The sequence below is a fragment of the Stegodyphus dumicola genome, chromosome 1 (assembly GCF_044657685.1).
Source record: "Stegodyphus dumicola isolate Sdum_Otavi_A_Nest chromosome 1, ASM4465768v1".
Lineage (NCBI taxonomy): Eukaryota > Metazoa > Arthropoda > Arachnida > Araneae > Eresidae > Stegodyphus > Stegodyphus dumicola.
In genome coordinates, this window is record NC_140768.1 from 140,546,030 (window position 1) to 140,834,387 (window position 288,358).

General features: G+C 34.2%; 5 protein-coding genes, 1 long non-coding RNA gene and 1 pseudogene across 37 annotated transcripts in view; 2 read left to right on the forward strand and 5 right to left on the reverse strand.

The window, feature by feature from the left end:
- The first annotated feature begins 3,804 nt into the window (after positions 1-3,804).
- Positions 3,805-21,443, forward strand: LOC118205197 (uncharacterized). 23 transcript variants are annotated; one of them, XR_015042397.1, is made up of 6 exons: positions 3,805-4,045; positions 4,198-4,239; positions 4,709-4,844; positions 4,926-4,972; positions 5,056-5,101; positions 10,361-21,443. It is a non-coding gene; the product is annotated as an uncharacterized LOC118205197 (long non-coding RNA). The 23 variants fall into 23 exon arrangements; XR_015042398.1 differs by having other exon boundaries at positions 4,709-4,839; XR_015042404.1 differs by having other exon boundaries at positions 4,727-4,844.
- A 25,851-nt stretch (positions 21,444-47,294) lies between these two features.
- On the reverse strand, positions 47,295-48,350 carry LOC118202515 (histone-lysine N-methyltransferase SETMAR-like). The gene has a single exon (XM_035374700.2). It carries the CDS (start codon positions 48,348-48,350, stop codon positions 47,295-47,297), a length of 1,056 nt encoding a protein of 351 aa, XP_035230591.2.
- A 13,856-nt stretch (positions 48,351-62,206) lies between these two features.
- LOC146999281 (small nucleolar RNA SNORD36) lies at positions 62,207-62,284 on the reverse strand (annotated as a pseudogene).
- Positions 62,285-71,108: 8,824 nt separating this feature from the next.
- LOC118202516 (cytokine receptor-like) lies at positions 71,109-92,147 on the reverse strand. The gene is made up of 8 exons (XM_035374701.2): positions 92,025-92,147; positions 87,498-87,653; positions 84,306-84,596; positions 80,182-80,345; positions 75,396-75,552; positions 74,777-74,880; positions 74,441-74,693; positions 71,109-71,890 (listed from the first exon to the last, which is right to left on the reverse strand). Exons 2-8 carry the CDS (start codon positions 87,613-87,615, stop codon positions 71,514-71,516), a joined length of 1,464 nt encoding a protein of 487 aa, XP_035230592.2. The 5' UTR covers positions 87,616-87,653; positions 92,025-92,147; the 3' UTR covers positions 71,109-71,513.
- A 4,009-nt stretch (positions 92,148-96,156) lies between these two features.
- Positions 96,157-195,810, reverse strand: LOC118202517 (uncharacterized). 6 transcript variants are annotated; one of them, XM_085821459.1, is made up of 12 exons: positions 195,642-195,781; positions 170,826-170,949; positions 163,957-164,030; positions 152,235-152,356; positions 140,232-140,416; positions 135,149-135,247; positions 130,432-130,543; positions 128,908-129,001; positions 128,682-128,721; positions 118,686-118,702; positions 110,291-110,360; positions 96,158-96,540 (listed from the first exon to the last, which is right to left on the reverse strand). In XM_085821459.1, the coding sequence occupies exons 1-12, from the start codon at positions 195,644-195,646 to the stop codon at positions 96,337-96,339; spliced, it is 1,146 nt and encodes a 381-aa protein (XP_085677585.1). In that variant the 5' UTR covers positions 195,647-195,781; the 3' UTR covers positions 96,158-96,336. The 6 variants fall into 6 exon arrangements, 5 of the variants coding, with proteins under 5 accessions (XP_085677586.1, XP_085677585.1, XP_085677584.1 ...); XM_085821458.1 differs by having other exon boundaries at positions 163,957-164,048; XM_085821461.1 differs by lacking the exon at positions 135,149-135,247 and having other exon boundaries at positions 163,957-164,048; positions 195,642-195,782.
- A 6,981-nt stretch (positions 195,811-202,791) lies between these two features.
- On the forward strand, positions 202,792-259,224 carry LOC118188343 (cytokine receptor-like). 3 transcript variants are annotated; one of them, XM_085821463.1, is made up of 10 exons: positions 202,792-202,972; positions 205,314-205,474; positions 212,617-212,907; positions 220,268-220,394; positions 240,827-240,993; positions 245,239-245,402; positions 247,934-248,102; positions 251,424-251,527; positions 251,638-251,878; positions 258,654-259,224. In XM_085821463.1, exons 2-10 carry the CDS (start codon positions 205,357-205,359, stop codon positions 259,040-259,042), a joined length of 1,770 nt encoding a protein of 589 aa, XP_085677589.1. In that variant the 5' UTR covers positions 202,792-202,972; positions 205,314-205,356; the 3' UTR covers positions 259,043-259,224. The 3 variants fall into 3 exon arrangements, with proteins under 3 accessions (XP_085677589.1, XP_085677591.1, XP_085677590.1); XM_085821464.1 differs by having other exon boundaries at positions 202,794-202,972; positions 251,662-251,878; XM_085821465.1 differs by lacking the exons at positions 220,268-220,394; positions 240,827-240,993.
- Positions 259,225-273,573: 14,349 nt separating this feature from the next.
- Positions 273,574-288,358, reverse strand: part of LOC118188344 (cytokine receptor-like) — a 24,332-nt gene continuing 9,547 nt past the window's right edge. Inside the window, exons 5-10 of one of the 3 annotated variants that reach the window (XM_085821466.1) lie at positions 288,040-288,206; positions 285,831-285,994; positions 284,728-284,887; positions 281,354-281,457; positions 281,065-281,278; positions 273,574-273,713 (exon numbers count right to left, since the gene is read on the reverse strand). In XM_085821466.1, coding sequence (XP_085677592.1) covers positions 273,625-273,713; positions 281,065-281,278; positions 281,354-281,457; positions 284,728-284,887; positions 285,831-285,994; positions 288,040-288,206 — 898 coding nt within the window. In that variant the 3' untranslated portion in view covers positions 273,574-273,624. Of the gene's footprint in view, positions 273,714-275,629; positions 275,701-278,589; positions 279,259-281,064; positions 281,279-281,353; positions 281,458-284,727; positions 284,888-285,830; positions 285,995-288,039; positions 288,207-288,358 lie in introns of those variants that run through there. The other 2 variants (XM_085821467.1, XM_035358758.2) reach the window with 2 other exon arrangements.

Genomic DNA, 288,358 nt, shown 5'->3' on the forward strand with positions numbered 1-288,358 from the left:
ATAATACCATTCAGATATTCACACTATTATTTTAGTAAGTTAATGCAGAAGACAATACATATTTACATTTATTTCTGATACTTCCAATTTTAAGGAATAATCATGGAGTCTATACTGTTACATAAAAGATGTTAAAAAAATACTTAACAGGGAGTTTCACATTATTCATGCAACAAAGGAGCAGAGGTTTATTGCATTTTTAACAATATGTTAAAACTCATACAAGCATTTATTTCTTTTATTATAGATGTAAATATTAATGACCAGTTCCTAAAGTATTGAAAAAGTCAAGGAAAAAATTCTCAGTTCATAGTGCCAAAAAATTTTGTTAATAATGATAAAATTCAATTAAAAAAATGATTACTCATGTTATTATGTAGAACTGATGCTAAAATTCTATATTAGAAACAAGTATCCATTAATTGTGTTAGGTAGAATTAAAGAATAAACGGTTGGGCGGAAATTTATTAAATGCATAAAATATAACAAAAGCCAGGGCTGTATTTATTCATTCATTTCAAAAATTGTGGCTTTTCTATCCAACTGTCTTCAAATCTGTGATTCAACTCTAAAATTGTAATTTTTTAGAGAGAAGCATTTCCAGCCTCAGAAAAATAAATGTTAAAAAAGAATTGAAATATAAAATTTGTGCATTTTATGCAGAAAGTGAAAAGAAAATCATTATTTCATTATATAATTTTAATCATAAAAACAGATCTGCTTAATGTTTTTTTTTTTTTTTTTTTTTGTAACAATAGAATAAAAAATATTTCTTTATTTTAAGTCTGTTCAGTGATATTAAAAATAGTTTTAAATTTTGATTTTGACTTGAAGATGCTGTAGAGGAGTTGCATGAGATCTAAAATTTCTCTGAAACATAGTTTGAAAACCTTCAAAACTACTTAAAAACTTCAGATTATGTGAAAAAAGAAATGTAAATGTAAACAGCAGTGATTAAAAAGTTTTAATGACCAAAATATTTTAATTCCATCAGATTATTTGTTTATTTTGAAGAAGACACTGTAGAGACATTAGGATTTTTTTGGAAGCTGAGAGACATGAAAAACGAGCAATGCCCTCTCCACGACTCGAACCATGAACCTCTCGAATATGTGCCGAGTGTGGTGATCATGTAGACATGCTACAAAGGCAAGAGAAATACCTTATAACACAATCTGATAATGAGATCATAAATAGAAGATAAGAATTTTTTTCTTCTGGAAAATTTAAAAAAAAAAAAAAAAAAAAAAATCATATTAAATATATACAAGCCTATACCATAAATTGTAACATATATAAAATTCTTGGATTATCTAATGGGAAAAAAAAGTAATAAATGTAAATATTTCAATAAATGAATGGATAAAAAATGGCCTTAAACAACCTCATGTTAAAATTACTTAGAGAAATTAATTACAAAAACATTATTATTGAAACAAATGTAGATAAACACAAATTGCCTAATGTATTTAATTTGAATATCTGTTTTGGAATGAAAGGTGTAAACAGCCTTAATGTGCTTAATAACTCAGATTTGTAATGCATATATTTTTATTTCCAATGGTAGACAAAATTATATATACATGTACACACTATCAAATACACATACACAAAAATATGTCACACACTAAATAACAAACAGAGAATAAGGAAGCCTATTTAGTGCTTGAACATACTATTTAGTGCCTTCCAGTAACAGCCACAGAGATCCTGTACAAAGAGAGCTATGCATTTCACAGGTGGTGGAGGTTGTATCTTGGGCCTTTACTACAAAGATGATACAGAATTTTCAAATAGAAAGGTTTCGCTGATTAATGACTGGCTAAAAGATAAGTTATTATGATGGAATTAGGCTTTGGGTATCGGAAATGGACATGTAATTGAAAAACGAAAGCTTGCTTTAAATTACAGAGATTTCTGATACATTAATTTAATATATTTTTTAAAATATTTCAATAATATAATACTTTTCTAATATATTTATTTTATTATCCAAAATTATTTTCTAATTAACAGAAAGGTACGACAAGTTTCAGTGATCAATTGTCAGAAAGGCTTCTTCTGGATGGCTTAATAATAATAATACAAGGAAATAAGCTTATTTTACATATGCCTTATGGCATAAGAAAACTTCTGAAGTCTATTAAAAACTAAAAAGATGTACATATACCATAGAAATGATTTTTAACTCTAAACAAAATTACTGGTTATCGTTTCGGAAACAAAATTCAATACTTGCCCATAGTAAGACCAACTTGTGAAAGATATTTTGCCGAACTGCAAATCATTATGTAAGGAGGAAAATTTCCAAAAGCCATTTTGAAATTTTTAATAATATGACTAATAATCATAAGATACTACTTTTTGATCAGTAACATGGGTTGTTTGAACTAACTAAGAAAAAACTTTAAATTGCATCAGTATTATAACGAGCTAATAAATTTGAAATTGCAAAATACAATAAACTGTCTGTAAGACAGCCAGACACAGCTGCTATAAAAATTTTTCTATGGAAGTGGTTGTCTTAGGGAGGGGATAATTGATGTTATTTATGTTGTTAAATTACCACTTTTGTCGTCCTGGTACTGTTCTCTGTCTATACATTTTGAATCTGAAATAATGCATTCAGCACGGCATGCACACTGGGTGGGAAAGAGAAGAGCTTAAGTGTAGAATTGGGTGCCCCTTCGATTGGGAACATTAAAAAAAAAATTTTGGCGATGAAACCTCACTTCTGGTTACCACGATAGTTTTAACTTTGTTTTAGCTTCCCGATTATATTTAAATGAAAATAGATTGCTGTGTACATGGACATATTTAAGGCAGTGTGCAATGCCTAGTTCGTGCAATTCTAGGCTGTTTTTTTAAGTAAAAACAGATCGATGTGTACATGGACACAGATCTTATGCAATTCTTCGACTTCTTATTTTGGTTTTGTGTAGCGGCCATCTTGAAATTGTGACTTCCTGGCTCCGATCTTGGCATCAAAAAAGAATCGCCAATAAACAAGGGGCACCCAATTGTAAACTTTTACCGAGAGAAGTAACATAAAGAAACTCTAGAGTATTGTTAAATGATAAAAAACAAATCCTTAATACCACTATTGACAGAAAGAGACGAAAATGCAAATAAGAAGCAAATTTCCTTAAAAGCTAACAATGAAGAGGGATTAAAATTAGAATAAATGGTTAAAACTATGGGATTTTCATTGATATAAAACATCAAATGCCAAATGAAGTGGTGTCTTCCCACCAGTATAATTTTTCGATGTGGGGAAATGAAAAACATGATTTTTTTGACTAGCAATCGTAGGTAATGCAGAATTTATGAATTTCTTTTCTTTGAACATAATTTTGTGTTGTTCAGTACAAAATTTAGGACACACATCTCTTCTGTTTGGAAGAAACTTAAAAAAGAACTCTGTGAACATAATAAAAAAAAATACGGGTCATTGAAGTAAATAAAAATTCAGATTCTTTTCTTCTGTTCTAACATATGTAATTATTACTTCAGTAGATTCTAATATTTATTTTATAATCATGCATTATTACTACTTAGGCAACAATACACACATATATAAATTTTCACTATTTTTAACTGTCATTACATGCATAATTGCTGTTTTTTATTAATAAGAGAATTGAACAAAGCATATCAATCCTTTTGTATCAGCAATATGAGTAAGTTTTTGTTTATTAAGACTTTTAAAGTTCTCACGATGAATTAATTCGAATAATGGAAATAATTGACTGTAGCATAGAGATTTATTCGTACTGCGTACACTCTCGTATACAGCAAGGAAAAAAAAATTACATATGAAGAGCGGCCCTTATCCACTTCCGCAAGATTTTGGAAGTGTCTACCCGTACGACGTCGGACGGCTAGCTCAAACATGGTAAAAATCAAGGAGGTTAGAATAGGTCCTTGGTAAAAATGCTAAACGTACGACTGATTGCGCAGAGACCATCTGCGCATGAACATGCCTCCAATGTGCCATGCGAATCAAGCGCCATTTTGTTCTCGAACGTGGTGGGATTGTGTAGTGGTGAGTATACGAGTGATATCTATTGTTCCAAATTTTAAGTTGAAATTCAAATAAATTAAAATTGTAATGATTTTTCCACTTAAATGAATAGTCTTTTTTTAATTTAATTGTCTTTTTGATTAATTTTAATCATTATTTTCTTTCTTGCACAGACCGCAATTATAGGCATAATTCGTTTTCTGCTGAATGTATAGGTAAGAATTATTTTTGAGTTTGTAAATATTTAATTAACTTTGAATACAAAATTATTTATGAATTGTATATAGTTTATTGGTTTGTGTATGCAGTTAAAAGGAAGAAAAATAATTCGTGTCATTTATGTACTTATTCACCCATTTGTCTTATTAAATACTGCGAAATGTAATATATTCTTGTATTTCTGTGTTCTTTTGAACAAATATACTCATTTTTTCATGTTTTCTTTGATATCATATTAATAGTAATGTTAAATATCTGGCTGAGCTAATATTTTGGTTATCTGCGCTCAACTTTCCAGACGTTATTGGAAATCAGCTTTAATAATGCATCTAGTTGAACATGCTTAGCCAGAAACATTAAGATATTAACTTCAGCCGAGCTAGAGCGTGTAATATTAATACCAAAAGCCTAACATTCTATGTACACTTATTGTAAGCAATTCTAGTATTATTCTGTTATTTGTAGCGAAATTAAAAATTGCAGCAAGAAGCAGTAGCTTTTGCAGTGATGGTTGTTTTGTTATTAAGCCCAGTTAATGTTCTCTTGCCTGTATGCAGCGTGGTGTGGGTGTGATATGGCTATTCTCATTCTTGATTGTAAGGTAAAATTTATAATTCATTATTTTCTTAAATGAATAGATTTTCAATTGTAATTATTTATGTTAATTCATTTTTTTTTAAAGCAAACTGGTGATTGCGATCTTTTTTCCCTGAATTTCTGCATGTATAGGTTAGTAAAAACTATATTTGTAATTATTTCGGTACAAAATGTGTTTTAAATGTATATAATTTGTGTGTCTTATTAAATTTCAGAATGTAGTTGCAGATTAAATAATTACATGGTTCTGCTGGATTCAAGGTAAGAAATGAATATGGTGTACTTCAAAGGTATTCTTTCAATGCTGTGCGCATAACTCTATTTTCTTATTCAAACGTAATTGTATGGTGTGGCAGTGATATTGATGTGCCTTTTTTTTTTTTTTTTTTTTTTTTTTTTTTTTTGTTGCTTATGTACTTATTTACAAAAATTTCTTATTACATTCTGTGAACAAATTTATAATTTTGTTGTTGTTATTGGATGAGCATTGGTGCTAAATGTCTAGCTGAACAAATTAATATTTTTCTTAATATCAGCAATTATTTCAGTTATGTGTTCATTTGGCAGCATTTACTGCAAACCAGTTTTAATGTTGCTTCTACTTAACCAGAAACATTAACATCGAAGTTGAGCCAAAGTATGTTTTGCCAAGAAGCTAATAATGTGTGCTATTTTTTATGAGATTCTGGCCATGTCTAACCATATGCTTTTGCAGTGCCTTTCTTATTTTTTTGTCTGCAATGGTCCATATGATTTGTTTTTAGGATTACAGTATTTTTAAATTGTTAAACTTGTACTCATCTTCAAACATGTCTTTTCACAATAGCAATATGGTAAAACTACATATTACGGTCCAGATTGGCGAGTTTTAAAAAAATTGCAAAGTCGCCAAATCGATTGTTTTCGTGTGTTTTAGAAAATCGCTAACTCATCATATCGCTGGTTACAAATTTGAATTAATTCTGTAAACATGCAAAAATATCTAAAACAGGACTTCAAGAAAAACAATGAAGAATCACCCACTGCTTGGCGCGTTTTTAAGAATTACACATCCTCGGTATCCGTGTACACATCGACCAATTTTTTACTTGAAGAAACATTTTAGAATTGCACAACTGCAGAGTCGTAGGTGAGAAGTTGAGTATGCAGCTGAAATCATAGAATGAATGTCAGTTTGTGTTTGCTTCACTGTGTTTCAACAGTTCTTGTGTTAAGTTGGCATTAAGGTAAAAAATTACAAGAAGAAAGGTTCAATGTAACCTTTGTATGTATTTATGGGATTTTGTCTTTGTAAGTAAGAGAATGATTACCACATCAACAAATACATTTTAAACTATAGGAAAGCTCATTCTAATAATGTATTGAAAAAGTAATAAATGAGGGAAATATTTTTATTAATTTGAGCACTGTAAAGTGGGGGCGGAATATAGTAATCCATCATTGGCAGGTCTTCGATAAAGCAACATGTATCATAATAATCATCTTTATGACTAAAGGTAAGAGTCAGCCACAGCGGAAAAAAAAAAAATCCCTATTCTGTTTTGACATTCAAAGTTAAAATATGCATCAGATGATTGTATAGTTCATTAATGCCATATATTTTGTTAATTTCACAAAACTGGATCAAATTATTTCATAACAGTAGTATATAAATTTCATAAAGTTGCCAGCTTGAATGTCCTCTGGAGCAGGATTTTTAATTTTCTTTTCTGTTTCAAGGGCAAACTTGCTAGCAAATTCCAATCTGTGTAATTATGTCATATATTAACCCATTAAATGCTGTGGTGCTCATTTGGTTATCATAACAGTCAAAAGTCTTTAATTTGGACTCTTCGGCGATTTCGGATTATCGTTTTTTTTGTATTATAGCTCATCAGTTTAAATCTTTTAAGATGGCATGCAGAAATTATAAAATTAAAAATATGAAATAAAGAGCAATTATGATCTAAAGGGTATCAAAATTTACAAAAAAAAGTTTAATATTTATTTGTTTACTTTATTAAACTTTTCTTTCAACGTGCACATGTGTAAAGCATACATTACGCATAGTTGAAATTAGAAAATTGCAACCAGAAAACTATTTCATGTGTATTCGTGATATTTATAATGATGAATTTGATTTAAATCATATCAAAGACGGAGTACATCGAGATGAAATACTGCATTTAGTGAGGAATTATAAGCCAAATAAAATAAAAACATCTGCCCTGAAGATGAGGATAGTGCTGACAGATCAACTTCCAGTTCATTGTGCGCTGCAACGTACCCCCCCCTCTCCCGCAGAGCAGCGCGAAATTGATAAACAGATTTCGGAATGGTTAGAGAAACAAATCACCTCTCTGTCACTTTCTTCATGCCTTTAACCATTTTTTTGCAGCAATTCCACTTTTTGTTTGATGGACATCAAAACATGCTTTCGCTTGTAAATCCTTTGATATCTCCAGAATCGGAAACTCTTTTTGACATAATCGAAAGTTCAAGCTTACTTTTATAAAATTGCTCTAACAGTCTGCAAAAAATAATAAGCCAGATCCAATTAGAAGAATAAGGAACAATGCGATCTGCAACATTAACTGAAATAGATAATTTTAGCTTAGCTTATACCGTCCATTATACATTAAATGCATATGCGCATGCGTTTAAGCATGTGCAGAAAGTTTGTAGCTTTGAGGTCCGGATTATAGATCATTCCGGATTAAAGACTTGACTGTACTTTAAGCCACCTAGTAACACAATCTAGCTATCTCGGAGGGAAAAAAAAGCAACATTCAACTCATCCATTGAATGTCATTTGTAGAAAACCTAAAGTGATCGCTACCTATACGCTCTTATGCTGAGCTCATGTTCATTTCCACATTCCACTCTCCTCTTATCACAAAAGCAAAACATGTGTTTTGAAAACGGATTAGACATAGTGGATTGAGGCTAATTTTGGTCATTGTGATTTTACTATAGTATTAATGAGTGTTCATTAAAGCGGTTATTTACTTCTAGCAACAGTCCCTGCTAGACGGGACTTTCCTGAGAAACAAATTTTTGGTAGCACTGGTTTAAATGGGAGGATTCTTAGAAAAAAAAAAAGGAATCCCACCTAGCTACAGAAACAATGTAGCGGCTATGTGATATTTCTTCAAACCTCGCCTAAAATGTCTCAGCTGAAACTCTGTCCCGGGTAGAAATGAACCAATCAGATGAAAGTTCTGCTTCTGAAGGATCACGTGGTCCCAATCTGAGCGATACGATTATTGTTTGCCGTTGTCTTTGTAGTAAGTAAAAATGGTAACCTAGCTACATGGGCTTCCTGGAAATGTGCGGGTTCTGAGAATTGCCCCTTTCGTCATCCAGTTCGGCATAGCCGAAACATAATTTGGTTGGAAAATTAGATAATTTTTTTTTTCTTTTTTTGGTCAGTGTAATTTTTATAGATGATGGACACAAATTCATAAAGCCGCATTTGGAGATTACAGTTGATACTGAGTAGAATTTCAACAAGCATTTTATGATTGCATTGTACAAGAAAAGGTTTGAGAAAAGCTTTGAAAGAATTTAAAGATAATATGAGATTCCCAGAACCTCTGTAATTCTGCCTTTGAAGATGATGGCAATGATTTTATATACGTGGAGCTTCCTCCACAGCAGGTTGATGGAGTTTTCTGATGATGGACTAGAGGCAGAATGAGGCATTGCTAGGAGTGACAAGTGTTATTTAAGATTCTGTGCTTAGCAATGAATCATTACAGGCATTTCAATAGAGATTAAAAATTGTCTTCAGTTAGTCATTTATCTTCAGTAACATACGAGAGGATGCTGAGCAGGCACTGGAAGCTGTAGACACACTAATGTTTGTGAAAAATGCAACACCATGAAGGAATTGTCGGAAATTAATGAAATTTATTCCGCATATTACCGATAGTGATACAAGTAAATGATCACATTTACAAACAAAAAAAAAAAAAAAACGAAAGTTGGAAAATCAGTACTTTGGGTTTCTTTCATGCTGAGCGAGAGCCTGTACACATCGTACCATTGAATCGTATAGATTCTGAATGTAATCCTGGGGAATAGCTTTGACTTGATGTGAAAGTTCAGTTTCAGTGTGTGCCCCACTAGCTGTACGTGCGAGTCGCTGACCGATGAAATCCTAGGCATGCTGATTGAGCAACATATCTGGGGAAGATGTAAAACCTGTTGTACCTTAAAGAAGGCTTGTGCACAGGCATTTTTTTCCCCCTAAAATATAGTGCCTGGAATGCATCAAATAATGCATACTCTGTCATCATTATACTCCAGTTTGTAGCAAGATTTGTTGGAGAAAGCAACTTGTTGCCACAGAGCACGCCACGCACTGAGTTGCAGTGCTCACTGAAGTCGGAGGCATATGTTACTCAGCGACAGGGCAATCCTGCGTAGAGGAACCCTTGCATGCAGTTCATGTTGCAGCAGACAGCGACGAACACTTGTAACCGTGCTCCAATATTGTACTAACATACGAGAGGATGCTCTACAATCCATCACAGCCATGCAGATGAGGTGTTTGTCATCCTGTGGTGTTGTGTGCCCCATTGCCAGGATTTCACCTTGTTTGGTTCTCGCTGTCCATTTCTTCCAAACATCACTGCGCTGTGTGCGGGCTGTGATTGTTTGATATGAAAGTCCACCCTCTTGCATACAGACGATGTGGCCTCCTTCAAACTTGTTGGTATGGCATCCTCTGCTGTTGACGAGGCATACTGAGCACAAATTAAATGTTCACTGCAGACGGAGGATGTTAAACAGATTTCAGCACAACTTTACAGTCCTTTACAACTGCCAGTTCTCATTTCATGCATGCATAATCCCTTTGTAATTCTAATCATTTGTACGTCTTAACTCACTTTACATTTCATGTAAGTTTGGTTCAAAGTGCATAATTCATTCATGGTTGTGATTTTCACAAACATTAGTGTATATTAGATAGTCCTAACTAAAAAAGCATCTTGAAATAAAAGTATGCAGTTGTCCAGATCAAATGTTTATTTTACAGAAAAATATAAACAGCTTATGCATACATGCATTGTTTTTATAGGATTCTGATCATACCTGAATAATAATTTTTCACTAAGTTGTATTTTACAATAATTCTTTCAAATAAGTAACAGTTACTTATCCATTATTTTCATTAAAAGAATTTTGTATATATTTTTGTTCTTATCAACTAATGAAAGGGATGTATATGTATTAATTTTATAAAATTCATGGGAATGTATGCAAATAAATTGTTTATAAATGTCACATAAGTTTATACCTCCTTAAACCATTTTCATGTGAAACAGAAGCCTTATTCATAACAATATAATCAAACATACCAAGGTATAATTTTATTAAGACCCTGAGTTACATCAGTATGAACTTATGATGGAACTATTGGAACAATACTCATCATGAGTTGAGGATTACTTATAATTTGTCAGTAGGCATGTATGAAAATGGGTTTTGTAATTAATATTGAATGTATAACTTTTTCTTTTCATATAAATACAGAAGGATTTCATGTCTGCAGATAATGTATTACAAGAGGCTGTTGTGTGCCAGTGGACAAGCTGGTGAGAAGCTGAACACTAATAGCTTGAATTCTGGTGAATGGACTGCCTGCATAAGTGTCGTCATGATTTTTCCACGTGTAATATGAATGCAAGCCAGTTTGCCTTAAAGCATCCCTTCTTGGAAAATATCTTCTAGTGTTTCATCACAAAAATCAGTCAAAAACTGTTTCTCATGATTTGAAAAATACGTATAAAGGAAGTCAAATTTAATTGATAAATTGTGCATGCTGGGATTGTATACTATATCATATACATTTTTAATATATTTTCTGTATCTCTAATGTTGAGAATTTTGATGTTTTAATTTAACCCTGAATAAAATGTTAAGTACTATAAGCAAAGTAAGCAGTATTGTATTTGATGTCAGAACAATATTTTTTTTATTTTTTTATTTTATACTTGTATATTTTTGCTTATGATTGGAATTTTAGTACAAATTATTTTGGCATGATGTGGCCTGTTCTCATTTAAAATGCATTTTGTATTTTTTTTTCTTCTGTTATTTGCATTATAATAGTTTGGCCATAACAACTATGGATGCCAAATCAACATGTATGGGAATAACTGTATTAAATTTTGAGGTGTCATTTATTATAAAGGTTGAGATGTTTTTATAAATTCATTCATTCTTATCTATTTAAGAATTATTTAACATAACAATATGAAAAAGAATAATATATTATACTAAATAAAATATACTTTTATATATATATATATATATCCAAGCTCACTATATGCACACTCAAAGAGATACGTTTCTTTTTTGTGATGTATGTGATGATAATTTACTGTTAAGTATCTTAAGTTGTTCATAAATAGTGCTTATTTTTCATAATGCACCAAACAAACCTCACATAATTAATTTAATAAAATATTATTGCAGAGACATATTTTTGAAATTGACATTAGTCCTCTATCCGTCCGTCCCATAGGGATAACTATGGGGCAGATTCCTACTGTCATCTACAATATGACATCTACAATCTGGCTGAGTTTCATATCGGGAATTAAAAAAGCAAAATACATTCATTACCTAAAACCATTTTTCTCCAACTAGCTGGATGATTATGTGATTGGTGTGCATGGATGGTAATGTGAAAGGATATGATTATATTTCTTCTAGGTCACAACAGTTTTTAATAATGAAAAGCTCTTGTTCTTTTTCCTTTAAATTCTTGTTTTTTTTTATTTTTTTAAAATTTTTATTCCAATGCACACTTTTTTAAAAGCAAACTGAATTAGCTGGATGATCACTACAAGTTTCTTGACATATTTAAAAGTTAAATATTGCATTTACATTCATTTTGAATAAATTGTTATTACTATAGTCTGCAAACATTGAGTTCATTTTAAGATTATTTGTCCTTTTTTTGTTTGTGGAATAGGAGGCTGTATTTTTTAGATTTTCTGTTTATTTAGCCAGGTTTCTATATAATGGCTAACATAAAATATAATTTATGTTAGCCATTATATAGAAATTTATGTGCCCTGTTTTAAAAATTATGTATATCTTAATTTAATGCATCTCTGATGTCTCATGTCAGATGAACAATGCTGCTAGTCTGGTTGAGAAATTAAGAAAGTCTGACCATTCCATGAAAAATCTTTTAGAACAGCTCACTGATTAAAATACATATACTCACCAATTAACTGTGCTCATCAAAAGTGCTGTGTTATTTAATGCTTCTTCCGATGAGCAAAATTCAAAGCATTATTTCTCTTGTTTTCTGTGTATGAAGTTTGTAGCAAAATGGAATTATTATTTTTTTTTTAATTTCATTCACTGATATCACTATTTTTTATACGTCTGATAATGATCTACTGCATAAGTAATATCTATATGCAAACATAAACCAAAATCTTGCTTTAGAAGAATTCCACCGGTTTCGGTTCTCGAATAGGTAAGACCACAGAATACTGGTGATACAATTTAGGTTTGAATTCTATCAAATGGGTTAGCTACATCTCTGTTTTTACAGTTTTCCCTGTGTTTAATACGAATACAAGTCAGTTTCATTCAAAAAGTGCTCAAAGAAGGGCATCTCTTCTTTTAAGCAGATAGCCCTCAGGACCTTTGCCATAAAAATTCAACAGCTGAGCATGTACTAAAAGATAACACAGTATACAAATGTCCATTTTATAACTTTCAAATGAAGTGGTCAATTTAAATTTAACATCTGTTGCTATAGCAATATATGTGACTTGGGTAAACAGCCAGTTGATATGGTCTAAGAAACAGGGTTTTTAATTTTATTTTCTTTTCGTATAGCAAACTAGCTTGCCTATGCATATATGCAAGTCTAATTTATTTTTTACAAAAGATTCATATTAAAATACATACACATATGCCAAAGAAATGTATGCACATAAGCTATAACTAATAAATCAATTGAGCAATATGTGAACATAGATGCTAATGGTTCAAGTGTCATGTAGCATTACATTATGAAAGCATGCGTTGAGAAAAAAGAAAATTCCGTACATTCTTCCCCATTTAAAAGGCAGTTGGGGAGCTGGTAACCTAATCGCCACCTGCTGGTGGTGAAGAATTATCGTCTACCACATTTTAGTTTGGGAACCACTTGGTTAGTTGGTTGAGCCTTTAGGTATTTATTTGAAATAGAAAATATCAGCGAATAACCGCCCCAGGATTTGCATTCTGGACTTCCCTATTGCCAGCCGAACGTGCTTCTAATTAGAACACGAAGCCAAGCGGTAAGGAAAGAGAAAATTTGTGACTTAGTATCTTATTTTATTTTGGCTGCACACAGTTCCTATATGTAGCTAAGCGAATTTCCCGGTCAGTAGCATAAATCCCAACCTTCCTAGTGGACAGCGTGCTTCCGTTCCTGTAAAATATTGCGATTTAAGAAGTCATCCATGATAGCTGATCAGTTCTGCAATTATATAAATAATAAAAATTAAGAATGAAATGGAGAAATTAATGTAACGTTAGTACAAACAAGAAGATGCAACAAAAAGATCAATTAGGAGATCACTTAGGGTCCGGTATTGTACAGCATGCACATATACGTAGCATGACATCTATGCACATATACGTAGCATGATATCTATGTATGGGGTGTAGGAGAGGGTATAAAGCATGGTGTATGCTCAAAACATGAACGGAAGCTACTGCACGGTACATTTGGTTTTAACAACATCGATTTGTAGTCTCAGCGTGACAGTTCTATAGACAATATTTGGATGACTTTGTCTGGAAGTTTGAAAGAAGGCCAAAGTGCAACTATACACATCTTGTCAGTAGTTTCGATTACATTTCGAACAAAGGGAGCAGCTATCTGAATGTTTAGTAATGCTCATTGCCAAATTAGACTTTTATATGCCCGTAGCACTTCAAAGATTTTGCTGCCTCCACATACATCTATAGTATAACGCCTCTTTCTCATCATTCCCTCTTTCTCAGGCTTGGATTAACTGCACTAGGTATTCCCTTCTAAAATCTGCAGTGAGAATTTTATTTTTGTGGAGCCTTTGCACTCTTTCTTTGAATCTTTAAGCACCTTTTTGTAACGCCGCCTTTACCTGATGCCGTAAGCACGTGCTTACTTTCCTTAATAGGCTAATCCAACTCTGGTAGTGGTTTTCCACAAACAACCACACCAGGATATGAAGAACTGATATCTTCTCTTACAGATGATGAGTTGGGTTCAGTTTATTTAGTTATGGCGAAACATTCGAGGGCTACCTGTCTAAGGGAAGGGATGGCTTCGTGAAAGACTTTCTAAGGGAAATTGAACTGTATATAGGTTACACATATGGAAACCATAAAAACGCTTAGTTAGCAGCCAATCTGCTCGACGGGATTCGAGCCCCGGCCCGAGTTTATCGGCTTTACCGCTCCCCCACTGGAGAGCCGTCTTTAGATGATGCGATATCTATGCTAATGACTCCCATCATCTGGTGGTGGTGACAGTGGGTGACATCCTAAGATGCATGCAATCTATTACTGGACATCCAATATGGCTAAAGACTTGGCTATAGTTTTCAGCGCCTAAAGACAACTGCAGATTTCGTACACACTTCTGTTTTTAAGTATGGAAACTGTAGGCACACTCTTGTTTTAGGAGATTATAAAAATTATGTTGTTATTTCCCTCTTTCCATCAATTAGCTATAAAGTTGCACATATTTTGCAGAAATTTAACTTTCGGGTTGTTTATTCTCCCATCAATAAAATTCCGAGTTCCATACTTAAGGACCCTATTCCGGATATGAATTCCTGGGGTATTTATAGGTTTCCTTGCCAGTGTGGTTTAATTTACATTGGCCAAACTAAGAGAGCCTTAAAATTTCGCGTCAAGGAACATGAGGCATATGTTGGAAAAAAGTAAACACAGAAGTCTTCTGTTGCGCAACATTGTTGGTCCGAAAATCACACTTTCAATTTTTCTGCTGCCAAAATTATTCAAAAAACATCTTCCATTGGAGAACTGGATTTTCTAGAGGCATTTCACATTCATAAAAATCTTTCTGTTCTAGTTAACGATCCTAATTCCAATCCAAATTTGCATTCGGCCTTTAAAGAAATTTTGTTTTAGTTCTGGTTTCACCAACAGATGGCGCCACTTGCTTATTCTTGTCCAGGCTCTCTTATCTTATCTAATCATTTTTTTCTATCTTGTTCATTTGCGGTTTTGCAGCTGAGGATAGTGGTTCGGTAAAACCATCGAAACTAGTCCTGTGGAAATTTTGTAAATATATCGCTGATTTTTGTTGTTTGTCTTCTGAATTAGTATTTATTCGGCTTGTTATTGTGTCTTAATTATGGAAACTGTTTCATTCTAAAACTTCGTCAGTTTGGCATTTCCGTGACACTACGCCCAGGGACAGTTGTCCACCCTCGATCCGTCTCTAGCTATAACACTGATATCACTACGAAACTCTCATGGTGTTTTGATCGCTTTGCGGACTTTCATGCCTTCTCGTCGGAGGCAGTGTCTTCTGTAGTGTTGCAAACAAAAGATCTGAGTAGCTCCAATGGAGTGGCGAGCATAACTGGCGCCCGGGGCAAAATACCTTTTTGGCTACCCCCTTCCCGAAAAAACACAGTGATATGATGAAAATCTTGTTTGGAGACTATTTGGCGCCCCTCTGCGACCGGCGCATCATACACCCCCTTTACGCCACTGAGTAGCTCAGCAATGGAGTTGAGCTTTAAGGATAGCAGCAGTCGCTGGCAAGACTAAACAGGGAAAGGGGGGTGTCATCCAGTTTTCTAGGACAATAGAGCAGCCGCTGCAATATTATATGAGGGGTTATCATCCCGGTTCAAGAATAAGATAACAGCTTTAATCTTCCGATATTTAGATTATCTAGCCATTCTGGAAGTCTAAATATCTAGATAAAGCAGAGATTACGCAGTCGTCCCTCTAAGATTATCGAAAGGAAACAGTTTGCAACTGCTCAAATTTTCGTTTGTGGAAGTGAAATGCTTGGTCGCTATATGAAGCTCCATACTTCTGAAGAAGATTAATTCACTACTGACTGCAGTTGTGCTAATGTTCTTCTCCTCACGTGCATCTTTTCCAAGATTCTTCGCGAACAATAGTGCTACACTTCATGGTATACCAACTGTCGCTAGCTTGTTAAGGAGTGAAGATATAGCACCTGTCTTAGCGTAGGCATTCTGAAGGCTGTCGTATGCTCCAACTTAATATATGGTGTATGGTCTGGGGACTTTTGACAGCCCGTTGCTAGTGCCTTTCAATGCTTTCATAGCTGTAATCAGCCCTGCAAGAAGAATTGAACATAATTTCTCAGAAATTCGTGGACGATCTCGTACAGAGCATGAATATACAGTAGAGAGACTGCATCACAATTAAGTAGGATTATATCCCCTAGTGATAATTGCGTTTGTGTTACCCTTATCATATGGGCATTCACATTCTGATTTGAGTAGAATACAGATGTATTTCGAATCTGCTTTTGTATCCTTTGCATTCCTTTCTTAGTCAGTGTTGTCACATTTTTCACTGTCTAATACGTTGACGATGTTATACTATGCTTTGCACCATTCTAATTACTGCTTGCACATGATACATAACATGCGAAAATCTATCTGTCTCAACCAATATACACCAATACCTGACAAAGAATCCAAACACGATATTTCAGTAGGATAATGAACGCCACTCATAGCTTATTGCTCAAGACTGGCTACGTCATTTACTGACACTTACACAACCTACCTGCTCCAAAAATATGTCACCAATATATTTGTCCCTTGAATATGTCCCTTGTTGAGTATAAACCTACCAGTAAATTTGGTGAATACTGTTAGTTCGACTGGTTTGAAATTCCAGCGAACGGACTGGTCGCATGGGAGTTTTTGATGTTTTCTCTTGCGCAATGTGAATGTCAGCTAGTTTTCTTCGAAAGGTCCATCATGAAGCCATCAAGAATCTTTGCTCTTCTTTAGACAAACAGCCCTCAAGTGCTTTTCTAAAATCAAACAAACCAAATCGAACCTTTAAAAAGTGCTCCACAAAAGCATCCCTGTTCTTAGGCAGAAAGCCCTTGCGTGTTTTGCAGTGATCAAAATAATGTCACTTAAGCTCTATCTGGCCTGCGTAGGCTCAGTGCTTCGATGTCTTCAATGTCAAACACATTATCTAGCAAGTGTGGAATGTTTGCCATAGGATTATACGAGTGCCTGTTCAATTTTATGCCTCAATGCATTGCGGTCAGTACTTAATTTCTAAAAGAAGAAGGACTATGAAAGGTCGTCAACAAAGATAAAAATAAAGAAAAAAAATAAAAATAAAATGTAAATTAATAAATAAAATTAGATAATTCAATTTAATTAATGAAAATAGTTCAGTAGAAAATTGAAATAGCGAAGCTCATCTTAATTTAGACTCCAACAGGAATTATACTTTTGCTCAAAGAGTGAAAAGTACTGGAACTGGATTTTAGGTGGATTAAAGACGTGACTATGACTTGAGATCGTACTGAAGATGATTGCACTGCATGCATATCCTTCTTTAATTGACCTGCTGCTCTGTTTTGATGAGCAGATCTCAAAACAAGAGAATAGATAAACAAGAGCTAAGTTCAGAATCCAGAAAGCAAACAGAATTAACATTTTTTACGAAGAGCATTGCTTATAGATTATAGGTCACATAATATCATGATAAAAGGTGTTTATTACGCTAACCTGTTGACTCAACTTGTACTAGGCCCACCAGCGGTCGAGAGGTAAATCCACTGAATGCTAGTAATTCGCTCAGAGTTTTATGTTGACGAATAGGCTGGCTCCAGAGGAGATTTTGCTGTTTTCCTCATGTATAAAGTGAATCAGAGCCAGTTTTCCTTATATTGTTCCTTTGAAAAGGCATATCTTCTCTTAGACAGATAGTTCTCACATTTTTTTGACGTAATAATCGAATACAATTCCTATTAACTATAAAACTGTGTAGCAAACTCGGCAGTAAAATTCCGCTATGCATAAAAGCGCTGCAGCACACAAGACTAAAATTTGCTAGATTGCTGCTCCAGGAATGATAATTTCAGCTTATACCCTATGCACAATGTTCACTAGACCTTGTCATCAAATGATTTCTTTTTTGCTTCTAAAACAGAAGAAGTATTTGTATATTTCATACTGCAGTCTGATGATGATTTGAATGATGTTCAGGAATGATCTGAAGGCTGTGATAAAAATATTTTATATTGGAACTCAATGCGTAATTGATTGCTGTACTAAATGCATTTAAGTATACATAGGAAACTGAAAATGGAATTTTAGACATTTATCTTCTACAAATTTATTATGCTTAAACTTACTGAATATCTCTATATATGGAATAAAATTAAGCAGAGAGAAGGAATATTTCACAAATGGCATGACATGACAAAACTAAAATGTACATAGGCTGTACAATGAAATTTTCTACCATTATGAAGATGTAAGACACAGAGCTCTTAAGTTGTCTGGATAATTTAAAAATAATACACTTGTTATGAATCCAGGTAAACATTGAAATTTAAAATGGAAGTTAGATTTTGAATGTTGATCATAAGTTTCAAGGCTATTAAGTTAAAATGCAGAAAACTTTTCAAAAGAGAAATTAAAAACTGAAAACAACAAATTACAGAATTAATGTATTCACAAAAAAAAAAAAAAAAAAAAAAAATCACAGGAGCTCACCAGACAAACCAGTTAAGAAAAATAATAATTGAACTAAGGAAGTAGCTGTTATTTTGGAAACAAATGAACAAAAACTTTTCATTTGAATAATAATAAAAAAATATAGAGAGATTTTAAATCATTAGTGAAAAGATCATTAAAAATGTCAGATGGTAACTGTATTAGAAATCTCAGCTCTTCTACATATAAATCCATTAGTAACTTTAAATAAATAAATAAAGGTAATACAAGACATTCTGATGGTTCTGATGAAGTTATACATGTGTGCTGATTCATTGTAGTTAGCAATATTTCTTGAAATGTGTTGGCCCTGAAATCAGTTTCTCATGTATTTCAAGGTTTTGAAAAGAAGTAAAAAAAGTATCAAATTGGTTAAAATTTATTCAAAGGGGTTAAAACAAAAAGAGCGGAATTTATCTCATGTACATATTTTAATTTTTTTAGAACATCAAAAATTGTTTTCGGATTTTTTCATTAAATAGCTTCACAAAACTCACTTCATTCTCTAACAACTGAAAGTATTAAATTATATTGCTTGTATTATTTGTTACTGTACTAAAAATGGTCTGCCTTAATAGATGTTGTGTATTATTTATTTTTAGATTATTATATTAGATTAAGTTTATTCTTATAGGAAAAAAAAAAAAAAAAGTAATAATGTATACATGTGCAAGATAAGTTGATAAAAAGGTTAATTTTTTTGATTTTTTAGTTAAAACATCCAACAGAAGTCATACACTTCTGTTGGATGTTTTAACAGTTTAAATTTATATGTATAAATTGATTCACATATTTGCATTAAACTGAATATTTTTAAATACATTATCTTAGAATAATAATGTACTTATGTAGAATTTGCTAATATTTTACTTTATAGACATACAAATATATTGCATTATTTCAGACTTCCATATTTAGATATTTGGATAAAAAAGGCCAAGCATTTTTACTGTAAATAATATAAAGCAAAACTCTTACAGAAAAAATAAATAAATAAATAAATAAATAAAAATAAATAAATAAAAATAAAGGGGAAAAGAAAAGGACATTTGAAGTACAGTTCTTATACTAGAAATTAGGTGCTTTAAACCTATAAGTTCTTTTGATAAAGTTAATGACAAGATCATAGTGCTGCCATTTATTTTTAAATAGAATATATAAATATGTCATCTATTACATGAATATAATATATATGTATTAATATATAAATATGCTTGAATATAATGTATAATTATTTTCAGGAAAATATTTTTTTAGAAAATATTCATAACATTATAATTTTTCTAACAAAAACAATCATCTGTTATCATACTTCAATACCATAAAATATATTTGGAGGTAAAATGACTTTCCTGTATAAAGTTTTATTTTTGAGCTTATGGGGGCAGGATATGTTAATAAAACAAATACTGCATAAGTCATTTGTAAGCAATTATTTTCTATATTCAGAAGTCACATATATTTATAAAAAATACCTTAGAATTATCTTTATTATAATTTTGTACATATCCCCCTCCTTCTTTTCAATATTAAATATAAAAGAGTCAATTGTGTTTTTAATAAATCATCAGGTACACTATCAAAAGGTAAAAAATTTTCACGTCTTTATATTAAAATTTAAGTTCTAACAGTTTAAAACAAACCCACACACAAAAGTTTGCTGTAGAAACCAAAATTATGATAAAAAATTTCTAAACTTTTTTTTTAAGGAGCTGGGTGGTTTGTTTACATTCTTTTTCAGCAAGACATTTTTCAAGACCAGACCCAAAAATGTATGTATGCATTTATATCTGTGCACACACACACAAACGTATGTACACACATATACATATGCTACATGAACACCTATATCGGTACATACAAGCATATGCACATACATTTCTGAATTAATCTCCTGAACACACTCTTTATGTATATAAATGCTTCTGTATGCAATTTTATAGAAATATTTAGCTACGCATGACAGAAAAATTACACAAGGTTTTAAGACGATTTTTCGATTTCGTTTCGTAAGAATGTGATTTTACTGCTTGCATGCATGATTTATTTAAATCTGTTGATAAGAATTTCAAGAAATTTTGATTATTTGTGTAAACTCCGCATCAGTATAAAATGATCAAACATTAGCAATTTAAAACAAGAATAATATTCAGATATATTCAAAGTTCTTTATTTTATATAATGTTTTAGATATCTATCAAAGAATGATAGTAATTAGTCATCAAACGAAATAAAAAATAACTTTTTCTTGACATTCTAGCACTACACGGAAAACGGTCACATTAAATACAGACTTGATCCTTGCTTCCCCCTTGTACGAAATTTCGCCATAGATTGCGCCAAAAGAGTCTCATTTTCCCGTCAGTTTCGTATTACGGTGTGATGAAGCGTGATTGATATGAGAAATTACGTGCAAGTAAACTCTATTTTTGCGTTTGAAAAGCTAGAAATTATAAATCGGCTATGATTCATCTAAATGAAATGAATATGGAATTTGGAAGCAGACTGTCTGGGAAATCTTCCAGTAGTATTTCAAGATTATCTGAAAACGTTTCATTCAAAATGACAGTGCGTTCACGTGTGAACCATAAATAAACTTCCTCATTATTTATAAATAAAGTCTTCATAAATGAACTTCCTCATTGTATTTAAGATTTTAAAAGTGTTAACTGCTGCTTTTTGATAAATTTATGGATTTCCTTTCAATTTCTTTTTATTGATGTTGGTTCGCCCCGTGGTTGATAAAGAATAAGTCTACACCGTTTTTCTTCAGAACGCTTTGTATATATTATCATCTGTAAGACATTTTAATCATTTAAGAAATATTAATAAATTATTCCAAAAGTGAACCTTTGAACTGCTTAGTTTCATATATGCACTTCAATAAATATACTAATAAAATATAAATGTAAATTTTTTCTGAGTTCATAGTACTTTCAGAAAAAAAACTGAATGTATGAAATGTAAATGAGATACTTTTATTGATTTCTCTACTTACTGTAATAATGTATACATAACTGTTATCACAAAAGCTGAATGTGTAGTATTAATGAATATATATATATATATATATGTACTGTACTTTTATCACATAAACTATAGTTCTTAATCTTAATAAATCAACTGCCGCGACTAATAATGTATTTTGATGGCTTCTCGCAGCAACTTGAATTGAAAAATTTTATTTTGTACACAAAATGTATAACTCTTATCATATAAATACATACATAACTAATTATATACATAAAATACTAACTCTTATTATAAATAAATACTTACATGTGCATAAGTACATATACTCTTATCATAATAAAAATATATATACAGTATCTTTATCACATAAGACTATACTTTTTAATCGTATTAAATCAACTGCCCAGACTAGTAATTTATTTTGATGGCTTCTCACAGCAGTTTGAGGTGAAAAAGTTTATTTTATTATTTATCATAACTGTGGCTGTTTCCTCAAATAAAAGATGATTGAAAATTCGGTACTTACGTATTAACGCAACCAGGCCAAAATTTGCATAAATCGCCAAATTTGGCGACCATACTTACGGCAACCTTATGTTAATTTATTAAAGCGAGCTGTGCGTAGTTCGTAGATTCGTTCATTGCCTATGTTGTGCAATTCGTAGATGTTTTTTTAAGTTAAAACATGTCGCTGTGTACATGGATTCTTGTCTATATTTCGAACTTTAAGCATAAAATGTCTCCCAAAAACGCGGTTTTCGCACATGCAAAAACTACGTTTTGAACACACGATTTAAGCTAAAAATCCGAAACAAAAACAAAAAATTTAGATAGCAAAAACGTAAAGTTTCTAACCAAAAATATTTGACAAGAATCCATGTACACAGCGACATGTTTTAACTTAAAAAAAACATCTACGAATGGCACAATGTAGGCAACGAACGAATCTACTAACTACGCACTCCTCGCTTCAATAAATTAACATAAGGTTGCCGTAAGTAGAGTAAACAAAATAATATAAAAACTGTATTAAAAATTATCTGTAATTAAAAAATGTACATTTTCTTTCTATTCATGCTTTTTTACTTAAACTTACAAATCGCGCCAACCTGGTTGCGATAATACGTAAGTACCGAAAATTCATATTCCAATAAGAAAATGCAGTACCTTAACATAGGTTGAAGCAAGACTGGCACTTTGCATCCAAGTAAGCATATTAAGTATTGCTGGGTCTTGCTAATTGCTGAGCTTCACTGTGAATGGAATTTCGAGGGTCTTTCGTTTAACTTCTTAAGGAGATTTATCCTTGCTGTGTGTGTTGAGTGTACCCTTACTACACAATCACTATATGCTTACAATAATCCATGCCTTCTTCAGAATTACTTACTGCAATATCTTATTGACACAAGTACAGGCTGAAACAAAGCTGGCACCTGTGCATACAGTTAGGCAGTTGCTAACTGCTAAGTTTCTGTCCCGGATAGAGTTTGGAGGGACAGTATCCTAGGTAGCGGTCCGAGGGTCTCCAACACCAATCTCTCAGTAAGACTTCAGCTTACCATGTACTTTGAGTGTGCCTTTGTGTGCAGGTGCATTCAAAATGATTATAAACATTCATGTCTTTCCTAGGATTTGAAACTGGAACCTTTGTTACAGCAGTTAGCATCATTAACCATTTTCCCATCGGGGTGGCATTTTATTGACATAGGGAGATAGTCTGTATGCCTTATTGTTACTTACAACTGCTGTAGTTACAGTTTCGGCTAGGAAATATAACAATACATCTGAGCTGAGTTGGAGTACTGCTTGGATATGTATCGTGCAATAAGAGGAATATATGTAGAACATTCAGAATATTATCACTGAAATTTGAAAGACGTGTATTTCACAGAAAACATTTTATGAAATATACCATTTAGAAACCAAATAAATAATTTAAAATAAGGCTGTTTTATGCAAAATAATTTCTATTTTATTTTTTACAGGTATAATTTATTAACAATCTCATAAAAATTGTTCTTGAATTCAGTGTCAGATACAAGTACAGAGGGTACTAACATAATCTTAGGATGATTTTGAGACTATTTCAATAATATTTTAAATCTAAATATATATTATCGAAATGTTCAACCTGAACGCCTTTCTTTGGACTATAAGTATGCATTGTGCTCTCCATAACAGAAAGAATTTATACAAAATCATCAATATTATTGGTTTCTATTTCTCTTTAATTGATTTTCAATCAATTTTAACTCATTAATATGAATATTTGACTTTGCCTTAATGTCCTACGGCCAATAATTTTTTAGTTATACCCAGGGGCATAGCTAGAGGGGGGCACCTGTCCCCGGGTGCAGAATCCAAGGGGCGCCAAACTGATGTTACGACATTTTAGAATTAAATGTTTTCCATCCCTGGCAAGCAGTAGGGTGCGCGAAATCTTCGGTTGTCCCTAGGCGCTGAAAACCCTAGCTATGACTCTGGTTATGCCAGACATGTATGTGCATACAGATGTCATGAAACATTCCCTTCTGTTTTGGGGGAGAAAAATCCTTTATTCTGTCCATATGTAAAAAAAATTATCTAAAGTGATATTTCTATTGAAATATAATACCTGACATTTTTTGTGATTACAGTACTTTCTTTACTTCATACAAAGAAGTAAAAATATATGAAATAAAGTAATATCTGACATCATTTGTTAATTGAAGAAATCCTGTAACTGCAACAGTCTCTGCCCATACTAGAACTGAAGGTAAGATTGAAGATTCAAAGAAAATTCAATAACAGAAAAACTGCAGGCTTGTGAATTTAATGCCAGAGGTCATTCAGTAATTATAGGATTAAGAATCGGACATAATTTCAGGAATGAAAAATCAATCCAGAAGGCACAAATTCTAATTCTAGGGATTGCCCAAACTGAATTCAGTTCTTATCTAAGTGTGCCATGCAATATTGATATTGCCTCAGAACATTGACGGATATCCCGCAGAAAAAAATGAATTCTTTGGATATAATTAAAAAATATATAAGTATTAATTGTCATATAAACAGTATAGACTGGTTTCATTCTTTGAGGAATACAATATCCAAATTTGTAAATAATTTAATTCATTATACATTCTTCATATTTTATACTGAGATAAGTATAGTAGCTTGGGCAATTATTTAAAATTTTATCTTTAGCAATATTTGCTGATGTTAATTTAAATGGTGGAATGGTTAAAGTTTTGAAATATTGGTAGTTCAGCATTAATTATATTTCTGGCAAATAAATAGGCTGACTCAATTTTGTCCTTTTTACATTGTACTTAAAAAGTCTTCCACAAATACTTTTATTCTCAATAGGAATTTTAAGTGCTTTACCATAATCCAATCCAATATGATCTTACATAAAATAATTACTAAAAGGTTTTTATAAAAATGATTTATGAAGAGATATTATGCAAACCTTTAGCAATTTAAAATTAATTCTAATATTAAAAATGTTTTAAAATAATTTTTATTAGTTAGACTTTACACCAAGTCATTTGGCTTGATAAATTTTTAAAGGGTTTCTATGATAGTCAACAACTCGATACCCAAATACGCAATGACAATTGATCAGCACAATTAAGATTCCACTGACTGTCAAAAAAAGGATTCATAAAAAAAGATAAGTAATTGTACACTGATATAAAACCTTATTATACAAATAAATCAAGTTATATTCAAAACACAGGAGTGCATTAAGTTTGGTAAATCATCAGAGAGAAATATCCCAAAATTATAGACATTACCAAACCAATATTATAGAATATTTCTTCCTCTTACTTACTGGAAAGAAGCTTTAGTTAAGTCAACAACTTACTACGGAAAGCAAGAAACAAGCTTAATATTTCTAAACGAGCTGATTTAAGAATTAAGCAATTTTATGCCAAATATTAAAAAAATTATTTCAATACATCAAGTGCAGCCATTACATTCGTTAAAATCAAATTCTGGGGCAATTATAATCTATGATTTTGGATCTTTTGCAAGTTTATTTTGCATCTTGTTTATATCTCTAAAGTTCAAAATAATAATAAAGCATAGATCTAAAAAATCATTTTTTTTCCAAATCTGTTATGCATATTCTTAATCTACTTCAATAATACTTAAGCTATGTATGCACAATTATTTGTATTGATATGTTGTATGCTATATATTATAGAGAAAAATATAAAAGGCTTAATGAAGAAAAAGCCTGGGAATCCTTAATTTAAACTATAAATTTTTTAAAAAGTACTCTGCTTTACACAGCTTATTCTTGGTACTTTCAGATGTTATGCAATATATAAATATAAAGAATGAAATCTTATGGAAATATGTGTGGCTACTTATATTTATTTGTCTGTAGGGGGGGGGGAATCAGAGTAAATGACAAAATTATCTACAATCAAAAGCTTAATTGTACAGAAAAATACAGTTTTTCATGAACTGAAACTAAACAGAGTATTTAAAAAATTGGAGTAATGTAAAGCTCAACTGAGGAAAATTAATATTAAATTTGAGTTCTACATTTCCAGTGTTTATAGAAATCAGAGTTGTTCTGTTATCGGGACCACATTCAGAAATGTATGTATACAAAATATAGATAATATATTTTGATTTATACATACAAATCATGCATATTGACTTCCTGAATGTAGTTTACGTTTTCTGTTTGGTTTACTGTTACATACATACTGACATAAAATTTTGATTGAAAATAAAGTTTCTCAAGTTTACTACTATAAATACATGAGTAATTTTTTTTCTTTAGGCAAACGATTCCTTTTCTAAAAAAAATTCACTTTATTGTCATATGAGTTTATTAATTAAAATTAGAAAATTAACAAACTTTTGAAGATGCTTATTATTAATTAATGGTTACTATAAATTAATAATAAGTATCTTCAAAAGTTTGTTAATTTTCTAAACTATTTTTCTTTCCGAAACGAAATTTTATGTCCTATGACATAAACAGCCTGAAATTTTCAAACAATTTTTTGGATTAAATGCTCTAAAAATGAGAATAAATAACGTAAATTAAAAAAAAGCTATATAAACTTAATACGGATCATTCATTCTCTCGGCAATGCTTTGCTCATTTTCTTAAATAACTGAAACGTATTTTCTTCGAGATAAAGCGCCAAATATGACACATTTAAAGTAACCCCATATTTCTGCGCATGCGCAACTGAACTGTTATCATGGGGAAAAGCACGGAATGAGTCTGTATTTAACGTCGCGTCACGGAAAAGCAATTCACCCTTCCGATAATCAACACAAATGTAAACAAACATCTCTTTACGACTGGTCGGAATGCGCAGAAATCACGAAAGTGTCTCTGCGCAACTAGTCGTACGTTTAGCATTTTTACCATGTTTCAGCTAAACGTCCGACGTCGTACGGGTAGACACAGCCCAAGATTTTCTATATGCAACCTTACCACAATTCCGCATAAAACGTAAACAAAGTATCGAGACTTCGTAATCGATTACAAAGTGCAAAGCTATCAGCTATTCGTCATCGATGGGAAAAGGAAAGCTTGGGCCATCCGAAAAAGCGGCGACCGTTAAAAACACTATCGAATCAGGAACTAGCATATTTTTACACTCTGCGGTTTTCCTGCAAAAACAGTGAATTATTCCTTTAAAAATGGTTAGGAAATAGTTAATTACTTTCGTTTTCCAGTTATTGAAATTTTTAAAATAATTGAAATTCTAGCTAAATCCTTAGATTAGAAAGTTATTCAAGAACTAGACTAAAGAAATGCAAGAAAGGGGTTAACTCAAGGCCAACTAGATATCTACAGGCCTGCTCCAATCTGATGATCACATGATCTGACGTCATAATCTTAGTCCTTCAATTTTGTAAGTTGACATTGCTTCGCCGTAGGACTAGTGCTAGTGAGATAATTGTTTACATGTGTTTTTTCTTCTGAAAAATTTTGTATTTTACCGGAAAGTAAAATATTATATTGTGAGTTCGAATTTATAAGAAAAAATGTGTTTTAGAATGCCAAGAACGTGTAGTGTACCTAAATGCCGATCAAATTACGATAGCAGTAATGAACATGTGTCGACTTTCAAATTTCCTTCGTATCCTGTACTCTCTCAGAAATGGATAAAAAATATTAATTGCAAAGATTTTGTAGCTGGCAAACACAGTAGTGTATGCATTAAGCATTTTGAAGAAAAAATTTGTCGTTCGAGAAGATAAAGCTGTTCGTGATGATGGAACGGCATTAGTAATGGTTTTGCAAGAAAAATGGATCTTCCCTCTTCATGGATATTCATAACCAAAGGTAAGATCTTTTGGCTATCGAAATTAGAATTTTTAAACTGTTCAAAAGTGCTTGTATCTTTAAAAATATTGGACGATTTAAATGTAAGAGTTTTTTTCAATGAAAATGAAATTCCCATTGAAAAGTTCAAATGGATATTTGGAGAAGAAAAACTATGTGATAAATGGTTTAAACTTGAGACAGTGATTAGCCATTTGGATGGTTTTTCTGCTTCTGATATTCATGATGACTGCAATTTAAATTTAGATAAAATATCAGAACTACTGTTGAAATGTGCAGAAACAGAAAATAATCCACATTCTGAGAAATTTAAGTTTTTGTATGAACAGATTCAATTAATGCAAATGAAACAGCATTCGTATAGTGCAGAATTCTTTGCCTGGTCTTGTTATATATTTTATTGTAATCCAAACAGCTACAATGTTATACGTAACAGTAAGTATTTTATATTGCCTCATCCGTCATACTTAAGAAAGTTATCTCTGAAAATTGGCCGAGCAGATTCTGGATTACAAACAAGTCACTGGATGTATTTGAAAAAAAAAAAAAAAAAAAAAAAAAAAAAAAAAAAATGTGAAATTTTAAATGATTCTGAAAAAATTGTCAATTTGTTATTAGATGTGATATATATAAAACCACAAGTTTCGTATAAAAGTGGTCGTGTTTAGGTTTTTCGGATAATTCGCAGATGGAGGCCACAATTCTGCAAACATTTATGATAAGCTATATTAGCAAAAAACAGAAATATTGTAGCAATGTTTCCCGTAAAAAACTTATCATCACATTAATTATTAATATTTACAAAACAAGTAATTGACCATGTACAGTCTTGTGGTTATCGAATCATAACTCTAATATAAGACAATAATAGAATTAACAGAAATATGTTCAAAATGCTTTGTGGTGGTGCATTAAAATCCTCATTTATAAACCTTACCATGCATAATCTTCCTATATTTACATTATTTGATACAGTTCATTGGTAAAAGTTTACAATTGGGTGCCCCTCGTTTATTGGCGATTCTTTCTTGACGCCAAAATCGGCGCCAGGAAGTCACAATTTCAAGATGGCCGCTACACAAAACCAAAATAAGAAGTCGAAGAATTGCATAAGATCTGTGTCCATGTACACATCAATCTGTTTTTACTTAAAAAAACATCCTAGAATTGCACAAACTAGGCATTGCACCTTAAATATGTCCATGTACACATCAATCTATTTTCATTTAAATAAAATCGGGAAGCTAAAACAAATTTAAAACTATTGTGGTAACCAGAAGTGAGGTTTCATCTCCAAAATTTTTTTAAAAATGTCGCCAATCGAAGGGGCACCCAATTCTACACTAAAGCCAGTTCATTTATCGAAATCTATACGAAACAACTGGTTCAATCAGAACGATTCAAACCAAACATTTTTTATACCGTCATTTGAAAACTCAAATATTGTTTACAATTCCAGTGTTCTACATTTAAAAAAATGGTATAAAATAGAAAAAAACGATAATATTAAAATGGCTCCAACTTTATCAAGGAAAGTTTTATTTCCGTCTTCTGTAGAGGAACAGAATGTAAGTACTGCTATTAAACTTTTTGATGAAAAGACTTTAGCTGCTCTGCAAATTGAATCGCAGAATAATAGAATTCGGTATGGAAAAGATGTCTTAAGAACTAAACATTTTATTGATGTAATTTTAAAGTGGTGGAAAATTGTGAATGTTAAACACTAAAAAGGCCTTACAGTTTCGAGATGTATTTATGCAGCTTATAAGGACAACAAAAGATAAAAGCTTAGAATGTTTATCACAGTTTTGTTCGTGGCTTATATCATGGAACGATTTTTGCCCAACAGCAAAAAATTGTAAGTCACAAATTGGGGAAACTATCAAAAGAAGCCCAAGTTGCTCTTCTCCATACAACAGCAACATTGAATGAACTTTCAAAGTATTTGTTAAAAGAATTTAAATTACCTTTTATTCCTTCAGGAAAATTTCAGACAGATAACCTTGAGGTACGTTTTGGTCAATTTCAACAAATGAGTGGCTGTAATTATAATGTATCCTTACAGCAGATTATAAAGTCGGAAAGAAAACTAAAATTAATTAGTTTGCTTAAAATGCAATTTCTGAGAAAGGTTCATTTATTTTACAACATTTTTCTTGTAATGATATTGAAGATTTTAATGATGATCAACTTATTGATAAGGAATTTGGTGATGTTTTGCATCAATCCAACGATGTTAATGTTACAGAAAAAGATACAATGTGTCTAATTTACATTTCTGGATATGTTTGTAGATCTGTATTGAAGCATATAAATCGTAATCTCTCCAGGAAAAAAATTAATTCTTGATGAAGAAATGATAGTTGAACATTGGGAAGATTTTGCGTACTTAGCTGCTATTGATCGAGGTGGTTTATTTTGGCCAACAGAATTCGTGCTTTTCATTCCTCTGCATTTAAAATATTTTCAATCCTAATATCTGAAATGTATGAGAAATTATATATTTCATCAAAAAATCAACATTCTATATTAATAAGTCTCATCACAGAGAAAGTTGAAAACAGGATTATTTGGAATGATAGTATTTGTGAATGTGGCAAATCATTGCATGATTTGTTGAAAAGTTGTGTCACACGCATTTCCAATATATTGCAGAATATTTACTGTAAGGTTAAAAATAACAATTTAAAGGAAACCAATGACCAAAAAAGAAAAATGGGTAAATTAAGTAAATAATTCTGGAATTTAGGTGAATTTTTTATGTAATTTTAAAGTTAAATAATTAGTATTTGCAAACTGTGCATAACTGAGCCATAGAAACTTGCTGCTGCCTACTAGTGGCTGAGTGGTAAAATAGCTGAAAACTGATAGTTTGGTCTGGAGTTCCAATCTCGGCGAACGGGCTGGCTGATAATTACCTTATACGGGCAAATAGAATTGATAATTACCTTATATGATCAAATAGAATTAAAAGTTAATTAAGTTTGAAAATATTGACAAGTGTGATAGAAGCTGATGAACCAACAAAAAGAAAGATGTTAATTTTAAAAGTGAAATAAAAACTTGGGAAATATGGGATGATAATGCGATAGCAAGAAATCTAATGAATTGGACTGTGACAGCTCCATAAGCGTTAAAATATGTGAATGAACAGAATACAAAGAAATGATGGGAGAAAATAAAAAATGAAATGGCGGCAAGAACAGAAGATATTCATATCAAATGTAGAAAGAATTAGGTCAACTGAAAATGAGTCAAAACGAATCTGTAGATGCTTACATGAATACAGCTGTAATTCTGAAAAGTAAAAGCATTCAAGTTGGGATGAAATAAGAGATAAAAAATTAATTTACCTCATACTAGAAGGACGTTAAAGTTGATTGTTGTTAAAATTATCAAAAGTAATAAAGAGAAAGATATAGCTTCAATTATACAAGCTTTAAGATAAACAAATTGTAGATCATGATTTAAAAGCAATTTTTACCAAAACTAAAGCAGAAGAAAAGACGAGCGAGAACAATGAAAAAAGGGTTGATCTTTACATTATGGTAACTTGGTGATTTTTTGGCGAAAATTTGGCAACCAACTCTCCTACAGCAACCCTCTGTTTTTTTTCCCCCGCCGCCATTTTGTCTTCACGAAGTAAAGACATGTTTCTTTTCTTTTTATCTACTGAACACTTCTTCCAACAATCTACTAGCCGAATTACACTTATGCTAGAAATTTTATCAAACAAAACTGCTTAATCATGACAAATATTCACTGCAAAATTGGGAAAAAGTGCACAATACAACACTCCTTATGCGTTTTTCAAAATAACACATACACATAAACCATGTACACGCCGACTTATTTTTACTTAAAAAAACATCCCAGAATTGCACAAAAATGGCATTGCGCACACTCTTCACTATATCCATGTACACTGCTTTTTTCTCATAAATTAGAAAAATTTCACGAAAATACATGACAATTTTCTCAATCTTTAAACCCGGTAAAAAGAACATATATGAAATTACCTGATCGCGAAAAAGTATTTACTCTTTCCAAATATGAACATTTCCACATATAAAATAAATAAAATATCCAAAAACTTTTACCTCTAAATCATCTATTATATTATAAACGTCACCAACGAATTCATACCGCAACCGTTTATTAATATCACATGACATATCCCATGATCTCTCATTTCCCTCATGCAAAATAATGCGTAATCGGAACTGAGTACTGCTCACATTATTACCAAAGTCCCAGGTAGTAACCTTTATCGCCTCCAAAATGTCACCAAACTACCAGTTACCATATTGTAAAGATCAACCGAAAAAAGATTATGTAGTATGATGTATGAAATGATAGAAGAACTAAGTTCAATGGAGGCTCACGAAGTCTGGAAATTAGTTGAAAGATCTATCAATAAGAAAATTACGATGGTTACGAAAACTACAAAATAAGATTTTTGATGTAAAAACTGCATATTTAAATGGATACTTGAATAAACCAATTTATATGAACAACCACCTGGATTTAAATCAGATTCAGACTGTCAAGCATTAATAGATTGGATTAAAAAAACAAAACAAAGTAGTAGTTCAAGGCACATTAATCGAAATCCTTTGAAGTAAGCCAAATCAACTAGCTAAATCATGTTTATTTTTGTAGACCTCAAATCAGGGGCTACAATGATAAGCCTGTTTTGGCATTCATATTTCAAAAATTTGAATGGCAAACTTTTTGTTGATGTGAATTAATGACGTTTAACTTAATAATTAATATCTTATAACATTGTAATGATATGCTGGATTTTTCATTGCTTAATACTGCATGCATCTTTTACTATTTGTCTATTATTAAATAAATTTACAGTGTATATTTAATCAGATGTTCTTTCATAAGAATTTTTTATAGCATGATATGGTGCTCATTGGGGTTGATTGCATAGTTATGATCTCACTTTGTTTTCAGGGAATTTTATAATATATTTTTGGATATGCTACAAGATTTCTCGGATAATGTTCATGCTTTAAAACATCTTTAAAATAAAACTTTTTTTGTCATATATTTCCCAAAATGTTCACTTGTATGTTTATAATTAAAAAGTACTTTAAGATATTGGATTAAATGTTGAAATGTTTTTATGAGAAAGAAAAAAAAATGGCTTTTGCTTCAATAGAATTGCATGTAAAATCATAAATGTAAATTAAAATTTTATTTAAATTAATATGTTTATGAATTTTGTTATGAAATATCACATATCTTTTTAATATTTAAGCAGTATAAATCAATCTAATTAATTTAAGCAATACAAATTAGTGTAGTAGTATGTGGTGTATAAAGAGTTTAAATATTTTTAAAAGAAAAAAAAAAGAATGTCTAAATTAATTGAATACTAAGCATCTGTAAACTATATCCATTTTGGTATATAGAATGATATAGATGATATATTGTAATATCAGTGAGTCGTAGAAACTTATTCAAGTTTATGAAGTTTATTTTTGTGGACCTCGCATCAGAGTCTGCAATAATAATGTTCCATTATTAATATTTAAAAAATTCAAATGACAACTTATTGCAGATGTGAAATGATAATTTCAACTGGCTAATCAGTATCTTATACTATCGTAATGACTCGCAAGATTTTTCATTGCTTAATATTGTGTATTTTTAATGAGATGTATTAAGAGTGTATTTTTAATAAGATTTTCTTTCATAAGAATTTTTTGGAGCATGATATGATGCTCATTGGGATTGATTGCATAGTTATGATCTTGCTTTTTTTAAGAGAACTTGAAATATATTTTTGAATATTCTGTGTAATGTTTTTGCTATAAAACATCTTTAGAATGAATCTTTTTTCAATATGTAGACTAAACTTCAGATATACTTTTAATATATTAATGTATTAATAAGATTTATGTATTTCACTTAATATCCACATGTGTATTTATTATTAAAAAGCATCTTAGGATCTCTGATTGAATCTTGAAAAATCTTTATGGGAATAAAGAAAAGAAAGAGTTCATTTTGCTTCAATATCATTGCACCAAAAACAATTATAAAGCAATATTATATTAGAATTAATGAATTGATATTAATTTTATTATGAAATACTATATGTGTTTGTTTAGTATTCAAGCAGTATAAATCAGTCTTCATAATTTAAGCAATATAAAATCATCTGAGAGCTTTAACATATTTTTTCTTTTTATTACAAAATGAAAACATCTCATGTTTAGTTCATTACATATGTTATATTTTCATTGATATTATCATACCGTATAATTTTTATAAATAATTTTTGTGTCCATTTTATTTCCGTATAAAAGTTCAGATATGTTTCAGTTTAATTTAAATCAGCTCTGCTAAATTTACAATATCACTCAAATCTTATTTTTATTTTCTGTTTAATAAATCGGTATTTAGTATTTAAATATCATTACGATATAACATAGTACGTTATTATTCCTAAAATTCGAAATATTAGTTGTAAAAATTAATTTGACTTGACTTTTGTGTTGGAAATAAAACGCTGCGCACTACATAAATGAAACAGTCGGCTGCGTCTACCGTGGGAACGATCGCCTTCGATTGTGACGTCACAAATCGGTGGAGCAGGCCTGTAGATATCTAGTTGGCCTTGGTTAACTTCAGTTAGAAGCGGAATTTCAGATATTCTTATTTTCTAGAAACTAACAAAAAACATTTAAAATCCTCTTTAATTTATTCCTGACCAACCTTTAATTGCTCTCCTGCCACACCCTCCCTTCTGACATATAGGTAAGAAAGCCTAACTTCCTATCTCCATGCCTTCTGAGGCCGTTCTTTTGCACCCCAGCATATTCGATAGGGGATAAAGCAATTAAGCAGGACAGGACAGGAACAATTACAAGGGGCACCACGCCATCGCCATTGACAAAAATGGTTTAGCCCCCATGTACTACCTCTCTAGCGTACCACCCCTTCCACAGGGGACTTGATTACGGTATACATAGGACATAATACTAACAACAAATAAGACATAGAACATCATACTGTTACAACATACTTCGACACATAGGAAATAACATTAACATATGGTTACAGATTATTTACAGTGCAAGAATTTATGTTCATTACAGAGCTTGTTGGTTTTGGCACCGCCCCTTCCACGGGGGACCTGATTACAGTAAACATAGGACATAGCGCAACATACTGTTACAACATACTTCAACACATAGGACATAGCATTATCATACTATTACAGATTATTTACAATGCAAGAAGTTATGTTCATAGGACATAGCATTATCATACTATTACAGATTATTTACAATGCAAGAAGTTATGTTCATACAACATAGCATTATCATACTATTACAGATTATTTACAATGCAAGAAGTTATGTTCATACAACATAGCATTATCATACTATTACAGATTATTTACAATGCAAGAGGTTATGTTCATTATAGAGCTTGTTGGTTTTGGCCTCAGAAGGCATGGAGGTCATATGCTTTATGATACCTAGGGTGTTATATTTGAATTATGTATTGAATGTTGTACTGCGGTAATTAGGTAGGTAGCGCACCCATGGACCGCTATGGACCATTTGGTCCATAGCGGTCCATGGGTGCGCTACTTTAACATGTACTTTGATGAATTATTGCATTTGATGCACTGGTCAGCTGTTCAGTAACCATGTGAAATTGGTACGTTCTCCCTGGTGTAGATTCTGTTACCTGTTTAAGGTGGTTTTTGACGAGTTGTAGGCACCCCTGTGACGATACACTTCTTCTCTTGTGGAGTATGTGAACACTTTACCAGTGACACAATGGCATAGTACCAGTGGATGCAGGCACAGGTATAATATAAATTGTTAGCTTGCATTATTGCTAGCCCTTTTGGAGGAGAGTTATTATGAGATACAGTCTTTGAGATCACGTTGCCGTTAGGGGGTTTGTGCTTGTTTCTCATTCTGGGGAGCACAGCTCGAGTCCATATTGGTGTAGTGTGTCTATTAACTTTCGAAGGTTTTCATACACATTTCTCCGCTTGATTAGTAACCTTAGGAATTGTATTCCGGGGTTCGTGGGATGGCGCACATGGTAAATTGTAGTCAAGGGACATTGTAGGATGTAGTGATCAGGGTCGCCCATCTCCCCACATACACACACATTTGTTGAAGAGAGATTTCTTTCGCAGAAGTATGTGGGGAATGGACTATGACCGGAGATAAATTGTGTGAGAAAATAATTGGAGATTATGCGTTCTTCATTAACAGAGTTATTAAACACATCCTCATTAAAAATAAAATCCAATTTGCTTGTAGTTATTTTGATAACATAAATGTTTACTCTTCTTCCAAAGAACAACATCTAAAGCATTTGAGTGAATTATTTGAAATATTTATTCAAGAAGGTATTAAATTGAACCAGAGTAAATGCGTCTTTGCCAAAGATAAAATCAATTTTCTAGGTTAGGAAATTAGAAAGGGTAAAGTTACCCCAGATAACCAAAATATTGAAAGTATTAAAAATTTGAAATATCCAAGTAATGTAAAAGAACTACAAAGAGTGTTAGGCAGTGTAAATGTTTATCATAGATTCATACCTAATTATGCTAAATTAAGATCTCCTCTAAATAAATTATTCAAAAAAGATGTACCATGGCATTGGGATGATCAATGTTAAACTGCTTTTGACGAACTGAACGATATTCTTATTTCAAAACCAGTCTTACAATTGTATGATCCAAATAAACCTTGTCATGTTTTTGTTGATGCATCACAGATTGCTGTGGGAGCTGTTTTGGAGCAGCCAGATGAAAGTAATGTATTACACCCAGTTTCCTACCATTCTAGAGCTTTAAAAGATTACGAAAAAAAATTATGCAATTACAGAACTTGAATGTTTAGCTATTGTTGATGCATTAGGTAAATTATATTACTATCTTCACGGTGAAAAAGTTACAATCCATACAGATCATGCAGCCCTTGTTTGGCTTAAAAATGTTAAGAATTTAAGAGGCAGATTATTCCGTTGGTCACTGCGACTCAGTATGTTTGATTACGACTCAGTATGTTTGTTAAATATCAAAAAGGCTCTACAAACGTTGAAGCTGATATGCTTTCTAGACAACCTGTTTCTCACCAGCTCCAACATTCTGTGTATTTACTTAATCGTGATGAAATTATACAACAGCAAAAAAGTGACAATGTGTGTGGTAAAAAATATGTAGAACTAAATGATTTGATGGTAATTAAGAAGAAAAAAGGCTATAAAATTGTGGTACCAAAATCTTTAAGATTACAATTATTAACTGATGAAAAATTCGGACACCCAGGTATTCATGCTATGTTAAATTTAATCACCCCACAATATTATTGGCCCTACATTAGTAAAGATATTGGAAATTTCGTGAAACATTGCCAGGTTTGTCAAATTAATAAAAAGAAAAAAACCAAAAAATTTAGACTTATGCAAGAAGTACGCCCAACTGATAAACCTTTTGAATGTCTTTCTATTGATACATTCGGCGGTTTTAATTATTTTAATTCTACAAAAAAAATATTTACATCTTGTGATCGATCATGCCACAAGATATGTCTGGGCTTTTCCATCTAAAAGTGCAACTACAGAAACTTATGCTAATATTTTGAAACAAATTTTCCAAATTCAAGTCCCCGAAAAAATCGTTAGTGACCGCAATGTCGCATTCACCTGCAATAGATTCAAAAAATTTCTTAGAAATTATAATGTAAAACAACTTCTAACTACTGCTCGTCACCCCCAGACAAATGGTAAAGTAGAGCGTGTGAACCAAACCCTAGTAACCCGTTTAAGATGTAAAGTAAATTCTACACCGTCGAAAATTCCATGAACGAAAATTTTGGATCAAGTTATTAGTGAATATAATAATTCCCCTCATTCGGTAACTAAATTCACCCCTGCATATCTTTTACTCGGAAAACTTCTTTTCGATTCTTCCCTAGATCAAAATACTTACCCTCCGGCTGACATAGCGAGAAAATTAGCTAAAGAGAGAACTATTGAATATCATAAAATGAATAAAAGTCGTTATGACACAAAATTTGCAGATGTAGAATTTCAACCTGGTGATCCAGTTTTATTTGATGAATTTGAATTTTCGAATACACGTAAATTGACAGCTCCCTATTCTGGACCATACCAAATAGTCAAAAAATTATCTGAGGTTAATTATGAAATTGATAAAAAGAATTACCACACAAAGAAACCTATTGATATTGTCCATGTTTCCAGACTACGACACTACCAAGACCCAGAAAATTTTAAACTACATCACCAATAGGTAGACACACCTTCCTTTTGGTAAACGCTCAACTGGGGTTGCTACTAAAGGTAATTAGAGCACCTCTAATTATTTAATGTCTAATTTTCTGTGTTGTAAATTTTTGGTGTGTTGTTTTGTATCTTTGTATTTATTTTGTATTTATGGGTCAATTTTTTGGCAACGACATTAATGGTAATTATAAAATACTATTGAAATTGAAAGTTGTGTTGAACGACAATGCAGTATATGACATAATTGTCATTGTCGATAGTAAAAGGTAAAATATGAGTAAAATTATTGTGTAAAATGATTATTATCAAAATAAGTGTTTTATATGAATAAGTAGTGAAAATGAAATACTGTAAAGAAACTAAAAGTCAAAAGGAAATGTTAAGAAATTTGTAAAGTATTGCAATTGTCAGTGATATGAAGAAAAAAATAGAGGAATACCTCACCTCAAATAGAAATTTTTAATATTAAAGCCACGGCGAACTGGAAATGAAAGATTTGTAAAATAAGAACTGCTCTAATGTTTTGCAGTAATCTCTAAAGACCTGGATCCAGAACTGAAACTGTTCTCGAGAAATATTTTCCCAATACTTCATGCATAATGTTATTTTTCATTATTTTCTATAAATGTAAATATATTAAGGTATATTATTTACAATTTTATATATTGATATTATTAATGACTGTGTTATAGTGAGAGTGTCTATTTAAGATTAATATTATTGTAACTCGAATTCTGGATGCGAGTTCTTCAAACAAATTAAGGAATTTTTTTAAAAATAATTTTCTAGCTATTGTCGTGATTTTTTTCCACTATCTGGAATGTCTTGTGGTCGAGGCGCCCGGCTTCAAGCCTTTTCAGATGGCGGGAATATTTGTAATAATAAAATTCCATAATCAAGAATACACTTAAAATTCTAACTGTATGTTCTTTTCATTTTTTAATGGCGACGATCTCTTATTTGAAAGTACGTGGAATTAAATCCACAGCCCCTTAGTCAAGTTGGTTTTCTCGCCTTTTCTACACGTACAGCTTTAGATTGTTCTAGAAATATTTAAAGCGAACTGGAATGGCTGACGAGGCTGAAGTCATTTCTTGGAAGCTCCGCCTTTCCAGAGGCTACAAAAGAACTCGCAAAGGAATATCGGGGTCTTTTCTTTAATGTAACGATGCAGTAAACTTAATACAAAAGTTATTAGTAGTTCTTTTTTATTTACTCCGGAGATCTTAATTTTTGTAACTGCTATTTTCTCCTGAAATATAATAAATGGATCCTGTTTTTTAATCGTCTGATAATTTAAGCTACGACTACATCTATGATTCTTCACCAATCTATTTATTCCAGACAAAAGCTGGTACATTATATATATATATATATATATATATTAATTATACTATCTCCTAATATAAATTTAGTAGAATGTATCAAAAAGAGATACATACATATAAAAAGAGAGAACCCACGTGTAGGAAGTCCGAAAATTGTGTTTTAAAGGAACTTGAATGTAAATCATGAAAAAACCTTTTTAAGGGGACTTGAATTTAATTCATAAATAACAAAATTTCAAACTTTGAAAAAGAAAGTAAAAAACAAGTAATTATCGCTATTGATCAGAAATTTGTTGACTTTTCAAGGGGAACAAACCAACTCCCGTTCAATGAACAATAATTAATAAATGCGAAGGTGTTTCGTCTTTTACTCAAGTAAAAATGATAATGCCAAAACTGGCAAATTAAGTTTTGGCCTAACTCTCATTATGCTGGACGGAAACTTGACAAGCTCAGACTATGTGGAAACTGTGGTAGATCATGTGTACTTTTTTATACGCTTAATTATTCTCACAGAATAATTCTCTCTTTTAAACGTGTAATGCACTACCTCATCATTTAGACTTTGCACAGGAGTAGTTCAACCAGCCTAAGAATCAGATTGTAATACTTACCTGTTCCTCAAATAAAAAAAACCTAACAAACATTTGCGATACGAGGAGAATGGTCTTTTTTTTTTTTTCCATTGACTCATTACCATACTCTGTAACGAATTAAAAGCTGAAATGCAGGATTGTTGGGAGACAATATTGCAGTTTTCGAGACAGTACTAGAGCTAAATTTCAATATTTTGTCCAATCGCTACTTACGCAAATTGCTGCTGTTATTCGCGTGAAAGGTGAAGCGACAGACTATTGAACAGTGTATATAACAACATACCTTTTTAGTGTATATATTGCTGTATATGAACATATACTGTCTGTAAGATAATTAATCGTGCGTAACAAAATGTAATAAAACATTCTTTATTAGTTTAGTGTAGCGGGTTCTAGCCAAGATTTTCAAGGAGAATAACATATGTAAGGATAGTACCGAAAATGGCTATGACAAAACTTCTTTTAATAGGTAGTATCTTCCATACACTTAAAGAAATTACATTTTTTGTGCACGATTGAAATCTTTTTTGAACCGCAGTCAAGTTTCCTTCAATTCCTAATAATGCACGTGCAGATGCATTCACTTCCAAAGAAGCCTCGCGAACTAAAGAAGCAGACACAGTCACGAGTAAAAATGATAACAAATTGGTAATTAAAATTATCAGCGCAGAAATACTCTCCGATGATAAAAAACTGGACTTGGGGATAACTATAATATTAACAGTGAAATATATTGTAATGGCATTGTGTGCAACGGCTAGAAAAATCTGGAATGACAATTCATTGTCTACAAGTTTTGTTACATGAAACAGTGAGTTGTAAAAGTACAGGTGCCACTTGGAATCAAAACTTCCATCTTGTGTCATGGACTTTACTGTATAGAGTAAAGAATTTCTTATTTGGTGGCAAATTGTGGCATATAACATTGCAAATGTGTTCAGAGGTAAAATTATTAAAACATTCAAACTTAAAGAATGCAGCACTCTTAAAGACTGTTCCGTAGCTTTGTCTTTGGTGGACATTTTGAGTACCATGTTAACGACATATGGAAAATTTTTTAATGTGAAGGAGTAGAAAGTAGCATTAAGTAAATGAATCAAAGCCGTGATAATGCCCCATACGAACAACCAATAATTTTCAACATAATAATTGGAGTTTAACTCAGACAAGCGGTTGGTTATATTCCTCAATCGATTTATTCTGAAACACAGAACAAATCTGTGGGAAAGTAAGAGAATAAAATGAAGAATATTGACTGTAAATGAAAATCTATAACTAATACTCGAAAAATTTGGCATAGTAAGGAGAACGTGCAGTATAGCAACAAAAACAGCATATAACTGTATCAGATATGTCCAACATTTAGGAAGGCATCCTTTACTGTCTAAGCTAATAATTCCACTCAGATGAAACAATAGATATAGAAATTTATATAAACGTTGTATTTTCATCTCCTTTCTGAACCAATTTTCAAATCTGTGTTTCTTCTTTGATAAATGAACAGTTTTTACAAACGTAGTTAGACGCGACTCATCACGGCATAAGTTTAACTTTCTGTTTCAGACTACGAATGTCAATGCCCATTAAAAATTTTTTCTTTCAAGAAATGATGCAACACAAACAGCTCGAATTCTAATATTACAGATACACCGTCGTCTCCACGTTTTTACGTATCTTATCAGTTAACCTTCATCTCTGACATTTAAATCCGTAGTGAAGTAAAAACGAAGTTATGCCTTGGTGCTTTTAATGTAATCACATTTAAGGACATGAGCTCAACAGTCAAGAGAAAAGTGTTTACCATTGGATCAATATTCAATTACTGAAATGGGATAATCTCAATAGTTTGAGAAGGACTTTTTTATTTAAACTCAGAACTCATAATTTTATTGATCGCACTTTCTTAATGCTTAGAACACAATACCATATTCCTTTTAATTTAAATTTAACCAGGAATTTTAACTATAATAGCATGGACAAAATTGTAGCAGACTGAAAAGCTGGTAAGTTCTTTTAGGTGAAAACAAAAAATTCACAGTTCTTTACAGATCAATAGTAATCCATTGTGCATTTACAAAATATATGAAAATGAATCATTAGTAATTAAATATAACGATTACACTTGAATGAAGATTGGAACTGAACGTTTGGTTTTAATAGAATTCAGATCGGATATTAAAAGTATACATCCTCTGCCAGTTAATAACTGAAATTTGATTTGTGTTTTAAGCAAATTTATTTGTGAGGAAACCTTATCTCTCTAACCATCTTTCTCTTTGTGTAAATGTAATATCATCTTTATTCCTTCCATAGTATGATGCGTCAATTTTTGAGCGATGGGTTCTAGCTTCTGGATTATTTTTTGAATACATGAATATTTACTCTCAGAGAAGTCGATAAAAGTTAGATAACAAACTTTTCGTCGTATACGGGGTATCTCAAAAGGTTGCTTCCAAAAATAACATGCTGGTTTGTTATACTTGCCAATGCCAAACTTAACATGCTGGTTTGTCATGCCATAAAAAATAAGATTTACATAGGAACTTGGGTCCGAAAATGAGAACAGCGACCGCTAGAGGGTAAGTTCGCAGTCTTATGGAAAGGTGGGAAGTGTAATTATTTCAGACGAAGACTTGCAGGAGAAAGAGGAATCGGTTTACTAACTCAATTCTTTATGTCATTTTGTATGATATTTTGTGGAAAAAGTGTTGCGGAATCTCATGGTTGACGTTACAGCAGCTATACGTCGAAATATCTGGTTTCAGCATGATGGAACGCCTGCACATTTTTGCAGCACTGTACAGGAATACCTCGATAGGACATCCTGATCGCTGGATTGGCTGAGGAGGACCAGTCGCATGGCCAGCGCGATCTTCCGACCTCATTGCCCTAGATTTCTACCTGTGGGGATGCGTGAAGTCTATTGCACACGAGATGACTGAAACATCGCACATGGATCTCGTCGCCAGAATCCTGGAAGCGGCGGCACGTGTCTGTGACACACCTGTCCATTTTGAACGGGTCGGTAAATCCATGCATCGACTTTGTGGAACATGCATTTTGGCGAAAGGAAAAAATTTAGAATATTTTCTACGATTGAATTTTCTCAACTGTTTCTTTATTATCGGTTTTACTTTTGTTTCTTTCAAATAATTTCTCGTATTTCTTTTCATGCGTTATATATTTTTTTTCTTCGCAATTGGAGGTTTACCTGTCTTAGCTGGTGTTATCCAGTTCTCTTTATTATTATTTGGGGTCGTTCCTATATCAGAGACTTTTACTTTCTAGCTCCTTATATTTCTTTTTAGTGTTCATTTCAGTTTACATTTGAGTGTATTCCAAACAGAGAGGGGCGACCGGTTCATTGTCTGCTTCGTCTCTAAGTTTAAAGGTTTCATCTAATTTTCGATTGATTATTTCATAATCAATCCTTTAAAATCAATCCTCCTTAATTTAATAAATTTCGATTGATCATTCCTTTAAAGATAAACATGGTTTTATGATTTGGGGGGTGAAAATATTTTCCTCGACTGGAGGGTTCTTTCTATTAAATTCCTGTTGTCCTGAAATTAAATTCGGAAAAATCCTTAAATTTTTCATACTTAGTCCTGAGGTTTCGGAAGCGAAGACTCGGGGAAGTTATTCTTAACTTTTTCGGAATTCTTAGTGCTGCTATTGGTAGAATCGGCAAAATTTATGGATATTTACTGAAGTGGTGAAATAGTCAGATGCTGAATCCATATCATCACTGTCGTATCGATGATGCCAAAACGTATCTGGAGGTACCCTGCTGGCCGCCATAAGAAGAAGAAGCAAAAATAATACTTACAAACGCAGAGAATAAAACAATGTTAATAACCTACCATGCTGTTAGGTGGCCCAGGCCACGAGGTATGGGTTCCTTGGCCAAAGACCTATTCCAGATTAATAAATATAGCTACTACAACATATTGGCATGCCCTGCCCCGCGTGACCTTAAGTGGTCCGTAGTACATGTCTCCCCAATCCTGAGAACCAGGTGTAGAGGTTCAACCTCAGCTCTGGCCCATTGGAGAGAGAGAGGCGCACTGCCCAAACCAATTTCCCAAACAGCACTGGTCGTTAATTTGCTACCTACCAGTTGCTCGGGCTGCTCGTCGCAGCGGGACATTATCCAGCGTACCCCGAGGATGCTACCCTCCGGGCTACTAGAACCACGCCATGCTAGGACGTGCCAGACCTCCGGGCCGGCTAATAAGTTACCTTCCCGGGGCCTCCAGGACCAAGGAGAACCGAACCGAGCAATGATAGCCGAATTATCGATATTACCGGCTCAGCCCCAATATGCCCATTGTGCTCCTGGCTTTAAAAGTCTCCATAGTGGAATTGTGCAGAACTAAGGTGGGAAGGTAGAGGGTATGACCAAGAAGTCACATGGCCCAAATGAGAGGAGAAAACTTAAGAGGCGGAACCTATGAACAGTAAAGCGCCGTTCCCACTGGGGTTTATCTGAGCTAACGGAGTCGGTTCCATGTGTCGACTAGCTCCTCTGTACCTGCAGTTCAGATTTTTCAACTTGCTGCCCTATGGGGAAAAACTGTTTGTGGGGATGGGTCTACTACGTTAGTTGTGTTCGTTAGCTCAGATGAACCCCAGTGGGAACGACCCTTAAGGTGTTGCATGCCTTTGTTTTCCGCAATTTGTAGTTTGTCTACGTCTTTATTCCTCATAGTGGCCCATTCAGGCGAGGCGTACGAGAAGATTAGTCTAATAACTGCAATATAATCTAAGATCTAGTTTGGATTCGTACCTAAGCAGAGGGGTGAGACTTTGAATTGCCCCGATGGTCTTTCCACGAAAATGCGTAATATGGTCTTTCCAACTGAACTTCGCGTTGAGGACAATGCCTAAATATTTCGCCTTGTTAACGAGGGAGTTTCCGTGTTGAAGAGGAGATTTTCAGTGACTGCAGCCTGCGAGTGCTTCTTTCTGATAATGAGTAACTGAGACTTATCCGCCATTTTTGACACCAGAGCTCAAGTTGTGGCATAATGCTTTGCAGCTTGCGAATTGCGAAGTTGGGATTAGCCGACTTTACTGCCAACGCAGTGTCGTCGGCATAGCACCCGACAAAGTAATTATAGTCAAGATTCACCCTTGGAAGATCCTCTACATAAAACAAGTAGAGAACAGGACCTAAACTGCTGACCTGTGGGACACCGGACATAATTCTTTTAAATTCTGAGCAGTTGTTGCCTATGGAGGCGCAGAAGTTTCGTCCGTGTAAAAAGGAGTGAATAATTCTGATGAGTGTAGGTGAGAAGCCGTTGTTAATGAGCTTGAAGATAACCCCCTCATGCCAGTAGCGGTCGAAGGCTTTCGCCACGTCCAGCATGAGTAAGGCGACATTCTGATGATTATGCAAGAATCTTCCGATGTACTCAGAGAGCCTAACTAGCTACTTGGTTGTAGAGAGGGAACGAATATTGTGTATAAATATTGTAGTATATTTAGCATCCTGTATAAATAAGGCAATATATAATAATGTAATATATATCTTTGCAATCTGCAAGTACCAAATAATGTAACTCTGCATGCACACCTATGCACCCCTGAATTTAGTATAACCGTGTAACTGTGCATGCATTAACATTCCGTATGAATGATGAAATGTATTATTTAGCATTCAGTAAGTATTAAATAATGTAACTTCGCACGATAGTATAACTGCGTTACTGTACACGCATAACTGTATTGAACAACTGAAAATGCATATCTGCGTACCTTTGCAAAATATACGAATAATATAGTGTATAATATAGCACTCAGTACGAATAAGCATTCTGCATGAATAGTGTAATGTATTCAGCATACTTTATGAATAATGTACTGTATAATTAAGCAGAATGTTAAGTACCATGTAATGTTACTCCGCACGTATAACTGTACCTTTCAATATTATATAACTGTATAACTGCGAATGCATAACGGTGCATGCATAACTATATTATGCCCTGCGCATGCGTAACTGTGAACAATGTATGAATACTGTAATACAATTTAACTTCCTGTACAAATAAGCATCAACATCAATGTAAATATCTACTGCCCATGTATGAATAACGCATTGCGTTTATTTCGGCATGTTAAACGTAATGTGCCTAGGTGCATTCATGTTAAACATAGTGCGTTTTGATTCTCCCGCGCTCTCATGTATTTTTCGTTTTCTTATATAAGTAGTTTTATGTGTTTAATGTAATGTGTGTGTTTAACGTAATGTTTATGCTGTTTAATGTCGTATTGTGTGTACTTTGTATCGTGTACTGTTATGTTTTGTATATTTTGCGTTGAACTGTGTTTACTCAATGTATATTTATTTGTCATGTATTTCAAATGTGTAGGCTTAAGCTGCATGTATGACTTACCATTAACATGCCAAATCTTATGTCTACCAAGTATCTATTATACACTTAAGACGCCCCTGTTTGGCCACGGGAACAAACTCATCTTAATATCTCAATAAACTCCCGGAACGGGCCTCTTGAGGCTCCAGGAAGTTGTTGCTTCTAGTTAGGGGAGGGCGTGGGACACATGCCTGTTTACCTCTGTTAAACATCAGGCGTCCCCATCCTCCGTCACCTGTCACCTGTAGAGAGGGAACGACGGAAGACGAACTGTTCTACCGGAAGTTTCTCCAGATAAGGCTCCATGCGTTTCAAAATAATGCGTTCTAAAATTTTACCGAGTCCAGAAAGGAGGCTAATAAGGCGAAAGCCCTCTGGCTTTGTAGCTTCTTTACCTGCCTTCGGTAGTACAGTTATCTTAGCACTTTTCCAAGATGTAGAGAAATAAGTATTTGTAAGGCAAGCATTCAGAATACCGATGTATTTTCCAAGATGTAGGGAAATAAGTATTTGTAAGGCAAGCATTCAGAATACCGATGTATTTAGCGATAATGCCAGGCGGCAAAAATTTTATTGCGATGTTAGTAACGCTGTCATAGCCGGGAGCATAGTATATTTTTAAGTCGCTTAATGACATCTTGAATTTCATTTGGATCCGTAATTTGTATGTCGTTCTCAGAACTATGCGCCGTAATCCATTCTTTAACGCTATATCTCACATCGTAAGCAAATTCTACAAGGGCTGTAAATTAAGTAATGGCAACATAGGTATAAATCAATTCTTAATGAACTTACAAGTACAACTGCATTACATTACTTCTATGTAATCACCAGCAAAGTTCATAACCTTTTCCCAAATGTCGAGAAGCTGTTGTAGACCAGTGGCAAGGTGTTGATTGTTGATGTGAGCGACCGAGCGCTCTACTGCGTGGAGTACAGATGAAACGTCATGAAATCGGTGACCTCGGAGGGGTTTCTTCAACTTCGGAAACAGATCGAATTCACAAGGACTCATGTCGGGCGAGTAGGGAGGGTGTTCCAGGATTCCCCACTGCCACCGTCGCAAAAGGAGAGGGACATCGTTTGCGACATGGCAACGAGCGTTGTCATGCAATACGATAGGGAGATTGTTGTGCAATAAACGTGGACTTTTGCGCCGCATAGCCGGACGTAGATGGTGCTGTAGAAATCGGCAATAGTAATCTGCTTTGACAGTTTGTCCTTCAGGTACAGCATGTGTAAGAATCACACCATCCCAGTTGTATGCCATAATCAGCATAACCTTCACCCGACTGGGTTCCTGTCGAAATTTATGTGGACGTGGTGAACCTTGGTGACACCATTCATTTGATTGACGCTTTAATTCAGGCTCATAGGCTCGTGCCAATGTCTCATCAATGGCGACAATACGCTGCAGAAATGAGTCTCCTTCATTGCGGTATCTCTCCAAGTGGGTGCCAGCCAGTGCATACCGGTGCCATTTCTGTACTTCGGTTAGTCGATGTGGAACCCAGCGGGAAGCAATTTTCCTCATGTTGAGAGATTTCTTCATTAGGCGCCACACCGTTTGATGACTCAGGCCAACCTCTAAGGGTAATTTTCGGACATTCCCTCGGCGGTCTATGGTAAGGAGACCGCTCAGGATGTCAATCTGCTCTTGAGGAATGGAGAGCCGACCTGTGCGTTGCAAATCCGCAGTCTCATTCTGACCGGAACGAAATGCTTGAACCCATCGTGCTACTGTCCTATACGGTAAAGCATTTGTGCTACAGGCTCCCACTAATCCTCGATAGCATTCTGTTGCATTTTTGCCACGGGCAACCTCGATTTTAAGCCACGACCACTGATCATCTTTTGAAAACATGCTTTAGAGCTATGGAAACGAAACTTCTCACTTTAACGCCACACAACAACTACCCTTCTAAGCAGATCGAACGTTTTTTGCACTCTACAAATGAAATAACTTAATAAAAATCTAAAATGCTAAACAAATAGAAATGAAAATAAATAGCAAATAGATTTGCATTATACATGTCAAAAGCGACAGCTCATTAAGGGATGGTGGATTTAGATGGTTGTTCACCTCAGTGCATCTCCAAGTTTAAAAAAAATAAATAAAAACTTATTTAAAAATTCTATTCTGACTTATTTTTAATACTTTCCTGATCAGAAAATTTCTACGCATAATGGGAAAATGTATTCGTCCTATTTTGAATAAAAAAGGCAACAGTGGAAAAAAATCTCGTCATATTTCATATTTATGAATCTCAAAGTAATTGCCTTGAATTCAGCTGAATTACAGAAATATACGTACATAAATTTTTGGATACATCTTACAACATGTCCAATTGTGTAAATATTTTACTTACTTTTATCGCTATACTACCCAGAAATTTGTAAGTGTATGCAAAAAAATTTTAACAACAGAACAGTTTATCTTGATCAAATGCACAAATTATATTCGTAACAGTTCACAAAACTTAAAAATGAATAATAATTAATGAAATAAAATTAAAGAAAGGCATTGCTTTATTTAACACCTTTACAGTTCATAAGAATAGTAACAACTGATTTCTTACTTTTCATGTAAATTATAAAACGAATTACCTAAAACGTTCAAATTATACAGTTTAAATCCTAGCCTATCATTGTATGTTAAGGAACGAAGATACCAGCTATAAACAGAAACATTAAAATGTATTTAACATATTTTGATTATTATTAAGTCCTTTTTTTCACATCTGGAAAGAAAACAACATGGTATTGTGATATTTTTTAACATAGTTATCAAATTACATAAAAAAAGAAAATACTTACGCATGAAAAGTAATCCCAGGAATCTTTATCGAAAATCTATTTGTGCTTCCAATCTGAAATGCAAGCTGGCATGCTTCAAAAAGAACAGAAAAAAATGTTGCAATTCTTTGCGCACGTCATAGCGATAATAGTAACATGGCCGCCAAGCTTCACAGTTTGAGTTGAACCTTCTCTCAACCTTGATATTTTAAACCAAGGAGAGTTAGAATAGAAATTCTAACTCTCCTTGGTTTAAAATATCGTGGTAAAAATAAAGCTCCTACAAATCAATTCATGGCATCGCAGACATGCATTTTACAGGCTTTAAAGGTTGTAAATGCATATTCGCATAATGATTTGTGAGCGCAAGAAGGAAAAGGCACTATAGTTATTTTTATAATTCATAATTTTGAACTAACTAATGCATTTTTGCTGAAAACGTCAGAACGAAACATAAGCATTTAAGAACTGAAAGTGATTAGAAAATTAATGCAACTTATACACTTAAAATAGAAGTTTTAAACTTACATAAGTAACTAATAAAGGTCTATAAATTGCATTAATTTCCCACTCATTTTCAGTTTTTAAATGTTTAGGTTTCCTTCTCACTTTTTCAGCAAAAATGCATGAGTTAATTCAAAATTATGAATTATAAAAATAACTATAGTGCTTTTTCCTTTTTGCGCTCACAAATCATTATGCGAATATGCATTTACAATTTTTAAAGCGTGAAAAACACATGTTTGCAATGTTATCGCCATGCGATGATTTGTAGGAGCTTTATTTTTTACCACGATATTTTCGACGACAATGTTTTTAAACTGCGACGTTATTGAACCGCATTGTTTTCGACGACGAGATTTTGTACCACGGTGCTTTAGAGCTGCAATGTTTTGTCTTTGCTTTCTTTTCTCTCACGATGTTTTGCACCCCGACATTTTAGCCTTCCGATGTATTTTCCTCTACTGTTTCGTCCGCTGTGTTTTTGCCGCGATGTTTTTGGCAGACCCGAGATGAGTAATATCCGTCGGGAGAAAAAGTGGAATCAACAAATGAAATACTGAGTAGTGGATCACGTGGGAGCCAGAGTCGGGAAAGCTAGTGATTAGCTGAAGGGAAGGTTAGAACAAAAGCAAAGAAACCTCACCGGCTTTGTTCTTAAAAGAAGACATATAAAGAGAGCAGACGAAGCAGCAATATAAGCAATAAAAATGAGCAGTAAAATACAAGTAATAAAAATAATTAAATACAATCAGGCCAGCAATAAGTAACATAAGTTTATAATTACAGCTCATGGTCGTCTGCGACTATCTACGTTAAGTTGGTCATAATTCAATACAGGTATAGAAACTTTCTGAACAAGCACAATATTGTGGAAAAAGTTTTTGCAATTTTCACCATGAACTGAGCAAATAGGTTTCACACCGAATTCTTCGTGAATTTTGGTATTTCTGTAGAGATCTGCCTCAGAGTCACCATTTGATTAACTTGAAGCTTATTTAAAGCAGCTTTACGAACAAATACCAGAAGGGACAAGCGTAAATAACAGAGGACCTCAACATGTCTTACTTATAGATGAGTAACTTGTTATCTAAGGAAAGAACAAAGTTCCAGGGAATTAGAAGGTAGAGAGTAGCTTTACACTTCCGGAACTTTGAGATTTTGTGTGTAATATGGGAGACTTCCATATTAATCGTTGGTCTAAAATAACCCCATGATATATCAGTATAACAGTATTATACATACTGATGCTGAAGATGATGGTCCTGCGATGTATGAGTATCACAGGCATAGTTTTTGTCCACATTAATTTTGATTTTCCATTTTTTAAGCCAGGACTCTAATGCATGTACGTGGTTGTATAGTGTATGAACCAGAATCATAAATTTCAATAATAGTACCTACTATAGAAAGGGTATTTACTAATAAATCAAGTTTTCCCAGTGGGCTCTCGAGATGATTGTTAAGTTAATGAGCACCGCCTCCACGAGGGCGAGGAAGGAGAAAAAAACAAAGTCTAGAAGTAGATGGTGTAGGGCTTCTGAGCTTTAATTCTTTAAAGTTCATGCATAAAATGCAGTAAATCAGGTAATCTGGACACTCACAATTCCTGCTGTCGTATCTCCAACTTCTTAATCCTCAGATTCATAAAGTTTCATGAGTGTCATTACCGCATTAAATCCTGTGGGATTACCTTCTTGGGAGGGGTATATTTCCTTTCAAATTTTCTGCGGTATTCCTTACATCCACGATAACTGGATACATGCTTTTCTTGACAGAAGATACAGGTGGGGGTTTCGTCAGGTTTTAGTTCGTACTTATTGCCTCTGTGGTTTTTTCCGCATTTACAACAGCGTTCCGCATTGTTGCATAAATGCTGTAAGTGACCCCACTCCTGGCAACAAAAGCACTGAGTGGGGCGTTTCTTCGTCGCAAAATTTTCAATACGAACGTTCACGCTGAGCATATTATTCAAATTATGGATAGCGTGACCAGCTTTGTTTTCTCAATTCCAGCAACTACATTCCGAGTATTTCCTAATTGTTCTTTTTACTTCTCTGGAATTGCTTTACTTTCTCAATAGGGAATTTACTTCTTTAAAGGTCTTGAAAGGTTGCTTCTTCCGTGACATGGCTTGAGAGATTTTTGAGCCCTACCCGGATGGGTTTCTCACAGTTCATTTGAAAGCTGTGGAAGGGGTACTTCTCTTCTGTAAAACAGACGTGGTGTCGGTAGTCCGTAAGATTTTTAACTTTAATAATAACAAATATAAATTTGCTTTTTGTATCTGTTTTAAATTCATCCGAACATGTAGTATACAAATTTCCTGGATTTTCAGCCAGTCAATAGCTGCGCTTTGGAATACAATAGGTGAGGCGCTTCCATCTGTACTGCTCCTCCCTCTCACTCCTCCTCGCTTAAATGCTAATTGCTTATGCTGATATTAAACAGCAAATCCGATTGGATAACTCCGACTCGGCCACACCCCCTGCTCCTCGATCAGCATTTCTTCTCACCGGCTCCAGTCAGCGTTCGAGCATACATACATGAGGCACCGTCTTCTCTCGTATTCATCATATCTTTCCCATAGAGGGAAAAAATTAAGTTTTTTACTCTGCTTAGTACTTTCTACTTTGAATGTTTGGGAAGTATTGCCACGGCAATAGATATCCAGAACAACACAGCAGTATCGCCTATGCTTATATTAGCTTTAATAAGCTATATTGATCTAATCCCCTAAGGACAATCAGAGTGTCAACTATCAGCTAGTTCCCAGCCGGGAAATCGGAGCAGGTAAGGGAAAGAGGCCAGTGACATTGTCCAGTGACAAGAAGTCCAATCATCAAAGTAACTTAACTCTCACCCCTGAGACAAGAGTAATAATCACGTGTATGGAGCTGTAAAGATGAAAAAGAAAAGAAACTACACGAAATGTGCATAGGACAGTGTTAAACATGTAATAAACAAATGAAAGTGAAGTAACGTACGCATGAAAATGTGTAATTTACATATGTAAAAACGAGCGCTCTAAGTGACAAAATTGTGATCCGTCATACTGTGAGCCGTGAAAGGCCTGATATTTTAGTCCTCAGGAATGCAGACATAGTTCAGTACAGCTTTAAAGTTTCCTTTACTGCAATTCAAACCTTTGTCAAAAAACGTGCTGTTAAGTTTTTGCAGATATTTCTTAATATATTCAACTTGTAAATCATCGTGCAGGAGTTTGTTACGGATGTAAATATGCACTCCTGTAATGGTGCGTAAGATTTTGTTTTGAGTCCCCTGCGATATGTTGATATCTGAGCTCGTAGCAGTCACCCAGACAGGGGACGCATAACAAATAATTGGGCGTAAAATAGAAATATAAATCTGCCTTTTCCTTCTCAGATCTAACTGCGCCCTAGCAGTACTTGTAATCGTTGAGCAACTCGTCTGGTCTTGTTTGCAATGTAATTGACATGTGTACTCCGCGTGTATCTTTGATTTAAGTAAACACCTAAATACTTGGCCTTGTTTACCATCGGGAGATGTTGGCCGAATAGATAAAGTGGCTGAACTGAGACCAGTATTTTCTTCCTTCTGACAAGAAGTAGCTGTTATTTAGTAGCATTGATGGAAATCTTCCACTTGGAGCACCACTCCTCGATGTCCATAATAATATCCTGAATAACAGAAATTGCTCTGTTAGGCTGAATAGATCTGACCGCTACAGCGGTGTCATCCGCGTAGCAGGCCAGCAATGTTGAGTTTATCCCGCGGGAAATCAGCCGCATAGAAAAGATAGAGTACTAGGCCAAGACAGAACCCCTGGGGGACGCCTGCAGCGATAGTTTTGTGTACAGAATATGCAGCTAACTGTAAAGTAAAGATTTGCAATATGAGATCGGGTAAGTAAGATCAGTTCTCTAGGAAAATTCATCATTATCAATTTATATATTAAGCCCTCATGCCAGACGCGTTAAAATGCTTTGGCCACGTCCAGCATGAGCACTGACTGCAGTACAACTCTTATGATGCAGAGCAGAGCCGATAAATTCCATAAGCCTAATCAGTTGTTTAGATGTGGAAAGTTCGCTCCTAAATCCGTACTAATCTTCCGGAAGTAACTATAAATAAGGCTGAAATTTCCTTAAAATTAGTCGTTCACAGATCTTGCCTAAATTAGAGAGAAAGCTTATGGGCCTGTGATTCTCCGCCTTAGTGATGGCTTTTTTAGGTTTTGGTAGTAGAAACATTTTTGCGTACTTCCAGCAGTCCGGGAAGTAGCATAACGTAATGCAAATATTAAAAATGCTAGTGACTCTTGTGATTCCACCGCGCGGGAGGCTTCTGATCATTAAGTTCGTAACTACATCAATACACGGAGCTTTCTTGAGGTTCAATTTGGAGATAATATCCGTAACTTCTCTTGGATTAGTTAAACCATCGACATTTAGAACTGTGGGAGCACTTACCCATTCTTCTACTTTAATTCTGACTTGGGTCTCCAAATGAACATTACAAGGTTTTGTTTTGTTTTGTTTTATACGGGCGCAGCCCTTCCGCCTGGTTTGTTGAACCTTATGAAGAAAAGCGGGCGCAACCCTTTCAACAACAAACGACACGAGGCGGCCGTGTCAAAAAAAAAAATCAATTTAGCAGCTTAACAGAAAGAAAAGAAAAGTAGGTTAATATACTAAAAAGAATAACACGGCACATAAAAACACAAAAACATTTAAGCTGTCCCTGGACCTTTGCAAGTCTTTCTCTCCCTTTAAGGGTAGTTTCCATAAATTGAACGCTTTCAGTATGTTAGCTCGATCAATCTGAGATACCGATGACATGTCTATGAGAATTGATGACTTTCATAATGTCTTGTGCAAATTTTACTCCTTTTTATAATTTTGAATCCTTTCTCTTACACTTCCGATTCCATGTAAGGCTCTTACCCCCCCCGGTGATTGTACAACTTTCAATAAAATGAATGCAGTCACCAGCAGTATCCCATTTAAGGCATAAATTTACCCCCTGGAGGTGGAATCTCTGTAAGTACACAGGAAAGTGTCCATGCCCTGTTACTAATTGATTATAGTCTTTATCGCAAAACATAGGCATATTCTTCTTAATTATTATATTTAACAAGGCCTCTGATCTTCTAGGAGACACATTCCATTGATCAGACCAGGTTTTATACATGTGATCTTTCATTTTGCTAATTGTAACTTTTTTAGAATGTTGTAGATCACCTTCAGAGATCCCATCCCCCAGGGCAGCCTCCTTTGCCAGGGAATCCACCCTCTCATTTCCAATGATACCAATATGGGCCTTTACCCAATGAATATTGATTGACATTTTATATTTTAAATTCACATAATCATTTTAAATTTTATTCATGATATCATTTTTATGGTCCGGCCGAGAGAGAGCAACGAGTGCTGAATAGGCATCCGAGTATATATGAACTGAACATTTATTGATCAAATTGGATTTAATCCATTCCAAGGCTTTATAAATGGTGTATAGTTCTGATTGATAAACTGAACTATGTTTATCCAGTATGTATTTTTGATAATGGATCTCCAAACCATAAAAATATACGACAAACGCACATCCCACACCTCCCTCGAAACCGGACCCATCTGTATAGATTTCATATTCGCTGGTAGGCAATACATTGCAATCAAATAAAATACCATGTCTCTGTCTTGGATGAATCGAATTATTGTCAATTTGGGCAAGTGCGTTGCTTTCAACTTGGATTCCATCCAGAATAAGAGAGCTTTCTATTGAATATTGTAATAGGAATTTATTGTAGAAAAAATTATAATGAATGGAGAGAGGGGGAACCCCGGCCAAAATACATGCGACTTCAGATGAAACTGTTCTAAAGCATCTAGTGATAATCAGAAGCCATCCTCTTTGTATTGAATCAAGCTTAGTTCTCAACCTGACAAGCTCCTCTGTCCGGCGTCCCCAAGCTCCGATACCGTACATAATCTTAGGTATAATAACATTGTCATACAGATTTTTCAGAGTATCACTCTTGACCTGTAAAGTATTAACGTTAAATTGAGTCCTGTAGAAATTTAAGATCTTGTCGGTTGCTCTATGGATATTCTTAAAATGTTCTATAAAAGTCAGTTTTTCATCCAGTGTGACACCCAGATATTTAATTGTACTATAAAATTTGATGTTTTTGCCGAGAAATATAAGTCTTGGATTCCTTACTTTTTCCCCTTCTTTTGGAAAAAAAATTCCACAAGTTTTATCGATGTTAAATAAAATATTTTCTTCTTTAGTCCAACTATTTAGAACGCAACTCAATTTCCTGAAATGGGACTCAATTTTATCCAAAGAAACATCATAGATTAAAAATAATAAGTCGTCTGCGTAACAATAAGTGAAAATATTAGGTATATTTACATCCTTGAGCAAATTATTTACAATAAGACCTCAGAACAGGGAAGCGCTACAGGAGCCCTGGGGACAACCTTTATTCATGGCATATTTAATGTTGAATTCTCCAAGTTCTCCCTTGTAGACCAAATACCTGTCTCTGAAGTAATCCTTGACTGTGTCAAACATTTGACTTGAAACATCAAGTTTCTTTAATGTGTACAAAACAGAAGACCATTTTACTGTGTCGAATGCACCATGGACATCGAACGAGACCAGGGCCACATGATAAAGTGTTCGTTTACATCTTATTTCTTCAACTACTTTATAAAGCGCAAGATCTGCACTTCTGCCCTTACGAAAGCCATATTGAGAGTCTGAGATATAATTTTTGCTATAAATAACAAACTAAAGTCTATTAGTTATCAGTTTTTCAAGTAACTTACCCATAATATTCAGTAAACATATCGGTCTAAATTTATCATTTGTTTTTGGTATAAGAATCAGCTCTCCAGTTTTCCATGCCTTAGGAAATATATTCAGATTTAGACATTTATTGTAAAGAAATAGCAATAAGGAAGGGCAGGATGAATATAATGTCTTAACAATAGTAACCCCGATCCCGTCCGGCCCAGGGGCAATTTTTTCACGAAAAGAGGCAGTAGCAATATCAATTTCAGTGTATGTAAAGTCCTGTTCTTTATTAACCTGGGATTCGTGTAGAATACTTTCAAACTCAGTGTCACTAAAGTTTTCATCCAAATTCAATATGTCTTTTACAAGTCCTCTACAGTGGTCTTCCAATGTGATATCTTCCTGTCTTTTATAGAGGATGGTCTTTTTTCTCCTTTTCCCTGCGGCAATTTTGTAGAATTGATCATAATATTCTTGGCTTCGCAAAAATAATCTCTGCCTAAATTCGTACTTTGTCCTTTTTATGGTCTTTTTGTATAATGCCAAGTATTTTTTATAATTGACTTTCCGTGTTAATCTCAAGAAGTCTGACAGACCCGGAACCTGACTGCTTTTCCTAAAGGCTCTAACCTGACGTTTCAATTTCTGAAGAGTCGGAGTCCACCATGTAACATCATTGTCTTTTCTACTGGTTTTCACAACTAGTCTTCGTGCCATCTCCCTCTGAATACGCAATTCCATATCAAAAATGATTTTATTCAACTACTCAGCATCTTGACAGTTGTTAATATTATCCTCCGAATCCTGGAAAAATGGAAGTAGACTCTTTATGAACCTCCCAACTCTTCCTTTATGTCTAGAGTAGATAACACGACTTTCTGTCGATTCATAATTACTCTCCAAATTGACTGAAACATAGCGATGGTCACTCAAAGGTTCACAGTCTAGAATCTCCATATTAATATTTTCCATGCTTAAGTCAGCTGAGCCCAGAACCAGGTCTGTCCAGCCTGTTCCAACAGGAGAAACGAAAGTAGGCGGTGAATCACTTTCATTAAAAAGAATCAACTCCAACTGTAAAATAAATTCCGTAGTTAAAACACCCCGTTTATCAACAATAGAAGCCCCCCAATTAAAGTTTTTTGAGTTAAAATCACCAAGAATTAAAAAACTATTGTTAAAATCTCTCAACAAGTTCTCCAATTGAATTAAGTGTTCACTGATATTTTCCACAGGAGAAAAGTAGATCGAGATAATAGAGAACATTTCCCCTTGTTTGACACAGGTAATACAAGTAATAATGTCAGAAACGTAATTGACATAGAAATTTATATTCGTATTGGTAATAATAATAGCAGACCTGCCGTTTTTGACGTTCACTGATCTCCATTCATTTTTCTGATATGCCAGGTTGTCCCCAATATAATAAGGCTCAACAATAAAGGGAAGTTTAAACTAGTTTTTCTGGATAACAAATGATGGGCTTAGAACAATTCATTCCGAAATGAAAATTGATTATGCGGAAGACAAGCGTATTATTGGAGTTAGTGTAATTTGATTCTACTAATTTTTAAAATTAAAATCGATATTTTTAAATTCAGAAAATCGTCGTTAATTGAAAAGCTTTACTGAAGAAATCAATAAATTTAAATTATTTTTTACAGAATTATTTACTATACTAAAATAATAGTGTAGAATAATATACTCTACAGTAAATTCTTGAGAAACTTTGGGTGACGTAATTAATGCGTACGTTAAAATCGCGTACTTTTTATTGGACATTAGGTGCAATTAAGAAGTATGTACATAATAAAAAATTGGTAAGATGAGAGAATTTAATAGAACCATTCACTAAATATGTAAAATATAAAACATGAAATAAACTTAATTCGCAATAGACCTTTAAATTTCTGATCTAATTAATAAAAACCATTTCACATTTTTATAACTGACGCAGCATTCCATCCTCTTAACACATCTACATTTTTTGACCTTTTATCTAACCATCATTTAGAACTCAAACAAAGAAATTCCGAGTATAAATACTTCATCTGCCACTTCGTCACGCATCCTCTTTCGTCACTTCTAATACATTGATTTGAACTTAACTGCCTTATAGCTCACTTCTTTTAGATTTTTTGAAGAAGGAAAACTGGTTGATGACTCACACGGAAACATGGCACACAGGAAAGGTTTACTCCACAGAAATATAATCCATGTCTACTATGTAATAATAAATTGGTACGGTGAGAGAATTTTATAGAACCATTCACTAACCCACTTCAGCCACTCCAACCAACAGACAACAACATCCAGCCACTCCATCCAACGGATAGTTGGTTGGAATGGCTGGATGTTGAGAGCAGATAGATTGACTCTCTGGCGTGATAGATAACTGGAACTGTTTTGAAGAATCAGAAAATCACTTGATGATCGGAACATCTTTTTATTACTTATCGAATTACTCCTGGTCTACGGGACTCGGTCAGTCATGGGAGTTTTTGTGGTTTTTCTTACATGCAGTTTCCCTTAAAAAGTCCTTTATGTAGGCATCCTTCTTCTGCTAGCCAACGTACATTTATTTTCTATTCATAAAATACTGTTCTCTCTTCTTATTTTCTTATTTCTTAATTCTAAATCTCACTTCTGAAGTGAAGAAGTGTTGCATCTATAGGTAAAAAAATATGGTCAATATGTTTTCAAAATCCTGTTCAGTTTTGGACAGCTTTTAAATAAAATAAATAATTTGTATATGATGCAAACAAAAATGCATTACACTATTTCATGTAGTGAATAATTAATCAGGGAACAAAGTATAATGCAACGTTCTTTTATTTTGTAACCAGAGTTTTTTTATGTTTGGGATCTTTACTGTCAATTTTCCCATTCGGTTTCCCACCAAAATCCAAATGAAGGTTTTAGTTTGTAAAACAAACCGTGTTTTGCCCTTCGAGGCCACGTTACAGGTTGATAGATAAGATTAAGTCTTCAATCCTACATTATAGTTCAATTCCATGCCGGTTAAGTTTTGAACTAACTTTGCATTAAATTGATTTGTGTAGCCTTTGGCTGCAAATTTATTTGAATTTAAATTTTACATTTGAACATAATTATTATCATAAGTTATCTTGCAACAAGTGGTTGACTGAGTCATAAGCACAAAGTGTGCCTTCTGTTCTGCACATCTAAACTTTATAAGAGTTTATCTTAATTTAGTAAATATATATCTAAACTTTATAATAATTACATTTAAAGACATTGAAATCAGTATCTAAGTGCTTGCCATGTAGTCAAATGTTTATATATAAATTGTACTTTTACTTTTATTATAGAATTTTTATTACAAAAAATTCAGATTTCTGTTAGATTAAATGTTTAAGTAATGTACAAACTTTGCATAAAATTTAAAATAAAAAGTCGACTGTTATCTCAACGTACTATTAATAAAAGTACTAATACTCAGTGAAGGTTATTCATATACAGCTATTAGATTGTGAGATTTACAAAATTTGAGAACTGTAAATTACAAGCAAAATATTCCATAATCTAAGCAACATTATATTTTTTATAGTCAGACAAATTATAAAAAAATGTTACAAAAGCAATAATGAAACCTGATTTTGGTCTATGAATTCATGCAATTACACGTCCCTATAGTTCTAATTTAAGAAATGAGGCAAAAAAGTATTTTTAGACCATGGTAATTTTGATCATTGCCCATTTTAAGAAACATCTAAGTCTAAATTTGCATGTGGTTCCTTAGCAAAGGAAACACCAAGAGTTTACGTCATGCTACTAAAAATGTGTTTTTTTCCTTTGGGGGGAATGGAGTTTATAATATGCAGAGTTGACATATGAAAAAATGTCATGAATCATGTGATGTAATATTAAAAGCATCAGTTTTAACTATCAAATTTTGGCTTTTTTAAAAATATTTTAAATGTTGTGCTTTCCTAACATGAAAGAAACTTTAAGAAAAACATGCAGTTTATCCCTCATGCCATCAAAGCTCTGATACCTACCAAATTCGTTAAAGTAAGTGTGGATAGAAATGGCGGCATGGTTTTCACCTCAGTATTTAGGGTTACCATAAATAACAAGGTTATCATAATTTTTAATTTATCACGCCAAAATGTCGCGAAAAATTTTCTCGTTAAAAAAGACTAATACTAAAGCTGTGCCCTCTACTGCTCCAATACGAAATTAGATCTAGTCGGATCGAAGTTATTGATAGCTGGAAGATCCATGTAAATAAGTGTGGTTTACAAATTATTCTGCATATTGATAATCAGAAACTTTTAAGTGATAATGACTTAAATCATCTAATATATAAAATGTACCTGCGGGAATTAAAACAAGTGAAAGTTAATGAAACCAAGGCGTACAACCTCAAAGAAGTGAACAACATAACACTAGATGGCGCCATAGTACCCACAGTTAAAAATATTAAGTACTTGGGTGTGATTCTTGACGATAAACTTACATTCAGGCCGCATATTATTTATATTCGTGAAAAAGCTCATAAAGCTTTTAAGTCTATTTATGCCTTAATAGGGAGACATTCAAAATTGAAACTAAGTACTAAGAGAATTCTCTATCTTCAAGCTATAAGACCGATTTTACTGTACGCAGCACCAGCATGGGCCGCTACAGCCAGATCAAATCGCCAGATTTTGCAAAGATTGCAAAATAAATTTCTTAGAACTATTACAGACTCACCGTGGTTTGTAAGAAACACTGAAATACATAGTGGAATAAAAATCTAACCATTAGATAGTGAGATCTTAATTGCTTCACATAATTTCTACACCAAATGCGATAATCACGAAAATGAAGCTGTGCGTAGCATAGGAGATTATGACTTTATAATTGTTAGATACGACAGTAAATGTATACCATTTTGTCCATTCATCAACTTGATTTCTACCTAAATAATCTCTCAAAAATTTAAACACAACCAAAAATGTTTATTCTACCAACTTAATAACATTTTACAGCTGTTGCCACTCAAGCAAAACTAAAAAGGAAATTAATATTACACTGGTTGAATGTAGATGAACAGTGCTGTACTCAACATACTCCCACCTTTTGATAAAAGGATTTTTATAAAAACAAATATTTAATTAATCTAAAATTAAACCATAACCAAAAGTTCCATTTTGAAGTCTATTTTAAAGTTCACTTAAACGTCTAGGTTAAAATTCACTTAAAAGTTTATTTTAAAGTTCAAAAGTCCTTGAATCTAGAAGGCACCTTTTTTATAGCTCGATCACTCCATCATCTAATCTATAGCACTCATTCAAATAGTCATTAAACGTTTTACCTTCTGGATCAAAAACTGGTTTAGCTTTAAAAATTACTTTATCAAACAAGGATTTCTTTCTAACCTTTATCCTTCTTGTGTGAGTTGACTCAGTCGTTTGTTTCTTAACCTGTGATTTAGAATAAACTTTGGAATTTGTAATTTTAAGTAATTTAGAATTTGTAATCGGTTGTTTCAGAAGCACTTTCTTCAAGTTGTTCTTCATCACACTTATCATTTTTACGTACTTGGTCCAATCCAATGGTCCCAATCTTCATTATCGAGTTCCTCATCATATTGAAATTTTAGACATTCTTCTTCTTGAATAACATAATAATCATCATTAAAAAGCTCTTTCGTTTTCTGGTCAAGTTTTTCAGGATCAAAATCACTTTCAATATCATCTTCGTTAAAGTTCAATTCATTTTGATCAGGCTCTTCTTTCAACTTAAAAAATTTTCTTCAATTTCTTTTCTCTTTAAATCTTTCAAATGTTTTAGATCTTCTCTTTTCTGCTCTTTCTTCCTTTTTATTCTTTTAACGTATTCTTCACGCTTCTTCTTTCTTTATTATCAATACGTATGAGAGAATCTTCAATTATCTTTGGATATCGTTTAATGAATTTTGAATCCGTCTCTTCAAATCGGAAAATATACTTACGTTCAAACAATTCTTGCCTTTTCATATCTTTTTCATCATCACTTGACACTGCAATATCTGTTTCTTCGTAAGTCGGAATCTCACCATTTTTATATTTTCCTTTACACTTCTTATCTAAAACAAAATCTCTTAAAATTTTCTTATTCTCATCCAGGTTTGGATCATTCCTAAACTTCTTCAAAAAGAACATTTCTTTCTTAGCATCTTTTGGTACTTCTTTTTCTTGACCTTTTAAACATTTTAAATAATTCAGCATCTTCATCTTCTTTTAAATTTGCTATAAAATGATCATTTATGACCTTATCAATTTCACTTCTAGATTTCAATTCAAAGGGATCTGTAATGCCAATGGTTTCTAATTCCTAAAGGTTTCTGATATCTTGATTGTGAATTAAGAGGGAGGTAACAACAGCAGCAATAGAATTTTCCCCTCCAGTTTTTGGCGATTTACCCATCAAAACCCATCCGAGCAGTGTTTCCATGGCAAAAATGCCTGTACTTAATTTCTGTATTTTCCCTGTATAAATATTTCCTGCAAAGTCTGAGCCTATCAAAAGATCAATCTGTGGGTTGACAATCATTGGGATGACATCAGACAAATATTCTGCAATGTTCTTTCCCCTTGTGGAGTATTCCAGAAGACGTGTTGAGAGTTTGGTTCAGAAACTCAATGTGTGGGTTGACACAATCAACATCTGTGATATAAATTCTCTTTCCAGCTAATTCTGATATCTAAGGTCCTTTCTGTAGACTAGATATAGATCCACAAATTATAGGCTGATCTAACACAGGAATCTTGCAGCTATAACCAGTATGCAGATTCTCAACATTTATTTTATAACATTTATGATTATATCAGATGTCCTTCCTCCAAACATGTGTTAATTTTTTATGAACTTCTGATCTTATTCCTAAGGATTCTACTGTTGATTTAAAATATAGGAGAATTCAGATCCAATATCGATCAACGCTCGAAGATGAAGTTTCTTTCCTTCATGTTTAATGGCAACACTAAAGTTTGAAGCAAAACTCTTCCTGAATTGCCTGTTGAAGAAAGAGTGCTAATTTCACAATTTTCTTGATTGCACTCGACAGGAACTCTTGATTTCTGCTTAAACTCTGGACAATGTAACAACAATGTAACTTCCTACCACAAAGCAATGTAATGCTTCCTACCACAAAACAATGTAATGCTTCCTACCGCAAAACATGCACAGAACTTTACTTTTACAATTTTTAGCTCGATGGTTTGTTTTCAAACACGTAAAGCAACATTTTTTCTCTTTCATAATTTTCCATTTTTCATCATAACTTAAATTTTGTGCTTTGTAGGAATCTTTGCTTTGATGAGATGTTTTACAGAAAATACAATTTACAACATTATTGCTATTTATTTCTTTTGCTCCTGAAAACAAGTTGCTTGCAGTAGGTATAGTAATATCTTCCCTATCCTTATGGACTTTTCTATAGGGATCACACTGCTTCATACCTGACTTTGCTAGAATTATTCTTTCTATCCTTTCGACCTCAGGCCTTAGAAAATTTAAAAGTTGGCTCAGTCTTGCACTATATGATTTCTCTTCATTTACTGAGTTTCTCAACACGTTTTCTGGAATACTCGACAAGGCGGTAGAGCATTGCAGAATATTTGTCTGATGTCATCCCAATGGATTCTAAAGCTCTGAGGTGGGATTCAAGTTTATCATATAATTGAATGATACGAAGCCTTGATTTGGTAGCATTTTTAACAACTAAAGTTAATAGTTCACGAACATAGTATTCCACTAACAATTCCTCACGGCCAAATATTGCTTTGAGGCTTTCAATCGCTTTTGAATAAGTTTCTGCCGTAGGTGGATTGCTATCGATAATCTCTTTCGCTCTTGTACCTGGCGACATACATTGTATTAAATATTGGAATTTGTCTTCCAATTCCATTTCTTTATGATTGTGAATTCGTTTAAACTGACTCCAGAAACATAACCATTCTTTAACTTCACCGCTAAATTTCATTAGTTCAAGTTTGGGAAGTTTTATTTTTGATTTCTCATTACTTAATATATTCCTGTTTGGCTGTGATTTACTTTCTGTAAAAGAATGGACGCAAACTATAGCTTTATCAAATTTGACGGTACCATTCCGTTTTGAGGACCGTAAAAAATTGTATCGAAAATGTATGCGCAAAAGCGCCAAATCTAGCAAATGCTCCCATTTAACAGCGCGCCAAATCTAGCGTACGCGCTGATTTCAGATTGCGTAAGTTTATATAGTTCTATATTTGTAAAGATGCCACTGAAATACTAGTTTAATTTTTAAATCCTTTTTTGATATCCTATGGATTTAAAAATTTGAGAATTGCCCATAACGAAACGTCTGCAATAGAATTTTGGGTAAAGTGCAGAATCACCCACCGCTTGAAGCGTTTTTAAGAACTGCACATATTCGGTATCCATGTACCCATCAACGAAGAAATTCTCAAATTATCTAAACATTTTCACTCCAAATGTGATAATCATCAGCACAATGTCATTAGATATCTAGGAAATTACGATCACCGCATTAACCAGCCCTTCAAACGTCCTAGGACAATTTTCTATAATAATAATTGGAAGTAGTCAAACATCTATGTACGCATTTGTATATATTTACTCAAGAAATTTCGTTATTTATCCTGTTATCTATCCCAGAAGATCAAGTTTAATTAGAACTCGTAACGTGTTCTAAATAATCTTTGCTAAATCTTTTTAGCGCAAATTGCTAATATTTATCCCAGAAGTTCAAGTTTTATTGAAATCGTATTGTATTGTAAATAATATTTGCTCAAGTTACTCAGAATGGGTTTTCGTCAGATGACTATTGGACATCATAGCATTGATCAAGGCTAAGTTCCGCCCACAATTTTTTTTCATTAATTCTACTTCATCTTTTTTTAAATTTTTGTATTTTCCCATGAACTTTGAACATTTATCTTACGAAAAATACAAAAACTTTATTACTCGGACAATTTTTAATGATATTGGAAGTCATTATTTTTCACTTGACTACTCTGCATGTTCAATCAAACAGAATGCACTAGGTGTATTTAATCTCGTTAAGTCTCGCCGTCTTCTTCGCCAAGGAAGACGTACAAATTGTACTGTTTAAGATTTTCACTAAGACTGCCCAGTAGGGATACTAATTTTTCGAGTAAAGGCCGATAGGCCGAATACTTCAGACTACCGTAATTCACATCGACCTATTTTCACTAAAAAATAAAAATCCCAGAATTGCACAAAAATGGCATTGCGCACACCCTTGACTTTATCTATGCACACATCGACCTATTTTCACTTAAAAGTAAAAGAAAATTGACAAAAATCCAATTGTTTTTACCCTTGTAAAAAGCGGCAAACAAATAAATGGGCGATTCTGCACTCTACCGAGAATTTTTCCAAAGAAAAGGCATTATTCATTATAGAAAATTATGTTTGAACAACCAACGAGATGAAACTATGCTTTAGCGATAACTCGGTAGCGAAATAGTGATGCAGGCATCCATTCAGTTATGTTTAGCAATTTTTACATAAATTATAATAATGATTTGAAACAGTTATTTACTCTTATGCTTCCATTCAGTCATGTTTAGTCTTTTTACTTCCTTGTACGAAGTAAAAAGGAAGTATTGTAATCGCGAAAAGTTTCAGGCAACATATTTCAACGAAAATATCCATTTTGACCGCTATCGAAAGCAATTTAACGATGTTTTTGAGTGATATCTGTGCGTAAGGACAGGATAAAAGACACCTTTCCTCTTAAAAAATTATAAAACTGCTTTAAAATTAATTCTGAAGAGAATTTATCGTGGCGTCTGTACGAACGTACGTATCTCGCATAACTCAAAAACGAGTAGCCTCAGAATGTTGAAATTTTGTATATAGGACTGCTATAACATGTAGATGTGCACCTCGTATTTTGGTTGCAATCGGCCGCACCAAACGTATATAAATATATTTATATATATCCACTTTGTTACCCGGCTCAGTGATCTCAGTATCTTTACTCGGTACTTTTCCGTTTTGCCGGCGCAAGCGATAAAGTCGCCAATAATGGTACAACCGATGCCAAACGGAATATTCTCGCTGGTAACCTTTTACGCCTCATTTTCAAAACAAGTCGCAGCTTTTTCTTATCAGATTGATTGTTTCTTTCAATACTAGCATATAATTACATAGAATTTTTATCAGATAGTTCAGTTTTATGTCTAAGGCCATTTTCGGTAATTAGGTCAATTAGGATGCTATCACAGCTCTTACCCGAAGCCGAAAATATAGAAAAGGAAAGTCAAGGGTTAAATTCGTCAATTCTAATGAGAATGCAGTAGTGAAGTAAAGCACTGCAGTTTTACATAATTTCTGAGTAAGCTATTCGTACGCATTGAAATATTTCTTGCATTTAAACTTGTGTTCAAATTAAGATTTAACTTGAAATTAATGTAGATAATTACTGAGAGCATTAGATTTTTGTAGAGTTGTTTACGTGAGATGAGATCGCTTGGAGTCACGTGATATGAACCGGCGAATTAGGATGTTGAACCATGAAAGCATAGTAAATTCTTAAATTAATGTCTTTTTACAAATTTATTGTCTTTATTTATTGGCTTTTAATAAAGTTTTAAGCGATATTAAAATGTTTATGCCTTTAAAAAAAAAAGAATTCTTAAAACTAAAATTTTTTATGTGTATACTGTATGTTGTCGCCAATAAAGTCTGCTTGGCGAGATTTGCGCCGACGAAACGGAAAAGTACCCTTTACTCTTATATGTTTGTAAATTGTACATTTTTTGCTTTAAAAATGATTGAATTATGTTATTTTTATCTTCCGGTTAAGGTTTTTTCGTAATTCTGGAAGCACTATTTGTACAATTGTCAACAATATAAAAGCTGTTTAAGTGCGGTTAAGTTTTAAATAACTTGGCGGACATATTTGTTTACATTTGAAACAGCAGAATTGTAGATTTGTTGCCAATCTAGAAAGACTAAGCTTCGCAACACAAAAATAATGCCTTCATTTATTATTGCGAATTAAATCATGCTCAATCCTTTTTGGAATTTTTTCGAGGAAATAAGTGTTTAAGATTTACTTCGTAATTTTTAATGCAGATATTTTGAGTTTTTATATATTTTTGCCTTGTCGCGAAGTGAGAGCTGAATTAATTGAATGAGAAATAATCGTCTGTGAAAAACTGTTTCATTTCTGTTTTCTTTGCTCAATTTCTTTCATACGTCGTTTTAGCTTTATTATAGTATTTGAATAGAACATGTGGCAACGATAATTCTTCAAATGATATAAATTTTGTGCATTCAGAGTGTCGTTATAGTAAACAAATATAGCGAATTTTAAAGAGCGCATTTATTCTATTGTGGTTTATGCGCTGTCGACGAAGTAGATTTAATTCAATCTAATCAATTTAAATGAAATTCAAGAAAAAATGCGTATAATTTAATTTTCCGTACAAGGAAGTCATGTGGTGTACACATCAGATTTTTTATATAAATTATAAAAATAAAAAAGTATTATATGAAATTAACCCTTCATCTAAATTAAAACATCAATCTTTAGATAGTTCTTTACTATTATACCTCCCTTTTTACGATAGGGTTGCCGCAGTTATATTTGGCAGCACTGGCATCAACAATAGTTTGGCGATTTTTTACAGCCCTCAAAACCGAATAGTACCAATTTGACTTTATGTTCTTCTACACATTCAAATTCATCAGAATAACTTTTACCATTATCGTTAGCACTTAAGGCAAGTGATAAAATTTCGTTATCAAGAGTCATTAAACTAGCACTAATGCGTTCTAAAGTAGCTAATTTAATCTTAACATCATTTATTTCTATATTTTCATCATCAAACAGACATTAAACTTTTAGATGTCTTAGTAAACGATGTTCGTAACGGAGATCGCTTCTTAACAAGATGCTCCATTGCAAACCGAAACCAAAATTCAATTAATTATTTCTTAGATAAAGTACTCTATTTAATCACGTACTGAGAGTCACCAAATGTTAGATACGACAGTAAATGTATACCATTTTGTCCATTCATCAACTTAATTTCTACCTAAATAATCTCTCAAAAATTTAAACACAACCAAACATGCTTATTCTACCAACTTAATAACATTTTACAGCTGTTGCCACTCAAGCAAAACTACAAAGGAAATTAATTTTACACTGGTTGAATGTAGATGAACAATGCTATACTCAACAATAATCATTCACCGCTGCAAAAAACCAAGAACGATACACCATAATGAATTGTGATGATCGATGTACATAGTGTATATAGTGTTTTTACTACTAGTGTATATAGTGTTTTTACTACTTTTCAATTTTTACTCTTTATTACCTTTACTTAATTGTGCTGGCAAAGCGATATGGACTTTGCGCCCCCCCTGGGGCAGCACTTTGATGTGTTAAAATTCAAACGACTGGTCACTGCAACTATGCTTCGCCCACTTCTGTTATATGCCTCAACTACTACGCCCACGATATTCTGTTGGCTTCAAGACACGGAGGAAGCTAGAGCCGTAGCACCCACGAGGACAAAGTTATGCCGAAGTTTTTATGCTACAGATGTGCAACTTTGCTTTTACGATGTGAATGTTATGCTTCAGATATGTTAAATCGCTATTTTACCCAAGTTACTGCTGTTACACTGTTACATTATGCCACATTGGCTGTGATTCAGCACTTCAAGTGCACAGGTTTGTTCCAAGATTTGGATTTATTTTTTCACTTTTAGGATACCCACTTACAACAGATATAGATAGGTGAAGACTTTAGGGTCGTATACCTACTAAATAAGCGAAAGCGACGACCTATTACTATCACATACATCAGAGCACCGCCTCCACGGTGATGAAGTGTCTCGCTTCTGCATGAGGCACAGTTCGCTAGTCTTGGACTGTGCGAGGGCGTAGCACGAGATTGCGTGATCATGCAAACGACGATGTTGTGCACAGTTAGGAAATCGTGCAACTCATGCAATTTTGTGGTGAGATTGATCGATTTGATCTTTAAATCTGTATTCTATGCATGCCTAATCGCTTTCGAAATGTGTTATACCTGGTTAATATAAAAGCCTTGAAACAAAGAATGGAGTATGTGCTTCTGCTAGGACTAAAAGCATTTTAATCACGCATTCTTATCCAAACAATGAAAATTTTATCTTAAACTGCCTTATATTCACAAACTGTATCGTTTAGATAAATGCTTTTGCAGACATTGCATAAAATAAGTACAAAATCATTATTTCCATTGTATTCATGCTTGCTAAAAAGCGGAAATTGTTTGAGTTTGCTATTGATCCACATTAGTCGGACCATTTTCAAAAAGCAATGTTTCGTAAAATGAACAGCGCAAGATGCCAGAGGTAAATGAAAATTTTTAAAATTGCTTTTCCATTATGATAGCTGAGGGAACACAGTTTGTCAGCCTCATATTTCTAACTAATTTCAACCTCGAATTTGAAAAGTGATGAAAATTCTTTTAACATTTAAGGAGACAGTTTCGCAAGTTTTGTTTAGAATGTTCAAAATGCTTCATACAGGCATATTAGTCTATATCTTAAAAAGTGTCTACCAATATGCAGATTTTTTCCTTGGCATTAATTTTATTTCTAAGGCCCATAACACACGCGCATTTGTTTCACACGAACACCTGTTTCGGACAACTTTTCTGCCTGGTTTACCATTGAAAGAGACGCTCGATTTTGTTTTCCTTCCTTTCGGAAAAAATTGAAATTTGTTCGTTTTCAACCAATCAGCTGTCAGCTTCGAATGCCATCAGCTTGTTTGTAATGGGTTATTCAATTACGGCAAAGCACACGAGGGCTATCTGCCTAAAGGGAGGGATGCCTTCGTGGAGGACTTTCTAAGGGAAACTGGCTCGTATACACATTACACATGGGAAAACCACGAAAATGCCCATGAAGCCAGCTCATTCGCTGGATTCGAACCTCGAACCGAACTACCAGTGTTCAGCGTCTTTACCGCTCGGCCGCTGGTGAGCTGTTTGTAATGGAGAACCAGTTTCCTCTGTGTTACCCTAAAGCTCACTGTAGTGATTGACTTGTGACAAACGACTCGCTATTAATAACTCATTATTTATCATAGAACAATTAAATTAATATTGATTCCATCTTAAGCACACTTTGAAGTTTATTTTGCACAGAAACTTCGAACATTCCTTTTCGGCAATATCCTTAGTATCAATTTATGCAATCGTTGTTTAATGGTTACTATTGCATTTGTTTCAGTTAAACCTCCAAGTTTTAAAGACGGCTTTCGTCACCAATTTCAAGTGAGCGATATTGAAAAATTATGTCATTGGAACCGAAGTCAGTTAATCTGGAAAAACTTTGGCAATAATTAGTTTAAGACAACACATTTGTAAAATCATTAGGATTTTTACTGTCTTCGGCAAATTCACTTTCAGCATGAAGATTCATAAACTTCAGGAAATATGTTTTTGCTGGGCAGTGTATTAAAATCAAGTAAAGTAAATATAAATGTGAGCCAAAAGACAAACTTGGTGTATTAAAAATTGGTTTATTAAAAATAAAGACGGTACATTTAATGGAATATAAAACCTGATATGGCTTCTACACATATTAAGGAAACTGTGAAGTTAACTACTTAAAAAAATCCGACGACATTACAATAAAATGAGGAGCAGATAAAGTTGCCTGTATATTACATTAAAATGTTTCGCAAAAGCGAACCTTTGCAGCAATTAAAAAAGCATTTGATAGAGGACTTATGAGTCAGCTTAAAAGTAAGAGTCTAAATGTGTCTAACAGCAGACTTATGAAGGAGGTTTAGAGTCAGAGAATTTAACGTACCCGTTATTAAAAAACACTTCTCTTATAACTTGAAACTGACATTTCAACTCTAACCGGAATCAAGTCTCATTCACAGTACACATGCATTTTGCTTATACGTACAAAATACCGAAATTGGTACCCATGGACGACGCGTAAAATATGAAGTTGCTGCAAACTTCCCATAAATACGAATTCGAATAGCTGCTATTCCTAGAAATATTGCAAGAAGCCCAGTGCATTCCAGACGTCCGATTTTCCGAATTTGTTGATACCGCAAATTGGTAATTGAGAGCATCAAACACAGGCAGAAAGTAAGAATTGCTCGACAGATGCACCCATTGCAAAGAGTCTTCGCAGTTCACAGGTCGTGGCTCAAAACTTTTACACCAGAATAAAGTATACTTGACTTGATTCTTAACAACCTTCCAGGAAATGGTGAAGTAATATTTACTGGACATGACAATGATTTCTTCAGGCCCATCAAGCACTGAAAATAAACAAAGAAACTTAACGTAATTATTTTTCTTAATATGTACTAGAAAACCATTACATATGAAAGGGCAAAACTTACGTAATAACCTGATATTAAATTTTTCCGAAGTATGGAATTTTAAATCAGTCTCGTAGAATATAATTAAACATATCAAGTGCAAATAAGTGATATGCTCTGAAACAATACCTGGAATTCAGAGATAATGAGTAAAATATTTTGTGATTGCCCCATAATACATAGGGCTGAATTTTCTCTTTAAACGCATAGAACTACCTTATAACCGAGCCTTTCACAAATTCGGTATTTGTCTGGCTTTTGTATGTTTTGCACATATGTTTTATTCAGGAATTTTTAAGCGAGGCAGTTCCACATTTCCTTAAATTAAAATCCATTTGAAAGCTAAAATTATATGTCACATTTAGGCCGTTTAGTACAGTCCTATAGCACTTAAAATATTATACACACTACTATATAATACAACGCATATTATATCCTGTCACGCATGCGTTCATAAGAATACATGGATCGTATCATATATGCTAAACATATGTAAGATAGCGACTGATGCATTTGGAACCATGTTCTTGGAGAAAATTGCTAACTCGATAAAAGTTGCCCGTAAAAGCAATTAACTTCCCAGAAACTATTTCTTCCCATTTCGTCTAATCTTTTTCTCGTTTTAATTGCTCAATTTCATTCCTTAAATTAAGACTTTCTTCCTTCGTTGATTTTAAAGTTTATTTGTTGCGGTTTTGGAAAGTTAATTGCCTTTACAGCAAAATTTCTTAAGGAACAGAATGAAGAGAAAAAACAAAGCCATTTATTGAATGCGAAACCTAAAGCAAACTTTAAAATCAACGGAGGAAGCAAGTCTTAAGCTAAGGAATGAAATTGGGCGATCAAAACTAGAAAAACAATTAGACGGAATGAGAAGAAAAAATAGGTGTAAACTATAAAAATAATATTTGGATTATGCAATGTTTTTAATGAACTTCAGCTGTTATTCGTAAATCTTTCCAGTAGTATCAAAAATTCCCAAGTAAGTGCTCAGAAGGAAAATTACTGAAGCAGACTGGTAAGACTACAGACTGAATAACTGGAGAAAGAGTTTATTCTTGATTTGCAAACGTAGAGAGGAAGCTGAGATGGCTAGAGGGCGATGTGATCTCGTACGGAGTATCATGAATTGCAAACTTCGTCAATACATGAATTTGATGGATTTGTCCAATCAGAAGCGACGTTACGACTAATTTAAAAAATTAACATTTAGTCTTTCCGTTTCAAGTATTCCTTTGGTTTAAGAGCAAATTTGAATCTATCGACGAGGCCGTTGGCCTCCTTGCTCCTTACAGCAAGCTTAACAATTTTTCTAAGTTATTACGCAGATTAGGACCACCGAAAAGAAGAATACGCAGGATAGGAGAGTTGCGACTACCACCCTTTACACAGTTTGTGCGAAATGAATTAAACTTTACGATTCGGAAGAGTTTCTGAAAAAATAGCATGCTTTTTGAATTGATCCGAAATTATCTTTAGTCTTTCTCTCGACTCTTGGGTCTTTCAGAACGCGGGGAAAATTTTAACCGAGTTTTCTAGTGCTGGGAGCAGTGCCTATAGGGCTGTTAAAATCACAGGCAAGGGTTTTGGTGGTTCTGAAATAATAATAAAAATAAGAATTTGTAGATGTATTCATGTTATTCAATTATGAAAAGCATGCTAAGTCTCTACTCCTAAACAGGCTCTTTTTTCGAATTTCTAAACGAAACTGATTTGTATATAGGTTACAAATAGCTGAAATCACGAAAAATTCTTCTTCCAGCTAGGTCGTGCCCCGGAATCTGATCTACAAATGCTCAGCAGGCGTAACCATTTGACAGTGAGATGCCATACTAATTAGAATTAATTCAGCTGAATTAAAGTTTCGACTCTTTTACTCAGCAGAATTTCAAAATTGTCAGTTTAGGGCCCAACCAGTGGCCGAGTGGTTAAGCTAGCTGAATAGTGGAAGTTCGACCAGAATTCAACCCAAATCGAACGGGCTCGCTTTATGGTTTTTCTTTTTGAGTTTTTCCCCGTGTGTAACGTGAATACCAGCCAGTTTGCATTAGGCAACCAACTCCTCCATGAAAGTATCCCTTCTCTTAGGCAGAAAGCCTTTCTAGGCTTTGCCATATTCCACTAACGTAACCTAAACCAATTTTCCTAACCAATAAGTAAAAATAATTTCACATTAAACTATGCAGACGAATTTAACTTACAAACGAAAAATATTGAATGTGCAATTTTTTGATAGCGCAAGAAAATATTAAAATTAACATCTTTCCGATGGTACAAATACGGAAGTGAACAAATTTCGAGATAACTAGCTTCTTGAAAGTCAGTCAAAACTGATAGAGATTTGTCCTTAACAGGAAAAAAGCTATATATAACCGTTGGAAGAATTAAATTTAAAATAAAATGATGTTATAAATTCTGTAAGAAATTCCTTATTATGTTTTAAAGGAATATATATAGACTTCATGACTAAAAACATTCAGAACTTACATTTATCTGGTTCAATAATTATAAATGAAGAGTTAAGCGAATAACCAACTCTGTTCCTGGTATGTATTTCAAATTTATAGGATGAATTTAGTCCCATGTCTCGAAAACTGTGCTTTGTTTCTTTGCGGACGTTAACAGAGTGAAATGTTTCATTGCCAATAAGAGCTTCTTTCTCTTCATTTGTTCTAAAGAGTTGGTGAACGTGAAGAATATAACAAAATTCTGCTCCATTTTCGTGTGCCTCTGGTATGGCCTGCAATATAAATAAGAATCAGAATAAAGGAAAAGTTGCAAACAATTATGCAGTTTAAAATGAAGTTGTGATGAAAGTCTTACTTTCCAGTATAGGGTTATGGTTCTACCGACAGAAGAGTTAGTTTTGCCTTCAACTGGTTCGATAACAAATGAAGAATTTGTAATTTCCGCTGCCAAGTAGGGAACTAGAGAAAATGTTTTAATTAGAATATAATAACAATTGTAACACAAGAAGAATGAATTTAAAAAGTAATAATATTGCAAATGCTAAAATATTTTGAAAACAAATTTGTCCCGAGTATGTTGTCGGATATACTTAAAAAAATCCTCAAAATTTCTCAGAGAGTTAAGACAAAAGTCTGTTTAAAAAGTAAGATCAGTTAGTAATAAATATAAAAAAATTCAAAATTATTTTGACCAAGATTTATAGATTTTTGAAATATACCAAGAATTACGATCTTGTATTATATATATAGATAAAAGGAATGCTGTAAAACAACTTAAAAATGAATAGGAATTTAATTGTTCACCTAATATTTCTATAGCTTTTTTTTTTAAAAATTTATAGCAACAAATATAATCGAGGAAAGTTGGAATTAATGTACACTCGCTGCTCTAAACACATGCACACACAACTTCTGAAATGTAAGACATTATTGAGCGAAATTGTTAAAATTTCTTAAAATTCCATAACCCTTACCATCAGATCGTGTTATAGCATAAGTTTTCAAAGAAGGGCTCCACATGTCACCGACTGAATCATTGTATTTGCAGCGAATGTTAAATTGATATTCTGTGTACGGTATCAAACCTTGAATCGCTGCAGAGCCTCCATTCGTAAAAGATAGCACCATTTCCTGAAATAAAGAATTCCTGTTACAGATATCTAGTCGAAACAAAACTTAAAGTTAAAATTAAGCTAGAATAGGGACCAATATGGAAATTAATACTAATCGTTTAGAAGCAGGTCTACCACATTTCGCCTTGGTTGGTTGGTTGGTTGATTTTTAATGGCCCAAAACCTCGAGGGTTATGCGCCAGACATATGGTGAATAAAATTCAAGATGCACAAACACACTGTATCAAATAAATTGATGAAATGAATCTGAAATGCTGATGTAGGCATGGGGAATTGACTTCAAATTTTGCCTTGAAAATAAAGTATGAAGGCAAGATCGATAATTAAGTCAAGCATCACAGTGAACTTACTGGATAAGTATACTTTCATAGTTTCGGTAATGCTGCGATTTTATCCGAATGAATAATACTAAATTAAGCCGTTGCAAACAAGAAAATTATTAATTACAGGCTAACAGTATTTACGCAAATTGTTTTTTGGGATAATCCGAAGTGAATAACCAAACGTTTGGGGAAAAGAAGTATTTGGGCCGAATAATTCTCACCAAAATATCAAATGCAGTTCTTCGAAAAATCTCGAAGCAAAATGAGATTGACAGTTGCAAATTATGTTTGCCCTGAATCCGGCAAAGCCTCGAGGGCTATCTGCTTAATGGGGAAGGATGCCTTCGTGGAGGACTTTCTAAGGGAAGCTGGCTCGTATACACGTTACACATGGGGAAAACCACGAAAACGCCCATGCAGCCAGGCCGTTCGCGGGATTCGAACCTCGGATCGAACTACCAGTGTTTAGCGACTTTACCGCTCTGCCGCTGGTGGGCCCAGATGGGATTATGTAATAATGCTGTGTACATGGAACGGAAGTTCGGTAACTAAGGTTGCATGGAGACTATACTTCATTAGAATTATTTTAATAGTTTTAGCAGAACTTTGAACATTTCCGTAGTACTCAAACCAATAAAAATTTTAAAATGTGTCGAATAAAATACATTAGCGAAATTTCAAAAAGCATGAAATTCTTAAAAGTTCCTTTTAATAATGTTACGAAGTGTAGTTTTCTCTGTAGTAAAATTAAACATCTATTTCGAAGTATAAAACGACGGAATGTTTAATTTTTTAGGATATTTACATTTCTTAACAAAGCAAAAAAGAATTATTTTGAGATATTCATCTAGGTTACTTAGAATAGTAATCTGTTCTATAAAGTACCCTAAAGACAACAGGTTTAATATTTTCATACAATTTTTTGCAGCGGACTTGCTAAGACTACAGTCTATACCAAAATTTCTATATTCGGGATTTTTGTCTGTTAAATTCATAGAATACGAGGTATCAAATGTAAGTAAATGCTACGAAATATAAGAAGCTATTTTCTGAAAATCAAGAAACTAAAGATATCTTAATAACCTGAATTTTAATGATACACATAAAATCATGCTTGTAATTTTATAAAATCTACAATGCAAATTCATATTCTACTTTTTCTGGCCAGTTTTTCTGAGCAATTAAGTGCGTAATTCAGCCATACCATTTTACTATGGAGGTAAAAGCTTGCTGTGGATATTAGTTGCATCAGTATTAGGGGCTTTAATGCGCAATAAGTATGAAACGAACTTCAGAATTAATCGCAATTACATTTAATGAGATACAGCAATAAAATAGTACTGAAAAATAAAAAGAATTAAAATTTTTTAACCGAAATTTCTTATAACGCTAGGTTTGAATGAGTGGAAATTTATTTCATAAATAAAATGACGTTTTTAATAACTTTGGTTAACTTTGGATTCTAATGATTAAGATTTAAATTATGTTGCCATAATTCGCATATACAAAACCTCCGACTATCCTACGTTGAATGAAAATCGAAATTTAACCGCGTGTTAATCCGTAAGAGGAATCTAATAAAATGGATACTTATTTTCCGAACCGATCAAAGAATTATGTTTGTATTCTGCATTAGCACAGCTGGTATAAAGAAACTTAAAGATAGACTCTAGCAGTGTTCTCTTCAAATGACGTGAGATAGTGTAGAATATTGAAAATTCTTAAAGTCCCTTTGACTAAGAATTAAAAAATTTCCCCTTTTTCTATCAAAGTGAACAAAATATGTCATAAATAAGGTAAATTTCACATTTGGGATTTGTTTAACAAATGGGTTTTAAACCAAAGGCTGGGACTCGTATGTCCCAGCCGTAGGTAATGGTGGGATACACATGTCCCACACGCAGCGATCGACTTACTACAAGTACACCTATTATTCTGGAAAAATTTTATTATATGAAACAGACTTTACATCTTATGGTAAAAGGTAAAGCATTCCTTGCGTAACCTAACATTAGGGCAACTCATATTTGTTCTTTCCTTTGAGTACAACGAGCAAATCGGCGCCTTGATTTTCCAACTATTGGAAGATGATCTCCAACATTCAGGAGTTAAGTACTTTTTGACCCAGTAGTAATTTTTAAACTTTTAGTGGGACATTTTATCCCTTTAGTAGTCAAAGGGTTAAAAAAATCGCATCCGACAAAGTTCCGTTCCTGAACCGTTTTTCAAAATGTATAGTGATGCTAAAGTAAATCATGTTCCATGCAAAATTTAGATTTTCTTGTACACAGAATTTGAGGTAGATAATTGCGTTGATTTATCATAGTTTACAGTAAACTAACGTCAAAATTTGACTTTCTTGAAATATCGTTAATTTCAACATTCTGCCAGTAATTCTCTTTCTAAAGATAAAAATGCCATAATTTATAATTATTTTTGCTTTTATGTTGATGAAGGCAAGTGTCCAAATGTGGTAGCCTGTTTACATCCCCTCGTGTTGTTGCTTGAGAAAAGAATGAACTTCAAAATCCAGTAATTTTCATTTGCTTTCGCTCTGAAATGCAGATAATCATTCATCGCTGAACTTATGGTCGATGCCAATTTCATGCAATTTTGTGATACTTTCTTAATGGAAAACGGAACGCTGTGTATATGGGACAAGATAGCGATCAGCATATACAGTTCCGTTCGCTTCATGTGCACAACGATCCATTTTCGTTTACTAAGATTCGGAACTACGCAATTTAGCATCGGACGCAGCCTTGGCAGTGCACATGTAGCATTATATATTATTTAATTATTATCATTTATTATAATTTATCATTTACTAATCATTATATATATCATTTACTTGTTTTGTAGATTTTACGTAAGTACAGAGGTTGTTCGCACATTCTTCACTATGTTTCTACACCGTCATTTCCAAGACAATAAAGCTATTTTTAGCAGTGGAAGAAGTATTTTATCCCATTCCTCTTAACTTTCCAAACGTCCTTAAAGTCGAAAGAAGGTTGCAGGTCGATGTCTGGACATTCTGCTTTTTAAAAGTCGAAATAAAAATAATATAAGCAAAAATGCCTGGATGATAAATTAGGATATATCAGTTCTGCCGATTGATAGCACTGAATAAAGAGAAGGTACTTTATATTTGAAAATTGGGTATAAAACATGTTCCTGTCAACATATGCAGTTGACTTGAACACTTTTCTGAACTCTCAAATTTTTATTTAACCTTATATCAAAAACCAGCAACGATTACAAATCCCTTGGAAAAACTTAGATTCTTTGAACCATGTTCTAAGATTTTTTTTTCTTCCGTTTGATAATAAATGGATCTCTTTATTTCGGTCATTCAAATATACCCAAGATTCATTTATTGCGAGATTTTTCAATTTTTGAACGAATGACTGTTTCCCGTAAAAAAATTCTGTAGCGCGTGCTGGATTCGGCAATATGTTTTGGAGAAAGGCTATGTTCATTCCTTTTTTTTCGCCTTTTTAGGATTCAAATCAGCATTAATCACTTTATCTACGGACACTGGGCACTTTAATGATTATGCAAATGTCGTTTGACTTCGAGAATTTTCTTTTAACATTATAGTTTTTACTTTTGGAACATTCGAAACATTGTTTTTCCCTTGGATATGTATTTTGAACAAATTTTCTCCTTGAAGACAAATATTGATGTGTTTTTCCTTTCTTATTGACAATATTATCTATCGCTGGTTTAGAAACCGAAAATTCATAGCTTTCACAGAATTTTTTACCAACTAAATACTAATAATTTTCTTCTGAAAGATCGCAAACAGCCTTTCGTCGTCTATTGCTTCCTTAGAAGAGCCATTTTGAGCGAAAACAAGATTGTTAAATAGCAGACGATAATTTACACTTAAAAAAAAATAGTTGCAGTTAAAACGTTTTCCACGCGGGTAATTGTTTTTGTAGAAAAGCAAAGTCTTCTAAAAAAGGTGCTTATAATCTCCGAAAAATAAGTTATTTTAAATTGTCAATTTATATGCAAAATAGTTATATTTTAGGAAGCTGACTTTACATAAAGCTTTACGTTAATACTTTAAACATCTACTATTGTGCCAACGGGTCGGTGTTTGGCTTAAGTGGACCTGCGCATTAACAATTTTTAGAAATTTAACAAAATACGAGTATCGATCATACCAAATCCTTTGCTTCGGAAATTGGTTTAATTTTCTTGAAATTTTCGAATTAATGGCAAAAGCAATAGCAAACTGCATTCTGTATTATCTACAATTTAATATTACATTAGTTTCAAAACAAGCTTAGTCATACCTGAAATAATGTTGGATAATCATACACAGTGCGATACCTGATGGAATACGTCAGAAGGGGTTGAAATTCGTTATAATTCACATCTTCAGGAGGACTCCAATGAAGAATCAAAGAAGTCGCCATAACATTGGTGAAAGACGCATTTAATGGAGCACTCGGTCTGGCTGTAGTAACAAAATCATTTAAAGTTTCGATGAAAATCATTGAAATTCTATGTAATAGTTAGACATTATGAAATTTAAATTGCAAACATACGTGATCTTAAATGTGCAGGTAAAGCTTAGAATCATGCATTTTTTAAAATTTTAACAATTCCATATACGTAAAAGTTTGGCAAAAGTAGGAAATTTACGATATACATTACATTAGCGAGTTAAGCGCCAAGCATGTTTAGTTTCTCTCTCAATTCATTCCACGATATCCAAATTGACCGATAAGTTGGCGGACGGAATCTGAAACAATTTAGTAGAATACAAATTTTTGAATTGCATCGCAATGACCGACGCCCTCCGAACGAAAAATATACCCTCAAACACCGATGACCGACATGGCGTTTAAAGTGTTAATCCTTTAAATCTGAAATAATGGAAATTATATATTTGAAATCATTACATATATTTACATTAAATTCATGCAAAGCAGAAAAATCTCACATTTGAGAAAATCAGGTAAGTATATCGATTAAGTAACAAAACGCATCAGCATTGGGAGACCTGGAAGGCATATTTTAGTTAATCTAAATAGCATAATTCCAAGAACAACGATTATACAGGGTGCATTGTAAATCACCTGTTTTTAAGGAGAGTGTTAATGCATCAACATTGTGGTGTTAAACTCCAATGAAAACGCTAATGACGGAACACCACATGAAAATTTTATTGAACGCCCCCCCCCAAAAAAATGGCTACATACCATCAACAACAGAAAAACTCAATCTTTTTCTTAAAATCAAATTCTATACATTTTACGTGCGAGAGCAATACGTGGCTCTCGAACTTGCGTTTTTAACACTGCCAACAATTTAATTATTTTAATAACAACTATTTTAACAACTATTGAAAACATATTCGCAAGCTAAATAATAATAATTTTCATCTTATGCTCACGAGACATCCTTGTCCATATTAATCTTAAGTTTTCTTCTTCCTTTATGCGACCTTACCACAAGAGAATATACAAGGTTGTAACGGATATTCAATGGCAACTCTGATACGTAACAGAAGCTTCACCATTTGTGTTTCAGGATGGCAGACCCCCTATACTCTGCTTCTATTCTTGGCGAATGGCGCTGGGCAATAATTTTCAATAAAGATGGACCAATCTTTATTGTTCTAGAACTCCAGACTGACGTTTTCCTTGGTTGCGCCAAATGCGATGTGTATTGGATTCGTTTGGTTTGGTTTATGTAATTACGGCAAAGCTTCGTGGTCTATCCGTTAAGGGGAGGGATGCCTTCGCAGAGGACTTTCTAAGGAAAACTGGATCGTATACACGTTACACATGGGGGGAAAACCACAAAAACGCCCATGCAGCCAGCTTGTTCACGGATTAAGAGTCTCGAACCGAAAAACCGGTGTTCGGCGAATTTACCACTCGGCCGCTGGTGGGCAGTACTGGATTCGTTGCAGAATTCTGTATAAACTTGAGACATGAATCTGCAGTTTTGAAATCAGTACAGTTTCATTTCTTTAAAAAATTATGAATTATTGCTCAGAAGTTTACAGAAATGTATTGATAGTGCTGGTGGTTACATTGAATTTTGTATTGGTCATAAATGTAGTGAGGAGTCCACAGCAAAATGTTTTTACATTCACATCGGCTGAAACACTTTTTAAAGTTAAGAAATGACTTCTCAAGACACCCTGTTAATGGTAACTACCGAAACATTTAGCAAAGGTAAACCATGCAAAAATATCCAAAATGGATTCGCAACACATAATCCGGGACAGTTTCCTAATGATTTTAGTTCTATGTGTCGTCTCCCCCCCCTTACGTATTTAAACAGATATTTAAGTTGGAAAATGTATAATGGGTACTTTTCCGTTTCGCCGGCGCAAATCTTACCAAGCAGATTTTCTTGGCGACAATATACAGTATACACATAAAAAATTTTAACAAACTTTAGTTCTAAGAATTTTTTATTTTGAAGGCATAAACATTTTAATATGATTTAAAATTTTGTAAAAAGCAAATAAAGACAATAAATTTGTAAAAAGACATTAATTTAAGAATTTACCATGCTATCATGGTTCAACATCCTGATTCGTTGGTTCGTATCACGCGACTCCAAATAATCTCATGTAAACTACGCTACAAAAATCTAATTCTCTCAGTAATTATCTACATTAATTTCAAGTTAAATCTTAATTTAGAATACAAGTTTAAATGCAAGAATTATTTCAATTCGTACGAATAGCTTACTCAGAAATTATGTAAAACTGCAGTGCTTTACTTCGCTAGTGCGCATTCTCATTAGAATGGATGAATTTAACCATTGACTTTGCCTTTTCTATATTTTCGTCTTCGGGTGAGCGGCGTGATTGCAACCTAATTGACTTAATTACCGCGAATGGTGTTAGGGCATAAAATTTAATCATCTTTGTAAACATTCTGTGTAATTGTATACCAATATTGATATGAATAAGAATCAATCTGGTAAGAAATGGCTGCGACTATTTTGAAAATGAGGCATAAAAGGTTACCAGCGAAGATTAACACCGTTTGGCATCAGATGTAATATTATTGGCGACTTTATCGCTTGCGCTTGCAAAACGGTAAAGTACCGTATAATGAAGTATATTACAGTGCTCTTACTTAAAAATAATAATACATCTGTTAGTCTGTCACAAGATGCTGCTATACATTAGACTTATTTTAGCTACACACCATATGTTCTTCCTATTGTGGAAAAATTCTCGGATGAAAATTCTGCTTTAATGTAACGATGAAGGACTTCCGAAGTGAGAGTATCCAGAAAATAAGATCTTATGCGTTGCCTGATTTTTCAAGACCATGGCTCTGGAGCGTAAAGGATAACTTACGGCCAGCTAGTAATTTTATTGAATTACGAATTCTTTTTTGGAGGGTTTAGGAAGAGAATTCTAGTCGGTTGAAAATATTCTTAATGCTTGCACGCTCTCATCAGTGACTGAGAGGATATGATAATTGAACAGTAGTAGTTTGTCCCGGTTTTTAAATCGAATGAACGGACTGGTTGCATGAGTGTTCGTGAGTTCCCCCCCCCCTTTGTGTAAAGTGGATAAGTCAGATTCCCCTTAAGTCCTCCAAGAAGGCATCCCTCCTTTGGTGGATGTGCATTGAATAATTAGGAAAAAAACCGATTTAATGCAAATGTGATTTTTTTAAAAATAATCTCAGCAAAATTATAATGCTAGTTTAAATACCTAATTTTTCCAATGGAAATGTTTAGATTAATGAACATATTCAGGCTATTAAATAGATTCTCTTACTATACAGCTTAGTTGTGTATTATTGGAGAATCTTGCGGTATATTACACAACTCTACTATAGAACATTAAATATGTATACGATAATCCGCTTGAATAGATTTTACACTGGATACAATATGTAACTTAAAAACAGATTACAGTTACACAGCCAGAAATATATAGGCCTATCCTGGGGATGAAATCTAGTTTTTTAAAAAATTTAGTGGGTATTATGTTGCAGTTGCTTTCAAAACTGCATTAGGTTATGCTCTGCAACGTGACTTCTTCACATGAATTGATCAGTTACCCCTCAAATTTAGTTGATTCGAATATGTGTTTCTTCGTCTTGGGCTCGGAGTTGGTTTTTAAATAAGAAACTTATTCTCAGACTCAGAAACTCCATAACAGCATATTAACAAGAAATAAAAATTTCATGTTTTAGAAGAATCCATAAAATTTGGTAAGGTTGGCAAACATTTATACAGTCCAAAGGTAGAACGTTTGTTGACATATCGGCACATTTGGTGATACCTGATAACATCCAAGTAACCCTTAAGCTGAAAAACATTAAGTATGATGATCGTAAAACAAAAAGAAAAACTTAGTTTTGCATTTTCACATTTCCTCTTAAAATACTTTATGCTACTTTACCAAATAAAAACAAAAATTACTTACAGCCAACACTAACGTATGTAAAACCTACGAATCTCCTTGTTCTTGCTTCTGGAATTGATACAAAACAGTAATAACATCCTGTGTCATTAACAGTGGCATTTTGCTTGCTGTATTCGATGGTATGTTCGTCTAAAATGATCACGTTAACTAGTACACGATCGTCAAATTTTATTATCAAATTTGAAGATGACACATTATAAGTCAAGTGTCTTATCTTTATACGATTATGAAATATAGAACACCGTACTGCCATAGGTGATCCAATTTCCACATCAAAATCCAGCGTCACATCTGAAAGGAATACATTTTTTAATTAGCGGTAGCAATTAAACAAATGAAGCTAGAGTTAACTTATTGTAAAATGCTAAAAGTAATTTTTCAAAATGCTCAATTTGAAACATGTCGGTTGATAGATATTACTTGTATCAGTGATATACTTGAAATTCCATACAACTCTTCAAGAGCTGCAAGGAGAGTTTTAGTGATGCATGATTTTCTTCAGCTAACAAAGCGAAACAAATTAAAAATATTCTATTAATTATTGCAGCTTTCGATATTTTCTAGTTATTGGGACGACACTTCGTGCTAAACTTAAATATTCACACTAAATTTATCAGGAGATATTACCTCTGAGCTCGCATCCAATTTCAGGGAAAAATAAACCCAATATAAATAAGAAAATATGCAAATAGAAGCACATGCAATTATTCTAGCTAACAGGTCATTCTTGGTTCCGTCTTGCTTTATTTTTTGTTTTTTTACAAAATCAGAAAGTACATACAGTAGTAGGGTTACATAAACAATGACATCTTACATTCATATGTTACATACAATTCAGAGTGTATTTGATACAATACAAAATTGCCGATTATATTTTTATATTAACTTAATATAATAGACAAAAATGAATAAAATTAAAATGAACGAAGGGGGAAAAATGCTTTACGTAACGTTTGCTTACTTAGCTAGTTGATGAATATGAATATCATTACAGAATTGCTATATATTTTAGGCAGTTTAGTAAGAGCTCCTTTGATTTTTAACATATATGAAGTCCATCTCCAGTATTTACCAGATGTCTTGGTCAAGTGAAAAGGTTTTGTATTTACAATAACTAAGTGATTATATTCAATGAAATCCACGAGTGGGGCCAATTTTTGAGCTTTAAGTGGCTGCCCTCTATAATGAGCCCGAAGCGTTGAAGTCTCCTTCCAAGGCATAATTTTTGAATGAGCTTAATTTAAGGTAATTTAGTTCAAATAGTAAGAAATCGATATTTTCACTAGGTGGTAAATAAGCAGAATAGATCAGAAAGCCATCTTCTGCTATATCCAAAGCTATGGAGATATGTGCTCAGTTGTCTTCTATATCATGGGGACAAGAAGCCATTGTGTACTATTGCAGCCAATTTATTTTGAGAAAGAATGATCCTGTTACGAGAAGTAAACTGATCAAGTGTGTGTGTGATTATGGCAAAGCCTCGAGGGCTATCTGCCTAAGAGGAGGGATGCCTTCGTGGAGGACTTTCTAAGGGAAACTGGCTCGTATACACGTTACACAAAACTGATCAAGAGTGTTATCTTTCGAAGTATATGGCTCTTGAAACAGGCCTATATCCGTGTCCAACTCGATCTGTTTCTGAATTATATGATGTGCTGCAACTACGGATCTTTGTAAGTTACACTGTAGAAATTTTAGACTTTGAAACTGTGATGAGAAGAAAACTTAATTCTGATTGGGGTTCCCAATAGTTGCTGCAGTTTTTTTTGAAAGTCGGGCTAACTTGGAATTAGCCGTTTTATTGCAATAAAAAGGGCATATTTTATTTAGGTTAGTTTGTACAATTTATGTACGTCTTTCAGCCCTAGTGTGAAAAGGATAGTGAATGAACAACACTCATCAGAATTCGAACTCGCTATCACTTGGTTTAGTATACGGACATATTATGAAGAACAACCGATATTCAGTACTTAACTGCTGTAGTTAATTTTGGAGGGGGAGGGGAACTACGTATTTGTATAAATGAAGCACTCAGAATCAATTATATAGTACACAATTGCATTATCAAGCTCTAAATGATACTGAAATTTAAAAATCCCGTTACTGGGAAATAAAACACATCAATCCTTAATTTTCTATTGTGGTTTCTATAGCTCAATTTTAATGATTATGAGGACAATGTTTGCTATACCAGATTAGACTACACCCGCATTAAATAAATAACACTTAAGAAAAATTCAGTTTCATGGTTTTGTAATGGTCATGAAATATGCATGGTTTTGTAATGGTCATGAAATATGAAGATTTAATTTGAAATAAAAAGGTTTATTATCGCTATTAAAGGCTTATTGTATTATAGCACATTTTAAGATACATTCCTAGGAAAGTTCCATTTTACTTATTTTTTACAAGAAACCCCTGTATATGGACACTTTGATGTTATAGCGACCACTGTGAAAGAAAGTAGAGTCCTGTAATCTCCAAAAATGAGCTCTAATTTAGAACTATTCTACCCAACATCTCGCGCAGAGAACTTATTTCACGAAACATATTTTACAACATTAATTCTTTTAGACTTTATATTTCATCTAGCTTGGAACTGCATAAAGTGGTTTTAGTACTAATAATGGAGACATTATCTGAAAGGAAACGTCAAAACGCTGAAAACGAAAATATATTAACTTTTCAAGAACTTTTAACTTTACGTCATTAAACTATTGACCAGTTTCTGGAGTTCACGTGCAATAGATAATGAATCCACTTTAAAATTAAATACAATTTTCATTTTTTGTGTTATGTTTGCGTTAATATTATGAGTTTTCTACTTGGCAGTTTTCATGCAGCATACTTTGTCACTGACCTAGATGCAGGGATGCTGATAGGCCTTTCGCCACTAGGTGCAATCTCTGGTTTCTAAATGCTGACGCCCGGCATCTGCCCAAATTGTAAACATTTTGCCTGTTAGCAAAGTCTCTGGCGACGGGCCTCCTAAAAGTATCCTTATTTGCTTTACGCAAGCAAATCTAAACCAACACTTTCCCCAGATTTTTATTGTACCCGAGGAAGGTAATGATTTAGACATTTAGCATTAGGCCACTATAAGATCCACTCTTAAGATCATTTAGATTTCGTTTGAATTTTGTTTTCAAAGATAAATATAAATGTTTAGCTGAGAAATAAATATGCACTTACTTCCACGATGAGTTGAATGAGATGGACAACACGCCCCTCTAGTAATGAACCATGTTAATGAAATTAGAGCAGTGAATAACATGAATTTTGTGAAATTTCCAAGAAGAAACTCGGCCATTTTTCTCTTCTGCTAGTTGTAGAAATACCAAAGAAGCTCTGAAACCCGTAAAAATACTCTAAATATTTTATCATAATGCAACTCAAAATTCCTTATAATGTTAAACGAATGCAGCATTGCGTTAATATTGTGAAAGAACCAGTTCTGAAAGCAAATAACTAATCTGAAAATTCTAAATAGGAACTTAAGCCATTTTTTTCTCCTGCTAGTTGTAGAAATACCGAAGAAGTTCGGAAACCCGTAAAAAATACTCTAAATATTTTATCGCAATGCAACTCCAAATGCCTAAAAGAATATAACGCTGCATTACTATTCTGAAAAAGATGAAAGTGAAGTTGTATTAGAAACCTAAATTTACGAACGCATGTAGTGCGTGCTTCTTTAGTATGCACTGAAAGATTTTAGAAACGTATACTATTGTTTATTTGAGGTAAAAACAAGTCCGCTAAACTGCTCATTTGGGAATCTGTTCATTCTGCGAAACGAAGTAGAGAGAAAGGGTAAAATTAGTTACGTTGCTTTCTTGAAATTTGGCTTTAAACATAAATTCAAGTAAATAATGTACAATACATTATTGTAGTCCGTTTTTATCTCAGGATATAAAATCAATTATTAGTTCAACAATATAATACGATTTCTGCATTCCTTAATGTTTCAAGTAAAAGTAAAGCGAGAATATTAAAAATAAACTGCTTAAAAATTTCTGAACTACAGATTAAATTACCAAGTAAGTTATAAAAATTTAGGTGGAGGAAAGCTGTGAAAGAGGTTTTACACCTGTTCTTCTAAGCTCATTAAATCTGTGCTTAGAGGCTTAGTAATATTTGATTTGTCCAAGTTTTTTATAATAATCAAAAGTTTAATAAGAAAATGAATTTGAACATCATACAACTCCTTTTTTCTAGTCATAATTCCGTCTGTTAGGTGTAAAAAGACTACATTTTCCCCAATCAGTGGTTTATCTGCTACAGATGTATTAATATTACTGACATTAAATTATATATATTCAAATGAAATCAACTTTAATCGTGCGATATTGGGTTTGTACCTTTCCGATTTTATCCTGTGTATTTTAAGGAAACGACTGTTAATCTTGCAACTATTAACTCGACAAGCCGAACGCTGCTGGTTAACAATCGCTAAGTGAGCATCAAGCTTAATTACATTTTCTTTATTTAATCTTCATTTATGAGGAGGTAATAGTTTAGTATCCGATGCATACCGTATTTTAATTCAGTTATTGGGCTATATTTTTTGTAGATGTTGGAACTGAATAAAATGATTTACATTAGCGCACTTAACATTAGTTTCCGAAATAATTTATGATTCAATAGCCGTAATTTTGCCATTCAGTATTATGCTTGGGTGGTAAGATTTATTTTGAATAGAAGAAGTTGAATCAATCTTGCATTATGAATTTTAAGAAAATCAAAAGTTGTATTTATAGCAAATGAAAGCAAGTCATGTCTTGAAAAAATAGCAATAATGCTTCAGGAGAAAATAGTATTTTTCTATATTTCATAAAATTTATCAGATGTTAATGTTTGAAATTTACGATTTTTAATTAAAAACAAGTTCTCAAAAGTGGTTTAATTACGTAATGTTTTTATTAAAGCTGCCCTTGGATAATACTTTCTAAATTAGTAAATTAAACACGAGTTCACGTACAGCAATCTAAACTCTCAATAGTCTTGACTATATCAAAGAAACCGAAAGTTTCGTACGTAAAGTGGTAAAGAAAACAAAAAAGTGACTTAAATATTACAGAAAAACCTCGCTTAACGCGAAACATTTATCCATTAACTTATGAATGGTAAGCGAAACTAAACATAAAAAAAGGAGCAGAACAAAGCGATTCATCAGTTAGTTTGGTACTATTCGGTTTCGAGGGCCGTAAAAAATCGCCAAACTATTGTTGATGCCAGTGCTGCCAAAAGTAATTGCGGCAACCCTAACGCAAGAAAGGAAGTATAATAGTAAACAACTATCTAAATATTGATGTTTTAATTTAGATGAACGTTTAATTTCATATAATATTTTGCTGCCGAGTTATCGCTAAAGCATAATGTCATCTCGTTGGTTGTTCAAATATAATTTTCTATAAGGAATGATGCCTTTTCTTTGAAAACATTTTTGGTAAAGTGCAGAATCGCCCGCTTATTTCTTTGCCGCTTTTTACAAGGGTAAAAACAATTGGAATTTTGTCAATTTTCTTTTACTTTTTAAGTGACAATAGGTCGATGTGTACATAGATAAAGTCAAGGGTGTACGCAGTGCCACTTTTGTGCAATTCTGGGATTTTTTTTAAGTGAAAATAAGTCGATGTGTACATGGATACCGAGTATGTGCAATTCTTAAAAACGCGTCAAGCAGTGGGTGATTCTGCACTTTACCCAAAATTCTATCGCAGACTTTTCATCATAGGCAAGTCCCAAATTGTTAAATCCATAGGATATCAAAAAAGGAATTAAAAATTAAACTAGTATTTCAATGGCGTCTTAAGAAATATAGAACTATATAAACTTGCGCAATCTGAAATCAGCGCGTACGCGAGATTTGGCACGCTGTTAAATGGGCGTGTTTGCTAGATTTGGCGCTTTCGCGCATACTTTTTCGCTACAATTTTTTTACGGCCCTCGAAACCGAATAGTACCGTTAGTTTATATAAATTTGAAAGAGTTAAATTTTCTCTCGTTAGAAAATAAAAACTGCTAAAGCTAATAAAAATTAGTTGCTTAAAGTTTTATTAAAGATTTGGCTGTGCTAGATTTTAAGAAAGCTTAAAATTTACGTTTGAAAAGTGGTTAATCTTTTCTTGCTGTTAAATTTTCAGTAACTTACGAAGCCCTTGGTAAGACTGAAGGAACCTAAAGTTTCATTCTATGCAAGAATCGATAATACTTCGGTTTATTTCCGTATAGGATGATACGCGCCAACTTAATATTTCTATCCAGGAAATATATTTTCGTCACGAACTCTGCAAAATTTTTCTAAACATAAGAGATGGATATTTCCTATCTCTTATGTTAGCCATTTCAATAAATAATAGGCAAAATAGAATAACTCAGTTCAACACTTTATAGACAGTACTTACATTTAAAATAACAACACTGTTGTACGGAATGAGGACAACGCATTTAATTTAACGGTATTCTATTAAATAATGTCGGCAGCAATACATTTTTGCAGAGAACTGATTGGTGCTCTTTTTATGTTATCCAACAAAGGAAAAAATTCATATTTTCTTATACTGCTCAATGAAATTGAAAATAGCTTAAATTCATTCGCATGTGGATTCTTCTCTTCTTTTATATTTCGAAATTATACCGAAAAATATTGTCTAGCATAAAAAGATATCGTTAATCTTTGGATTATGGTAACTTGGCGATTTTTTGGCGAAAATATGGCGACCAACCCTGCTACAGCAACCTGCTAGTTTTTTTGGGGACGCCATTTTGTTTTCACGAAGTAAAGGCATTTCCTCCCCCCCCCCAACAATCTGCTAGCCGAATTATGCTTATGCTAGAACTGTTATGGGACAGAAGTGCTTAATCATGACGAAGATTACGTGCGAAATTGGGAGAAAATGCAGAATCGCCCACTGCTTACCGCGTTTTTAAGAATTGCATATACACGGTATCATCCATGTACACGTCGAGCTATTTTCACTTAAAAAAACATCCCAGAATTGCACAAAAATGGCATTGCGCACACTCTTGACTTTATCCATGTACACTGCTAAAGTTCTAGCTAGTAACCTTTATCGCCTTACCAAAATGTTGCCAAACTACCTGTTACCATATTCCAAAGATTAGCCAAAGAGGTTGAGTTTCCGTTAACTGGTTTATGTGGTTTCAGTTAATTTACTAGGGGGTACCATTTACTATAGTATGACGGCAAGTTAAAAAGTCGTACTAACAAAATATATTAAACTTTTAACTCGTCATAACATATCATAGATGTCAAACCTTTCTCCAAGTCTTCTTTGACCAAGGTTACATTATTTTGCACTAACTTATTACTATCGAATTTAACACATAACTTTGTCGCCTCCGATACCCAATAAAAGATGTTGTAACGCATTAAAACTGCATTGGTGGCTTAATAATTTACCGAAACAAAAAAAGCATCATTTAATTAAAGAATGTTAACTTAATTACCTTCAACGTTGAAATCGTAAAAGAAAATTCGTACAATGAGAAATCTTGATAAATATCTTAAGCTTCGATTACAATTTTAATGTGAATTAATTTATGCATTTACTAATGAAACATTAAAAACTATCAACACAGTTTATTTACTTTAATAGCCTTTCGGCGTAAACTTCAAATGCAGAAAAAATCACAGCTAATTTAATTTGAATTCCTGCTTTAATTAGCGTTTTTAACATAAGAAATGATAATACTTACAATAAAATCCTGAGCCGATGGTTTCCTACGTAGACCAGTGCTCTAATGAAACAATCACTTTCTAAACACGTCTTTATAAGACAATCTCATGCGGTCACAGTTTCAGATAATTCCTTTTTAATCACGTCAATTTCTAGCTCTACTTCAAAATTTCAGATTTAATAAAGTATTTCATTTAACTCATGCTAATTTTTTTATGAATTACTGTATTCTTTTTGTAATAAACAAGTATAAATATATAATAAACCCAAGCGTGCTTTGAATTCGAGGTAATAAGTATATGGATTCTTACTTGCGAACTCAGTTTACGCCTATAGGTTTCTTTCAACAGGTTTTCACCCAGTGTTTATTAAAGAAGTTATAGTTTTGCAAGTGAAATTAGCCAAGGATGTTGTCCTAAGCAAAGATACTTAGCAATCTTATGAACCATGTCCATTGTGGTTTGGGGTATTGTTGTTAGAGGCATTTGTTCATTGTTTCATTGGCTTGACTATTTAGATTTATTTCAAGCAGTGCGCCACCCAGACGGTATAGTAGTTAGGGTAACCGACTGCAATACCGAAAGGCCCGGGTTCGAATCCCGGTGGAGGCGTGAATGTAAGCCATCTGTCCACTCATAGGAAGTAACGGTGACGGCCTGTTAGGTACCTCCATAATAAAACGACCATCACTTCTGGCCTTAGTGAGGGCGAAAGCCTAAAAATGGCTAGTGCCCGCCATTGAATGCGAGTAGTGCTGGCTTAGGAATAGCAGAAGTTGCGATCGCAGAAAGTGAGCGGGTAGCACCACGGAAATCAGGATTTGAGGTATTTTCTTTCCTTTCCTTTTCTTTCTTTTTTTCAATGATCTATTTGTCAAACAGATCGGCAACTCGCTTGGGATCAAATATATTACAGCTTGCCATTTGTACTTATATTCTACACTTACATGATAGAATTCTTGAATGTGGGAGCCGCATGTCCTCTTTGTATGGCCTATTAAGTTATACGCATTTATTGCTGCACTTCATTTAAATTCATTCCCTCGAATTTCGTTACAGATATACTTCTCATTCAATCAATTGAGTTCTTACTTTGCGGCAAAGCAAAAATACATAAAAACTCAAACACCTTCATTAAAAATTGTAAAATGCAGGAAAACATAAAACACAAAATACAGTTAAAACAGTTAAACAGTTTTTACAATTAAAATTATAGTTTCTACGCAAAAAACAAGCAATACTGGCAGCTGGCAAGATGGCAGATTTTGGAGTACACCAAAATGTAAAGTTAAATTTTGGCCCATTGAGCAGAGCGACACTGAAGTTGGTGCTCAAACTGACTTAATTCACTGTGCTACTAAGCGTTTTAAATCTAAACAAATTCGCACCAAGTTAGGCCTAGCTCTAGTAGGCTATTTTACAGTTTTAAACTGTTGTGTTGCATGCAGATTAACCAAAGGGATTAATAACCTTAACTGGAACATAAGAAGAACATAATTCAGTCACTTGTTTAAAAAAATACATAATTTGCCAACATATAAGAATAAAATACAAAGCTCCCCGGAAGTTCGGTGAGCATATTGTCATGCATATAAGGACAGAGAGATTATTCTCTGTAGATTATGTGACAAATATTTTTCAGTTGGCTAAAAATCTCTCGAATTTCAAAAGTCATGAGTAAATACAAATAACCATCAGCCAAAATGATCAGATAAGTGACGTTTGCCGAAACGAAAGTTATTAACTGATAGCTATGCGTACGAAAAATGCTAACTTGATTGAAATTTAAGATATTAGGCAAAATTCGACGTATTCAAGAGACTAACTCACCATTTGTTTTATTTTTTTAAAGGATAAAAATTATTCTGAAATACATGTCCTATTTCAAAATAATAAATCCGAACATTGTGATACTTTTTTAAAACAAATGAAGTAAGTTTAATTTTATCTGATTTTAAATAACAGAGTTATGGCATAGTAAATGAGATATATGCCAGAAAACTGCTGCTATTTTTACTTGCAGCTTGTGTTTTGAGTGCCATTTTTAGACGTTTTTAGTTACGTATTCTACTCTTCTCACGTAATTTTCCTCTTAGAAATTTAGCACAAGGTTCTGAAGCATTAACTATTGAAGTAAGTTTCAGCTTCTTCAAGGTGTTCGTAAAGCGAGCTCCTCTGAATTTTAAAATAAATTGGTCTCCGTAGTGATTGTTTTCATCTTACTAATGGATTTGATCGTGCATTTGCATGAATATAGCTTGACTGATGAAGAAATAGTAGTGAAGAGCTTCAGGAAAGAGGCATAACTAATGTTCTTGATGATTCTGAAGATTACTGCATGTCGGAAGACAGCTTGAACGGTGACAAAGATGATGAGAATGGTGATGACCTGTAAGCTGAAGCAACCACTACAGCCAGCAGTTCCAGCTATATTCAATGATTTGGGGGCCTGAGTCAGGATTCAAGGAAGTAGAAATAAAAATATTTTATTAAACAAATATAAATATTATTAAGTACTGTTATTGAACGTAAATTTCTTTTAAATAATTAATGTTGTGATAGTTAACCGGTAGCCTTTTTCATGAATACTTTTATTTTTTTATGTTCTTACTGTAAGTTCCTTCCGGATTTTCCGGCGATGAAGTTGCTAAAAAAAACATTTGATGTAGACATCACATGATCTGCTTGTACGACCTGTTAAATTGTATACGTTTTTTGCTGCACTTCATTTAAACTTATTTCATCGAATTTCATTAGAGATATATTTCCTATTCAATAAAATCAGTTCTCGTGTCGCGGCAAGGCAAATACATAAAAACTCAAAGCATATTCATTAAAAATAGTAAAATACAGAGAAACCTAAATCCCGAAATACCGTTAAAATGTTTTTACAACTAAAATTAGAGTTTCTGCGCAAAAATTTACAATTCGGCCAGGGGGCAGGAAAACAAAATTGAAAGTTAACGTTTAGTCGCACTGGGCAAAAAGACATTAAATTTGGTGCAGCAACTGATTTAATTCAGTATTCCACTAAAAGTTTCAAATGAAAATAAATGGCGGCTTTGTTAGACTTATCGTCACTTAAATTTTTATATTGTCGATAATTCTACAATTATTTCATGCAGATTAGATATAGGCATAAAATCCTTAACAGGAACATAAAAACAACATAATTCAATCATATTTAAAGCAAAAATTGCAAAATTTATCAAAAATATAAGAAAAAAAAATTATGAGCTCACCAAGCCGGGTAGCAGAGTGGCAATATATATATATTTACATATGATTGGTGCCGCCCAATGCAACAAAAAAAGTATGGCGCACAACTACATGTTATAGCAGCCCCATATGTAAAATTTCAAGGTTCTATGGATACTCAAATACATACATACGTAGAGATGTCACGAAGTAGTCTCCTCTCAATCCAATTTCAACCCATTTTACAATTTGCTTTGAATTAAAAAAAAAAAAAAAACACAGTCATTTATTCTGTCCGTACGTACAAATATCATGCAAAAACATCATCCAAAATGGATTGGAGAGGAGTCGAGATTTTTCGGAAAGAGGGAAGTATCCGGACTCTTAGGAATGCTCCGCTTCCGTACTGTTACTGCATTGGCAAAAAAATTGAAAATGTAAGCGCAAAATTTTCAGCTTGGAATATACGCGTGGAATACAGAAATAATATTAAGGAGAGGGGATGTATATGAATAGTAGGAAAAAAGCTTTTTGAAAGCAGAAAATGAAAATTTAAAAAATAATTAAATTAGCGGTCCACAGCAGATTTTAATTTTTTAGTTTCACATATTAGAATTAAAGGTTAATTAAAGAGGAAAAAAACATTTACTTACTATCTATGTGACACTTTAAAGCAAACTCTCCCATACTTGCCAGTTTTACAGGAACATATGGCCTAGCGATTGTTTTCACAAGCTTAAAGCCATTTAGAATATTCTTTCTTAGAAAGCCAATGTGTGACGCAAACATATGCATCGTTTATTGGCAGAAAGGAAGTACATTTTTCCCATGAAGAATAATTTTAATTTCTCAAATGTAAATTTACTTTTGAGAAATTAAAATTATTCTTCATTCTTTTATACATTCCTATTACATATTTTTATACATACATATTTTGCTGAAATAAAATAATAAGCATGAAATCAAAATTTTCAGTCTTTTTTAAAAATTATTTTTGCTGATTTTTATTATCCAGGAACAATATTCTTTTTTTCTTTTACATGCATTCTTCAACGCATCTGTTGACACATCTAATATCGAAAAAGAGAAAGTTTTAAGATTTTCCAAGAGGCTTCGATACGAGTTCGTCGTAGCTTATATTCGAGTTTCCAAATGGCCTATATCATCTGAAATTGGAACGTTCATTTTCTTAAATCTAGAAATGCATCTCCGAATGCTCCTCTTCACTGCAATCCAGACAATGAAAACGAGAGAAATGACAAAATGATTCATCGTTATGGCACAGAATCCTAACCACAGACCCATGTAACTACCAATGTAGCTGAAAAGTTCGATTGGCTGAAATCAAGAGAATTATAATTAGAAAATTCTCTGGTATGAATTTCGATTGAAACAAAATAATGGAAGAGCATTAAAAACAACATATTATAATATATAAAGTAAGTAACTAAAATTCACATGTTAAATAAAAAACATGGAGAATTTTTCCTTACAGGGTAGAAATACATAATTAAAAGGATGAGACAAAGGATGAGTACGATAGCATGAATTATGTTAAGCCAAACGACAGTATAATCTTTTTGTCTCAAAATGTGAATATTGCTTTGTCAAAGCCTTAAAATAGCATAAAAGTTATAATAATCATTAATGAAAACAAACGATTCGCCAGAAGAATGTATGGCGTTGGAATTATCTTTTATTGATTCCAATAAAGCTACAAATAATTATAAAAATTATCAGTTGAATGTATTAGAAATTAAATCTTTTAAAATATACTCACTAAATACGCTTTTAAAATTAAATTAAATCACAACCTACAAGCTACCTTCAATAATATCATGTCTCATCATTATCGGTAGCCGCAGGAAACCATAGAGTGACAGTGGCAAAGCACTTGATGGTCACTCTGCCCGGTGGCGGAGTGCATTAAGAAAGTAAGCTTGTTGCTTTTAGGTCGCTCAGTTTGTAGGGTTTATATTTATTTTAACTAACATTTATTTTAGGTTTAAGCTATCTTTCCTGTCAAGCCTTACTTTCCCCTAGAATTGCCAATGCCAGAGTATGTAAATTGTAGTAGAACGCGCAGTATATTCAAATTTTAGCAGGAGTAAGTTGAGTTTAAATAGAAGGGAAACGAGTTTGTAAGTGTGCTTCTTGAATCGCTAACGTGAAGGTTGCTAGGTAGAAATTTAAGAACCTCGCGTTTCGGCCTGTGTGCTTATCTCGGCAGTTCGTTGAATCTTTCAACTGCTTAATCAGTAAGCTCGCTGAATCTCAGCTGTATTTTAGAACGCGGTTAAGTTAGTTACGATTTCAGAGCCTCGTAGGTAGTGATCTACTTGTTTATTCATCCTGTCATTAATTTTTAGTTTCACATTTCTGTTTTTGTTAAACCGCCGGGTCGGCGTAGTTTGTGAGCGTCAAGTGGACGCAGCTGTTATTTCTAAAGTGGAATAAAAGGGCTTTAAACCTTTCTTACGTGTTTGTGTAAATTTACAGCTCATAGCAGTCACTACCACAATTGCTGACAAGTTGGGGCCACACAATACTACATTGGCGCCCGAACATCTTACGATTTCAGATGGCCGATAACTGGATGGAAGCTCCTGTACAACTCCAACAGCAAGAAATAGCGAACCAGTTAGAAGGATTTGGATACCTGGTCCAAACGATGAGAGCATCTATCAAGCCAAACGTCAATTTCGACGGAAAAAATTCGGTGGCGATATTCTTAAAAGGTCTCAAAAATCACTTCCAGTTATACCCTGTGCCTGAAAGACAAAAAGTTGCCATTGCCACGTCTGCACTAAGAGGACAGGCCTCACTATGGTGGAAGAGTATAGGGAAATTTTTATTAGGAGAATTCGGAGGCCAAACATATACCTTTGAAAATTTAAAAATATCATTATTAAACGCCTTCCCCATAGTGAAAGACCGAGGAAAGCTAGAAGCCGAACTGTATAATTTTTATCAACGTAATATGGGAGATTTGACGGACTTTATTCTGCGAAAAGTTAAGCTGACAGACATGCTGTATGGAAAGAAACCCGACACAGATATAATTGAAATAATTTTACCAAGATTGCTACCTGCTGTCCAAGATTACTTGGAAATCCGAAATCCAAGCACCTTGCAGGAACTCTTCGAGTTGGCGGTCAAGTTCCAAAACCGAAGAATAGCGGAAAAATTTAGAGGGGCATCGTATTCTCAAGGTCACCGAAGGCAATTCTCAAATCAACAGACCGGAAACACAAATCGTTCATATGAGGGAAAGAGCTATCAAGCCAACACATCGAAGCTCGAAGGTCAAGGCACAAAAAGGAAATTTGAAAAAAAAAACCGTCCGCGTACCCAAAATACTGAAGTTGAAAAGAAAGCTTTAAACGATTAGAGAGGCCTGTCAAAGCGAGGGTCCGGACCCCTAAAGTTTCGCAAGAACCCTCAAGAAGATACCTAAATACGGTCGTAAGTGGTAAAGAATTCAATTACCAATTATACAAGTCCTGGTTGGCGATGTTCCAGTAGAAGCCCTCATTGATACAGGGGCAGAAGATAATTTTATGAGGGATAAATTTTTCAATAAGAATTTTAATAGATTACGGTTATTTAAAAATAAAAACACAGAAATTATAGCCGCCCAAGGAAAAATCTGTCAATGTATCGGGAAATTATAATTAAAAATGCAGATAAAAGATGAGGGCCTTAAAGTATTAATTTTTGTGGTGAAAAATTTACAGAATCCAGTCATCTTAGGCATGGAGTACTTAAAGGCCGCAAAAGCCAAGCTAAATTTTCAGGAGAATTCGATTATGCTGGAAATGGATCGGAGGGTGGTGGAGCCAGTGAAACAACCGCAGGTAGACTTGAGCCATTTGAGTGTCCATGAAAGCCAAGCCATCCAGCAAGTGGTGACTACTTTTTCAAACTTGTTTTCAGAACAGCCTGGTAACTGTCAAATTGTAACACATGATATACAACTAACAGCCGATAAACCCTGTAGGACTAAACCCTACCGGTATGATCAACAGAAAGAGCAAATTATTGAGGAACACATTCAGGAAATGCTGCAGAACCAGATAATAACGCCTATAAATAGTGAATACGCGAGTCCAGTCGCACTATGTAGGAAAAAGAACGATTTCCCTCCTTCGGATAAAAGGGCTTGGAGGTTTGCTATCGATTACAGAAAACTTAATAGTATTACTAAGTTCCCGGTTTACCCTTTGCCGGTAATAGAGGAAATTATTAGAAAGATTAAGTCTACGAGATACATGACTACGTTGGACTTAACGTCTGGCTACTATCAAATAGCTATGATAACTGAAGATATACACAAAACCACGTTTATCACAAAATCGGGCACTTATGCATTTTTACGCATGCGCTTTGGTTTTTGTGGGGCACCGTCAACATTCCAGAGAGCTATGGACATTGTTCTAAAGCCTGTCCTAGGAAAATCGACTTTAATCTATCTAGATGATATAATTATAACGAGTAGTACGTTGGAACAACACATTAAAGACATGGAAGAGGTTTTTAAATTATTAAAAGAGGCCGGTCTTACAATTAACGCATCAAAATGCACGTTCGCTACTAAAGAACTTAAATATCTGGGTTATAAAATTCCGCAAAAGGGTATAGAAACTCAGGATTCAAAAATAAAAGCCATCAAGAATTTCCCACCTCCCAACACCGCCAAGAAACTTTCTTCTTTCCTTGGGTTATGTTCTTATTATCGGTCGTTCATAAAAGATTTCGCGAATATTGTTGAACCGTTGTTATTAATTAAAAGAAGAAAACGTAAGTTTACGTGGACAGCAGAAGCAAATACAGCATTTGAAAGGTTAAAAGAAGATCTCATCAATGCCCCTGTTTTGAAATTCCCGGAAGGGGACGAAAACCTGGAAATTGCAGCAGATGCGTCGGACTATGCTGTAGGTGCTGTTCTCATGCAAAATGGCCATCCTTTTTGGCATTTTTTAGTAAAACTTTGAACCCTACGCAAAGGAATTATACAGCTACAGAGAGAGAAACATTAGCCGTATTAATGGCTGTACACAAATTTCGAGTTTATTTCGGCAAAGCGCCAGTAACAGTCTTTTCGGATCATGCGGCTGTTGGTAGACTTTACTCGGGGAAAAACCTAACGCCCAGGTTAATAAGATGGGCTTTAAAACTTCAAGAATATAATATAATAATTAAATATAAATCAGGGAAAGAAAATAATGTAGCTGACGCACTATCCCGAATAAAACTGGACGATGAAGGGATTGAACTCAAATGCGCTGTGTTAACTTCTAAAATTTTAGATTATAGAGAAACAATTATTGCTGAATGGAAAGCTGATCCTGAATTTGGAAGTATTTATGCTTATTTAAAAGACCCCGAAATCTTTGAACACACCGATGTCGCCGCAATAAGAAGTAGAGCAGAAAACTATGAAATAATAGATAATTTATTGTTTTATACGAAATCAACAAACGAAAATTTGGAGTATAGACCAGTCATCCCAGCCTCGCTTCGATTGAGCATTTTGAAGGAATTACAAGACGCGAAAACAGCGGGTCATTTAGGGGTCAGAAAGACTTTAAAAAGGGTACGCGAGGCGGTATATTTCCCGCAATTATACAAAATAGTAACTGCGTATGTCAGATCCTGCAATCAATGTTAATTAATAAATGATATTAATTACAGCCCGGCTGGGTACTTAAATAGCATTCGCGTTACATTTCCGAATGAAATTTTAGGCATAGATCTTCTTGGTCCTTTTCCCCAGAGTGAGTTAAATAAAAATCGTTTTCTTTTAGTAATTGTAGATCATTTTTCAAAGTGGACCGAAATTGTTGCACTTAAACGCGCGTCAGCCAAAACAGTTGCAGATGCATTCTTACACAGGTACATTTTAAAATACGGTGCACCGATAAAAGTCATTAGCGATAACGGTAAACAATTCGTTAGCCAAATTTTTGAAAACATTTGCTCTGGACTTGGCATAAGCCATATCAAAATGGTCCCTATAGACCACAGGCAAACATCGCAGAAAGAGTGAATAAAAATATTGTAAAAATAATTCGAAGCCATGTTAGCACACATCACAAGCGCTGGGATGGCTACATAAATGAGTTAGCTTATGCTTTAAGAACAGCAAATCATGATACTACTGGGAAAACTCCAGCAGAATTATTTTTAGGACGTAAGTTAATTACGCCATTAGATAAATTATTTTTTGTGCAACAAAGGGAAGAAGAATTTAAAGAAAAAGATATACAGAAACTTATCGATCAGGCGATTAAAAACTCGGATGAAATTTTATTACGATCGAAAACGCCGTGAAGCAGATTTTAGAGTAGGTGATAAAGTGTTAAAGAGGAAATTTTCTTTGTCAAGTGCCCCAGATAATTTCACTGCGAAATTGGCTCCAAAATTTAAAGGCCCCTATGTAATACAGGAAATCAAGGGAGTCGTATTGTACCTTAAGAACGAGACAGGGGAAACCTGTAAAGCAAGTCCCGACCAGGTGAAAAAATATTATAATCAAAATGATTTCGAAATCCTTAAAAGTTTATTAGAGGACTCAAGCGCAATAGAAGTGGAAATTCCAGAATTAACGCCGCCCGCTCCACCACCCAAGAAGCAGAGAACAGAAGAGGAACCTAGCCCTTCTACAAGCCATTCTAGGGTCCCGAAAAGAAGAAAGGAAAATGGTCAGACTCCAGTATTCAAGAAATGCAGGAAATCAACGCCACCGCGTAAAGAATCTTTGGTAAACAGGAAAAGACCAGGTACAACTTTCCACAGTAGAAAATCTGCGTCGAGGAAACCACTTCCAGGGCCAGATAGTCAGGAGCAAACAAGGCCGCCGTTCACGAGAAGAAAAAGGCAGGTGACGGAGGATGGGGACGCCTGGTGTTTAACGGAGGTAAACAGGCATATGTCCCACGCCCTCCCCTATATAGATACAAGAACTCCCTGGGGTCCCACAAGGGCGCACCGGGAGTTACTGAGCCTTCATGAAAAAGTTTACATGGCCATACAGGGGCTATTCCAGTTTGACATTGTTTCTGTACAGATTCTTATGTTAATGGTTGACCTGGGTGTTCATAGGCCATAATGCATACATGAAACATAACATTACATACATGATATATGACATGACATTAAACTTATACATAATACTTGCATGAATTAGTACATACATACTTTACACTTCACATGACATTAGACTACACATACATAATGCATGACATTAATCTACACTTATTAGAGTTATAACCTGACTGTATACTACGTTAAGCTAATTGTATTGCGAACTTGCTAAGTTACTTTATAACTGGATTACTTATAGTTTACATTATTGCTATTACTTCTTAAATGACATTATGCTATATAACAAGATAGGCACACATACTTTGCCTTATAATCATATATGCGTTACTTAAAATAATACACATGGGGCACGCGTTACACGCGCTAATGACTACATTACCGATTACGTTATGTTAAAAGTACACATAGTACGACGTATTACACTCATTGATTAAATTACTTACATTACACTATTACTTACATTACACAGTTACTTATACACTTACATATTTACAATTTTAGACATAACACCTGCTAAGTTACAATAGAGACATAGAATTATTGCGCTGTGTATGCTATTATTCCTATGTTGGTTGGCAGACATCCTGCTCTAGGGCGCTCAGCTGCTGTATAATTTTACATATATTTCTTATCGCAGGTGCGTGTTTGATGATGAACCTCTTGTAAGGTACTATATCCGTAGTGGGATATGGTAGGTGATGGCTCGTCGTGAGGCTACAGTTGAACACGTAGTGGTCGGGCGAGCCAATTTACCCCCCCCCCCACACGCTTCTGTCATGGAGATAGCAAGCTTATAAAAGAAGGTGGGAAAAGGGCCATGCCCCGTGATATAGTTTACTAAAGGGGGTATGGCCTGTAAGCGTTCTTTATCTACTACAGAAGAAAAAGACAGCAAGAGGAAAGAAAAGATTGGCACTAGCAGAAACAATGCAAGCAAGAATCCAGACCGGAGGCCGCCAAGACCAGCAGTCCAGGGGCCAAACGGAAAAGACAGGAACCCGAAGACTACCACCCCCAAGAGGCCGGCGTACAGAGGGCGAAAAAGGAAAGTCACCATGGAGGAAACTCGAAGAAACCAAAAGAGGAGGTTAACTTCCATGAATTCTGTAACTTGGGATCAATTCTACCAGAAGAGGATGTCGGAATTCCAAGCATCGAAAAGTCAAAGATAAGTTAAAATCTTCTATAAATTTTTCTTTTGTTCTGAAATGTTATGTGTAAATACGAAGTTCTATGTGTTGACGGAAGTCAATTTGTCTCGGTTGAGACTTAGTTTTGTTTTACTGTATTTAGCTAATGCAAAAACATTATTTTCTTTAAGTGTAAAACCTAAGAGCAAGCAGATCGTGTTGGTCGAAAGACTGGCCAAAAGCCAAAATTTGGCCGAAAGTAAAATAACTTCGTATTCTTGTATTAATGTAAAATTTAGTTTCAGTGCCGCCAGCTTGGCGAAGAAAGAGTGAAGTAAATTTTATTTTCTCTTATTCATCTTATGGTAAATTGTAAAAAATCGTATGTATTAGAATTTGTAAATATAGATACTTGAAAGTTACGTAAAAGTAGAATTTAGTCTAGAAGCATAAAATTTTAGATGCTAAAAGTAAATGCTCAAAAGAAACGAGTTAAAACCTAAGTGTTAATCAGTAGATAAAATCATGCGTTAGAGCGAAAGCCTGCATGTCTAAAGATGAATGAGGGGGAATTTAGAATGAATGTGTTTTTTAGGGTTCTCCACCTACACTTGAATTTTAGAATATTAATCATAGTTCATCGAGTTTCAGTATGTCATATTTGGTCGTTTGAATTCTAAAAAATCATTGTGGTTAGGGGAAGTGTTGTAATACAAAAACACGAAGTTTCCCGTTTGACACCACGTATGGTGGAGAACCAGGGTAAAGTTAAACTCATGTTTGAATATTTGAATGAATGTGAATGTAAGCAGTTAATTAAGGAAAAGAAAAGGATCGAAAAGGAAAACATTTTCCAGTATTAAGAAAGTGTAAATCATGATGTATTTGGAATATACTGATACTTATTCCTTCCAGATACTGGAAGGAAAAGAAAACGGTTGATTGATGAAGACCAAACAGCAGAAAGGATCCTGTAAGAAGATATTGTACTAATCATATACAGAAACGATTGTAATTGTTTTAGGCAAAAGTTTGTTTTATGTAAACGGGGCTCTTGAGTCTTAGGTTAGAATATGGAAACTTTACCACAGGTCGTTTCTAGGACCTGCTTCCAAGTTTACCAAATTCTGGCAGCGGCAAACATAGGGTTTATATTTATTTTAACTAACATTTATTTTAAGCTATCTTTCCTGTCAAGCCTTACTTTCCCCTAGAACTGCCAATGCCAGAGTATGTAAATTGTAGTAGAACGCGCAGTATATTCAAATTTTAGCAGAAGTAAGTTGAGTTTAAATAGAAGGGAAACGAGTTTGTAAGTGTGCTTCTTGAATCGCTAACGTGAAGGTTGTAGGTAGAAATTTAAGAACTGCGCGTTTCGGCCTGTGTGCTTATCTCGGCAGTTCGTTGAATCTTTCAACTGCTTAATCAGTAAGCTCGCTGAATCTCAGCTGTATTTTAGAACGCGGTTAAGTTAGTTACGATTTCAGAGCCTCGTAGGTAGTGATCTACTTGTTTATTCATCCTGTCATTAATTTTTAGTTTCACATTTCTGTTTTTGTTAAACCGCCGGGTCGGCGTAGTTTGTGAGCGTCAAGTGAACGCAGCTGTTATTTCTAAAGTGGAATAAAAGGGCTTTAAATCCTTCTTACGTGTTTGTGTAAATTTACAGTTCATAGCAGTCACTACCACAATTGCTGACAAGTTGGGGCCACACAATACTACAAGTTTATTTAAAAATAAATTAAACGTCTAATATTATTCTGGAAGTTGTTTTCAAGTTCTGGTGAAAACTTTTATTAAAGATCCGACTTCTGGTGCACTGACAGAAACTTGGTAGATGATGGCCAGGGTAAACAGGCTGATAACTTAAAGTAACGTGGTGTCACATAACGGCCACAAAAATTAGAAAGCCGCCCAGCAGGGATAGTAGTTAGTGACTCGGACTGCCGTACCGAAAAGCCCGGAATAAAATCCCAGAGATGGCATAGATGGTTTTCAATGTATAATGTCTGTGGGGCATGGGGGTCTCAAAATATGCGGGGAGACGAAAGTCATCTCGAGAGGTTAGGGGACAGTAGATAGCTTCTGCGGAGAAAACATTGTGCTGGGAGGCTGTTAAATAAAATAGCTTGAGGGTCAGCAGTCCACTTCTGCAGCGTAACGGGGATAATAGGGAGCGGAACAGAGCAAATTCGTCTTCTCTCCTATATGGTGCCATAGGCGCTTGCCAACAAAAAGTGCCATATCGCCTCCTTGCCACGATGAATTTCGTCGGTTTTGTCTGATATCAGAAAACCGAGGTTAGTCACAAAAGCAACAACAAAAGGGAAAAGTTTCTGCCAAAGACGTTTCTGATGTCCAGAAGTACTAAGAAAGTTCAGGAAGGAATGCTGATATGCTTAGTTAATTTTCAATGCATCTGAGAATAAGAACTCCAAAAGTTCATGTTTGAAAACTTTAAATGGGGCTTTATTAATTTTTGAAAGATTTTAACTTTGCTTTTGTAAGAAAATACGATCACCTCTTGAAATAAATTAAGTCTTTAAAATGTAATCAGATAAAACGGTATTTTTGCATTAGCACCACTGTCGTAAAAGTTGCAAAATATTGTGACAAATGATTTGCCTGAGAAAACTGTTTTGTAAATTTGGACATTTTTTTAAGAAATCATATATAATTAGGAAATTGGCTACCAAAACACGGTGGTTGAACTTAAAGGTCCATCACATAAAAAGACTAACACGAGACATATTTCATGTGAAATTTTCACCAGCAGAGTTCTGCACCTTTATGGCCACAAAAATTTACATATTTAAATGCTTCAAAAGGAAATGTGCACTTCAGAGTTCATGACGGATTATCGCCTTTTAAATGCTTGGAAATGCAAAGTACTAAATACCGTAACTTGTTTTCTAGTGCCTTGGTTCTCAATCTGACCTTTTTTTTTTTTTCCGTGAAACACTCGCAATAAAACGTAAGCCTTAAAGTAGAGAGGAACAATCTTTCTGAAATCTAGGGCACAGTGAAAAATAAAGACACACAATTGCTCACAAAAATAACTGTTATTGAAAGGAGGGAAAACGGAAACTTGTCGCTAGCACATTGTAGGTGAGCGTTAGCCACCTCTTGCTTCAAAGAGTCACTTTTGTAAAAGAAGGAATTATGACGACATAGGTTGATGCAATATTTATTTAGAAATGCCTTCAAATTACAATTCTTTACAGAACTTCGGAAATTTAATCGATAGACGAGATTGGTGATCTTTCCAGATTTCAGCAATACCGAGAAGAATAAATGATAAAGTTTGCCATATCTTTTCGTCAATATGTTCCAGAATTTAGCATTTCTTTGGTTTAATACTAACCATCGTTGCAGATCCGCAAAGAAATAACATGAAAATAATTATAATAATGTGCTAATGTTTTTTAGTCCGTAAAAATTATTAGGGCTATTAGTCTCAAAACGCGACTTTGCAATGTTTCATTTTTCATTCGAATCTGTTAAAATTCGGAAAAAGTAAGATACTATTCTTTCATATTTAATCTGTCTGTCATTAATCAACAAACCAAACTATTTAAAAGTAATATATGCAGGTTTTAAGTATATTATTTTTTACTTTTTAATCTGATTGATTTAAATAAAGCATTTAATTCATCGTATATTTAATAAAACATTAGATATTTTTATAAAATTTATTACATATTTCACATTTTTATATTTTTTAAAGTATATACAGAAGACATATAACAAAAAAGTAAAAGTATACAGGGTGCACCAGAAAAATGCATATACGGTTTAAACTGATATAGAAAATTTATTTTCCTGCTTACAAGGTTAAATTTCTAAGAAAATGTTATTATATGATTCCTTAAACAGGTAGTAGCAGAGTCGTCGATTTGGCTGCGCAATCTAGTTAGTGTCAAGTAAGTAAAATCGACATGGCGGACGTACGTTTGAGCTTTCAATGAGCGGAAGTAGGTTTTTAAGTGGTACTGGAAGTTTGAGAATGTTGTTACGGTTCAGAGATAGTGGCGATATGAGTATCGGAATGATCCACCTTCAGGTTTATGAATTAAACATCTACGAAAAGGCTTTGAGGTTCATCAGACACTGTGTGATGTGCATAAAAGCAGATCAGGGCGACTTCGGACGCCTACGAGTGATGAATCCTCATTTGCTATGCTAGAACGTTTCAGCGTTCAGGGGGAAGTCTTCAAGGCAAAAATCACGTGAGAAAGGTGTTAGTACTAGAAGTGTGCTACACGTTCTGGAGAATGCAAGTTGCGTGGGTACATTCCAAGACTGGTGTAACAGCTAAGTGATGACGACCCAGACGGCCGATTATAATCTTGTGAGTGGGTTCAGGAGACGGTTACACTTGAACCGGGAATTATGGATAGCATTGTTTGTTGTGGAACTTTCAATAGGAATAATTTGAACAAGATAACGCACAAACATTTCAAACTTAACTTTCAACAAGGTAACGCACAAATGATTGGTGCTCATGCTGTCCTGACTTTCCTCGATACAGGGAGTGTTCGACTCTTACCTTTGCCAGCCCGTTCTTCAGATCTTTCACTTACTGAGAATATCTGGTCATGGGCTGCTAAAAGATTGGAATGCTATAACTCGCCAACAACCGCGACTAATGAACTCTGGCAAATAGTTGAAGCTGTATGGAATGAAGTACTCTTCTCTGTCAACCAAACTCTATTCGACTCGGAGTACAGCCGTTGTTGATGAATAATATGCCCTCCAGGATTACAGTCGTTGTTGATGAATAATATGTCCTCCAGGATTACAGCCGTTGTTGATGAATAATATGCCCTCCAGGATTACAGCGTTGTTGATGAATAATATGCCCTCCAGGATTGCAGTCGTTGTTGCTATCAGAACTGGCAGCTCTGTGTACTAAATTCTGCATGCTGTGTTCTCCAAACCAGCTACAAATTTAACCATGTCGTCCTGCCATTATACTATTATTATGTACAACAAATATGATTCTGTTGTTAGCTCTACTTCCTGGAGTAAGACTGATATGTGAATAACTCCAAGAACTGTTCACTGTCTGCATGAGATTAGAATATAATAAACATAAAATTATATTTTTTTCATCTAATACAGCACATTTTCAAATGTAATCGTTTCTCTCAAAAATATTACATTTGTTAAATATAAATTTATCAACCACTATGTTAAAATATGAACAACCTGTCTTGAATAGGTTTGCGAACTCGAAATATTTATTTTTTCCTGATACAAAATGTGGCACTACTTGATAATTACTACATTTCAAATTTTCTAAAACATGTATACAAATGCTTCGAACTGTATATGATGCCAATCAAAAATGAAATTAATAAACTCTTTGCCTTTTGCCGACTTCTCCTTTTGAATAACAATCATTCTGTGAACGATTAAATGTTTGGAAATCAAGATCTGAGAAGGTGTTTCTAGAAGATCTGATACAATTTTGGAAACTCAGTCAGACAAAAACTTGAAAATATATTGGATGACTTGAAAAAATTGGCATCGTGTAGTAAAATATTTTCAGAATAAGTAGATCTTAATTCATTGCATGCTAAAATACGTGTTAAATGTCCAATTACGAAAACATAAAAATTGCTAGTTTTCATGGTATAAAGAAAAAAATTATATAAATAGATATCGTAAAAAATAATAAAAATATTGTTTAAAATGAATTGAAACCTGGTAATATAGACTTGATCCGAAATTTTAAATAGTAAGCTTCCAGCTTATATAGGTACTTTAAAATCTACGTGCATCAGTTGCTAGTAAAGCTTTTAATATTTTGGTAGATGCATAGCTACAAACATTAAACATTTCCTTTTGAACACCTATTGCTTCTAAACTTGTCTACAGGCTTGGAAAAATATAATTCGGTAGCTAATGTCTTACAATCTATCCTTATGCTTATTGGATTTTTCTTCTTTAAAATTCCTAAATGTTTCATTAACTCTCTGCTTAGTTTTTTAACTCCTTTCGCATTAACTAGGACATTGGATTGGATTATTTAATTGTGGTAAAGCACACCAGGGCTATCTGCCTAAAGGGAGGGATGCCTTCGTGGAGGACTTTCTAAGGGAAACTGGCTCGTATACACGTTACACATGGGGAAAACCACGAAAACGCCCATGCAGCCAGCCAGTTCGCGGGATTCGATTTTCAGACCGAATACCAGTGTTCAGCGTCTTTACCGCTCGGCCGCTGGTGGGCCGAACTAGGACATTGAGTTAAACATGAGTATAATCTCCGGTACATCCCGCAATCATGAGTAGCCTAGTGTATAACGATTCATTTCAAATACTAATTACTTATCTTTATAAAAACTAATGCCAAAAATGGAATTAAAATGTTTGTATATTATACTTCTTGAACACATTGCTGTTATCATGTTCCGATATCTAAATTTCTTGTATGAGCGAAATGGGCACAAGGATGAGACATAGTCGACTAATTCCAGTAGGTAAATGCTTTACCGTCAAGCACATTTTAATTCGAACGCCACTATACAAACGATTAGGCTCTACCTACCGAGAAATGTGTAAAGCGAGCTGCGGTGTTTTAGGGAAACGAGCCATGTATCTTAGACCTGCGTGCTCGATATATTTATCACAACACAACACAGCTATATTGTAGAATACCTTAATTTTTCAAGCGTTCATAATTCGAACATTAGAAATTAAAATCGCTTTTCATACAAGAAGGAAAAGTGAAAGCTTTAATTGATGACCCTCATCCTAGATCTTACAGAAAGTAAAGTACAAGTAAAACCAGAAAATATAACACGCAAAAATAGATGTAAAAAATAAATAATAATGTACAATTACCTTATATCTTGGTTTGAGAGAGACAATTTTGACTGGAGGATCCTGCAGTTTTATCTCAATGCATGAAAAGCTAAGTGATGAAGATAGGAAAGATGATTTAAAAAGGCTTTTTAATTAATAAATTAATATTAATATTAAGACTTTCATGTAAGTTGATGACTTTGTAAGGATCCTAAGTTTTACTAACGTTTATTTTATTTTAAATCTTTACTATCACTTCTTATTTTCTACTTCCGGCCAGAATTAAAAGCTTTAACTTATTTATGCAAATTTGTCTTGCGAACGCCAAGTACTTAAGTTGTAGCTTTTTGCCAAGCAGGAGAGAGGAAGGAGCTATTAGAAGCAGGCCGCTTGCCATAGTAGTTTTACTCGGTTGCTGGTTGCCTTCAAGGCCAGAGGTTTAATCCTCTTGATAATTTTAAACGTATCGTAGTGTTAGCAGTTCTCTGTACTACATACGGCCAATCTTGGAGTTTGATTAATCCACAGTTAGTTTAGTTAGAATTTAGTTAATATTTTTATATTCTTACGTTCAGACCACAAGTGGTTGGTCTCTGTATTCCGAAGTCCGGAAATCATTGTAAAGAGAGAAAAATAAAGGGTTTCGTATACCCTTCCTGTGTGTATTGTCTACTTCCCAAATTTATTGAATATAGCTTTAGTAAGCTCCCTGTTCCGAGTCAGGACATTTAATGTTCCCAAAGCAAGTAAGGAGGAACACAGAACCTGATAGTGGCGCCCGACGAAGAAGAATAACCATGGCCGAGTTTCAAGAAGAACCTGTGCTGCATGCAGAAGCGTCTCAGAATCCAGAAATGCCAGCTGCCGCCCTGGAAGGATTTGGTTACATCGTCCAGACCATGCGCGCATCGATGAAACCAGAAGCAACATTTAATGGAAACTCACCGGTAACCAGTTTTTTGGAAAAATTGTATGACCACTTCATGCTGTATCCAGTGCATGAGTTCCAGAAAGTCACCTTAGTTACCAGCGCTTTGAGGGGCCAAGCGCTTAATTGGTTCAAATGTATAGGCAGAAGCCTCTTGGGTCAAGCGGGAAGTCCCACCTATACTTACGAAAATTTTAAGACTGCCTTAGTAAAAGCCTTCCCTGTCGTAAGAGATCGTGCATGATTAGAAACGGAACTCTTCAGCATATATCTGCAACGAATCGAAAATCTTTCCCCCTTTATTTTAAGAAAAATTCACGTCTTTAAACTCTTGTATGGAAACCGTCCGGATCCTGAGATAATTCAAGTGATTTTGCCAAGGTTACTTTCCCAGGTACAAGACTTTATTGAATTAAGGAATCCGACTACATTGGAAAAGTTATTTGAGCTAGCAATCCAGTTTGAAAGTAGAAGAAAGGCGGACATTGAAAGAAGACGCCAGTATGAGCAACGAAGCCAATTTAGTGCGCCAAGACCACAGCAAAGTCAAGAACACGGCTACGGAAGCAAAGCGAATCAGTGGGCAAGGAAACCCGAGTATCCAAAAACAACCGGCGAACGTCGACAGTTCAATAGTAAGCCAGAAAAAAAGTCTGAAGGCCAGCGGAAAAAGAAGGAAAGCATGGAAAGGAAGAAACAAGATTTAAACTAAAACGGATTTCTGCTGACGGGAGGGTGCGGAAATCCGAAGACGAAGAAAACCCATCTTCCTTCAAGTTAAATACAGTGATGGTGAAAAATTTGACTCTTCCAAAGATTGAAGTGTTGGTGAATAACATCCCAGCCACCGCACTCCTGGATACAGGCGCGCAGTGTTCCTGTGTGGCAGAAGAGTTTTTAGAAAGTATTTCCGTAAATACCGCATATATAATTCGGATAATACGACAGTGTTAGCTGCGCAGGGAGAAAGATGCAAGTGCATAGGTAAATTACCGTTATACATTCGTATCAAGGACGAGCAAGTAAAGATTATGTTTTTTATCGTAAAGAATTTGCAAGCACATGTCATCTTAGGGATAGATTTTCTTTCAGAGGCAGAAGCAACGCTGGATTTTAACGAAGCGTCCCTTAAGCTGACGATGAAACCAGTTCGAGAAGAAAAAACAGAACCACCAACGTTAAACCTCGACCACCTGCCTAAATAAGAGCAACAAAAAATTCGACAAGTGGTAAGTGAATTTACTTCGTTATTTAGTGATATTCCCGGATTTACTCAAGTTACTAACCATAGTATCGACACCGGAGATTCACTGCCAGTTCGCCACAAACCATACCGATATGATAAGAATAAAGAAAAAATTATAGAGTGGCACATTCGAGATATGTTACCTAAAAAGATTATAACGCCCATCTCAAGTAGTTATGCTAGCCCGGTTGTGTTATGTAAGAAAAATAATGACTATCCGGTAACACATACAAAAAGGTGGCGTTTTGCAATTGACTATCGTAAATTAAACTTCATGACTAAATATCCGGTATATCCGTTACCTATTATCGAAGAAATTCTAAGAAACATAACTTCTACCAAATACATGACTACTTTAGACTTAACGACTGGTTACTTTCAAATAGGGGTTAGACCGGAAGATGTGCCTAAGACTGCTTTTATAACCAAGTCTGGCACTTATGCATTCCTGCGTATGCCGTTTGGCCTTTCAGGGGCACCGGCAACATTTCAGCGATGTATGGACATTGTGCTAAGGCCTGTTCTTGGAAAGTCCACATTTATCTATTTAGACGATATCATTATTACTAGTGATAATCTGGACCAACATCCTAGTGTACAGGATTTAAGACAGGTGTTTTCATTATTAAATGAGGCCGGTCTAAAATTTAATGTCGAAAAGTGCAAATTTGCAGCCCCTGAATTAAAATACTTAGGTTACAAAATATCTCAGAAAGGAATCGAGACAGACGAATCAAAAATAATCGCTGTGCAAAAGTATCCGCCGCCAAATACGGCGAAGAAGCTCTCTTCTTTTCTAGGACTTTGTTCATATTATAGGTCTTTTATAAAAGATTTTGGAGCTATTGCTGAACCATTGTTAAAATTAAAAAGGAAAAAGGCAAGATTCTCGTGGACGGCCGAAGCCAATAGTGCTTTCGAAAATTTAAAGCAAGCATTAACGCAAACGCCTGTTTTGAAATTTCCTGAAAATGATGAGAATTTAGAAAATTCAGCGGATGCTTCGGATTATGCGGTAGGAGCGGTACTTTCGCAAAATCAGCAGCCCGTGGCATTTTTTAGTCGAACTTTAAATCAAACACAAAGAAATTATTCCGCGACGGAGAGAGAGGCACTTGCAGTTCTGTTAGCAGTGCAAAAGTTCCGAGTCTGTTTTGGAAGGGCGCCAATAACAGTGTATTCTGATCATGCGGCGGTAACTAGATTGTACTCAGGGAAAAACTTATCCCCAAGGTTAATAAGATGGGCACTCAAGTTACAAGAGTATAATCTGGTAATCAAGCACACCCCCGGAAAGGAAAATATCGTAGCAGATGCCCTATCCAGAATAAAAATAGATGAAGAAGGTAATACTGTAAAGGTGGCAATGCTCACAGCATGTACAATAAATTCCCGAGAAACTGTAATAACCGAACTGGGTAAGGATCCTGAATTTAAAAACATTTATGAGTATTTAAAGGATCCTGAAAATTTTAGCCACCAAGATATTGTGGCGATAAGAAATAGGGCGGCCCATTACGAACTAATAGATGGTCTATTATTCTACACAAAAACTACGAATTCCAACAACGAATTTCGACCTGTTATCCCAGCTAGTCTTAGATTAAATATCCTGCAAGAGCTCCATGACAGCCCTTTAGCTTCTCATGCTGGTATTCGAAAAACTATCCAACGCGTACGCGAGGCAGTCTACTTTCCTGAACTGCAAAAGTTAACAAGGGCGTATGTCCAGTCCTGCCCAACATGTCAAGCCGTTAATTATATTAATTTCCGCCCGGCCGGGTTTCTAAATAGTATTAAATCCGAATTTCCAAATGAAATAATCGGCATCGATTTATTGGGCCCTTTCCCAAAAAGTCAGTTAAACAAAAGTCGCTATCTCCTTGTTATGGTTGATCATTTTAGTAAATGGACCGAAATTGTTCCCTTAAAACGAGCCTCCGCGAAATTAGTTACTGATTCTATTTTAAATAAATATATTTTAAAATACGGGGCGCCCCTAAAAGTTATATCGGATAATGGTCCTCAATTTGTAAGTAATATATTTGAAGACATGTGCCAAAAACTGGGCATACGTCATTTAAAAATGGTCCCGTATCGGCCGCAATCAAATATAGCGGAACGGGTCAATAGAAATATAGTGAAAATTATCCGTAGTTATGTTAAAAATTTTCATAAAAGCTGGGATAACTATGCAATGAATTAGCTTTCGCCCTTAGGACCGCAAAACATGATACAACGGGCAAAACTCCTGAGTTATTTTTAAGTAGAAAGATTATAACGCCGTTAGATAAATTATTTTATGTTCAACAAAGAGCCCCAGAATTTAAAATGGGCGATATAGAAAAATTAATCAAAGATGCAAAAAAGAACACTGAAGTAGCACAGAGAAAACAGAAACTTTATTATGATATGAAACGACGGGGAGTAACTTATAATGTAGGAGATGAAGTGTTAAAAATTAAGCATTCACTTTCTTCAGCACCAGAAGATAAAACTGCCAAGTTTTTTCCACGATTTGAAGGACCATATGTCAGAAAAAATAACTCAGGCTGTAGGGGTGTTAAAAGCCAGGAATGGTGAAACATGCTCCGCAAACATTGACCAGATAAAACCATTCTATGACCGTAATAAAATGCAAATATTTAAAGATCTTTTGCAGGATCCGGCACGGCAGGCACAAGCTCCAGAGGTGGAACAACGACAATCACAAAGGCAAGCCATTAGGAGGCAGGTGCAATTGAAAAGAAAGTTTCCCCCTTGGAAAATTGAAGGTAACAAGAAAAAGAAGCCGTTCCACCGACCAGAAAAGAGAGAGCACGACCACCCCCAGAATGAAGAAGGGAGAAGTACGACGAATGCAAAGAGAGCCAGGAGAAATGACGGCAACTATAACACGGCTCCAAAACGGAAGATCTACCCATCGGACAGGAGTCTACGCAGCAAATGTCGACGAATTGATGATGGAACCCCAGCTGCGGAGGCAAAGAAGCAAGGAAAATTTGAACAGCCAGCAACGAGATCCAAGCAGGAACGAGAGAGAGTTGTCCCGGTTCCGCCAAGCCCAGCTGCCATCAAACGGCCGAGACCACAGGCAGAGGCTAAAAAGAAGGTCTTCAAGGGTGACCGTACTGGAAGGAAAAGAAAGCTCATGGAGGAAGGAACTGAAGGGCGAACCCGCACAAGTAGGAAGATAAACCAAACCGTAGTCTTCGCTACCTTCTAGGACTGGGCAGAAAAAAGGATGTCGGAATACCACAAAAATAAGTAAAACTTTATGTTACTTTGAAACCTTAAGTTAATCTTTCATTCTTACTGCAAGTGGCAGAATTCAAGAAGTTTTACCTCATGTGAAGTCTACCTTTATCGTCAAAAAGGCGAGAAATGAGTTGTTACCTATTTTGGTATTATGTTTTTCAATTACTCGCGAGTAAAACTAAAATTAATGTATAATAGGAATGTGTAAATACTTGAATATTGTAAAAGCATTGATAATCTTTGAGAAAGGTACCTTAAGAAAATTGTAAAAGTTATTGTATAAAATTTTATTTAAGATTCTGGCAAGAAAGAAGTTTTAGTCTGAAAGACTTTTGAAATGTAGTATTTCAATGTAGAAGAATTGGCACTTTCTTGGAAAAGAATAGAAGTTAACAATGTACTACTAATGTATGTTTTAAAATGCGTAAAATTAACGGCATGTTAATATGTCCTTATATACAATGTGAACTGTTATTTTAAAAGTTAAGAAATACTGTGATATGTTAAAAGTGAAAGTAATGCCAAAAATTTTAACTTATTCGTGTGACTGTAAAAAGAGCAAATTATTGTGAATATGTGTTAAAGGTTGAATGAATGTAGTTAGGCTCTCTGACGCTACACTTTAGAGTTAGCCACTTTTCAGAATAGTACCTCAGGGTTTAGAGATGAATATAAGGTGTGTTCTGAGGTCTTGTTATGTTGAATTTTAACACGTTAGTGTTTTGATTGCAGGCGGTAGTGTTGAACACTTGTACATAAACACGTTCGTGTTTGGTGTTTTCCTTTACAACACATGTCAGAGAGCACGGGGAGATAATTAAATAACGTCATGAATGAAATAAGAATGTTAAAAGAGAAATATAAGTATTCATGTTACTTGCCATTTAATTGTGTAACATTTCATTAAACTAGTTTTCCTTCCAGATCTCTGGAAGGAACCAGATTTCAACTAAGAACTCCTGTTTAGATGCAGTACAGATGAAAAGTAATTGTCCATGAAGTTGATAATGTAAAAAACGATCTTTTTTTAAATTTCTAGTTTCTAGTGAGAAATGTTTGTAAAAGATTGGCCTCGCGTTAGATTCTAGAGCTAAAAGTTTTCAACAAGGTCGTTTTAGACCTCAGTTTCAAACTAATTAACTCTGGCGGGAAGTATGTAAGGATCTTAAGTTTTACTAACGTTTATTTTATTTTAAATCTTTGCTATCACTTCTTATTTTCTACTTCCGGCCAGAATTAAAAGCTTTAACTTATTTATGCAAATTTGTCTTGCGAACGCCAAGTACTTAAGTTGTGGCTTTTTGCCAAGCAAGAGAGAGGAAGGAGTGATTAGGAGCAGGCCGCTTGCCATAGTAGTTTTACTCGGTTGCTGGTTGCCTTCAAGTCCAGAGGTTTAATCCTCTTGATAATTTTAAACGTATCGTAGTGTTAGCAGTTCTCTGTACTACATACGGCTTTTTGTTAATATACGGCCAATCTTGAAGTTTGATTAATCCACAGTTAGTTTAGTTAGAATTTAGTTAATATTTTTATATTCTTACGTTCAGACCACAAGTGGTTGGTCTCTGTATTCCGAAGTCTGGAAATCATTGTAAAGAGAGAAAAATAAAGGGTTTCGTATACCTTTCCTGTGTGTATTGTCTACTTCCCAAATTTATTGAACATAGCTTTAGTAAGCTCCCTGTTCCGAGTCAGGACATTTAATGTTCCCAAAGCAAGTAAGGAGGAACAGAGAACCTGATAAGTTAAGTGGCAGAATTTGTAGTTTGTAAATAATGGGTTTTCGCGCAGATCTTCTACAAAGTCCTACTTAGTAAAATAATTTTTACTCTAATAAATATCTTATAATGGTTATATAATACGTGACATTGCCTCTGAAAATGATTGGTAAGTTTGTGTAACTCAAAACATTATCGCGAGGGCGAAAAAATCAGTAAAATGTGAATTTAAGGGGAATAATATATTGTTACAAAATGTACAGGAGCGGTGAGATAGATTCCCCGTAAAGCAGTTTTAGGGTTGCCACATTTGACAAGAAATAGCCCACTTAGCGACAAAATTGGCGATATACCATGGACGGATGGAGAACCTTCTGGAACGAATTCTTACCGGTTTAGCCCAGAACACCAGCCAAAAGCTATATAAACTCTGCTGGTCCGCAGTCAGTACGTGTGTGCTTCGTCTAGCGAGCTGATAGTCAGTCATTGAGCGAGTGTCTCGAAGTCTAGCGCCGAGTTGGTCGTCGAGTGCATTGAGAGAGTCTTTTAGTGCATCGTCGAGTTTTGTCTTAGACTGTGCTGAGTCGAGAGCTATACTCTTGTGTATCGCCGAATGCATCGCGTGGAGAGTCTCGAGAGTACGTGGAGTTCCGAGAACAAATAAGCACAGTTGGGAGCTGTACTCGAGTGCTTTGCAGTGAAGCTGTCTCCACCGTTATTGCTTGACAGTGTGAAGGCTGTGTCGCTGAACGTGTCAGCGTGTTTATAGTAGATTTTCGACGACTGTAAAAAGTAAGTGTTATTGGAGCTGTCCTGATTAATAATGGCTAAATAAAGTGTGTTTCGATACTTAATTAAGTGTCGTCGTTATTCACTCCAAATCTACGAGCCCCGTACGAACGTGAAGGAAGAAAATAACGTAACAATGTCATAAAATACTTCCACGCCGAGCAACAGGTTTACTTTCTCTGGTATATAAAATTCCGGATCCGCTAAATTCACTTTCTCAGAAATCACAAGGTTACTAACATCGATAAACTTTGCGGGAGTTAAACCTGCTATTTTTGGAATTACCAAAATCTCTAGTTTCCTTTTATACGTTTGTTCCTGATTACAGATAAGGACAACTGCTTTTCTTTTAATTGTAGTTGAAATACCTGATATACTGCAAACCGAAATATTTGTCTTTTCCCTTTTTAAATTAAGTATATCCGATAATTCAGTGGTACAAAAACAACAAACACTTCCACTATCACATAACTGTTTAACATTAAGTTTACTTACGAATCAGGCCAGGCAGACTTTGAAGAGAATATGAAAAAAAAATATATATATATATATTCACAATTTTATAAGCATAAAATACAATTTAAAAATTATAAAAGATGAAATTATAACAAGAAGTTTGAAAATAATTGTAATGACAAAATCAAGAGAAATCTTATATAGCATTTTCAGAGATAAATATTTTAAGTGTGAAAATTTTATGCACACTATGTTATACTACTGACCTTTAAAACTGCAACATAAGATGGATAAGAGATATCAATATTTATTTAAGTGATAACTTATATTACAATGTTAAAACACTTACAAGATATAAAATATTTAAATTTTAAAAATAATAAGAACTTTGTTGCAGTATCATGTACTACTGTATTCTACGTGCAAAAGATGAGAGCAGAACATCTATATAAGAAACAATAGTCTACACGTTGTAAGGTTTTACTTTATTCTAACCGGTTATTTTTAGTTTGACTTTTATGTTTCTCCTGATTTCAGTTTCCTGCCGGAATGTAAATTTTGTACGACGTAGATGTAAATTTTAAACGTGTTTCAGAAGTATTTAAGCTGCATTTCAAAGGAGTAGTAGCGGAGTTCGTTCCGATGTTTATGCTGCGAGTTTAAAATTAGCTCTCTAGTTCGGTGCTCGACACCGTTCAATTTATATTGATATTACTCAGCTCGGCTTTGCTGTGTGCAGTCGATTTAGCGTTAGTTAAGCTAAGGAAACAGTCATTGGGTTATCTTAATTTACTATTGAATTGTTACATTCTTATTTTCTGTTAGGGACCCCACAAGTGGGGTATCTTTTTGAGCACAAAGTGCATGCATCTGTTTTAATTTAAGATTTAAAGAAAAAGGTTATTTAAACCTTTCGTCTGCAGCATTTAATCTTAAAGACATAGCGAGAATTCACTACTTAGTCTTCGATATAGGGTTTAAGATCGTATGCTCCCAAAGAATACACGAAGACTGTATCACATCTTCAATATAATTCTAGTCTACCAATATTCTTTTGTTATTAGTTATCCGGAAAGTTCGGGGCCGATCTTGAAGGGAAAATGGAAAGCAGGATATTTGCAGAACAAATTAATTAAATTATATAGGTGCCCTTCTGTTCTACAACTTTTCTCCATCTTTCAGGCAACTTGAAAATTTCCTCTTTCCAGAATCTGTCAGATTTTTCAGCGAAAACTTTTCTGCGGGATTTTTTATCTCAACCAAGGAGTTGAAGTTTACTTCATAAAGGGAATTTTGTAATAACTGCAATGGGTTAAAATCAAAAGCCGTGAGGTCTGGTGAATATGGTGGATGGATCTGCTCTATCAACTTCTGTCGAGTTATCAAAGACACATGAGGCTGTGCATTGCCCTAATGAAACACAACGCTATGTCTGGTCGTTTTTATTCAATTGTTGATTCATCAATACTTCTATGATTTTATTCGCTCACTTTTTGTAAGAGTCCATAATAAAGGAATCCTTTCAGTCCTACCAGATACGGAGAAAGACCTTCTTTGGATGAAGTACGTTTTTTGGGGTGGCTAAAGATCATCAATTGCTGAAGTGTTTCGGCACAACTTGCTTCAAAAACGGTGTCTCCTCTTTGCGGTTATAGAGCGACTAGTAAATGGAAATACGATCTATTATGATTTTCTCCGTTAAATCATGGGAAATCCATATATCAAAATCGTTTATGCAGTCAAGCGTCACAAAATACTCGTGGATGATGGATTTCGGCATATTTCACATTTCCTCTAATTTAGGTAATGTGTAGCATAGGTTATTCTCGATTAGTATTTTAATCTGATTTTCATCTGTGGTGGTTGGCTTACCCGAGCGTTCTTGTTTTTTAAAGTTAAAATTACCAGCTTTAAAACTAGCAAGTCACTTCCACACAGTTCTTTCAGCTACAGCACCTTCGCCATAAACAGCGTACATCTTATTTGCTGTTTGTGTGGCATTTTTGCTTTTACGGTAAAAGGAAAGCATAAATGCCTAAAATGCACTGCGGTTTCTTCCATATTCAAAGGCGTATAAAACTGATAAAAATTGTACTCCAACCACCTAAAATCGGCGCGAAATTTCTGGACAACCCAATATTATGGTACTAATGTCCTATAGATATTTGTGTCGTAGTACACTTACTTATCAAACCCTTTTAAAATAACAAGGATAGTAGCATAAATATGCACTGACGTGAGAGCACAGACCCCATGCCTTTCATACGGTAATAATACTGAACATGCAGTACATCCATTGTGTTGTTAGTTAATCGTGTCCGGGATTTATGGATGCCTAGGAGTATCTCAATGACAGTTTTTCAATACGCCAACAATACACAACAACTGGTTGTTCAAAGTTCCAGTAGTGCTTTACTTTTAAGGTTAAGTGCTTAATGTAGTTGGACTTTTTATCACCGCCATGTGCTTCAATATATTTGTGCTCACGTTATTTGTATATGAAGGATAATATGTGATTTCTCATGTCGAGTAGTCTTTCTTAAGCCTACTAAAGATACATTCTCGCCACAGTGTTGTGATCAGTTAATCCTAGCTATCGATGTCTCAGTAGAAATGCTAATCATCTCGTGCTCAAATAATTATTTTTCGATCTAAGCTGAAAATGCGGATGCTTCGAGAGGTATTCTTCAGTAGGACATATTAAAATTTTCATGAGCAAGATCTGTATTAGAACATAATTTAAGACTCCGGCTCTATTTTCTCTTCTTATAAGTCGTGTAACTATTGAGAACAAAAGTGCTTAGGTGACGAAATTCTTTAAAAATAAGCATGTCTATGCTTCAAACTCAGCAGTTTCCAAATTTTCAGATCCATCTCTGCCAGCAATGGCAGCGCAAGGAAGTACAGGAGGAATGTTTTTAATTCCTTACCCTACTCTCACATGGGATTTCCAGGGATTATTATAAACATTTTCCTGCAGTGAACTACGTATTCAGATTTTGGACCAACCGTATGTTTTATCAAAGATTATGGTTTTTACTGACAGCACTGATGCTGATGTACAGGCTCAGGTACAAGTTTAAAAAAATTGAAGCTGATTACTGTAATTCAAATAACAAATTGATTTTTATTTTACGATAACAAAGTAAAATGAAAGACCTCGTGTTGCCCAGAGCACAAAAAGGTTTTTTTACTCCAAACTGCTCCCTTGAAATTACATAAGATTTATTTTCGTAGCGACACTATTAGAAGAATAAAATCTGATGTGAAATCACATGACTTCTTGTACGGCCTATTAAATTATACACATTTTTTGTTGCACTTCATTTAAACTTATTATCTCAAATTTCATTAGAGGTATATTTCTCATTCGATCAATTCAGTTCTCTTTTTGTGGCAAGGCAAAAATACATAATACCTCAAAACATTTTCATTAAAAACTGTAATACAGAAAACATATATACCCAATACAAGTGAAAACAGTTAAAAAACAATTTTTACAATTAAAATTAGGGTTTATACTTTAAAGCACGCAATTCGGCCGGCTTGCAGGAAGACAGAGATTTCAATGCATAAAACTGAACGTTAACTTTTGGTCCCACTTGGCAAAAAGAGACTTAATTTACTGTTCTGCTAGGAGTTTCAAATGTAAACAAATGGCGGCTTCATGAGACTTAGTACCACTTAAAAACTTTTGAATTGTTGATAATTTTACAATTATTGCATGCAGACTAGCTAAAAGCATAAAACTCTTAAACGGAACATAAGAATAACATAATTCAATCACTTTTAAAGCAAAAAACGCACAATTTACCAACATATTTTAATAACAAAAAAAGTTGAGCTCACTGAGCCAGATAACACAGTGGATCTTCTGTCTCTCTCTCTATATAAATATATAAACATTACGCAACGAAAGTTTCGTCAATGCAAAGAAAGTTCAGTTCAGATTTCTTCTGAATCCATTTTACAACTTGTTTTGGGAAAAAGCGTTCTCTTCTGCCTGAACGTTCAGATGTCACGCAAAAACATCGTTCAAAAGCATTCGGCAGAGGTCAAAACGCATACTTTCGTTGAAACATTATACCAAAATTTTTCACTATTATAATACTTCCTTACCAATACTTATGCTTACTTAATGCTGATACGATAGTAAGTAAATGTTTTTTTTATCTTTCAGAAAATTCATAACTTTGAGAGAGACAACGATGTGAATTAAAGAAATCAGTATGAACAGCAACATCAGTTTAAACGCAACCGATTGAAGAAAAAGTGAAGAATATATCTCAGAATGTGAACTTTCGCTTTATTATCTTTCTCTAATTTTTTTCGCGAAAACACACTGACAGAAACTGAAAAAAGAGCCCCATGAATGAAAGATTATGGATATAAAATTAACATCAGAGAACTATAATATCATGAAGAAAAATTACTACAAATCAAAGAGTCACAATCACTCTTATTAAATTTATACGGTGATAAACATTACGGAAAACTAAAGAGGGTGTTTACACATTTTTAGAATGACTAAGATAAAGAATTAAACAAGAAAATGTTTTCGAATAATAATTTCTGGCGACAGCTTATAATTTGAAATGGGAATTATCGCCTGCTGGTTTTAAATTTATTCTTCTTTCAAAATGTCGCATATAAACAAGCTGTGGATTAAAGGACATGTTTTCGTGCTTTTCGAAGAGAAATATTCCTATTCCGTTATTAAAAAATGTTGCAAATTGCATAGTATTAAAATTTCTAAGGACAAAATAAGCAACGTTTTTAATCGAGAAAGAAGAAACTGTCAGTCATTACTTCTACCTGAAAAGAAGGCTGCAAATGAATACCCGAAAAAGGTAAACACTGTTTTTAATGCTTCTAAAATTAATCATTCGTAACCAGTGGCAGATTGGCCAAAGAAATCGGCTCTGTCAGGAAAAAAAAAGTCGGCTCTAAGGCCCATATGAAATGTCATAATACATATAAGATATCATAGTCATCATCATCATCATCATAAAAAATTATTTTATAAAATAAAAATATACCTTTGCAGAAAAGTAACACTTTATTTCATATATATAAACAGCGACTAAATCATTATGTACGCAAAGCAACGGTTAATTCATAATTACCCATTTAAATATTTTTTAATTCCAGGTTGCATGGGTAAATATTGTCTCCATTATGTCTTCAATTTTTGCTTTAGCCAAAAAATCCTTCTCTATGTTCATCAACAGCAGTGACTCCAAATTAGGTTGCTTCGTAGTACCTCTTAATCTACATTTTACAACTTTTAATTTTTCAAAAGCTCTTTCGCATTCAGCTTACGTTATAAATAGGGAGAGTACAAGGTTAGAAGAAAAAAAAAAAAAAAAAAAAAAAAAAAAAAAAAAAAAAAAAAAAAGACATTGGCGTACGCACTACTATATAAATTATATTTCAAGAATAATTTATATACAGACAAGACGCAAAAATTGCATATAGCTTTGGATGAATGTTCATGAATAGATAGAGCATTCTCTATCAGATTCAAAATATTGATTTTTAATTTAATTTTTTTTAGTATTTCTCATTTAATTACTAGGTTCTGATATTTATCCTTAATATTATCAATTATTACACCTGCATAATGCCCTAATAATATTGATAAATAGTCAAAGAGTTTGGAGATGATGGCTTCGAAAAGTTTTTGGGATTGAGAAGTCATATGTCTTTATGCCCTTTAAACCTACTTTACATCGATGAAATGGTGTTATCCATTATAAAAGTCCTACTGACTACTAATACTGCAGAGACATAAGGTATTTTTTTGGAAGCAGGAAAGATGAAGAATGAACAAAGCCTTCGCTGGAAATCGAACCGCGGATCTCTAGAATACGTGCCCAGCGTGCAGATCCCCACCTCACGAAGGCATGCCAAGAAGGCGGGAGAAATACCTTATATACTTCCCCTTTTAAAGGAAGACTGGGGTTTTTATGGGACACAATCGCCAAATCCTGTGTGTGGAGAATCATCATCACACACCCTTTTAGTTCGGGCGCCAATTTACAGATATTAAATTTTTTTTGAAGCAGGCAAGATGAAAAATTAGTAACGCTTTCGCCGTAAATCGAATCACAGACCTCTGGAATACGCGCCCAGTGTGCAGACCACCACACCACGAAAGCATGCTAGGAAGGCGGGAGAAATACCTTAAAATACACGCTAAAGCTCCACTTGGGCTGCAGCATTCGAAGGAGCCCTTAAAATAAGTGATGCCTGACCCAAATGTTCCTCGAACTTAAAATATCCTGACGATTTTCCCTTATACATATTAGGCTTTAAGTACTAGATTTTAAATTCTTCAGTTTTACTTCTCATTTTAACTAACTATCACATAAAGGCTCCCAAATAAATGTAGGACTGGAATTCTAGTGCGATATTCCATATGGCAGAACTTTCCCATTTCTCCAGTTAGATGATTGTGCTTGTCAAAAGAAATCTACATGAAAACAATTCGCGGTGGCATGTCAGTGGCTGAAACAGAAGCCACATACACTCACCTCACACGCCATATTACAGAACAAGTAACATCATGTCACTGGTTCCTCTAAACAGGCTCAGCGCATAGCAGTCGAATTCTTATCGCTTGAATGTGGAACCGACATTTACAAAAGTAAAGAGAATGTGTATGCGACTGCGCGTATGTCAGGCAGCGCAGTTTTAAAATGGGATTGTGAATTTAATGATGGGCGTTCGAGTACCTGCAGCATGCTTCGAGAAGGCTAAATATACTTAATAATCTCTGCAGAATAATTTGCTTTACTTAATTCCATTGCAAAGAAGTTTAGTAAAATAACCACCCAAATTAACAATAGAAATGAATATTTGATATAAATTTAAAATTAACAAGATTAATGTGAAATGGGGCTCTAAAGATCTCAGTGAGGCCTAGAAATCTTTGCAAATGTGCGTTTGCTTCCTTCCAGCATCTGCTTCGTCATCATAAAAAGGGAAGAAAATTACTTCATCATACACTGGTGTGCAAAAATTAAGGACGAAGTCGAAAAATTAGCATATCAGCTGAACGAAGAGGCAGAGCGGACAGAAAGACCAATCAGGAGGTTAAGTAAGGTGATGCGCAGATATGCAGGTAGACGTAATGGGAGAGTGTCTGAGTAGTATAAAGCATATTGTCGCTGTAAGATCAGTATTTCTGGCAAAGAGATTGCACGCCGTATAGCAGTTAAAATCACACCGAGTTGCTGCCTCAGCGAGAAATAGCGAATAATCAATCTGTTAGACGACATCTGAATGCTTTTACCCGAGGTCGAATCATTGGGAAGTTGGAGGAAGGCCGCAGTGTGACAAGTGTGGCTGCAGAGTTCGGAATTGCTCACATCATCGTTTCACGACTTTGGAGACAATTTCAAACTACAGGAACAGCTATCCGGGGGTTTAGTAGTGTAAGTCTACGAGGAACCACACCCGCAGATGACCGGTATATTGCCTTACAGGCCAGAGGAAACAGGCGGCAGACAGCGGGAGAAATCGCTAGACACACGACGCAGGCGACTGGACGACCGATATCGCGTTTTACCGTGGCCAGAAGACTGCACGGTGGTGGTCTGTTTGCACGATGCCCTGTACGGTGTGTACCTCTAACGCCTGCCCATCGGAGAAGGCGTTCCCTGTGGTGCCGGGAACACCGGAATTGGAGAGACAATGAATGGGGACGAGTACTCTTTACAGATGAGAGCAGATTCAGTCTGAGTAGCGATTCTCATCGCATACTCATCTGGAGAGAGCGGGGAAGCCGCAGTCATCCCTCGAACATCATTGAAAGGGACAGGTATGGAGGTGGCGGTGTTCTCGTTTGGGGAGGCATCATGCTTGGTAGTCGTACAGACCTTCATATCTTAGACGCAGGTTCAGTCAACGGGACCCGTCATTGTAACGAGATTCTTCTTCCATATGTGCGTCTTTTTAGAGGCGCTATGGGTCCGCAGTTCCTTTTCATGGACGACAATGCACCATGTCATCGCACAGTAGCTGCCGAACAGCTTTTAGAGAGTGAGGATATTGAACGTATGGATTGGCCGGCACGATCTCAATCCCATCGAGCATGTATGGGATTTTCTAGGCAGACGCTTGGCAGCTCGTACCTTACCACCAGTAACGATTCCGGAGCTTCAATTGGCCCTGCAAGACGAATGGGCAGCAATGCCTCAACAACTCATTGGCACCCTCATTCTCAGCATGGGCAGACACTGTGAAACCTGCCTAGCAGTCAGGGGAGATCATATCCCCTATTAAAGACAGGATGTTTCTTGCTGGACACCCATCACAGGGATGTTTCGGCCTTCAGTCGCATTGCGCTCCATGCTACTTTTTCAATAAAGTTTCTTTTTATCCCTCTGATTTCATTTTTAGTAAGTGTTGCTTACATTATTCATGTCCTTACGTATTGGGGGATGGGATCTTACGGTATTAAATGTGTTGATTTGGAAAGCTTTTGTACAAAGTTATATTGAAAAAATCTGCTGGTCCTTAATTTTTTCAAACCAGTGTACTGTGGCTTGCGATGAAACAAACTTGATACGAGTTCTCATAGGACAACGATGCAAATGAGTATGGAATATACTGTTTCTCTTTAATGAAAGAAAAACTCTTCAATTTTAACTGAAAACATTCACACTCACCTTTTAGGAAGGGGCGAGAATGGTTCTTTACTCTTGGACTGGTTGGAAAAAGGGAGATACAATCAATGCAAACACATAATGCCAAAGTGAAAACAACCATCAAGAATCGTGGATGTATCATACTGTCAAAAGCTGTTATTCTGCTGCTGAACAAACCCGTTACTTACATGGAAATAGTTTGCAAGCGATCATTGTTTACCACTTCCCCTAAATCCTCGACAAGTCGCTCTGTGATTCCCACATATTCGCCTAATAAAAAGCATGGACGGAATCCAATTCACAGTTGATGATAAAGTCTGAGAATGGCTGCTCATGCAGCTAAAGAGTTTCTTCGATGATAGTATTCATCCTTACGAGCATCAGCTTGTCTCAACCGATAACGATATTACGCATAGATAATGGATAACATTTCCCAAATCTATGAAAAGAATGATCATTTCTTAAAAGTACATTCATCTTGTGTACGCTTGTGTATTTATTTAACCGAAAAACATTGAAGGAATCAAATTCACAATTGATGATTAAGAACGAGAGTGTCTACTCATCTAACCACAGTCGTCATCACCTGCATCTACGGGACACTTGTTTCAAACGATAACTATATTGAACGTAAATAGTGGATAACGTTTTTCAAATCTATGGACAGGATGAGTTACATTCTTATAGATATACTCATCTTGTGCAGGCTTGTTTATTTGTTTAACCGAAAAACATTGAAGAAATCCGATTCACAGTTGATGATGAAGTCTGAGAATGGTTGCTCATGTAATTAAAGACCTTCTTCCATAACAGTATTCATCATTACGTCTATCTATGGGACACTTCTTCCAACCAGTAACGACTCATATAGATAGTAGATAACGTTTTGCAAATTTATGGACAGGATGATCTGTTTTTACAGGTACATTCATGTTGTGCATGCTTGTACATTTGTTCAACTGAAAAGATAAGTATGTGTACGCAAGTATAATATCCCCTACGTACCACATTTCAGTTTGCATGTATTCAAACTAATAGGGTATTTCAGAAATTTATCACAGTACAACTTTCATTTGGACCCTGCCTCATAATTTAGGTCGGTATGCAAAAGAAGAGTAAAAAAAGTTAAAATTCTCATTGCAAATGATTGGACGTTATTAATTTTGAACAGCAAGCGTGAAAATAAAGTATAAGCAGAATAGTAATATAAATAAAGTACGTACAATATAGGTTTCTTATTTAAATCTGCAACAATTTACATTTACCAAACAACATTTAAACATGACGCAAACACAGAGAAGATAAAATAGTTCCCACAACTGATTTTGTTTTCGGTACATATATATTATTTTTTGTATATTAAAAAAAATCTGATACTTACTTCGAGAACTTTATCCACTGAATAGAAAAAACTGTATTTTCTATAAAGAAACAAGAATATTATTTCATTGTGTAATATGTTTAGTTTTAAATGTAAGTATATTTGCAGTTTTGTTATCGAAATGTACTCAAATAATATTGTAAAACATTTCTTTCAGTTCTATCATATACAAAACTATGATATTTGCATTATTATCTTTTTTGACATAAATTCGCATGCAACTTACAAACAAGCATCTTTACAAAGCGCTGAACATTTCTCCTTATCCACATATATATCGAATTCGGGCTCAGTACTGTGTCGATATGGTTCGCAGGTATCTGAAATTAAAAAGTCCTGCATGAGAAATATCAATTTTAAGAATCCATATGTCAAAAACAGAACATTAAATTTGCAAATATTCAATGATTATATATGATGAGGCACATAAAATAAAAATCTAGCTAAATTCATGAAACGTAATCACTGTATACGTAGTCTCTAAGCGAATGAATGATCGAAATGTTCTCTACCGGGCGAACATACTTTTATTTAACAAAGAAATTTCGTTTCACATTGATATGTTAGATGGAATATGTTGAAAGCAAAATAAATTTAAAATATCTTCTCTCATTAATTACAAAAAGAATGAAAGGAAAAGATCGCTACGGTTATTTTGAAAATTTTAAATTTAAATTTTCACATGCAAAAGATTAAACTTAATTTCTTTGTGTCAACTTTGTCATTTTGGGTTCAGTTCTCTTCCAGGATTTAATCCTGAACTTTTCAGCTAATAACTACTACTACTACAGCGAGGGGTGCACCTTTTCATGAATTGAAACTCATTTAACTAATGCATTAAATGAATTATGAAGGGGATAGTCAGGTCTACCAGTGGCCTAGCGGTAAAAACCGTTGAACACTGATACTTCGGTCCGTGCTTCGTGCCCAGGCGAACACATAGGTTGCATGAGCATTTCCGTGCAGCCTGTGTAACATGGACGCGAGTTAGTTTCACTTAAAATGTCCTCCACGGGGCATCTCTCCTCTCCGTATAGTATCTAATGGCGCAGCTCGTAGTAAATTAGAAGCGGAACTGATCTACAAGAATCTATGCTCGATATGGGAAAACAGGTGATTGTATAGAGACATTAGGTTAATTTCGGAAGCAAGAGAGATTGAAAAATTAGCGACGCCTTCGCCGGGAATCGAACCGCGGACCTCTCAATTACGCGCTGAGCGTGCAGACCACTACACCACGAAGGCTTGCTAAGAAGGCGAAAGAAGTACCTTACAATTGATCTACAACTCAGTTTTTATACCTTTTAGCTTTAAGTATAACTTTTAAACGGCTATCGCTCAGAGTGTGAGACTTCTTTTTTCAGCTTTTAAGTATATCAGTTGTGTCTAAGGAAAATAGCATTTCATGCTGCATTTAATAAAGGCAAAGTTACGTAATTAGCATATAGCCATCAAATTCTATAATCCGTACATAAAGTATACAACTATTATTCCTTGCTCTGCGTCACTTCCGAAAAATAATGCAACAGCTCTGGAATATGAATGAATAATGTCTACTAATATCCGTTTATTTTTTTAAGCAGTTTGTTTCAGGTTGGTAATAAATGCCGTCTAATTTAACAGCATTGTGATTTGATAGTTACTTTGCGCTAGATAGGAACAAATTCTGCTACCGTAGAAATAACCTTGGCGGAAAAGAGATGTAAAGTTTGTAAAACTATTTTACTCAGGTTTAAGAAATTATACTCACCATTGCACATCCACTTGATCGGAAAAACACCTTCTCGATAAAAGTATCTGGATATGCAGGGTTCGCAAAATGATTCTCTGGCTCTCTCTTGTAAGCATGAGTAAATACACATCTGTCCAAAATGAAATGAAATAATATTTATTTAATAAAATGATTCGATTAGATCATCGTTTTATATGAAAGAGAATAGAGAAATATATCCCAAAGCATTACGAACATCTATTAAACGAGCTTAATAGTTAATATGCTAATTCACCATAGGATGACTGAACGACTACGCATTTCCTCTTCCTTAAACGAGAATACAGAATTCTGGGAAGCTGTAGTGAAAGAACGTAAAGAAAACATGACTGCAGCTAAAAGGAACTAACGCTACATTAGTTGTCTTTTAATCTTCACAAATTTTATTTTAAGCTGTAAGCAAAATATTTTATTGGGGGGGGGGGAACTAAATGAAAAGAAATGTAAGAATCAAAATATTATATGAAGAAGAAAATTATCGAAAGTGAGAAATATCATAAAAGAAATTGTATTTAGTAAAGTTCATGTATGATGATGAAACGTCAGTGAATCCGTGAGTTTAATACGCATAATTCGTAAGACAAAAAAAAGTTTTTTACAAAATCGGGTACTTGCACTAACTTTGTTGAGGGACCGAGAGTTTTCCTTTATTTTGAAACTTTGTATAATTTATTACATCCTTACTCTACTTCATCAAGAAATTTCAGAAGTATTTTACATCCAAAATTTACATCGGAATGCAAGTATCCTCCATTGAGCAAATATTCACACAAAAAATAGTGCCCTTTCGCTCTTCGGAAAGAATTATGTTTGTTTATTTATTAGAAATCTACCTTCGTTTTACTTAAATTTACGAAGTATTGTAATCGCGAAAAATTTGGGGTATCATATTTCAAAGAAAATATCCATTTTGACCCTCTCCAATCCAACTGCACGATGTTTTTGCGTAACATCTCTACGTACGGACAGAATATAAGATCTTTTTGTTTTCAAAAAGGATTGTACAATAAATTTAAAATTACTTCAAAAGAAATTTTTTCTTGACATCTCTACGTGCGTATCTATGTATCTCTCATTATTCAAAAATGAGTAGCCATAGAAACATTGAAATTTTGCATATGGGACTTCTATAGCATCTAGTTGTGCATCTCCCTTTTTCTTTGCAATCGGTCGCACCAAACATATATAAGTACACACACGCACGCATATATATATATATTCCTACTATGTTCCCCAGCTTGGTAAGCTCAGTTTTTATTATTGTTATATGTTGGCAAATTGTGCATTATATTCTTTAAAAGTGATTGAATTGTGTTGCTAAATTCAGGTTAGGGTTTTTATGCCCGTTAACCTGCACGCAATAGTTGTAAAATTATCAAGAATTTAAAAGTTCGAGTGACGCTAAGCCTAACAATCCGCCGTTTATTTACATTTGAAACTCTTAGTAGAACAGTGAATTAAGTCGGTGCCCCAACTGCATGATGTTTTTGCCCAGTGAGACCTGCTGTTAACAATCGTGTGCATCGAAAATTTTGTCTTTCTACTTAGTGATAGAATTGCTTTTTTTCCATAGAAACTCTAATTTTAATTGTAAAAAGAAATTTTAATGGTATTCCATGTTTTAGGTTTTTCAGTATTTCACTATCTTTAATTAAGATGTTTTGAGTTTTTATGTACTTTTCCCTTGTTGCGAAGTTAGACCTGAACTGATTGAATTAATCTGATGAAATTAGATGAAGTAAGTTTAAATGTACAGCAAAAAAGTAAGATTAAATGAAGTGCAGCAAAAATGCGTATAATTTAAGATGCCGTAAAAGGAACTAATGTGGCGTTCACGGTTACTTTTCCTTCTTTATTTCTTTATTTTTAGTGGCACTGGGATACTCTACAATTATCCTAACAATAGTTATTTCATAGTTTATATGATTTTTTAAAAACATTTCAGAGGACCACCATTTTAACGTTATTAAAGTGGAGGAAAGCCTTAGTTTAGGTTACACTGTTTTGTGATCATTATACTGGGTTACAAGTATTGTATCATTTGAGTATATAAAGATATGATAAATTGTAACTGTGGTTTCCTATAAAGGTTAAGATCACACTGTGCAAAATTTCATTTAGATTTCAAATAATTTCAATTAGAATTTGCAAAAAATATACTTAAACACAAACGCTGATAGGTTCTCGTTGTCATTCTTTGCAGTTATCCTTTGGAAATTCGCGGTGCTATTCATTAAATGGAATCAAATTAAAAATTTTATTAGACTCATTATGTATAATAGTTTTAGCAACATTTCACACTCAGCGTTTTTCTTGATCGTTTAAATAACCTGAAACACATTCAGATACAAGCACTCACACTTAGTTTTAGAGCATTCTGAGCAATGTAACCGAATTAATTCTTAAATTACACTGGTGTGCAAAAATTAAGGACGAGACTTTTTTTCAATATAACTTTGTACAAAAGCTTTCCAAATCGACACATTTAATACCGTAAGATCCCCAATACTTAAGGACATGAGTAATGTAAGCAACACTTACTAAAACAGAAATCAGAGGGATAAAAACAAGCTTTATTGAAAAAGTAGCATGGAGCGCAATGCGACTGAAGGCCGAAACATCCCTGTCATGGGTGTCCAGCAAGAAACATCCGGTCTTTAATAGGGGATATGATCTCCCCTGACTGCTAGGCAGGTTTCAGAGCGTCTGCCCATGCTAAGAATGAGGGTGTCAATGAGTGGTTGAGGTATTGCTGCCCATTCGTCTTGCAGCGCCAATCGAAGCTCCGGAATCGTTACTGGTGGTAAGGTACGAGTTGCCAAGCGTCTGCCTAGAAAATCCCATACATGCTCGATGGGATTGAGATCCGAAGACCGTGCCGGCCAATCCATACGTTCAATATCCTCACTCTAAGAGCTGTTGGGCAGCTACTGTGCGATGACATGGTGTCTTGTCGTCCATGAAAAGGAACTGCGGACCCATAGCGCCTCTAAAAAGACGCACATATGGAAGAAGAATCTCGTTACAATAACGGGTCCCTTTGACTGAACCTGCGTCGAAGATGTGAAGGTCTGTACGACTACCAAGCATGATGCCTCCCCAAACGAGAACACCTCCACCTCCATGCCTGTCCTTTTCAATGATGTTGGAGGGATGATTGCGGCTCCCCCGCTCTCTCCAGATGAGTATGCGATGAGAATCGCTACTCAGACTGAATCTGCTCTCATCTGTAAAGACTACTCGTCCCCATTCATTGTCTCTCCAATTCCGGTGTTCTCGGCACCACAGATAACGCCTTCTCCGATGGGCAGGTGTTAGAGGTACACACCGTACAGGGCGTCGTGCAAACAGACCACTACCGTGCAGTCTTCTGGCCACGGTAAAACACAATATCGGTCGTCCAGTCGCCTATGTCGTGGGTCTAGCGATTTCTACCGCTGTCTGCCGCCTGTTTCTTCTGGCCTGTAAGGCAATATACCGGTCATCTGCGGGTGTGGTTCCTCGTGGACGACCACTACTAAACCTCCGGATAGCTGTTCCTGTAGTTTGAAATTGTCTCCAAAGTCGTGAAACGATGCTGTGAGCAATTCCGAACTCTGCAGCCACACTTGTCACACTGCGGCATTCCTCCAACTTCCCAATGATTCGACCTCGGGTAAAAGCATTCAGATGTCGTCTAACAGATTGATTATTCGCCATTTCTTGCTGAGGCAGCAACTCGATGTGATTTTAACTGCTATACGGCGTGCAATCTCTTTGCCAGAAATACTTATCTTACACCGACAAAATGCTTTATACTACTCAGACACTCCCCCATTACGTCTTCCTGCATATCTGCGCATGTGCTACCGTACATCACCTTACTTAATCTCTTGATTGGTCTTTCTGTCCGCTCTGCCTCTTCGTTCAGCTGATATGCTTATTTTTCGACTTCGTCTTTAAAATTTGCACACCAGTGTATAGGTAGCTGTTAGTTTGTAGAAAGAAGTTTATCACTTTTTTTCCTACAGGTTTCTTCATAATTCAATTATGTTTTTAAGATCCTTTTTTTTTTTCTTAACATAATTTGACAAAAATGCATGAATAACGTTTTACATTTCAATAAATATTCAAAATTCAATAACCATGGCTGGATATATACTTAGAGTCACATGCGCGATGGAAAATTGATACGCACTTAGTCACATACACGAGGCAAATAACTGGTACACACTTAGAGTCACAAGTGCGACGCAGAAAATTTTGTACGGCTTGGTATTCGTAGAAGATTATTTACGTTCAGAAGTGTTCAGTAGATTAGGATATACGTTTTGAGAATTTTTAAGAAAACAAAGTAAACTGTGTTTTCTTAAAAACTTGAGAAACTGCTACTTGTTACTTGAGAAACTGCTAGTCAGATATCGATATACGTTTTATTGATAAAACGTGGCACTCAAGGTTGTAACGAGGGGTACTGATTATCCAGTTGCCACTGAGACTGCGATGTTTAAAATGGAGTCTTCTGTTGCACATCAATAAAATAAATCCTTTCGAAGTTTTGAGTTTAAATGTTTCTTTTAGGTTAGGATTCAAGAGATTCAACTGACTAAAAGAGTTCGAGTATGAGTTTTTTTATCTCGAGTATTTTCTAAGATTCGTGGAGGACGAGTATTAAGATGTCCTATGCCTAATTAAAGAAGAAATGAATTTTGCTCACTTCTCTGGAACGTGGTCCACTCTTGTAACCCATCAGCCAGTCTTCCGAATAATTTCGGCAGTTTGTATGATAAGGACAAGGTAATCTGTTCTCTTCTTCCTGCCAGAATAGAGAACATAATAAAATAAACTGGTGTTCAAAATTAAGGTTACAAACACAAAATTCCTGATGATTCAAACAATTATTGGGTTTATTGTAAAACTAATTTGTGCACAGATGCCGAATACTATGAGACAACAAACAGTAACATAAAATAAACATTGGGTAAATGTTCTGGCGATATGCAAGTGAAAACGAAAACGGCAGGTCGTGACATATCATATTTCTAATATGGTTGGTTTAATTAGAAGCACGACGACCCTTCACAGCTCTACATGCTTCAGAATTGGTTGTCATACTGTAAATGAAGCTGTTGATCATATTTTGTGATAACAAATCCTATACTTCTAAGGACGAAGATTATAAAGGATCCTGAAAAGGTTTTAACTTCAGTTTCTCTTCATATAACATTCGAATATGTTGTAATATGATTTAGATCCTGAGAATACACACAACTGACTAAACCCCATCTGACAACTAATACCTTCGTCCTCCAAAGTTGTTCAATCAGCTGAGCTTTATATAGACGTGATTGCATCGAAGACGCTGAGGTGTGCGGCCGTCCATCATCACGCCTTCAAACACAAGGCTATCACTTACACCAAAATTGTTGAATTTATCAGTGAAAAGTACCTAACACAAACCTTGCTGTCTCCAGGAATTCAGTGCCTGGCTTCATAAAAACGGTCTCTCATCTACTACCTGTTTCATGTTATACATTTCAGTGACTGCAGGTCATAAATCCTTCCCTACTAGGCATCTCTACACGGTTTGCTGAAAATTCTTGTTCCAGATACAGCAGTGTGTTCAAAAGAGTTCTTTAGCCATCACATATCTATGGCATAATATATCTAATGCCATGTGCCGATCCTCCGCAGGTTCGTAGCTTTAAGGCGGCACTAGGACAGGCCTTCTGTTTTTGGTAGCTTCAGTAACTGTTAGGTGCCATAACCTGTATAGCACTGTTCAAGATATCCGTAATCGTTGAGCGACCTTCGCTTAAGACTGATCAGACTTAAGTCAAGGTTTTCCATGTTAGTCTATCGTCTAAATCATCCGAAAACTTATTTTTAACTGAAATCAGTCAGTCTTTCAGATTTTCTGTCAAGAAAGCAAAAGTATAGGAGAAAACTCATCCTTTTAACTTTTTAACACTACATTACGGCAGCAATCAAATTTATGTTCTGATACTTCGCATTCTTGGGTCTTCCCAAGATATATTAGCTTTGAAGGTGTAATTTCCTGAAATTTCTGAAACTTAACTCAAATATGAAGCAAATTAAATGTCCAAAATAAATAATTATTCATTTAGATTTTATTTAGATTTATATAATTATTATATTTATATTTATACGCGTCTATAATTAGAACAACGACAACGGTCAAATTGACTACACTTTTTAATATAGTTTTAAAGGCCTACAATTCTTTTTTGTTAAAAATAATCTTTGTAATAAGACAATAAAACAGAAAATTTTTATTTGAATGATATTATAGTTATTGATATAATATTGATATACACGTGTATTATTTTCAGTCAAGATTTGAAGGACTTTGCAAACATATAATTTTAATCTGGGACTTCCGAATCTGTGTTTCACATTTATGGAAAAAAAGAGAAATATAAGCAAGGAGTCAGATAATTTATGAGCCAAGCGGCGTCAGAAAATCAGTTCATTAGGCGTAAGTGTTAATATTCAAGTTACGAAAACATTTTTATGCTAATGGTTTACCGGCATGGCAAAATTAAGAAGAGTCTTAGTTCTCTGGACTTTCTAGCCGAATGTATACGCGGGAGTCAGTTTAAGCTGATGTTTTGTAAAGTTTTAATTTTCATATATAATAAGATACAAAATATATTTTACCATTTTGCGGTGCTGATCGCAAGCTGCATTCTCCTAATGAGATTTATTAAACACAGTGACAAGTTTACGGCCACAAGTTTACAAACACAAGTTTACGGCCGGACTAATATTTAATTTAATAATAATTAGTACTTAGTGTTCGACCAGAGAATTTCGTTTCTAAATATTATAATAATTCTTTGGAAAGATAGAATAATGGTAAAGAAGTGCTAAAATATTTTGCCGTAACTGAATCAATAACAAAAAAATAGATCAAAAGAACACCCAGTTGACTTAAAATTTGGAAGAAGTGACATTGCAATTTTTCACTTTATAAATTAATACTAGACGTGACGATGCTAAGATTAGTGACACCGTAAACTCTTATGAAATATCTTAAATACAAGAGTTTAACATTAATTTTGTGCAGCTAAAAGAAATCGGGAAATACCTTTTTGACAAATGATGTTCAGAATAAATATGGATTGATTTTTATTTAAAAACATGAGAAAGTGCCCTTATGCTATTCATTTTCAATATTACTAATTTTCGTAGGTAGCAGTTGAATTAATTATTTTTGCACATAACGAATTGCATATTTCTTTATTTCTAGTAGTTTAACTGTTAAACAAATTCTATAATGTGACCCATATTTTATCCACCGATTTGAGTTGTCAGTTTTGCCAAAAAGGAGGTGAGCATTTGTAGCATATCTGCTTCCACGGAGAACAACAGTAGGGAATTCTGTAAACTGAAAGCCATCACACTTGCGAATTGCGACTATGTATGCCTTTAATCTAATCGTTTGGGTTACAGACACTCAGTGGATATTGCAGCGGAACAATGGGGATCGCCAAAGCTGTGAGCAAGGCAGTTGGTGGGTACAATTTGATTCCAATGAGACAGTAGAAAGGCATATACAAGTTTGGCTATGTTAGGTATTTCTAAATCGTTTGATTTTCCGCTTTGACAATTTACATGGCCACTCTGCTTATCAGATTTCACAGTTCTGAACTACTTCTTTCGGAAAGAAAATCTTTACTCATCGTTGGCGGACCACAATCGTCCTTGAATGAAGTGCAAAGACTCTCTCTTTCAAGTAACGGACTAGTACGGAGCTGTCAAATGTGAGAACGGAAATGGACAAATTAGATCACTAAAGAGTGAAATTGGATGACTTAAGAAATGCCTGTCAGGAATACAGCCATACTTACCTTTGCTTTTCCATCGTCTTGTTCGACACAAATGTTATCTATGAATTGTGTTGCCCACAGTTCTGCGTATTCATTACTCCGTTGCAACCTCCAAGGAGCATCTGTAACACCTGCTTGAATGAAAGCTTCTACAGCCGCAATCCGCTGATGTACTTTCTGGAAAGCCATGGTATGCGAATACCCTGACTTTTAACTCTGTTTAATAGTAGGAATGCCACAAATATGCAAATATGTGGCATGCACATTAGAGAAGGCAAGCTATTTTACATTTTTAAATAATTATCAGCTCAAACTACAACTTAACCCAGTGTAGCGAACTTAAGGATTCCGAAAGTTTATATACCTCACCGGCTAAGAAAATATAGATAATTTCAGAAATAGTATAAAATTAATAATTATTAGTTTCGTTTTCTTTACTATACGTGCAATTGTTAAATTCTATTTTATGTTTTTCCAGTTTCATAGTACATTAATAATTTTACACGATAAATTGCTTATCATAATTATTAGGGTTTAGACTTGTCCTTCTAATTACAAATTTCCATCTAAAATGCATACTTTTAGATAATATTTTTCCAGCTAATACCAAATTGCGGCTTCTATTTCAGCAATGCTTTTTTTGCATTCTTATACTTGCCCCTTTTAAATTTTTCCTTTCATTAATTTATTTTTAATAGAAATTATAGAATCTCGATTTTTCTATATAATACCAATTGTAGATTTGAATAAATTATATTATAGGCAGATTCTATTCGGTTGTATACAATTTATATTTTTCCAAAAATACTCACCCTTATTTTCGAATGAGAATGCTTTACGTTTACCGCTCGGCGTACGCATGACTTTCTGACAGAGAAAATTTCTCCAGTACAGAATAAATATAATTAAGAATAGGGGATGTTTAGCTTATCTAGAAACTATAAAAAGAGAAGATAATTTCATCTTTAATACTTTCTAAATGTTGTCCAGTAATATTCAATCGAAAATATGTACGGTTGCAAAGCAAAGTTGCAATAGTCCTTATTAAAAATATCTTAATTTTTCAAAACATCTCAAGAATGCAACCTCTCTTATTTAGAAGACTGAGCTTCCGAGCATTTTAAATATTGAGACAAACTGGGAATAAACTACATAGCTCGAAACTTATAAAAATCTATTCACTACTTCCCCTCTACCTGATCACTAAAAATTTCAAAATTTCCTTCATACTATCAGCCTCAATTAGATCAATCTCGGACTTAAGTAGTCTGAGAACTTAATCAAGGAATTTGGATGGAATCAAAGAATCATTGAAGCCCTTTGACTCAGTGGCCTGATATAATATATAGTGCCTTAAGACGTACTTAGTGTCAATAAATAGACGTTACACTTGTCTTTCACAACTTTTGTTTAGAATATTAAGAATAAAAAGAATAATAATATTTTGTCATTATCATCACATTGAAGGAATGTGGATCTTGAAATCCTAAACATGAATAATTTTGTAATTTTTCAGTTAAGATTTGGAAAATAAATGAGCTGAATAAAAAATAGAAAAAATATAAAAACGTTACGCGTGAAGCTCGTTATATCTAATTTTGATACTTTTGGAGGTTGGTAGAGCCTCATAAAATAACATTAAACGTATAGGAAATTGGACAGGACAAAAAGGATCGATCGTTATATCCGAAGTCTCATTATAAACTGGGTTTATTGTAGCGGAATTTGACTGTACTAAACACAATATACACCACCTTGCATATAATAGAAGAAAATGATAAGTACAATTTTTGGAGAAAAGCTTTCTTGTACTGCACAATATAAAGATATACATGGTATTTAAAAACAAAGCATAAATTCCTATACAGGCATTGTACTTATAAAGAAATAAATAAACAGGTCATTTAGGGAAAGAAGAATTTATAATTCTTTCTTAGTTATACTCACCAATTTTACTTTGATAGTATATTTCATTCCAGACTTGATGCGAAGCTTCGGAATAAATGGTTCAAATGGGGAACCTACACCAAGAAGTCCCCCTGGTACAATATCACAATTAGCAGTGTTCTTCGTGTCAAAATCTATCGTTATATAATTGAGGCTTAAATCATGCTTTGCTTCCTCTTTGGCATCTAAATTAAAAATATATTTAGTAGTACAAAATTGTAGTACTCAGCAATCACTGCTATATTTCAGTTTTTGTGTTTTATAGTTATTTCTTTACTTTCTTTCTTTTTTTTTTTTTTTTTTTTTTTGTGTGTGTGTGTTTTTGTAAATGGAACATTAAAGCCTTAATTAATGTTTGTGGAAAATTAAAAAATCTCATGTGTACACCTTATGACTTCCTTGTACGGAATACTAAGTTATACGCATTTTTTTCATGCATTTCATTTAAACTTATTTCGTCGAATTTCATTAGAGATGTATTTCTCATTCAATTAATTCAGTTCTCACTTAGCAAAAGGCAAAAATACATGAAAACCTAAAAATATTTTAATTAAAAATTGAAAAAATTAGAAAAATGTAAAACGCCAGATACAGTTAAACAATTAAAATGCACTTTTTACAATTACAATTAGAATTTCTATGGAAAAAGAAGCAATTCGACCAGCGGGCAGGAAGGCAGATTTTTCGGTGCACAAAACTGAACATTTACTTTTGGTCCCACTCGGCAAAGACACCTAAGGTGAAGAAACTGATTTAATTCACTATTCTGATAACTTTCAAATGTAAATAAATATGGTTGCTATGATAAAAAAAAAATTAGATTTAGTCGCACGTAAGCAACTCTTAAATTAATTAAGACACAATAACACGCCGAACAAATACTAATTCAGAAGTCAAACAACAAAAATCAGCGTTATATTTTGAAACTTTCACCGGACTAGTTTCGATGGTTTTACCGAACCACCATCCTTAACTGAAAAAGCGCAAATGAACGAAACAGGATATAATGATTAGATAAGAAAGCCTGGACAGAAAATAAGCTAGTGGCGCCATCTGTTGATGAAACCAGAACTGAAACATAATTTTTTTAAAGGAGGAAGGCAAAGATGGAGTGGAATTAGGGTCGTTAACTAGAACAGAAGGATTATTTAAATGTGAAATGCCTCTAGAAATCCAGTTCTCCAACTGTTTTTTGAATAATTTTGGCAGCAGAAAAATTGAAAGTGTGATTTGGGCAACAGAAGACTTCTGTGTTTCCTTTTTTTTTAACATATGCCTCATGTTCCTTGACGCGAAATTTTAAGGCTCTCTTAGTTTGGCCAATGTAAATTAAACTATACTGGCAAGGAATCCTATAAATACATCAGATAATACTACAACTATTACATGCAGATTAATTAAAGGCATAAAAACCTTAACCAGAAGGTAATAACAACATAATCCAATAATTTTTAAAGCAAAAAATGCGCCCTTTACCAACATCTAAGAATAAAAAAAAAAAAAAAAAAACTGAGCTTAAGGAATCCGCTTAACAAAGAGTGGGTATATATCTATTATACATATAATCAGTGCCCCCGATTGCAACCAAAAAAGGAGGTGCACAACTATATTTTATAGCAGTCCTGTATAAAAATTTCAACCTTCTGACGCTTCTCGTTTTTGAGTTATGCGAGATATATACATATGCACGTACGTACAGATGTCACAAAAAACTCTTCTGAATCCATTTTAAATATTTTTTGCAACCCGTTTTGGGAAAAACAGTCCTTTATTCTGTCCTCATGTACAGATGTCACACAGAAACATAGTTCAATTGCATTCGACAGCGCTCAAAATGGATATTTTTGTTAAAAGATGACACCTGCAAATTTTCGCGATTGCAATACTTCCCTTACTTCTTAAAAGGAAGTAAAAAGAATATGCTAAATAGAACATATATTTTTAGAGGCTCCAAAGAGGAAACTAATTTTAATTTTGCTTTCCCCAACGCTTCTACACGTATTCCAATTTATGTTAACCTTCTTGATTTATATACATGTAAATAGTACATATATATATATATTTCTTTTTGACCACTCAGGTCTCTCTAATTCATGTTGTCTTGCTACTTCATATATACGAGGCGTATTCGGAAACTAAGTACCGTTTTGAAAAAAGAAAAAAAAAAAAAAAAAGTAAAACAATTTTTTCGAATCCAATTTTATTTTTACATGAAAATACATGTCTTAAACTATTTTTCAACATAATTTTACGCCAATGATCAAACACTTGTCATAGAGGGTGACCAGTTTTTTTATACCATCGTCAAAGAAACTTCCCGCCAGTTTCGATAACCACGACTCCACAGCATTTTTCGTGTCATCGTCAGATCCAAAGCGCTTGCCACCAAGCTCGCGCTTCATGTGCAGGAACAAGTGATAGTCGGACGGCGCCAAGTCCGGGCTGTACGGCGGGTGATCGAACTGCTCCCAATGAAACTGTCGAATTAACGATTCAGTGACAGCAGCAGTATGGTGCCGAGCATTGTCATGGAGCAACACAATTCCTTTACTGAGCATTCCTCTTCGTTTGTTTTGAATGGCACGCCTTAGTTTTGTTAAAGTCTCACAATATCGTGCCGCATTAATGGTTTCACCTCTGGGAAGAAATTCAGTAAGCAAAACGCCTTTCCTATCCCAGAAGACAGTGCACATGATTTTTTGTGATGACATTGTCACTTTGAACTTTTGTTTTTTCGGAGAATGAGTGTGTCTCCACTCCACCGATTGTTGTTTCGATTCTGGTGTGAAATGACACACCCAAGTTTCATCCAAGTTTCATCACCTGTCACAATTTGGTTTAAAAAGTTTTCTCCTTCATCACTGTACCGCGTGAGAAATGTCAGGGCACTACCAAGTCGCTTTGTTTTGTGAACATCAGTGAGCATTTTTGGAACCCATCGGGAACACAGTTTGCGATAATTCAAGCGGTCAGACACAATTTCGAACAAAACAGTACGTGAAATTTGCGCAAATGCCTCTGAAAGAGTTGTCATCGTGAAGCGTCTGTTCTCATGAATTGCTTCATCAACTTTCTTTACCAAATCATCGGTGACAACAGAAGGCCGACCACTCCGAGCCTCGGCGTGGACATTTGTTCGACCTGCATTAAACATTCTTACCTACTTTCTCACCATTCCATCACTTATCGCGTATTCACCGTAAATTTCTGTCACTTGACGATAAATTTCGGCCGGTTTAACATTCCTCGCGTTCAAAAATTTAATCACGGCACGAATCTCACAGTCAGCGGGAGAACTAATTGTCTTAAACATTTTGAATGTGCACAGCAAACTGAAAACACAACATACAGCAACCAAAATGGTGACAGTTGAAAGTCAGCGAACAAGAAAGACTAGTGCGCATACGCGGAACGCCTACCACAGCGCTGCGACGGCGCTAGAATGAAACGGTACTTAGTTTCCGAATACTTAAGTTTTTTTTTTATGATTTACATTCAAGTTACTTCAAAACACAATTTTCGGAATCAAACTTCCTACATATGGGTTCACTCTTTTCTGATACATTCTACTAAATTTATATTAGGAGATAATATAATCAATATTTCTTTAATAAATAAATTATTATTATCTTACTTTGCAGCTATTGCGCAAGTATTAGAAAAACTTATTTTCGAACTCAGTGAATTTTAGATCATTCAATATATATATATACATAGAGAGAGCGAATATATAAATGAAAAACTATCTTCTAGGAAATATGATGCGAAATTTAGATAGTAAATATGCGCTATTATGGAAACCAAAAATTGGAATTAATAATTAATCATTGTCCAAAATTAATATTAGCTTTTTCAAGTAATTTAGTACCAAGAGATACTGGAATTACCATTTATATAATCCTTGTTCTTTAATAGTTAACACACAGATGAATTTAGGGGGGAGAACACAAAATCTAGAAGAGATAATTTTGAGGTCACCAATTATTTCTTAAAGCAGCCATCCTATTTTGTTTATCTTACACACACATATATATATTATACATAAATATATATATATAATAAAACTAGAAGAAGCTCGTTTTAATAACTTGGAGAGGCAAATGAATGCGTAAACCAGAAACTTGCAGACTTGGTCGCATTCAACTCTTTCCTTTTTATTCATGGTTGACATCCATTTTTATTTAATCTAAAACAAATCAAATTAGCGCTACAGCACCTTGTTCTTAAAGAACACTTTGCATCAGGCAAACTTGGGAAATATCATTTTTGAAGACAGCAGTTGTTTTTCTTGCTGTAGCGAAGCAAAAAGTACAATAATAGGCGAACAAAAGGAGCGAGCAACGAGAAGAGAGCGAGATCTTGGATATGAACTTGGATCATATCTTTACTGCTGGCTTTAGCTACTAGGAGCTCTTACCAGTATATTATCATTTTACCATAGAGTTAAAAATTTAAGAGGTGTATTTAAAAATACACCGCGCCCGAAGGCGAGATCAATAAATGAGAGAACTCATAAAATAAGTTTTGCTAAATTGCATATCATGGCATAGCATGGGTGATTATATACGTAAATGGTGGCGAGAAGCGAAATGAAAGTCTAAGCTTCTGCGTGAATCAAGAAGAGCAGGAACACGTGATCAGCGTCCGGCATTTAGATTGGTCGAGGAGTCAGAGTTCGAAAAATGAAGTTTTTGTAGTTTTTGGCAATAAATAAAGTTCGAACATAGTAAAAGCAACATCTAGTTGTGAATTTAAGAGTCCTATGTCTTTTGAAACACTTGAAAATCTTCTAAACTTGCGATATAATCATTAAATGAATAGGAAACTTACAGGTTTAAGGTTACAAATAAGGTTATGTAGCTCACTAGGGCTAATGAGTGAGAGTAAGCACTTGGTGTTACCACGAACTTTGATTTTAAAACACACGATACGAAATAGTAAAAATAAAAAGTAAAAGTAAAAATATTGGTTAAATAAGTAGTAAAACGAAGAATTCATCGATGAAAAATAAAGTCCTAATTTTGCAAAGTTCATCTTTCTTGAATAGTAACTGCAAAGGAATAGTAATTTTTTTTTTTTTACATTATATACACTACCACCACTTAGAATTGTGGTGGATCGTTCGAGGTCTTTTCACTACGTTCTCAATAGTAGGGTCATAGTCTGTAAGCGATTTAATAGCTTCATAGGGAGAATTTCTCATATCTTCAAAGAAGTTGTGTGCAGAAATTAGGATTTGGTCGTGAATTGGGTTGATATCCAGGTCTTTGTGAATTTGAGAATTTCGCACGAACCAGGGTGCGTTCACTATGCTACGTAAGATTTTGTTTTGAAGTACATTTAATTTTTGTCTGTCTATTTTTCGGGCAGTAGCCCAGGCTGGAACTGCATAGAGGATTATTGGGCGAATAAGTGAGATGTAGATATTTTTCTTGGTACGGAGGTTTAACTTAGAGTTTCTTCCAATTAATGAGTATAGAGCAATGAAAGCAGCGTTAGCCTTATTTGTAACATACTGAATATGATCTTTGAAATTTAGGGTTTTGTCAATATAGACAACTAAGTATTTATAGGAGTTGGCAACAGGAATATCTTGGTTATTGAGTCGGATATTTATATTCACTGGGATATTTTTCCTGTATCTGCGGAAGAGAACTACGCAGCATTTATCAGTATTTAGTTTGATTTCCCAGTCTTGACAAAATTTGTTAATAATGTTGACTTGGAGCTGAAGTTTCTCTAAAGCATTATTTGGACTTCGTGAACTGGTGAGGATTACTGTGTCGTCGGCATATTTGAGTATATTAGAATGAAAAGGTAGAGGCATATCATTTATGAATATTGTAAAAAGCTTCGGTCCTAAAACACTGCCTTGAGCTACTCCACTCTAAATCACCTTTTTTGAAGAGATTGCTTCACCACAGCGCACTTGAAAAGTACGATGTTTAAAATAAGAATGCATAAGCTTAATAAATCTGTTTGGTAAAAGGAAGTTAGATAGCTTATGAAGTAAGCCAGCATGCCACACTCGACGAAAGCTTTTTCGAAATCGAGGAAGCATGCCGCTACTCCGTTCTTTTTTGTAAATTCTTGGGCAATAAATTCAAATAAATTTAATATTTGATGTGTGGTATTGTGGCCTTTGCGGAATCCAAATTAATGCTTGTCTATTAGATTAAGGCGTTATAGATGATTGGTGAGCCGAGCACTGTACTCGTTCGAAAACTTTTCCAAGCGCTGGCAGAAGACTGATGGGTCTGTAATTTTTTGCTAGCTTTGGATCTTTTCCTGGTTTCGGGATCGTAACAATGATCGAGTGTTTCCACTGCGATGGAAAGTAGCTGAGTCTAATACAAGCATTAAAAATATTTGTAATTAAGACTATGCATCTTCTAGGTAAAGCTTGCAACGCTTCATTAGAAATCATGTCATATCCTTTAGCTTTGCCCTTCTGTAATTTTTTAATAATTTGCTGAACTTCGTTTGGAGATGCAGGCGTAAAAAAATTAATGCTGGGACTGTTGAGGATGCTATTGACAGAGTAATTAATATCTTTTTCGTGATCAGAATTTTTATTTTCATGTTGTTTAAAAATGTTTTCTAATTCTTTTGCATGAATTTCAGCAATGGAGTCTTCGAAGTGGTGAATTTTGCCCATGTGATACAGGGGGTGAATTTGATTGGGTGAAAGATTTCTGAGTGATTTAGCTACTTTCCAAACAGAGTTTGGGTAAAGATCCATGTTTTCTAGGAAATTATCCCACGAAATTGATCGATGGGTGGCGATGTCTTCTTTTATTTTTCTGTTTAAATAATTAATATGACGTTTTTCAGTAGGATTGCGAGTAATATGCCATCTTTTTCTAAGTCTATTTCTTTCTTGTATAAGGGATTTAATTTCTTCTGGGATGCCATAGGGATTTTTATTCTTGACTGTATAGGTAGCATTATTGATAGCGTTTTGGATTTTGGAGTTTAATCTGGTGATTTCCAGCTCAATATCGCAGTCATAACGAAGTGTGGCTCTGCTGTTAACAGAATTTAGCTGTTCGGTAACCATATACAAATTAACTTTTGTATGAGCTTTAGGGAGAGGGGGATAAAATCCATAGAAGTTGAAGACTGTAGGAAGATGGTCAGACGAAAGTTCTGGGAGAACATCAAGATTAGGAATATTAGGAAGGTTTTTCATCAAAACTATATCTAAAATATCCCCTAGTCCGTTGTGCGTATAGTGCGTTGGGTGATTGGGAGCAATGAGATTGATGTTACTATTGTGGATGAAGTTGCTTAAATTTTCTCCATTTCTATTTTTTGGTTTTTTCTCAGGGAGTGAAGGAAAATCCTTTTTGTTAAAATTTAAATTGTTCTTTTTTCTTTTCTTCTTTTAAAGCTTTAAATTCTTCTTTTTTCTTTTCTTCTTTTAAAGCTTTAAATTCTTCGATTTGCTTCTGAACATTATAAGGATGTTTACTGCAACCTTTGAAGGAAGAAACGTGATTTTGCCCACAGAGGGCACAGACAGAGAGTTTGTTGTCATTTTTTGTTTGTTTACAAGTGAATGTTTCATGAGGCTCTGCACATTTTAAACAGCGAGGTTTATAGTGACATTTGTCCCGTGTGTGCCCGTACCTTTGGCACTTATGGCACTGCACGGGTCCAGGGCGAGCTTTAAAAGCCTCGATGAAGACATCCAGACCTCTGAGTTTCTTTAGATCATATATTCTTTTACCTTCTTTATTTCTAGTACATTCTGCTATAAAAACAGGAAGATGAACTTTCTTTCCTTCAATAGTGTGAATTACTTGTCGAATTTTTTGAATTGGGATACCTTCTTGGGCAATTTCGTTTTTGATTAGTTCCATATTAGCTTTTTTTGGAAGTTTTTTAATTATTGCCTTGATAGGCTTTTCACTGTTGAGTTTAAAAGTATGAAAAGGAATAAGTAGTTTAGTTAGGTATTCAGTAACTGTGCGGTAGTGGTCTGAGTCATAAACTGTTATGGTCAGTGTACCTCCACTTAGGTTTCCACGATATTTTTTGATATTTAATTGCTCTTCAAAATCTTCTTTCATCTTATCCCAATTCCCCGTGAAATCTGCTAAGACTATAGGGGGAATGTGTCCTGCTTTTTTGTTGGGTGTAATAAATTCACCTTCCTCTGCTTCCATATTGTCTTCAGGGTTTAGTTCCTCGAATTTATTTTTTTGAGCTGGTTCTTCAATTTCGGAATTTGATAGAGTTCTTTTATGAGTTTTTCTAGGGGTTATGTATCCTTCTTTATCTATTGTGGTTTTCTTTTTGATTGTAGATTTTTGACTAGCAGTAATATCAGATATTGATTTGTTTCCTCTGTTGGATTATTTAGGGTTTCTTTTTGTTTCATTTCATTAATGTATAATTCTAAGATTTGTATATCCTTTTTCATAGCATTGACGTGGGCTAAGTGAACTTCAGTCGCATTATTTGGATTAAATGAATTTTGATAAGCATGAAACTCAGAAAGCATAAGTTGCTTAAGTTTTCTAAGTTATCGCAGGTAACTTCCAGATTTCTGTGATCACACACAGATTTGATACGGTTTTCGATCGCCTCCTTGTCCATGATGTGCATGAATCCTAACTTTTAACCTAATGGCGAAAAGAATAAAGAAAACATACTTATCGTGAACATCAAGAAGAGACGACAGCAACTCAGGATCAGCTTCAGTAGTGAGAGCAATGTCGTTTTCTCTTAATCCAAAATCGCAGGAACAAAGCAACGCCGCAGACAGAAAGAACAATTTCTCTAATCAACAGCAACACCTCATGCCAGCACTACCAAATAGAAAGTTGAGGGGGGAGGGACTTGGATATGATTGCGCAGCAAAGATCTTTTATACCAAGTCATGATCACATTTTGGATTACATTACAGGAATGTTTACATTAAGCGAATTAAATTTCAGCTACATAGCAAATTAATATTCGGATGCTGGGTTAAGATTTCATCGCATTCCAGGAATAATTGCACAACAGAGATCAGATGACCGATTATTTTTCAAAATTACAGGAAGTAAAGAATATGTAAAAAAGTTTTCCGTTGCTATTTTTAGAATGAAGAGGGGAGCAAGAGCAGTTAAAGGACTATTGTTATTTATTATTAGAAAGGTACATATTGTATAATTTACATTATAAGGTACTTCTCCCGCCTTCTTAGCATGCCTTCGTAGTGTAGTGGTCAGCATGCTCGGCGCGTATTCGAGAAGTCCGTGGTTAGAGTCCCGGCTAAGGCTTTGCTCATTTTTCATCTTTCATACTTTAAAAAAGTACCTAATGTCTCTGCAACATATATGCACATAATTCTTTTTGTAAAAAATATTGAGTCAATAAAGAGTGTCAAAGATGAGTCAAAGATTTTGAAATAATCTAGTCTTTATGAATAAAATTTCTTTTATAGGTTTTTTTATTCTTTAATGATTCTGGATTTTCATGATGCAACATCCAATAGCAATATGCTACGATACTAACACTTGAACAATCTTAATATTATTTTGCTAGTTCTTCAGTATGTAGGGTTTTCCTTATTCTGCATAGCAAATCATTTTAAGTTTGATAGTTTTCCTGAACTCCTCAACTTCCCCTCGCATTTCCTCGTCAGAGCGTGTTTTCGCTCGCCAGCGCACGTTTTAATACTATCTCGCTGTTACGCTAGTACTCCCCTTGGCCATTTCAGATAATCGTCACATCTGTTAGGTTTTGTTGAGTCAACCTAAGTTAGACGTAACTTAACATGCTAATCCAGCACTATTCTATTTTATATTTGAATTGATTTATAAATTACGTTTAAGTTTCACGGCAAGTGGTCGTCGTTATTGTAAAACACGAAGTCCGTGCCTTTCTGTTCTGAGTTGTATTAACAAAAGGCTACTTTTCCCCCTTCTTCTGTGCTGGTATTTCATTTACTCCTGGGAGAAAATTCACCAGATTCATTGTAGAATCTAGTTTAGTTTATGTGAAATAGAAGAGACAGATTTTACAAGTATTTCTTCAGTCTTCTTGCTTGCATACCAAGATATTTTGGGAAAACGTTAATTTGGGATTTTTAGAAAGAAAATTTTCTTTACGCAACTAAAACGTGTGAATTGATATGTTCACACAGTTAGGTTTCTTATTTTTACCTATAGATTTTGTGCATTGTTTAAAGGAGACTAAATGTTCTTTTCGACCTCAATATAATTTTTATATAATATTAAGATCCCTATATCTGCAAAACATACTGTCTATCTACTTAGGATCTGATAAAACACAAAAAAAGTTTACTTTTACATTTGTGAATTTTGGTCAATGTTTCCATTCAAACTGTTTAATGTGATTTGTTTTATATGAAAATATGATAAAAGAATATTATCTGCGCAGAGAAGCATTTGTGTCGAATGCTTTTGTTGCCATGCTGTAGAAACTGTGTTTTCGTTTCCAGCTACCTATGCAAAACTATTCGATGTGAAGTATCTGACACACAAATAAATATAGATAAAACTATCAATACAAAGTAACAAAATTGACCGGGACATTTGCAATGAGAAACGTCTTCCCACCAAAAACACTAATATTCCTCACATGCATACCAAAACTTTATTTCTAATTTCATAATAAATGGACAATCATCGGATAAACAGACAAAAATGGTAAATTCTCTTAATAAATTTTAAGTAATTTAAAACATTGCTTTTGCAAATGTCATAAAAAATCTGTAAACTTTCTACTAAATTGGAAATTTCTTTCCACTAAAATATCAGTGCGCTAATTATTCGTATAGTTCGCTATGTTGACTTCAAAGACATTCTTAGGAGTCTTTTTAAAATATCGTTATGTTACGATGCATTACTACACATTTATCAGCTACGCGCTTTGGCTAGTTTAATTTTATTTTGATAATCACTAGTTAATATGATTTTAAACGCACTTAATTTATAATATATCCAACTAATAATTTTCATGACCATTATCTGATCAACTCATAAAGTATGTCTTTAATACCCTACACCTAATGCAGATTCCTTTTAAATATCTCAAGGGCAAACAACAGTTAAAACAATAGTTTGAGACAGACATTAGAAAGTAAGTAATTCTAGTGTTAGCTCAAAATACATGCAAATTATTTTTAAAAAGTTTTATGCAGTATCGAATGGCAATATTTTGAGAAATGATCTTTTGGCATGCAGCTCAGAATAAATGATATTACGTTGCTTAGAATGTAACGTCGAAAGAGTTCTTACACTAATTTCCGAAATTGTATCTTTTGATATTTCCAATTTCCATACAATAAATCTTCTGATTGTGTATAGTCTAAAATCTGAATTAGATCCCTCTTGAACGCGGTGACTGCTGTGGGGGGTCACCCGTGGCCGACACTCGACTTGGCTACAGCTCCGATGACAGACGACGCGACCAATAGTAAAAATACATAAATAGAGTTAAGTATTAATACCGATAAATTTTTAAATAATACCGTTGTTGCTATAATGGTTTGAAGAATAATTAACCGCAAAAATTTAAATAATGAATCGCAAAAATGTTCTAAAGCGTCTCGGGGGTCACCGTGACCCCCCACCACGAAAAATGCATTAAACACGATTATATAACTCATCTTACCTTCTGTAGATAATATTTTAACATAATATACATCTCATAATAAAACATTCATGATGACGCCATGGACAAAACACATAAAATAAGTGCGACAATCAACGAGTTAAACTATTTGATTGTAGGGGACCTTTAAATGAATTATTTCTCTATTATATTCTTGTATTATATATAAGTAAATTTTCTGGTATATATTGCATTATTTACATGTAGCAACATTCAAGTAATATCCGAATCCGCCAGGAAAATAATATCGGGGAAAGTCATAGCTTGGGATTACTGCAGCCAATTCCGTACAAACTTACTTTCTCTTAAGAAAAATAAAATAAAATAAAAACAATTGCAATAACTTCTAAAAACAGCAAATATTTAACTTACCAAACTCATAGGGATATTTGTTGCTAACCAGGTGGTAGTCTAAAGTATAGCAAAGTAGCCAACGTTTAACATCCATATCGAAGTGAACATACATCTGCTCTGAGACGTTCGTCAAGATATCTCTAGTACAAAAAAATTGTTTTCCATCTATGAATGATTTCATTATACTTATTATAATTTGCAAAATTCATTCTGTTCAATTAGTAGTACAAATTCTCTCTTTTAGGAGAAACTAAGCAATTTTTAGCATTATAGGATAAAAGAAATAGTACCCTTTCGACTATAGCACATATTTTATTTCCTGGTCATTTTATGCTTTGAAAGATTTCAAATCAAATACACTCATGTCCATAAATTAAGGATAATGCAAAATCAGGCAAAGGAAGAGTTAGAAGCAAAACAAATTTGACTTATTTGTAAAGCTTATTTATTAAACAAAAGGTAAAGAGCAAAAAAAGATGCTATATGTTTGATATTATTAAAAACAATTAGCGATTTTTTCTCCTTGGAGAAAATTACAAAAAAAAAGCTATTTATAAAAAACCAATATTACATGATTGGTATGATTGTTAATACATTGTATGTCTCCCAGACGATACAGTTCGTACAACGCCTAGGCATGCTGAGTATAAAATTATCGATCTGATCTTGGGGGATATTACACCACTCAAAAAGAAATGCTCTCCGAAGTTCCGGTAGACATGTAGGAGGAGGTTGACGGGCTGCAACTCGTCGGCCAAGCATGTCCCACACGTGTTCTACTGGATTCAGGTCCGGTGAGAATACTGGCCAGTCCATACGGGTGATATCCTCCGATTGAAGGCATTCGCTTACGATGTTTGCACGGTGAGGACGGGCGTTGTCATCCATACACACAAATTGTGCGCTATGGCGCCCCGAAACAAACGTACATGTTGTTCCAGAATGACTTCCCGATAGATTTGGCTTGTCATGGTTCCAATTTGAACATGCAGGTCAGTTCTGGAACACAGAATAATTCCACCCCAAACGAGCACTCCTGCACTTCCGTAACGGTGTCGTTCAATGATGTTTTCTTGGTGGTAACGAGTACCTGGACCTCTCCATATGAACGTCCGGCAAGAATCAGACTGCAAGCTAAACCTGGACTCGTCAGAAAACATCACACAAGCCCACTGTTGCGGTGTCCACAATGCATGCTCTCTACTCCAGGCTAACCGCAGGCGACAGTGAGTTGCATTAAGTGGAACGCATCTGACAGGTCTACGAGCATATAGACCAATCTGCCCTAAGCGTCTGTACACGGTCTGCCTTGAAATTGTCGTACCAGTGGCTGAAGAGAGCTGACGAGACAGGTCTGAGGCTGTGCTCCGCCTGTTTCTTTAGGCAGTAACTGCCAAATACCGGTCCTCATTCGGCGTTGTAACTCTGGGGCGACCTGTGCTGTAACGTCTACTCACATTACCATCATCTTGGAATTGTTGCCAAAGCCTGGACATGACACTCTGGGCAATTCCAAGTTCGTCTGATACTTCCAGTTGGGTACGCCCACATTCCAGACGGCCGATAATTCTACCACATAAAAAATCATCCAAATGTGTCCTTTGTGTCATAACTATTCGGTTATTGCACTGAAATGCTTATAAAGCGCCTGAGAACAATTTTACTTCTTTGCCTGTATTTCTTATATATCAATCTCTTACACTCTCGTCATTGTAACGTACCATTGGTGTCATCTGGTTACTTCCTGAAATTTGCATATGATTCTTGAAGATGTGTGTAGTGATTTTACACATGATATATTTATTTTAGAGTTCGATTTCCGCGTGACTCCGAATTATCCTTAATTTATGGACATGAATGTACTTAAATAAACTAATTAATTGGACTCTCAGTGTATGATGAATATCATTCGTGTGCCATTTTGACTAACTTGCCTGTTTCATATTATTACTAAAAATAAAATTGGAAAATAAACGAGCCAATATGAAATTTAAAATTAAGAAATTAAGCAATAAAAAATAAACTCCAGTTTGGCGTAGATTTTGAATACGACTCTATTGATTTCGAGGGCTTTCGGATATGAGACTTCGAAATCGAAAAACTTTTATTCAAAATCTACACTAATTAAATCTGCACTAACTTTAATTCAAAATCTATACTAACTGTTGTCTACACTAACTTTTTGTTTTTGCATAATTTTAAATATTATAACAATTCATGTAAATATTTGACCTTAACTCATCACATTTCGTCTCATATAGTATTTTAAGTATAGGTCGTGTATGTAATATAAGTTAATAATCTCTTAGTAGCTTTTAAAAATGATCTAAACTTAAGTACATCATTTCTAATGTCATTTCGTCTTTTATTGTATTTTCAGTATACGTTGTGTATGTAATATAAATTAATAATCTCTTAGTAGCTGGTAAAATAATCTAAACTTAAGAGCGCCATTTTCTAATATCATTTTTGGTAACCCCAGTGCGCATAATGCATTGCGGCATACTCTGAACCTGGATGTAAGAGGCATCATTAGAAACCTTTGTTCAAGGAAGCATTCTTAAAATTTATAATACTATTGATATCCCCCTTCTTCCCAAACCAAAATAACCAAGACTGGTCTGACATTACTCATCTAATTCTAAGCATTCTGCCATACAATAGCGTTTAAAATACAAAAAATTAAATCATATTTATTCTAGCTGCAGCAAATCCTCTCGTATAGTATTCGTATTCTAATAAACAGTTCAGGATGTGGTTACGTACATAACGGGACATAATATCTCATCATCATCAAGCAAAACTTACAAATCCCTGCACTTCTGTACAAATAAAGTTATATGGTGGTATTAAAAATCCATTTAAACGGAGTAAAACTAAAGCTCTTGGAACAAACTTCAAACGTACAAAAGATGGAATCAACTTAAAGAAACACTAATATATATAAATATGTTAGTTAGAATGGTGATATTCCTAATGTTTGCAATGACTCGCAGAAATAAATCACTGTTAGCATTAAAAATTTATTACGTAAGAAAGCTACTAGTTCATACACAACAGACAACAACACCTAGATAAATTTATTCAGCAATTCATAGAATTACTCTCACTGTCTAACAAATACACGCTATTGCAAATATATATATATATTGGGGGACATATATATATATATATATATATTTTTATGCAAATATATATTTTAAATATATATATATGCAAATATATATTTTAAATATATATATACACACATATATATATGGATCCTAAAAACGTTGAGCCACATCTACAAAACGCGGCATGCAAATGTGGCTTGATGAGTTGTGTAAATGCACTTGATTAACAATCACAGCACTGTGAAGCGATAAAAAACAACGCGCGTCTGAAGTGCGAAACTGATATAATATAAAATGGCAGGTACGGCGAGTGACAAGCATTTATACAATATGGTTGACTTGCAGCATTTTCCTTTTAAAAAATCTGTCAGTGGCAGAAATCACAGAAAATTCAGAAATATACCTCCAATAATACCCCGCAAGTACTAAAAATGACCGGACCTGTGTTTTCGCGGTAGGTTTAAGGAAGTCCTTTGTGGCTTGGATTTTTATTTCTGCTGATTTTCTTTGACCTTGTTCTACTACATGACCTAGATATATGACAGTCATGTGAGCAAACTGACATTTCGAAGGCTTAATATGCAGTTTAGCAATTTTCATCTTCTTCAAAATAATTTCGAAGTGCTTCAAATTTTCTCCCCAGGTTTACGAGAATACTGCAACATCGTCAACATAGGGTACAGCAAATTCTTCAGTTTCTTAATAATCCTTCCATCAAGCGGCTAAAATCATATGGTGGATTTTTCAGCCCGAAAGGTAACCTTAAGGGTTTAAATGTTTCAAAACTGGTCACAAAAGCAGCGTAACGCTGAACTCGTTTATTTAGTGGGATCTGACAGTAACCTCGACTAAGATCTAAAACAATTATATAGCTGGCAGATGACACTTTTCCCACTAAATGTTCAATGTTTGGCAAGGGAAAATATTGTGTCCTAGTTGCCTTATTCAAGCGACGGTAAACAATGCACGGTTTTGCCTCTTTTCCAGGAACTTCAACCAGTATGAGTGGAGAAGTAAAATCCAATTCACCTGGTTCTATTACTTTGAGTTTTATCATCTTACTTCCCTTTTTAAAATCTCGTTTTTTCTGGCAGACATCCGATAAGGTTTTGCGCATATTGGTCTTTCTGCTTCTAATTCTATATTATGTTTGGCAAGGTCAGTACATCCTGGTTCATTAGAGATAATACAAGAATACTTGTATTTATGCTTTAATTAACTGCTTTAAATCTTTCCGTTGGTCTTCAGATAATAGTGAATTCACCTGGATGCCTTGCAAAACTTTAGACATTTCAGTATCTGCGTTATAATTTAGACGCGGTATTTCATCTTCATATTCGTTTATCTTGTCTTCTAAACACAGCAAGTTTATATTTTCTGCTCGTTGAAAATATGGTTTCAGCATATTAATGTGGTTCACCTGAGTTTTATTTTTCTCGGGAAAATCGACTACATAATTTGTCTCTGATAATTGTTGAACTATTTTTCCAGGACCTACCCATTTAACTGAGAGTCTGTTGGCTTCGAGGGAGCTACAACTAGAACTAAGTCTCCTTCTTGAAATTTATGTTATACGGCTGTGTGATCATACCAGAGTTTTTGCTTTTCTTTGGCTTCTTCCATATGCTGGACAGCTAGTTCTTGACATTTCCTCATTCAATTCATTAGTTCAAAAATATAGTCCACTACTGTATTTTCTTCCTCTTCTTTACCAGATAATTTTTCGTACAATTGCATAATTGGAGTTCTTAAGTTTCTGCCATGAACTAATTCTGCAGGCGAGAAACTTGTACTGTCGTGAATAGTCGTTCGAAGAGCAAATAAAGCCTGAGGTAAGATTTTATCCCAGTCCGAACCAGATTCTAGACATTAGACTCGAAGAATTCTTTTTAAAGTTCTATGCATCTTCTCTACAGGATTGCTTTGTGGGTGGTAAACAGAACTTCGTACAACCTTAATTCCGAATTTTTCTAGGAAATTCGATGTCAGCGCACTCGTAAAAGATGTAGCTTGGTCGATTTAGACCTCCTTTAGAAATCCCATTCAACTAAAAATTTGAAGGAAAACATCAACGATAGTGGTTGAACAAAGATTTGCGATAGGAACTGCATCCGGATATTTTGAAGATATGCAGATTGCAGTTATAAGATACTTATTTCCTGAAGGTGTCACAGGCAGAGGCCTATAAGTATCAACATTTATTTTTGAAAATATTTGTGTGATAACAGGGACAATTTTCAAAGTGCTTCCTTTTTATCTTGCGGCTTTCCTATTCTTCGATATTTGTCACAAGTTTTAACAAAATTCTCCACATCTTTGTAACAATTTGGCCAGTAAAAATGTTTGAATAATGCATCTTTGGTCTTTGTTGCACCAAGATAGGCCGTTGTTTCTTCATGACAAATAGTCATCAATTGTTTCCGATATTTTTCAGGAACAATAGTCAGTAGTCTTTGTGTTCCATCACGATCTTCGTTTTGAAAAAGAGCATTTGTCCTTTCAACATATACCTTATTCTCTTAGAAGATTTTATTTTAGCTTCTTCATAAATCGGCTTCAATTGGAGAGGCCTTTATCAGATCTAATTATGAACTTTCATATTTCACAGGAGGCAAACTTTCATTTTCAGTCAATGTGTCTTTGTTGTTAAGTTCAATTTCAGAATTTAACTCATTTGTTGAGACCAGATTTTCCGTTTCTTTTAGTCGTCGCTGTTGAGCACTAGTTTGTATGTCATTTATCACATGAATTTGAACTTCTTCATCTAGTTTTGCTTCTTCAAATAATGCAGCGGTTTTGTTATTTAGAAGATACCTTGCTTGATCTAATGAATCTCTTAAGACAGCAGCCTTTGTTATTATGTGACCAAGATCACATTCATGCTCTACCTCAGCCAAAGGTAAGCACACTGAATGTTCTTCCAGAGGTGTTCGTATCCGCACGGTCTCACCCAGTATACATGGAAGGCTGTACATACTTTTGGCAAATTTAAATCCAAAATAGGACCTGTATCTCTAATTATGGGAATTTTATAGCAATTTACTGTACCTAGGCTGGTATATGGAGTCATAATATCCTTAAAACTATTTTTGGAAAATTCATTTGAGGGTACAGTTTCATTGGATGCAACAGTTTCTAAATTCTTCTTGAGTTTATCACACTGAGATCGAAGATGCTCATTCAAAACAACGTGGTTTTGAAATTCCCTTTCATGAATTTTATTAGTACATTATGTCCTAATTATAGGTTTATGATTAAAATCTTTCGAGATTTCTTTACGATTATGTCTATTTTGATAACCACTTTGCATTTTGTTCACGTTTTCTTGATTTCTAGGATTTTCCCTCTTAAAACTCTGTTTAATAATCTAATACTCGTCTAATTTTTCTGCTAGCTCTTATGGAAGTTTTAATTTCATCCATTGGTCGAAAAAATGATCCTCTACCTCCATGGGAACCCTATATTTAATTTCGTCGGTAACTATTAAATTTTTCAGATTTTCAAATGTTTTAATTTCTAAATCCGCAATCCACTCCAAAAAATAACTATAAAGTTCATAAGTATAATTTCTCCAAGATTTTTCAGGAGTTTTTTTGATGTCGATAAAAGCACTGTTTCAGCTTTTCACTGTTAAGTTTATATCTCTTAAGATTAGTTCACATATTCGTATTTATTCGCATCTTCAGATGGTTCTTTTGCTAACATATTGGAGATTTCGGTTTGTAAAACACCCAAAAGATAAGCCACCCAATCTTTCTTAGGAACCTGAGCTTTTCTCTCAAAATTGATCAAATATAGTCCCATTTCATCTCTTTTTTCGTCAAACTTTGGAGTAATTTGTGACAACTGGATTTTGTTGCTTGATTCTACTATATGCACTGTTGGTTATTTAGCTCATATTACTTGATTTTCAATTTCAAGCAGCTTTATTTCCAATTCATATGCCCTTGCTTCTCGAGCCAGGCATTCAGCAAGTATTCAGTCTAGAATTCAGCAAGTATTCGGTGTAGTTTAACTTCTTCCTCATCGTAAAACTGACTTTCAGTGATTATTTTTTAAAATTTCTGGTACTTTACTAGTTAGCGGCACTTCCTGGCCTAATTCTTCGGCTACCTCTATTAAATCTTGTTTTCTACCTTTGGCAAGAAATGACATGTTTGGAAATAGAAAAACTCTTCGACAGCATTTTCAAAATTAATTTTAAAGGCTTTTAGTCAATATTCAAAAATTCAAATGAACTTGCTCAATCTAACTTTTTTTTATTAGAAATTTAAGTATGACACAACGTATTTTTTTTTCTAAAACACTTAATGTAATACAACATATGTGCTTTCCGATAAACAAAAATATGCGAAGTTTGCTCCTTATAAATTATACTAGAGTAAATAAAAAAAGAATTCAAGCCTCTAACTTGATTCACACAACAAAATTCTAGATTTTTACGACTCTAATAGAAGAGCTCCGATTTCATAAATAAATATTCTAATATTAACGTAATAAATTTACCACTTTAATAAAAAGCTCAAATTTTATAATAGCAATATTCTAATATTAAGGTAATAAATTTGCGACTCTAATACGAGAGCTCAAATTTCATAATGGAAATATTCTAATATCAACGCAATAAATTTGCCACCCTAATACAAGAGCTCCAATTTTAAAAGAACATTAAATATTTTGACACTTTAATCCAAAAGCTTAAAATATCGTTCGTTTAGTTGAATTCAATAATAAGATGCAATATTTTCATACAAAATGGCACAGTACTCATTAAAACTTATTATTCACAAGTACTGTATTTTCTTTTGATTTTAAATAAACACTGGTTTCACCTTTCGATCCCAGCGACTACCACCAGATATTTATTCTTGTATACGTCTATAATGAAGTTTTAAAGAACTCTCGCCATTTTTGAACGAACAACAAACTTTATTAGTCAAAATTTACAGAATAACTGAAAATCATTTTTAAACGCGCGCATCGTCTGCGATAATTTACATTTCTTAGTGGAATTATGTTGGTAGCGTAGCAACGCAAATACGTTACACATTGAAGCTTCAAGAAATATTTTAAAAATATAAAAATCATTACTTAAAGGAAATTGCGATCTTAATACGTTATGTAGATTTCAGCTTAATAAATGAAACTGCCTGAAGCTATGTTACTCCGGTTAGCCTACTAATCTGAGATCTGGTCTTCTAGAATTTGCATCTCCCCGAACATGGAATTTTATATTTAAAAACTAGATTTTCAGATGGGAAAGACATATAATGGGAGGGGACTAATGACCTTACAATAGAAAAGGAGAAGAGAAAAAAGTGTGTGTAGAGTGGACGCAATCAGCTGATCATTTAAGGTCAAAGAGGAAAGCTACTTCCCTCCACTCTTTCTCCATACGTAAAGAGCCAAAATTTTCCCCATCTGCAAGTGGTGTGCTCATTACATTATGAGAAAGTATATTCTTTAGCACTAAATTTAGCGCTATTTATCACTATGTTTCTGACATTATAATTAAGGTTGAACAACTTTTTAACAATCCTAAGTAATGTTTTCACCCGAAACATTGTGTGTAGTGAAGTAGTTTTTGATTAATTTCATGATCTGATTTATTTTATTAAATTTAATGCTCATTACTAGGTAATGTTGTAAAATAAAACAATAAAATAATTGATCCACCTTTGTTTAATCTTTATTTAATATTGTTTATTTGTTATTTAAATTCGTTTAATCTGTGTTTAATCTTATGGTCAAGTCACAAAACATATATACAACTTTAGAGATGAATTTCTTTTCTATATTTTAGTTCTCCCATTCTCATTCCCTTGCAAATCATACCGCAGAGAGTTTCACTCGTTCGTTTATTCTAATCGTTAGAGAATCAGAGGATTACAAGTAGGATACGTTTCATCACAAATTGATACCATATGGATTTTGTACCTTTAATTGATAAACGAGTTTAATTATTTAAGATGAAGCTGCACATTTATTTTATTGCATCATTTAAAGACAAAGCTTGTAATAAATATTCCACTGCAGTGACAATAATTCATTTTGAGTCCATCAACGCATTTTGACACGCAAAATCTACAACCTGAAAACAATAAAGACTTTGAAGTGATTTCCTTATATGTGTTAAAGAAATTACATATAAGCAAATTCAAATTTCTGTAGTCAAATGTTGCATAATGCTGAGAAAAGTTTACTGGTCAGACCCAAACTTTGAATACAGATGAAGTTTTGTATTGTTTTCCTTCTCATCTAAAAGCCAAGAAACAGTTGATTGAATATTTCAGTAATGGGATGGGAATAGCAGAAAGTATAAAATATCATGAAAATGTATTTCAATTACACGAGGAATGCCAAGAATATGAAAGGGCAAATGGAAGAAAAATGTTGGGAAAAGAGCAATTCGATTCTGGTAAGATCAGTGACGATTTTCGAATTCAGGGCCGCGTAAGCAGTTGGCCATGCTCGAGTCCATCAACGCCAAGACGTTCTTAAGCGTAGAGGAAATGATGTCATCAAAAGGCATATATGAGGCATTATGAGGACGAATTTATACCTGCGCGCGCGGCGTGCTACGAACGGCTTATATCCTCTCTTTATGAAGGCTTCTCCTGCTGTAACTCTTTGCAATGTGGTAGATATTACTGATGAGAAATATATATAATTATTTCATGAAATAATCAAGTAATTTAATATTTTTTCATGCAAAGTTAAAAAGTATATTTCCCTTTTTCATATGTTTTGTTTTAACGTTTCCAGTTTATGTCTTGTGTAAAATGTCAGCTTTTATACGCAGGTTATGTCTAACTCCAATTAAGAAAAACTGTTTAAAATTTATTGTGTGCAGGAAAATGAGTACATTCCTGACATCCTTTCGTGAGAATACAAAGCCATTTTTATTCACGACGTCAGTCTTTATGCTTCTACTCAGAGATTAAAAAATTGAAGAAAACTGAGCGCCCCACCGACTGTAAAAAACCGTCAATCCTCCGATTTAGACGGCAAGAAACCTAGAAATTGCTTATATGTATCACCATATATGTTAAGTGTATGGCGACAATAATTTGCAAACATGAGTGAGATTGCTCAAGAAAGTTCGGAAAAAGCTGCATAAAGAATCACGCTCTGGCTGGCCCTGATTGCTATCGAGTACATTTACACAACTTTCATCCCACTCTGGTTGACACTAACGATGAAGTAGGCAGTTAAGGTCGAAATTCACTCACACATGATTTGAGCAAGTGCCATGAGGAAATGAAAATGACCGATAAGGAAGTGAAAAACTGGCTATCAATCTCCTATAGAAGAGTTCTATGTAAGGATAACTAAAAATTTACTGTTCTTGAAAATCATGTAAATAAATACAAAATTGCATCTTAATTCAGAAAATAAATGGCTTTTTGAAAAATTCCCTTTGTTTCCTTTTTTAAAGCAAAACAGACCTTAATAAAGATTAACCTTCGTATTTTAAACAGAGGTCTTTTTTGTTGAAAACATTTGGAATAAAGGGAAGAACTTAAAGAATTCTTCCTGAAGTTATTACAAAACTTAATCAATTAAACTACATTGACATGATTATAATAACGAAATAAAGTAAATTACCAATTTAATAATCAAATATGACAACACCTGCGATTAATAAAGGCCCTCATATTCTCTTTCCATCAAGAACTTCACACGTGGAGGTCACACAGTAGCAGAAACTGGCAGTATGTAACATTAGTTATTAAACTGAGGCTTTGATAAGTGATATCACTTATCAAACCCTCAGTTTTCAAGGCAACGGTCGAAGATACAATTTTATGAGAAAGCTATAAAATTTGAAAATCCGAAATCTGAAATTTAGCATTTATAAAGCAATATATTTTCTATTTATAAAATTTAATTCTATGAAACTCAAAGTTTAAAAGCGTAAAAAACAGCATTAAATCGGCGGTCTTGGGCATACGGTCAATTTCGTGCAAAATCAGGGTCTGACAAGATTCAGCCTGATTCAAACCCATAACACAGAGGATTTCTAAACCCGCTTAAAGCAGAACGGTCATTAATGTGAAAGATCAACGTTAACGACGTTAATAATGCTCTTCTGTTTTCCCCTTCTAAGTAACACAGTCTGTGCGATATTGTGTAGTGGTATTTTTATGTGATTGAGGAAGGCTACAGAAATCTGAGATCTGAGAATTAGTTGCTTCATCTCAATATTGCACAATGGTAATGCCCTGAAAATGTGAAATTTCTGATAGTACTTGTAGTAGTAATGCCCTACATACAATATTTAAGATTCTATGGCCCTCTTACATTTCCGATGATGAAATGTAAATTAAAGTTCAGCATTTCGAATTCTTTAAAAAGTAATCAGGCTCCACCGAAGAAAGTGCTAAATGCATTTCTATGAAAAATTTCTCAGAGATCATTCCAGTTTCAACACAGGTTTTTTTTTTTAACGATAAATAAAAGCTAAAAGAACTGCTTTGAAGAATATAGCACACAAGATTCAGTTCAAGTTAAAAAGTCAGACTGGCCTTGTTCGATTTCGTTTCCATTAGTTTGCTATGTAACTTATTTGTAATTATTGTAACACATAGTATCTTATTCTGTATCCATAAGATGTTTCTAATTACCTGTTTCCAGAAGTAACTACGGATATGAATTCATTCGCCTTCTGCCCAAAAGGAAGCAAATCTTCAAACGGTATCTGGGAAGAAACACCAACCTGTTAAAATAACAATTAAATGAAAGATAAAGAAATTTGCACACATTAGTAGTAGTTGTAAATTCTAGAGAGATGATCTGAATATTAATTCTAGAGAGTATTAAAATACTCTGCTTATTTCTGTACCTTACTTAAAGATTTTATTAAGCATGAATAAATTCAATTCTAGCTAATATTGGCAGACAAATATTCAGGTAATACCCTATTTCTGACTTTATCGAAAGTGATGACTCAACTAAGAATATTTTTTACGCTGAGTTTATCTTATAACATTGTAGCATAGGATGACCAGATTTTCATCAATATTTTATTAAAATCAAGCTGTTAATAAGCGTATCCCTAATGAAAGGAAAAAAAAAATACTTCTCCGATTTTAAATCAAAACCGCAAACATTTAACATAATTTGGTTTCAGAAGTCAAACAACAAAAATCAGCGTTATATTTACAAAATTTTCACAGGACTAGTTTCGATGGTTTTACCGAACCACCATCTTCAGCTGCAAAACCGCAAATGAACAAGATAAGAAAGCCTGAAAAAGAATAAGCAAGTGTCTTGTTACCATCTGTTGGTGAAACCAGAACTAAAACATAATTTCTTTAAAGGCCGAAGGCAAATTTGGATTGGAATTAGGATCGTTAACTAGAACAGAAAGATTTTTATGAATGTGAAATGCCTCTAGAAAATCCAGTTCTCCAATGGAAGATGTTTTTTGAATAATTTTGGCAGCAGAAAAACTGAAAGTGTGGTTTTCGGATCAACAATGTTGAGCAACAGAAGACTTCTGTGTTTCCTTTTTTCTAACATATGCCTCATGTTCCTTGACGCGAAATTTTAAGGCTCTCTTAGTTTTGCCAATGTAAATTAAACCACACTGGCAAGGAATCCTATAAATACCCCAGGAATTCATATCCGGAATGGGGTCCTTGAGTATGGAACTCGGAATTTTATTGATGGGAGAATAAACAACCCGAAAGTTAAATTTCTGCAAAATATGTGCAACTTTATAGCTAATTGATGGAAAGAAGGGAATGACAACAGAATTTTTATAATCTCCTAAAACAAGAGTGTGCCTTTTAGTGTGTTGAGATGAGAATGTTTTAACTGCTTGATTAATAATGTTGGGTGGAAAGCCCCTGTCAATAGCTATTGCTTTTAAATACTTTAGTTCTTTATCAAGGCCTAGTTTGGAGGAGCAAACTTGAAGAGCACGGAAAACATAGGAATAAAATGAAGCTAACTTTTGTTTAGTCGGATGACATGATTTAAAGTGTGGTGGAAGGCAAACCGATGAAGGTTTACGGTAAACCGTAGTACTGAAGTTGGATGTGTTACGTGTGACCAGAATGTCGAGAAACGGAAGAGAATTGCAAGTCTCAAGTTCAAAAGTCGAAAAACTTCTTTTACAATCTTCCAGTTCAAGTAGTTCAAAAAATCTTCCCATTGTAAACATCAAGCCAATAGTTAATATTTCTAATGTTAGTCTTTCAGAAGAACAAGAGAGAATTCTAAAATATAATTTTAACTTCTCACAAACCTGTAAACTTTCGATTCCAAAGATATTGGCTCCTATCGAAAAAGCTTTCAAGTTCAGTAAAGTTTCAGATTCACAGAAATAAATGATTAGGCATCTTATCGCTCATAATGTGAAATTCAATAATAAAGCTTTGAAACCAAATCTAACTGCGAGAGAAAGAGCTACATTGCGTGAAATTCATTCTAACCCGGATATTATTATTTCAAAGGCCGACAAAGGTGGCCAGATAGTCGTCATGGATAGGAACACATACATCGATGGTGTCACTCGATGTAAGTGTCTCACTTACCATAATCCGATCCCTAAAGATCCTTCACCTTCGGACTTGTCAAAAATAAAAACTGCGATCAAATCTTCGCAAATCATTTCAGGCAACTTAAAACATTCACTTATCCCATCTGTTGCGAATTGTGCCAGATTATATGCTCTTCCCAAAATTCATAAAAGTGGTATTCCTTTCCGCCCTATTGTATCAAATTTAGGTACTGCCTCGTATCCATTAGCTAAATATTTAGTTTCTAGATTTTCAACTCTATTAGACAATAACATTTACACCATAAAAAATTCAATAGAGTTTGTAAAAAAAAGGTAAAAACATTTCTCCTAGTACTTTACTCATGGTTCCTTTTGATGTAAAATCATTATTCACCAATGTCCCAGTGGAGGGTGCATTAAGATGTCTAGAAACCAGACTTCGCGAAGTTCATTTCTCTTGCATCGAAATTGATGAGCTAATTTCTCTCACTCAACTCTGTTTGAAACAAACACATTTTGTTTTCCAAAATAAATATTACAAGCAAACTGAGGGATTAGCCAAGGGAAGCCCCCTCAGTCCCATCCTGGCTGATATCTACATGCATTATTATGAATCAAAATTGTTTGAAACTTTAAACTTCCCGGCATGGTTCCGCTACGTAGACGATACTTTTACTCTGTTTGAAGGTAATAAAGATGATTTAAATAGTTCTTTCAACAATGAATTCTATTGATCCTGCTATTCAGTTAACTTTTGAACTTGAGACTTGCAATTCTCTTCCGTTTCTCGACATTCTGGTCACACGTAACACATCCAACTTCAGTACTACGGTTTACCGTAAACCTTCATCGGTTTGCCTTCCACCACACTTTAAATCATGTCATCCGACTAAACAAAAGTTAGCTTCATTTTATTCCTATGTTTTCCGTGCTCTTCAAGTTTGCTCCTCCAAACTAGCCCTTGATGAAGAACTAAAGTATTTAAAAGCAATAGCTATTGACAGGGGCTTTCCACCCAACATTATTAATCAAGCAGTTAAAACATTCTCATCTCAACACACTAAAAGGCACACTCTTGTTTTAGGAGATTATAAAAATTCTGTTGTCATTCCCTTCTTTCCATCAATTAGCTATAAAGTTGCACATATTTTGCAGAAATTTAACTTTCGGGTTGTTTATTCTCCCATCAATAAAATTCCGAGTTCCATACTCAAGGACCCCATTCCGAATATGAATTCCTGGGGTATTTATAGGATTCCTTGCCAGTGTGGTTTAATTTACATTGGCAAAACTAAGAGAGCCTTAAAATTTCGCGTCAAGGAACATGAGGCATATGTTAGAAAAAAGGAAACACAGAAGTCTTCTGTTGCTCAACATTGTTGATCCGAAAACCACACTTTCAGTTTTTCTGCTGCCAAAATTATTCAAAAAACATCTTCCATTGGAGAACTGGATTTTCTAGAGGCATTTCACATTCATAAAAATCTTTCTGTTCTAGTTAACGATCCTAATTCCAATCCAAATTTGCCTTCGGCCTTTAAAGAAATTATGTTTTAGTTCTGGTTTCACCAACAGATGGCGCCACTTGCTTATTCTTGTCCAGGCTTTCTTATCTTATCTAATCATTATTTCCTATCTTGTTCATTTGCGGTTTTGCAGCTGAAGATGGTGGTTCGGTAAAACCATCAAAACTAGTCCTGTGAAAATATTGTAAATATAACGCTGATTTTTGTTGTTTGACTTCTGAATTAGTATTTATTCGGCGTGTTATTGTGTCTTAATAATTTGGTTTACTTAATTACGGCAAAGTACTCAGTACCTGCTTAACGAATGAGGTGCCTTCGTGGCGGTCTTTCTGAGAAAAACCATGAAAGTGCCAATGCAGACAGCCCGGTGGCCGGATTCGAACTTTACACCGAACTACCAGTGTTCAGCGACTTTGCCGCTCGGTCGCTATTGGGCCTTACATGTAACTTTAAGTAGGTAAACATATCGAAATGCCTTGATAACCAAAAACTAGACCTCCTGAATCAAGCACTTAATCGAATTGTAAGAAAAAAAAAATATTCTTGATAAGAAGGGTAGTTCTACAATTGATGTACAAATGATAATCCGACGACCGAGTTTTTATTATTTTTGAGCCTCCTTGTATGTTTTGCAGACATAATAATCTTTTTGAACTTATACAATATATCATTACAGCATTATAGAAACGATATTAATATTTCCTATCAATATACTATTTCATATTAATGTAGAAGTAAAAGCAAACAAAAAAAGGTTTATTACTTTATATAGGCAATAAAATGTTTTGAATTTACATACGGTATCTCTCCATAACGTCAGAAAGGTTATATTCTTTCAGCGTACTAATGTATATATTATACCAATGTTGTAGTAATACTGAGTAAAAGAGTCATATTGCTTTATACAGACGACAGTGATTTACAGACACAAAAAGCTTCTTGAATACGCCATACTAATATTGTAAGAATAACAAATAAAAGTCTTTTTGCTTTATACCATTGTACCGCACGGAATATTTTTTGCTGGGCAACCTCGGATATACGAACACATTAAAACTTATCTGGACAGATGCCAAAGAAGATTCAGAAAAAAATATGCCGGTCCGTAAAGATCGGATATGCACAATAACCTCAATACTTTATAATAACTCTGTCTTAGTATTCAATAGTTTAGTTCTTAGAGATAAGTTACAAACACTATTCCTACATTCATTTAGATAATTCTGCTTTTTCCTTCATTCATAACTTCTTTCTTTGCTTATTCTTCATTAATTTACGAACGTAGCCGAAATATTCCATTTTGTTAAAGTGATTATTCCTAATAATGGCATAAAACTGCAAGAACAAAGTGCTTTGAATTAGAAAACTAGCAATTGTTAAAAAACGCAAAATTGTAAATGGCAATAAGAAAACATCAAATTTTAAAATTTAAGAATAAATAAATAAATAAACCTTTTAAAATATTAAAAAATACACATTTTTATAAAAAAAAAGCAAACTAATATTTGCATTTTGACTGAAATTTAACTCCAGAAGCATTACAAAGCGAAATATTTGTGACACCAGCCCATGAGAGGTAAACGCCGTTGAATACTGGTAGTTCCGTCTGGGATTCGAATCCCAGCGAACGGGTTTCGTGGTTTTCGCCATGTGTAACTTGGATAAGAACCAATTTCTTTAAAAAGGTCCTCTACAGGGCATTCCTCCCTTTCCGTATAGTGTCTAAGGGCGGAGCACGTAATAAGTAAAAAAAAAAAAAAGTATTTTTGACAGGCTTATAAGTTAAAGGAAACGTCAGTTTAACTCAAATTCTGAATAAAATACTAAACTTCGAGAGCAATCAGATATAGATCCTACTTCTTCAGAGCAAACAATTTTTCAAAAGAGAGAAGAGCGACAACAGTTTAGTAAGTAAATCAATAGAGGCAACACAAATATAGTAACGACATATATGAACTCATAAGATATTCAAATTTTGTGATTGTTGAACAAAAAACTGATTTGAAAATAAAATGGCTTTTATTGAAAAAAATAACTTTATGAGTACGAAACGTTTCAGGGAAATCTAATTCCACAACTGAAGAAGTTTTATAGTTACATTTTGCTGAACTGTGAGAATAACTTCTCACACCACGCAGTTTGCCAGGATCACAAATTTTAATTGTAATCGCGGAAATGTACGTGTTTATATAAGGTCAGACTGATTTTCTTCCCTTCTGCGCCCGTGATCTTCCTGCAGTCGCTTGTCAATTAGCGATGCCCCACGTTGTGCGGTTTTGTGCTCCTGCATGTCGCGCTAATGGTTTCATCGTTCCTGATATTTTCACATGGAGTGTCGTCGTATTTTTGCATAAAAAGAAGCAGAACTAAAGAATGCGATTGATTTAGATGAAAATGCTCAGTGTTAAAATCCATCTGCCACGATACAGTTCTAAAACATCTCAAGGAGATTATCTATAGGTGTTCGACTCCAGAATGTGCATTACCAGCGATGTGTGACCACGTGATTATTTTAAGTGTGTTAAAGAATGTGAAAGTGAAAAAAAAAAGATCTTGCACGTGTACAACAATATTATGGGCATTGCACGAAATGAATATGAGAAAATTGTGACTGCATATATGTTCGATGAGACAGGATTGTAATTTATCTCCGAATAGTCCTGTTTCGGCATTAGCCTACTATTGCATTTTAATTTATCACGTTTTGTGTTCTAAGTTATGATATTTTGATATTTTATATGTGTGTGATAAATGTTCCATATTTAATCCAGAAAATGTGTTTGATAAAATAAATGTGAGATTAGAAAAAGAAATTTGTCTCCGCAAGTCTCATGCATGTGGGTTATTGGGTAAGTGAAATATTTAATTATTCTTGTCACTAAGGTTTAATTTGCAATGTACTACCACTAAGAATTCAAGCCAGTAAATATTGGGCACATGTAAATTTAATTAAGGATTTCTAGATAGATATTTGGTTAGATTGTCATATTACAACGCCTAATAGTAGTGCACACCACGACAAGAACTGAAGTCAAAGCGGTTGTTAAGTGATGAAATGTAATAGCTCTTATTTATTCTAAAAATTCCTATTTCTTGACGCGAAATTTTGATTTGGTCTATATATATCAAATTACTCTGACAAGATATAATGAATATCTGATACTAATGTATAATATGAATATCTGAAAGTAATATATATGAATGTGCGATGTAAGATACAATTTCTGATTTTACTTCTTGAAAGATTTATAGCATATGTTATTAGTATGGGTGTTGCATAAAAATTTATCTTAGAGCATGGAGAGTATCATCATCACCATGAAAGAGAAAATGAGTATTTGTCTAAAATAAATATAGAAAAGATGTCTCGGTTCCATTCTGCTGAAGAAGAATACTTACAATATGCAAAATGACAAAAGATTTAATTAAAATTTAAATATAAATAAAAGTAAATAGTTACCGAAAAGTTCGTCGGGAGCTTGGACCTTTTACAATAGTAGCTGTATTTCAGGCAAAACTCTGTCACATTCTCTGGAGTATAACATTCTTCAGGTTTATGAAAACAAAATCTTTCTCTTTTCACGCTAAGACGGAAAATAAACAAAATAAATAACTTTCAGTTTCAATTATATAAACCTCGGATTGCTAAATGTTAAAAGAACTCATATTAAAGTATAAATGAAGTGCTGGCTTCTATCTACTTTATTCATCACTGAATTATATAGTATATATTAAACATCATAGCAACAGTTGTTTTATGCAGCAAAATCTATAGTTTCAAAATAGAGCGTTCTATCTTTTCGCATCCTGAAACTGTTACTAAAACATAATTTTGTATATTTTTAAACCTGAACAATTAAAACTTCGATTAGCATTGTAAAAGTGATTATACATACCACATAAAGCAGTAAAAGAATCGTTAATTAGAGGAACAGAATTTACTGTTTTGTGATTCAAAGGAATTCTCACCACTGTTGTCTTCACGTCAGCGGCAACTTACACATTCGATTAAAGCGAAAGTTCTCCAAGCTTCAGCTGCATATTACTAAACATACACATTTACCATATATCACAACCATTCTAAAATTCAAATAGACACAACTGTTCTGACAAAGCCAAAATACTAGGAAATATTCATAATCTATTGCAGCATTAAACTGATTTGGTATAACCATGGCATACTTATTAGAAAAGTTAAATGAACACTGGGAAATCAAATTTATTAGTTCTATTTAGCAAAGCTGTAGTGACTTCCAGCTTCAGAAATAGTTTTGTGTGAGTTTGGCTACATGTATATTTATTAGTTTTATAAATAATTGTACAATAATTTTTGAATTACTAAAAGCTCAGGGCTGTGGTTTTTCAGACTCCAGTTAATACCTTTGTTAGGACATACATGAACACTGCTGGACTTTCTCGTTTCGCGTTAAACTGAGCGTAGTTCGTCTCGTCTTAAAACCGACTATATATCGATCAGGTGGAGGACTATATACCAGTTATGTAGGCTGCGCCCAGTTATATTACCTAACTATCACACTCACTTTTAGACCTCTCTTTTTCAAACTCAAAAATAAAGTTAATACTTTCATATCAAACTTGAAACCTCTTCTAGGAAAATGCAACTACCTTTTTATTCAGAGTAAAAGTATACTGTATCAAAAAATAATTCATCAAGCCATAGTTTACTACTTTGTTGAACACCCATTTACACCTGAAGTTTTGAAATCTCAAGAACTCCTGAGAACTCTCAATTTAAAGAATAAACAAATCGTTCCTCAGTGAGTGCCTGGCTATTGTGTCCTTTGGGCAATGAAGAAGCGTTCTTTTTCCTTGTAAAAGAGGTTCCAGATTATTTCAACATCTTAATACAACCTTTTATTATTGAAGGATTAAACTGTTTCTAAATGGCTTATTTACCTCTAATATCTTACAAGATCTTCAGACTCCTACAGCCTTAAGTTGGATAATGATAATTCCTGCTCTTAATCCCGTTATTCCAAGACACAAAGAAGTTGCGGCTTTCCGTCTGTCTACAGGGCATGATTGCCTTTTCGCTCGCCTGCACCGCATAGGTATTTCAAGAGATCCACTTTGTTATTATGGAGAAGAAATGGACAGGGACCACCTACATCGATGCGGGCTCTTCTTGGTCTTACAGAAGGGTTGAGATACTGAGAGGCAAGACCATTTTGTTCTTAGTTCTATTGTTTGTAATCTTTGTTTATAAGATTTTGTTTTTTGGGACGTTTTTCCCTAGTCATTAGAAACAAACAAAAAATGTTTACTTCTCCTCCATAACGTTACAAAAATTGATATCTATAAAATTAAGTTTGTAAAATAAATCCCTCGTAAATATAACCAACGCTCCTTGTTCTATAAGAAATAACACAATACACATCTGTTTAAATATTGAAATTATCCGAAAATTCAGTTCAAAAATTGGTTACAATTTTTATTACGATACGAAACAATATTAAATCACTGTAATGTCAACTCAAATCATTAATTACGACCTCCAATTAAAGCACCTCAAAATATTGAGCCAATTTTCTTCTTTCTTGTACTAATTAATACCATGAAAATGAAAATCCGGCAGTTTGCAGATTTAGAGCAAAATTTAAATGTTCTTCACAGACATCTCACTGCCCACACCTGACTCTTGATATCTGAAATGGAGTAAAGGGAACTTTGATCCAATCTATTAAATGATCCTGCAACTTTAAAAGAGAATATACTTAAAACGTATCTCTTCAAGAAATTTCGTTTCTTAAATCAACGATTCTCTCATTATAATGCATAATATGGCGTCAGATTCAAATTCGCACTATAGGGATGTAGCAATCGTTCCACGCTTTTTAAATAATTATTTTTAATTTGTGATATTCCATTTAAGTTAGTATTTCATATTTATAAGATCTAACGAGAGAAAAGAATATAAATCAACATTTAGTCAATAAATTTTTTAAATAAAAAGGAAGAAACAAAATACAGTACAAAGTATGCGTTAAATACCAAATATATGCAATGGACCCCGAAACTTCGCAAAATCTCTTTATCAAAGTTTACTGACCTAACTTTTATCTTATATTTCACAATCATCTTTGAATTATTTTCTGCTAGATGCAATGTTGATTAAAGCATTCTCTCCCCTATTAAAAAACGTCTCATAAAACTACCGTCAATAACAGCAATCAGTACTGCTAACGTTTTTTTACTTCCTTGTACGAAGTAAAAAAGAAGTCTATCGGAAATTGTGAAGCTATGCTGACTTTAAATATTTTTAACCCAAGTGCTTTCGAAACGCCTATGTGTATTTACATACAAATGTCCTTTTGCTGTAAAATCTAAAAGCTTTCAGATTTTTTTTTATTTAATAAAATGCCTTAGACATGATGGCAGCTTAAGTTTAGTTTTAATGACAAGAGTCACAGCTTACGTTTAGTTTTAATGAGAAGAGTCAGTTAATGAGAAGAGTCACTAGGACGAAATAAGGCAATAAAATGTCGCCAGAGGCGAGGAATAGAAAATAGAAGGGAAGTTGTACATAAAAAAAGGATCCATTGGACAAAGCGTTATGCAAAAATGCAAACGAAGGGAAGCTCCAGTCCACCGTTATGGATCATTCTTCCAGATAATATTCGTGGGATGAGCTAGTGCAAAAAAAAAAAAAAAAAAAAAAAAAAAAAAGGATGTTTGTTGCATTATATGTAAGTATAAAAAATAGTTGCGATTTTCTCTCCGTTTTCATGAATACCAAAGTAGCATGTAATATTACTGAATTTGAGTATATATTCGTAAATCAATAATGCATCATATACGTTATTCATAGGGTGTCCGATACATCTGTGTACTTCTGAATTGCGATATCATAAAACGACTTGCACCTAAAGGTGTCGCATCATAAAATAGAATGAGAAAAAATAAGGTTATACGCTATTTTTTCGAAAACGTATTTTAATACTGCTAATAATTTAATAATCCATCTTGATCTCTTACTCTCACATCATCTTTTAATACCTATAACCTTGCAAATTGTGACGTCATGTGAGATAGAGTTCCCTCCAGTTTCCGAACCGTTAAGATTGTACCGTACTGTTACTTCGACCTGGATTTGAACCCGTGGAAGCGGCTGACTACATGGTTGGTTTTCGGTTTCCCAAGCGCAACGTGAAATGAGCTAGGTTGCTTTAAACAGTCACGATAACATCCCTTCCCTCAGGCAAATAGCCCTCGTGTACTCGTGTAGTGAATTGGTTGCATATCCAGGCCCTCGTGCCCTCGTGGCTGCATTCAAAAAACCTAACCTAACCAGAGGCAGAGTGCACCTATTGGTGAAAATTCAAATTAAAATATACCTTACCAGAAAATAGGGAAGGGCGCTTTTGTGCTTTGTGTATAGGCTCAAATCGCATTTACAAACTCCAGTCAGCTGATTTAAATGATTTTTTTAAATATACCCGAGTTACCCTTTGTATAAACCCTACGTATGCATAAATCAGTATCATATCAGTTACATTTTACGTTTCTTTTTTATTTGATATGCATTTGTGTTTAATTAATTATCTTATAAAACATTTCCAAAATTATGATCGATTGTTTGGTTTCAAAAGAGTAAATTTTTGAAAATGGAGAGGAACTTCAGGTCGCAAGTCTTAATGGAATACGTATTGTTGCGGTCTACCGGTCCGTGGATTTGGAGTAATTGATGATAACACTTGATGAAGAAACAAAACACAAGCTCTTCGCTAGAGTTAATTAGGACAGTTCTAAAAACATGTTTACAGCTGTTGAAAAGACCATTATAAACACACTGAAACAATCAGCAATGTGGCCTTCAGGCTATCTCGGCAGAGCACTAAAGTACAAAAGTACAGCTCCCGACTAGGTCTATCGCTCTCAGCCTAATCTTTGAACGCAAGCCACACTATTCTACTACTACTCTCTCCCAGGTCAGGCAGAATATATATATATATAATCTTTAACTTATCTTCAAGAATATTCCTGAGAAAAACCTCTAAAAATACGTTCTAGAATGTTCTCTCTCCGTCTATGGCATATCGCCAATTTTGTAGCCAAATGGACTATTTCGGACTAAATCTGGCAACTCTAAGCGCGCTTTGCGCAGAAGTTATCTCACCACCAATGGGCATTTCGCAATAATATATCTTTGATCCTTGATCGTCACTTTGCAGCTGGTAAGTACTTCTCAGAGTCGTGACCAGCAAATTTAATTAGTGCCTTTGGCCTTTTGCATTGATTAAAAATGAATGGTGCAAATTTGAACGAACACTCGGAGGCGAGAATCATTATTGACACAGTCAGGCATTTCACATTGCAATTAAGGATATCATACTCTTATCCTAGGCATTTCTGTGATAGCACAGATAAGCAATTGAGATAACAATTAAATTAAAATTATATTTTGTAATGGCAAATCATTTCTTAGATGGCTTGAGGAAGTGTGGGGCATAATACATAGCATTAAGGCATATCGTGTACGTCATCAAATGCGTTTGAATGACTACTTAACTGACTTTTGTACTGAACATAGGAGTAAAATATAATATGATTGAGAGCAAATGTTACGTGTGTGCTGTCGTCCAATCTTTATAAGTCTATTTTCATAATTTAACTATTGGCTGTGAGATACCATGTGGTAAAATGTAGTGGCACTAATTTTCGTAATACTTGATGCATAATATTCAATAGTAAATAAAATTACTTAAACTTGATTAAATAATGAGTAAACGATAAAGTTGAAAATAGAATAATTTAATAAGTAAAGTATCATAAATTAGCTAAGTCCATATCCCTCTTCGCCAAGGATTCTCAAAATCTATAAAGCGTGCTTTGACAGGCATGAATTATTAAGATAAAAAACACGAGAAAAAAAAATAAGATATTTACACTACTAAAACAGAACATTGTGACAGATAGATCTTGGTCGCTTTCCTACATTTTCCATCATGGGATTATAATAAATTATTTCTCTTATTGCTTCATAGGGTGAGTTCCGCGTTGATTCAAAAAGCGTTGTGTGCTGAAATCAGTATTTGGTAGTGAATTGGTTGCATATCCAGGTCCGAGTGAATTTGCGCGTTTCTCACATACCAGGGTGAAACAACTATGACTCGTAGAATTTTGTTCTGTAATACATTAATCTTTTGTCTTTCTGTTTTATTGACGGCTGTCCATGCAGGAGCTTCATACAATAAAACAGGTCGAATTAAAGAAACGCATAATATAATAATAAAGAGAAATCTGGCCGCCTTAAATCCAGCACATTTTGCTGAGTGAGTCATTCTGAGATCACATTATAACACCACAACAAATAAAGCATACCGAGCAGCATTATAATAGGGATATACTTTGTTTTACATTCGCATAATCGTATTTTGGTAAAATTGTAGGGTTTATATTTATTTTAACTAACATTTATTTTAAGTTTAAACTATCTTTCCTGTCAAGCCTTACTTTTCCCTGGAATTGCCAATGCCAGAGTATGTAAATTTTAGTAGAACGCGCAAGGATTCAAATTGTCAGCGGAAGTAATCTGAGTTAAATAAAAGGGAAACGAGTTCGAAAGTGTGCTTTCTTGCTTCACGAGCGTGAAGGTGGCTAGTTAGAAATTGAAGAACCACGCGTTTCGGCCTGTGTGCTTGCCTCATCAGATTGTTAAATCTTTCAACGTAATATTCAGAAGTTTGCTGAATTGTCAGCGGTATCTTAGAACGCGGTTAGGTTAGTTACGTTTAGAGAGCCTCGTAGTTAGTCACTTGTTATTATTCTTTTTTTAGTTTCTTATTTTTATTTTACCACCGGGTCGGCGTAGTTTGTGAGCGTCAAGAGCACGCATCTGTAATTTCTAAAGTTTAATAAAAAGGGATTTAAACCCTTCTCAAGACTTTGTATACTTTCCAGTTCATAGCAGTCACCACTATTGTTGCGTGCAGTTTGGAAGCGCGCAACATTACATTGGCGCCCGAACACTTGTCGAACTGAAATGGCCGAAAATTGGATGGAAGCTGCTGGACAACAACAAGAAATGGCAAGCCAATTGGAAGGATTTGGATACCTGGTCCAGACGATGAGAGCGTCAATCAAGCCAAACGTCAATTTTGACGGAAAACATTCGGGGGCGATATTTCTAGAAGGCCTTGAAAATCACTTCCAGCTCTACTCTGTGCCTGAAAGACAAAAAGTTATCATCGCCACATCTGCACTAAGAGGACAGGCCGCGCTATGGTGGAAGAATATAGGCAAATTTTTATTAGGGGAATTCGGAGGCCAGACATATACATTTGAAAATTTCAAAAAATCGTTATTAAAGGCCTTCTCCATAGTGAAAGATCAAGCAAGTCTAGAAGCCGAACTATATAGTTTCTATCAACGGGATATAGAAGAGTTGACGGACTTTATTCTGCGAAAAATTAAGCTGACGGATATGCTGTATGGGAAAAAACCCGACGCAGAGATTATTGAAATAATCTTACCAAGATTGTTACCTGCTGTTCAAGACTACTTCGAAATTAGAAACCCAAGCACATTGCAGGAGCTCTTCGAATTGGCGATTAAGTTTCAAAGTCGCAGAATAGCGGAAAAAGCTAGAGGGGCATCGTATTCTCAAAGTTCCAGAAGGCAATCTTGAAATGAGCAGACCAGAAATGCAAACCGCTCTTATGGGGGAAAGAGCTATCAAGCTAACTCATTGAACCTCGAAGGTCAAGGCCCAAAAAAGGAAATTTGAAAACAAACGTCCGCGTACCCAGAAGGCAGAAGTTGAAAGGAAAGCTTTAAACGAGTAGAGGGGCCTGTGAAAGCGAGGGTCCAGACCCCGGAAGTTTTTAAAAAACCCTCAAAAAGACACTTAAATACGGTCACCGTAAAGAACTCCCATCTACCAATTATACAAGTCCTGGTTGGCGATGTACCAGTAGAAGCCCTCATCGATACAGGAGAAGAAGATAATTTTATGAGCGATACATTCTTCAAAAAAAATTTTTATAGGTTACGATTATTTAAAAATAAAAACACAGAAATCATAGCAGCGCAAGGACAAACTTGTCAATGTATCGGAAAACTATCTTTAAAGATACAGGTTCAAAACGAAAGCATTAAAGTATTAATTTTTGTAGTAAAAAACTTGCAAAGTTCACTTATTTTAGGTATGGAGTTTTTAAAAGCCGCGAAGGCCAAACTGAATTTTCAGGAAAGTTCTATCGTGCTGGAGATAGATCGGAGGGTGGTGGAACCAGTGGAACAACCGCAAGTCGACTTAGCCATTTGAATGACCATGAAAGCCAAGCCATCCAGCAAGTGGTGAGTACTTTTTCAAACTTGTTTTCAGAACGGCCTGGTAGTTGTCAAATAGTTACGCGTGAGATACAGTTAACTTCCGACAAACCCTGTAGGACTAAATCTTATCGCTATGATAAACAGAAAGAGCAAATCATAGAAGAACATATTCAGGAAATGTTAAAGAACCAAACAATAACGCTCATAAATAGTGAGCACGCGAGTCCAGTCGTACTATGTAGGAAAAAGAACGAGTTTCCTCCTTCGGATAAAAGGGCTTGGAGGTTTGCTATCGATTACAGGAAACTTAATAGTGTTACTAAATTCCCAGTTTACCCTTTGCCGGTTATAGACGAAATTATTAGAAAGATTAAATCTACAAGATACATGACTACGTTGCACTTAACGTCTGGCTACTATCAAATAGCTATGAGACCCGAAGACATACATAAAACCGCGTTTATAACAAAATCGGGCACTTATGCATTTTACGCATGCCCTTTGGGTTGTGTGGGGCCCCGTCAACATTCCAGAGAGCTATGGACATTGTTCTAAAGCCTGTCCTAGGAAAATCGACTTTAATCTATCTAGATGATATAATTATAACGAGTAGTACGTTGGAACAACACATTAATGATCTAGAAGAAGTTTTTAAATTATTAAAAGAGGCCGGTTTTACAATTAACGCCTCAAAATGCAAGTTAGCAGCTAAAGAACTTAAATATCTGGGTTATAAAATTTCGCAAAAGGGTATAGAAACTCAAGATTCAAAAATAAAAGCAATCAAGAATTTCCCACCTCCCAACACCGCCAAGAAACTTTCTTCTTTCCTTGGGCTATGTTCATATTATGGGTCATTCATAAAAGATTTTGCTAATATTGTTGAACCCTTGTTAGTAATTAAAAGAAAGAAAAGTAAATTCACGTGGACACCAGAAGCAAATACCGCTTTTGAAAGGTTAAAAGAAGCGCTAATCAATGCCCCTGTTTTGAAATTCCCGAAGGGGGACGAAAACCTGGAAATTGCAGCAGATGCGTCGGACTATGCTGTGGGTGCGGTTCTCATGCAAAATGGCCATCCTTTGGCATTTTTTATTAAAACGTTGAACCCTATACAAAGGAATTATAACAGCTACAGAGAGATAAACATTAGCCGTATTAATGGCTGTACACAAATTTCGAGTTTATTTCGGCAAAGCGCCAGTAACAGTCTTTTCGGATCATGCGGCTGTTGGTAGACTTTACTTGGGGAAAAACCTAACGCCCAGGTTAATAAGATGGGCTTTAAAACTTCAAGAATATGATCTCATAATTAAATATAAACCGGGTAAGGAAAACAATGTAGCTGACGCACTTTCTCGTATAAAACTGGACGATGAAGGAAATGAACTTAAATGCGCTGTGTTGACTTCAAAAATTTTAGATTCTAGAGAAACAATTATTGCTGAATTGAAAGCTGATCCTGAATTTGGAAGTATCTATGCATATTTGAAAGACCCCGAAAGCTTTGAGCACACAGATATCGATGCGATAAGAAATAGAGCAGAAAACTATGAAATAATAGATAATTTATTATTTTTTACGAAAACAACAAACGAAAATTTGGAGTATAGACCAGTCATCCCAGCCTCGCTTCGATTAAGCATTTTGAAGGAATTACAAGACGCGAAAACAGCGGGTCATTTAGGGGTCAGAAAGACTTTAAAAAGGGTACGCGAGGCGGTATATTTCCCGCAATTATACAAAACAGTAACTGCGTATGTCAGGTCCTGCAATCAATGTCAGTTAATAAATGATATTAATTACAGCCCGACCGGGTACTTAAATAGCATTCGCGCTACATTTCCGAATTTTAGGCATAGATCTTCTTGGTCCTTTCCCCCAGAGTGAGTTAAATAAAAATCGTTTTCTTTTAGTGATTGTAGATCATTTTCCAAAATGGACAGAAATTGTTCCGCTTAAACATGCGTCAGACAAAACAGTCGCAGATGCATTCTTACACACATACATTTTAAAATACGGTGCACCGATAAAAGTCATTAGCGATAACGGTAAACAATTCGTTAGCCAAATATTTGAAAATATTTGCACTGGACTTGGCATACGCCATATCAAAATGGTTCCGTATAGACCACAGGCAAACATAGCAGAAAGAGTTAATAAAAATATTGTAAAAATAATTCGAAGTTATATTAGCACATATCACAATCGCTGGGATGGCTATATAAATGAGTTAGCTTATGCTTTAAGAACGGCAAATCACGATACTACGGGAAAAACTCCAGCAGAATTATTCTTAGGACGGAAGTTAATTACACCATTAGATAAATTATTCTTTGTGCAACAAAGAGAACAAGAATTGAAACAAAAAGATGTGCAAAAACATATTGACCAGGCGGTTAAAAGCTCGGATACGGCAAGAAATAGACAAAAATTATACTATGATAGAAAACGCCGTGAAGCAGATTTTAAAGTTGGGGATAAAGTGTTGAAGCCGAAATTTTCTTTATCAAGTGCCCCAGACAATTTTACTGCAAAGTTAGCTCCAAAATTTGAAGGCCCCCTATGTAAATCAGGAAATCAAGGGAGTCGTATTGTACCTTAAGAACGAGAGAGGGGATATCTGTAAAGCAAGTCCCGACCGCGTGAAAAAATATTATAATCAAAATTATTTTGAAATCCTTAAAAGTTTCTTGCAGGACTCAAGCGTAAAAGAAGTAGAAAGGTCCAGAAGTAACGTCACCCGCTCCATCACCCAAGAAGCAGAGAACTGAAGAGAAACCTAGCCCTTCTACAAGTCATGCGACGGTACCGAAAAGAAGAAATGAAAACGTTCAGACTCCAGCATTTAAGAAATACAAGAAAGCAAGGCCGCCGCGTAAAGAAGCTTTGGTAAAAAGGAAAACACCACTTACAACGTATCGGAGTAGAAATTCTGCATCGAGGAGAACGCTTCCAGGGCCAGAGTGTCAGTTGCAAACAAGGCCGCCGTTCCCGAGAACGAAAAGACAGCAGGAGGAACGAAACGACCACCACCAACAGAAGAAATTCAAGCATGATTCCAGACCGGAGGACGCCAAGACCAGCCGTCCAGGATCAAAATGGAAAAGACAGCAACCCGACGACTACCACTTCAAGAGGCCAGCATGCAGAGGGCGAAAAAGAAAAAGCAACATGGACGACACTCGAAGGACACTAAGGAGACGATTGACTTCGATGAAATCTATAACGTGGGAGCAGTTCTGCCAGAAGAGGATGTCGGAGTTCCAATCATCGAAAACTCAAAGATAAGTTAAAATCTTCTATAAAATTTTTTTCTTTTGTTCCGAAATGTTATGCGTAAATACGAAGTTCTGTGTTTTGACGGAAGTCAATTTGTCTGGGGTTGAGACTTAGTTTTGTTTTACTTTATTTAAGGCAAAAGTATTATTTTCTTTAAGTATAAAATATAAGAACAAGCAGTTTCTGTTGGTCGAAAGACTAATTCTGTTATGTTAAAACCAAAATTTGGCCGAAGATAAAAATAACTTCGTATTCTTGTATTAACGAGAAATTTAGTTTCAGTGCCGCCAGCTTGGCGAAGAATGTGTAAAGTAAAAATTTATTTTTCTCTTATTCATTTTAGGGTAAATTGTAAAAATCATATGTATTAGAATTTTGTAAGTATACGTAAATACTTGAAAGTTATGTAAAAGTAGAATTTATTGTAGAAGCATAAAGTTTTAGATGCTAAAAGTAAATTCTCAAAAGAAATGAATTCAAATTTAAGTATTAAACTGTATTGAGTATATATTCGTAAATGAATAATGCATCATATACGTTATTCATAGGGTGTCCGATACATCTGTGTACTTCTGAATTGCGATATCATAAAACGACTTGCACCTAAAGGTGTCGCATCATAAAATAGAATGAGAAAAAATAAGGTTATACGCTATTTTTTCGAAGACGTATTTTAATACTGCTAATAATTTAATAATCCATCTTGATCTCTTACTCTCACATCATCTTTTAATACCTATAACCTTGCAAATTGTGACGTCATGTGAGATAGAGTTCCCTCCAGTTTCCGAACCGTTAAGATTGTACCGTACTGTTACTTCGACCTGGATTTGAACCCGTGGAAGCGGCTGACTACATGGTTGGTTTTCGGTTTCCCAAGCGCAACGTGAAATGAGCTAGGTTGCTTTAAACAGTCACGATAACATCCCTTCCCTCAGGCAAATAGTCCTCGTGTACTCGTGTAGTGAATTGGTTGCATATCCAGGCCCTCGTGCCCTCGTGGCTGCATTCAAAAAACCTAACCTAACCAGAGGCAGAGTGCACCTATTGGTGAAAATTCAAATTAAAATATACCTTACCAGAAAATAGGAAAGGGCGCTTTTGTGCTTTGTGTATAGGCTCAAATCGCATTTACAAACTCCAGTCAGCTGATTTAAATGATTTTTTTAAATATACCCGAGTTACCCTTTGTATAAACCCTACGTATGCATAAATCAGTATCATATCAGTTACATTTTACGTTTCTTTTTTATTTGATATGCATTTGTGTTTAATTAATTATCTTATAAAACATTTCCAAAATTATGATCGATTGTTTGGTTTCAAAAGAGTAAATTTTTGAAAATGGAGAGGAACTTCAGGTCGCAAGTCTTAATGGAATACGTATTGTTGCAGTCTACCGGTCCGTGGATTTGGAGTAATTGATGATAACACTTGATGAAGAAACAAAACACAAGCTCTTCGCTAGAGTTAATTAGGACAGTTCTAAAAACATGTTTACAGCTGTTGAAAAGACCATTATAAACACACTGAAACAATCAGCAATGTGGCCTTCAGGCTATCTCGGCAGAGCACTAAAGTACAAAAGTACAGCTCCCGACTAGGTCTATCGCTCTCAGCCTAATCTTTGAACGCAAGCCACACTATTCTACTACTACTCTCTCCCAGGTCAGGCAGAATATATATATATATAATCTTTAACTTATCTTCAAGAATATTCCTGAGAAAAACCTCTAAAAATACGTTCTAGAATGTTCTCTCTCCGTCTATGGCATATCGCCAATTTTGTAGCCAAATGGACTATTTCGGACTAAATCTGGCAACTCTAAGCGCGCTTTGCGCAGAAGTTATCTCACCACAAATGGGCATTTCGCAATAATATATCTTTGATCCTTGATCGTCACTTTGCAGCTGGTAAGTACTTCTCAGAGTCGTGACCAGCAAATTTAATTAGTGCCTTTGGCCTTTTGCATTGATTAAAAATGAAGGGTGCAAATTTGCACGAACACTCGGAGGCGAGAATCATTATTGACACAGTCAGGCATTTCACATTGGATTGATTAAGGATATCATACTCTTATCCTAGGCATTTCTGTGATAGCACAGATAAGCAATTGAGATAACAATTAAATTAAAATTATATTTTGTAATGGCAAATCATTTCTTAGATGGCTTGAGGAAGTGTGGGGCATAATATATAGCATTAAGGCATATCGTGTACGTCATCAAATGCGTTTGAGTGACTACTTAACTGACTTTTGTACTGAACATAGTAAAATATAATATGATTGAGAGCAAATGTTACGTGTGTGCTGTCGTCCAATCTTTATGAGTCTATTTTCATAATTTAACTATTGGCTGTGAGATACCATGTGGTAAAATGTAGTGGCACTAATTTTCGTAATACTTGATGCATAATATTCAATAGTAAATAAAATTACTTAAACTTGATTAAATAATGAGTAAACGATAAAGTTGAAAATAGAATAATTTAATAAGTAAAGTATCATAAATTAGTTAAGTCCATATCCCTCTTCGCCAAGGATTCTCAAAATCTATAAAGCTTGCTTTGACAGGCATGAATTATTAAGATAAAAAACACGAGAAAGAAAAATAAGATATTTATACTACTAAAACAGAACATTGTGACAGATAGATCTTGGTCGCTTTCCTACATTTTCCATCATGGGATTATAATAAATTATTTCTCTTATTGCTTCATAGGGTGAGTTCCGCGTTGATTCAAAAAGCGTTGTGTGCTGAAATCAGTATTTGGTAGTGAATTGGTTGCATATCCAGGTCCGAGTGAATTTGCGCGTTTCTCACATACCAGGGTGAAACAACTATGACTCGTAGAATTTTGTTCTGTAATACATTAATCTTTTGTCTTTCTGTTTTATTGACGGCTGTGCATGCAGGAGCTTCATACAATAAAACAGGTCGAATTAAAGAAACGCATAATATAATAATAAAGAGAAATCTGGCCGCCTTAAATCTAGCACATTTTGCTGAGTGAGTCATTCTGAGATCACATTATAACACCACAACAAATAAAGCATACCGAGCAGCATTATAATAGGGATATACTTTGTTTTACATTCGCATAATCGTATTTTGGTAAAATTGTAGGGTTTATATTTATTTTAACTAACATTTATTTTAAGTTTAAACTATCTTTCCTGTCAAGCCTTACTTTTCCCTAGAATTGCCAATGCCAGAGTATGTAAATTTTAGTAGAACGCGCAAGGATTCAAATTGTCAGCGGAAGTAATCTGAGTTAAATAGAAGGGAAACGAGTTCGAAAGTGTGCTTTCTTGCTTCACGAGCGTGAAGGTGGCTAGTTAGAAATTGAAGAACCACGCGTTTCGGCCTGTGTGCTTGCCTCATCAGATTGTTAAATCTTTCAACGTAATATTCAGAAGTTTGCTGAATTGTCAGCGGTATCTTAGAACGCGGTTAGGTTAGTTACGTTTAGAGAGCCTCGTAGTTAGTCACTTGTTATTATTCTTTTTTTAGTTTCTTATTTTTATTTTACCACCGGGTCGGCGTAGTTTGTGAGCGTCAAGAGCACGCATCTGTAATTTCTAAAGTTGAATAAAAAGGGATTTAAACCCTTCTCAAGACTTTGTATACTTTACAGTTCATAGCAGTCACCACTATTGTTGCGTGCAAGTTAGAAGCGCGCAACATTACAAAATTAATATCGACTATCGGTAATTATCAAACAGCTCATAATATAATTTTCGTAACCTAAATAGCAGATGGAATGAACACAAATAATGTTAAAGCTGATAAAAACAGCACTATCATTCTATACTTGAATCTTTATTTTCTCCTCCATCCGCCCTCCTGCACAGCGAAATCTTTTAGTGTTGTCATTCGGCACAATATAAGATCTTTAATATATCATTCCAATTTAATCAATCTATTACTAGTTGTTCTGTTTAAAAGCACTATTGCGACTACAGAAACAGATGCCTTTTAACTTTTCCTTACAATTCGTTAGTAACCTTACAATCCTCCTAACAATTCGTTAGCCAAATATTTGAAAATATTTGCACTGGACTTGGCATACGCCATATACTAGGCTTTGCAAGTAGCCGATTTTCAGGATGCTGCCATTTGGTAAAGTATAATACCTTCAATTTGCCATCCAAATTTAATCAGTTCGTTATTGATTAACAAATTGAGCTATTTTAAGTGCAAAATGTACACTCTTTAATATTTTAGTACCTTTATTTTACATTTTAACTAATGAAAATTACATCGAATTAATAAAAATTAGAATGCTTTTAATTTGCGAGGCAGCCAGCTGATAATTTCTACGGACATTGTTATCTAAATAATAATATATGTTTCTAATGCGGTTTGTTACTCAACTGTAATAGAATAGTTTTCTTTTATTTATATAATATTTAATATTTTTCAGTTAGCTACCTTTTTGTTAGTTTCGGAATTTTTGATGGTAAACACTTGTTAAGATATTAGAAAATTGTCGTAATCTTCATATTGCAATTACTTTTTTCCTTTGAATTATCTAATTGAAGATGGATAAACGCGTGATTTTAAATTGTGTTATTTATTCACACACACACACACACACGGAAAAAAAAAAAAAAAAAAAAAAAAAAAAAAACTTACCGATTTATAAGAATAACTGTTTATTTACTAACCCCTCATGTTATCGGACTCAGGTAGTTTAGTCATAACCATGTTATTGCCGAAATCGAAATAAATTGAATATAGGTAAAACAGAAATACAATATTTCGGCATATATAAGAGATATTTTAACATTACTGCAAGAAAAAAGATACTGTTTTCAGCATTTGTATCATAAGGTAGTTCTCCCGCCTTCCTAGCGTGCCTTCGTGGTGTAGTGGTTCTGCACGCTGGGCCGGTATTCCAGAGGTCCGTGGTTCGATTCCAGGTGAAGACATTGCTCATTTTTCATCTTGCCTGCTTCCAAAAAATACCTAATGTCTCTACAGTGGCGCCCGAACTAAAAGGGTGTTGGATGATGATTCTTCTCACCAAGGATTGGATCCCCTAAATAACAGCAGTCGCCCTTTAAAAAAGGAGGGAGTATATAAGTTATTTCTCCCGCCTTCCTTAGCGTGCTTTCGCGGTGTAGTGGTTGTGTATGCTGGGCCGGTATTTCAGAGGTCCGCGGTTCGACTCTCGGCAAAGGCGTTTGCTCATTTTTCATCTTGCCTGCTTTCAAAAAATACCTAATATCTCTACAAAATAAACATATTATACCGTCGATACAATATTTCAGTACTAAAATATTGTATCGACTGAAATATTGTATTTCAGTACTGAAATATGTATGCATATTATTATATCTGTAGGAGACTTGTTAGCTAATCTTAATTGAGCTAATGAGGTAATTACCAGACAATTATAGTTGAAAAATTTAATCATAATTTTTAATTTAGGTCTCTGGAAAAATTATTCTTTAATTGGTGACTTTGATTTTCTTGAATTTCACATTTTCAGAGATTTATCTTGTTTACTTAATGACTTAAAATAAACCAGAGTAGGCCGTCTTAATGCTTTTAAATTCTATTAATTTAATTAAAAATTTTTTGTAACCTTATCGCTCTCTTTACTACCGTATGGTATAAATACGATCACCGTGCCCTCTGCTTTTCTCTCTTGCATATTTATTTGCTACTTATGAAGAGGGACTTGTACCTGTTTACCCTCGAAACCGATTGAGTTCTCAACTAATTCTACACTCAACAGAAGGCTGTTGCACTACTAATTTTATGTTTCACTTTGGCTTGTTTCTTTTCCGTGATGAACATTAATATAATTTTGGAAATGATTTTCAGAATGTAGTATTTATTTACAATGCTAGCCATTATTCAAAAAAATTATTATATTAGTAAAGAAATTTAAGTCAGGCTGTTAATGCTTTTAAAATGGTAGATTATACTGGTTTCAAACAGTTTTCAGTTAGGGGTAGCTAGACTAGCACTAATTCGTTAAGGCTGGAAATAGATCAAAATAATTATTGTATGCTATTACATATGAAATATTGTCTGTTAACATAATTTTTATGTTATTTTGTCAGACTGTACCGCTTTACTTACGGATTACTATTGCAGATAATGAGAGCAGGTTTAACAAATGGTATGGAATCTCCTGTATACGTAACGTTTGAATACAGAACTTCTGTATCTTTCTCCGTTGGATAGTTAAAGTACAGAGCAGTGAACTTGCATAGCTGGTAAATAAACCAGGACGTGCAAAGAATAAAACTAATTTTCTTGATGCGTGTCACGGCGACTTTTCTGTCTGAGAGAATGTTCGGCACTCGTATTAAGAGAAACTCCTTAAAAACTTCTATTGCAGCCTCAGGACGAAAATTGTTCTCTGTATTTTCTCTTTCCATATTTCCTAATATAAGTTAAAAAAAGATTATATTTTAAAAATTCGAAAACAATTCATTTCTAAAAGTTAGTAAAACAGAAATTACAGAAAACGAGTTTCAAGAATACTTGTAATGCAGTATAAACACGATCATTTGTTGTTATTATCCAACAACTTAGGTTTTCCATCATTTGCTGAGACAGTGCAATGGATAGAATGTAGCTCCAAAGAAAAAAATTATAAATAAATAAATAAATAAAAGGATTTAAAAAACTAAAAATAAACGCAAAGAAAGTAATTTAAAATAAATTATATTAAACAGTAATGCGGTACCACTTCATCCTTTGCCACTTCAGGTCTTCTGCAGGTTCCAACAAAAATCATGCAATTTCAGCCAATTTCTGTTCCTTTGTAGATGTCCGGGTGACAATATTAAGCCTTTTCCCAGTCCCTTTTCCCCTTTGTGCGTGTGTGCGTTTGACAGAGAGAATCAGTGCATGATAGGGAGAGATGATATGACTTGTTCTTATGTGCGTGTCATTTATTTCACAAACACTTTTCGGTAAGCAAGGGTTTAAGCAAGGATAGGTCGATTCTGTATCCATGTTTTTGGGTTTCTGAAATTAAAGTGCCTCTTTTATCTTTTTACTTTTGACATTCCATTCAGGTTCAACTTTATAGTCTTCCAAGTCAGGCCCCTATATCGGATTACTTCATGAAATAACATAGAGTTAACACAGAATTATTAAAAGCCTATATAATAATCTATATAAGCCTATATAATCCAAGGATATCATCGGTATACTCACAAGATTATAAATTCATTTCGAAAGCGACTGATTTGAATTTTTAATACCAAAGAATTTCAGAAAAAAAAAAAAAAAAAAAAAAAAAAACTAAGAATTTCATTTGAGAAAAAAATATTTTATCATAATTTGAAGATAGTGTGATTTCATTAGATCAACAGTGCATTATTAGTATTTTTCAATACACTCTTTTCTAAATGTTTCATGTTATTAACAGTAATGATCGTTTTTAACGAAAATCGTTCCTGGCTTCATTTTAATATTACTTAATTAATTTCTATTGGAACGATTTGTAATTTAAATAAGATATATTAACAAGAATTTTTTTGACATAAAGAACCAAATGTAAAAATGTAAAAAGAAAAAAAAAATCCATTCGGAAATCAGTTAAAAAAGAAGACAGCATTTCAAGTAAAAAAATTCATGTCCCCTCCCACACCAAAAAGTTTACTATTAAACATTTAATGTTAAATTAATCGTATGATATTAGTCGGGGTAGTTTGTTTGGGGTAGCCTCTAGCAAGGCCACCTTGTTGGGAGAAGGCCGAATCCAAAGGGGTTCTCCCCTGATGTGACGTCACGAACGAGGACAATCGTAGTAAGATCATCTCCAAAACAGTATGAGTGTAAGCAGAGCGTACGTACGATTAACCTAGAAGGTATGTAGCATTAACGATTCCATAGCTGTAGTAAATTTAACTTTTAGCAAGATGCATCGAAAGTTAAGTTTATTTACTAGCTCACTTTAGTGTTTTTTTTAAAAAAATTAATTCTGTTTGACCTGTACTTCTTAAAGTTAGTTCATGATTCAAAATAAACTCTTTTATGATAAATGAAAGCTAAAGAGGTCTCCCCACTTTTATTCATGTTCTAATACATATTTATTACATACGTCATAACACTCATATTATAACAATCTAGTAAATTTCTTTTGTATCTTTTATTTTCAAACTATGTATCAAACACGAATCTCGTAATATTTTATTAGAATAATTCCTTCTTCTAAATTAGACAAGAATAATAATATTAAAAAAAATTCTTGAATAATAATATTAAAAAATATTGAGTTCGAGTTTGTACATACATTTTATACAGTCTAATACTGTACAAAATAGCTTAAAAAGCTTAAATAGGAGTGCACTAATAATTATAGTCTACAGTATATTAATTATATAGCATTAAATAATTCCCTGTAATTAATTTAATTAAGGTGCATAATACAGTGTTAATTGAATTTTTACAGATGCCGCGGAAATGTAGCGTTCCGTGATGCAAGCCAAATTACTATCCAAACGAAGAGCATATTACAACTTTTAAGTTCCCCAAAGATGGAATGCTGTGTAAAACATGGATTAGTAAAATTAAAAAGGAAACACTTTGTACCGGGATCATGTGCTTGTGTGTGCATTTTGCATTTTGATGAACGTTTCATCATAAGAGAATATAAAACACGACCTGATGAGATAGTATTAACACTTCAAAGAAAAGTGCCTGTTTTATCAAAAGATGCATATCCGACTATTTTTTTACAGTCAAACTAAATATTTACATTGTCCTTTACCACAAAAGCGAAAGACACCAGAAGACAGGACAAGAGAAATAAACGAACGGCGAGTAAATAATTTTAAAAAACTGTGTGCTGCAGACAACATTGCCTCTTTTTAAGAATGTTTGAAACTTTACAGCAATAAATTACCAAATAAATGGGAAATAATGAAAGCATGTGATTATATACTTTTTTTTTCGTATTGAGATAGAAGATTACCCATCAGTCACTGGGTCATTTAAAGTCGAGCATGATTTAACTGTTTCAGTTTTTCGTGAAGGTTTAAACATAACAAGTATGTTTGAATGGCTTTTGGGAAAAGATCTATTATGTAATAAATGGTCAAAATTTGAAAACCTTTCAAATCATTTGTACAGCTATGAGAAAAACCTCAAAAACAGTCAAAGAAATACTGGATTTGGTAACTGAAACTCTACAGAAGTGTTTTGAAAATACATCCAGAACAGATTATGATCTACCATAATTTCCAACAACAACTATGTTAACTGAAAAATGTTTGAAACAGTCATATGGTGTCTGCTATTGAAAATGAATTTCGTTTGGAAAAAAAGATTTTTTTATTATTTGATTCAGTTCATTTACTGAAATGTATAAGGAATAATTGGTTAAACCAAGTTGAAACCAATCAAACCTTTAATGTTACATCTTTTGATGAGACAGATAATAAACTGTGAAATCTGAAACAATTATATAACATAGAGCAGCACCATTCTATAAAAATAGCTCCAGCTCTTTCGAAAAAAGTTCTATATCTAACTTCTTTAGAACGGCAGAATGTTTGTACTGCCATTAAACCTTTTGATGAAAAGACTGTTGCAGCATTACATGTCGAATTAAAAGAAAACAAAACAGGATATGGAGAAACTGTTAGAGGAACAAAATATATCATAGAAATAATTTTGAAATGGTGGAGTATTGTCAATGTTAAACATCCACGCAAAGGACTACATTTAGCAGATGCGAATCGTGAACCAATACTTTCAATTAATGACAATAAAATTAAATTTCTCGGAAGTTTTTGCACGTGGTTGATAAAATGGAAGGGTGATTACAGGAAAAAGTTCGGAAAAACTGTTGGTCGACTCATCAGAGAAACATACAACCAAAACTTTTATCCAGCTTTCGGATTATTTATTAAAGAACTTAAAATTCCAGTATGTGCTGTATGGAAAATTTCAAACAGACAATTTGGAGGCAAGATTTGGACAATATCGCCAAATGAGTGGTGCAAATTACCATATTTCACTGAGTCAGGCTTTAGAATCTGAAAAGAAACTCCAATTAATTAGCTAGGTGAAACTAAATTCTTCAAAAACCCGGAAGTTCACAGTAAAGACATTACAAACAGATAATGATGATTTAGACAATAGTACTGAATGTAGCACAGAAAAGTTTAATTAAATTATTTCTTTTTCACAAACATTTAAATTAATTGAAAAAGATATGAGAGTATTAATTTATATAGGTAGATATGTGGCTCGAAAAATCTTCGCATTCTGAAAAACGCAAAAATATTCTACATTCTGATAAGGGATCGAAAATGATTTTTTAGATTATTTGGAGTGCATCGATAGAGGGGGGTTATTGTAACTTACTGAATTTGTTGTACATATTATTGCAGTTACATTTCAGATATTTCAGGGACTTATTTCAGAACATTATGAAACTAACTTTTCATGTGCCAACAACCGAAAACGTTTATTGATAGATCTTTCTGAATAAAAACTAGATCTCATGAATATTGGATCTATACAGTTAGTATATTCATGCAAAATGGAAATTGGTAAATTACGACGGTTATCTTTATCCTCAATTTGAAACATTTTGTTGAATAATTATGCTAAGGTTCGTAATGAACGTTTTAAAAAGCAAGCAAAACCCCAGAAGAAGAAAAATCAATCCTTATTAATACAGTAATTTAATATCAGTAATCTGGAGTCACTTGTATAACATGCTTCGGTGAGTGTACATTAATAAGGTTATTACTATAGTCACAACGTTTTTTCATAGCTTGTTACAATAAAAATATTATTTATGTTAGGCAAATTATTATTCCTTTATATTAACTTCAGTTAAATGTAATATCTTAAATTTATGAAACTAATGTTTTGTTATGAAAATGAGTATTTCTTAATTACTGCAAATTTTTACATTGAATATTTTTCTATATGTGTCTATGAATAACAAATGCAAGAAGAATCAATATGTTTTGAATATTTATTAAGCAGGTGTAAATAAGCTTCAAATTTTTGTATTTAGTGAAAATTATTCAACAAAATAATTAGGGAGTATTTTTATTTTGATATGCAGTATGAAGTAATAAGTATATTAGATTTTAATTTGTTTAATAATATACGTATATTTGCTATTCTGGAAAACATTATATATATATATGTGTGTGTGTGCATATTTCTGCATGCATTTGTGAATGTCAAAATTTGAAGAAATAAGAATAATATGTATTGTATATTATGAAGTTACATCTAAAATAATGGCCTCAGATTTTGTATTCATTTTATGAGTATATGAGTGAAAATCTATGTGTAAATTAAATAATGAAGAAATGGAATGCATTTATATTGCTATGTTCCCAAATTAATTAAAAAGTAGGATGTTTTCAGCTTAAAATGATATGATATAAACAATTATATGCAAACAATGAGAAAACTTATCTGAGAAGCATAACTTTCTGTTGAATGTCAATCCTTTGAGTAAATCTGAAACATAAATTCTTGAAGCTTTCGAATTTATGGGTAATTTTTTTAAATGAGACAGCAAAAACATAGTTTTTTTGTATTGCTTGGAAATAAGTGAAAATATTTAGTTATGATTTAATTTTGAATGCAATTCACACTGCGGTTAAAAATTTGGTATAATTTTCCATTTTAACCGGTGTAGAACTATTTGATTTTGCAGTATTTAATGCTATTAAACTGCACATAATGTTATGTAACAAAAGTATAGTACTGTAAAGAATGTTACTGATTAGCAAGCAAAAATTAATATTATTTGAGAAACTACCTTTACATGCACCCCTGTCGTCTAAGTGTAAAAGATTAGTATTCAGTTCTTCAGTATTTTTTGTTACTAATGATTATAGGAAGAGAAACATATATTTATTTCTCATAGACTATCGGGAAAAAGAAAGCACGCTGACCGAACATCATCTTGGCTGACAGTCCCTGTCTGTGACGTCATCAAACCTTAGCTCCGGCCTTCTCCCATCAAGATGGCTTTGCCATTCTTCCATGTAATATGGACACGACAACAACTTCTGTTTACACTAATGTCTAAGATTATTTATTAGCTCCTTTGCATTACAGTCACCGATTCTATGACTGTAATTCAGAAACGTGTGGAAGGAAACGCTTTGTTGCACCAGTTCTCAAACTGTGGTACATTATATATTTTTAGGGGTACAATTTTTACGGAAAAAAAATTAAATGAATGTTCAAAATGAATTCAAAATTGCGCCCCTTTTAACTTTTTGTTTTAATCCCTGTTATTCAGAAACACATATATTTTTTCAAGTTTTTGACTTTTTGAGTTTTTGACTGCTCTAGCTTTAACGTTGAAATGACGACTTTTCCAGTAGCTTGACTTCTTTTTTAAACTAATGCCAATGATAGTTTGATATACAGTCCCAAGAATAAACACTCATCTTAAATTTGACATTCAGCTTGTCTATTTGACAGTGTTTCATATGATTATAATCCTACTTTTCGCTTCGATTGGGTTGTTTATACTTGGTAATAATGCGAGGAGTGTTATAGTTAAATAACATTGTTAAGGTGCGCTATTCCATTTTATGTTCTTGGCTGATTTTAATAATTTATTTTACACCTTAACCACAAAACTTGGTAAGTACCTTTATTCACGTGCTTCAATTAAAAGAAAACCGACTAAATTTCACAAAATTCACCATTCGTTTTAAACCTTGTAATATCTAAAATGTCAAAAAGACAGAATGTATATTCTTTTTTAAACGTATTTTGTCAATGCTGGCCCTGTGACTCGGATGTCTTCGTTGCTTTGTACAACTACATTATTTGCTTAATATATGTATCATTACTCGCTATTTACCATAATTGTTATACATATATATATATAAATATGTATATAATTAAAGACACAAAGTAAAATTTAGAGCTAATATTTCACAAAGACCAGAAATTGAAAAATTCCTAATTAATAAATTTCAAATAATCATACAAATGCAACAAAGAATTTAAAAATGTTAAAACCAAACATTTCAATGTACTCGTAGTATACTTATTTATATTTTATTGTAAATATAAAAGTTTCATTTACGAATATAATTAAATAGTATAAATTTAAAAGGTCTTATTCTTTGATTAGATACACTCCATTTAGGACGCATTGATTTTTAATGGCGAAATGATTTTATGGTGCTACATATATTTTTGTTCCATATTTATGTGGTAGAAAATTTGGAAAGTTTGAGAATCCTTGTTTTATCGTATTGATGCCACCGTATCAGCAGAAATGGAAATGTTGAGAATGAAAAAAAATAAAAATGAGTAGGCGAGTTTTTCTTAGTATTATAAAGTTTAACATCAGTTGCTTAATTTATTTAATAATTAATTTTAACTATAGTTCATAACAATCCTGTAATGTATAATATTATATAAGATTAAAATGTAAGAAAAATATAATAGCACTGAATTAACAACAAGCTTAATTTTACTTTATCTGCAAAAGCAACAAACGATAGCGATGACTGGAATTCTACAATAGTTAAAGAAACTGAAACATACAGAAAAGATTAACAACTCTGAATAGTTTATAAAAGCAACTCTAAGATTCTGTTAAATTTACTGTCTAATAAGCTAAAAGCATTACACGCTATTTATGATGTCAAGGATGGAGAGGAGTAAGAGAGAAATTAGTATATTTTTTTCTAGTAGAAAATATAGATTGACCTACCTCATTGATGTAGTTCTTTCAAAGATTTAAAACACCTGAAAATTGTCTTAAGTTATGTCGTGCTACAGATATGATAATATGACAGAGGATAACATCAAAAGTTTATTACCGATGTACGACATATGGTAATTATTACAACACATGGGTTAATAGATACGATATTGATGTAATTAGATAAGAGAACGACTTCATATCGAGATACCCGCTGTTTTAACAAGTGCCGACACCTGTGTAATAATGTAAGTGCATTATCGTGTTTCGTATCTATCAAGGTACTGATAATACATGCATAAATTAAATCAATATTTGGGTTATTTTGCATGTATGAATTAAATAAATATTGAATTATTAGTTTTAGTTCACTCATGAGAACATGTTGTTGTTTGTAACATGGAGCAATCAGCTTAATTACGCGTATTTGTAGATCTAAAATTCATATTTCACTGATAAACAAAAAAGGAAAACCTGAATATAGGATCTGGCACTTTACCAGACAGAAGTTACCTCAGTTATGAAAACAGCTGAAACGGGAGGAAAGCTTTGTCTCAACATGTCTATTTTAAATAATAATTATAGTACGAATGATAGTTCATACATATACATGCTATTAATTTTATTTGGTGAATAACAGTTTATAATCAAATGCAAATATTAGTATTGGTACACATCTTTGCTACATACATTTTTATTTAGATTTATAATTCTGTATGTAAGCATATTTATATTAAAGTTTTAAACTTCAACATATATCTATATGTGTCCTTAATTTATATCAATATCAGTGTCTTCATATTACAATAGAAATAAATTGCATAATCAATGTAAGAATTGTACTATAACTTTGTAATTAAATTCGATATCAATTAAAGTAAAAAAAAAACGGGTTTTTGTATTTTAAATGACGACATGAAATAATTTTGTATTTACCTTCATTATATACATTCTAGAAAGCCCGGCAACAATACGAAATGACCACTGCTCTAGATATTATAAATTGCAATTAAAATGATTGTGAAAAGGTGTCTGCTAATTCAAACTGAATTACCCAAGGCAGACGGCGAGGACGCCCCTTTGCTTACTGCCCCACAGGGTCTCCCCGTTCTACTTGCTTAATTGCTTAAAGTAGAGTGAAATGAAGGAAACCACTGGCGGTACATTTCTTAAGAGCGACCGCTAGCTCAATAAATAAAGGTGATTTAAATAATAAAATGTTAATTCACATGTCAAAGATCTCTTTGTACACAACATTTCTTGTGTAGATCTTTCCATCATTTGTAAGCTCGCCTTGCAGAGGACCATCCATTATTTTTAATTTTACGTCCGTTCTTTCACGAACTCTCCAGCAGGCAGCATAAAGTTGACCGTGTCCAAATGCAGGCTCAGGTAAAAAAAATGCCAATATGCTTAAGTTTTTGGCCCTGAGACTTATGGATGGTCATAGCAAAGGCAAGTTTTATAGGAAATTGCCTACGTCTCAATTGAAACGACAACCATGTGCCGTGGCAACTTCACCCCTTTTTAGTACAGTTAAGCAAGCAACCAATAAACTATCGGCGACAAACAGACACTTAAGCCACATATAATATATATATATAATATATATTATATAGCCACATATAATATATATATATAATATAAGCAGTAATTTAATGTTTGTTTTTTTGTATCAATAATTATTAATAAAATAATTAAACGCATAATTAACTATTAGTCATTTGCATTTGTGAATTTAACTTCTATGACAGATAGCACTAAATTAATAAATGCTGTTGAAAGTATTTAATCTTCATTGAGATGCAAACAACTGTTTCATTCAGATAACATATTTGTGTTCTTCTGCGCATTTGGTACTTTCTGATTATCTGCACACCACCGACATGTCGCGACAATGTATTGATGATGCAATACAGTATACTGCCGATAAGTATTTATATTACAGCCCATGATGATACCGAAAAGTATTTATGTGACAATAACCTAGCTATGTATATAGCGTCTGCTTCAGATAGTTTTCTCTAGAAATTTTTTGCCACTGAGACTGGAGCTTAATATCCGTCCTACAGGAATTTCAGAGCTTTTGCATGGCAGTGGCTTATGGCTGGCACATCATGGGTTGCTTATGAACACCATGCATGCTATTTTTAATAAATTTCTACTATTAGCTCACACTCTCTCTATATCTTCAAATTTTCAATCGTTAATAAAATACTTTTTATTCATCCACTCAAGTTCAAATACATTTTTTTAAATTTGTAATGGATGGCACTTAATACATTTTTGTTCACATATTAATTTTTTTAAAAATTTATAATTAATTATTTTTTGTATTTAAATTTTTTTGACCTAAGTAGAAATTGACTTTATTTTTTATATTATATTCTTTATATTTAAAAATTGTTCCTTCTTATTTTAAGATTTCGGTACGATGTTTGTGCACTTCCGTAATTTTTTTCGAAATCAGATCTCTGTGTACATGGGGACCAACTGTTCGAAAACCAAGAAGTACGTATGTCTTGTATGAAAACATAAGTATGTATCGTCTAATATATTCGATAGCCTCGAGAACTGCACACGATATCTTATTTGCTGTGTAAACATCCATAGCTTGATAATGCTTCTTAACAGGAAACATCCCTACAATATCTTCATTTTTTGATAATAAGAAAGTTATTAGAATTTTGGAGATCTATTGTCTCCATATGAGAATTATCTGAAAAATATAAAAGCATGACCATCTATATATGAAACCGGTGGTTTTATGTGTATTTCTTCTAGTAATAAACTGATATGCTCCAAATAATAACTTAAAATTTCACATTTGTCTTTAAACCCACCCAAAAACTTATTTGTAAGCCAGAATTTCTCCGGCCAGTTTTCAAAGACAAATTTCTTAAATATGAAGAGTGAGGCAAAACGAAATATTCACTATTGCATGCAACATTATAGCAGTTTGGATTATGATAAATTATAAAACACTTCCAGCGAGGAAATCTGCATAATACGAAGAATGCCTCCTTTGAATTGAATTGAATCTGTTCATAACAAAATTTAAAATTCTCATGAATCGGGATTATTTCTTGTTTCTGTGCACTTCAGCATCAGTTTTGATATTTTTTGTATTTATTCATTCCTGTAACTTTAAGTGTCATCATCTAATTTTATGGTAACAATTACATTATGAAACTTTACGTGCAATCATCTATATGTAATGTGATCATCATGATATCAGAAATACAAGAACGATCTAATTGACAATGAGTGTTTCCACTTTAGACCATATGTCACATTCTAATTGTTGTCCAAGTATCCACTGCTTCAGCAGTGGTCGAGAAGTTGAAACCGCTGAAAACTGAGTGTTCAACTCCGGTTCAGTGCCTGGATATAAACTGGATGCATGGCTAATTTTTAGTGGTTTCCTATACGTAAATTTCTATATGAATCAGTTTTCCAGAGCAAGTCCTTCACGGAGGCATCTCTTCCTTTAAAAGTGCTTTGCCATATTCGAGTAACCTAACCAAAGAGCCACTTGAAAGTTTAAACGGAAATTTCCTTTTTATGGAAAATAAATTTCTATACTTAAAAATTCCAACGTTTTTAAATGTACTTTTGAACAGTTCATGTAGTATAGTTTCAGTGACCAAATGCACTTACTCTTGCCGAGAACTTCCAAGAAGAGGCAAGATAATCTTTTTTTTTTTTTTGCTAAACAGCTTATGAGGTTTCTGAAATTTATAATAGCAGCATTCTTTTTCCATTGTTCAAAACTGCTTATCACAGCGAGCATTTATTTCAGCTTTCCTTTCTTTTTTTCAAGTGTTTTTCTTTTTGTGAGATGTTTGTTTGATAAATAGAATGATCGGTTTTGAAAAATCGTTGGATAAGCTTCTACATTTTTTTTGTTGTTTTTTGTTAATGCTTGGTATATTCTCAGAATTATTCCATCATCACGAACGGCTTTATTTTCTCGACGATAAATTCTTCTTCGAAATACTCAATACAAACATAAGTATATTTCCAAGGAACAAAATCTTTTCGATTATTACTTTTACCCATTTCTGAGAAAGTAAAGGATTCGGACTAAATTTATTAGTGGACACAGTTCATTAGTGCCATTGAAATTTGATCGGTGTTTCGATACACTACATTTGGCAGTATTCGGCAGACTTTTCTATTAATATTTGAAAGCTTTCAGATTTTATATTATGTCCAAATTGACGTTTTCTTCACTTACACACACATACACGCTTCGAAAGCATTTGGGCTAGAAATATTTAAAATCAGCATATCTTCTTTAGAATTTCCGATAGACAGTCTCACCCTCTGGGGGATGAAACGCTTTTATTTTTCCGTACAATGTTGCCACTGCTCGGTTTGAAATTATTGTGTTTTTAACCAAAAATTCATTAACGTTTTACAAAACATGAAATAGGTAATAAAACAAATTCAAAATTCTTGCTTTCAGAGGCCCGTATTCGGGCTCTATTCAAAATTTGATGGCTGATATTCTTTTAATATAATACAGGGCGACAATATTTGGTGGCAACAATTTGAAAAGTGATTCGGCGCAAAGTGCCGTATCGAGACTAATAGCCCTTCTAGCCTAACGTCCCTTTGGGTTAATAAACGATTGAGCTTAAGCTTTCATGAAATGATGAATGGCACGCTGAACAGCGATCTTTAAAGTATAACATTACTTAAAACTAAATGTGTTATTTTAAAATTATTAAAACTAAATGTATTGTTTTTATGTACTGTCTTGCCAGATTTAGAACAGAGAACTCAAAGAAATATTGTGGCATTTGCTCCATAAATAGCATAAATTGTGAACAGAAATCAGTAATACTACAATTAAGAATCTTTATAAATCGCATTGAATGTTTCACGTTTGTTTCATGTCAACTACGAAATAAAAAGGCATAAGCACAGTCATAAACAGAATACATTACCATAGACATACAGAGGTAATTTTCTCAACCGTTGGTCATAAATATGTACTTCCAATTACAAAAATATTTTAAATGACGCAAATATGCAAGCTTTCGAATTTTGTAATTTAAAAAAGTAATTTTTTGTAAAAAATGCAATATCTAATTTTTTATTCGTTTCTGAAATCCCTAGAGATATATTTAGGAAACTTTTATGTACTCATTGAAAATAAAATAAAAACACATGACTCCGTACTACGAAAATTAACTGATATATTTCATGTTGGACATCATATTCAAGGGACGCACATAAAGAGAAGAGCGAAATATGTTCTTTTGTATTAACTAAAAATAAAATATCTGCTTAAAATTATCGTAAAAGATATGGATCGATGTAATATTTTTCAAAAATTCGTTACAGAATCCCAGACTATTCAAGGAAAAACTGGCAGATTCTCCTTTATTCTTTTCTAAAGATCCTTTCTCTTCATTAGATCATCCGAAAGAGACGTCACAAGATTTGAAGTTGCATGTCTTCTGAATGAAGCAGTATACCGAAAACTTTCCCGTCAATTCAAATTAAATTGCTGAATAAACCGTATACTCTGTTGTGGCTTCAACGTAGACAGAAATTTTAAATAATGCTTAATATCGTTTTATTTGTTTTTTGTTGTTTTGGGAATGCATTCTTCTATATTTTTGTTCTAAGAATTGTTTATGTTTGCTAAGAACTTTAATAAAGATTATTTTCGAATTTAAAAAATGTGGACTAATGTTTTTTAAAGAAACTGCATTCTAATTACAAAGATCAATTTGGAGTTAAGAGCCAATAACTGGTGACTTGACTTGGAATTTTGATTTTAAAATGAATATGGCTGAAGACGATAAAACTGTCGAAGATACTACTCACGAACTGTGTAAGGTAAGTGTTAAAGTACCTCCATTCTAATTATAAAGAATAGTTTGGAGTCAGGAACCAATAAATCTTCGCACATTTTTTGAAACACTAAAAGTATGACAAAAAATGAAAAAAAAAATTTGAATTATTTTAAAATTTTATATTTTGTAAATTTGTATAACTTTCTTATTAGCCCAAAGAGGCCTTAGTCCATAAGTCTTAAAACGGCATTTTGTGGCGTTTTATTGTAAACGCCGAATCACTTCTTAAGTTGTTGCCACTAAATATTATCGCTCTGTATTATATTTAAATAAATTAAACGATGAAGAATCGCATGGATGTATCAGTTTTGCGCATTGGGGAAAACCAACGGTACCTAGGGCCATCCGATTTTGAATAGCATAATCCTCCGATCAAATATAGACATCTGGAAGTCCGAATTTTGAATTTCGAATTTATTTTATTGTGTATTTCATATTTTGTAAAACTTTAGCGAATTTTTGATTAAGATCGGAGCGATTTCAAAACGAGCAATGGCAACACTGTACCAAAAAAACATTCTCATCTCCCACGCACCAGACTGTCGGTCGGAAATTCTAAAGATAGGCTGTTTTTAAATATTTTAACCCAAAGAAACATTAGTTTAAATGCTCTATAAACGTATATGTGTATGTAATAACACCCCTTTGGTCGTGATATAAAATCTGAAACTTTCAGAATTTTTTTAAAAATTTATTTTCATTCGCATAACTCTGATGTGCACTGGAAAGTACATAGACAATAAATAAAAAGTAAGCACGATATGTAAAGTAGACTTTGAAAGTAACATTTATATAGATTTAGTGATTCTTTCTTATGTACATGATAAGAATTGAAACGTTTAAATCAAGCAGATAAGTGGTCAAAACAAGACATAGAATGCAAAAAGCACGAAAAAAATCTTAAAATCTTTAAGTGGGTCTCACAACAACATAAAACAACAAAGTTTTGTTATAGACTAAGTTCTATAAGAAAATAATTGCGTTACATTTTCTGTTGAAAATGCTACAGAAGATGTCCACTGTATTTTACTCTCCTGACGCATTTTTGACGACGCAGAACACAGTATTCCCCACCCCTCCTCTAGAAACCTTTCCTAGAACTGAAACCACTTACGAATTACATTTTAGTGTTGCTTCAATCTTTATTTTTTCGAGATAGATGTCAACAAGATCTCACTGATTATCTAGAATCCACATACGGATTACGATTACTGCAATCTATGATTTCTTTGAGCTAAATGTAAACATGACCTTTACACATTTTCTTTAAATGGAAGGCTGCCTAACACTGTATTATACAAATCACACTTTTTGAAAATTTTGTTTATTACTCGTTAATATCCAGCATTTTGGTGATCTCTAACTTCTACTTCGGAATGACGATAGTGAGTGCTCTAGATAGATAGAAGCTTTCGTATTTGAAGCTTGGCAGCTTCTGCGGCCTTCTGTTGACGTTTAAAGTGATAGGTAAGTTTCTATAGAATTTTTTTTCTATGATTTGAATCCGGTCGTGTATTAGCCGTTTCTTTACCTTTTTTCAGGCTTTATTGCATGATGTTAATGAAATTAGTTTTAGGGTCTATAAAGGCCTTTTGATTTTGCACAAAGTCTATATTTATCCATTAAACTACGTACATAACCTGAGAAATCACATTGATGAGACATAGCTGAGTCTTCTGTGTAGAAAGAAACATTCCGTACCATGCAGTACACCTAAAGTGAAATATGCATAACACACAGAAAATATCCGCTGATAAGAATTAGACAAATAAAAATAATAATTCCTCATTTCCTGAAATTTCATGCAGTACGAATTGGCTAATACACTACCTATTTATAATATATTTTGCAGTACATAAATGATCAGTGCAATCTATGTCATTATAAGTTTCTAATAATAGAAAAAATGGAATCGTTTTTCATTCATTATCTCTAACATAGCTCAGTCCACCAGTGGCCGAGCGGTAAAATCGCTGAACACTGGTAGTTCGGACTGGGGTTGAAATCCCGGCGAACGGGCTCACTGCATTGACGTTTATGTGATTTCCCCCATGTGTAACGTGTATACGAGCTGGTTTCCCTTAGAAACTCTCTACGAAGGCATCCCTTAAGCAGATAACCCTGAAGTGCTTTACCATAATTAAATAAAGCAAACCTACCCAATTGTGCAGAAAACCTACCTTGTATATTGCTCAGAAACTCTCAGATTTCTAAAGTAAACTATTAATTTAGCTATAATGAAATGTGAAGTATCTTTACGAAATAAATATTCTTGACAAATTTAATTATAACTAAAAAATTAGATATTTTAAGATTTGTCATAAAAAACACTCACAAATCTTAAGTGAATATGAATGAAGACTATGACTTTATAACCATGCTTTTAATCATATCATATAGTGATGTCGTAATTCTAATCATGTTTAAAGTGATAATCATGTTATAAAATCATGATATATAGTTAATCGAACACTTTTTTGATATAAGGAATCTCGAAATCTAGTTTTCATTGTAAGTGAACTCATTTCATAGCCATTACGTTTTACAAAAGCAAGTCATTTAAAGTTTATTTAAATCAGTATAATTCAAATGTTTAACTTTGCTGTACACCTATAAGGTATTTCTCCCGCCTTCCTAGCGTGCTTTCATGGTGTAGTGGCTCTGCACACTGGGCCGGTATTCTACAGGTACTTGGTTCGATTCCTGGCGAAGGCGGTGGCTAATTTTCCAAAAGCTTTAAAAAAAAAAAATCCTAATGTCTCTACAATGGCGCCCGAACTAAAAGGGTGTTGGATGAGGATTCTCCGCACCCAGGATTTGGAGATCGGGTCCCCTAAAATCCCTAGTCGCCCTTTAAAAGGGGGAGTATATAAGGTATTTCTCCCGCTTTCCTAGCGTGCCTTCGTGGTGTAGTGGTTCTGCACACTGAGCCGGTATCCAGAGGTCTGTGGTTCGATTCCCGGCAAAGGCGATTGCTCATTTTTCATCTCTCCGGCTTCTAAAAAATCGTATGTCTCTACACATCTTTGTTTACTTCTGCAGTAAATGCATCTAATTTCATGTGCTTTATTTAGTTCGTGCTACTGTAAAAATTTTATAGAATAATGGCTGTAATTTTGAAATAAAATTTAGTTAGTTTCGTTAGACAGAAGAATTTTACTTGTTATATAAAAAGGAAAAGAAAATATAATATTGGCACTGTTCCTGTTATCGGACCGGATTCAGAAATGTATAAATGTATGCATGTGTGCATGTATGTACATATATGTGTATATGTATATACACATATACATTCGTACTTTCATATATAGATGCCTACATGAACACATACATTCATAAATATATGCATACATATATTTCTTTATCCAGTCCTCATAACAGAACAGTACCACAATATTTTGCATGAATTATTATGAATCAAATAATTTTTGTTTATTAAAAAATTAGCTTCTCAGGCATGTTTCGCAATGCTTATTTAAATGTGAAATTCAAGGCGATTAATTCGCGTTAAATGAGATAATTTTTCTTTCGCAATATCGAAATTAGAATACTGAAGAACTTATATTACTTTTTTAGACATTCTAATAGAAATTAACTCCAGGAGAGTTTTACCTTCCATGACTATTTACCACAATTCGCATGCATGAAATTTCACACAGAAGACCTTTATAAATATGTTTTCCTTGAATTTACGGTTTTCACTTTAACGTCTGTTTCTTTATCAATTTCAGAACATTAGGACATCTCTATGGAATACATTTAAGCAATGTTAAATTAGTTTCAATTTTTTTTTCTTTTTTTTTTTTAGATTTCTATATGGTTGCCAATTCTTTTCATCTGGGAAGAGTAAGATGGCTGAAATGATTCCTAAAGTGCTTAGAAATATTCTTCCACTTGGCGTTCTTATTATACAGATTTATCTCATTACTATGACTAATTGTTGTCCAGGACTCTCAAATTCTATTGGAAGTAAGTTCACATTGAATAAATTTAGCTCTATAAAATATTCAAATTTAATATTACACGCTTGTCTGAAAATGAAAGGAGCCAAAATCTTTAAACACTGATAGTTGGTCTGGGATTTGATTCCCCGCAACAAATGAAAAATGTGTGAGTACTGGGCCTCTAAAGGCCGAGTAACTAATAGAAATAATATCTCGTGTCAGAAATGCATTCGTATTTTACAATATTGGCACGAATTTTGTACATAAATAGATGATTTTAGTGCAATTATATGTGATATTGTTGTATTTTCTGCGTAATGTAATATAAGAAAATTTTAAAGACACAAGACGCCGGTAATGTAAGAACAAGGGGGCAAGTGCATTTAACATTGAAAAAATGGGTCCCTCGGTAATTTGACGAGATAGCGGCAGGCTGGCAATGGTTTTGGCGACTTATTTTGTCACCAAATTTGGCAACAAATCGCCAAAAGTGACCAAACTTACCCACATAGCACAAAAACATCCTCGGAATATTCTGAGGATGTTGCTCGAGGAATATGCGCACATCCTCAGGGCAACCCGGAATATACCCCGAACCTCCTAAACACACGCTCCTGAGTGCTTAATGCACATCCCAGTATATCCTCAGGACATCCTAACTAAGTCCCATCGACCGCATACGGGATGTTTTCAGGATCTGAAATCCTACTTACTACGCCCTCAGGACATCCCGGGATATCCCCCTAACCCCCTAAACACGTCCCATAATATCCTCAGAACATCTTATCTATGTTCCATCGACAGCACATGGGATGTTATTAGGATTTAAAGTCCTAGTTACATCCTCAGGACATCCAGTAATATTCCAGTTTCCTCCTAAACTTAATGTCACATCCCAGTATATGTTTAGAACATCCCATCTAGGTCCCATCGATAGCATAGGGCATGTTATCAGGATTTGAAATACTCGTTATTATATCCCGGAATATCCATTTAACCTCTTAAATACATAGTCCCGACTGCTTAACGTCACATCCCAGTATATCTCCAGGAAAATGTGTGAAGGTGTTGTGATGACCCAAAACCTACTTATTTTCCATAGATAATCTCAAGTCCTCTTCCTAGATAATAAAACAAATTCAAGCTTCGGTCTTCCAGGTGCCCATATTCGGGTGGAACTACGTTATTCAAAATTTGGTGGCTCTAGGTACCGTTCTTATTTCACAATGCGAGAAAAACGCATACATTCATGCAGATTATTCGTTATCCGATTTCTTTAATCATAACACAGGGCGATAATATTTGATGGCAACTAACTGAAAAATGATACAGCCATTTATAGTGATTCGATGCAACATGCCATTTGGAGACTAATAGCTTTCCTGGGCTAATAATGTAACTGCACCTGGAAAAATATTGCTGACGACACATAAATAATTTTCAGACACTCGCAGAAAATAAAATCCGCTCATGTTAAGCAGTATGCAATTTAAAAAGTTTTAGTTCATCCGCAGAAATTTGGCACAGATGTATCTTATATGTCATAACAAAGAGTAGATGAATATGTTCTACCATAATCATTATTTCAGTTGTTTAAATATTGGTGAAGCGGTGTGGAAGTATGAAGATTTGAGTTTTGTTTACAAAGCAAAATAGTTTCGGCACTCCAGCCATTGCTGATGGACAAGATTATAATAAACACAGCAACAGTAATTGTCTATGAATACTGATGCATAACACTACATAGACGGAGATTTCTTATGGTAATATCTACAGAATCGTTACAATTAATTGAAGCGAAAACAAGAAGACTGCGTATGCATTTTCCTTAACTGAAACATGGATTTGACCTTACAAAACTTTGTTTTATGTGACTTATCACACTCTGCAGATAGACAGTAAATAGTGTTTGTGTTGCTGTCCACTATTTTTAATTTCTTATCAGCTGTGAAATAAAAAGATAAAGTTGTAAAATACAGAAGTGTACTATATTTTAACTGCCTTTCTTTCGTATTTCATGTTTGGACTACCTTTAAAGAAGTAATGAATTTTGATACTAATCAGTATCTGAATAATGATTATTGGAGATACAGTAAGAGAATGAAAATTTTAAATTCGGTTAAAAATCAACCTTAATGTGCCATATTTTTGAATTAAACTCTATCAACTTCCAGGGCAACAAAATATTCCTCTTTCTTAGGGGATTTAACTAACTATTTTTAAATTCATAGCTATGTATGAATTTTTTCCCTCAATAAATGAAACAAAATTATAACTGATACAGTCAAAATTCTTAAATGCAAGTATATAAAATTTACTTAAGCATTTGAAAGAGATGAGACACACTTACTGATCACATTAGGAACAAATTTGTATCAAAGAAAAAATTATTAAATCTGGCATCTTTCATAATCTGCCATCATCATTCGATTACATTGCTACACCATGTTATCAGTTTGAAAAGCAAGTTAAATATCAGATCATGGTTGTCAAAGAAATACACAAAATAATTACCGGATTTGCCTACGTATATGACGCACTTTTTTTCTTTGAAAATAGGTCTGAAAAAGGGTGCGTCTTATAGGTTAATATTTCCGTCTTAAATGTCAATATTTGTTGCGTCTATACGTCGTTTGTGAATGGGTCAAATACTGTAAATTCATTATAATGATCAGTAATAAAAGTTTTTTCTTTTAAAAATATGCACAAAAAAGAAGGTGCGTCTTTTACGCCAGCAAATACGGTAATTGATTATTGAAAAGTGAGATATATCAGTAATCATAGATAAGATTAAATGGAACAGAAAATGTACAATTATAACTACACTTTTCAGTGAAGTGTATTATTTAATATTTTGCAATATTTAAGATACGACATTAAATGCAAAAGCTATGTCCATGAACGTGAGTTAATAAATTTTAAAAGAAAAAAAAAGAAGAAACATAATAAAAAAATTTCAAAAACAAGCAGAATTTAATTTAAAAGCCTTTTCACTTATGATAAATAAATTTTACATACTTCCTCATCCAAAATAAAATCGGAATTAACAAAAACCAGTTTGACTGGCCTTCAAGAAATCTTTCAGCTACAATGTTAAGCTTCCAAGATAATTTTATAAAATAATTACCATGATCAATTCTGTTCTGCATGATAATAACATCCTAAACATTTCAAATTCCTACAAAAAGTTTTGTAAAAATACAATAAATAGAATAGATTAGAACAAATAATAGAAAAGTATAAAACATCATTTCAACTTAGCATAATTAAACATTTTGGTACTTTCTGACTATCAGCAGAGCCGTGAAAATTGGTAATTTTGAGGTTTTCTGAACTGTCAAAATATTTGCTTGGTTAGCTTATGGTTCACACCTACTGTTCTGCTCACAAATAGTAATATAAAAATTTAAAAAGCGTTTTATAAAAAACAAGAAATTTTAGGAGGTTAAAAAAAATCTGTATGGCTGATATTCAAATTTTAGCCACTGGAATGCTATTCAGAAATAAAGATGAATATAAAACATGCAAATATAGTATATGATATGTATATTCATGATATGCAATTTTAGCAAATGTTGAAGCTGTGAGTGCAGATAATCAGAAAGTACAAAATTTTCCATGTACAAGAAGAGATTACCCTGATAATAAATACACTAGTGTGCAAAAATTAAGGACGAGACGGTTTTTTCAATATAACTTTGTACAAAAGGTTTCCAAATCAACACATTTAATACCGTAAGATCCCCAAGTGACATGAGTAATGTAAGCAACACTTACTAAAAGAGAAATCAGAGAGATAAAAAGAAGCTGTATTGAAAACGTAGCATGGAACGCAATGCGACTGAAGGCCGAAACATCCCTGTAATGGGTGTCCAGCAAGAAACATCCGGTCTCTTAGGGGGATATGATCTCCCCTGACTGCTAGGCAGGTTTCACAGCGTCTGCCCATGCTGAGAATGAGGGTGCCAATGAGTTGTTGAGGCATTGCTGCCCATTCGTCTTCCAGCGCCAATCGAAGCTCCGGAATCGTTACTGGTGGTAAGGTACGAGCTGTCAAGCGTCTGCCTAGAAAATCCCATACATGCTCGATGGGATTGAGATCCGGAGATCGTGCCGGCCAATCCATACGTTCAATATCCTCACTCTCTAAGAGCTGTTGGGCAGCTACTGTGCGATGACATGGTGCATTGTCGTCCATGAAAAGGAACTGCGGACCCATAGCGCCTCTAAAAAGACGCACATATGGAAGAAGAATCTCGTTACAATAACGGGTCCCGTTGACTGAACATGCGTCGAAGATGGGAAGGTCTGTACGACTACCAAGCATGATGCCTCCCCAAACGAGAACACCGCCATCTCCATACCAGTCCCTTTCAATGATGTTCGAGGGATGATTGCGGCTTCCCCGCTCTCTCCAGATGAGTATGCGATGAGAATCGCTACTCAGACTGAATCTGCTCTCATCTGTAAAGAGTACTCGTCCCCATTCATTGTCTCTCCAATTCCGGTGTTCCCGGCACCACAGAGAACGCCTTCTTCGATGGGCAGGCGTTAGAGGTACACACCGTACAGGGCGTCGTGCAAACAGACCACCACCGCGCAGTCTTCTGGCCACGGTAAAACGCGATATCGGTCGTCCAGTCGCCTGCGTCGTGTGTCTAGCGATTTCTCCCGCTGTCTGCCGCTTGTTTCTTCTGGCCTGTAAGGCAATATACCGGTCATCTGCGGGTGTGGTTCCTCGTGGACGACCACTACTAAACGCCCGGATAGCTGTTCCTGTAGTTTGAAATTGTCTCCAAAGTCGTAAAACGATGCTGTGAGCAATTCCGAACTCTGCAGCCACACTTGTCACGCTGCGGCCTTCCTCCAACTTCCCAATGATTCGACCTCGGGTAAAAGCATCCAGACGTCGTCTAAGAAATTGATTATTCGCCATTTCTCGCTGAGGCAGCAACTCGGTGTGATTTTAACTGCTATACGGCATGCAATCTCTTTGCCAGAAGTACTGATCTTACAGCGACAACATGCTTTAGACTACTTAGACACTCCCCATTACGTCTACCTGCATATCTGCGCATGTGCTACCGTACATCACCTTACTTAATCTCCTGATTGGTCTTTCTGTCCGCTCTGCCTCTTCGTTCAGCTGATATGCTAATTTTTCGACTTCGTCCTTAATTTTTACACACCAGTGTAGTTTTTTTAATTTTTTAGCACTTACATTAGAAAGAAATAGAATTATACATATAATAAAATGTTAATTGCATATTAATCTAATTCACTTTTCTTGAGTGCCAAACTTTATCATTAAACATAATTCTTTCACATGAACATCTGAAAATCCATTTTTTATTCTTAACTAAAACATAAATAAATAAATAAATAAAATAAAAATTAAAACCGTGTACATTTCTCATGAAGCCCATCATTTCCTAAGATGCCCACTTCTGATAAGTGCCCAGCATTTCTCAGGGTAGAGTTAAATTATTGAACTAAGCATCAATGATAGTCATGTTCTCTAATACAATATTGACAAAGCAGAAGACTAGCATTGTCCTATCAAGGGTATGGCGGCATTCCTGTGACTCCTGCTGAGCTACTGAAAATTTTTAAGCCCAAAATTTGCAATAAAATTAATACGAAGGTTACACATGTTGATCTTGTTCTGTGCGTGTTTGCGCTGACCTATGAGATTCTGGAGGAGGATATACATATTAGACCTTATGCTGCTCATTTGCTTCACTCAAACCCATGTGACCTTGATACCAATGACAACACAATACTTCTGTATACTGAGAATTTTCTGTAGAAAATTGTGTTTCTTCAAATTTATGGAACATATGGAACGTAATTTTCTGTGCATTTTGAGTGGTAGTTGTACATAGTTTGCAAATAAACCCACATCTCAGAATTCGTTGAAGGAATTCATCTGACTAGCTCCCAAGCCTCCGGTCTGCTTCCAAGAAATAAAGTGCTCAAAACGTTTTCCCAGACAAATTCACCTCATATTGAGGATATACAGGGTGTTTATAAAGTCCTGGACCCATTTTAATGTTTAATAACTCATAAAATAATAAAGATAGATTAAAATTAATAATATAAATGGTTAGATAGATTCAAAAAGTTTCATGACCCTTGTCGATGAATTTCCACGTGTGCCCCTTCGTCGCACGGAGAATATCAAGTCGATATTCAATTTCACGCCAGGTACCGGCAAGCATGTCGGCATCCACTGAGGCTATTGCGGTTGTAATTCTGGCTTTTAGGTCATCGATTTTCGACACCCTCCTCCTGTAAACGTTGTCCTTTACAAATCCCTAAAGGAAAAAGTCCAGCGGCGTTATATCAGGTGATCTGGGTGGCCAAGGAATTGGACCTCCTCGCCCAATCCATCTTCCTGTAAAATGGTCGTTCAAAGAACTACGAACGATGGTACCCCAATGAAGGTGGTGCACCATCTTGTTGCAAAAAGACATGTGGTTGAAGCTCTTCTAGTTGTGGAAATACGACGTTTTCCAATATGTCTAAGTATATGACTGATGAGAGCGTCTTTTCTGTAAAAAAAAAGAAAGGCCAATGACTCGGTCGTGCATTATTTCACACCATACATTAACCTTTGAGGAATCCCTTTGTGCCTCACGGTATTCGTGGGGGTTTTCAGATCCCCATATGCGCACATTATGGCGATTAACAATGCCAGAAAAATTTAAATGCAATTAATAAGCAGACGAAAAGTACAGATATTTAGTCTGGAAAATGAAATTATCTGAAATGAACCACACGCGCAGACGATATTTACAAAAGTAAAGATATTCAAACCTGAAGAGGAAAATATATAAGTTATTCCATCAATAAATGTCATAAGTTTGTTTATATCTTCATTATTTTATGAGTTATTAAACATCAAAATGGGTCCGGGACTTTATAAACACCCTGTAGTTAACTGCGCATTTCACAAAGGTCAGGCTCTAAACTGGAATTTCTGAAGTACTGGTAAGAGCAGGGAAAAATACTTCCTGCTGTAAGCCAGTATATTCACCAAAGCATCAAAGTATCAAGAGGAAATATTAAAAAATATCAAGGTATCAAACATATCCAAAATGTTAGACTTATATTTTTGCGTATTTTCTCAAGTTTTGCTTATTGACGTAAATAATTTCTTTTCAGATATGACAGGAGATTTAGAGGAAGAAGCAGGCTCATCCCTAAGAATTCAATGCCATATATTTCGCACTCAAATAACAGTTAATAATTCCATCTACAATGTCTCTTCTGATTATGTAATGATAAAATTTCAAGGAAGACAGCTACACAATGTTGTTAGACTGGATGAGCGCACTGTTGAGTATTTTATTCCGAATGCTAGTACTAATGACACTGGATATTATCTCTGCTTTGTAAATATTCCAAATGTCAGTGCTAAGCAATTTGTGTGTATAACACATGTCGCCGTTGGCTGTAAGTATATTTTCTGATTATTTTTTTAAATCATCTCGATTCATAAGAAAAATATTAATCTTTTACGAGGTTATTTAGTACATTTTCTAACTCATGAACTTCATTTCGTATAATATTTTATAACTCAATGTAATAGATGCATTTTAGTTGCATATTAATTTCTAAAACCCATAACTGGTATTCGAATTTTCTGGCAGAAGTATTAAAAACCCACTCTACTGACTCTCACGGTTTTCACCAGGGGCCAAATCGATAAAACACTGACCACTGGAAATTCGTAACAAGCCCAGTTCTTAACAATGCATACTAAACTTATCTTTCTCGAGAATTGTCTGTACATTTATTGGCAGTCAAATTTGCTGTTTACCAATATAAGAATTTCTTCGGAAATAGTAAATCTCGATTACGCGATTTAGTTTCACTCGAGGTTACCCAGACTGTATAGTGGTTAGGGGAGCCGACTGCGATACCATAGGGCCCGGGTTCGAATCCTGGAAAAGCCATGGTTAACTGTTCGTTTATTCATAGGGGGCAAAGGTGTCCCACCTGTTAGGCTCATATCACACATGCATTTGTTTTCATACGAACAAGTGTTTCGAACAAATTTTCTGCCTGTTTTACTATTGAAAGTTTTTCTGCCTTCTGTTTCAAAATCTTAGCAAAATGATTTCAATCAGAATCGACGAAATGAAGATATTTTGGGGCATCTGTATGTACATGTCAGTTGTAGATTTACCATTTAGAAGATGGTAATGATCACTGTAAACAAGGCAGGAAATGATTGCAAATGCTATGACCGTAAATCGTTGGGAAGACAAGAGGATGCCCACAGAGTTCCTGTGCGGGTCTTCAACTCTGGAACTTAACCTTCAATAAACTCCTAAATGACTCCTGGCCTTCGCATACGCAAATATATGCGTACGCAGATGACGCCGCTCTGGTCGTCAAAGGACGTACCCGTGAAGAATTGCAAAAGATTAGCAATGAGGCTTGTCATATCTTCCAACGTCACTGCGATGACCTGAAATTAACCATAGCACAAAACAAATCGCAAGTACTATTAGTGCCAAAAAAGGGAGGCTCCCTGGCAAGGAGACCAAGAATAGAAATAAACGGACAAAAGCTAAAGATCCTTAAAGAACTGAAATATTTAGGCGTGATAATAGACGAGAAACTTACGTGGATACCACACGTCCTTTCAATCAAACAGCGAACTCAGGCTATAGCCAAACAACTCAGACAGTTCCAGAGTTACAGGTGGGGCCTGAACCACCACATCCAGCAAATCCTTTACAAAACAGTGGTAGAAAAATTGTAACTTATGCGGCGGCAGTATGGGCACAGCCCATGCGAGGAAGAAAAGTGAGGCACCTATCCACAATTCAACGTCCCTTCGCCCTAAGTATTACCCGGGCGTACATCACCACTTCTACAGATGCGATCAATGCGCTAGCCGGACTGCTACCTTTGCATATCAGGGTAGAAAAAGAAGCAGCATGACAACTTCTAATACAACTGCATAAGCCAGCCACCTTTGCCGACGAGTTATACTCCCCAGATAACTACGAAGCGAAACTGACCCCGGTCGACATTCATCCAGCAGACTATGGACCAGCTCAACCATGGAATACATCAAGCAACAATAAAAACGGACCAGCAGACTGCACGTACCACCAGCAACGTACAGCAACCTTTCAAGCATCGTCATATACACGGACGGTTCAAAACTAGACGACAACGTGGGAAGCGCCTACGTAGTTACAAATAACAATACAGTAGTTGCTCAGTGGAAAGGACACCTGTCCACCTACAACAGTGTCTTCCAGGGAGAAGCGGTAGCGATTGCTAAAGCCCTACGCTACTTGCTCAACCAATGGAATACATCAAGCAACAATAAAAACGGACAGCCTGTCGGCTATCTATGCAATTGTAACCCTGTCCATTCTTCTCAGATTATCAGAGATATTCAAAAAGACCTACGAGTTAATCCACAAAGAGATTACCACATTGCTTAGATTAAAGTACACGCAGGTGAGCAAGGGAATGAGGCTGCAGATGCTCTGGCTAAGGAAGCGGCAACTGGAACCTCCGACGAACAGATTTACATACTCTGGCCACAATCGCATTTTAAGAAAACTTTACGACTGCAAGCAACTAGTCTCTGGCAAGAAAAATGGGATAACAGTAATACGGGTCGAAGGACACACTACCATCTGTCCTACGTCTCCCAAGACCGATGCTGTGGCAACCCTAACCTTACGCGCTATATAACAGGGCATGGCCCTTTTCCAGAGTATTTCGAAAAGCGAAGGATTAGTGACACAGGCAACTGCAGCTGCGGAGCGATAGGTTCCCCGGAGCATTATCTCGAAGAATGCCCAATCACAGAAGACCTATACGTCAGATTCCCTGAACAGAATCGCCAGGCATATAGCAAATTTCTCATTAAGTAAAGATACCTAGTGGCCAAAATCAATGGAATAATGGAAAAATTAGCCGAGTTAGGCACGGACTTGTGTGTCAAGTTTAACACTCTCATGCATACAGCTTTCCTACGAGTTTTGCACAAAAATTCAAGCGCACTGTCAACTAAAGTTACGAACAGTGTTATGCAGCCAAGAATGATGCATATAGCCATTCGTCTTGTATAGCTAAGAGACGCAGTGTTAAACAAAGCTCAGAATGCCGTGTACAATTAAGTGTGTCATGTGTCCAAGATCCGCAGTGTCATATATCGCTAAGAGATAAGTCATATATGAGACAATACGATAGTCCACAATGCAATGTAAATAACTAGCATGCACAAGGCATCTATTTGTGAACAAATCGCATCTAACAGCTGGTGAAATATAGATTAAAATATCTGTTCTATGCTCCCGTGGTATACAAATAACAAATGCAAAGAACGCATCTAAGCATTCTGTAACTTATCCCACCTATGTACTGTACGTATGAACTGCACATACGAACTTATGAGCTGCATACATGAACTTATTGCGTGTAACTCTTGGTCATAAATAGGTGCAAGTACACTCTGTAGGTATCTGTAGACAAATAATAACAATGTATAAGTTGTACAAATATGTAAACAACGCGCACATAGTCTTATATAATATATATATATATATATATATTCTATCCAATTTCTTAATTTAGTGTATTGTAATTCTGTAATTGCGTAAATATGTATTATGTAGCAATGTATTTCTTGTATAGAGCAATCTATATAGTACCATATGGAAAATGTTTTAAAATATAACCCATTTCATAATTTAATGTAATACAGTAGATACGTACTGGACTAATTAATTTCTTTCGTATGTAGTGTAATATGTACTCAATTCATGCAATTACCGTAATGTGTCATCCCAAGTTTTCCTTATAGATAGTGTATTTCAAATTTCTCGTATGTGGTGAAATGTATACTTAAATACTTTAATCACCGTAAATGTTATTTTTTCCATATCATTAGTATCAGCAACATGTATGTTATGTAACAGGCACGCTGAAGTATGTAAGAAAAGGTATGTTAATTTGTAAGGATCTTAAGTTTTACTAACGTTTATTTTATTTTAAATCTTTACTATCACTTCTTATTTTCTACTTCCGGCCAGAATTATAAGCGTTAAGGTTTTTATGCAAAGTTTGTCTGGCGAACGCCAAGTATTTAAGTTGTGGCTTTTTGCCAAGCGAGAGAGAGGAAGCAGTGAGTCGAAGCAGGCCGCTTACCTTAGAAGTTACGCAGTTGCTGGTTGCCTTCCAGGCCAGAGGTTTTAATCCTCTTGATAAATTTTAAGCGTATTGTAGTGTTCACAGTTCTCTGTACTACATACGCTTCCTGTTAATATAAGGCCAATCTTCCACGTTTACTATTTTAAAGTTAAATTAGAGTTTAGTTCTATTTTTATATTTTTACGTTAGACCCCAAGTAGCGGGTCCGTGTATTCCGAAGTACGGAAGTTATTGTAAATAGAGAAAATAAAGGGTTTTGTATACCCTTCTTGTGTATCCTGTCTACTTCCCACAATTAGTGAACATAGCTTTAGTAAGCTCTCTGTTGCGAGTCAGGTCCTTGCATGTTCCCGAAGAAGGTAAGAAGGAACATTGACCCTGATAAATTCTACAACGGATTGGATGTATATATGCATTTAAAAATATTCCAGTTTCAGAGCGTTATAGCACTCAGCGTATTCTGTATTGTATATGACAGTGTATAATCGCATATATATATAGGTAAATTGTGTGTAACAGTGTGTAATCGCAAATGTCAGTGTAAGTTGTGTTAATTGTAATACTCATGCATTGGAAGGTATGCATACGTTATGCTTATGAAATGTGTAAAACAAGTTTTCCTTATACATAGTATATTACAAATTTCGTGTATGTGGTATAATGTATACTTAAATACTGTAATCACCGCAAATGTTATATTCCCCATATCGTTAGTATCAGCAACATGTATGTTATGTAACAGGCACGCTGAAGTATGTAAGAAAAGGCGTGTTAATTCTACAATGTTAATGCAACAATGTTTTGGATGCATATATACATTTAAAACATTCCAGTATCAGAGCGTTATAGTACTCAGTGTATTATATATTTTACGTAACAGTGTGTAATCGCATATATATATGTAAATTGCATGCAACAGTGTGTAATCGCAAATATCAGAGTGAGTTGTGTTAATTGTAATATTCATGCATTGGAAAGTATGCATATGTTATGCTTATGAACTGTGTAAAACAAGTTTTCCTTAAAGATAGCGTATTTTAAATTTCTTGTATGTGGTGTAATGTATACTTAAATACTGTAATCACCGTTAATGTTATTTTCTCCATATCATCAGTATCAGCAACATGTACGTTATGTAACAGCCACTCTGAAGCATGTAAGAAAAGGTATGTTAATTCTACAATGTATTGGATGTATATATACATTCTAAAAATATTCCAGTATCAGAGCGTTATAGCACTCGGTGTGGTAAGCGATAAGCGCTTATTGCACCGAGTATCGTATGTAACAGTGTGTAACCGCATATATATTAGTAAACTGTATGTAAGAGTGTGTAATCGCAAATATCAGTGTAAGTTGTGTCAATTGTAATATTCATGCACTGGAAAGTATGCATACGTTATGCTTAAGACACAGATATCAGTGTATTATCGTTTCTAGTGAAAAACGTATTGTGTGTATCAGTATATAAATGCAAGTATCCAAATATCAGTATCAGTGCTGGCCTGTATATAAATAATCCAGAGTCAGTATGTAATCGCACTCAGTGCTTACTACTCTGTACGTAACAGTGTGTAACCGCAAATATCATTATTAGTTATGCAAATCGTGATATATTTATGCATATGAAAATATGTCTACATGTATTAATGCCATATGTGGTCATCAGTGATCATTTGCTGTCTATTGTCAATGTCATCGGTCAATTAACTGTATTTATCAATGTCACGTGATGTCATCTGTGATCGTTTGCAGTCTTTTGTTAATGTCAACGCACAATTATGTACCCTTCTCAATTATGTAATCCAAAGCATATGTAAATTTTAAACGCCCCTGTATGCAGGGATAAATAGATCTCTTCTAAGTCCTGCCTGTATGGCCATGTAGCATCTATTGTTAATGAATCAATTAATACTGGACCCGGGCAATTTGGACGGGAGTCTGCCCGGTGGTATTAGGTGGCAATTGGTTCGCAGAACTGCCAACCGGTTGGTTCAGATGTTGAGTCTGAGCGTCATGTGCGGGCCGCACATGTCAAACTCTGGATAAGGGTGGCCTCTGGTCAAACTCTAGATAAGGGTGGGCAGTGGCGTAGCTAAGGTGGGGCAAAGGAGGACATCTGTCCCTGGGCGAAACATCCAGGCGGCGCTAAATTGATGGTAAATATTTTTGGAATGAAGTGTTTTCCATTCGTGGCACACAGAGAGGGGCGCAAAATCTTCAGTTGCCCCCGGGTGCTGAAAACCCTAGCTACGCCCCTGAAGGTGGGCGTGGCACTATGCTAATTAACTTATTAGTAAAGGGGTAGTGGTCACGTCCTCCGTCGCTTATCGCTTATACGTGTTGTCTTATCCATGAAATTTCTGCACAATAGATGTAAGAAGCAAAGTTTCCAAGTTGCGATATCACCGTGATAAAGAGACAGTAAAGCTTACAGTATTAACGACCTTATGTCGCACTGAAGAAATAGTGTCAAACGTAAACTCACGGATAGTTTAAGTAAGTTTCTTAAAAAAATCTGAAAGCTTTCAGATTTTACATTACGCCTAAAAAAGCATTTTTTTAACGTTTTGTGCGCTACCTATATTTATTAAATATCATGTTCTTCGAACTTAAACAACATAAAATTCAATTCAACAGCAATATCACAAAATATTTAAAAACAGCATTATCTTTAGAATTTCCGATACATAGTCTCGCGCGCTGGAAATAAAAATGTTATTTTTGTCCGTATAGTGTTGCCTTTGCTCGCTTTGAAATCGTTGAGTTTGTTAATAAAAAATTCCTTAAACGTTTACAAAATAACAAATAATAAACAGATAATAAAACATAATTTCAAGTTTGGGCTTTCACATGCCCATATTCGAGGGGAAGACTCCATTATTCAAAATTTGACGGCTCCAGTTACCGTTATTTATTCACAATGCGAGAAACATACATACATTCATGCAGATTCTCCATTATTTAATTTCTTTAAATATAATGAAAAATTCTAATACTTAGTGGCAACAATTTGAAAAGTGAAACCCTGTTTCACAGTGAACGACGGAAAATGCCGGAACGAAATCCATAGCCTTTCCGGGAAAAATTTCTCTTTGGACTAAAAAAAAAAAACATAAATTCCATTGAGCAAATTTTGAGTGAAATGGAGGCAGCCTAGCTGTTAGAGACAAAAAAATATATTAAAAAAGATGCCTCACACAAACAATTATTTGACGTTTTCATAAAAGGAAATTTCGCATCCACATCAAAATTTTTCTTCCTCACTCTTTTAATTTATACCGTCCACACTGTTTTGTACATGCAAAATTAAATTTCATCTTTTTAATATTCTATGTATCTTTGTTTCAGATTTACTGATTTTCACTGGTTTTTGGGTTTGAATTCGTACACAGAGCAATGTTGTAAAGTTTAACTAAACAATAATCTGTGATCCAGGGACGAATTAATGTATTTTACATTTAAACCTTTCAGTTAACAAACAGCCAATTCATGAACCGAGGCTTCACTGTCCTTCAATATACTGAGCGTATTTAAATTACTAAGCTTTGAAACTAAGTCTTACGGTATTTTAAATCAACAGACATCAAATTATTCAGATTAAAAAAAATATGTATATAAATTTCAGATAAACCACTGCCTGTTGAAAACTTTTCTTGTATTAGCGAAGAATATAGCAAGTTAATTTGTAGCTGGAAAGCTCCTCCCAATCCCGTGAAAACAGACTATGTGTTGTACCAGCATGCATCACGTAGGTAAGTAAATTTTATTGATGCTTTTCATTTATGCGGTAAGGAAATTTCTTTTTTTATACATTTTGTTCTATAAATGATATTTTAATTCACATATTTTAAAGCTTTTTAGTTGTCCTATTTAGTTATTTCAAGAGCGATATACTGAAGCTCTCGATTAAAAAAAAATTTCTTTTTTGAAAGTTTGAATTTGGCTACCATCAAACTCTGAAAAGTGGCGGAGAATCTGCCAAAGTTGCGTCAATCATTTCTGCGGAATTCTGAAGCAACGGGAAGCGTTTCTATTTAGTAAACAATGAGTTTTCGATCCGCTAATGTTTCTGCGCTTTGTAAAAATGCTTTTGTCAATTTTTGCTACTTTTTTAGGCCTTCCGATTTTACTAGAAGCTCTATTTAGAATGATGTCGGTCGTATTCGATTGATGATATCGTATTCATTAATACATACGTTTTTTGATGGCAGGATCCCATAATTTTGGAAATAATCCACTGCTTGCTATTCTGTAAAAGGCAGATTCCAAATGTTAATCTTCTTCTTTTTTCTGTCCCCCCCCCCTAAATTGCAAGAAAAATGCAACAATAACAGTTAATTCATATTTTTATTCATAAAAAATGGCTTATCGAAAATCAATCAGAATTACGTCAAAAGCATGAATGAATCGATTAGGCTTACGTCAAATGAACGAATCAATCAGTATTACGTCAAATGATTCAATCAATGAATCAATCAGGATTACGTCAAATGATTCAATCAATCAATCAGGATTACGTCAAATGAATGAATGAATCAGTCAAGATTACGTCAAGTGAATCAATCAATCAATCGGGATTATGTCAAATCAAAGCGCAGATGTTATGTACGCGTTGTTACATGACGGTTATCCATAAACGGAGGTAAATGATTCTGCTTGGCTGAAGTTTCCCGGTCGACGGAATAATACGTAAGTAACAATTATCATTAATCTCACGCAAGTAGCACACAAATTTTATGTTAGTTTTAATTTTCCTTTGAATTTGCATTAGCAAGCCTTTTTTATCCCATGTTAAGAAAAATGTTCCAAATATTTTGAGTGAAAATCGATAAATTTGATAAAAAAAACCAGTTTTATTAGAATCTTTTACACATATTAGGATTATTAATAAAAAATGCTAGGTAATAAAAAATGTTGTGACAGGTAAAGTCACAACTCTCAAATCGTAGTTTTAGGAAAGAGCATTATTATTTCTGTGCCGGGAGCGAAGAAATTAATCCATGAAAGATAGATTTAAAGTATTTTCCATTTTGCATACCTACATAACATTTGTATGCTTCCAAAATTGTTGAGCTGAAGTACGACACGCGCTTCCGTAAAAAGTAACAGAGTAAAACTTATGTCATCTATTGCTTTTTAATAAACACTAGAAACAAGTAAATGTGTCAGCTATCAAACTACATGCTAATGTACCTGTCAAATGTTATGCGACCCGTCGAAACTTCTGTGTTTACAAAAAATTATCTTTATTATGTTGAGCTATTCTTCCGTTTTTAGGACACAGGCATGCGGCAAGGAATTCCAATCCCCGCTCTTTCTAGATTCCAGAGTGAATCCCGAATTGGGCCTGACGTCTGAGAAATTCCATATATAATATTCTTCATATGAGGTATAAGCTGAGGTGGGAGAAACTTTAAAGCCCTTTGCTTCGTGCCAGAAATCCAAGTCTGGATGGAACTGTGGAACGGTCTGTGGTCAGGCACCGTTGAGCTGGTGTCCTAAATCAGTGAATGCAATGTCATGAGGGTCGTGGCTTGACAACTACTGCACCAATTGAAGAGATATATGCACATAATACAAAAATACATGAAATATATGAAAATTCTGTGTACATTATTTATATGGCGAATACATTTTTTTAAAGAACAGCTATGAAATGGCTATGAAATTTCAGGCTACTGGGGAACGAGATTGTACGGCTGAGCGGTGACATTGTAATGTCCAGTATGTCAAAAATCACAGCAATAGAATAAACAGACCCAAAATTGCATGATTGGTCCGAAGCTGAGAGAATGACCCCTTCAAGTGCTTGTAAAATACACACAATTCATATGAAACACTTTTCAGGTTTGTTGCGGTGAATTAATTAAAAATAAAGTTAATTAAGTCCGGCGTCCGTAGGAGGCTATCTGTACTGTCATTTATTTTTTTGTTATTTATTTATTTATTTATTTATTTTTTTGTTATCCTGACTTGTTTGTAGTAGTAAGTATGCGGCGAATGGGAGCAGAAACTTGCCTTCGCTCAGGATTTCTTAGGAAAGCACATCAGCGAAGTTCGGTGGGTTATTTATCAAAGTTCTTGCGAAGAAATCTTCAGGAGTCCTGTTAATGAAATCCTGAATGGGTTCAAAGTCGAAATGAATACTTTTATTTCGGACATAATATGGGGCACCAGCGATTGTGCGAAGAAATTTATTTTGCAAAACCTGAATTTTCTTGATGCAACTTTTGTTTTGCGAATATCACGTCTTCAATGTATCCTGATGACCAAGATTTTCGATTTAGTCGGCTGGATACAAGTTTTCTAGCGGCTGCACCATTCTTCAATTGCCGGGATTTCTGTCCTGCAGTTTAGTCAACACATGGTCAGGACGACGTGATTTTACTGTGATTGCCGTATCATCGGCCTAGCTTGCTAGGAGAAAGCTGGCATCATCGTGCGAATTTGGGAACTCGTTTACATACAGAATGTAGGATATTGGGGCAAAGATACTACCGTGGGTAATACCCGCTTGGATTTTTTTACACTTCAAATCGCCTTTCCATGTTTGACCGTTAAAGTTCTTTCACTCAGAAAAGAATTTATAATGAAGATGAGGTCGCGCGAAGGTCGATCTTGATGAGTCTGAATAAAAGTCCCGAATTCCAGACGCAGTCAAAAGCTTTTGCCACGTCTAACATCAGGATGGCAACAGTCATTTTATTATGCACGGACCAACCGATGAATTCAGTCAGGGGAACAATCTGGGTGGGGGTAGAGTACACTTTAAGGTACCCTTGTATTATGGCGAAATTGTTGTTTGATTTATCGCCAAGTTGCTGTTTCATTTATGGTAGCCTGAGTAGTTGGATGTTATGGAAACCCCTATTGTGACGTAATCGGGTGCATGATTCTGGGAAATTTCGAATCATGGGATGTTTCGTAAGCGTTTTTGTGGTGTGTGTTGGTTTGATTCTTTAGACGGTAGAATAACCGAATGTAGTAAGATTTATTTGAAGTTTCTCTACGATTTGGAGCGAAAGGGGAAAAGAGTGAGGTACGCGAGAGTTACGCGTGCCTTCAAAAGTATAGATAACCTTACTTAGAAAAATAGCAATCTTGATTGAGATAGGCATTTAACATTAAGAATGAGATTTAATAAGGAGAAGTAATATAGACACATAATAATGATTTAAGGAAGCGTACAGTCCCAACACAGATCGCAGTTACATATCACGTGGAAGGCACAAGACGTGTTGTTTCACAGACGCACACACACAGACTGAAGTTGTTACCCGGAACTGCCGGGGAAAACTCTTCTCTCCCCGTCAGGCCGTAGGGTTGTAAACCAGGTTTACTGTTTCGCCAATTGGCGCTTTTCTCCAGAGTTTTTGAGTCTGTATCGCCTGTTTGGCGCTGCCGCTACATACTCCCTCCGCAGTGACAACGAAATGTGACATACCGACGTGGGGGTCGGATTAATCGTCCAGAACGGGTGATACCAATGTCCGAAGGTTTTTTTTACACTCTTTGGAACAACTTGTGAAGAGTTAATGGTTACAAAAGTGGGTTTCAATCTATCTATGGAGATTGTTTGCTTAGTCCCTTTTATTTCGAGATCAAACGTTTTATCTCGTCTTTCTAGCACTTTAAATGGTCCATCATAGGGAGCTTGCAGTGGTTTTCGAACTCCGCCGTGTCGAGCAAACACATGCGTGGATTCGTGAAGCCGTGGAAGAACAAAACAGGTTCGCTGACCGTGGCTAGAAGTCGTAGTCAGGCGGACACTGGTAAAATGGGATTTTAAATCCTCCACAAACTGTTTGGGGGGCGCGTCCATAGGTGTCGAATTGAAAAATTCTCCTGGGAGACGAATCGTCTTTCCATACACATGTTCAGAAGTGGTTGCTCCTATGTCCTCCTTGAGAGCGGAGCGGAAACCCATAAGAAGCGTTGGAAGAGCCGCCACCCAGTTACTGGTATCATAAGCTTTTAAGGCAGCTTTCAAAGGACGGTGGACTTCCTCGATAAGTCCATTCGCCTGTGGATGGTAAGGAGACGTCCTGATTCTCTTGATTCCCAATAATTGGGAAAGGGCTAGAAATAAGCCGCTTTCAAACTGTCGCCCTTGGTCAGTAACAACAAATCGCTGGACAACAAAATCGAGTAATCCAGTGGTCATAAAAAGCTTGTGCTACTGTGCATGCAGTTATGTCTGTATGGGTACTGTTCCATTTAGTAAACCTATCTATCATAGTTAAACAGTAATAATTATTTTGAGAAGGAGGTAGCGGACCAACGAGGTCAAGGTAGACGTGATCAAATCTCTGTGATTTGTCTGGAAACTTCATTAACGGGGTTCTAGTATGTCTGCTTACTTTTGCTTTCTGACATGGAATGCACTGTCGTGCCCATTGTGTGCAATCTTTACGGATGGAAAACCAAACAAATCGAGAACATATTAACTTTGTTGATGCACGAATGCCGGGGTGAGACAAATTGTGCAATGTGGCAAAACCTTTCTCACGGAATGCCGGGGGAATGTAAGGGCGGGCGGTACCTGTTGACAAATCACAATATCTTGGTAAACTACAATTAGGTAAGGTAACGTTTTTGAGTTGTAGAACTTTTGAATCTTTAAGTAAAGTTTGTAATTCTGGATCAATTTGTTGCACTTTAGCAATTTCCTCATAGTCGATAGGGTTAGACATGCTTATCGCTTCTATGCGCGAAAGTGCGTCCGCGCGATATTATCCGAACCTTTTATATGGTATATTTCAGTGGTGAATTGTGAGATAAAGTCTAACTGCCTAGCCTGACGAGGTGAACACTTGTCCAAACGCTGTCGGAATGCATACGTAAGCGGTTTGTCATCGGTGATTAAAGAAAAGTTCCGTGCTTCCAACGCATGCTTAACACGCCTAATATCAGCATAAGCTGCCAATAGCTCCCGATCATACGCACTATAGTTTCTTTCTGCTTGCGAAAGTTTTCGTGAGAAAAATGCGACAGGCTGTAAGTTTCCATCAACTATTTGTGATAGCGTTCCGCCTATCGCGAAGTCTGACGCATCAACCTGTAAAACCAAATGGGCATCTTTCTTCGGGTGTGCTAAAAGAACCGCATTCGCGATTAACTGTTTACACTTTTGAAATTCATTACGCGCTTCCTCAGACAAATTCAGGGTTGTCTTATCATTTTTCTTAGCCCCTTTTAAATACGAAGTTAAATGTATTTGATTCTGGGCTACGTTGGGTAAAAAACGACGGTAAAAATTTAAAAATCCTAAAAATCTCTGCAAATCTTTTACCGTTTTAGGAAATGGGTAGTTAAGTATCTGTTCAACTTTGTTCGTCAGAGGTTTGGTACCATTTTTATTAATTAAATGTCCTAAGAAAGATATTTCGGGAACGCCAAAAACACATTTCGAAGTGTTTATTGTCAATCCATATGTAGTTAATCTTTCAAAAACAGTACGTAAGTGAGATTTATGATCATCTTCTGTATCACTAAATATCAAAATATCATCTAAGTAGACATAGGCAAATTTTAGATCTCCAAGAATTTCGTTCATAAACCTTTGAAAGGTTTGAGCTGCTTCGCACAGTTCGAAATTTAAAAACGGAAATTCAAAAAGACCAAATATGATCTGGATGAACTGGTATATGATAATATGCCCGAACGATATCAATTTTTGAAAAAATTTTCTTTCCGCTAAGTGTATTATTAAAATCTTGTAAATGCGGGATAGGATATCTATCGGGTTCGGTGCACGCGTTTAATTTTCAGTAGTCTCCTACTGGTCGTATATCGCCCGAACTTTTAGAAACTACATGAAGAGGTGACGACCATGCCGATTTTGATGGCCTGCAAATACCTTGATCCATCATAAATTGAAATTCTTTTTTTACTGCTTCGTATAACTTAGGGCTTAACCTACGCGGTTTGCTATGCACGGGACGACCGTTTGTTTCGATGTAATGAACCGCACTATGCTTTACTCTGCCCAAATCAGATTTTAACTTCAGTAAATCCGGAAAGTCTTTCAAGATTCTATGATACGGTGAATCACCCGATATTAGCTTTACCGAAAAATAATATTCAGAATAGGAAAGAAAACCAATTCGAGTTAATTTCGTAGTATTATCGATAAGCCTACCTTGTTTTAAATCGATTAAAAGATCAAAATATCTTAAAAAATCGGCTCCTATTATAGGCACTGGTACATCGGCGATTAAAAACTTCCAAGAAAAGTTTCGGCTATGTCCTAAATTCGCATTTAACAATTTTGTTCCATACGTAGAAATTCTGGAATTATTCGCGGCAAATAATTGTAACGAATCAGGATACATTTTCTTAAACTTAGAAGTCGCTGGCACACATGAGACATCCGAACCCGAATCAATCAAAAATTTTAAATTTAATCTGTTATCGTAAACATGTAAACGACATGAATGCGCGACTGCCGACGAGTTTCGGTCGACAGCCGCTACTTCTAGTATTCCTGGGCAGTAGTATTATGACAAAAAGAACAAGGTGCTCGACATCTTCGTGCATTACTACCAAATCGCAAGTGAAAATAACAATAATTGCTAATGCGCTCTCGAGAATGCCCACGTGAAGAACAACGTGGTCTGTTATGTGGATCCCGAGGGAATTTATTCCTCGTTTTTTCGCGGGAGAGTCGCTCGACCTGTTTACTGAAATTTCACTCCTTAAGGCCTTAAGCTCTTCGAGGGGGCCACAAGAATCGTTCGGATCGCTGGGGTAACTCGCCGAAGCTGCCTGGACAGCAAACACGCTATTGCTCGTTGGCGTGCGCACTTCAGCTATTTTGTCAGTCAATTTTGCTAAATTATCTAAGGATTCAGAACTTTTTGATGAAATGGCATGCACCTCGGAAGGTAACCTTTGCAGTCATAATGATTTTAAAAATTCATCAGATATACATTTTACACCCAATTCTCTCATTTTTCTCAATAAGTGAGATGGTTTGTCATCCCCTAAATGCGATTCAGAAATAAGACTGCGTATTTGCTCGTTTTCCGAATCCGAAAATTCCGCTATTAACCTAACTTTTACGGCATTATATTTTTCCGTCGCGAGGGGATTAAATAAAATATCTGATACTGCAAAAAGAGTTTCAGAGTCTATGGAAAAAATCACGTGGTTATATTTCGTAATATCGTTACTAATCTTTGCTAGAGCAAAGTTACTTTCAACTTGAATAAGCCAAAGTTTAACATTATTTTTCCATAAAGAGGGAATTTTAACCGCCACGTGTGAGATTTGTGGCTCCTGTGCCACCACAATCGATTCGTTGTTGGTTTGGCCTTCCGATCCTGGCATGGTTAACAATTATAAATATATCGTAAATCGTTAACTTAATGTTTTGCCCTATGCTTTAGGTCTTATGTATCAGTTTAGAATAAAATAATGAAGTCATTCAATATCTCAATAAAATAGGGAGCACCAATATTACACAAAGATAAATTTTAAACAATGAATAATTAAGTTTAAATTAAAACTATAATTTTAGAGCAAAATATATCACAAAAGCACATTAAGACCAATCACAGATAAGGAAAAACATTTGACCACATACCTGTAAATCCTCCTTAACAGTGTGATAAACCACGTGTAATCTGTACCATAAAGTGAGAAAGAAATTAAGGAAAATAAATAGGATGGAGCAGTTATCACTCAGAAAAAAGAGCATGCTCATCAAAATAAGGCATATTTTTAGCTTTATAAGAAAGATTGAGACAGACAGCCATTAGGAATCTGAAATAGAAGGAACGAGAGACAGGGTCACCAGTGAGGTACGCGTGCCTACAAAAGTATAGATAACCTTACCTAGAAAAATAGCAATCTTAATTGAGATAGGCATTTAACATTAAGAATGAGATTTAATAAGAAGTAATATAGATACATAATAATGGCTTAAGGAAGCGTACAGTCCCAACACAGATCGCAGTTACATATCACGTGGAAGGCACAAGACGAGTTGTTTCACAGACGCACACACACAGACTGAAGTTGTTACTCAGAACCAAAGAATTTGTAAGGGAAGAATTTGTCCCTTACAAGTTCTGTGACCAGAACAGCCGGGAAAAATTCTTCTCTTCTCGTCAGCCCGCAGGGTTGTCAAGCAGGTTTACTGTTTCGCCAATTGGCGCTTTTCTCCAGAGTTTTTGAGTCTGTATCGCCTGTTTGGCGCTGCCGCTAGAAGAGCTTTATTTGACTGGTGTTAAATGAAGGTTTACTTAGTAGCCATTATAAGTGTCCTGTATGTAGGAAGGATATGCGTCTAGTCGAACGTTAAAACCGTTTAGATGGATTTGAATGGGTTTGTAGGAAGAAAGGTTCAGATGGTCACTATGTGAAGCGTTCAATCAGAAAGAGTACCTGGTTTGAAAAAAATAATTTGAGCATGATTGATTTTTTCATTTTTACGTGGCTCTGGGTGTACGAAGCGAACTCGAAAATCATGGTAAGTGAATATTTACTTTTAGTAGTGCTTAAATGTATAACATGTTTTTCCTTTTTTATGTTATTTTATTGTTTGGTTTAAAATGTATTTTATTGAGATTATGCATTTTTTGTTTGCCGATATTGTAGAATTTGGTGCTCCTTTGACTTTTTAAGTGAAAATATATCGATGTGTACATGGACTAAGTAAAGGGAGTGCGCAATGCAAGCTTGTGCAATTGGAGGATTTTTTTAAGGGAAAATAGGTCGACGTGTACATGGATAAAGTCAAAGAAGTGCGCAATGCCATTTTTGTGAAATTCGGGATTTTTTTTAAGTGGAAATAAATCGATGTGTACATGGATACCGAGTTTGTGCAATTGTTTGTCCTTTTATTTTGGCTTTGTGTACCGGCAATTTTTGGCGCAAAAATCGCCGCTTCGCAAGCCAAAATAACGAGTCAAAGAATTGCACAAAATCGGTATCCATGTACCGCCAAAAATCGCCAAGTTTCGCCAAGGGGTACCCTAAACTATACTTTTACCCTGGGTGGTTCTGGAAAGTTTTTTTCTGATAACAAGGCAAGTGGTCTGCTAAACACTTAAGGGATAAAAATATATTTACGGGTGCCGATTTTGGCGGTACATTGACACCGAGTTTTTGCAATTCTTTGACTTGCTATTTTGGCTTTGTGTAGCGGCGAGTTTTGCGCCAAAATCCTCTTAAGTTGATAGTATCGTATTGGCGATTTTTTGCTCAAAAATTGCGGATACGCAAATCCAAATTAACAATCAAAGAACTGCACAACTGGGTATCCATGTACACATAGACCTATTTTCACTTCAAAAATAAGAGAATTGTATAAACTAGGCATTGCGCACTCCCTTGACTTTGTCCATATACACATCGATCTATATTCACTTATAAAGTCAAAGGTACAGCCAACAAAAATATATAATCGCAATAAACTACATTTTAAATCAAACAATGATATAATGTTAAAAAGGAAATTCATCTTAGCATTACACAAAGGAAATATACACTTACCTTATTTACAAATTTTCCTGTCTTCAGTCAAACAAAATTCCTTAACAGCAACCAAAAAACTTCCTAAAATTATCGAAACTAGAATCTGTATACTGGCGTCGCCACATAAATTTACAAAATTCAGAGTCAAAAATATCCTCCGTAGTGCAGGTATCCTCGGACGTTCGACCATACGGATTTCCTTCCTACAAATAGGACACTAATAATGGCAACTTCAGCCATTTTACCGTGTAAACAACTGAATAACAACGTACCAAAATCCGTCCCATCATTCAAATTCACCGCAATCACGCAACCAATTACGTCATAACAGGGTTTCCATAGCATTCAAATACTGAGGTTATCATAAATGAAAGAACAACTTGGCGATAAATGAAACAGCAATTTAGCGATAATCCAAGGGGCACCCTTCATTCTACTTGAGGTTATCAGTCAGTCTGTGGTAGATAAGTCTTCCGAGAATTTTACTGATTGAAGACAAAAGACTGATGGGCCTGTAGTTCGCTGTATTATCGTGCGGTTTGCCCGGCTTAGGGATGAGAAAAATATTCGCACATTTTCATGCATGCGGAAAGTAATTTAGGTTCATGCAAGCGTTGATGATGCTTGTCAGTTTGTAAGTCATTTTAAAATTAAAACTTTTCAGCATCTGATTACTGATGTTATCACTGCCTGGAGCCTTTTTTTGGTTTCAGCACCCGGATGATTTCGTTTACTACATGAGGAGTTACAAAGTTCGTGATATTCGACGGGTGCGTTTAGCCAGGAATTCACAAATTCCATGACTTCCTTGTCCGAATTTGTAGGAAACGTGTTTGGCCAGAGTTGCTCAGCAAAATGTTCAGCGAAAAGTTCGGCCTTTCTCGTCATCTGTGTAAGCAAATTCGCTGCAATGAGATGGAGCTTTTCAAATATTTCGCAAATTTCCAGATGTTTTTACTGTTGTGGTTTAGGTCTTCGATTTTGGAATTCTAGACTTCAGTTTTGTGCTCTTGGAGTTTTTGTTTGATGCGGCGGTTGAGGCAATTTCCCCCTAAGTTGATAGCATTCTTATGCTTTTTCTTAATCCTGATAACCCAACCATGAACAGCTAAGTGCCCCGAGCAGCTAGAAATCAGATTAGATATTATTGCATCTAAAAGGAATGTAAATAACGAAATCTTTGTGTTAATTTTATGAAACCAAGAGACACCTGTAGTAGAATCACTAGATATAATTTGTAAGCAATATTTTAAATGTGAAAACAATCTAGTAATAAATATGTAAAAATCCTTAATGTATACCCTACTAAAAATGTCCCGTAGAAACCCATAAAAATTTTTACGGGGAATTGGCCTACGGGTACCCGTACAGCTCTGCGGGTACCTGTAGGCCAAATCCCCGTAAAAACCCACAGACAGAAACCCATACAACTGTACGGGTACCCGTAGGCCAAATCCCCGTAAAAACCCATAGAAAGAAACCCGTACGGTTATACGGGTACCCGTAGGCCAAATCCCCGTAAAAACCCATAAAAAGAAACCCGTACGGTTGTACGGGTACCCGTAGGCCAAATACCCATAAAAACCCATAAAAAGAAACCTGTACGGTTGTACGGGTACCCGTAGGCCAAATACCCGTAAAAACCCATAAAAAGAAAGTACGGGTACCCATAGGTCAAATACCCGTAAAAACCCATAGAAAGAAACCTGCATGGCTGTACGGGTACCTGTAGGCCAAATACCTGTAAACAGAAACATGTACAATTGTACGGATACGAGTAGGCCAAATCTCTGTAGAACTGTAGGCACTATAAACAAAATCCCAGTAAAAACCCATAGCCCAAAATCAGATTTTTATATGCATATCCATTGGCCAAATTTCCACGGGTATTCATATACAGAATCCCTATAAAAAACAATACACAAAAATAGAACTGTAAATCAAATTTCCATAAAAACATAAACCAGCAGAAGTACATAATTAGCACTGAATTGTACAGAACTAAATGGCTGTAAAGTAATTTTAAATAAAATTCAATGCAAATAAAAATTTTTAAATATCTAGAAGCCTACGAGCCCCTGTCCTTAATGCACGTCAATATCTATAAACATATTACAAAATATTTGTATAAATTCTCTTTACAAAATTTTAAACTACCTTTATATAATTTTGAAAATAAAATGAAGAGAAAGATAATAACCAAAGTCATGATTCACAACCATCGAATGATATATGTACATATATATATATATGTAAGAAAAATAAGGAATAAGCAAAAGATTAAATTAGCAGTATAAAATTAATTTTCCTTCTCTATTCTAAAAACAGTAATCTTTCTGCACTGCATCACTTCGAGATTAATTCATGTCATATGACTCTTACATAATTTGATGTTGTAAAAGGAACTAAAACTCAAACATTCAATAGTAATTTTATAGCAGCATTAACTATCAAATATGAGTAAAAATGCATCGAGAACCAAAATTAACTCGGTCTGAATTAAGATTTCACCCTTAACATAATGTTTTGCTTTTTACGCTTTGGCCTAGCTGGATTGCAGTCTGTCTGCTCCTTGTTTCTTACTACACATTTATCAAAAATGTTAATTTTTGGAATAGGCATAAATAATGTACCAACTTGTTTGTGGTTGCAACATATTCGCTGAAAGAAAAGTTGAATTAAATCTACCTCGACTGCCAAATTTCTTATTCAATGTGGATTGGAGTTTCAACATCTCTAAGCCGTCAAATTTCTTGCTGTTCACTACGGATTCAGCTGCTTGTATTCGACTACAGAATCTATTACATATATATAGCAAGCTATCAACTGAATTTACCCATAGATACCTTCTTAAAATGGAAAGCTAAAATTCTTCAACGCATATCCACCGAAATCAGTCACCTCAAATTTAAAAGTACACTGAATTGGTCGCAACTTACATCAGATATTAATAAATTAAAACAGCTTTTTACTATTACAAAAATAGATAAAGCAACTAATAACTTTAGCATTATATGAAAACAATTCTACGCTGAAATTATTCATAAAGAACTTCTCAACGCAACTACTTATCAATTAGTCAACCTTACAGAAACATCTATAATAAACAGAATTAAAACTTTTCATAAGAAACTCAATATTACTTTCAATGCAAACTACAACAGATTTACTAATCTTTATGCGATTCCCAAATTCCATAAAACACCATTAAAATTTAGATTTATAGCTAATGGAACTAATAATTACAAGAAAAATGTAGACTATTATTTTTCAATTCAACTTAATAAAATCTGTAAATTTATTTTCAATGATTGTAACACTAATCATAACTATTGCTGTATCATTCATAATAACACTCCTGTCATTAATACCATTCAAACCATTGACATCCAAAACATTAACTGCTATGATTTTGAAAACTTATATACCTCACTTCCTCTAGAAGAAATCTATACCAATCTACTTGATCTACCTAAACGATTCCCTAATATACTCAATATCATGACTCTTGACAAATGGAAAACCTACCTAAAATGCACACTTTTTCATAACTACATTAAGTTTGAAAATCAACTTTTTAAACAAGTCAGAGGATTGCCAATGGGCTTACATTCCAGCACCTCGATCTGTAATATCTTTTTATTTGTCAAAGAATTTAACTTCCAAAAAAATCTACAACCACAAGAGTTAAATTACTACAAACACCCCTACAGATATATTGATGACCTTATTACTAATAATAATAATTAATAATTTTGGTAAAATTGAACACTCCGAGATTTATCCGAATTGTCTTACACTTAATAAAACTAATAATTCACAAAATAGCATAGACTTTCTAGATCTTCAAATCATTAACTACAAAAAAATTTTACTTTTTGACAAAATAAGAAACTTCAATTTCAGTACTAACAAATTAATAAATTGGAACTCCAACATATCCAAAAAAGTAATTAACAATACTATAATTAATCAAATACAACGAATTAAAACTATATGCACAGATACAATAGATTTACAACGCGAAATTTTGATCCTTATTAAAATTCTCAAAAATAATCTAATTCCCATTCAATTTATTAACCATTGCCTTAAAAGAGCAGGCGTTAAATACTCACTCTAAATCATTTAACTGATAGGGATATCATAATTTTTTCCTAAACCTGAGAAGGCGGTATAAGTTGGATGACTGTCAGTTGGAAGATTTGTATATAGTGTAATTACTCAATTGTATATATTGTAAAAGCTAATTGTCTTCAGACATATACTGTTACTATACTGTTACTAAAAAAATGGGCCAATTTCATGCCTTTAGTCTGTCTATTAGCTCTTGGACAGTGAAAATTCCTTTTTCCTTTCTTAAATTCTTAATCATTGCGACACGACAATTAGCCAGAAATTAATTAATTTCCATTCACTAGTATTTTCAAAAAAATCTTAACAGACAGTCTCACTCAGATAAGAACTCCACAAAATACATCCCTCGAGATTTCCAAGTCCCACCCACTACCATAAATTACTTCACCCAAGTCTTACCGACTGATATTATTCAAAGCCCCTACTGCCGCTAAGAATTTTCGGACACTCTACACTTATGAGTCAGACACGAAGAGAACACTTTGCCAACTCCCCCACTAGAAAGAATGTAAGTTACTTAATACCTTTTCTGGCCTTTATATCTTCATGTACATTCACTGATCTTATTTATATTATTTTCTATATTATTTTCTATATTATTTTTATATTGTCTTTGATTTATTTTTACAAAGTTTGCATTATTTATCTTATTTTGTAATCTTCTATGTTTATTTCAACTTTACTTTGAATTCGATTTCATAATGACAATTTCCAATGTTTAATTTCTACAAATAATATAGTAATCAAATGCATAAACATGAAAGTGTCGGGGACGGTTACTCGAGTTAAATAGGATTTCTCTACAGTAATTGATTTTTACACCAAATTGAATTGAATAAAATGCTTCATAAGCTTCATTCTTTGAGTATTAGCATTGGTTCATAATTCCTTCTTTTCGCGGAAATATTTGGCCTGACTAGAATTGCCGGTTTGGCTTTAACTTATAACTCGAGTAAAGACGAAACACTTTCGTATTTACGTATTTTTATCAATTATTGTTCATTGAACGGGAGTTGGTTTGTTCCCCTTGAAAAGTCAACTAATTTCCGATCAATGACAATGATTACATATTTTAATTTTTCCTTTTACAATTGAAATTTTAATCTTCATGATGATTTAACTCCAGTCCCCGTTAAAACATTATTAACATTTTGCTTTCAAATTACTTCAAAACATCTTTCAAAATATAACTTACCAGTATGGATTCACACTTTTAAAATAATTCTACTTTAATTAAACTTAGGAGATAATATAATCAATTAATCAATACTGTCTAGGAAATAAATTATTATATATATATATATGCATATCATTTCATTTGATGGTTGCGAATCATTACTTTGACTGTATATATATTATTGATTTCATTATAAATATATAAATATATACATATAGTATCTCACTGCATATATTTGTATTTCAGTTCTTTAATTGGGAAATTAAACAAATGCATTTAATCACATCAGCTTGTTTAACAATTTGATACCTGATGAGAAATGTATTGCCAAAGGATGGTACTTTCTAGCATCTGCTTAAATTTTAAGTTACCTACAATGCACTAAACCAAATTAAAAAAACAAAATTAGAAGAAACCCAAATTTTCAGGAAAAGAAACATTATTAACAAGCAAGCAAAAACAATACGGGACTTGCAAATTAGAAACTTAACATAGAGTTCAAATTTAGCATACTTGCTATCCCCTTAAGGCTCGCTTACCACTAATAGTAACACCCTACAGTTTATTATGACACGCATACACATAGATGTTTTGCGTGGAAGAAAGGATGAATCCTAGAATATAATGTAGTGAAGAAATAATAATGGCTAATCTTTGGAATATGGTAACAGGTAGTTTGGCGACATTTTGGTAAGGCGATAAAGGTTACTAGCTAGGACTTTAGCAGTGTACATGGATAAAGTCAAGAGTGTGCACAATGCCATTTTTGTGCAATTCTGGGATGTTTTTTTAAGTGAAAATAGGTCGACGTGTACATGGATGATACCGTGTATGTGCAATTCTTAAAAACGCGGCAAGCAGTTTGCGATTCTGCGCTGTCTCCGAATTTCGCACCTAATCTTCGTCATGATTAAGCATTTTCGTTCCATAAAAGTTGTAGTATACGAGTAATTTGGCTAGCAGATTGTTGGAATAAATGTTGAGTAAAAAAAAAAAAAAAAAAAAAAAATGCCTTTACATCGTGAAAACAAAATGGCGTCCAAAACAAAACTAGCAGGTTGCTGTAGCAGGGTTGGTCGCCAAAGTTTCGCCAAAAAATCGCCAAGTTACCATAATCCAAAGATTAAGCATAATAATATACAAACACTGTGTCAACCCCTTATTACAATACTTTGAATGTTACCTGTATCTCTCAAAAGATAAATGAAACATGAAGATAACATATAATAAACTTAATAATACCCAAAATACAATAAATTGTATTGTAACAAAACGAATTTAAAAAAATTTACAAGTCTCAACAAATACCAATTCTCAGCGCACAGTTCGGGAATTAAGGAAATATCTCACAGCGTATAATGTTTTATTCCGTATCTCACTTTTAGTGCTATATAATCTTCCACAGATTTTATATAAATAAAATCTATAATATAATGGGTATTTATACTATATGTAGTTCTTGATGTAAGAAAGATCAACTTTCGTACTGTAAAAATTCCATCTATGTGAATAAGTATGAATATACTCATAATTATACTAAATAACTAATTTAATGAATCTAAATTCCTATAGAAAATGGAGATGGTGTAGAATCGCCCACTGCTTGCAGTGTTTTTAAGAATTGCACATACTCGGTATCCATGTACACATCGATGTATTTTCACTTAAAAAAAATCCCAGAATTGCACAAAAATGTCATTGCGCGCTCCTTTGACTTATTCAGGTACACATCGACCTATTTTCACTTAAAAAGTCAAAGGAAAATTGACAAAAATCCAATTCTTTTTACTTTAGTAAAAAGTACCAAATAAATAAGTAGGCGATTATGCAGTTTACCCGAAAAAATATATAAAAATACCATTTACCTATATATATTAATAATTTATTATTACACAAGGTTTTTCATATATCATCTCAAAGGAACATAAATTTAATTAAAGCGATGCATTATTGGAATAAATGTAGTCAGTGTTTTAGGTGTAAGTTATTTAGATTTCTATTGTAGAAAGAAAATATAATACATAGAAATATACATAGAAAATGTATAGAAATATTATTTTGAACCATAAAAATTCTAAAGAGTAAAATCTAAAGTACTGAAAAGGTAGCTAATGTTCTTGACAGTAGATTATATAATATAAAAATACCTCATCCTGAGCATTTTCTGAAATTACAATGCCAAATGAAATTTATATAGTGCAGTGTTTAGCAATAATAACTTTTTGTAAACAAATGTAGCTATATTCGCTTAATTGTAATGACAGTAATTTTAACTGCATTTGTATAAGGGGTACTTACGTATTATCGCAACCAGGTTGGCGCTATTTGTAAGTTTGAGTAAAAAAGTATGAATAGAAAGAAAATGTACATTTATTAATTACAGATAATTTTTAATACAGTTTTTTATATTATTTTGTTTTAAAATATAAAATAGCAATTAAACCCTTGCGGTTTCGAATTTGAATAAGTTGCAGAATTATTTTTTCGGCGAAAATCTTTTGGCTATTGCTTTTAGCACTGATTGAAAACCGTATTCGCCCTAACCATGTACACGTCGACTTATTTTTACTTAAAAAAACATCCCAGAATTGCACAAAAATGGCATTGCGCACACTCTTGATTTTATCCATGTACACTGCTATTTTCTCATAAATTACAAAAATTTGCACGAAAATGCAGTAACATTTTGTGAATCTCCACATGCTCTTTTTACAAAACTACGTATAACACGTAGGGTTGCCTTAAGTAGGTCGCCAAATTTCGCAATTTATGCGAATTTTGGCCTGGTTGCGTTAATACGTAAGTACCGTATAAGGCTGTACAGAAGATTTATTTATATGGGTTTTCATCCGCAGAGAGCAACCGAATTCTCTGTGGAAGTGCTTCCGAAAATAATGTTTAAATATTACTCTAACTATACTTGAAAGCAATGCTATAACAGTGCCCTTATAAGACTCATGATCCGAAAAGCTTTGGTTTTAATTGTCTCGTAAAAACTTTCAATTACCTCTGCAAAATTCATACCCACTTAAAAATTACTACACCGAAGTCAATTGATTATACAGCAAAACGTTCCTAAAACAATCAACTCCACAATTCAAGATAATGGCAGTTTCCTGTAGCCTGACAAAACTATGAGTGATTTTTTAAGTCCTGTTATTTAATTATTGTCCTGACAAATGTGCCATTACCAGAGGTGGTCATTTAAGAAAATAACCACTATATGAGGTTTCAACTTAATGTAATTTTTTTCAAATAAATAATTCACTTTTTATACTCCCAAAACTAGTACATTTAATATTACATAAATCTTATTCACAAATCTATTTCTATTTCAAAAGCAATTTATGAAAAACACATTTGAAATTTTCTTCATCAAACAAATAATAATGAAAATTAAAGTATGCAGAAAAATGATTATATGTGTTTTAACAAAATAGCACAAAATATTTAATGTAAAAATGTGGTTCTAGTCTCATACTTGTAAGGAAAAATAGACCAAAAAGAAAAAACAATGTAAGCTACTATGATCATCTAAATTGTCACATAATTTTAGTAGTGGAAAACAGATTCCTTAAGCTTGTATGTCTTGTCCACCCCATTCAATAAGTAATAAACACATTAAATATTTCAATGTTTATTTCATTAATAAAACTTACCTTTTTTGCTCGCGAAATATAATTAGTACATTTTTTAAAGCGTAAAAAAGTATTCTTTTTGCTCGGCCACATCACATTAGTCGAAAAATTGAAAATTGAATCATGCAAGATCATTTTTAAGTAAGGTATGCTCAAATTTATTAGTACATAATATTCAAATGATAAAGCATCTACATGAACAAGCTTTAAAAAAGTATTTCTAAACTGTAATCAAAAAAATAAATTTTCCAAAATACAATTTCAGTAGAATGCAAAAACTATATTTCAGCATCTGATCACTGAACCAAATTATCAAGTCTGAAATTATCACTTTTCAGTCTTTAAGCACATTGTTTTTCAGGATAAAAGTAAAGATGGAAAATCAATTTCACGCTCAGAAACTCCATTTCACAACTAGTCAGTTATCAGCAACGTTCTCTCAAACATTAGACACGATTACACGTGCATGGCTTTAGTGGTATATTCATAGTCAGTGCTGGTATTTTATTATTTATTATTAATTTCTAAACAGTAAAACATAGTAAAATTTGTAATACAGTAAAGCATAGTAAATAATATATTGCATTACTACAACCACGAAGAAAATAACACCACCATCGCATAACAATAACTAGGGCGGCGCCATATTGCTTGTTTGGGAAACTTCTGAGAGTGGGGGAGGGAGGGGGAATTTTTTCTTCACGTCAGCGTTAACAGAGAGAAAAGTTTGGCGATTGTGAATGAACTTGTTTGCGTTAAAGAGATGTTGGTTGATACCAGTGTTTATTTGTAATATCAGAAATGTAAGTGCTTATGTGTGTGTATTCAGAGAACCAACTGGTAGCAAAAACCACCTCCCTAAGACGACCGCCTCTGAAAGAGACCAGTATTTCTGAAAACATAAGTATACTTTGGCATTGAATATTCCCTCTGTAAGGCGACCATTCACAAAGAAAGTTCTGCAAGTGTGTCTGGTCGCCTTAGAGAGATTCATTCCGTAGATGCAATCTCCCTAAGACGACCACCTCTAAAAGATAACCGTATCTCTGAGAACGTGAGTATATATTGGTATTGAGCATCACCTCTCTAAGGCGACCACTTTCAAAGATGAATTTTTATTTGCGGCTGGTCGCCTTAGAGAGACCTTGTTGTGTGTGGTGTATATGATTACTGTTATTGTTTCCGAAAAACAATTTTTAAATCAAATAAATAAGCATATTTAGTAAAAACCCTCTCTAAAACGACCACCTGCGTTTCCAGGTTACTCTGATGGTCTTAAAGAGATCATATTTTCATTCTGTTAATTTTATTGTTTACAAGAAGTCTATTAACGTCAGATAAAAAAAAATAGCATAAACCCATATAAACCAACAGAAGATTTATTATTATATTGATACCAGTAAGAAAACCAGTAAAAGTCAATATAAACCTATACAAACCAGTACAAAGTTCTGCCATTGATGTTGGTTGTATGGGTGTCAAGTGATACCAGTAAGAAAACCCCACAGAGATCAATAGAAACCAGTAAAAGTCAGTAGAGACCATCAAAAATTCTATAGGTACCAGTAGAAAGTTTTACTGGTTTCTATATGTCATTTTGAAACCAGTAAGAAAAACACACAGAGACCAACAGAAACCAGCAAAAGTCAATAAAAACCCATAAAATCTTATGGGTACCCATCATAAAAAGTTTTACTGGTTTCTATGGGGCATTTTTAGCAGGGTACTTATATTTCGTTTTATTTTGAAGGTCTCCCAGAAAATGTCCGGAAGTTTTGAATGCTACCTGTTGCCAGTGGACACTGCAATCTAGGAACAATTATATTAGGTCCTATCGATTTTTAAGATTTAGAATTGATGGCAGTAATGCTTTGGGCACAAATACACAGTATTTTTTTATAGAGCATTCCAAAGTAGGTAAGTTCTATCAAACTGAGTAAAAGAACTGTGCAACGTTTGTTAAACTAAGCTAACAATAAAATAATAAACTGAAAATCTTCTGAAATTTAAATATAATCTTCATTGCCATTTCTACTCCAAGAAGTAGATATTTGTTCTGTACTGAGCATTAATTACAAACTGCTTGATGCCTAATTATATAAGTTACGGAAACCAGTTGGAATAAGTTAAAAATGTCTTAAATAGTTTTTACAAATATGAATTTATTACATGTACACGTTTTTCCATTCGAGATATTAAAAGCTACATAAATGTAGGATTCTACTTCTTAGAAATTAAATCCCTTTTAAAATTTATATTTATTAATAGATTTAATTAATATTTATTAATGATTTAAATTAATTATAATTTTTAAGTGTTAAACACTGTTACTGTTTCATTCTCTTAAGGGCATATCTTAATTAACTCTTCATCAAGATTTAAGGCCAGGCATGTAAAACTCAGTATCACAGATAGGCCAGTCATCAGTGTACAAGAAATTTAAGAAATAAGAGCCAAAAAAATAAAGGTAATTTTTTATCCTTAATGATGCATTTAAAAAGTGAGTAAATGCATAAAATCTTTTCTAACACTTGCAGTTCATTAAAAATAGAATAAACATACGGAATTCTTATAGCAAATCGGTATCTATCGTTTCTTCTCCGATACCTGGTATCTTATAAGGTACTTCTCCTGCCTTCCTAGCGTGCCTTCGTGGTGTGGTGGTCTGCACCCTGGGCCTGTATTCCAGAGGTCCATGGTTCGATTCCTGGCGAAGGTGTTGCTAATTTTTCAACTTGTCTGCTTTCAAAAATAACTAATGTCTCTACAGTGGCGTCCGAACTAAAAGGGGGGTGGATGAGTATTTGGCGATTGGGTCCCCTAAAAACACCAGTCACCCTTTAAAAGGGGGAGTATATAAGGTATTTCTCCCACCTTCCTAGGGTGCCTTCGTGGTGTGGTGGTCTGCACGCTGGGGCGGTATTCCAGAGGTCCGTGGTTCGATTCCCAGCGAAGACGTTGCTAATTTTTCATCTTATCTGCTTCCAAAAAATACCTAATGTTTCTACAATCTTCTTAATGAAACTATCTTTTGGGTATCTGTGAACGTACTGCTGGCAATAGAAATTTTCGGAATAGAAATCATATATACGAGTATCTCTGTTAACTTGGATCTCGTTGGGTTTTCTTTCCATAACTGAGAAAAATGGTTCACATTAATATGCAATATTGAACAGGAAATTCACGATGTAAATTTGTGGCTTTCTCAAAAACAAGCAGGGAAATATTTACGAAATTGAACTATAACCACGTAACTGAATTTTTGCTTTTAAATTTAGTCGTATTGAAACTCCCTTAATTCCCTTTGTAAATGGGCTAGCAGACTCGCAATGTCGGCTGAGAACATATTTTTATACAGACACCGTCTGGAGTGCCTTTTTAGCTGTCCACGTTTTATATACGGCAGGATACTGTGTAAAATTTGAATTTTTCCGTGTATAAACCGAGAAATTCTGGAACGTTTTCTAAAGCTATTGCGATATTCCAGTGTTATTCTGAGGCATTACTGTCTAGGTAGTACTTCCTAAAGCAACTACACAATTCCTTACGAGCCTGAGGATGAATAGTACATGAAATGCGTCCCTGATATGAGGTCTTGCATGGTGAAACGAAGAGAAGAGATACTTTGTATCTGTAGGAGGTATAGTCGTCACACATCTAGTACCATATATACAGCACTAAGAGAAAGAAAAAGCGCGTAAGCGGTAGGGAACCCATCTATTAGAGTAGCGTCAGCTTGCAGTGGTCGGCGTCTAAACCTGGCAACACACGAGATTGGAAAATGTACAGAATATCATGAAACGTAACAGGTAGTTTGGCTACGTTTAGGTGACGGGTGATACCGCGTGTCAGATGACAAATCCTTCTTGCGGTAGAATATGTGAAGCGTACGGATCATATGAAAACATCGTCCACTAAGATTTCATAATTTGGAAGTATAGCGAAGTTTGCAGTTACTGTTGGTTTCTGCCTTGTTCCTAATTAAACATTTTGAGATATTTCTTTACCGCGTCAATTTTCAAATCATATTACAAATTTTCATTTCGGATGAAGTAACGAACACCAGTGATAAGCCGCAACAACTTGTTTCGAAGGGATTTGCAGTTGCTTGAGATCATTTTCTTTTGCAGTTGCTCGGGCTGGTGATGCGTAAGAAAAGATCGGGCGGATGATAGCCTTATAAAGACGTAAGGTACCTGCATGATTCAGTCCTGAGTCACTCTAAAGTAATGTGAAAAGTTTCCGAATGACAGGGTATGACCGCGGGCGCTCTCGATGTACGCAGACCATGTGAATGAAAATCCTAAGTATTTAGCCGAATGTTCATTCCACGAATTTATCTTGTTGAAGTCGTCAGAGATGATAATTCAAGTTAACTTTTCAAAGAGGTGGGTTTTCATAAAGGATCTTCGACACCTCCAAGAAATGAATTATATATTAGAGATGGGCAAAACCGTTCCTTTAAGGGATGAGATCGGAAACGTTTATTGACTGAAGTGTATCAGTTCTTTTTAACGATTCACCGCTCACTAACAATGGCTTCGATTAATGCTTCGGAACAGGCATCAATCAAGAGCGGTGTGCAAAGATGATGGAAAAGCAGAAAAAATTGAACAAGGAGTGGGATCGCTGGAATCAACTCAACCAAACCGCTCACTCCCTTGGCTGATTTCTCTCAACTGTACTTTTGAGATTCCCTAAAACAACCTTTCTATATAGAACAACAGTAACGTTATGGAATAAAAAATGCTTAAATTTAAAAAATAATGAAAACTAAACTTCCTTTTGCTATACATTATTTTATCATTATAATTGATATCTTGTTGCTACTACAAAGCATAGTGTAAAAATTAATTTTTAGATTAGAGGCAGCCCAAGCATTTTTGACCTTGACAAGCTCGATGAATTTTTGCCTTATGAGCGAGTAGTACTATAAACTGGAGTCCCCTAAAATAGGAGAGAATGAGGTATGAGGTGGGCCTGTTGTGAACAGTGAATGGATTCATGCTATAGCTGGCAATGTTATTTTGGTTTGGTTTAGTTTATTTAATTATGGCAAAGTACTCGAAGGCTTTCTGCCTAAAGGAAGGGATGTCTTCGTGGAGGATTTTATGAGGGATGTCTCGTATACACTTTACGCATGGGGAAAACCACCACGAAAACGCCCATGCAGCCAGCCCGTTCGCGGCACTGGAATTTCGGACCTACTACCAGTGTTCCAGGGTGTTTACTGCTCATCCGCTGGTGAGCCTGCTGTTTTCGAGATTTTATGTAATTTTAAAGTTTCATTAGAATATTCGTCACTGGTGATCAGAAACCTTTTTTAGTACTTTTTGATTACTTATAAAATATTAACAGCTAATTTTTATATTGTTATACATTTCTAGAAGGGTACTTAGTCGTTGGATACTCGTTGTAGAAGTCGTTGAATACTTATAGTTTGATCCGAGCTTCGATGTCAATGATCGGGCTGGCTGCGTGAGCGTTTTCAGGTTTTTTCCCATACGTTGCGTGTATACGAACCAATTTTTCTTGGAAAGTCCTCCACGAAGGCATCCCATCCCTTAGGCAGATAACCCTGGAGCGTTTCTTGTAATTAAATAAACCATACCAATCTAGAAAAGGAGATTCATGCATAGAGTTTTGAAAAAAATTGAGATATATAGAAGTTGGAAGACTTCATGTGCGGGGTCTAGACCAAAAACACAAATGATTCTCTTTACGAAGTACATGTGTCGGCGTTGTCTTACAACCAATGACGGTGCAATATATTTCTCCAAAGTCATGTAGTAGTGCTAAATTGGCGTCAATTAGGACGAAAAAACAGCATCTTGATTTTCTACATGCGTTCCTTTGATACGAATGTCCTAAAATATTTCTTATTGGTTTATACTACCCTGATTTCTGTAATGAACAATCGGGTCTATCAGTATCAATTCTAAACCAATATCACTATCAAGCGAGATATATATAAAAATTCGAAAGCATAAATTGATATTTCTGAGAAGTAAATGTGTAAAAACTTCAAAGCAGGTATTTATAAATCAACGGGTTTCGAAAAATTGTGATATTGGTTTGCCGTTGCTTGTGTAATTGTGATAACTTTATAACTTTTGTAAATATCCACATTACAAAATTTTAAATTTTCTTCAATTTTAACAGTGAAACCAAGTGCTCCGTTAAGTGCGAATTTCAGCAACGTGGGAGCGACTAGTTTGGTACTTCACTGGGGTTCTCCTGCAAATATGCAATACGGTGAATTTAGACCTGGATTGACGTATTCTATCCAGTATCGTCCTTTATCTTCAGATCCAGCATCATTTAAGGTAATTTTTTAAAATACGAGTTATTTTTCTAATTGTAACTCTAAGTCAACGTTTCTCAGGCTTTGTGGTCCTCTTAACCTGCCCTTGTGGTCCTCTTAGATTGCGAAACAAAATTCAGATTAATTGCATATACCAGACATGAACAAACTGCGGCTCTCCGACACCTTAACCACGCTGAGCTACTTGCGATCTTTTGCCATCTGAAATGCGACTAGTTTTGAATTAATATAGTTTAATTTTTTTAACACAAATGGAATTTGAAATACAACTCATGCAGTACCACATTTCTTTATCAATCGCTAATATAATTTCCGATATTATGTATGTAAAAATTTGATAGATTTCAAACTGTCCAATGCCGGCTTATTGTCAGAACAAAAGATAAGTAACATTTTAAAAAATTCCATTTCCGGTAATTACTATTCCGTTTCTGTTACTTTTTGAACAGGTAATGGTCATCGGAATTTAATAATACAAAATTAATCTGAAACGCAATGCTAATATTTTTATTTAATTATTCTCCCTAATATTTTTTCTGTCAAGTTAATTTTAATTCAGGTATTATCTGCTTACATTCAGGTGTGATCCCATTGTTCGCAACAGTTGTGATCTACCTTAAAGATTTGCTATTCGTTGCAGGGTACTACTTTTATTCAGTCATTGAATGGCGTGACTAACTGCTCCAAAAACTTGTTTCGCCTTGCAATCCACAGAGAGCTCTTTTAATCTGTGGGAGAATTTTACGAGGATTTCATTGGAGAGAACCTTCAGCCTCTTACTTGGTTAGAACCTCTTACTTGGTTGTCTCAAATTTCTGCGGAATTCTTTGAAAATTAATTTCCGATTCCTAAGCAAGTCAAGCATTTTTATGCAATGGCTTCACGGATTTCTCAACCATTCACATAAATATGCTTAATGAAGTCTTTTACCACATGAAACTCTATCTTTCGTAATAATTTCTTGGTAATCCTACGCAGAGATCATAATTTATTTCACCAATGGCTGTGTATGCTGAAGTACTATTTGGAGTCGTGGGAAGACTCACTGATTTCACAACGATTTAAATTTTAATCAAACTGTTTCATTCCCATTTTGTCAAATATTGTATTCCAGAGAGAGAACTTTCATCTTAATAATTAAAGCTTCATATCAATAACGTTACAAACGTCTCACCTCCCCAACGTTTCTGTAAAAATGGGCATTTTTATATTGGAGATTTTTATATTAGCTTGTGATATTTTCTTGTATTTTTCGATTTCTTGTTTGATGACTGTCTTTATTGGTACGTCGTACTAGGTTAGAGGTATTTTGCTGCACTAGGTTAGAGCCGCCGGTAAATATCGCACTAAGTTAAAGGCATTTTGCTGTCCGGCATATCTAAATTTTTACCTCTTAGTACTACTGACTCCGATGCCATCATTATATGCTTCTTTTAATTTGTTTATATCTTATATCTTCCTAAATTTTCGATCATCATGTACGTCTGGCACGTCCTTTATGAAAGCTTAGTAGACAAACAAAAAGTTTTACAATGACTCACTGCTTGATCACTACAAATTTCAGGTAATAATGTGAAAATATGCTCCCGTAAAAGTTTATTTTCAATGTCTGATCTTTTATTTTCTAAATTATCCTCTGCTTAAAGACTCCATTTCAAACTCAATTTGAGATTTATTTTCTGTAAACAGGTTAGGAAACCCAATGAAATATTGTACCGTTAGTCTGACAATAATTTATTTTAAATTGCTTCCATTTACACATTTTTAGAATAATACAGAGTTGAAAGTTGAGAGATATTTCTCTTTAGCTACCTCCTAAATTTAAGAACTTTAGAGCACATTTAAGCAGAAAACGATCTAAATTGATTAAATTCTTCTTTAACTGCCTTGTAGAGTTTTACACATAAATGTATCAAGTGTTTATTTTTTAACTTATTTACGCAGTATGAAAGCTTCATTCAAATTTTTCTCAAAGAGACTTCTGCAAATACATGTATTTAATCCTTTTCTCTCTGTAGGCGTGTAGTTAGTTTTGCGAAGTTTTCTAAGTTATTTTCAGATATTGCGAAATTAGAAATCTAAGTCTAGGATTTAAGGAAACATTTGTCCACGTGGAATATTATCGCATCTATAATATAAATTAATAAAAGAATAATTACGAAAGTTTTATCGGCATTTAAATAACAATTTTATTTTTATATTGGTTTAAAAAGTCACACATGTATTTTTTTAATTTTCATTTTAAGCGCTTACATATTATTCGGCTCAAAATACGTAGCTTCAGTGTACTATGATTAATACAGCTTAAGCGTACTATTACCGTAAAAGGAATTTTTCCCAACGATACCAATACGTATTTAATAGATTTTAGCCTTTCTATATTTAGTCTCGCATTTTATAGTTTAAAGTATGAATCTGCAGCAGTTGTTATAGCATTATTTTAGAGCTATGTTTAAAGCTCTATGCTTCCACGTGATCTTTAACTTTGATTAAATTAATTCGATCTCTGAAAGCAAATTTTTTTTCTTTCAGGAAATAAGGCTGCAGCGAGAACCCTTTTCATTAGCAGGCTCTGCTGAATTTAAAGATCTGATTCCTTATACGGAATATGAATTTAAGATTCGTTGCAGATCCCCGGATTCAGATAGTGATTTGATGTGGAGCCCCGACTTGACTATTTCTACAAGAACTCTTCCTGATGGTACTCATGTTTAAGTGTAATATGTAAACAGTTAAATTTTATCACTTCTGAGTTTCTACTTATCTTGCTTACGAGAACTCTACGAAATAAGTCTTAATTCAAAATCTGCACCTTTACTGATAGTTTTGATTAAATTTTCTCAAAACGCAGCATACTCGGATATTTAAAAAATAGTTTTGATTAAATTTTAGCAAAAAGCAGGATACTCGGGTACTTAAAAAAATCTTAATTCAGAATTCATAGAGTTATTATCATCTTAAAATCCTCCAGTATAACATAAAAGCCACATTTTCATTGAGAATGTCTATTTGTTTGTTTCGTAAACTTTTTATTTTCCGAATTTCGGAATGTTATATAGGTGGATATTCGTATATTGGTATTCGCTATTCATAAGTTTCAATTTTTGATGATTCCTGAAACTCTCTCATCTCTTCCACCAATATTCTAACAGAAAAATCGTAGAACACTCGTATTTAACGCTGTCGAATCTTAGCAATCGACGCTGTCGAATCTTAGCAATCGAGATAGCTGAATCAGATTTTTCTTGATTTTTCTCAATTGTAACCTGAATAAAAATCAGTTTTCCTGAAGTCCTTCAAAAAGCCATCCGTCCCGTTAAACACATGGTTCTTGAGTTATTTTCCATAATCTAAATAATCCAGTTTTAAAGCAGAGGTTCGATAAATGTTGAGTATTCTTAGAGAACTAACTAATTATACTAAGGGTAAAAACTTAACGGTAATTTTACGTTTTAACAGGCCAATTGTTAACAACTGTGCCACAAAGTACCAAATGTGGTAACCTGATTATATCGCTTCATGAATAACTGAATGCTGAAGGTACGCAGTTCTAGTGCTGTGCACGATACCTAATTTGTGTGGTTTGTGTGCAATGCTGTCGTTCTTCCCATGTACATCCCTATGAATACAGTAAATTTAAACTAGAGCATTGTTAATATTCGGTATTGTGCACATGTAACCTTGTATACATATAATTATACAATACGTTACTATTACTGAAAGCTCTTTTTCTTCCATAACGCTTTATATTATTAGGCTTGTCGCCATTAGATTTCACGCTAATGTTTATGTTTGGTGGTGGTGCCTCGTCAACAGAAAAGTACCTTTTTACTAATGAATTAACTACTGTTACTAAGTAGATCTTTGGTGGTACAGGTAGAAGTGGGCGGGAGACCAGAAATTTACCATTGGTCATACAGATATAGTCCCACCGTCCTAGCACTGAAGTTCCGCTCTAGTTTTGAGGAAGAATACTCCAGGAGCGGTCTGAGTGTCTTCCACCCCTCTTCCCCTACCAAGACATTCGGCGAGCCGTATATTTAGAGTGTCTCCTTGTCGTACAAACATTATACTGTTATAAACATATCTGCGAGGATGGTGAACACCTGGTTGTTACTAGTGGTAAGCAGATCCTCCTTTCTCCACTATCTAGAGAGAACGCCTCGCATTAGGCCCTTAAAACAACCTATTGGGAGTTAATTGAAAAAATTGCAATTATGTTTACTGTGCTAAACAAGGGCTGCAGAGGTGCTATTGGTGTACAGAGGATATACAGTTACATATTCATTACATGACATAGCATTAATTAACATAATTACATGCATTAAACGTACATAAACATACACATAAAACACAAACATAGTTCATTGTATACTATGGATACAGGCATACTCATACATGAGTTGCTGCACATGGTTCACATGTTACATGGTTTCTTAGATTCAGTCACTAGTATGTCTAGCTCAGTGAGTGTGGGGGTAAATGAGACTAGTCAATATCTTGGCCCATTGACGAGATACGTCCAAGAGTTAGCAAATTTTAATGATGGCAGCTCGATTTCTTACAGCGAATCATTGATATGCTTCTAGATAGCTCGATGGAAACAAAACCGTTGGTCAGTTAAAAGATAGATGTAGGCATATTAAGTGGGACTGCCCACTTGACGACTAATTTCTGCATTGGAAATATTTTGTCTCTTGTAGTGCGAGGAAGGAAAATGGGCCATGGCCAGTGATGAAGCGAGTAACCTGCAGGATAGTGATGTCTGCGGGGTTGAAAATTTGGGAAAAATTAATATTCATAAAAGAAATGTTTTCAGGCATATGAGAAGTGTATAAGAGCAAACGCCATGAACACAGAAACACTTAAACTAAAAAAGACTTAATTTTTAATAACCGCTTGAAATCCGATGTACAACGATCGAAATAATTTTAAGATACTTCATTTACTTGTGTATTCTCCCCTTTTTTTACTAATTTTATCGCCCGAAAATCGAAAAACGAAAATTATGCGAATAATGTAATTTCAAAAAGAGGTGCCTAAAATAAGAACATAACAAACAAAAAGTATTCATGAATAAACTACCAGTAAATATCATAGATATTTAGATATTCTAGATATTATCTAGAAATTGGCCTGAGGTTTAGTGCGTGAGGTAACCCCACTCAAGGATTATCCGAGGTGCCGGAAAAAGCAAGAAATGATTCTAGTTCATGTCGGCGAAGACAAACGTATTACACTAAGATAACATTATAACACCTAACAAAACATATATCTTCATTTCTACATTCCCTGTATCTCGAATCTTACCCGCTTCTATTGCTGTACACTACTACTCCATAGACCTCAAATAACTTGATTGCAGTTGAAACTATTGCCTGTGTCGTAGCTATCGTCGTAGCCATCGTCCTATCCAGCTTTCATTCTTTCTTCCCATAAATGCAATAATCTTTAGAACCATTAAGAGCATTAGATATTCTAGATATTCTCGTTTTTCTGAATATTTTCATTATTAATTCTTCATTAGTCATAGCCCATGCACTCCAAATCCACGAATCCAATTGATAAAACAGAAACATACCTGGACGAATCCATTTTAAAATTTAGGGAAGCTTGCATTCTGAATTCTTTTGGGTAGCTGAAAATTATGTGTATACATAAAAGATTTTCAGAACCTTATACTTAAAACCTGAGGTGAAAACTACTTGAGGGGGGGAAAGTACGGTACATTAAAATACTGAAATTCTGCATTGCATCAAGCGTTACACGCAATTTAGTTTAAGTATTTTTCTCATTTGAATCTGTGCGTCATCCATATAGTATATGATTACGTGTTAACTTACAGTAAGTAAACCCGAAATTATTAAAATTATTGATGCATTTTTCACATTAAATATTGCAAAGATTCGGTTCATGACTTTTTTATATGTTGTATTTTTCCCAAAGAACACTTAACTGTTTTTAAATTTAATTTTATTTATAATTCATATTATTACGAGATTAATTAAAATTATGTTTCTAGTTCCTTACAGGAGACCTGAAATTACAAACTCTTCATTTACTATTGAATCTAATTATGTCACTGAAAGCTTTCCTGATATGAGAACAATAACTCTTTACTGGAAGGTATGATTTAATTTGCTATTCTTTTGAAGTGCGTTTCTGTATGCTTTTAGTTATAGTATGCTTAGTATAGTTTAGTTATAGTATGCTTTAGTATTCTGTATGCTTTTCAGTTTGCTTTTAGTTACTTATTTCAGGGTGTACCTGCTGCGCACGAAAATGGCCCAGACTTTCACTATGTGATTCACGTTTCTTCCCGAAATTTGCCACTAGGGGTTATTGCTGTTGGCAATGAAACAAAGTACAGTTTTTGGAACATGACAGTAAATACACGTTACAAGTTTCAACTGTATGCCAGTAATAGCGTCGGTCTTTCCACCAACATTTCAGGAATTGTTGTTGCAACAGATAAATGTAAGTCATTTCTTTTATAATTGTTTTTATTTATAAATCTGGAAAAGACTTTATATAAATTTTAAACAACTTTATTTACAGCAAGCAGGAGTCTATTCTAACCTGATGTAGCTTACAAATGAGCAATATGTTTTGTACTTATATGTAGGGTCCGAAATGTTGGTCAGTAGGCTTTCTACGATAGATATAATTCAACTGCAAAATGCATTGAGAGTGCGTCCAAATTTTGTTCCTTTACGCAGGAAAGAACGCCTATATGCTGCACTAGTTGTTTTTTCGGAAAAGCAAAATTTTCAAAGTTTTCTTTCGTAATACAGTAGGTTTCATTATATATTTAACTACTATATATTTTTTCAATATACATACAGGTGGGACTATGGAGGATCTACGTATGTCACATTACACCATATTTTATTCGATTGTAGATCTTAAATATAACATAATTATGCAAACTGATTGGATATACATTATAAGCTTAACATCTAACTCAAGGCTATATCTACGTGTTGACTGAGTGGCCATATGCTCACCGTTGACTTGTGGACTAATTCTTAATAGCTTGAAAATATATTTTTTTTTAATGTCATGTTTTTAAATGTAGTGTTTTCTACATTCTGCGTTTAACATCTAACTCGGGGCTATACATATGCGTTGACTGACTGGCCATATGCCTACCGTTGAAGTGTGGACTAATTCCTGTACGCATAGTAGCGCTAATGTTTTCTCTTTGCATATGCGCCCCTGCATGTTTACCTAAATGCTTGTAAGAGATCTGGATAAAATGATTTCTTCGTAAACATCTCACATTTTACTTTGCTGAATTTTACTCTAACGTGATAGCTATTGGTTTCTCATGAATAACATTTGTTCAAATTTCCCAGGATAATTTAAAAAAAAAAAAAAAAATCTTCAAAAGTCACTCACCTATTCTTACTGGTAGAATAACTTAAGTGTATGAGTAAACGATGTACAATTTAAGCAAGCTCTTCTTATTTTTGATTCTGTTTTCGCAAAAATTCAATAAATTTAACTTTGTCAAAACTACACAAATTTCTTTTGAAGATTTTAAAGGCTTTAACTGATGGAAGAATTAATATAATATTTTGAGAAATAGAATTTAAAAATATGCACTTAAATAAGTTTTTTTTCAAGAAAACTAAATTTGAAAAATTGGGAGAATTTTAAAGCAGCAGAACATGAATGAATATCACCATTGTGACGACGATGCAACGTGCTTGGTATCTGAGGTGGCAAATGTTAAAATTGAGAAAGCACAAATCAGTAAAGGACAACTTCCATACCGGTTGTCTTCACCAAGCATCGAGCTGCAAGGTATAGTCTTAGAATTATAATGAGTGTTTATATAACGACATGTTTATAGGAGCTGCATATGAACATTATGTCGTTAACCATATGAACATATGTCCATATGAACATTAAGTCAGTTTAAGCCTTCGTGGAAAAGTTTTTTCGGAGAAGATAAACAATAACTTTCTAGGCAGACAATTCTAGGTAGTATTGTCTGCTCTCTTTTGATGTTTATACGATTAATTAAATAGATCTTATGCAAGAAGAATTTTGTAGCTGTTAATGAAATTTTATCATGTTACAAAATTCGTTTTGCTCATCATAGATGATCATTTTTACATAGAATTCAATTATAAAATTGGCGAAATTTAATAGTCACATGATTAGTTTGTCCTGGCTAGGAAACTAAATTTTGGAAACTATAAATTAGTTATGCGAGGAGAAAAATTTTAATTCATTATTTCAGGTGGAATACGCTATTAATGACCATGAGAATTATACAAGAGCTATTAATGACCATGGAATTTAATGACCATGAGAATAATACAAGAGTAATGAGCCGTTAAACTGCTGGAGATCCTGTAAGCTGGATTGCCATTTGTGAATAAATAAAAGCTTTGATATAGCAGGAGTATGGTATTTCCTATTAAACTAAAATAGGTTATATTCACTCAATAATAATTTTAAATTCTTAAAACTCATGGTTTTCCCGTTTCTTTACAGAGACTGTAAATTACATTAATTTGTTTATTTAGGTAGTGTTTTCTAACCGTTTACAGGCGAAAATATCGCTAAAACGCCGGGGAGAAACCAACGTAAAACTAAAACATTGTAGAAGAAAGGAAAGCAAGGAAAAAACATCGCAGTTCTAAAACATCGTAGTACAAAATATCTGAAAATTAAAAGAAAGTTACAAATTGCTCAGTGTAAAAACATCATCGTTGAAAATAGCGTGGTAAAAATTAAAGCACCTACAAATCCTCGCATGACGTTAATATGGCAGGTGTGTGCTTTTCAGGCTTTATAAGCAGTAAATGCATATTCGCATAATGATTTGTGAGCGGAAGAAGGAATAAGGAATATTTTTGTTTTATACTTTTTAACTAATAAAATTTTACTTTAAGAGTAAGAAGGAAACTTAGCATTCAAAAAGTGAAAATGGATAGAAAATGGTACTATTCCGTTTGAGGACGCAGGCGGCAAAGACGCCAATAATGGTACAACCGATGCCAAACGGAATATCCTCGCTAATAACCTTTTACTCCTCATTTTCAAAACAAGTCGCAACCATTTCTTATCAGATTGATTGTTTCTTTCAGTACTGGCATACAATTACATACAATTTTTACTTTAGATAGTTCAATTCTATGCCCTAAGGCAATTCGCGGGCGGTAATTAAGTCAACTTGGATGCAATCACACTGCTCACCTGATGGCGAAAATGTAGAAAAGTCAAGGGTTAAATTCATCTATTCTAATGAGAGTGCACTAGCGAAGTAAAGCACTGCGGTTTTACGTAATTTCTGAGTAAGCTATTCGTACGAATTGAAGTAATTCTTGCATTTAAACTTGTGTTTCAAATTAAGACTTAAATTAATTAATGCAGAATTGAAATTAATGCAGATAATTACCGAGAGAATCAGATTTTTGTAGCGTAGTTTACGTGACATGAGATCACTTGGGGTCACGTGAGATGAATCGACGAATCAGGATTTATACCATGAAAGCATAGTAAATACTTAAATTAATGTGTTTTTACAAATTTATTGGCTTTTTTACAAAATTTTAAACGACATTAAAATGTTTATATCTTCAAAATAAAAAATTCTTATAACTAACATTTGTCAACATTTTTTATGTGTATACTGTGTGTAGCCGACAATAAAGTCTGCTTGGCAAGATTTGAGCCGGCGAAACGGAAAAGTACCTAGAAAATTAATATTACTACAGGACTTAAAAGTATTTTATAATTTGATAAATAAGTAAACAATTTTAATAGAGGTAACGATATGTGGTTAATTATCTTACTCTTCCTAATCTTGTATAGAATATATTTTTAACGAAAAATTACAATAAAATTTTATAAAAGAGATTACTAATTAATTAATGCCCATTATTAGTTAACTGCACCAGTTCAAACTTCCATTAATTGCTATACCCAGCATTATTTTTCTGTTGATTCTCAGTTTTTGAATGCTTAAATTTCCTTGTTATTTTTTCTGGAAAAATTGATTACTTAATTCAAAAATACGAAGTATAAAAGTAAAAATATTCCTTATCTCTTCTTCCGCTCTCAGATCATTATACAAATAGGCGAATTTTTAAAGCTTGTAAAACGCATGTCTGTGATGTTATCGTCAAGCGATGTTTTGTACGTGTTATTTTTTTTACCACGATATTTTCGATGACGATGTTTTAAACTGGGAAATTTTCGAATCGTTTTGTTTTCGTTGACGAAAATTTGTGCCGCTATGACTTAGAACTGCGATGTTTTATTCTTGCTTTATTATCTCTCACGACGTTTTCGCCTTGCTTTTTTTCTCCACGAGATTTTCTGCAGCTATTTGCTGCGATGTTTTCAGCCGACACCTTATAACGATATGTCAGATTTGGTTTCATTTCAATTTTGCAGATATTAATTCGTAAAATTCATTGTAAATCTAACTGACGAAGGAATACTTTGGCTGCGTGAAGTTTCTAAACTGTGTTAGAAATCTACGGGAAGGTATTCTTTCCTTCAGGCAAATACCTTTATGCGCTTACTCGCAATTAACTATTTTTCAAGATTTTAGTTTTCGAAACTCCTAGATTCTATAGCAATTCTTAAAATGAAGATTCTCATAACCAAAGTGGTCTTCAGCATAATTTGTGCAACTTTCAATTCTGGAAAGATTTATTGCTTGAAACTTATTACTGCGTTTAGTTCTTAAGTATTAGCGAGATCATCTTACTAGAAGTCATCAAAATTTAAGAATGCATCAGACTCTGGTAACCAAGCCCAAAATCGTTTTCTTCGTGTTATAAGGTATTTATCCCGCTTTCTTAGCATGCCCTCGTAGTGAGTTGTCAGCACGCTCGGCGTGTATTTCGAGAGGTCCGTGGTTCGAGTCCCGTCATTGCTCATTTTTCACATCTCCTGCTTCCAGAAAAATACCTAATGTCTCTATAGTGTTAATAGGAAACATCGCCATTTTCATATGCGATCTTTTCGCTAGAATTCAAGTTCCCCGCGGTTCTTTTGTTGATAAATCGTGATCGTTGGCAATATAATTAACATACCGTATCAGTATCAGTATCAGTAGCGGGCGCAGCCCGTCCCACCTAACCAATCAAGTTGGTCTTATGGTCATGACAGGCCATGCCCATTTCAACAAATGAAAAAATAAAACATAAAATATCTAAATGAGAATAATCATGTGTAAAAAATAATCATAAGCAAAAAGTGAAGAAAAGGAACAAATACAAACATTTAGACAAGAGCAGACACTAAAAACAGAAACAAAAAAGCGAATAACAAACACGAACAATGGTAACAACAAATTATTAAAATATACCAATTAGTGATGGCAATAAAATGCAAATATCATACACTGATTCCCACTGCCCGGCGCTCACCGTCAATAAATTTCATCACAGATTTACATAATTATGCGAAATCTTTATAGCATAAAAAGGGATTGTCAAAATCAATATTTTTATCGTTTCTTAAGCCATCAAAGTAGGGACAGACCTCGAGGAAATGCTTAGATGCTTAGCATCACCAAACAGATCACATAGTTTACATTTATCGTCGTTCTGTATCTTAAACCTAGCGAAGTATCCCGGGAAACGCCCATGTCCGGTCAGAAACTGGTTAACTTCAAAATCATTAAGGATAATTTTTTTTCTTTTTTCTTTTTTCTTTTTTTTTACATTTAAAACAAATTAAACAATTTAATTAACATACCGTGTTCACGCAGTAGTTGTGTTGTTGTTGTCTTGTCAAAGGAGTCAAATAGGACCGAAAGTATCCAGGACAGTAGTTCTGTATGGACACGAACTGAAAATTTAATACATTTTACGTTATTTTACAAGATCCTTAAATTCCTTTTCCGAGAACTACATGCACCATAGTTTGAAGTCTTTAAATGAAATGCTATGCGTGGAAATCTAACCTTCAAAATGGTTCTATATAAATGTGTTTGCAGAGATATTAGGTTAATTGGAAGTAGGCAAGATGAAAAATTAGCAACTGCCTTCGCCAGGAATCGAACCACGGAACTCTGAAATACCAGCTGAGTGTGATGATCGCTACACCACGAAGGTACGCTAGGAAAGCGGGAGAAATACCTTATATGTTTTCAGAAAATGTGAATTGTTAAGCTTCCACAGCTTTAACAGAGGGTGTTTACATATACTGAAAACGATTTCGATACACAATTAAAAAGTGCAAATGCATTGGAATAAAAAATTTTTACAACAGCTTAATATAAAATTAGTAACACAACAACCTTCAGTTTGGTGTAGATTTACGTACAAGTTCTCTGAGATCTTGTATATAAATCTACGCCAAACTCAAGGTTGTTGTATTATTAATTTTATATTTCAATTAGCGTGTTTCTCTTCCGTTTCCAACAGCTTAATATTTGAAATAAGTAATACCTTCTACTACTATTAAATTTATTTTTCTTTCCACATAATGCTTGTAAACAAGCTCTGGATTGAAACATAGGTTTTTACGCTTTCCAAAGAAAAATATTCGTATTCTGTAATTCAAAAATGTAGTAAAATGCATGCTGTTAAAATATCTAAATGCAAAATAATCAATATTATTAGTTAGAAAAACCGTCAAACAAATCATTTCTTCTGTACGGAAAGAAGAGAAATTCAAAATAAGAAGAGGAGAAAAGAATGTTAAAATCAACTCAACATGCTATCAAGAGGAAGTTTTATGTCCGATATTTAATGAAGAATTTCCATTTCTTTATCCTAATGACTTTCAAAGAGGGCAACTTCATCGAGACCAGGCAACAAGTTATAGTTCGAAAGGTACGTTGCTTGAAAAACTAAAGCCTGATATAGACAATTGCGTATATAGCTTTTATACGTACTCATGAAACAAACCCTGACATTTCATCTATGGGGTACTGCGACTTTGGTCTTTTGAAAAGAGATTTTTCTAAGCGCAAACCCACCACAAATAATGTAGTCTGGAAAATAGCGGAAAAGGAGTGAAAATGAAATCTCATGGAAATTTTAGTCTATCCTAGAAATCACGATGCATGTTTATAGTTCAGAAAAACGCTACCATTTCAAACGTTAATATTCTTTACATTTTAAACATTAAATAAACGGCCGCAAGCTCTTTCTGAAAATATGTAAACACCCTCTGTAGTAACATTATATTCGAAGTATTTATAGTAAATGTTTTATTATTTAATTATTTTGTGTATTACTGATTGTATAAATTTATTCTGGTCTATTTTTAGTACTTCGTGGACCTAAAGATATCATTGTCGAAGCGAAGGAAAATAGTTACTTCATTAGCTGGACTTCTGAGTATGAAGTAAATTATTATGAAAATGAAATAGAATATTATACTTTATTTTGGTGTAAAAGTTCGATTCCACGTCCCGTAATATGTCATGATTCTCTACAGTGGTTGCATTTGAACCAAACTGAATATAATCTGCAACTGACTGGTGGAAATGATTATCAATTTGCTGTATCTGCAAACTCCTTGAAGTGGACATCGGGAATGTTTTGGGCTTCTTGCCATATTTCTTTCAATCCTCAATATTTCGAGGCATATGAAATTTGCCTCAATTTTACCCAGGCCTTAGCTACAGTTCCCGATTCTGGCATTTTGTACCTATGAAATTTATAAATTAAATTATATAATAGCAAAGTTATATGTTATATGCGGCTAAAATGTACATTTAAGACGTGTGAAATGACTTTAATAATGGACATGGAAATGTATCTTCTTTTGACTACTTTAAAATATAACACTGAAATGTTTTACCTTGCTGATTAAATTTTTAGAATGCGTGTTTAAAAGTTGGTTTTTTTCACTTTACTATACAGAATACATTTTCTTTCATAACATGTATTCTATCAATAGAACATTTTCTGCCCTACTTTAGGGGTAGAAATGTAGCTGCAATATAAGCATTTAGGTGCATTAAACATCACATAAAAATTCTGTATCGAAATTATCATAGCTGTAATATATCGTAATTATGACTTATGTGTTAATCATTTTTCATAATTTTTATCAGAATGTCTTATTATAGCCATCAGTTGGATGTTGTTGAGGTAGACACAAATGTCATAGTATGCACTTTAGCAATTATAAATTGCGTTTACATGTAATTCTTGAATACAAAACGTTTTATTGCAGAACTGCAGAATTAATCATTTATCTTCGAACTTTAACATTATAAACTGGTCACCAATTATTTATTCCCTAGATTTATATGGATTGTGGAAAAATCCCCCAAATGATTTATGTATCGCCGTTAGAGGGCGCTTCGCTTCTGAAAAAGAATGTTAGTTTTTAGTTTGCGACGTAGTTAGTTAGCAGTGAACCTTCGATGCAATCCAGGTTGCTTTGTAAATAAAATGATTATTTTTGTAGATTGTTGAAGTATTTCACTTCATTTAGAATTAGAACCACCTTTTGCAATATGGTGCATCGGTGCCGAGAACCTTTGGCCAAATTAGAAGTTTGTGTTTTTTAATTTTGGATATCATTTTATGCGAAGACAGCCAAGGTAAGCCTGTATTTTCTATTTTTATATAATATGGAAGATCTTATTGCTAAACTGAAATCGAAACGAAAGGTATTGAGGACCGGAGTGTCCAAGATATTAAAGAAAATTGAAACTGAACTGAATAAAGATGATAGTAGTATAAATGTAAATGTATTAGAAGAAATTTTAGACCAGTTAAACGAAAAATCAAAATCCTTGAGCAATTTAGACGCTGAAATAGAACGAGAATTAAAAGTCGAAGAAGACGAATTTGAACTTGAAATCTCATCCGCTTTGGAATATGAAGAGAAAATTCAAGTGTGGCAGTTTAGAGGAAAGAAAAAGTTGAAAGAGTTGAATAAGTTGGAAAATTCGGACAATGCAGATAGAGACATTTCTAATGAAACCGTTACAGAATCCCAAAACGAAAGTCACAAATTCACTCGTCTTCCAAAATTAACGATCTGTAAATTTTATGGTGATTCTTCGGATTGGTTAGAATTCATAGGTCAGTTCGAAAATGCGATTGATAAAAATCCGAATTTATCAAAAATAGAAAAATTAATTTACTTAAAAAGCTTTCTTGGTGGCTCAGCCGCCAAAGCTATTTCTGGTTTCGCTCTCATCGAAAATAATTACGAAGTTGCTCTTGAACTGTTACGTTCCAGATTTGGTCAAAAGAACATCTTAATTAATACGCATTTAGGACAACTCTTAAGTACTTCACCTGTTAGAAATCCTAATGATATAAACGGATTAAGAAAACTTCTAGATCACGCCGAAGTACAGATAAGAAATCTTGAAGCATTAAAAATAGACTCTGATACCTACGGAAATCTGTTAACACCTTTAATTTTGAAATTACTTCCTAATGAATTCGTTCTTGATTATAGCCGAAAAATTAAAGACGAAAATTGGGATTTAAAAGGTTTGTTAGCCTTTTTGAGGAACGAAGTATTCAGTAGAGAACGCGCGGCTTCTGTTAATTATAATTCTAGAGAAAAATATCCGCGATTGGAAAAGCATTTGCCCTTCAAACATAAACATTCTCCAGCCATAACGAGCAAGCCGTCTACAGTTGAGTTATTAGCGGCGTCATCCGAATCGCAGTGTCTGTTCTGCGGGAACACAAATCATAAATCTGCGGATTGCGAAATTTTAAGTGTAGAAAAGAAAAAAGAGATCTTAAAAAGTGAATCGCGGTGTTTTATATGTTTGGGTCGATTTCACCGGATTCAAAATTGTAAACAAAAAATAAACTGTGCCTTCTGCTTTAGTAAACACTCCAAAGCCATTTGTTATTCATTCCATCAGAAAAAAGATAATGAAAAACCTGAAAAGAAAACGTCGGATTCGAGCGCTATTTCCGCTGATTCGTCATATAATTCCGATGAAAATAGATCTAATAAAATAGATCTAATAAAATATTATTACAAACGGCTTCTGCATTGATCCGAAATAATGATAAATCTGAAAATGTCAGAATTCTTTTTGATAATGGCTCAATGAGATCTTTCATAACTAAAGATGTATCTACTAAAATGGAACTTCCGATTGTTAGAAAAGAATCACTTTCTGTTTATTCCTTTGGTGATAAAAGTGCGTTAGAAAAAACCTTTAATGTTGTTAGAGCAAAACTAGAAAATGTAAACGATCCTAATCTTAATATATATATTGAGCTTCTTGAAACCGAAAATATATCCAATACTGTTATCTCTCCTCCAGATTTGAAATTTGCTAAGAAAAAGAAATATTTTACAAAATTTGCAATTAGCAGATTGTTGTAGGAAAAGTGACAAAATTGATATTCTCATAGGGGTAGAATTCTACTATTCTATAATTACTGGTAAAATTAAAAGAATTTCAAGAAATGTAGTAGCCACAGAATCTTTATTTGGGTGGTGTTTGCAGGGTAAAGTAAATAATGATCATAGTGAATTATTAACTATGAAAGTAATTGTAAATGAAAACTTGATATCAGATCAGTTACAACAGTTTTGGAAGCTAGAAAACTTAGGTTTGGAAAGTGATACTCAAAACGACAAAACTGTTGATTTAGAAATTATGAAATCTTTCGAATCTGATGTCAGGTATAAGAACTGCAGATACCAAGTAAAATTACCTTGGAAACCGAATTCAAAACATTTAATGGAAGATAATAGGGATATAGCACTTGAAAGATTTAAGAAATTAAGTAACAAATTTAAAATTGATAACTCTTTGTTTGTTCAATACACAGAGGTTTTAAAGGATTACGAGTTAAAACATATTATTGAACCAGTTCAAGAAAACAATCAAAATGATAAAACCCTATTTTATTTACCTCATAGAGCAGTCATCAGAAATGATAGAGCAACAAGCAAACTAATAATAGTTTATGATGCTTCAGCCCATAAACCAAAAACACTCTCTCTAAATGACTGTTTATATACTGGTCCGAACCTATATCCTGATATTTTTGATTTATTTATAAAATTTAGACAAAATTCGATAGCCTTTACAGCGGACATTACACAAGCATTCTTACAGATAGAGTTAAATGAAGAAGACAGGGACGTTACACGATTCTTTTGGAAAGATGATCCTAATGATAACAATGAGAGTTTGAAAACCTTTAGATTTACAAGAGTTTTGTTTGGAGTAAAATCTAGTCCCTTTCTTCTAGCTGCTACTATTAAGCATCACCTTAAAAAATATTCAGAAATATATCCTGAAACAGTAGAACTCTTAAACAACTACCTGTATGTTGATGACATTATTGGTGGTCACCAAAATTTAGAACAAGCCCTGAAAACAAGTTTAGAAATTGTGAACATTTTTAATGAAGCTAGCATGTCACTACATAAGTGGCATACTAATTCCAAAGAACTCAAAGATATTTGGCATCGCAAAGAATTTTCGATACAAGAATCTCCTGAAGTTGTCCCGATCAAAGTGTTAGGAATTAACTGGGATACGGATAATGATAATTTTTATTTTGACACTCAGCACTTGACAAATTTCATTTCCTCGTCAATCAACTCAAAACGTTTTCTATTGCAAACCGCAGGCCGTATTTTTGATCCTATCGGATTTTATGGACCTTTCACTATAAGAATAAAGTGTCTGATTCAGGAAATCTGGTCTGCCAAAATTGATTGGGACGATGAACTGCCACCTGATCTTAGTTATAAATGGAAAGCCTGGTACGATGAAATTGAAGAACCGAACCACCTCAGAATTCCCCGTTACTATTTAGAAGGAATATTAGATGCAGATGTGAAACAAATAGAACTCCATAACTTTTCTGATGCTAGTTTGAAAGCTTATGGATGCGTGGTATATCTGAGAATAATTTTGAACAATGGAACTTTTCAAACAGTTTTTTTGCTTCCAAGAGTAGAGTTGCACCTCTGAAATCCCTTACACTTCCTAGATTGGAGCGTTTGGGTGCGCTTTTATCCGCTAGATTGAGTGATAAAATAGCAAAATCTTTAAAATACGAAGTAATCCCCTTCCACTGGACTGATTCTCAAATAACGTATTTTTGGATTCAGGGATCTCCCGAAAGATTTAAATCTTTCATCAAAAACAGAGTTTATGAAATTCAGAAACTAACTGAAAGCAATAATTGGTATTATTGCCGTGGGAAAGATAACCCCTCCGACCTCATATCACGAGGAACTACTGTTGCTAATTTAAGAAATTGTTCACTTTGGTGGTTTGGACCAGAATGGTTGCAAAACAAACGTATAGACTGGCCAGTTCAACCGAAGTTTGACGTGGGAAACGATAAGCAACTAGAACTCCGTAGTAAGATATCTGTTTATGACGTTGTTGTGAAAAGAGATGATCAACTATTGGATATAACAAAATTCAGTAATGTGCTGAAATATCTCAGAATTATGGCATGGGTTAGACGTTTCGTTGCTAAGGCAAGAAACCTGCCTGCTAATAGTGGAACATTTAGTGCTTTTGAAATTCAGGACACTGAAAATTTTTGTGTTCTTAAATCCCAGATGGATTTCTTCACACCTGAAATTAAGGCTCTTCAATCTAACAAGTCAATTTCTCCAAGCTCTGATATATTCAGCTTGGCACCGTTTCTTGATGAAAATAAAATTCTCCGAATTAAGGGAAGATTATAAGAAACCGAATATACAGTTGACGAGAAGCATCCAGTTCTTCTTCCTAAAGATTCCAAATTTACTGAATTAATTGTAAAAAGGGAACATAATAACGTTCTGCATGCGGGAGTTGCAGCAACTTTAGCCAAACTAAGACAGAAATTTTGGATTCCTAAAGGCCGTCAGTTGGTAAAGAAAGTCTTAGGGAACTGTTTAATTTGTCGGAAATACGCAGTAAAACCAGCGAAACAAATGACAGCTCAGTTACCTAAAGATCGAATTGTTGAAACTCCACCTTTCTATGTTACAGGCGTGGATTTCACAGGTCCAGTTTACATCAGGTCTGGAAACGACATTCAGAAATCATACATCGTATTGTTTACGTGCGCTGTTACACGAGCGTTACATTTAGAACTCATTTCCAATATGTCTTCAAACAAATTCATTTTGGCTCTCAGACGTTTCATTTCGAGAAGAGGAAACTGTCGCACCTTTTATTCAGATAACGCGAAAACTTTCAAATATGCTGCCAAAGATTTACAGTATTTTTACAGCATAATTTCGAGCTTGCTCCATGGTGGGGAGCTTTTTATGAACGCCTTATGAAAACCATAAAGGAACCGTTGAAAAAGATATTAGGCAGAGCTCAATTGAATTTTGAAGAATTTATGACTGTGTTGACAGAGGTCGAAAATATTGTGAATAGACGTCCTTTGACCTACGTTCACAACGATTTACATGAACCTGAACCGCTTGCACCGGCTGTTTATCTATTGATCGGACATAAGGATGAATATCCATACAACTTTGCTGAGATCCTGAATAACTCTCCAACAAGAAAGAGTCTAATAAAACGAAAAGAATATCAGACAACACTTATAAAACAGTTCTGGAAAAAATGGAAAAAATCAGTATCTTCTTGAGTTGAGAAATGCTCACTTCTTCGGTACACCAGAAGCCAAGAAAAATCTTAAAATTGGTGATATAGTTTTACTTGAAGGAACAACTAAATCTACGTTCCTCTGGGATTTAGGTCGAGTAATTCAAGTCTTCAAAGGACGTGATGGTCTTGTACGATCATGTGTGGTAAAAACTAAAAAAGGGGACCTTAAGAGACCTGCACAATTGATATACCCCCTTGAACTATCAGACTGAAAATGAACTAAATTTGTAACCTTTCAATTTTATTTCTTATATTTCATATTCACTAACATTAATTTTAGATAATTAGTTTAGTTATTACTAATAATTTACTGTTTGTAATTTGAATTAATATTTACGTATTGAGTATCATATGAGTTGATGCAGTTAACTATATTTGTTTATTTTATAGAATTTCCTTTTGCAGTTTATATTTACATCAGTTGAATGTATTTGATATGTAAGTTGCTTTCTTATATTTTATTATTTGTATGCTGAAATAGTGATAATTTTTGCAAAAATTATCAGGTGGGGAGTGTGGAAAAATCCCCCAAATGATTTATGTATCGCCGTTAGAGGGCGCTTCGCTTCTGAAAAAGAATGTTAGTTTTTAGTTTGCGACGTAGTTAGTTAGCAGTGAACCTTCGATGCAATCCAGGTTGCTTTGTAAATAAAATGATTATTTTTGTAGATTGTTGAAGTATTTCACTTCATTTAGAATTATAACCACCTTTCGCAATAAGGATAAAAGGGAAAGAAAAAGAGAGAGATTTGCCTGTTACTTTACCCAGTGTCAGTTTTAAGTTACTTTCATCTTAACGCATTATTCTATAAGCATGTATTATCCATAAGCATGTTACTGAAGCGAATTACTCACGTATATGTATACGATACCTAATAAAGTATTTATTACTCTTGTATTGCAAGATGCTCCAGTATCTGAAAAAACATCATGGTCCTTTTTTTATATATGAAACTATCTAATAACATATGTAAATTACAAGGAAAATACGTAGCAAACATAAAAACTATGGTGATGTATTATCGCCATTAGTCTCCATCAGATGGTCGATAAAAAAGGTACGAACTTCTGGTAACAGTTAAAAACAATTAACATACAAAAACACGTCGAACTAATATTAATTTAAAAGTCAAACAACAAAAATCAGCATTTTTTTTTTTTTTTTTCGCTTTTGCAGCTGAGGATGCTGGTTCGGTAAAACCATCGAAACTAGTCTTGTGAAAATTTGAAAATATAACGCTTTTTTTTTTGTTGTTTGACTTCTAAGTTAAACACAACTTTATTTAATATTTAAAAAATCTGATGTGTACACCACGACTTCATTGCACGGAATATTAAATTATACGCAATTTTCCTGCATTTCATTTAAACATATTTAATTAACAGTTAACGAATTTTCAATTAAATCTACTTCGTCAATAGCGCATGAACCACAATAGAATAAGACACTTTGGCGGTGAATTCATTTAACAGCGTTACATGTCATTCATTTTATAACTCAGAGGACACAAAAATTATATTATCTGAAGAATTACCTCATGCTCTATTCAAGTACTATAATAAATCTAAAACGACGTATTAAAGAAATTAAAAAAATAAAAAAACAGTTTTTCACAGACGATTTGGCGCCGCTTACCTAATGCGCATACACTACTAATTAATTCAGTTCTCACTTCGCGACAAGACAAAAATCTATAAAAATTCAAAATATTTTCATTAAAAATTGAAACATATAGAAAAACATAAAACACCAAGTTCAATTAAAACAATTAAAACAACAATTTTTACAATCAAAATTACACTTTCTACGCAAAAATAAGCTAATAACTTAAATAATAATTCAAGAATGAATTAAGCATAGTTTAATTCTCAATAATAAAAGAAGGAATTACTTTGTTGTGCGAAGCTTAGTTTCTCTAGATTGGCAACAAAACCACTATTCCGCTAAGTTTCAAATGTCAATAAATATGGCTGCCATACTAAACAAAAATTAGGCTTAACCGCGCTTAAAAAATTAAAATTGTTGATAATTTCACAATTATTCCATGCAGTTTAAGAAAAGGCATAAATTAACCGAAAGGTAAGGACGACACAATTCAATCATTTTTAAAGCAAAAAAATGCACAATTTACAAACATATAAGAATAAGAAAACAGCTCACTGAGCCGAGTAACAGAGTGAATTATATATACTTTTGGTGCGGCCGATTGCAAGTAAAATAGGAGGTGCACATCTATATGTTAAAGCAGTCATATATACAAAATTTCAACCTTCGGAGGATACTAGTTTTTGAGTTATGCGAGATACGTACGTAGGTACGTGCAGACGCCATGAAAAAAATCTCTTCAGAATTCATTTTAAATCAATTTTATAATGTTTTGTGAGAAAAGATAAATTCTTTCTACGTACGGATGTCACACAAAAACATCATTAAATTGCGTTCGATAGTGGTCAAAATGGATATTTTCTTTGAAATATGATACTCGAAATTATTTGAGATTACAATACTTCATTTTTACTTCGTACAAGGAAGTAAAAAGAAGAAAGTACATCTTACAAGAGGTTAAACATTTAACATTAACACACACGAGGCAATGCTAGATATCGGCAGTGAACAGGAAATAAAACTGAGAAGTTAATTAGTCAAAAGTCAGTCTCGGGCGAAATAGTTCAAATTTTTATGCTAGCAAGCACATATACATATTGCGTAGCAAAGATGAACGTTGTCGTTGACTGCAACGAGAATTTCCTCCATAAACCTTTTGAAAAAAGGAAACAAATATATATCTAACACTCCCTTTTCGAATCATACATTAAATAGGCTAGTGATATTGTTGCGTTCCACGGGTTCGTGGATTTGGGGTGATTGATGACAACACTTAATGAAGAATCAAACCCCAATTTATTCATCAGTATTACACAGGACAGTTCCAAAGTTCCAAAGTTCCAAAGACGTGTCACAGTCATCGATAAACTACGGCAAACAGGCTGAAACTATCAGCAACACAGTTTTCAGGCTATCAGACTATAATGGTGAAGACAGCTTTCACTGAAAAGCATTAAAGTACAGCTCCCGACTCGGGCGATCGTTCTCGAGCTAATCTCTGAACTCAAGACACTACTACTACTACGCTACTGAATTCCAGATATTAAGACACTCTTCAAAATATATACACCTACTCCGCATACAAATATATATAGTTTTTGATCTGCCTTCGTGAACACTCGGGAAAACCGGTAAGTGTCGTTCTAGAATGTTCACCCTGCGTCTATGACACATCGTCAATGTCGCTAAATGTGCTATTTCGCGCCAAATAAGGCAACCCTTGCCTTTCTTTGTCGCTTTCTGGTAACAATAATCCCGCTTTGCGGGAAAGCTATCTTACCGCATTTCGTAACAATATTAATTTTTGTAATCGGAACTTATGATAAAATAAAGGTAGCTGAAAATGGATGGCCATTGTCTAATATAATATAGAAAAAATAAGCCCATTTTAAAATACATAGTTCTTCGTTACAATTAACTGCCAAATTTTGAGTTCTTAATCACGAATCTTCTTGGAAATATTTTCTTGGTTCAAGATCTATTTTTACTGGTCTTTATACTTGTAGAGTTTCTACTACGAAGACTTTACGCTTCATAGTAGAATTCATTTAATAATTTTAAATGATTAGACTAATAGATTAATCCAATTTTTTTTTAAATTTTGTATTCCTACTTTACGTTCCGCACAACGCATCTAGGAGGATTTAGGAATAACTCGTGACAAATTTCAGCAAATATATTAAGTGGTAATTAATCGTGTTTTTGACTCGCAGGTTTGTTTGCTTTTCCTAAAATATAACCCGTTTGCACACAGTTCAGTATTTGCTTTGTTCCAGCGAGCATCTGCTATCGTGAAGTTGAACGCTAGCACAAAATAGTACAACATTAAAGTGCTTGCCGTGAGTGAAGCAGAAATCAGTAATAAAGACGTTTCAAGTGCTGTGTAAAAGATTTCAAGTGCTGTGTAAAAGATTTCAAGTGCTGTGTAAAAGATTTCAAGTGCTGTGTAAAAGATTTCAAGTGCTGTGTAAAAGATAATGTTTTTCGCTGCTACAGATTTCGTTGATTATGAGCTCAAACTGGTCTGTCTTGGCAGTCTCGAACAAACGAGAACTTGAAAACGTTCGATAATTGTTGTTGGAAATAAATCACCTACATCTACAAGATGTTCGAGGAAATAATTGTTCTGATGGAAACAATTCAGGCATTCATTTGAGAATGGAAAAATCGAACTTTTGCGTGACAATATTTGATGCAACTGGTAGACACAAATCACGATTGTTTCTCTAAACTGATTGTCTTTAGATGCAAAATTTTTTCCTCTTATAATCCTCTTAACGAGCGTGCTAGCTGTGTGGGCATCTTCATGGTTTCTCCCTGTGTAACGTGTATACCTGCCAGTTTCCCTTAGAAAGTGTCCTCCACGAAGGTATTCCTCCTCTTGGGTAAGCTAGCCGTCGAGTGCTTTGCCCTAATCAAATAAACCAAAGCAAACTTACAATCCTTTTACAAAATGGAAGTCATCTCTTTCGTCTGAAAAGTTATCTCCACAGCAACACAAATTTCAGTTACCGAAACATTGACTTAAAACCATGTTGGTGACATTTTGTTTTGGAAAGGAATATTTTCCAACTAAAAACCGTTAATTTCTCATATTTTACAATGGCCTAATGGACGAACATCTAAAGAGAATTCAACGCGATAAGGAGGAAAACTTTTATGCGAGTTGCTGGCTTTTATTTCTTCTAACACAACTACGTATGATCACGCAATTCCATTCTCTACAAGACATCTGAAGCTACGAAACGTATCGTACTTCTCAACCAATCCTTATTCACCAGGTTGTCACTAGCGAATATTTTCTTCCGTGAAATATAATCTCAAAGGGTCATTACTTAACAGCAATTAAAATATTCAGAAAGCCGTAACGAGAGAACTAAACACTATTCTAAAAAATCAGAGCCAAGTTAATGAAACAGCTCTCTGAACGAGCGAATCGTTCTATAAACTTATAAGGGATTGTATATTATAGGCTAAGAGATAAGGAAGTTGTTTTCACAGTATTTTAAAAACTTGCTGCTTAAATGTGCACATAAAATTTATGTCTTTCAGTATTCCATTGGTAATGAGTTTTCTTATGTATCCCTAGGTTCTTTTTTTTTTAATATTAAGCTTTAGGGCCATGCTATAAGATACGGATTTCGTTTTATTTTTTTATCCCTGCTCTAAATTTAAATAAAGTAAATATCAGAAAAGATAGGCTTGGTTTTATTCATTTTCAACCTTTACACTGGTAGCCGCCCAGATGTAATAGTAGTTAGGAGAGTCGACTGCGATAACAAAGAACCCGGGGTTGAGTCCCGAAGATGACATAGTTGTAAGTGCCAGTCTCTTTATAGGCTGACCTATTAAATGCCTCCATAATAAGTAATTATCACTTCCGTTCCGGCCTTTGTAATGGTCAATGTCAGTGGCCTGCCACTGGTAAAAAAAAAAAAAAAAACTTTACACTGACTTTCTGGAAATTAGGTTTATTTTCCCAGCAAAAATCTAGTGTTAAGAATTAGAGTGCCATCACGCATAAAGATGAGTTTTCGTTTTCAAATGGCATATCCAAAGTCGATTCATGTAAAAAAATCAAAATTAAACTCACTGTAGTTTATTATTTTGTTAAACCTCAGATTCAGGTGAGCTAAATGCATCAGGCATGTAAACCTTTCATTAATTTTACATTTCTCGCTAGACTTCCTTTGTAGCTAAGATGGTGCATTTTCCGATAATCGGTTGCTTGTTTGCTAATATATTCAGATAGTTAGAAATGTTAAATTCTGTTTAATTATATTTTAAATATTCTCCTGGGAAACTTTCGATAGACCATCTCTCTTCATTGAAAAAGCATTTTGCTGAATAGTCAAAGTAAAGGCTGCAGGTGTCGTTAATATTTATTGAAATTCATCCTTCATAAAGTCAGTCACAAAAACTAATAAAATTTAAAAAATAAAAAGTGAATTTGCAAACTTTAAATAAGTTGATCTCGTATAAAAAAGATCAAATACCTAAATTAACTATTTTCAATGTTTTATGGCATTTTAAAACATAAGAGCCTTTTAATCGAAATTCTTTCATATTCCTATTACATATGTAGAGAACGACAAAAACCTCCCATTGTAACAAAGTATAATTTTTGTAAAATGTTATAAAACAAAATTTATCTTAACACTGATTATTAATATATCTCCAAAAACTAGCTTTCGAAAATATGACTAAAAGTGTTCTTTGGTTCCGTGTGATATGCATCGAAAGTTAAAGGTAAAGTGATAGGATAATGTACCCTATCCTCGCTAAGGAATCAACCTTTGCAAGTTTCAGCCTATTAGAATTTGTTCTTCCCTGTTGCAAACCCAAGATTTTAGAGATTATTGCCGGATAACAAACTGAATTAACCATTGGAATTCATATCCACCAGAAAATAGACCTATACTAATGACCCTCGTGAGAGTTTTGTTAGAGACTAGGTACCTGCTTGTAAAATTTCAATGTATTGTACTTAGCCAGAAAACTACAGAAGCGTTAAGAGAATATGAAGTGCCGCATGACATGTGTAAATCGAAATAAAAATATTACAGAAGTGGGATGCATACAAAATTGTGGCACAGTAGCAGAATGCTATCAATTACGATGTTGCGAATAATTTACGTTTCCCCACATGTAGTACAGCAATGTTACAAAATGGCAAAAACGCAAAATTAAATAGAACTATTTAATATACCAAAAGGTATTTTTTATAAAACTATCAAACAGTAGGAAAGTCTACAACATTCGCTACATTAAAACAAAAAGAGCAGTAAGAGAACTGCACGCTTAGTATTCAAAAGATCAATTTAATATTTATTCTAGAGTATTCGCTCTTCTTGAAAAATTAATCTTGATCTCGCAAATTGTTTATATATGTGGGATTGTATGCATAGAGAGCACAAGATAAGTGCTAACTAATCTTATTTATGAATTTACTAAGTTAGAAATAAAAGATGAAGTGAACATTATAGCTGGTAATAGATAAAATTACATAAGGATTCGATAACCTCACGACTTAGATCCGTCGACGAATAGTTATGTAATAATCAACAGTTAACAGTCTCTGCATTTGTCAAATCTCTGGCTGGATTTTCATACCTCAACTGGAAAATTATCCCTCCATCAATCTCCTGGAAGACAAGTAAACGCCATCTTGGCTTTATAGCCGTCTACCTGGTTCTTGAGACTCGTCTACGCTTCTCCATGGCCAGCAATCGTCAGCTTGGACTCGTCACATTCTAAACTAAACACGTCAGCCTAAATCCATGTTTGAGACTCCTGTGCGCTGGCTGCTTCTCGGATGATGTCAGACTCGCTCGCTATTCGGTAACTATATCCCACGTATATGAGAATATCTCGATCAGTGTCAGCAAAATTTTCAATAAACGATAGCATTTTCCCCACAAATAGATTTACCATTCGACTGCCATTTGGCACAGTGAAGCAACGACACATTTGTAGTTCAACACCATATAAAACATTTAGTCAATATGAAGCGACAGCAATGCATGCGATTTCAGTACCGTGAGATTACCGTACATTAAGGGAATGCGCGAGTCATTTTACTGGCGACGTTTTCATGGGTCTCGGGAAAGGAGCATTCTTCAGGTAGGGAAATAGATTCATTAGAATTTATTAGGGGATAATAAACTTATGTAATGGAGAGATCCTATTTACAAAACTTCCAACTCATATCAGAGTACGCAGCACTGAAACTGTTTACACAACATTTAATAATCAAGATTTCCTTGCATGTTAATCCACCAGTGGCCAAGTGGTGAAGTCCGTGAACGTCGGTTGTTTGACCCGAGTTCGATTTTAGGCTAGTAGACTGGCTACATGGCCGTTTTCTTATTTTTCCACGTGTAACGTTTAACACGAGTGAGTATTCATTAGAAAATACTCCGCTTAGGCATTCCACATATTAGCAAATAGACTTAGCATACTTTGCCATAATCGAATAACCCAAGTGTAACCCTTGCATATTATTTACAATACCATTAGCTTGTCCAAATTTTACCTCTGGTAACCTTGTTCGAGGAATAGGGAGTAACTTTTTTCATGATGGTTTACATCAAGTGTTGTAATATGGGTAATAAATAAAAATATTGCAACTCCTACAGAGGATATTTTAAGTCAAAATTTGCCTATTAAGAAATAAACTACTATAATAAAATCACAACTGATGGAGAGTTAGGTTTGATGGAGAAAAATAATTGCCGTATTAAAATAAAGTTCGGGATGAAATTTATGATTATCCTGATTACAACTGTTGCAAGAAGTATAATTTAACTACAAGATTAGAAATACGGAAAAATCTTAATTTTGAAACAAAGGGAAGAATCGTTTAATTAACTTCAAGCCTGATCGGTCTAGGGATTTGATCTGGCTGCTATTCCGTCGAGCTTAAGTTGGGTCCCGGAGAAGGCATGTGGGCACTCCGAACGCACGACCAGCCGAAAGTGATCCAGCGATATGGTCATAGGCGAAGAGGTTGCTCTCAGTCAAAACTGGTACGGAGCTGACCAAGTCGTATTATCCTATATGGCAGGGGTGGCCAAACTTTTGGGATCCGTAGTCTACTCCACATTTAAAAAATCGCAGGCGGTCTACCACTGGCAGAGCTAAATTAACATAACGTACATGTTTATATATTTATTTTCGGTAACAAGAAAAAATGATAAATTATCTAATTTTTCTAAAAACTTAATATTTACAAAATAAAAATTTACTGAAGAAAATAATCAAAGTATTCATATATCAAAAATTGACCATCCTATTCATATCATTTAGTTGAAATTTGGCACCGTATATCTGCCACGAGTTCATCATATTGTGGCTGGTACAAGCTTATTGCAATGCGTAAACACGAAATTAAATGTTCATCTGTTAAACGCGACCGATGTTTGGTTTTTATGGCGATCATGGTTGAAAAGCAGATTCGCAAAGATAAGTCGATCCAAAGTATGATTTCAAATACAAAATCAATTTGTAAATATTTGGAAACGTTTCCCCAAAAATTAATTTCCCAAAATCAGTATCGCTAGATGTTCTAGATTTAAGAAATATATCGCATCTTAATTTAATAATTTCTTCCTCGACCGCGACTGATGAGATACCTATTAAATGTCCCATTTTTTAGATACTCCATCAATGTTGATACTGTCATTAAATTGAAATATCATAAGATTGAGTATTTCTTCCAACCTAATTAAGTCAGCGAATCTTCTTTCAAATTCTTCAAACAAAACATCTAAGTGTTCAGCGAAATCATCGAAATCTCGATTTGGATTATGGATGCACTCTTCCTCGCTGTTTTTGAAGTTTCTCAATTCATGTTTTCTTAATCGAGACGTATAACTTATCGTTTTTTTGAAAGTTTTAATTGCGCTCATCAGGTCTGTTAAACATTTATTCTTTCCTTGTAGATTTAGGTTTAAGTCGTTAAGTTTTGTAGTGATATCGCAGAGAAAAGCTAGTTTCATGAGCCATTCAGTAATTCTCATCTTCCAATTCAGTAATGTGCTTTCCTTTCATTTGTAGAATTTTTTTTTTATTTCTGGCAACAGAATACGAAACCCTTTTAAAAAGCACCACAGCTTAGCCACCTCACGTCTGTGTGCAATAAGAGATCTCCGTACTGATTGTTTATTTCAAAAGCACTCAAACGAATCGAATTAACGATTTTAAAAGCAATTTGCATTATATCATTAGACTATTTTTTAACACAATCACTGTTGATGGATAATGCAATTATAGCTAGTAAAGCTGGGAATTTCCTCATTATTGCACAAGGCAATAAAACCAATTCGATTCCCGACCATTGCTGGAGCTCCATCTGTTGTAATAGACCAATTTATATATTGGAAATCCCGTCTTATCAATAAAGTTTTTAAATGAATTGTAGATATATTGGCCTCTCGTTTGTTCTTTCATTCGAATTATAGCTAATAACTCTTCTGTTGATGTCATAGCTTCGAAAATCATTCTCACAAAGACGCATAACTGTGGAATGTCACTAATTTCCGTGGATTCAAATTGAAGTGATAGGAACTTACAAGCTTTTAAATCGTCATTTAATAAATGCTCCAAATTATTATTCATAGCTTCAGTCCGTCGCATCAGTGTTAGCGACAAAGAAATATTTATTGACGATATGATTTCAGATTTGTTCTGTTCTCCCGCTTTACAGAAAGCTTCTTTTATCAATTCTCCATCTTCGAATGTTTTTTCGCTTTATCAAAACTTCTGCAATTTTAAACGACGCGAATGTTACTGCTTTAGCTTTGGAGCCTGGTCTGGTAAATAACGATTGCTGTAAATTCGACTTTAAATTTTGCACTTTAAATTTTCGAAGTTCAATGCCGATTGGAAAGTCTAGTGTATTCCAAGTGCATGGTTTTAAAGAGAGTCTTTCGACGTTTACGTTTGCTTTTCTTGGTAGTGCCACACTTGAGTTCCGAGACAAACATTTCTCCTTCACCATAACAAAAAGGAAATCTTCCCACTCATTGTGATAATGTTTTACTTCTTTTAGCACTGGTACCTGGCTGAGTCATTTTGGGCGGGTTGTTGAAACAAATTGCATCAGTGCGGTAGGAAGCGAGCGACCTGCAACGTAAGACGATTAACTGATAACTGAAACTAAACGGGCGAGTGACGGGTAGACTTTAGTCGACTCGCCACCTACTGGATATAATCTAAGAATCCCACTTTGTCAAGTAGTTTCTTTAATTCTCCCCTGTAAAACGACAAATTCATTGTATTACTTTGCACAGTTTGTTTTAGGTTTTAAAGCGTAAACTGTAGTAAATTTTTATTTTAAATAATTCATTAATTCTACGTCATACGTCAAAAATTAAATTGTTAATATCCGAGGTCATTATCGGGATGATCGCGTGGACTACCAAAAGTCTTCGTGGTCAACGTCTTTGCCATCCCTGCTATATGGTGTTCAAAGGTAATGCTAATGACAGAGGTAGTCTTTCTAGTCACGATAAAATTCTTGGAGTTGTTCTATTTTGGTCAGCAAAATGAAATAAGCCAGAATATATCGTAAGAAGTTTTAATGCCCACAACTTGTAATTAATACAAAAAGCATTAAAACATAACCAAGTATTAAGAAAAGGAATTGCAGAAATAAGCTATGTCTAATCCTAACAGTGTCGAAATGCAAAGATGGATTTCATAAAACTAGCTTCGACAGCGATTTATACAATCGTAATAAGCAATTATTTAACCAAAATGAAATAAATGAAGTTAAAAATAAAACAGTTCAATACATTAGTGCATCAAAACAAATGCATTACAATTTATTTTGTGTAACAAGTATTTTCCTTCAGAAATTGATACAACCGGATATCCTTATAACCGCATAGATTTTAGAACAGTGTTTCCGTAATGGCTAAGGTCAAGCACAGCATTATTCCTTATCAAACATATACCAAAGCTCTACTCAAAACTGAAAACAAAGGAAGCTTACGTATTAATTTATACTGCATGAAGAAAGTTAAAAACGCATCGTGTGTCAAATAGGCAGGCTGTGTTTGCAAATGGAAAGGGTGAAAATAAGGCATGATTCAAAGCTCTGCAATTTCTGAAAACATGAAAGAATTCTAGATAGTATAACGTTAAAGTGTCAAATACAAAGATCTGTTTTTTAAACCTGCGAATTCAAATTGCTAACGTGTCCTCAGAATATCTACCCTATCTGCATAGGTCTAGGTTGAGATAATATCTACATTATCAAAGGCAGTAGTGCCCTTATAAGAGAAGAATCGTTATCCTGAGTTTGCAGATGAGAGTTCAGCCTGAAGTTTCATAGTATCGTAGAAAGCTTAACGACTATCAGAATTAATCAGTAAACGTTGCGTAGCTACAGCCAAGTCATTTTTACAGATACCCCTTTGGGAGATGGCTTACCAGGCGTTCATTTAGAATTTTAACTATACTAGCTTTAATTTACTTTTATACTTTCCTTCAATGTATAGTCGGTAAAATATTTACAAGTATTTACTAAACACTTTCTTGTAATTGCTCTTTATCTACATACATCTCAATCTATTTATGAACACACCATTTTCTACCTTTTTGTTCGTTCACGTGGATAACAGTATATAAAATGCTTGGAAAACAAAATCCTCTAAAATCAAACAAGGAATTTGTACAGGTAGTTATTTCAAAATAGAACTTATATTATGCAAAATTTATAAACGGTTACATATGTAAGCCTCTTTGTTAATAAAGGCAATGAATATCACAAGTGGAAGTAATAAGATACTCTTAAGGTTTCCTCTAAAAGTAATCAATACATTTATGGGGATCCCGGATTTTTAGATTTGTTAGATCTCCAACAAAATTTTCTTAAAGCTTTTGAAACTCGTTCTCTCGAAAATTCCTTTTTAATTCCGCAGTTTTGTTTAAACTCTGGATTTTTAGTAATTGGAAGTGTGAAGCTTCTGAATTAGTTTATCTTTATGTGCGTAATAATTTTTGTTAAATATACTGCAATTCTTTTCCATATGCTTTAGGTAAAAGCTAAATTTGTTACAAAGTTTGTTTCTAGAAAATGCTTTGAAGTTTCTTGCAGAACTGAAGTAATTTTCAATCCCACATAATTGAAATTGGGAAAAGAAATAACATTAAAGTACTGTAACATTAAGCTAATTTAATGAAATCGAAGCATTCACTAAACAAACGATGGGGTAAATGGCACAGCTTGAGAATACGTTAGGATGAAAACTCTTTTCCTCCAATACAGCTTGTATCTGAAACTTATTTTTATAATTCGGTGTGGGGTTGCCACAATTACGTTCACCAATACAATCCTTAACAACCCACGACTTCAAAACAGTTACCTACAATGTTTCAGAATTTAAAAAATCGGAATCAAAATTTAGCAATTACGTATACAATTTTATTACTTCGATTTCTGCAAGATTAAGACAGTAAAATATGTATTTTACTTAAGCTAAAAAATAAAATTTAGTTTACAAAAAAGCCTGGTATTTCATAAATAGTTCACGTTTTACCTCGCAAGTAAACTTTTTCGTAGAGATCCTGCGCTTTAATTTTATTCATTAAGCAAATTTAATGAGTCATGTAAAATCACGTCTGCGTTATGTAAATATGAATAATGGTACAGAAGAAAATATTCAAAAACATCCCAATATCCCTGTAGTAATAAAATTGATAAATAGGTACCATGATAATTATTAGCCCAACATTGAACATAAAAATCTGAAAGTTTATCGAAAAATTCCTTTATGAAACGGTATAAAATTCAGATACAAGTAGAATTTATGAACAATTTAGTATGCCGAAGTGAATAAATTAAATTTTGTTTCTATGCAATCGAATGCTACTAAACGCATATGAAGTTATTTCGTAAAAGGCATAAAATGGCGTTTGTGACGTCTGTGCTCGAGGAAATACCCACTTGGTAACAGAAGTTTAAAATCAATGTTACAAGGAAGCAAGTAACGCAAAGATTACCAACCATTTCATGTTACTAAAATTTATTTTAATGTATTTACAATTAAAATTGAAACTGCTTTTCCTTCATTAGTACATTAGAGAAACAGCTATTAAAAACAGATGTTACTTAAAAACTATTCCACAAATTTATAGATGATTTTATAGATAAAACACTTGAATCACATTTAAAAATAAACTTAATATGCCAGGTGCTTAACTATACTTTTAAAAGCAAACAGGTTTTTGATAGTCATTTAACACACCATTTAAATTATTCTTAAGATATTTTCAAGCGTCAAATTTTCATGGAATAAAACATAGTTCACAGATACAAAATGTTAAGACTTCGATTTAGAGACCTGTCGTGTATGAAATGCCCACAGACATCATACGAGTATGAAGTAATGCTGTTATTAGAAAGATGGCAAGAAGCCCAAAATATTCCCGATGACTGATCTTTGGTATTTGCAGATACCGCAAACTGATAATTCTTGCTATTGGACAGCAACAAATCTTTGTATTCACCGTATGTCTCATTTAACCATTCTAAAGGGCCTTGACATCTTACAGGACGTGGCATTAAACTTTCACACCAATATATAGTATAATACACTCCGATCTGAGTAGGCGTCCAGCGGATCCGGTAGCTGTCTTCGTCAAATTCGACAATAATATCTTTTGGCCCATTAAGCACTGAAAATAGAGGGAAGGAATTAAATAAAACACATAAATCAGAAACTCTTATTAAATCTGAGCTTGCTAAAAAGCTAGCAGAAAGAGCTCCTGGGAAATACTTCCCATAAAACAAATTTTAAATTTGGTCTGCAAGCTCAATACTTTATTTGGATGTCCAAAATAGTGAACTATTGCCGATTTAAACATAGCTGAACGAGGAAACCTGCGTAAGTAATAAGTTGCAGACGGACTATTCTGGTGAGCAGCAATCAAGCATTGCTGGTTTTTCAACAATGAACTCGCGCAAATTTTATAACTAGCATTCAGATATTTGATTCTTAACCTGCACTTACGGTGAGATTCCCTATTATAAGTATTGTAAATGATATCTGATAGTTTGTTTTCCCCGTAGAAGCACATGATGGGAAACAGCCTTTTATTTTTACAAAGTTCTCCTGAATTACTGATGCTAAATTACATCGCATTAAAATATCGCATTTATGAGAAAATTATCAAATATCCAAGTTGTTTATGAACTGTACGATTTGGAATAAGACAACGAATACAACGAAGGAGAGGGAGGCCTTACTGCATGTCCAAAAGAATGGGTCGTATTTACATTACACGCGGATAGTCACGAGACGCGGATGCAGCCAACCTTTCCACGGGATTTAAACCCAAACAGAAATAACAATTACTTGAAAGTATCTGAATACTGAATATGGTGATAGTTAACACGCACTAAACCCCCCCCAGGAAGTTTACATATGCTTTTAACAGAGACTTAATTTTAAAATGTCAGTGTGGAACAAATCAGACAGTTTGAAAAATTATAGCCGAGCTCGCCATCAGATTTGCTTACAGCTAGGAAGGTTGAGTATTTATCACACTTAAAACCACAAAAAACGACATTTAGTGGCATGCGATTGGTAGAAAATTTTAGATTGTCAGCAAACCAAAAATATTTCATAAAATGAAATTCCATGAAATTAAGTTTAATTACGGGAAAGTACTTTAGAGCTATCTTCCAAAAGGAAGGGATGGCTTCGTGGATGACATTCCAAGGTAAACGGCTCGTCTACACGTTTTCTAGTAGCTAAAAAATGTAGGTTAACAACTGTTATGGGTTCCCAAGTTTAAACTTTTGATGCCACACAAATGCATCCTACAATGTCCCAAATCGATTTTCACTTCAGTTTAGTTCTGTTTAAAGGCTTCTGCACAGTCATCGTAATCATTCAAATTTTAAGCATTTACAATCATTAGAAAATTTGTACTTTGCAATTCAATACAGTTGCTTAGAATAAAGTATGCTCCAATTAGAAGATAAGTTTTTTGAAACCGATTCGCATAGTTTAACAACATTTCGAGATTAAATTTTTATAACCAGAGTGGAACTGTAAATGTATAGTTATAAAAGTACCCTCAAATTAAGTTTCCGTTAAAATTGCTTTAAATAGCTTTTGAAAAATATTCTGCAAAAATATATAGCCGTCTACATATGGCATACAAATTTGTATTTCAACTGCTTCGGTTTTTTAATGTGTATTTGAACGAGATACTTTAATCTTTGTTTAAAGCGACAATTAAAATTTTTGCTCTTGGAAACATTAGTCATTGTAGAATAACGGCGTTCAAAAATTTCAATTTTCAATATCATTAGCAACTCGTTTATTAGATATGGATTTGTACCAAACCGACAGTGAAATTTAAGAAACCTAAATACACGTACCGTAAATTTAATAAGATCTTCATTTTACTGCAAGCAAAATTTCATTTTAAAATTAAATTTATACAATTTAATGGATAAATAGAATAACTTACATCTATGTGGCTCAATAACTATTTGTGAACTGTTGGTGGAACGACCAACAGTGTTGCTGGCAAACAGTTCAAATTTATAAGTGGAATAAAGTTTCATGTCCTGAAAACTGTATGTAGTTTCATTGCCAGAAGATTGGACTTGTATCCAGTTTTCACATGAAGCATCAATCACGTAGTGAAAGTCTGGTCCATTTTCATGCGCAGCAGGTATGCCCTGAAATAAATGCAATTATCGTGAAAAAATCAGAAAAATTACGAATTTCAAAATGAAAGATAATAAAAATCTTACCTTCCAATATAGAGTTATTGTTCTAATATCAGGAGTTAGTTTGGTAGCTTCATTAGATTCAACAATAAATGACGACTTGTCAATTTCAGGTCTCCAGTAAGGAACTGTGGAAAATATTTCTAATTAACCTCAGTAATGAAAATAAAATTAATACGTTTAGAAGTTATTGTATTCAAAACCATCAAAATCTAATACTCAATGGCGGTCATCCAGTTTTAAGTAACTGGAATTATTGAAATGATGCGCGCCGATTCCCTGCATTTCTTACACTTACATCCGATACATTTCTTTCAAGGATCCATATTTCTAGTCCGACCCAAAAGCTGCCAAGCAGCAAAATCCTCTGCACACTGGTAATTTCATCAGGCTTCAAATCTTGGCTACATTACAGTTTAAAATTATGCCCCCCATATGAACCGGAATACAAACAATCTTAAAATGGCTTCCTTCAAGTATATAACCCTCTAGCATTATAATCAAAACCCGCAGTTCCTAATCTAATACGAGTATCCTTGGTATAGGAGAGGATTTAAACTTGAGTAAGAGAAATTTGAGCAAGGACACTGGCTATTTGGGATTCCCTCTTTGAAGTCTTAAAACATTCACATTACACAGGAAATGCAAAAACCAATCGTGTAGCCAGTCATCCGAGATCGAAACCAAGGCAAATGCTCGTTTTTCAGTGTTAACCACTCTGCCAGTGACGGAACAGAAAGAAGTCGGTAATGGCGAATAAATGTTACAATTAATGGCAATAGAAAACTGTCAAAACAGTTAAACAGAGAAACAGAAATCAAAATTTAAACTTGTTAAGAGTGAAAACAATTGCGAGGATCTTGGGGTATCAACGTTAACAGAAATTTACGAAAGCAATATAATTAATTACAACAAGTCCCATACAATACATTTCTGGATTTCTTATGCTTGAATGTAGCTCCTTTCTTCACTTTGTATTATATAATTAGCAATCAACCAGTTTTGGTATTGAGTGGACTGGTTATTTCATTATGCCAAAACACAGGCTATGTGCGTAAGGGATGCCTTCATGGAGGACTTTAAGGGAAACTGGCTCGTATTCGCGTTATACATGGAGAAAAACTTAGCAATCAGCATGTTAGATTGGAATCGAATTCGGCCTCTAGTGGACATTTCACCATTTAGTGAAGCGAGATCACCATTGAGCTACCCAAGTATGTTATATGGTTCAATTTAAAATTCTGTAATTAAACCAAATTGAGCGCAAAGTTTAAGATTGTTTGGATGCTTATATAAAAACGAGTAATTGTTTAAGAAATCTTCACATTGAACTCAAATTACGTGCGTAATAACAGATTTGGCGTCTGCTCCAACCTTTCGATTATTTCCTTCAAATTGGACAGCTAAAGTTTCATAATGCACGGCTTCAAGGACATTGGGTATTTACTGTACATATGAACTTAATTTTAGAACCCTGTAACTGTTTCTAAAGTGTGACGAAACTTACTCCACGATCATATTTTCGGGAACCATGTAATAAGTGTCAAAAATGTTTGAAACACTTCCCTTCGTAATGGAAAATTAGCCTCAATTTAAAAATGAATTTTATGAATTAAGGGGACTCTTACACCTTAAAACCCATAAGATCTTCGAATATCTGACTGTTGCAAGAATTGGGATAACTTATTTATTAAAAGCCATTACTTCCAACTTTTTACTGCTGACTACATAATATAGCTGCTTTCTGAAATAGAAATCAAAGTTTGTGTTGCGACAAATATTTTTATAATTTAATCCGCTTTGTGACAACATCTTTCGTCATGTTTCCACCTTGCGCGCACAGTTTAAAATATTCTGTTTCATAATTTAATTCCCTATTTAATACATAGCTTTTATAACATTTGGAAAATACTGTGAACTAAAATTTTAAAAATTTCATGTTAAATTTTTATTTTATTTAGAATAGAGTTTATAAAATGTATTTTATTAAAAAAATTCCAATATTTTCGTCCATAAAATTTTTCAATATTAAAATATTTATCAGATTTTTGGTTCAGTTAAATAGTGCCCATATAAAGAATTCCATCATTAGCCATTTTTAAAATATCATGCGCACAAGGTGGAAATATTGCGAAATATTTTGTCACAAAGAGGATTAAATTACAAAAATATGTGGCAACACAAACTTTCTGGTTACTAGTTTCCAAATCAGCTATATTATGTAGTCAGCTGTAAAAGGGGCTTTTAAATTAAATAAAATATTCCAATTCTTGCAACAGTCACATATTCGAAGATCATGAGGGGTTTAAGGTGTATGAGACCCTTTAACACACTTAAAAAGGTGGCGAAGTGTCGGTAAAAGATTTTCCGTGAACAAAATGGAAAACTAGATTTCATATCCATTCAATGGAAATTTTTTTAAAATCAGCCTCAAAATGTCATTTTTTAGAAAACTGGATTACATCAATAAGCATTACGAGAACACTGGAAGAAGAGAGTCTGGTTTTTAAAAGAGAACAGGGACATACAGTTTTGTAAAGAAGTAAACGAAAGTTAATAGCTACAGATTTAAAATTAGCCTTTATAGGAAAGGATAAAAATGATTAGAGTAGCATGGTTTGGCTTCCTTAATAATGAAAAGCACGCGATGGCCATCCGACTAGCGGGAGAGTTGTCTGCGCGGAGGACCTTTCTATATAAAATTGGCTCGTATCCACGTTACATACGGGGAAGATCACGCAGCCTGCTAATTCGTCTGGAATCAAACGCAGGTTGAATTAGCCTTCAGGAGATTTTACCACTCGGCCGCTAGTGGGATCCGATTTGAGAAGTAAAAGCAGTTTATTTGTTCAATAAATGTGTCCGTCCATAACTATTCAGAAAAATTCAAATTCGTTCCGAGCGTCGATTTAGCATTATATCATGGTAAAATACGCAAGGGTTATCTGCCCAAAGGAAGAGATGCCTTTCCTTACCATTAACCTACTTAAATTCACGTTAAAAGTGAAGGAAACTTAGATATCTCATGCAGCAATCGCGTTCGCCGGGATTTGAACTCTAGCAGAAATGCTAGTATTGTACTTCCGTCATGGGTGGGACAACTGCTTCAGAAATAAAAGATTTCAGAACAGTTATCTAAATGAAACAAACCAATAGCAGTGTAATTTAAATCTTCGCATAATTAAAAATTCAAAAGCTACCTAAAAATTTACTATCGATACCAGGCTGATAAATTTTTAAGCTCCAAGAATTCTGAATTTCTTATATTAATTAGTTTGATACCATCAGTATTAACATGAAACTACCAAATACAGATGTTGAATTAAATCTTAATACATACATACATATGCATCTTTTAAGCAATGTACAGTTCAAACGTAAAAGATAAAAGCCAATACCGTCAGGAAGGGTTCTTGTAGAAACTGTCAAATACGGGCTCCACATCATATCACTATCTGAATCGTATGATCTGCAACGAATCTTAAATTCGTATTTTGTGTAAGGCATCAAACCTGTGAATTCTACAAAACCCTCTGCTGGAAAGTACAGGCGTATTTCCTGAAACAGTTGCGTTGATAGATAGAATTAGTGTAAGTTTACTCGAAGTGAAGCAAAGAACTTAAAACTAGGTCTTAAGAAAAATCGTAAACAAGCGAAATTAAAATATGGAAGTTATATAAAAGTGCTGAAACTTTATAATTATTTGAATTTCAAATTAACACTGCATATGCTGAAATAGGAAAATTTAACAGTCGTACGTTTTGTAGATAACGTTACGTGTTCTGAATCCAGTCATTAATAGGCTTGAAGTCAAATTTAGCACGGCATTTTCAATCTCAGCGACAAAGCAATAGAGATTGTAGTTAACTTTCATGGATTTCTTGCAAGCTATTCTTGCTTCTAACATGAACATAAACGAGTTGCACGAAAAATTAGTCTGTACGGATTTTCTAAATATTCAGAATAAGCATTCATTACTAATTTTACAGCATCTCAATATAGGAGCATTAAAGTCTTTTTGCCTGTGAGTGGAAGATAAGCAACACTAAAAGTTCAGACTTTTATCTGAAAGGAAAAATCGAAGGGACAAGTGCAGATTAATTTAATAAAGGCGTGTTTGCTTAAGCGAGTAATTCAGTTAAGTCGCCTTTCGATATACATGAAAAATATAGAGTTGCTTTACAGAATCCGAAAAATGTTTAAAATTTTATAACGTTTACACTATACTGCGCTACTTTTTCAATAAACGAAAAACAGAACAGCAAAATTTCAGATGACTTAAATAACCGCGGATAAAAGCCAAGCAGAAGTTGACAAATTATGTTAACCAGGAATAATTGGCACTCATGTTCAAAAAAGGACACTACGCGATGACGAAAATTTTGATTTCTAAATTACTAACTGGATTTGTAAACTTAATGAGTTTTTTAAATTATATTACACAATGTTTGAAAATAAACAATTCATTCAGCTTAAGAGCTATTATTAAATCAAAATTTACCTTAAATGATCCTGGAACTGGAGTCAAATGACGATATTGGATGGAATATGTTAAACCAGGTGGAAATATACCATTTTCCATATTTGCAGGAGAACGCCATTTGAGAATTAAGCTGGATTCAGTTATATTGCTGAAAGCTGCACTCAGTGGAGCACCTGGTTTCACTGTTAAAATTAAAACAATTCGAAATTTCGAGTAATTATGCATAAAGTACACAGATTACTTCAATAACATCTTCAAACCAGTCACAATGTCAACGCATTAAGCACCATGTCAATTACTGGTGACCGGCATACTCCTAGTTTGAACCGAGTCTGTCACGAGAGACTCGACATTTACTTTTCGTTTAGGACCTGTCAATCAACTTTGATCAACTGCATATAAAATTTACATCCAATTCGACAGTTATCTCAAGTTACTAGCATTTCAGAGAAATTCAACATCGCTGGCTAAACGAAATGGAATACAGAACAGGCGTTGGTGCTTAAACTTGGTAAAAATCGGGATCAAGGAGAGCGGTTGAAATGTTAGATTCATACATTATCAAATCAAGCGTTCTGAATATAGTTTAACAAGCCTCTTCGAATGTTGTTTCATCATACATATTCAAACTCAGATTATGTCCAGGCATGATGTACAAGTTCACATTTTCGTCTTTTCGGTGATTATAATGCAAGCAAGACAGACAGTAATCTTAACGACATGAAAAATATTGGGCAAAGCACACGGCTGAAATTCTGTAAACGCTAAGAATGCTATTAGCACTAATTCGTGAACCGACTATTAAGTGGTAATAAATTCGAAACTTTGCCTCTTGAAATCCAAATTAAAACTGAATCTTCCCCATTCTTTTGTGGAATACACCGACGCACATGAAATGTATACACGTAAAGTGAGAAACTGCAAGAGCTACGAGGCATTTAGATTTTTCTACTAGTTATTGCATGTTTTAACAACTCTCCTATTCTCATTTTCTTGCGAGAATACAAATTTCTAGCTCGCGTTGAGTTCAAATGGGTAGAAAGAGTATTGAATGAAAGGTTTCAGAGGGTAGAATCAGGGTGTGTTTTGGCTGTTGAAGGCCACGTTGCTAAACAAATTCTCTTAGTATTCTGCGGCGTTGCTTTATTTTCTTTAGGCTTGCTACGCCGACCTTCGGTCGGAGGCAGCTGATGCGTTTAAATTGTGAAGCCATTATATTTAATGGCAGAATTCTTCACTTTCATAATCACAAATAGTGATGTCCATTAAATTTCAGTTCAGTCAAATAAAAGGATCTTTTACACCCTTTCCTGTGGCATTTGTAAGACCGATAATTCACTACTCGGCTTCATTTCGTATGTTGCACGTCAGCAGAGAGATAAATTTAAAAGGCCCTATTACGATATACGATGTACGAGAAAGTAACATTCCTCAGTAGCTAAATCAAAATTACGGCTGGTAATAACATGCGTTGCCTCTGCCGATATTTGTTACAATAAAACTCCATACAGTCTACTCTCTTCGACAAGATCAATAAAATTGATGCACATGACCTTAATACGACTTAAAACCAATACTCCAAGTCGTACCATCTATGAAGTCTTGGAAAGTTTAAAATTGGATAATAAAACTTCCAATTTATAATTGCAACAATGTTAAAGATTATTTTGCATTGGCTTGTTAACTCTAGTATAAGAGTCACGTACCCATCCTTTTCATTTGAGGGAATGAATCACTCTTCCTCACAAGTATTACTGGGACAAACTATGCGAAACGGTGTGGTTGATTAGGGGTAACTGGTTTTGCCAGAACAGGTGCAATATTACACCAAATATTTAAAAAATAATAAGCGGTAGTACGATTTGCGCAAACTCCTGATAAAGAATAACTTAATCTGTCTCGGGAAACTTAACAAATTTTAACTTCAAAATTAAGCAAACTATACTTTCAAAGAAACGGGAATTAATGTGACGAATAAACAAATGATTTTGAACAAGTAAATAGTTACGCCTTGGTATAAACTTTAATCCATCAGGTCAAAAATATGTTTAACGAATTTTATAACTAAAAACTATTCAGACTATTTTCTCTCACCTGGTTATAGTCTGATATCACACTTAAGTGTTTATTGTTATGTACTGAACATCGAAGAATAAGAAGCAACAACAGAAATTAAATGGGCACTGAATTTAAATTCAGAAAGTTTTTCAATTTAAGAAAAACTTACCTATTTCGAAATGATTTAGAAAAAATCTGTCCATACGTCTACCCAAGGAATTATGGCCAGTAAATAGAAATGATAGTGTCGGCTTGAATCTCGTATAAGATGGGGAAGAATGTAGAGTCCATTGGCAACTGGTAGCATTCAGAATTCCTGGACATTCTCGTAGATCGCTAAACAAAATTAAACATAGGGGTATAAATAAACATTCACGAATTTAGATTTTTCGCATTTTAAAATTATACTGAAAGATTATGCTTAGTTTATGCATAAAAGTGAGGGCTTTCAACGAAGAGCATTTGTTATGCGCGAGAAACTTGTTCCA

What these genes read in the sequence shown, in the direction of transcription:
- LOC118202515 (XM_035374700.2), bottom strand. Translation starts at nt 48,350, where the DNA reads ATGTTTTCAAAAGATGATCAGTGGTCGTGGCTTAAAATCGAGGTTGCC.
- LOC118202516 (XM_035374701.2), bottom strand. Translation starts at nt 87,615, where the DNA reads ATGGCCGAGTTTCTTCTTGGAAATTTCACAAAATTCATGTTATTCACT. An exon ending in TACATACGTTAGTGTTGGCT is followed by an intron (nt 80,346 to 84,305) that starts GTAAGTAATTTT and finishes TTGTTACTACAG; the next exon opens with CCAGACCGAGTGCTCCATTA. An exon ending in CCATAACCCTATACTGGAAA is followed by an intron (nt 74,694 to 74,776) that starts GTAAGACTTTCA and finishes TTTATATTGCAG; the next exon opens with GCCATACCAGAGGCACACGA.
- LOC118202517 (XM_085821458.1), bottom strand. An exon ending in GTAGTTACTTCTGGAAACAG is followed by an intron (nt 152,357 to 163,956) that starts GTAATTAGAAAC and finishes TTTTTGTACTAG; the next exon opens with AGATATCTTGACGAACGTCT. An exon ending in CTCTCAAACCAAGATATAAG is followed by an intron (nt 96,541 to 110,290) that starts GTAATTGTACAT and finishes TCTTGATTTCAG; the next exon opens with CCAATCGAACTTTTCAGCTA.
- LOC118188343 (XM_085821463.1), top strand. Translation starts at nt 205,357, where the DNA reads ATGGCTGAAATGATTCCTAAAGTGCTTAGAAATATTCTTCCACTTGGC. An exon ending in TACCAGCATGCATCACGTAG is followed by an intron (nt 220,395 to 240,826) that starts GTAAGTAAATTT and finishes TTTATTTTGAAG; the next exon opens with GTCTCCCAGAAAATGTCCGG. An exon ending in TATAGAGCATTCCAAAGTAG is followed by an intron (nt 240,994 to 245,238) that starts GTAAGTTCTATC and finishes CAATTTTAACAG; the next exon opens with TGAAACCAAGTGCTCCGTTA.